This window comes from Thermobia domestica, chromosome 11 (assembly GCF_964235325.1).
Source record: "Thermobia domestica chromosome 11, izTheDome1.hap1.1, whole genome shotgun sequence".
In the NCBI taxonomy this organism is placed as follows: Eukaryota; Metazoa; Arthropoda; class Insecta; order Zygentoma; family Lepismatidae; genus Thermobia; species Thermobia domestica.
In genome coordinates, this window is record NC_137464.1 from 100,452,538 (window position 1) to 100,664,357 (window position 211,820).

A 211,820-nucleotide genomic window follows, 5' to 3' on the forward strand; every position below is an offset into this window, starting at 1 on the left:
AACTTACTTTCCGAACGAACTTCCTATATAGGAACTTCTAAATGTGTAGCAAATGACGTGCACATGTTATGGAAGAATATAAAACGTACTACGATTAATTGTACTGGTAGAGATAGAAACCCAATCTCGCCATTTAGCTCACGATTTTCACGTAAATTTAGTTGGGATCCACAAGCTTCTTCGTTTTAGTCGTCCTTTCAATGTTTATACGCTAGAGACGCCGATGACTAAACTAAAAAAGAATCTGCGGGAGGGCGCAACCAACCCTCGTATAACAACAGCCATCAACTTTTCCAAAACTCGATATTCAGCTTTCCGAAATATAGATTTGAACAGTAGTAATTTAAGTCAAGCAAAAAGTCAACAATATTACATTCTCTATACTTTTCTCTGTATTACTTCTCTACTCTTTTGGAAGAAGAAAAGGAAAAGGATTCTTTAGCCTCTACTTTATCGGAAATAATCAAAAACTTGTTTTTACAAAGTTTTATTATTTTTATCGTAATTATTCCTGTTCGTCTTTTTTCCTTCTTTTACAATGGCCGAATTGGGTTTTAGAGAGTAAATGAAAGCGCTCGACACTACAGACAATTTAACATTGAAGATCGTATGATCGATGTTCAGTTCAATGCACCACCCGTAGGAACCAGTGGTTACATAATGGTTTCCAAGCTACGCTGGATCACTTATTGGAAAATGTCAGCTATGAGGCTATAGTTGGATTGTCAGTGCTTTTTCCAGGTAATACCAATTAACTGTTCTGGGTGAGTTTTCACCAGATCCGGAACCTGACACTAGAGACAATGTGTGCCTCATTTGACAGAGTACTCCAGAGCAACGATTCGTTTCTTTTTCATGAACAATTTACCAATCATTTTAATCGAGTGGATATTCCACGTAGCTGTGTCGGTGGTCTACGGCAAGTACTTGAAAATGAAGAACTGCTGCGAAGCAAAAAAGAAATTGTACATGTAAAGAACCAAGATTCAAGATGCGTAGTGTACACCTTTGTATTACCTGACCAGCTAACGAGTGCGGGCGGCCGATTTTGGAACTAAAATACAAACAGCGGTGTTTCTAACCAGATTACTTGTAATTAATCTATCACAGTTATTTTTGTCTTGTTCACAATAAACCACTTCTCCTATTAACAAAACCTCGAAGTTCATCTTTATGAATCAAAGTTATATTTTGGGAACTGTGCTTTCATTGTTTAAAGCAAGTTCGGTTGTGTAGTTTTGACATAAGACGTATTCGAAATTGAGATCAAGTTGAACCATGTGATCTCCGATCAATTGTCTAAGCAGTATCTTGAGTAACAACATTCTTTTGCATTGAAATTATTTTCGGATATGCTGAAGACCGGTCAGAGAGAAACTGATAATCTTCGACCTCCACTCTCCTAGCCACCTCCGAAGGAGACTTGGATCCACCCCTGATTGAGGTGACAGATAAAGATAACTTTCTCTTATGTCTAACCTGTCATTATTTAGCATGGTTTGGTAATTTAAAAATCCAGTATTTCTGCCATATTTTGAAAAATTTATTTAAAAGAAATATACCTAATGAAACATTGCGGGCGCTAGGGGAGCGATTAAAGTTTAAATGGGGTACCTGACAATTGAAGAATGTTCCTTATAACTCCAGTGAAATTCAGGGGAAAAAATAATTACGTATTAAAAAAATAAAACATACAAAACATATTTTCAGGCTACCTCTCCCAAGTTTCAACATTATTTTGTGTGTGAAAACAGTTAGTAGAGTTAATTCTTTGTCACCTGAAACCTAGAGTCTGAAAGAAATTCAGACGGAGTTAAAGAGGAATTTATGTATTCATAAATAAAAGTTGTGAATTTATTATGTGTTGAAGCAATGGTACTTACGCTTACATTACTCATACGCTGATGTTTTATCAATACTTTTATTTCACATGTACTAAAAGGCTGGATTTCGATAATAACCCTAAAAGAAAGATGCATTGTAATCAGATTTTACCAGTCAATCCCGAAAGGCAAGCTATCCAATAGCCCTTTAAAGAAAATGAAGGAAAAATTCTTCTTCACCTCTCTTTTCCCCAAAGGGTTTATATTCATAAAAAAAAAAAAAAAAAAAATGAAATTTCTTTAGTTTCACGTCTCATGACTATGCCCTTTATGCTAAAGGAGACAGCTAACTAATGAAAGTGAAGGATTGTAAAATTAATTTTTGGGCTCTCATTGGGATTTCAACCCAAAACAACATACAGCAAAGGCATATGCGCTAGCCAATAGACCAACGAGGAGAACTTCCACAGTTTTCGAGTGGAAACATATCAGAATTCTTCCTTGGCTAAAACTCGAGAAAATAATTTATTTGTCAACCAATAAACGTACACTTAAAACAAACACAAGAATCGCGAGCCTTAACTTGATTTAAACTTGCGCAAGTCTCTAAGTCATTAATCCTACATTAATCTTTTAGTCACTGCCATCGGCATTCCTGCGTTTTACAGGTTGCACCTGTTCTGTAATGAAATCGAATAAAACGTAATCAATTTTTATATACATTTACGTGCTATGTTGTTTTTAAATTGTTAATTTCCGTGCATATGTCATTATATACAATACATCTGCATTATTGCAGGAATAATGAACCATTCCTGCGTTCAATAACTACTATATAGTTTATGGCGTTCTTTATTAAGCGCAATCGTTGGATACACTGCAGAGTGACGCTCTCCTCTCCCCTGTCCCACTGCGCTTACCTAGAAACTGATGTAAACACAACAGCAGCGCCGTCCTCCAAAAACCGCACTAATATCCTGGTCAGGTTATTGATCTGAAGAAATACAAGAATGTAGATGTGAAAGATTATACACAGTATTGACATCAAACAGAATGTGTCGTGAACAAGGAAGTTGATGCTTTATGTACAGATGCAGGAGTCAATTCGGACGATGGTGCTAGTGTGAATAAAATTCGACAAATTCAGACTCATCTTAAAGTGCTGTTTATACCAGCTTCTCTGGCTAAGAGGGACCGAATGATGAAAATCACACTCCCATAAATTTAATTTGTTTGTATTGCTTTCCAAGGTTCGGCCATCCTCGTATGGGAATGAAACTCTTGTTAAATAAAACAGTTATGCAAATACGGACGGTAGCCCAGCGTGTTGAGGCACTTAGTCTTCGTAAAGAACTTGTGAAACTTGAAGATCGAGGATTCGAAACTCGGTCTGAGATACTTTCTTTTATTTATTTTATAAAATATGATGAAATGATGAAACAATTAAAAGTGTAATATTTGTTACACATGTAAATTACAAATTTATTTCTTTGGTGTTAAAATTGGTGTTTAATGCTTTTATTGCATTTTCTTAATTTTCAGTTAAAAACAAATACTTACAAAACTTCTCTGTTTAACATCTCTAGAATAATCAGTGACACTTGATTCGTGTGAAATTAGATTGAAATAAATACAAATAAGCATGTAATTAGAAATTTATGAGTCGAACTATTTTTATATCTGATAAATACATTTCTGCAGCAAATATATTTTATAACCAATTAACAATAAAATACTGACAATATATATATTATAGATAAAGTACACTCACTGCAATGAAGGTAACTTTATTTTGATGGATATAAGTGGTGAATTTCTATATTCGTGATAGTAATCACGAGTATAGATATCCATCACTTATTGCAAAAGGAAGAGCTGAAGAATTTCCATATTCTTGTCGCCTTGTCCGATATGAATTTTTAAAATATTTAGTAATTTGCTAATTCAAAGGGCTAGAAATTTCTACAAATAAGAAACAATAGATATCTTCTATGGCGTAACATGTGAACGAAAAGTTTAAGACAACCGTTAAGAATATAAATTGATAATCCGACATTCAGTCAGTAATTACCAGCTGCTGTCTTTTCGAAAAAACGTCTGTCAGAAAAACAACCCCAGGGTTTCTACGTTGATATTCTCAACTTTCACTCATGGAATTGATGAACTCAAGGAAATTAAGTGAGGCATATATATTATTAAACCATTCTAGTAAACATCCTTATAGAATCGAAACATTACTTGTATGGGGTGGTTATGTGTTAACAAACGGAACAATAAAATTCAGGTTTTCGTAACTTGTAAATATTGCATGATATACCAGCCAGGCAGTCCCGTTTTAAAATAGCTTCTTTTAAAGCCAGAGTGAGAACAAATAGGGAAAACAGGCCCTACACGAAACGTTTCCTCTTGCTATTGTAAATGCAATTATCATTATTAATGTAATGAAAGGTAAGTATTCATACAAACAGACATATTTAATAAATACCAACTTTGGAAAAAGTGGCTATAAGAACGGGCTCTGAGTATTCCATCCAGCGTTATAATGTAAAGCTGGATAGAAATACAAACATTAATGTATTTTTACACATGTTTTACTACAATTATAATCATATCCATTATATTAAGTTTCAAGATGTAGATATAGAGAACGATGGAAAAATCAACTGGAAAGAGAAAACACAGATAAAGAAGTTTTGAGAAGAGTGAATGAAGAAACAAGAATAGGCCCTACTGAAGTTGATAGAAAAAAGGAAAAGAAATTGGTTACCACACTGTCTAAGGATGAATTGTCTTATAAGAAATACTTTGGAAGAATTAATTTCTGGAAGAAGAAAGAGGGGGAAGAAGAAGGTGTCATTTCCCTACGATATAAAAATCGAAAAACTAAGGCTGAAAATAGAAATTAAAGATTGGTTTGGTGTAAGGACCTGTCAATGTGGCAGAACACTGATGATATTGGTAAGGTTATAGTCATGCTCATAAAATACGTAGGATTTGAGTTGATTTTGAGCTTAACGTCCCTTTTAGCAGCGAAGCTATAAGTGACGGGACCTACTGATTAACATGAAATCCGAACCACATGAGCTCCTGTCGGGAATCGAACACGGCTGCCCTGTCGCGACAAAACGCTGTAACTTTGGCGGAGCAGTTTTGAGAAAAAGAGCAGTAAAGTCGCTGCAGACCGGCTAATTTCCTACTTACATCGAAATTCTCTTTGGTATATTTTCAAAAGTATTTGACTCAGTTCAATGCTGGGCTGGTGTACATAAATATCGGTGGCGGGAAATTAAAAATGCTTATAGCGACAAAACAATATAACTCAAGTTACAGCGTTTTGTCGCGACATGGCAGACGGGTCTCCTGCGCCAAAGATGCGTACGCTAACTGCTTAACGTAGGATTTGTTGTCTTCATCACGATACGTTGTAACACCCTTTCTTTGCGTAAAAGAATTAGAAATTTATGAAATATATATATATATATATATACAACTTTACTGCTTTCAGCAATTAACATCAATTTCAGCTTCAAATACTTGACTTTTATAATTATAACAGACATGTGCACGTTTTTCCTTTGTTTGCATCCACTCTTCTATTGTTTCCCAATGTTGTCATAAGTCATACCTCTGCTGCTGAAAGTTATTCCAATGGGCACCAAACATTACTAGGTCGCGTTGCAGAAGTGATGAAATACCCTATGCCGTAAACGTCGCCGACACGTGGTGGCCCACTTACCGGTAAGTGTCAATCTTCGATATAGCGACGCGTCGAAGGATTGCCGCTAGTCTGCCACTGGTGGCAGGGTTTCATCGAGTCGAAGCAGATATCTAAAGTGTTGAAGTTACCACAGAGTAACAGCGAGAACTTCATTTTGGTTCGTGCTCCTTCGATTCGTCGCGGAAAATAGTGAATGGACCATCACGAACTAACCGGTTATTATTATTATTATTATTTATATTTTTTTCCCTGACGAATTTTTTCCAAAGTGAGCTCCGGGAGTCAAGAGTAACAGCTGCCTGTACATCATGAATTAAAAAATCTTGAGACGAGTGTGTATATTTTGTTACAAAATGAAGTGGTGAATGCATTTTTCAGATTCCAAACGGTTATCGTTGAATATACCCACGAGTAAAGGAGCACTCTGATTAACAAAATTAAAAAGACTTCAACGATTTGTCCCTCTACAAGCGATGTTTTTTTCATCGCTTCCGTGGCAGCCCGAAGAACACACAGCTAATAATCATAAGATTGGTGGTACGCGCCCTCCCCGGATACTTTTCTTTTACTTTTCTCTAGTGTTTTTAGACACCTTAATGCAAAAGAAATCACGCATATAGGCGATTTAACATATTTTTGGGGAGTAATTTTGTGGTTCATTGCCGTTCCGTCGTGTCTTTACCAGTGGGACGCTAGTGATAAAATTTTCAAAACAGAATTGGGGCTGCCAAATTTGGGCGAGATATTGTTAATTGCCCATAGTGGTCCATCTACGCTTACGGCATGGGGTAGTAGTACCTTTTTACTTCTGTCCTACACTAATTTAGGTTGGATTCTTGCTTAAACAGTAGCGGCTCGTATGGAAAACACACTACCGTCACAACGTGATGTAAGTTTACTCAAATCACCATAACATTATAACTATTGTTATTATTATTGATGTTGTTCCTGTTGTCATTTCATCGGTACAATACAAGCTGAAAAAGTCCATAATCGATAGTACCTTGAATCGTCCCTTATGATGCTTCTCTAGTACAAGAAATTACATTCCTAGCACTGCCTCAAATTATTCCAACGTTATAAATGATAGATCGTTGCAAAGCTATTGAAACAAATTCCCTTTTTATATACCAATTTGTATGTGTATTTATACGTTTTGGTGGTTCTTATATACCCATCTTTAAATATAGAAAGATCAAAACTGAAAAACAAATACAAATTTATCCGCCCACTTCTTTCTCAAAAACCCTTGACATGAGCAAAATGCACATCACTGGAAAACTACGTCCTTCAGAAATACATCAACATAAAGATTATCTTCTTAACTTAATTAGGTATTGAGATATAAGGGTTTAAAGGTTGGACGCAGGGGCGACAGAAGGTTAACTTTCCTATATTTTGTTTTAATTCAATATCTGATCTCTGCACAGAATGACAGGTTGTCACAATGCAAATTCTTATTCTGTACATTAAGACGAAGAAACCATCTCTCATAAATATGGTTTAATGTATAAATTACTTGTTTCATAAAATATCCCAAGGAAACTCTTTTTTTACTATCGTTCTCAGACTTTCGCTGACCACTGACAAAAAATACTGTAATATAGTCATTAACATCTCAAGGACCTGTGTTCACATTCAAGCTGTGTGTTACTAACAACTCATGTTGTGTAGGCTATATCATATAAAGATAACTGTGGCGCCATTCCTATGTGCGCGTTCCTTAGTTCATTTGCCTAGTTCAGTAACACCATGAAGGTGTTGTTTTCACACCGCTTAACACCATTTCTGTGTCAAATCGGTAACAACATGCCCGTGTTATCCGCAACAGCGGGCAACAGCTTGGTGCTGAAATAACATCCTAAAGTGCTAGCCATACTAGACCATTGGCCTATGTTAAAATTGAGTTATTTTAACACCTTAGTTTTTTGTTGTGTAGAAATTATGGAGAGGAGATGGAAGCTAGTCTTGGCAGGTTGAATAGATTTTAACCAGGGAGGGGCTCATTTCAGACTTCGCTTCAGGGAGGCAAGAAGTCCACCGACATAAGACTTCCACATTTTGTACTAGTATATTAGTAGACAATTTATTAATGTATATGTATTCCTCAAACTCTTGGGGAGGCAATTGCCCCGTGCTTCCACCTAAATGACGCCCCTGATTTTAACAAGCCCCTTCTGGTGTTTTCAGGGGCGGACTGGCAACCATAGGGCCCACCATGCTAAACTGAAATGAGGGCCCACTGTAAAAAAATGTAAAAAATGTACTTGGCAACCTTCATATGTATTACATATAAAAGTCCATCTTCGAACCCATAAATTCATACAAAAGCAAAACATTAATTACCAAAACTCTGAAGTAGGAACATTTTAATAGTAACTCATACAGTGTGTAATTGGCATTATCATTTTTATTGTAAACACACACAATACCGGAATTGGTGCTTTCAGTTATTTATATAGTGCTATTATTTTTTATGTAATGAATTTAAACCATTTATTTAAACAAATGAGTGTCATGTTTCAGAAAACCCAAAATATATAGATGTGCAATAAGTAAACACTAATCTCAAGTCATTTTTTAAACACTAAATAATTAAAGCACTGACAGAAATAATGTAAGTTTCTTTCCTCATAAATCAGTTCTAATATCAAATTGGTTGAAATTTTCTACTGAATTGCTTACTGTACCCTAATATAATATAATATTAATATGAATGCCAGAAATGTATCCTAATAATAATGTCTTCATTATGCCCCAGTTACACTCACAATTTCAAATATCTACCTAATTCTTTGGAGCTACATACAAGATCGTCAATCACTTTGTCGTAATCAAACGTATATGATCTTTCTATGTATAAAAGAATAAAGTCTTCCAACAAATCTTGTCCAAGCGATGAACGCAACCGATTTTTGATCACTTTCATGATCGAGAAAATTCTTTCACATGATACTTGGGTACACGATAGAGTTAGAACATACTTATACGCTTTATACAACGATGGATATAATGGACCATAAAGATTTAATTTGTGCAACCATCCTACTTAACGAAGATCCGTATTTTGTCATAGCTGATCTGGGGCTCCCCTCCCCCTTTATACGTAAAAAAATACCACTTGCTTCAGTCGGAGTCTGCTCGCGAATGTACCGCAATCTCTCTCTGTACCTGTCTTTTTGGAGAGAAGAAAATGTTGTAACCCACATACACAAACTCGTGTAAATATTGCTGTATAATCTCGAGGAAGTACGCCCCGCTCTTAGCAGACAACTCCTCCCCCCCAAGCGTGTCAGGTAAGACAACAGACATGGCGTCAGTGTTAGAAACTTGAAAAAGCTGTAACTTTGTGGCCTCAATGCAACACAAAGAATGCGATTGGCATTGGAGGTAAATTTGCGATAGATTTCGGAACGCAAGATTTTTCTTGACATAAGTAAGTCATAATATCATATCTTCATGTCGCAGAAAGATTAGATATCGTCTATCGTCTAGTGTAGTCCACCCATTCCTCGGCTGGCCCCAACTTCATTTTCATATGAATACCTACTTTGCACATCACAAATAATTTTTACATTTTACTACACTTTTATTTTAAATTAACTTTAAATAACTAAAGGGAAGTTAACATTTACACGATATACACACTGATTTGACTGACAGCATAAGTGTTCAGCACTTTTAGAAGTTACACCAACGCTTACTGAGCCCAGTGCCGGCAGCTAATGCTCTCAAACGGGTCAGGTCAGGCTTCATCGGGTCAGGGCTCGAATCGAACCTCCTGGGGTCACAGGTCGGGTCAGGACTGCTCTAGCCACGGACCGGCTCGGGTCAACTTTCTTATGCGTCGTTTCGGCTAAAAGCTATTCGTGTCATGAGTCGGGTCTGGTCGACGTTCAACTCGACCCGACCCTCTCGCCCCGAGAAGGATTTAGCCGAAACGGCGCATAAGAAAGTTGACCCGAGCCGACCCGTGGCTAGAGCAGCCCTGACCCTAGCGTAGGTGACCTGACCCGACCCGTGTCTCAATCAGGCTTGATTCGACCCCTGACCCATGAAAGCCTGATCTGACCCGTTTGAAAGCACTACGCGGCAGCAAACAGTTCAGTTAATTTCGTGTTCGCCTGTGAAAGTTGTGTAATTTCAAGTAAAAATAGCCATAAAAGATAAGCTACAATTGACTGAAATCATCCAAAGACGTGATGTATACATTATAATTTATAAACACCTTAGACAGAAAAAAAAAATACCTGGCAACTGTCCTGCAGTACTCGAATGAGTCACATCACGCTCATTTGTTTCTTGGGCTTCACAGATTCAAATAACCTACGTTGTTTTGGGTCAGATGCAGCTTTTTGTAAATCACATCTCCGTTTGTGTTCTCACTTTTTAGCACCACTTTTATATTTTTTCTTTACAGCAATCTTACAATCACTCCTACCATCCATACTGACACAACCACATCTGTCTTCCACGACAAACGACACGTAACTGGTGTTCCAATAATTGAATTGCTGCTATCGGATTTGCTCTTCGATGTAATATACAAATAAAACACGAGCCGAGGGCAGCAACTTCATAGTAATTGTTTGAGGTTTGTATAAAACAATCGTTGATAGTGGTACTAATTTCTTTTCGCTTTACCGCACTGAAAAAAAAAAAAAACAACGAAGCCTGATCCGATTTCTTTCTTCGAAGCTTGGTCTGAGGACAATGCAGTTCAAAAGCGTTCCGGCTCCACTTCCACTTTCCACAATAACAATATCTATGAAACTATTGTTTCTTTAAAACATCGCTACTCGCCGGCTTGTAAAAGGATCGGAGTAAGCAATGGTATCCAAATCCAGTAACAGTCTGAAATCTATTGTGTTTCTTATATTTAAAAAAGTAGTAGTTAACGTGCTCGTTTTTAACAGCTGCTGTATCACAAACCCCGCAATGTTTTAGGGCCTGATTGTCTCATAGACGGAACCTTTTCAAGTCGATAAACGTGAAGAAGAATAAGGCCTGTTCATGAAAGTTTAACTTTACGTCTTTTTTATGCAAAACACAAGTTTGCGGGAGTTACCCTGCCATATTTTTGATGCTGGTAGGTTTAATTGAGCACATCTTTTTAAAATTGGTGGAGGGGGCCCACCTGTTTGGGGGGCCCACCCTGCATTTGCAGGGTAGCAGGGTGGGCCAGTCCGCCCCTGGGTGTTTTTTGCCTTTCTTGCTCTATTACTTATCGACAGACGGACAGACAAACGCCAATTCTATAGGACTTCTCATACTTATGCATAGAAAAATAGAAATTTCAGATTGTTTAAAATTTTAGAAAGACGCTTTTTATTGTTGAATTTTAGAGAAAGTTTGCAAAGTGAAAAAAAATCAAAAGGTAGAATTATGTAACTTTTTCTGCAATGCTACTTTTTGCATATGATAATTTGTGTTTATACCGTTGCTAAGTCGATTCTGTTGTTTTCTTTCGAAGGGAGATAAGGGAGATAACGCTGACATATGAAGTGTATTATAATCCGTTTTCTTCACTTGTTTTCTTATCTGGATATTTGCCTTACACTTTTAGAGGCGTTTTGTTGTTAGAGTAACACAATTTTATAACCAGCAATTTTTTGTATGCAGTGGATAAATATTCATCAAGTACCAAATACTAACTTTCAAGACATACTTGAAAATATTAAAGTTATAACTGTTTTGAAATTTCAATTTTTGCAAAACTCATTGTTTCATTAATTTGAACTTTAGCGTTTTGATATTCAGAGCTTAGGTTATATGAGACGGGGCATTATCCTTGGAACACTAGTGTTTTTAAATACTGTATTACAGTATTATTAGCGATACGTAAATTTCACGTACACGCAAAGAGTGATTTCCTACAAAATTTTTGGACGATAAAACAAAGTAATGAAGGAGTTTTTTTTTTAAACTTTATTTTCTTTATTTTATTCTTCATTACATAATGTATAAATATGGTTTAATTAAACATACAATATTTAAAGGATGGTTTGGCAATATCTTGTAAATGAAAAATGAACACTAAAAGTTCTAGTTATAAAAAACACTGAATACTATGTATTGAAAATCAAACAACACAAATAACTACAGCTCGGATTTATATGCAAAATGCATGTTTATAGTAACACGCAGAAACGTATGGAAAATATTCTTTTTTTTTCGACGGACTTGTAAGGATTCGTTTCAGACACATATGATACTGCATATAAGTGCATATTTTGAGTGAATTTCAATGTGCTTGCATATTTCGTGAACTTTGCAGGATACTGGATATTTCCTTATTTTGTTGCTGCATACTAGCATATTTGAGAGGTATCACAAGAAAGTAAGTTAAATTTCAAGTGAACTCAATCACTTTGTAAATGCAAATGTAGAATAATATGTTGTGTAGAATAATAGAATAAAATATTGTATCCTAAATTAGTCCACCCAACTTGTGTTGCACACGGTCTTCATCGCATATCAGAAACACTCAGATGCCAATACCCGGAAGTAGACGCTCTTGTACCTAATGTAAAGAAGTGTTTGTCGTATTATGCAAATAACTTAAATCAAGTAAAGACAATTGTAGATTCACTAAATGCTGGTAATGCAGCCGCTATTTATGTGCCACAAAAATGTTTCTCTACATGTTGCAACACAACCACTTCTTGAGAATACCTGAAATTATCAGATAGTTGGAATCCCGTAACAATCCAGCGAAACTCACGGTGTTGCGAAAATAGCGTCAGATAAACTTTGTCAAATAATAGGCAAAAATCCCTGATAAAAAAATAATCTATGACATTGCAAATGTACTTAATCTTGAAAATAAAGAATTAGAAGAGGACCTAATGCAGAGCACATTTGGTGTTTCTCACATGCACCAGTGACTTCTGCTGATGTAGAAAGGAACTTTTTCGATCTACAAAACGTATTTATTGATAAACGCAGAGGGCCTCATGCAGTCGTTATGACGCGTGATTAGTGACATACTAAAGAGTTCGACTAAGATGATTCCTGTAGTAGTCAGGTTTTTAGTATAACGTTAATCATACGTCAAAACGACTCTGCATGAGGCGCAGAGCGTTTACAGAAGAAAACGTAAGAAAGGCGTTAACAGTTCATTGCAATATGTGTCATGAGGGTACGAGATACTTTTGTATGAAATTGAGTAAATTTTTAATGCATATTTTTCACATCTTTCGTGCATATTCATGCATATCTCGGGGTTTTTTGTGCATAGAAATCCGGGCTCTACAAACAATTAATCAGATCATTGTAAATTAAAAATACACATTTCTCGTTTAAAATTCTCGAAAACAGAATTGTGTATATCTTTCAAATAGCTACCAACACTTATCTCAAACTAATTATGTGCAATCAGGACAGTTTTTCTTTTGGTGTTCACCACAAATTGCCTTCCCACGTTAGCAGTACGTAGTTATCATCCTGTTTTTCTTGTAGTCACTAAAGCTAAAATATAACTTGAAACATTCTTCTGGTCGTTCAGCGTTTCGCGCAGCACGGGTTTGGTGCAGGTCTAACGTGTACAAGATTTCTTGCAGCAATCTTACCTTGACTTAAATCGCTCTTAGTTTTCCATTTAAAATTAACTTTGCCTGTCAGAGTACCAACATCAGTAATGAGAACACGAGGCTTAAACGATGAATCTTCACTAGGCGTCATCACTTTTGGAGATTTTCCTTTGGAGATTAGGATTTTCCTTCATTTTGGATTTTCTGTCGATACTCCTTGTGCAGAATCTTCTGAAATTTTTCTCCTCTTCTGTCTATTATCCTGTGTCATTGACGTTGTGTCTGATTCTTTTACGCAGTCCTCTGTTTTTCGGATCTCGGCACAAATTTCTTCTAGTAACTGAGTTTCATCAGGAACGAACTCTGAGTCCTTATCGCTATCATAATCACTAAAGCCACCTTCCTCAACTTCTACAATGTCGTCTTCAATTTCTTCTTCAAGCTGGTTTTCTTCATTACTAATCATCAGTTCGTTGATTCTATCAGGTGTCAGCTTTTCGCACATTTTTGACATACCTGTTGCTAGCGTTACGTAACTGTTACGTGCACACACACCACGTTGTTCCTATGACACGCAATTTTTTTTTCACGTAAGCACTCAGGACGGTGCTACTAGGGATACATAAAAATTAAGTGCAAGATTTTCCTTGCAATGCTAGCTATACATAAAACTCACGTACATGTTACAGCATAACGAACAAAAAACAACAATGAGTTTTTTCACTCTCCTTGCAACACTGTGGCCTAACGGACAACTGACTGCTTTAGGCACTGCTAGATGAAGGGATCAGTAGGTGATAGGGGAGAGAAAAATCAAACCCCACATAAATTTTACGTAAACTGGTGTTCCAGGGTTAAAATGATATATAGCAAATTACTTGGGATTAAACTCGTAGTAATGCAGAATCAGTTTGGATCGTTTCAGCTTTTCCCCTATTGATTGCGATGGATGAGGGAAGCAACGGGTTCGGCGAGACAGAATAATAGAACTCAAATTTCTATGTAATCACATATTTCCTTTCGTATGTACGTGCGTAGTATTAAAAGTGTTGTAACTGTTGCCAAATTACATCAGTAGTGGTGCCATAGTCAATTTTTGTATTACATATTTTCTTAATGTTATATATTCTTAAGCTATGAAATATCATTTACTGTTTAATGTAAATAATATTTCATAGCTTAAGAGGAAAATCCATTGAACTTTTGGCTTGCATTTTAGTCTGGTAGATAAAAGTAAAATTTAAACCGTCTCTTCTCCGTTTCCTATCCCCATTTTCAGCTTCCGACAATCCATTAACTTAAAAGTGCAATTTGCCTTCATTGTACGTACATAGCAGTTCCTTCATTCGCCGGATCGTGACATTGGATCAAGAGTCCACACTGATTTATAAAGGTGACCAAGAAAGTTCTGTTGCTTTTTCACCCACCACCTTCGAACATCAATATGTCACCTAAGACGTACCTTAGGTGACATATGGGTATTCGAAGGTAGTGAGTGAAAAAGCGATCTTCTGTCAACGTTCTGGAAGACCATGGATTCCATCGCGGTAGAACTTGGTGGACGTCAAGCGAAGAAAGTATCAAGTGCATTTTTGTACCTCTACTAGGGATTTGAACTGGCGTCCTCTAAGGTGATTGTCCAAGGAATGGGACAAGTGATAATCGGACAGTGACGGATGCAATATTGTTTCCCATCCAATGCGTAGAATGGTGTCCCGGGTCATCCTAGCCACGTAGGGCTTAGCGTTGTCCTGGCTCCAGAGTTTTGAGTTTTTTTTAAACAAGGCTCAATTGCTGACAGTACACAGTAGCATTGATGCTTGACCTGCAGATAGTAGTTCCCGATGCACGATGCCGCGATCAGTTCACCAAACACACAGGAAGCCCTTCTTCTGGTGCAGTACTGGTTTCGGCCGTTTTTGAACCTGTTTATGGAATGCTAACCAATGATAACGGCGCCGTGGAACTTCGTAGAAGACCCACTTCTCATCACATGTCAACACCCTTTCCAGAAATGGCTCCTTCTTCAGACGAGACAGCAAAGAAACAGAGGTGTCTGCTCGCGTTGCCTTATGGTAGATTCAAATCATGTGGGAGGTATTGCCGAATGGTTTCTCCATTCACACACACTGAATTGTAGTCCCAGTTCCTTACATGTCTGGCCACTGTTGCCTCAATTGCTGCCTGAAGGTCTTCATTTTATACATGTGTTAGTCTTCCAGCACGTGGTGCGTCTTCGAGTGTTTCGTCACCATCCTTAAACTTGTTAAACCACCGCTGCACTGTCCGCGTAGTCACGACATCCTCACCAAAGGCCTGGCATATCTTCTGCCCCACTGCAGCGGCGTTTGACCCCAGTTTGAACGCGTACAGCCTACACGCCCTTATAACGTTCTTTGGAGGGCCCATGTTCACTCAGTTCTTACGCAAGTTCATGGTATAACTAAACTGCCACAACCATGTAGTATGTTGGGTCTACCCACACAACAACTGACCCTCGCCTTATTTCCATTCGCATTCAACTGACGGTGTGAGGATCAATTGAACACAGACCTCCACGGAAAGCGACAGAACTTTCTTGGTTAGCTTTATAGTTTTCAGCTCCCAGCAGGGAAAAGAACCAACAACGAAAGGTGGCAAGTACAAAGCTAAACGGTACTTACTTTTCAACCCTACTTTGTTGTTGTCGTTTTTATTTTTGCATTTGGCGACAACAAATCCTGGTTAAAGAATTTAAACTCAACCGTAGGATTTGGTATGTATAATTCGTCGGCTTTTCATTTTAACCATTAATTTTAAGATCTTGGCTCAGTATTTAATCCATTTTCCAGCTGTACGAAGCTAGAATGGCTCCGTCTAACACCTCGTTATCTCAGAAGTTGCAGTTTTGGATACCAGTCGATGATATATTTACCACAGATGGCCAATGTTTGTGTGTGTGTGTGCGATAAAAAAAAGTTGAGTGCACTATGAAGTCTCAGTACTGGAGCATATTCGCACTTCACTTCATATGGAAAATAAACAAGTACGAGGATAAAAGAAGCAAACTCTACTGACCCAGATACAAAAGGATTCTTCATTCAGTGAGTTTACAAACAGCAAATATCCCTTGGAACAAAAGCCAAGTACCAAAGTTCTCGAATTCCCTTGAGATATATTGTGGCCGTAAAGCTATTGACGAGTTAACCCTTCGAAAGGGATATCTTCAAATTTCCTACAAGTTGTAAAGCTCACTGGTGATTCTCCATCTATACCACATCTCATTGCATGCATGAAGCGTGTACAAATCATTGCAGCATAGCGATATTTGTGAATGACAGCCTGAAAATATTGTATCTGAATGGCGTACAACAATAGTTCTTCTTATGTATATACAAAGGAATTACGTTTAAGAACATTCGAACATTCAACAAAACAACGTCCTGAACAATTAAGTGATGCTGGATCTTTTTACATGAACAAAGGAGACCAAACTATATGCTTCTATTGTGCTGATGGATTAAAAGATTGGACCGATAACGATGTTCCATGGATAGAACATGCGAAATGGTTTCCTAATTGTCATTTCTCCACCTTAAGAAGGGATATGCGTTTATTAAACGAATACAGAAAAAGTACTCTGCTATCAGTGTTGCCAAAGCCCTACGTGTGGAGTGGGCTAAAAAATAGTACCAAATTGAAACAAAAAAGGCTGAATTCATTATCTTATACCAGTGTAGTACATGGCTCTATAACACGAAACTAAAAGAGGTAAAGTTCTAGAACACTCGCCCCCTCTTCCAAGAGTTCAAATAAAGTGCTCTTTTTAAAAATTACTTTTTTAAAAATATCCCTAACAACCGTGGAAGTAGATGAAACTTTTCCCACGAGTAGAAAGTATAACAGAGACCACAAATTAAAGGGTAAAACAATTATCATCTTCGGTATGTATTGTAAGGAAACCAGACGCACCTCTATTTCAAAGTGACCAATACACCAAAATCATGTTATGGCCATATATGAAAAAATACATAAAAGTAGGAACAAATCAGTGTATACTTGTATACTTGTGTGTGTATCAGTGTATACTTGAGTGTGAAGAGGGTGTTTCCCCCTTGGATCCGCCTATATATATATATATATATATATATATATATATATATATATATATATATATATATAGAGAGAGAGAGAGAGAGAGAGAGAGAGAGAGATACATGGTCGAAAATGGCCTCGAACTCATACTCGCTGAGATGAACAGAAGATGCCGTTTAAATCCACAAACCCAGTCCCATTAGTACTCTAAGGGGGATGATGACATGTAAAGATAATTGAAAATTGTTGATATTAATGTCAAATTCATAGTTTTGGGGCTCCATAAGTTCATTGGTGGCAGTTTTGGTGCCCTTTGTGTCCAAAATGAAACGTATTCTCCCTGTGCGAAGAACGGGTATTCTGCTAGTCTGTAATAATAACTAACGGAAGTGTCATATACTCAACCATTTAATATATTTCTCGCTGTTCAAATTTACTCACTTGTGCGGTATATGTGTGTAAAGTAGAATTAAAACCTGTTGCTTTAAGTATTTTTTCCATTAGCGAAATACATTGTATATACAGTAGGACGTCGATAATCCTAACCTAAAAAATCCGAACGCGGTCCCTAGAAACTTTTTACATTTTGTCTTAACGAAACGATAAACAAACAATAGCGTGTCCGTCGACGTTATTTGAAGTAAGTGTTTTTACAAAAGTTCATTTACATGTAATTGTTTGTCATACATATTTTTATTTTTTCTTAGGCCTATAAGTTTTAAGTGTGACTTACAAGAACAGTGTTATTTAGAGCACAAGCAGATTCTTCAGAAACATTAAATGTAAGAAGCCTTGCGTGTGGTATTGTAATTACTGTATGTACTCAATAACCACTGTATCGATAGAACAACATACCGTACAGTATATGTAAGCCTAAATGGCATTTTCTTGGTCATTTTTGAAAATCCGAACAATTTCAAAATTCGAACGACCTGTGGTCCCGATTAATTCGGATTTTCGACTTCCCACTGTATATGTTGCAGACATGTTACAGCAAGTAAGATTACTAGCATCAGGCCAAGAAATAGTTTTTAAACTATATTTTCCTGTTTTTGTCAATACTTCCGAACAAATAATTTTTTTCTAATGGTTTCAAATTTCCGGAATTTTACATAGAACAAGGAAGATATCTCTATGAAGTATATGTTTGATTTAAGATGATGATTCTGATAATACCCAAATTTTCCGGTTTTTTTTCCTAGCTCGGGAAAACCGTAAAAAAACTGTTTTTTACCCAAAATTTCCGTTTTTTTTTTCATAGGCCTTCACAACACTAGTCTGAACACACAGTGCACCAAACACTCCTAACGATGGGCCTCCGCAGCCGACGACCCGTTCATGTGCGAATGTAACACCACGACATCGGCAACTACGACTGAAATGAACACGTGACCATTGCCACTGGATCTTGGCACAATGGCAGAGCATTGCATTGTCTGATGAATCCCGATATCTTCTTCATCATGACGATGGGAGGGTGCGAATCCGTCGTGTTCCAAGGGAACAGCTCCTTGATATCTGTACTGGGGGACGGAGACAAGCTGGCTGCGGCTTAATTATTATCCGGGGAACATTCAGGTGAGCATCCATGTGTCTAGTGGAGCTCGAGCAAGGCACCGTGACGGCCGAGGCGTATCGCACGCTGCTTGCAGACTACGTACATCCCTTCATGACGGCCATGTTTCCCATCGGTAGTGGCATTTTTCGACAAGATAATGCACCATGTCACAAGGCCAGGAGTGTGATGCAGTTGTTCGAGGAACACAGGAGCGAGTTCCAAATGATGTGCTGGCCCCCAAACTCTTCGTATCTGAACCCAATCGATCACATCTGGGATGTGATTGAACTTGACGTGAGGGCGCATCACCCCCTCCCCGGAATTTACGGGAATTAAATAACCTGTGAGTGCATATGTGGTGCCAACTCTCTCCAGCGCCCCTACCGAGGAACATTGCGACCATGCCAAGACGCGTCGCCATTGTTATCCGTGCCAAAAGTTGGACATACTAACAATTAGGTAGGTCGTCATAATGGTCTGGCTGATGTGTGTATGTATATATTTTAACTCGTATATTTTGTCTCGACTCGAATTTCGAGACGTCTTGACTCGAATTCGAGTCGAGTCGAGACAGAAATATATTTTCGAGTCGAGACAACATTTTCTCGAGACGAGTCGAGACAGGCTTAATTCTCGACTCGACTCGACTCGTGCGCATCCCTACTTCTATGGGATCGCTTTAATGGAGCTTCGTTGAATTGCCTTTCAATTTGCAACACTAAACTAGTTACCGAATAGTTTTTGTACAAAAACTAAGATGGTTGGTATAGAGACTGGATTGAAGCATTTTTGAAACGCAATCCACAAGTAAGCATCAGGAAACCAGAAGCAGCATCTCTATCGAGAATTACGGGCTTCAACAGAAACGCAGTGAACACTTTTTTTTACAACTATAGACAACTTATGGACAAAAACTACTTTCCTCCTTCTAGGACTTTTAACATTGATGAAATGTGAGTCACAACAGTTCAAAAACTCAGAGAATTCTTACTCCTAAAGGACGAGAACAAGTTGGAGTAGCAACAAGCTTAGAAAGTGGAAGAAACATTACAGTAACCTGCACAGTGAGTCCAACTGGAATTTACGTTCCCTCGCTGCTTATTTATGGATGGTCAAATGAATGGTCAAAAGATGGATGGTCAAATGAAGATACCTTAATGCTTTGGTTAAATCACTTTGTAAAGATTATTAAGCCATCTGTTCAGGATTCCATTTTTCGCATTATGGAGAATCATCAAAGCCGTACGTCACTTTCTTCATATGAATATGCGAAAGCAAATGATGGGATCATGCTTTCTTTACCACCACATTCTAGTGGTAAATTGCAGCTTTTTAGATGTTTCTGTGTTCAGTCTCCTCAAATGTGCATACAATGATGCTTGTTATTCAAAGATGCGCCGACATCCGTACGAACAAATTGAATTTGGTGACGTTCCAAAAATTTTTGAAGTTGCGTTTGAGAAAGTGTGCAGCAATAAAAATGCCTCATAAGGCTTTGAAAAGTGTGGTATTTTCTCCATGAATCCAGAAACTTTTATAGATGCTGCTTTTTCTGCAAGTGATCAGTGCTGTAGTCAGACTGAAGAGAATATGGAAGAAGACCTTCCTCATGATGAAATGGGCTCGACGAAACAAAAATTTTGTGACGTTTCTGAACTGGACCATTATGAGAAGTCAGCGATTCCGAAGAATCTTCCGCAATAGTTCCGTTAACAATTTCTCCAATTCCTAGGCAAAAACCATTGTTAATGAAGCAGAAGGGAAGGCACCAAAGTTCAGAAATTCTAACAGCACACGTCGTAAGGCTCTCCTGAATTAAAAAAGAGCGAAGAAAGCAAACACGTTTAGGGTATATCATCATAAGGAAGGTTTGAAAACGAATTAAACTAAGAACTCAACTGTTGCGTGCTACTACCCTCAACTGCAGGGTAATTGCATGCAGTGTAAGGTTTCAAATTTCTGTCTATCTTATAACGGAGTAATTATACAACAGTTTCGAGCTATTTCATAGTAAACATACGTAGGTATCTACAGTACTATTCATTAGATTCCTTGGTGCTCTCTTATTGCTGTTCTGAACAACTGAAAAAAAAAACGCGTGTCATTATCCCCTTTTCCCCCTATATTTTTACTATATGTGCTTCATGATCTGAAAAGCCTGTATTTATAACTCTGATTCATAATTAACGCTTAATTAGTTTATGAAAATCTGTACAATACTTGATACTGATTTTTTGTTACTCTTGTTGGTAATTTCATTGTGGTAGTTAAGTTGTATGTTTGAAGTAAAGATTCAAAATCTTCATTGATTTTTACACTCAAAATATTTACATTCAAATCACCTACAATAATTGACATGTATTTCTTACCATGAAAATACTTCAGTATTTTATCTAAATAATACACATTCTTTTGCAAATGTATCCCTATTATACTACATTCATGCTCTTTTTCTTCATTGAATTTGTCAAACTTAATAAACTTTTTACTACTTTTTTTTTTTTTTTTTTTTTTTTTAACAAAAATACAAGATTCACCATTGCTGCAAAAGTAAAGTTTGGAATTAAGGGGGTGAGCGCAACATTGGTGTAACCCACATTTTTATAAAAATGGAGAAAAATGCAGCTAAAGTTAAACACATGTGCTGAGGTTGAATGTGTCATACACAAGAGGTTGCATGTGTCATACACAAGAGGTTGCATATGTCATACACAAGAGGTTGAAAAAATGAAATGAAATCTTTTAGTTTTACGTCCCAGTCTTATGTCGGTTAGGTTAAAGGAGACGGTGATTATGAAAAATGAATGAAATGGTGGAATGAAGAAAGTGGGAGAAAACGGAAAAACCCCGAGAAAACCCACGCACACGGTGTTTGTCCACCACAAAGTTCACTTGGCAGGGGCTGGGATCGAACCCGGGACCCCAAGCACCACACAAAAGGTTGAATATGTCATACATTGTACACATATATATTGTACAAAAACCACATGTCTTTAAGTTTAACTTGATTTTTCTCCATTTTTAAAAATGTGGTTAGACCACTGTTGCGCCCACCCCCTCAATTGCTATACACTTTATCTCGTCTTGTCTCTGTTAAAGTTTTGTTATTCATATAATATTAACATTTTTGTAAGAATCGTTTTATTGTATTACTAATTAGAGTTGTTCATCCGTATTTAAACCCTGTATATTTTGATGAAAGAATATGATTAAGAATATGACTTATATTCTTTTATCACGAGGTTTTTGGAGGTTGCTTTATATTGTCGGTCATTAATGTTTAAATTAAGTATTAAATTCTAAGAATTCGTACCTTGTTTCTGATGTTTACCATCTACTTCTGCAACGTTACATAAAAAAAAAAAAAAAAAAAAAAACATTACTTTGTTTGAAAGGAAGACGTCTTACTGTGTTTGATTGTTGTGTTTGATATTGTCTTTCAGCATTATTTAATTATTTTTTCCGCGCGCATTGTCTATTGTTATTTCAGTCAGTTCGATCACCAGATATAGAGCTCCTTCGTGGCTAAGTGGTAAGTGTACGTGTCTTTGAGTGGGAGACCGGAGTTCTTTTCCCGGCGGGAGCTCATGTGGCTCAGATTCCATGTTAATCAGTAGGTCCCATCTCATATAGCCTCGCTGCTGAAAGGGACGTCAAACTCAAAATCAACTCAACTCGATTACTCGATATGACATATTACTAATATTATTGCTTATTTGGCCTTGGACTAAAAGATGGTCATTATCTATTGCCACAATATTACAATCTGCAACTTTATGATTTAATTCTGATTTGTTTTCTCTACTAAACATTCCTATTAACACAATTTAACATTTCATCAAAACAGTCTACATTTTTATCTATATTTGCATGTACTTCATTGTCTACATTATTTTGACCATTTCTTAGATCATCAATTTCATATGAAAGCGGAATTTCATTAGAGTTTATAGTGCCAGTGGTGTTTTTGATCTGGGACCTGATGAACCAATAATATGCACTTTCGCAACAAGATTAAGAAGAAAACTAAAAAAAAAAAAAAAAAAAAAAAAAAAAGAAAGAAAAGTACAAGAGAATTTGTGACCGTAACCTTGTGTTGATTATGCATTGTGGTTATGTTCAAGTTTTAGTGTCTAATTCAAGTCTTTCTGTGTTGCGTGCCTGTTCAAAATGTAACATTAATTCTGATATGTTATTCAGAATATGGGAGAAAAAAAGGGTTTAGATTATCCAAAGCCTATCCTGAGAGGATGTTGAGAGAGGAATCCTACAATATATATGTATGAAATTTACACCGAATAAAACTACATTCTAAGTCAGTTTCAATGTTTATTTCTTTCATTTATGAAAAAATAAGATACTGTACATCCCTTTGGAATTTATTTTCTCAGTTCGACCTTCATAGCTTCAGATAAAATGCTTAACTTACAACTTACAGTAGATATATGATTATTGTTAAGACAATATTTATGAATACATGATAAAATATCAAATTATACTACGTAGCCTATCCAGTAATGCTATTGCACTGTAAATGTTTTATCCTATATAAACTGCGATAAACACACTCATAGTTTCAAGATACGCCACTGGTTTACTATACGAGAATTGCTATACGACAGTTAACTAAGTAAGTACATATGAAAAAAGGCTATTAGACAGTGGCGATCGAGATTTATGGAATGAGGGAAGCGATAATTAGATAACCAAATGCTACAAATAGGTAACATAATTTATGTTACCATGTCAAATTCTTCAATCACCCGATCACATACTCACCATGTCACTTAAATTTCAAGTCTATTCCTTCTTTCTTGTCAAATCCTTGAATCACCCGACTACAAAATTCGCCATGTCACTTAAGTTTTAAGCTCTCTCTCTTTATTGTCAAATTCTTTGATTATCTGATTCTGAAATTTATCACCATTTTCATATTGTTGCAATTTCACTAATTTGTTTTCAATGGATATCAAGTATAAATCAGGCAATCTTTCTTGAGAGTATTTCTGCAGAATATATGAATTCGTCGAAGTGTATGATTTTTTCAACAGTGGAACTAGAATGGTGACAACCAGACTACAAACCTTAGACAGTATTTCTTTCAGAAAATATGTGCCAGGGTGCCCACTCTTAGTGTCGGAGGACACTCTAAAACTACGTATTAACAAACCCTACAGCTACTTGTCTTATATTTTTCTGAAGTACGCTCAACAAGACGTTCAATTGTCATTTATTTGTTCAAGGTTTGGAGTTACAGACACAAGGTACCACCTAATCTGTAAATATATATATATATATATATATATATATATATATATATATATATATATATATAAACACAATAGCTTTAGCACGAGCTTTAGAAAACTAAAGTAGCAATAATAAAGTGTTTATTTACTTATTGTATTCTGAAACTCTTTACCTCCCATTCCTAGTATTATTCTAGGATTATTAACCTTATCTCCTCGAGGCACTACCCCACAAAACATGCCTGAAAGAAACACTGCTTATAGAATTATTTGAAAGGGTGTAATGACAATCCAATGCTTTCTAAATAGATGAGAAGTTCAGAAACACTCATTGGTAAACACTCACTTGAAGAATATACAACGCAAAGTTCGATTCTAAGCTAGGCAAAATCGAAATATTAACCATAACTTTCTTTCAGTGAAGAAATTACTGCACTTGGAAGCGGGTTCCGTATATTCTACTGGAGAAATGTCAGCTTCCTGAAAATACTGCATCTGATTACGAATATCGTCATAAATTTCACAATATTAATGACAATAATGTATTTGTGCAACGTCTTTTCTGGAATGCTCTACATTTGCTTCACGATTGTTGCACACTGAATCAAACTTATTTTATTTTGTGTTTTAGGATTTCCTCTGTTTTCATTACTGTTCTAATTCAGTAATTTATATCAAATAACATTGTTGGATAAGTCGTACATGGAGCAAAAAAGTTAAAAGCAAAAAAATTCACTGAATCTGAGAAAAAAAGTTGAAGTCAGAAAGCACAGAACCCTACGCCGTAAACGTCGCCAACACCTGGTGGCTCACTTGTCGGTAAATGTCGATCGTTGATATAGCGGCGCATCGAAGAATTGCCGTCATACTCTCTCAACAGCTAGACGTACCATACGTCACGAGCTGTATTTTGTACCAAGCCTAGCCTAGCTGAGAATCGTTAACGTGCTTTCGAGGACATTGTGTAGCATACGCACAATAGAGACCAGCACGCATACGCTCTCTCTGGGATTGACAGTACTTTTCAGTGCTGGAGGGTGAAACCTATCATCATCGTTGTACACCGTTTCATCATATCATCGACATCATCCTGACTGATCATTGTTATTCACTTCTCATATTGTACTGGCTTCGGCCACTCCGCAGTCTTCGCGATCCGTGGGTGTGTCCCCTGTGAACTCGATGGAGTGCAAGGGGGCCAAACCCAGAACGGGTCCCGATTCCCAAAAACGATCAGGTGAAACACTACAATCACAAAATCAGAAAAAGCAACCTCGTCCTCGATCAAGATCTCCTGTCAGTCAGGCTTCCGAAAGTGACCTATATGATCTAGCTATGGACATCGCTTCAAACCAACCTCCAGCAACCTTCAATTATCTTCTCACTAATGCTGACAACAAATACTCTAATCCAAAACACATTCTAATTCAACTTATGAAATACTATCCGCGAGTTAATGTTTCAGAAATCATCTTCACTAGAAACGGAATAATTATAAAATCTCCAGATCAAAACTTCCTTACTACAATAAGAAACAAAGCAGGATTTCACATCTTTGGCGACAAAGCTAACATCCAAGCTCTCTCTCAAACCAGAAAAAAGCAACCACCGCCACCTCGACGCCAACCCATGTTTTCAGTGGTGATAAAAGGCGTTCCACCAGCATATTCCGATGAAGAAATCCTTGACGAATTAAGACTCGAATGTTATGAAGTTCACAAATGCATTCGCATCAAGTGTCAGTCCGGTCCCACCTATCTCGTTCGAGTTCTTACAACATCCAAGGAAACAGTAGACGATCTGCTGCAAAATGGTGCTTATATCTATCGCAGACGTCATAGAGTAGAACCATCCCGCACTTCACCACCACTCCCAATCCGCTGCGAAAGATGCCAAACATATGCCTCACATCTGACTAAAAACTGTCCAAACTCACCCCGCTGTGGACACTGCAATGAGGACCATTCCACTAACAACTGTCCTAACCTGAAAAAACCACCTCTATGCAATACCTGCCATCAACAACACCCAACCTATAGTTATAAATGCCATCAAAAACCTGCTCCACCTACTGATAAACCTGAACTATCCGTTCCCATCCGCACCACCGATTCCGCTACACCACCTGCTAACTCCTTACGAGAACCCATCACAGCTGAGGACTTGCTCCGTTTCACCACTCTTGTTCTTCAAAATATCCAGCCCTTCTTACGCCCACACATTTTTATGCAGGTCGATCACATAGCCCAACAATTATTTGGCCTACAACTTTCTGCCACTTACACCGGTCCACATGCCCACTTTTCCATCACATCTACTAAAACAGATCCAGAATGGCCATCTCTATAATTTACAACCATCGCCCAACAACTTCTAAAACACTATCAATCTTCATGGCAGCCACTTTCCTCTTCATTAATATCCGATCTCTTCTCACTCACAAAGCAGTTTTTGAACAACTCCTAAGGGAGAAACAAATACAGGCTTTTGCATTGAACGAAACCTATCTCAAACCTACACATCATGTCCGTTTTCCACAGTTTCAACTACACCGTCATGATTGCTCTAGACCATACCAACGAGCAAATGGAGGCACTGCAATTGGAACATATCACAATATCCCTGTACGCACTCACTATTTTCCAAAGCCACATAACCTTCCCGAGTATTCCATAGTCACACTATATTTTCGCACCAAAATCATCACTCTATGCACTATCTACATTCGACCAGGCCACCCCATACCATATGAATTTTTTCAATACATTGACAATACTTTTCGGCATTACATCATCATGGCAGACATAAATATTCATTGCCGCCCGCAGGCTGAGAAACAACAGTTTCACAACTACATCTCTAATATCATTGCCGCCGATTTTCATCATCTCCCATCGCCATCTCGCCCCATCAGCAACACTTCCCCAGACATAGTTATCAGCTCTGCGTCTCTGAATATTCAAAATCTTAGGGTTCTCCCACCTTTCGGCAGCGATCATGCTCCGATACTACTCGATATTATTCTCACCCATTCAGCTCAAACACAACCACCGCCCATTCACTACTTTGATTATAAGCATGCAAATTGGGCTAATTTCCAAGCGGATCTTACAAATTCGATACAGCATCTTCCAGAGCCTACCTCAGAGCACGAACTCTATGACCTTGTTGACCAACTCACAGCCTCTCTTGACACAGCCACCCACAATAACATACCCTTACGTATACGTCATCCACACAAACCTCCGATCCCTCCACAATACCTTTCCATCCTTGCTGCTTCTCGTCGCTCTTTCCGTGACTTTCAACGTACTCATAATCCTATATCCTTAGCACAGCATCGTCGTTGGACCCGCATGCTTCATAATTACCTTACTGCCTATAAAAGAAAACGTTGGATCTCCACCTGCAACTCCCTCTCAACTACATCACATCCTACCAAATTCTGGCAAAAATTCCATCAGTTAACTGGTCAAACTCGACATACATCATACCCTATCATCTCTCATCATCATCCTCTCCAAACCGATACTGATAAAGCAAATGCTTTTGCCTCCTTCCTCCAAGAAATATTTACCCCTACCGTACAACTACCACATCCAACTATCACCCGACGTGTCGAACGCCTTGCAAATCCGCACTCCCCCCTCCTACAACCCAACATTCACCATCAACTCACCGATTCACCTCTTAATGATCCCATTACTCCTGCAGATGTCTCAGCCTCCATCAAATCGAAACGTACCACGGCGCCTGGCTTTGACCATATTACTTATAAACTCATAAAAGCCTCTCCTCCCGTCTTATATACACTTCTTGCAGCCATATACAACTTCATTCTCCGCACCGGCTTTTATCCACCACAATGGAAAATCTCAAAAACTCTACTTTTCACCAAACCCAATAAATCTCCTACAGAACTCTCATCATACCGTCCTATACAACTGACATCAGTACTCAGCAAAATCTTTGAACGCATTCTTGTCAGTCGCCTTCATAACCATCTTTCTGAACGAAACCTCATTCCTCTTCATCAAGCTGGTTTTCGCCCAAACATCAGTATTTCCGATCAACTCTTACGCCTCACGACTGCCATAACTAATCATTACAATACCTCCAAACCTTCCTGCCTGTTACTGTTCGATCTTGAAAAGGCTTTTGACAAAGTTTGGCATGCCGGCCTCATCGCAAAACTTCTCTCTTTTCATCTTCCTTTCTCCTACATCAGATGTATCCATTCTTTCCTTTCAAATCGTATGACTTACATTACCGTCAACCAATCACTTTCACATCCGATCTTTCTTCACTGTGGTGTTCCTCAAGGCTCTGTTCTTTCACCCCTTCTTTATGTATTATACGTAGCAGACATGCCCCCTCTACCACCAAATGTCTCATTATATCAATATGCCGACGATACAGCTTTTTTCACCACAGCCAACACTGTTCAACAGATAAATCGAACACTTCAACAAGCGATTGATGCCTTCACTTCCTGGTGTGACAAGTGGCGCCTAACAATAAATCCCCTCAAAACACAGGCTATCATTTTTCTTCCACCTCGCTGCCGATCACGAATTCATCGCAATCCTGCTCTTCTTCATATTCACGTCAATGGCACTTTCATACGCCCATCATCACAAGCAACATACCTCGGAATCATCTTTGACTCAAAACTCAGCTGGAAACCTCACTTACAGAAAATCCGATCACAGGCTACAAATCGATTAAACCTTCTCCGGCGGCTAGTGGGCACCACTTGGGGCTTACATACTGACACTGTTATTAAGACTTATAAGGTTTTCCTTCGACCTGCTCTCACACATGGCCATATATGCTGGATCTCTGCCCCTGACACACTATAATATATTATACTAGACTTGCAATATCCGAACGTCATGCTCTCCGCCTTGCCTATCGCATAAGACTACCAGCACCAACTGCCGATCTCTATCGCCGTATCAACTTTCCCACCATCTTACAACACTTGGAAACACTCCGCACAAAATACATAACAAAAGTCATTGCCGAAGGTAATCCGCTCTTCCTCGACACCTTTCACCAGGACATCATTCATGATACCCCTCCTCAACATCAAGCCACACCTCTTCAACATCTTCTTACTCTGTACCATACGACTTTAGACGATAATGACCCCCACAAAGCCGATTTTGCTATATACCGTCCACCTCATCTTAGTCCATGCATTTATCCATCTCTGCACTAGTGTTCCATCAATGTTGCTAGCAGCGGGCTTCATCTGTCCTCATCAGCCCTGTGACGCCCCAGGGCAGAAGATAACCATTCACTCGTCCATACTAACATTACCCTCGTGTTTGTGACGTCCATCAGCACTTCACCTCATCTCTCATAAAAAAAAAAGATGCCCACAAATAAGAATGAAATGAAATAAAATAAAATAATGCTCCTAACCCTCAATGCCCCCCTATAAATAAAGAAAATTCCCCATACCTATAACTCTCGTCCCGAAGAAAGGGCATAACCCTTTGACCGGCTTAACCCTTAAAAAAAAAAAAGAATTGCCGTTAGTATGCCACTGGCAGCAAAGGGTTTCGTCGAGACGAAACAGATATCTAGAGTCGGAGTGTTGAGGTTACCACCGCGTAGCAGCAAAGACTTCATTTTGGTCCGTGCTCCTTCGATTCGTCGCGAAGGGACCAATACGAAATATCGCCAGTCATGTGCATACAGTTAATTGTTAGACCTATATATTAATTTTTCCTGACGAATTGCTTCTGAAGTGAGCTCCGGAAGTCAAGAGTAACCCCTGCCTCTACATCAGGAAGTAAAAAAAAAAAAAAGAAAAAAAGAAAAAGAAATGAAATGAGTACCGTAAAACTTTGACACTGGGGGTTACTAAAAGTACTTTGACATCAAACAGTACCGTAATTCTTTAATTTTTCCCGCCGAAATGTACTTGCAGAAACTTAAGTTCAGTAGTAGATGTGAAAACCTAGATACATATTGTTATGATGAGAATAGTATCATTGATTGGTTGCAGCCAGTGTCCCCTGTACACATCTAAAATAGCACAAAACCTGTCAAAGTAGCCCCGTTTTACGGTACGTATAATTGTATGAATTTAGATGCTATAACTATCGTCGACGATTAGAAAGTGGATATGGGAGAACTATAAAATAAAGTAAATAAACGCGCGTCATTTTGTTATAAAATTACTTTGCGAACGCATTTTTATCTGATTCTAAACGGTTGTCGTCGAATAGACACAGTTAAAGGAACACTCTCATTGGCCCATTAGAAAGATCTCAATGATTTATCCCTCTACAAGGGATATTTTCTTTACCGCCTCCCTGCCATAGTCGAGAGACAACACGGCTAGTAGGTATAATCATAAGTTTGGTGGTTCGGGCCTACTCCGGGTTACTTTTTTTTAGTGTTTTTTAGACTCACCTTAATGTAAACAAATCACACGTATAAGCGATTTAACATATTTCCAGAGGGTAATTTTGTGGTCCATTGACGTTTCTTCGCGCCTCTGCCACTGGTGATATAATTTTCAAAACAGAAGTGGGGCCACCACGGATCATCGCTGCGGGGCCGCCAAATTTTGCGAGAGGTCGCTAGTTGCCCGTGGGTGATCCACCGACGCTTGCAGCATGCGGCATTGAATCCCCGGACTATATGTGCTCAATGCTGTGGCTATCTAAGATAATATTATACAGAAGAGATTCGTCAGGTCTTTTCTGTACTCTCCTATTGCTTCAAACAAGCTTCAATTGTAATTCCATTTAGTAGGACACTGTTCTTAACCTCTGAATCCAAAAGCGCCATCCATTTTGTGAAATTTGAAAAAACACTATAAACTAGTGCCATGAAAAAAGTATGCACTCTGAAAGCTGAGACTGACTGGGAAAGCACTAAATTAAGTCAGTGTGCAAAACAATGAGTAAATAATATAGCAGGATATTTATCCCTAACTTTGTTTTCCATGCCATCAATTTCTCCGGACATTACTGCAGTACCACCGCAACACTGAGCGACTAGTCTGGAACCACAGTCATATTTGTCGAGTGTTTGGAAAACGTGCCCTGCTAGAACATCTGCAGAACGATTTAAACTGACGTCTGTAAATCCCAGGAATCGTCCGTCAATTACCGGTACTCCTTCAGGAAGAATTTATTTTACAAGTGTTGATAGTTGAGAATGTAATGATATACGATCGTATCACTCATTTCGTCTAACATAATAGAAATGAATGGTGAATCTGTTGTTTCCTTTTTAATTTATTATATTATGGCAATCGTAATGCTTTGAATGGGATAATTGTTTTGATAGTTCCGAGAATACTGTGGCTCTTTGAAAATGGTTGTCTGAAACGTCATCATATTTTCTTAACAATTATAGTAACTCGATGTAGTTGCCTCAGTTATTGATCCCTTATATTCAAAATCTTCTCAGAAACTAAGTTCTTGAGAATCCAAGAGGAATACATCAATCTTCGTTACACAACTTGCCTATTATTTTACACCTAGTTGTTCTGCTGAAAGTCTACTCGCACAGAACGGAAAGGTGTGACACAGATTTACGATCGAATGTGATTTTGCGATTGCTGATGACGTTCTGTGGCTTTCAATAACTTGTTCATACTATCAAACCCTGACTGGCTCCAAGTACCTTATTCAATTGAAAATAATAGAAGTAAACTCACCAGTATAAATTTGAAGCTTTCCTGTAACCAAACAACCCATCTGCCTTTTCATACCATTGCTTATTAAAATAACGTCTTCCTTTTGTTTGTATATGTGTATAGGTGCATACCGTCCTTATAAAATCATTTCATTCTTATGTTGAATTATATGACCAATCTCCTAAAGTTTCTAGCACTCACGTTCAATCTTCCCATATTTCTCCGCCAACTCTCCTCACAGACTTGTGTCAACGCTGCGATGGATCCATGCGTATTGAATACAAGTTGAGAGTTATTCCATTCCTAGTATAGCCTCCATAATGATAATCAAGGAAATATACTATCACGGACGCTCATCAATATCATTGTTAAACTTTTGTCTATGATTGTACTTTTAATTCAATATTCTTCAAAAAACATTCAACGAACAGTGAAAGGAAATGGTGGATGTTTAAAAACTATTGTGATTAATTAATGAGTTCTTTATCTGTAAAACTGCTATGTTATTCCGTCTATGAAATCGTTGCCAAGCATTGAAATCAGCTAGCTTTCGCAATTCAACGTGTAAGATCATGCATTGACAAATACTTATGATGATGGAGGCAGATTTCAGAGGTACATATCTTTACGTATTTTACCATGAATACAAGAAGTGCCATAACCTGAGCTCGAATTGATCATCAAAACTACTTGGCTTTTCCAAAGTCATAGTAGTAGCGACGAGAACTTAACAGGAGGAACACCTTGTTTCTAGTGTCTACTACATCAATTAACGAGACTACATCAATAATCTGAAAGTAGGTACCTGTTTCATATTTGTCTTTTAAAGACCCCCATATATATATATATATATATATATATATATATATATATATATATATATATATATATATATATATATATATATATATATATATATATATATGTATATATATACTTAACACTGGAGAGGGGAGTTGAGTAGTATATATGAACGGTACGCTTGAGACAACAGGTGAAAGCCAATAAGCCCAAGGGGCCATTGCGGACTGGATAGGGCCTTTGCTAAGTATGACATTTTACTGGCCCACGGGCCGTACTGATATAAGCAAGAGGGGTCCAAGAAGACTTATTTCGGAAAGACGAACTTAGGCTTCCGCAACCTTTTTGGTAGGAAGACTCAAGAAAGTGTTTGTGATCGCGGAATTCGACCAAGGCCTACAGGTCCTGCACCTCGTGATCCCTGCGGGATTTCTCAGAACTCGGGCCCTTGGTGATCAACAGGTAGCGAACATGGCCTGTCCGGCACTAAGTGTAACGTTACTAGTGTTAAACCCCTACACGTGCTATAGAAACTCGCATCACTGCGAAAATCTAAATTTTTTCTCTGCACTTGCTCATGCGGATATATTATTGCCAGGGGTGCCCACAAGGGGGGGGGCTATGACGCAAACTGCGTCATTGAAATATTTGGGGGGGTTAAAAATCTATATAAATATGCTTGAGAAGGTGTAAAAATTAATCGAAAAGATTTTTTTTTCATGGAAAAACACCTACGGATAGGCAATTGAGAGGGGGTGCGTCATGGACATGAGGGGGGGTGGGCACCACTGTTATTGCTGATGTGTCTGCTTCCTACGGTAGCTCCCTCTCGCGAAGACCCACCAACATCGCTCTGCACTGCTCTCGATTAGATAGCATTCCTTCCTTTAGCGATCACCTACCACGGGTAGGTTTGCGTTTTTTCCACTGTAGTTGTCATGGCATATGTCCGGACAGTGTATTTACACACAAATTGTGAATGACAAGTATTTTTGTTAGTACCTTGAACAACCTTTATGCTGAGTGGATTACTGTAATGTCGCCCCACACACATCTTACGGAGGACACGAAGGAAGAAACTAGTGGAAGAATTATAATATTTCAGGAATATTTTCGAGTGTTGTGCCTAGAACTTGACTTGCACGAGAGTAATTTCTCAAGTTAATATTTAAACTTATCTTGTGTTCATAATTTTAACAATAACTATGAGCTTACAAGCACCACAAGTGCACAAATCGTTTATACTCTCATCAAAATTATTCGCAATATCTTAAAGACAGGATATTCGTTTTCGTTTATTATGATAATGCATATTTTGATACCTTGAACATCATATACACACGGAAAAGATTCATAAAAACATATTAATTTAACAACTGCTACTTTGTCTAACGTAGATGTTTTATCTTTTCCTGCAACAAGTTCGGGCACCGGTAGGCTAAGATCTTGAATTGGATTGTTTAGAACAGGACTGAAACGAATTCTCTTGAACGAAACTATTTAGTTCAAAATAAAAATGACGTCAACACTTATGTAATTGTAATCAAATAGTTTTGAACAAGGTTTCCGTGCAAGCTTTCTTTGACCGTGTACGAAACGCTTAGGGCCCTATTCAGAGATAAATTTTAATTAAAATGTTTGTCAAGATCTGTCTTGTGGAGTGAATTGATGTTTAACAATCCTACTCGTAACATTTTGATATACACTTTTCTTTTTCTTTCTTTCTTTCTTTTTTTGGTAAAAAGTTCTTGATGAAATTCACATTTTAACATTATCTATACACATTTCTTAAGGGATGCTTTCAATCTTGCTGATTCTCATGAGACAGAAATAGCAGTCATTAGTAAGATGCTTTTCACTAAGAAATTCTCAAAACATATTTACGAATTGTCTCAAGAGTAATTCTACTCAAGACATGTTATACTCAATGTACGATCTTTTATATACATATTTTGCGTTAAGTTGGCGCAAGCCTTAATGGAATGAAACACCGGCCTCCCTTCCGTATCAGACTGCAAATATTTAGGAAAAGTAACGACTTCGAAAATTAATCGAAAAGATTTTTTTTTCATGGAAAAACACCTACGGATAGGCAATTGAGAGGGGGTGCGTCATGGACATGAGGGGGGGTGGGCACCACTGTTATTGCTGATGTGTCTGCTTCCTACGGTAGCTCCCTCTCGCGAAGACCCACCAACATCGCTCTGCACTGCTCTCGATTAGATAGCATTCCTTCCTTTAGCGATCACCTACCACGGGTAGGTTTGCGTTTTTTCCACTGTAGTTGTCATGGCATATGTCCGGACAGTGTATTTACACACAAATTGTGAATGACAAGTATTTTTGTTAGTACCTTGAACAACCTTTATGCTGAGTGGATTACTGTAATGTCGCCCCACACACATCTTACGGAGGACACGAAGGAAGAAACTAGTGGAAGAATTATAATATTTCAGGAATATTTTCGAGTGTTGTGCCTAGAACTTGACTTGCACGAGAGTAATTTCTCAAGTTAATATTTAAACTTATCTTGTGTTCATAATTTTAACAATAACTATGAGCTTACAAGCACCACAAGTGCACAAATCGTTTATACTCTCATCAAAATTATTCGCAATATCTTAAAGACAGGATATTCGTTTTCGTTTATTATGATAATGCATATTTTGATACCTTGAACATCATATACACACGGAAAAGATTCATAAAAACATATTAATTTAACAACTGCTACTTTGTCTAACGTAGATGTTTTATCTTTTCCTGCAACAAGTTCGGGCACCGGTAGGCTAAGATCTTGAATTGGATTGTTTAGAACAGGACTGAAACGAATTCTCTTGAACGAAACTATTTAGTTCAAAATAAAAATGACGTCAACACTTATGTAATTGTAATCAAATAGTTTTGAACAAGGTTTCCGTGCAAGCTTTCTTTGACCGTGTACGAAACGCTTAGGGCCCTATTCAGAGATAAATTTTAATTAAAATGTTTGTCAAGATCTGTCTTGTGGAGTGAATTGATGTTTAACAATCCTACTCGTAACATTTTGATATACACTTTTCTTTTTCTTTCTTTCTTTCTTTTTTTGGTAAAAAGTTCTTGATGAAATTCACATTTTAACATTATCTATACACATTTCTTAAGGGATGCTTTCAATCTTGCTGATTCTCATGAGACAGAAATAGCAGTCATTAGTAAGATGCTTTTCACTAAGAAATTCTCAAAACATATTTACGAATTGTCTCAAGAGTAATTCTACTCAAGACATGTTATACTCAATGTACGATCTTTTATATACATATTTTGCGTTAAGTTGGCGCAAGCCTTAATGGAATGAAACACCGGCCTCCCTTCCGTATCAGACTGCAAATATTTAGGAAAAGTAACGCAACGAAAAACATTTAATAACCAATAACTATCCCTATTCTCGCAAACTAAAATGCAGATGTTGAGTTGCGTTGACTGAATGAGATCCCCATGCCATCAGAGCAAGGTTCATCGAGCATATAGATTATTGAGTAGGTCCATTGAGTAGTAGGCCTAGTTCAGATCGAGAATTTTGTGACGGTCAGTTTGTCGACTGTTCACTGAGTAGTTATGTGAACATCGATTTATATCGATTCGATTTTTGCGAGAGATGGTTCTTCTCTGGATTTGGGGTCTGCATCGGGGAGGGTTGGAACAGCAGAGAGAAGTGTAAATTAATGGCTGTCATGATATCTTCGTCGGCGCGCGGTTTTCCGCGTAATTTGTTACGTTTTCACAACAGAATAACTGAGGTACTTTGTTTGCAGGTGAGGAAAATACATAAAAATAGTGCATGAAATGGCTTATCTTGACCTGTTTCGAAAGGGTATCGGTCTGCTTTGGTGTTTTTCTTATACTCGACAATTGTGAAATCTATATGAGATAGTTTCATATAGTGTTAATAAATAAAGAAAACAAGATACATGTATTAATGATTACATTTAAGAAACACAAAGTAAGCATTTGGATCTTTGTAGAAGATAGAACATTTAATTTATAGGTTTATATTTAGCAAAAGGCTTGGTGCTTTGCCAATAAATGAGATGTTTCAAATACGAGGCGAATTTAAATGAGTTTCACACTAGCAAAATTTTTAACTGACCGAATGGAGAAGAGTGAAATGTTTTAGGGTGTATTTGGTTGATTTCACAGCCATAAATACGGTGATACCATGTACGGAAGTAGACACCTTAATTTTAAAATCCTTGCAAATGGGATATTTTTTCATATAAGGTGCATTAACATATCTCCTGTATAATAACGTCTTCTTAAAGTTATTTTCCTTTTGGTTCTTTTTTATTTTTGTGGTAAGTTCGGCACTATCACAAAAAGAAAAAAAAAACCTATAGAGGCCCGATTTAGATTCAGATAAATTAGATGGAGTATGTTTAGTACAAGGGGTCCAGAAGCACGTAAAAAACACAATATTTACAGAGGAAATGAATGCTGCAGGTACTTAGACGTAACATAACGTAACCAAATATAACCTAAGCTAACCTGAACTAACCTAAACTTACCCAATATTATAGAAATAAGCGAAATTCTACCATTTTTTGGAAAATTATGCGGGACCCCTACACTAATTTAACATACACTAACCTAACCTAAGCTAGCCTAAACTAACATAACCTACTCTAAACTAACCGAATGTGAACAGAAATTACCAAAATTGTAACTTTTTTTTTTTTTTTTTTTTTTTTTTTTTTTTTTTTTTTTTAGAGGAAAGAGCTGGACCCCTTCTGCTAAACATAGGCCAATTAGATGGCTTAATTATCTCAAAGTACTTGAATCATGCGGTGACTCAATAGCGCCTGCTTTTGCGCTATTTGTCGCTTGCCCTCACTTACTCAAGCTCCCACACTCGGGTGGATTACAAAACTAATTCTCCCGTCTAAACATGCCTAATAGAGAGTTACATACGCTAATGAGTAACGATTATGTTTTGACATTGGGAGCTAGTTTCTGCATTTCTGTACGTACCGTTTCATTTTGTTGTAGTAGCGCCATTATTGTACATTGGTGCTACTCCACTCTTATCGTGTGTTTCATTGTGGTAACTCAAATCGTAATAATCTAAGATATACTAACTTTACCTAATGGGAATCTTCTGTGTATCATTTTATTGAAGCAGAACGCTTCTGATGAAATAGGTATTAGTTAATAAATCAAGAAAAGATGCTAGGTCCCTTGTAGGTGAAAATTCAAGGACATCCAATGCGGATTGTATAATGTACTGATGACCGAACTGTTGTAGGAAGCTAGGGACGTCCAGGTTTCGATTTCCTGTCCAGTATTGCACTTGTTTATGTATTTTTTTACTACTCTGAATGCTATTGAATTTGGACCTGTATAGGACCATACATTAGTTTAGCAGTCTTTCGGTTGGTTTGAGGTAGCTTTCAATTCTTCTCTATCGTGAGGTACACCTTTGATTTCGATTTGTACTTTTTCTATCCTACATATTGTATTATTTGGTAGGTATATTTGAGAACTTCATGTGGCTGTTTTCTGCTTGTGCCATAGTCTTCTTAGCAGGGTTGGCTGGTGTAAACCATGGTTTAAACCAAAAAACGAAAAACTGTTCGTAAAAGTATAAGTGTTCGTAAAATGTTGATGAACACACATTTGTGGGCTATCACGTGTCACTCCTGCATATTATTCGTATTATATTCAGACTTAAATTTCTCATTCATTACTCAGAGATTATACTACGAAAGCAACTTTTTTATATAAGTTTATGAATGTATGCATGTTTCTTTTGCGATATTTTTATACTTTGTTATTATTGTTATGCAACTACAGTCAAAGATAAATTCTAAATATTGTTTCGTTTTAAAAATGTTTACTATTGATAAAATACATCGAAATACCATACTTTTTAGGAGGGTCATTCAAACTCCACGAGAGGCATTTATTGAAATCAGAAGTATTTTTGGTATCTATGTGTAAATGGGTCAGAGCCAAAGTAGACTCAAATAATTCTTATCTTTATTCACTTTTCTTACTGGTATACACATTAAGTCGTTTTATTTCTTTAACTTGGACTAATAAAAGTCGTAGTGAAGTAACTTGGACTCAATTAGTACTTCTGTACTCTGCAGTATTTTGAAATTGTCCATATGTAATTCTGTATAATGATTTGACTTGTGCAACTGTTATCTTTGTGTCCTTCTGAAATGACTCTTGACAATTAGACAATATATTAAAAGTATGTAAAGATCAGTACAGCGTATCAGGAGTCCTTCGTGAGTGAGTCGGCAGACGTATCGCATTTGTGGTCAATTAGTTCCAATTTCGAGTTCAAATGGAAGACAATTTGTTTCGGATGTAAGTCGAGAAATGGTTTGGACTCCGTTTTATGCTTATGTGAGCCCTTCCAGCATAATCCGGTTGTTGCGTAATAACACCAAGGTGGAGCAAGCTTATTTCTGTTCATATGTGATATAAATACATAGAGCAAATTATTTAAACCGAATAAAAGGTTTAAACCTAAAAAACAGTTTTTTTTTCATTAAAAACCATGGTTTTTGCCAACCCTGCTTCTTAGTTACAACCATGATTTTTTCCATGTCTCATAATGTGTCTAATCATCTAGTCTCTTTTTGTAATATTCTTCACTACTCATCTTTTACCATTTCAATTACTTTTTAGTATGATACCTTATCCACGCACTAAGTTCCAGCATTCTTCGATAGCATTGCATTTCGAAGTTTCCCATTCTCCGTTTTTTCTTCTTGAGCCCATGCATCACATCCATTTAGCGACTTACTGTACTCCATAAACGTGCTATCATCAGCCTTTTCTCAAGTTTTGTGTTGAAGTTTCTGGTTCGAAGCTTTTGTTTTTCTTCACATGCCTTGTGAGCTATTTTGGATTTTATCAATATATATACTGAAATAGTGTGACGTCACATCCTTCTCGTTGCCATAGTGATCGCCATTTTATTTTCTAAACAAGTAGCCTAAATACCTAAAGAACCTATGTGCAAAACGAAAACAGTGATGAAATATTTCGGAACTGCAAACATTAGAATGGAACAAATGTTTCTTTTTAAATATTTCTAATGATTGAAACTGAAAAAAAGGGTAGAAAAGGTAATTAGAAAAGAAATATGTTAAATAATGTTACATGCATGACATGCATTGACACTGAAATTAGCGAGCTCACATGTCTTGTGAAATTTTCCCTCTGATGTATATTTTGAGAATTTCTATATTTTCAGGTTAATTTAAACCTTAAAGTGTACTCACCCTGTTCATAATCAGATATTAACTTTAAATAATTTTGGAAAATTTTTGATTCAGTAATATGAATATGATATACTATTGCAAATTTGAAGAGGATTATTGTGTAACAGTTGTTATACTGAACCATTCATAATTGGATGTCTAATTATTGTACGTTTTCTAAATGCTTTTTTATTTATTTATTTATTTTAAAAAAGTTGATAGAGAATATAAGAAAAGATATTACCTATATCCACTGATGGTCTGGATTGAATATTTGTAAAGGCTAGCCTTTTCTTTCTTTTGTAATGTATACTTAGAAATAATATTGTGCACTCCCATTATAAACAGTAGACATTAGAGGTGTAAATGCCCCAATGGAATTAACATCAACATTATTCTAAAAGACTTTTTTCTTTTTTAAAAATCATATATTTTTACAGTTTTCTCTGTGCCGACAGTTTGTCAATCTACACGTTAGGGAGTTTATATTGCGTATAATTGCTTATTATGGTGAATTACATGATAATTGTGCTTACATTATCTATTCGATTTCTACCTTATTACTTAGGGATTTGGAGCTTTTAGAAAGAAGTTCTTAAGTTCCATTAGCATCACGCGTTTGTATAGAAAAAAACATAGCGATCACCATGGTAACGGGAAGGAAATTACGACATTACTATTTTAGTCCATTGGAGAGGATATCCTTTAAGGGACATAATGTGAGAATATACCGGGACAGGACGTTTGGGCGCGGACGTTTCGGCGCTGCCGTTTGGGCGCGAGGTACATAGTAAAAATCACAATTTACGACATATAAAGTAAGCTAGGCACTGAAAACTAAGCGCGAATCAAGATATATACATTTCCTATACTTCTGTTTTTATCTCACCTCATTTATCTGTATATTTTCTAAATTAAATAGTTTAATTCGTTTGTGGTATTTGTTACCTAACCGTCATGGACTGATTTTTCGCTTCACTATTCTTGTACTTCTGATCTAATGATCTAATTTTTGTATTATATAAGAAAGCTAGAAAATGAAGGAATCAGACCAACTGTTAATAATGCCGGGGTGGTATCTAATTTACAGGTCCAGGCCGCTTCCTTCCTTCCCTTTCCCCGGATAGTGTGCTCCCTCAAACGTGACAGGTTAAATGGCCTTAGATGCCGAAAGCCCAGAAATCTAAAAATCCTAATCGAGTTGTGGGAAAGATATTTCGCATACAGGGGGTCTAAGACATTGAGTTTAGGAACTGCAGTATGCCGTATTTCTGGTATCACTTTTTTATATTAACATTCCAATATAAAAATCAAAACTTAACACACTTTTTTTTCGTCCCATTGTAAGCATTTAATCTGCATTAAAGAAAGTGGAGAAAGGGAAAAAAGAACGATTTCAAAGTGAAAAATATTGTTAAGTGTACATATATTGGTCATTTAGCCACTAGAAATGTGTTTGACATTCACACTTATTGCATAACCACAGTAGAAGGTCTGTTTAAATTTTTTAATGGAATAGGCTCACTATGTATGTAATGCAGTCAATCATATCTAGTCTGGTCTACTTACTTTTGGCTTGAAAAGTTATCAAATAAAAAGCACATTTAACTTTGGCTGAAACTTAAATTTACAAAATTTAATTGTTAATTCAGTTTTTAGAATTTTGAAATTCCAGTATTTCTAGTATGTAAAACAAAATCCAGTATAATTCAAGGACTTCCACTACAGTAGACACCTTGTGATATCTTGATTCGAACTTAATACTCAGCGCCTAACATAATGACTTTTTAATTTAACTCACGCTCAAACGTCTGGCACCCAAATGACTTCGCGCCCAAACGTCACGTACCGGAATATACGGTAGTTTTGTTATCACATGATAAGCAAATTTCTTTATCATTAGAATGGTGTTACAAGATACTTAATAAAAATTGTATAGCCCGCAGCAAAAAACCTGCAACATGAGCATGTAAGTTTATTGTGAAACTACACCTAACAGCGCATTGAATCAACATAAAGTCTAAGTGGCACGAATCACGCCTTGAGAAACCTCGGCGTCCTCCCCTGCACACTTATTTTGGAGCAAAAGACTGTCGTTTCACAGTAAACTTACATGCTCATTTTGCAGGTTTTTTACTGCGGACTGTACCTAGGCCTACTTCAAACATTGATACTGAACGTTTTGACACATGGTAATTGCCATCCTCAGCACAGGTCCTTTCAGAAGATTACTAGTGCTTCACAAATTACTTCACCGTACATTACCATTTCTGTATCCATAACTTACTCTGTTTCCAGCCTTAGAAAGAAGTAGATGTAAGTAAACCCACCTGACGACCAGTAGGTCGATGACCAGTGATTGGTTGTTAGTCTCATTGCACTAGTATCCTAACGCAATATAATCCCTACTAAAATAATAATTTCAAATATATTGTAGATATGATGATAAACGCAATATATATAATATGTAACAACAGTTGTAGCTTTATTTCAATCTCACCAGTATTTGGACATATAGTATTTACTGCGCATGCCTATGCGTTCGCGCTACGTATTTAATATTATTGTAGAATGCAGAGTTTCATCTCGACGATGTGTAACAATAATCCATTTTCGTCTCGTGTTATAAAACACACAAGAGGACAACAGGAACAGAGGCAATCTCGTTTATATAGGAATTTAAGAAAATATGTATTTCCAACATAACACTAGTCAGTATCAGTGCGTTAATCATTTACCAACCAACTGTAGCCTTACATTTTGGAAATTATGCGACCACAGTAAGTAAGCAGACGATCTTACTGTTCAAGTGTCTCGCTGCCGAAGCACGTGTGAGCCGCGGAGTAATACATTTTGCTTTATTTACGTCTACTTTGTTCTAAGACTGGAAATACTTTACATAGTTTTTCAACTAAGTTATTCTTGTACTTTTTTTTTGGACACTTCTTTCCTACTTACTGTTTTCTTGTAAGAGTCCATGACATTTGGGCACGAGATGTTTGGACGCAAAACCTTTTATACGAATAGGTTTACCTACCTACATATGTTGTACTGTATTTCATAACTAAAACCCGAAAGTTTAGGCATTAAAATATGAAAATAAGCACGGGAAATTTCGAAAAATTTCTACAATAATTTTGCAAAAACTAAAAATAACATCTTGAGCACAACAAAGTTCCTGCACGTCATGCACAACTTATCTCTGCCAGTTGAAAAGAAGTGGGAAGGAATTGGAGCAGACTTTCGGCTATTCGGATCGCGAATATCCGGTCTCCGTACTATGCGGCTTAGTTTTAAAAGAATATTTCTTGCTAATAAATTAAAAGACATATGTAATTTGTGCAAAAGAAACATACGTGTTTTGTTAATGTTCAGGTATTTTAAAGATGTAACGTAAAATGTGTACAAAACTATACATATTTTCATTTTTGCACTTCCTTATTCTGTAATAAATTATTAAAACGCATGTTACAAAACAGAAGAAATGCTTATTAATTATTGGCCTGTAGCAAGAAGTCAGAAGAAACGAAGAAGAGCTAGTTTTGGAATAAAAATGGTGTTTTTAATGCTATGTATGGGTGGTTCAGGAAGTGAGTATTGAATGCTTTTCTGTTATTCGATGTGTCCATTAGGCCGGTTAGTTGAGACTTTATTATATTAATAGAAAGTTATTTCAGATTTCATAAAAATAGGCACTAATTATATATTGAAATAGGAAGAGTGGTCCAAATAAAATTTATTGTAGGCAGCCTGTGACACCCCAAAATAAACTTCTGTCCTTTATAATATATCTAGTATAAAGGAACAATATTGGTCGATTTGGCGCTTTATTGATGCACTTCGGAGGATACAAAGAAAGCTGGACTTAAGTGTATGAGGCACTGCTTCGAGGAGAAGACCCTTCCAAGGAAAGAAGTAAATATATTCAGGCAGATGAAAGATTCGCAGTATTGTACAGAATTTTGAAACTGTTGATATTGTAGAATACTTGCTGGGTTTGGCCCATAATTCCGTCATGTAATGATAGTGTCATGGTAAATGTAACAAGATTTTTTTCGTTCTGCATTATACAAAAATTTACAAGAAAATTGAGGTAAAATTTAATCTTTCTGAATTTCTTAAGTTGTGCAGTTATTTTTTAATGACAGTTTTTGTAATAGCTATTAGTGCCTATTTTTTGTGATATTAGTGCCTATTTTTAAGGCTTTTAGTGCGAAAACTTCCAGGTTCCAGTTATGAAATACATTATAACAATGTAGATTAACCAATTTACGGCTTTGCGCCCAAACGTCCTGCTTCGTGTAAAACTGACAATGTTTAGTTAATAAAATATTTCTTTTAATTTTCACCATTTTTCACTTTTATTTCATTTCACTTGACTAGTTATCATAATAGGTGGTTAAGTTTAGAGTTGTCCCTCCGTTTTTTTTTTTTTTTTTTTTTTTTTAAATTATTAAAATTAGGAAAATTTACTTGATGAGATAAGAAATGATGATTTTGAGTTCTTATGTAATGTTTAGGTGTGTAAATTTGGCAGTAAAGTTGTTTAATATGAGAAAAGATATGTGGAAGTGGGAACTACTTGCAAGACGCGGAAAGTTTGGATGATTCAACAGGATGGTAGTCGTATAGGATGGCGAATCAATGCGCTGAATGTGATATTTTCGCATTGAGCTTTACAGAAATATATAAGAATAATCAAGTTAATCTATTTAATTTTTGTGAAAACCACGAAGTACTGAATTTTAAGTGATAATTGAAGCTTCTATGAGAACCGGTTCCAGACACTGTTCTAGTCTAACTAAAGTCTTGCTGGGTAACCTAAACTGATCTAACAATTTTTAGTGTTTTAAATGCTTTTTTTGTAGGTGCATGAAAACTGACGAAATTTAAATTTTATCTATATAGAACCTTCGTGTCACCTACAATTAAAATCTATGTCCTTCATTGGACAACACACGTAGGGTGAGAAAAAATTTTGTTTGAAAGCTCATATTTAATCAACCAGTAAATTTTAAAAATCTATTCTTTACCACCCTAGACCGTAAAAATTGTTGCTTGAATGCTATTTCTTAAATAGACACAGTAATTATATGCTGTAACGAACTATGTCAACCATTTATTTTGTGCCCTTAAAATCTTTAGTCCCAGTAAAATTTTAAGCCGGCTGGAAAAAGTGAAAAAGTAAACAAGATTTTATTCTAAAATATGAAATTGGACAAAGATTAACGTAGTAAGTTCGTGCAATACGCATTCTTTAATAACTAAAGAACGAAGAAAATCACTCTTATTTGCACAGCTATATGACTAACTAAATATTAACTCAATACGCTAACAAGTTTGAATGTACCATTTACAATAGTTTAGAATAAAAACTGGAGATATGTACTCTGTTGAACGGAGACAATCTAAAAATTTAACGAATTGCCCAAGTAGTAATGTTGCTCAACCAATTTTTCTGACAATATTTCTAGAGCTACGCTCGGACACTTCTCACAAACAAAAGTCCTTTTTCACAATACGATCTTCACATTATTATAAATCAACATCCGGACAGTTACCTAAAGTTAGTCAGTGCTGGTGGTCACTTGCCGTTCCCAGTAGAATATTTCGGGTAGTCCTATTACCTTACTATATATATAATTATTTTGTATACATGTTCAAAGATTAGTTCACTAATCAATCTACTAGTACCTATTTTTAATGACTTTTTTTATAATTACGTTTGTAATCAAATCGATTCTTTTATCTCCGAATCATTGTGCCCTCAGTGTAGCCAGGGCACGCCATTATCTTTTGGTTTTATGTACATTTAAGTTAACACATTAAAAGTGAATTACGTATATGAAAAATATAATTAATAAACTTAATAAAGTATTTTTTAAAAATTTTATTTATGTTCGTGTACTTAGTAATGAAGCTCTCCTAATCTGTATCCATATTTCTCGTATCTGTATTTAGTTCTGTATTTTTTGTCCTAATGTAAATGTTTCAAACACATTTATTTCAATATCAGAGGAAGCACGAAAAAAGAAAGAACAAACTCTTACCCTGCACCGAGTCTGTGGTCATTTGACGATGCTTTGGTGATCCTGGAATAGCTTCTTTGTTCTCTCCGCGCTCTTTTAGCCTAGTACTAGTGTTTATTTTAGCCATTTCTACATATATAATTTCGCATGAACAAGAAATCTGGTAAATGCTGTTTAATCTATTTTTCCAAAATCACTTTTATATCTGCTTCTTTTAGGCCTAAGGATGATTTTTACATTCGTTTTTGGCATTTTTCGGAGTATGTACGATAAACTTGAAATTAAGCTGTAAAGAAACATTTTGTTTTTAATAAAGCATTCGCAATATTCGAGAATATTTAAGGATGTGTTTCTTTCTAAGATTTTCAGGTTATGCGTCATCTTTTTCAATTTTACAATCAACGAAACGATCGTCGCCGCTTGTAAAATTCAAACACGTGGCATATACCTGAAAACCATAGAAATGTTGAACTCTTGTCGTGAAAGTTTAGAGCAACGATTAATGGTATGTTGTTCTAACATTTCATTAGTTACTAAAGTATAAATATTAGCTGGACATAAATTTAGTTTAAACAACTTGCTGAGCAAAACAATACATACTATTGTAAAAATTATTAACGTGTAAGAGTTTCGCCAATTATCCACTTTGGCAGACTATCTAGTGTCTGATGAAGCTAAAGTGGATGGACTGTTACACGTTAATAATTTTTACAACAAACTCGTTGTTTTGCTCAGCGAGTAGTTGAAATCAAATTTACGTATACTAAAAGCAAAGTTTGAACAATGGAGAATATTATTATTAGCTGGACATAATTTAGTGTAATACTCTTAGTTCCTCTTTTGAGATCTTCATGGAAAGTCACACACTCTAATACGTATTTATTCATGTGTTAGCTTTAACTTGTCATGGATATTCAGATATTTTGTGAAGGAATTAATCACTAGCTAAACATTTTCGGTAAACCTTTCTTTGATTGAAACTAATTAAGACATCTGTATATGTTCAAATTTATTTATTTATTTATTTATTTTTTTTCAAGTTCTTACGGACTTCTGTTCTTTGAATCATTGTGTTTTAATCATTTTACGTATTTGTAATTGTGATTTCATGAAAATATTTTGTACTTCCTAACTTTGGCTTTCTCCTAGAGCTTTGTTCACGGAGGGAAAACAACTTGAAGAAAAGTACGCAGAAATTGAGCCCGCCATTCCATATTACGCTGCCTCACCACTCGACATGTGACTGGCAGCTAAGACAAGGTTCTACCTCGGTGAGTCCGTTCCTTTTTTTATTTTTCCCGATGGTTTAACTGTTTTCCCTCCTGTTTACATCGTCCGTGAACAAAGCCTTCCCTATCGTCTATAGGAAAGCCGAAAGCTAGGAAGTACAAAGTATTTTCAGGAATCACAATAACAGGTAAGTACAAGATTGCTAAGCGGGTTAGTGTATTGTCTGCAGTATCTTTTAACTTATTCAGAGAACGGAGTTGCTAATCACTTATACATTACGAGTATAAGCGAATTGGCTGTACAGCGAAAATGTTTAACATACACAGTATTTCAATTTAGGATTATCTAATAATGTTAGTTTCATAATGATTTATCAGTATGGTAGACAATTAAGGAGATAGCTTTCCCATGGGTAAACCACACGTTCGACAATGGCAACTACCTTCAAATTTAAAGTAATTGTTTTGCAAACAAACCTCGAAAATCATCAATTCGTAAGTTAGCCAAAATTCGGTAATATTATTATTAAACTTTTAAACTAATTATATATATTATATTGTCATATAATTAGTATATTATGATGTGATCTTTGCAAATTGTCATTTAGGCGAAAGACAAACAACTTAAAATGAATGTTTCAATCTCACGTGTCATCTATAGTATGCCTAAATATCACCAAGATGGAGTACGATAAGACCCATTACTTCAGGTTGGTATCAAGTTACACAAGTGGATTTGTAAATATGTTTCGGACAACTCTACGAAGTTGATGTAAGTTATAATCAACAGACTTGAGGTGAAAACAGTTCTGTTTGGTTGACGCTGATCAACTGCAATTAGATTCGGTGAACGTAGTGGACATGTTTGCCTCCATATCTGTTAATTTAGCCATTACTTGCTCATAAAATTGGCTTAAAAATAACAAATTTAATGATCCAGAAAGTTAGGAGTTGACAAAAACGTTAGAGGGTTGTTTGGAAAACAATGGCTTGGACAAGATACTTTTGGAAATTGAGCAATCATATAAGAGTTATTTTGTGAAGAAAAATGTTAAGCGGCATTTACCAGATTTCTTGTTCGTGTGAAGCTACACATATAGAAATGACGAAACTAAATATTAGAACTGGGTTAAAAGAACGCGTAAGAAGAGTTCTGGTAGGACAAAGAAGTTATCTTAGGGTTATCAAAGTATTTTCAAACGACCAAACATTCGTTGTACGATATGAATAGTCTTCCCCGTGCTTCCTCTAATATTGAAATAAATTTGTTCGTAGTATATTACATTCGAAAATAAATAAATAAATAAAAATTAAATATCGATAAGGATACAGATTGGGAAGCATCATTACAATGTACATTAATAGAAATAAAACTAACATTGGTGTTATATCTTATATTGATTACTACTTTGTTACATGTATTTTTGATATATATGTGTCATGGTTTTCCCCACTATTTCGAAGAATTTGAGGAACTGCTTCGTACAATTAATCCTGTCCACTTTTGCCGACAGGAAACACATTTTATTTCAACCCATTCCTCTGTCGTTTCGAGTTATACTATCTATAGGTATGGTTAAGTTCCCGATGGCCGTGCCGCAGGCGGTGTGGCAATCGGTGTCTTGAACACCTTCTATTCCTAACTCCTACATCTTCGAAGTAATTTACAAGTTGTTGCTGTATTTGAGTTTTTCTCCAACAGCCCATTACCTTTTGCAGTATTTATATTACTATCGTTATGATCACTTTGGAGTGCATGATCTGGAACAAATTTATCGTCAGTTACCACGATCTGTGATTCTTGTTTGTGATTTTAATTATTACCATCGATTGTGGGACTCGCCTCAGGTAGAGGATCGGGGTCGAGAAATTATTGCTTTTCTTGATATGTTTAATCTTCTTTACTTAATGATGGCAGTCCTACGCATTTTACCACTGCCACGGATACCTCGCACTGGGCCTTTGCATTTGTAGCACTTAGTTATGTGCTCCTTTCACCTGGAGTGTTTATCCCGATTTGTGTGGTAGTGACCATTTCCCTATATTCATTCGTGGTGTAAATAATGTGCGTAACCCTCGTCAGTCTACTTACAATTTACGTCGAGAAGATTGGTTTCAGGTCTCCCAAGGTTTCACTTTTGATGATGTCCTCAACTTCTCTGTTGATGAGTGTACTGCTGAACGCATGCAGTTATCCTTAACTCTAGTACTGTGGAACCCTATAATCGCCCTTTTACTGCTAAAGTACTAGACTGCGTCCTTTCAACTACTAGGGGTCTGCTCCTGGTCCTATGGAGGGCACGGTGGCTCTCTGGTAGAACGCTTACCTCTGGTGCGTGTGCAGTTTCTGGTTCGATCCCCAGCCAAATGTGGTGGACAGCATCGTGTCTGTGGGTTTTCTCGGGGTACTCCCATTTCCTTTTACATTTTGGTTTGACGTTTTTTCATCATTCACTTGCCTAAATGACTGTCTCCATTAGCCTGAAGGGTATTATCTTGGGACGTTAAAGTGAAAGTTTTCATTATTTTTATTTTGTAAAAATATTGTGTTATTAAATAGCCTGCTTCTGTCTGGAATTTTGTTAGTAAGTAAATAATAATAATAATAATGGAAAATCACGGGTAGCCTATATCAGAGCACTTGAGTCTTAATGCAGTTTTATTCAATCTCGAAGCCGTAACTCCTTTCGTTTTATACCAAGTTTTAGATGCTTGAGTTAAGCGATTTAGAAGTAGATGGCAGTTGGTCGATCAGAGTTAAGCACCGTTTTGCGTTTTTAGCTTTCGTGAAAGTACTGATTCTAAAAGGGAAAATTTCTATGATACTAAAATCTTTGATCATTTATTCAAAAAGACTGAAGTGAGGATTCACTTAAGTTGAAAGTGTGAAATTCGGTAAAGAAGCTTGTAATTGGAAATAAGATACATATTCTAGCGGTTTCGAAATTTTTGCTCAAAAAGAAGAAATTTGTACAATGTACAGACCCAGTTTTATATTTGTTATATATTTATAGAACAAGTATTTCTGCTAGTATAGATATAATTTAGTAATCGTTTATTAGACTTCCAAACTATGCCATACATAAATGTTGGAAGTCTTACAGAATTGCTATGTTTGTCCATCTGTCGACAGTTATCTCGAAAAGGAGTTTTTCCTCAATCTATTCAGAGTCCTAAGAATAGGTTTTATTTTATCTGTAACCGTATTTTCAAACTGGAAGTAGTAGAAATCAATAGTTTCCAATTTCAACGTTGGTGTATAGAAGAAAACGGTAATGGATAGCGATAAGTGGCTTTTTGACATCGATTGAACGTCTCAAGAAGACATATCTGCATCCATAACACTACTGAAGTTGCAAGTGGTAGAGCTGAAACAGTAAAAAATATTGAGAAACTTTTTCTTTCTTTCTTTTTTTTCTTTTTTTTTCTTTTTTTTTTTTTTAAGAATCTATTTATCTTCTCAAGAATATGTTTTACATTAACACACTATTCAATCCCAAAGTGGTAGAAATTACAGTTTCCGGTTTCAAAATTTTGATCGACGTAAAACAAGAAAATAATAGTGACAACTTTTTATTGCAATCAAATTGTTTACTGCAGAAAACATATCACCTCTACCCTACTGTCTGCTAAAACAAGAAGTGGTAAAATTTTACTAATATTTCTGGTTGCACAAGATCCCCATAGAACAAAAACATGAAATATATCGAGAAGCGGTTTTCTGGAATTCGCGATACTACTAAAACGGAAGTTATTTAAATTAAATAGTACTTCGGTTTCAATATTGATTTACATACAATAAAAATAGTGAGAGAATCGAGAACTTAGATATCTTTATCTATATCTATCTATCTATCTATCTATCTATCTATCTATCTATCTATATATATATATATATATATATATATATATATATATGGTGTTTCAAAAGAACACCAACAACAACGTTTGGGAGGTGATTCCTGACACCAAGACAAGACAAAGAGCACAGATCAACTTGGGTGCACAAATGCTTCCTTTCGGTGTTAGTCTGCCGAAAACATGAACAAATGAAATTTGAAAGTCTATAGCTCCCGAACTACGTGATCTACAGTAGTCGGGTCAAGACTTCACTTAGGAACTACAGTTTGTAAAAAAATAACTGCATCACTTAGATTTATGGCAATAAATTTTCTTATTTGGGTCATATAAATTGTATGATACAGCATAACATATTTAAAATTTTACCAGCATGTTACTGGATGTTTATTGTAACTGCTAAATTAGTTCAAACACATTTTGTCTACAATTATTCACAAAATTACTGTAAAATGAAGTACCCCTAGAACACAGCTATATTACAAAAATATTTTGCAAGAAACTAATTGAAAAAATTATCTTATAAAGGTAACATTTAGCAAGAAAAATATTTTTTCTTGATTTCTAAGAGACTGAATAACACAATAACACCATTTCTAATACTGTTCTTCATTTAGTATTTTGTATGGCCTCCTTTAGCCTTCCTGACAGCCTGAATTCTTCTGGGCATACTGTGAACAAGATTATGGCATGTTAACATGTCTAAATCATGGTACCAAGTATGTGCAATTGCTGCCATTAGCTGGTTCCTGTTTTCAAAACACCTTTTCCGCAGTTTCTTGTTCATAATATGCCACAGGTTTTCGATAGGATTTAAATCTGGTGAATTAGGAGGCCACCAGATTCTCTCTATATCCATCTCCTTAAACCAATTATTGACTGAACGAGATCGATGGCATGAGGCATTGTCATCCTGAAAGTAGAATTTGTTCAGATTTGCCCCTGTAAAATAAGTCCTAGCTGTTGGAATTAATTTATGATCAAGAATTTGTATGTACTTCTCGCTGTTAACTGAACCATTACAAATTTCAATTTTTCCAACTCCTCTCGATGTGAAGCAACTCCACAACATAACACTTGCTGAGAACTTCTGTGTCACAGATATACAATTATCATTTAATTCCTCCCCCCTACGCATTTAAAGCTTCACTCCAGCGTCGTTTCCAACAATATTAAACTTCTTTTCGTCCGAAAAAATCACACGATCCCAGTCTTCCTCTGTCCATTCCCCATACCTTTGCACAAACATTTTCCTTGCATCCTTATGTTTCTTTGTCAGTTGCGGTTTTCTTCGCGGATTTTTCTTGTCTAATCCAAAAGATTTCAGTCTAGACACTACTGTTGAATGGCTTACTCTAATACCTAACTCAATTTCCATTTGTGCAGCCAGTTGACGTGAACTCATGCCTCTTTTCTGCAACGCTAGTGACTTCAGTTTTCGATCAACCCTCGCAGATGTTTTTTTCTTCCTTCCACACCTGTTTCTAAGCGAACAGTGTCCAAATTCTAGCTGTTTCTTAATGATTCTTGACACTGTAGACTGATGAACGTTAACTTTTCTACCAATTTCTCTTTGACTTATTCCTTCCTTGTGTAGGGCCAATATTTGTCCTTGTTTGCGCGGTGAAGTGTCTCTCAAGCTCATGATTCGTCAAATTAATAACAATCAATTCGCATTAAATACACTGCTTATATATTTATAAACTTCAGAACACTATAAAAGGAAACATTGCAACACCAATCAGGCAAACAATCACGCGATAAAAACAATGTGCATTACTTTATCAATCTCCACTCGAACTGCATATGCAGTTTTTCAACAACACTAGCCAACAACAGACCCACCTAGCGACAAAAAGGGGAAACAAATAACAACAAAACAAAAGACTGTGTAAGAGAACCACACGTGATTTGTTTTTATGAAAATCTATGAATGCATATCACTACTAAAAGTAACTACTGTTATTCTTTACATGTCCTGCCATACTTTTAGCAAGTGATGCAGTTATTTTTTTACAAACTGTAGTATGTACTCTATCCAAATATTCATGTTTCAGAATCCTAAGATACTTCCGCAACAATTTTTATAGAGGTAGTAGATGAGTACTTCAAATTATATGCTCGTAGCCATACTCCCTCTATAAAATTGTTGCGTGAGTACTTTAGGATCCTGAAACATGGATTTTTGGATAGTGCACATACTAGTTCCTAAGTGAAGTCTTGACCCGACTACGGTAGGTTCATCGTTTTGGAGCTATAAACCTTTAAAGTCCATTTTTTCATGTTGTCGGCCGCCTATAACTCCGAAAGGAAGCATTTATGCACCCAGGTTGGTCTATACTTTTCGCCTTATCTTGCTGTCAGGAATCACTTCCCTAACGTTGTCAGTGTTAATATCCAATATATTAAAGAATGTACATAAAAAATACATAAACATACTAAAGTATGAAATAACAATATACAAAATATTAATGGAATAAAAGAAAAAAAAGGAAAAATGAACTGCTACAGAAATTAACAAGTAAATTTCCTACTTGTAAGTGCTATTACTTCTCCAAATGAAATCGGACTTCCTAGATTCACCCGGTATTCAGAGATGACAGGACTTCGGACTTCTAGAAGTTATCTATCTTCCGGTGTCGGGTAGATTAATTCAATGCACTTATTTCTATATTGCGAATTTTTTGTATTTCTTATGCAAAGAATAAAAGAAAGATAGAAAATGGCTCACATAATCAAATGCTTGTGTGTGAGCCTGATTCTCGTGTTTTATTTATTTATTTTCTTACCGTAACATGTGACGTTTATAATTCTTAGTTTTAGCTAACAATAGTTTTTTAAATACTTTTTGATTATTTTAACCACTGTAAAATTAACCTTTTATATACTTTGAAATTACTTTCCTCTTTGATTCGGAGTGGGAGTTCATTATAGATCTTTTGAGCTCTGTGATATGTTTGATATTGAGTTATGTATTTACTCGTTGCTTTAATTTCTAAATTTTTGTTTGTTACTTGTCGGGTTATATACATACGTTTTATTACATCCCATTTTTTCTATACTTTTTAACATATATTAATACCTTCTGCAAATATAATTTTGTAAGTGGTAACACTGAAAATTGGTTATAGAGTCTATCTAGTCTACTTTCAAGTCCCTTTTTTAAACATATTCTTACAATATTATTTTGCTGAACGATCGAAGGTTTTAAATGAGTAGGATAAGCAGCACCCCAAATTAATGCACCATATGTAAGTATACTATTTACAAGAACATAATATACAGTACGTAATATTTTTATGTTTACAATGTTTCGTAATTGAACAAATTTATATAATAATTTTCTTAGTGTTGTGGTGATATGTGTAATGTGAGGAGACCATTTTAGATGCTTATCAATAAATATACCTAAGTATTTTATTTTCACTAATAAGAGGACTACAGTTACATTTTTCAGTATTTTGACAATAATGCAATTTTAGTGACAGATTTTCCGGCTGTTCTGTTAAAGTTGGCGAAAACGTTATATACCTGTTTTTTTCAGCATTTAATACTAAGTGATGATTATCAAGCCATTGTTTTATTTTCTTAATTTCTGCTTCAGTTTTCTTGAATACATCTGTCCATGTTTCACTAGTAAATATAAGAGAGGTGTCATCAGCAAATGATTGTATATGCCCGTCCATTTTTAAATTACACTGGGCCTAATACAGTTCCTTGTGGGGACTCCTTGTTTTACATATGAATAATTGCTTTGAAAATTACCTATTTGGACGGCCTGTTTTCTGTCTTTCAAATAACTGTTAAACCAAGATAGCGATATACCCCTTATTCCGTATCTTTCTAGTTTATTTAAGAGAATTTTGTGTGATATTGTGTCGAATGCTTTAGCTAGATCTAGAAAAACTGAAATTACTTTTTCAGCTTTATCAGCATTTTTACAAACAATTTGTTAAATTGTATACCGCATCTGATGTACTTTTACCTTTTTGAAGTCCATATTGATTTGAAGAAAAGAATTTATTTTGTTCAAGAAAATTAACTAATCTTCTCTTTATATATTTTTCTAACAGTTTAGCACCGTTACTGAGGATTGATATAAGTCTATAGTTATAGGCCTTTGAGCCTTTTTTTATATATAGGTTTTATTACAGCAGTCTTAAAATCATCAGGAAATACACCTGTTTCTAAGCTTAGGTTAAAGACATACTGCAAAGGTTTTAATATATTTGATTTCATGTTTCAATACACTTGCTGATAATCCATCTATACCAGATATTGTTTTTGGTGATAATTCATTTTTGAAGCGTTCAATTTCCTGTTCAGTGATTGGAGTGAAGAATATAGAATTTACTACTTTAGTTCGTGATTTTTTTTTTCTTTTTTTTTTTTATTGCGCCAACTGCAAAAATGCTTATTAAAATTTTCAACTGTTAACATTGGATCACGTTCAAACGTTACTAGACCATTTTTAGTGTTTAATTAATTTAATTCTACATATTTTTTTGTCTTTAAAATCTATATGTGTTAGTACCTTCCATAATTTACTAACATTGTTATTACATAATGTAATTTGTTTTCTATAGTTGTCATTTTTAACTTCTTGTGTTGTGTAAATTTATTTCTGTACCTTCTGTAATATTCCTTAAATTCTAAATCGTTTTGATATTTTATTACTAAACGACTTAATATATCTCTTTTTCTTAGAGTTTACTAATCCTTTTGTTATCCATGGTTTTATTTTGCGATATTTGCTACTTTTTTATTTTTATTGTTAATACGTGAATTGCTTATACAATTTTTCATCATATGGATGAAATTCGAAGTTGCAGTGTTAACACAATTACTCTGTATTACCTGATTTCAGTTACATTTTTTTCAATTCTTCATTTAATAAAGTATAATCTATAAATGTTGTTTCATATGACATTTTTTTCCCTCTTTTGCATTGTAATGGGAACATTTATACTAGTGAGAAAGTGGTCAGTTATACTTGTTTGCAACGCAGCTGATGTGACATTTAGTGGACTTTGGTGTTTTTAAAAAATACGATCTATACAAGTCTTACTATATTCTGTGGTGTTTTTAAAAAATACGATCTATACAAGTTTTACTATATTCTGTAACTCTAGTGTGTTTATGCTTGAAACATAACCATGATTGTATAGTAAGTTTAAATACGTGTCTATATTTTCACAGTATTTGTAACTTAATATATCTAGATTGACATCACCTAAAAGCAAAGAGCAAATTGATGAATTTTTAAGCTCATCATTTAGTGATTGTAGAAATGCTTTTTCATCACTACTTGGAGTCCGATATATAGCTATTATATTACAACCTTCTGCATTGTTTAAATGTAAGCGCATTCCATTGGTGTCAGCAAGATTCAGTTCTGTTACCTTGTCAATGTCAACTTGCTCGTTTACAAATATCATGACCATCCACACGTATTAAAGACCTATTTGTATAATAACAGCGATATCCGTTTATATTAATGTTACAAGTTGCTTCAATTTCCCATATTTCTGTTAAGACAATTATATCTACACTTATAACAATATTTTGTAACAATACTAAAAATTCATCTAATTTTTTTTCTAACACTTCTAATATTCGATTAAATAATTGTAATCCCTGTTTTATCACTAAATAATTCATTAAAAGAGTCTATATCATTACAAATGTTTGTGTCTATAATTTGATATAAGAAAATTTCATTAATTACCTGTTCCATCTTGAGTTAAGTTGACAGTCCTCTTCAGCCACTTACTTTTGCATGTTTTGTAGATCTTCTAGCTTTTTAATATGTTTCACTTGGGATGTTTCGTCTTTCCTTAGAAGCACTATTCCATCACGCACCCAAATAAATCGGAAACCGTTGTTCCTGGCGAATTGTTTTGTTTCGTATAGCATAGATACTTACGTTTAATTCGTATAGCACTTTTCGATTGTTAATTGTTCGATGGTGTTAATTGTTCATTAACAAAAATTCGATTGTTCGGGAACTCAGGTTTGACTTCTGACGCTAGTAAGCTCTTTTTTCTCGAAATTTCTGAATCCAGTTGTCCCTAATTACTTGGAAGAAAGTTCAGCTATAATTATTTTGGGCTTGTCTCTTCTTGATGTAGGCAGTGTATATGATTTTTGTATATCTTCACTTTTTGTTATTATTCCATCTGCCTTCGCTACCTTCATTACCATTTCATTGGTTTGTTCTTTTGTCTCGGGAATTCCAACTATTTCAATAGTTTCCTCTAACTGCTTTTGTTCTAGTTCACTTACTTTGTCCTCTAGTATTCCAATTGCTTGTTTCATTTTTTGTTTTCTATTTCCAAAGTTTCCGAGTTTTTCGTTAGATTACTAACGGATTTCTTTAGATCACAAATTTCCTTAGTAAAGTCATCAAGTTTATCCGATAGAAATTTTATGGTTTTCTCTGAATCACGAATATTATCTTTCATTTGCATAATTTTTGGCATATTTGCATGAAATTCACTCACTTGCTGCACTAGCTTCTTCAAGTCAGTATCTTGGTTTAGTGTACACTCCGCACTATTGCCCGATTTTCACACATCGCCCTTCCACTGTTCTTTTCTTGCTCCTAGTTTTCGAATATTTTCAGCATTTTTCAAGGATGTACACTCATGTCCAAAATGATTTCGCGTATCTATAACTGTCTTCTTGTAAGAATATAATTTGATAATGATCTTTCAGGGTACTTTTAATACTGATATTATGTGTATACTCACAGTACATTCTTGAAAAATGTATATTTGTATATTTGTGGTAAATTTCATAGAAAAAGAATTATAAATAGGAAAATTAGAATGAGTAAAACAAAATGTTGCTAAATGGACAAGAAAGTTTTATTTTCGTTTTATTGTTCTTATATACTGCTCTCTTGACATGAAATTTGCCACATACGTGTCTTTGCCGATTATACACACACACTAACATTATAAGAAATACCTGACGAATTCATTATCAAATTATGTTCCTACAACAGTATATTTATAGACATGCGACAATAATTTTGGACATGAGTGTACATTTGGCGTGAAAATAATTATCACAACCACCGGTACACGAAATAATTTCTTTCAGATTTACGGCTGAAATTTCTTTCGTGCAACTACCACACAAATCAAGACATTTGCAATGAAAGCAAATCTGTAGGAGCGATTGTACTACACGTCTTGCTTGCACGAGCGCTGACACTATATATATATATATCGATTCAACGTCCCAAGAATTGGTTTAATCTTCTTTTAACCCTCTGTTCAGTCCAAAAGTAGTAAAAAGTCAGGTTTCAACGTTGATCACCATAAAACAAAATGAGTAATAGATGGGAGATGGTATCGGCATGTCAACGAAAGATACCATCTCCACTCGTAATAACATCTCTACCCAAAAACCAAAAAGTATAACAATTTACTAATGATTTCGGTTCAACGTTGATCGCTATAAGATTTTTTTAAAAGCAATAGATAGGGCAAATGGTTTCTTCGATTCAGTGTCTTAAGAAAATATGCATCTCAACCAGTCACGCACTACTAAAACCTACACTGTTAGAAATTTATGCACTCATAGAGTAAAAGCAGTATGAGAACGAAAAACAGTTTACTGGAATCAATTCAACATTCCTAAATATGTGTTCAGTCTTTTCCGTTAATCCCCAATTCAAACCGAAAGTTGTGGAAATCATTCGTATGCTGTTTGAATATTGATCTTAGTAAAATAGAAGCGGTAAAAGGTATCGAGAAGCTGATTATTGAAATCGATTGAGCGTCTCAAGAAAACATGCCATCTTCACCACTAACATTATATTTAAATCTGTGGAGGTTGTAGAATTTACTAGTACTTGTAGTTTTGATCATCATAAAGCAGATAGTGACAAGTAGTTTTATGGAATTGTTTTAGTGTCTCAGAAACACTTTACTAAAAGCGAAAGTGGTAGAAATTTACTAGTACTTCCGGTTTTATTATTGATTTCCTTAGAGTAAAAATGATAAGAGAGATGGAGAAGTAGATTTTTGAAATTAATTTAGCGTCCAAGGAATAAGTTCCATTTCTTCTAGTGGCTATCTGTTCAAACCGGAAGTGATACAAATCACCCATTTCCGATTACAAAGTTAATGGAGATAACAAAAAATTATAATAAATAATGACAAACTCTTTTTTGAAATCAACTCAGTGTCTTGAGAAAATATTGCATCTTCTATATCTGTACAAAGAACAAAAGTGGTTGACTAGACTTCCGGTGTAAACATTGATCACCATAGAACGAAAACCGTAAATAATGGCTTTCTGATATGGATTCAGATTTCCAAGGAAAAGTTCTATCTCTATCTTTCTCCCTATATTGAAACCAGAAGTGATGTAAATTATGTTTATCAGTTTCTTGCTCACCGTAGTGAAAGATGAAATAGATAGCGAGAAGCAGGTTTTTGATATGGATTCAGTAACACAAGAATAGTTTCCATTTTCGACTTTACTCCTCAATTTCAACCAGAAATAATATAAATCTACAATTATGGTTTTAATATTGATTCGCATAAACTGAAAGTGTTAATAGAAAGTGAGAAATTATTTTGTATGGATTTAGTATCCGACGATCAGATTACCTAGTATATCTCAGCTTTATTCTCCTACTGAAACTAGAAGCAGGGGCTGCGGTGGCTCAGTGGTAGAGGGTTCACCTCTGGTGCGAGGGGTCCCAGGTTCGATCCCAGCTCGCGCAAGTGAACTTTATAATGGACAGACACTGTATGCACGGGTTTTCTTCCGTTCCCTGCCACTTTCTTCATTCCCCATTTCATTTCTCAACATCACCGTCTCCTTTAGCCTACGTGGCATAATCGTGGGACGTAAAACAAATATTGCATTTTTTTTTAAATTCTCATTTTGAAACAAGATAATAATAATTGTAATACATAGCAAAAAAACATGTTCTAAAATAGAATCATCTTCAGACGACCAAGTTTCGTCTCTCACAATATATTTTTATTGCAACCGAAAGTTATAGATCTGTTTCAATACTGATTTCGCATAGTTTGAAAGTCTGCTGTATTTTCACACGTGTGAAACGAAACTTAATTGTTTTCTTACACAATGTTTCTCCTTGGCGCGAAATGCTGAAAAACTAGAGGAACATCCTTCTGTTTTACCTTTCGCTCAAGGATATATATTAGTCAAAAGAATGAGTTGAGTTGGTTTTGAGTTTAACGTCCTGTTCAGCAGCGAGACTATATGAGACGTGGACCTACTGATTAACGTGGAATCCGAACCACTTAAGCTCCCGCCGGGAATCGAACCCGGGTCTCCCGCGCGAAAGACGCGTACGCTAACCGCTTAGCCACGAAGGAGTTCTAGAGTCAAAAGGAGGAGGTATGTTTTGATTTAGTATATATGTATTAATGTACTATATTGCATATCTGTAGTATATTTATATTTTCTTACATTCATATCCTTTGCAATAGAAGGCTGATTCTTTATTTAAAAAATAACATAATTTTTGGTAAACAGGATTTGAAACCATGCTAAAAGGATCACCTGTTTACAGACTCGTTACGCCAATCACTACGTCACAAAGACTTGAACTTTTTTTCCAGCTGTGTATTACTGTCTTGATCGTGTGCCCGTACACGAATCATGTTTATGACATTTCTTTTATTTTTATTTAGGCTACTCTGTTGTCATTTTTTATAACTTTTTTACATATTGCAATTATACATATATTTAATTGGCAGCATTGTCCAGATGGGCTGTTTATCTAGGAAAACTATGCGTATTACTCTGTGGCAGAATGGAAGGAAAATAGATTTCTCCTGTAACCATAGATCCGAGGGACATAAGAATCTAGGTTCATTTTAGTCGGACTTTGTCTCTCGAAGGAAATCTAGGCTTTTGTGAATAGAAGTGTACCATTTGGGGAGGGGGTCAATTCCCAATATATATATATATATTTAACTATTACGTGATCCAGTATATCAAAACTGCCTAGTGGACTTTCGTCCGGTACAGCAGTCATTACAGTGGCTACCTACTGCTTTCACCTTAGCGATAGTAAACTATAAAATTCCACTATCGTTCATGATAGAAACTTAATCCTTGCTTTATTGTCGAGAATATACTCCAGGCGTAAATTTAAATACTGAAAATTTCCTACTCATTGCTACTGTTTTGAAATGTAGTGCCTGAACTTAAAAAAAAAAAAAAAAAGTCATGACACACATTCAGTTGCATTGTTTCACAGGAAATAACTATGAAACCGTTATATTTACACAAAAACATATTGAAATAAACAAAATTATGCATTTTAAGAGGTTTTTAAACAACTGAATCATAACTATGTTTTTAAAGATAATGGAAATAATTCATTGTAGTGCTGAGTGTGGATTTCTAAAAATTCAAAGATCAATAATTTTACATTGTCAACATGTGGCTCTGACATTGAATATATAGTATGAGTGAAACCATAGTGATTTCGGCAGAAACACTTGGTCTTTAGTATGTAGTAATCATATGTTGCGTTTCTAGCTTATCATTACAATATACGTGAGGTTCTTCACTAAGTCATGAGAATCATTAAACATTTCCATTGAAAGAGTGTGATGTTTTGACCAGGCTCAGAACGCGAATGCTGTGGTGATAATTTGGAAGAATGAGAAAAGTTTAGCATATTGTCATTACATTAGGCATTTCACATAATATGCAACATGGTAGGAACTATAGGAAAGAGAGTTATAAGTTCTGGCGTACGGGACTTGGCTCTGAGGTTCGAAGTCTCAGCTGATGGTAGTGTTGATGCAGTACTGGAAAGTGGATGTCATGATGGGAAGTCAAGACTGTGTAAGTTGCACTATGAAGTCTTGGTAAGATTGACATGGAAAGGCTTTCTTAAATACATGAAAAAAAATAACTAAAATGCCATCCCAGAACTTAACGACTTTATCACATAAGCTGAATTACTTCATGTCAGTGTGTTTCACGAGGAGTTGCAAGATATAATACATAATGTATCCTGTGTTCGTATTCTGAATCTCTTCAAGGATAACCAGGAATTCCTTCGAAACAAAGATGGTAATTTATCATTTTGAATGAGCAATGTTGCTATGGTAGAGATCGTTCTTGACCTAGTTAGAGCCTTCAGAGAAGTAAACTGGTTCTTTCACCTTGCTATGATAAGAGAGATGATAGCGTATATATATATGATAGGTAAAATTACGCGAGATTCCTATTGGTTTCTATTTAAGAATGATGGCTGCAAATTGACCGCCCGCAGTTATATAATAATTTCCCCAGAGCAGGATTCTCTGTACAGTTTGCAGGAAGCAATCCATTTGCAACAATTCCAGTTGACTAGGCAAAGGAAGCAGTTAAAAGTGACATTCAAACTGCCGGTAGAGTGAAAAGATATAGTCATCATCCAGGTTCGGTGACCAGGCATTATACAATAGCAAAGTACAGGTACACATATATTAGAATAATGACATATATATATTAAAAAAAGGTGGTTTACTACATGCTAATTTCGAATACAAAAAGATGTCATCACATTTACTTCCTAAGATACAGAAGGATGAAAATATACCATCATTTCTTTCTACAATGGAAGTCCTCGAAAACAAAAAAGGAAATTTCCTTTTACCATTTTTAAACAAGTCACAATGAAACTCAATGAAGTATTCATGGCTGCTTCCAGCTATTGAGGTTCAAAACTTCCGGTAATATACAAATGTCCAAGAAGTTTAGGACTTCCAATAAGGAATTTTTGTTTTCAAAGCAGATAGCACATTACTTTTCGTATAATCCTAGTGGCTGGAAAGAGAAAACTGAGCATGAAATTAGTTCTGCAGCACTCATTAAGACCACTTCCATGGGCTTTGAGCTTTGGCTGATGGAATCATGAAAAAGATAGACAAGGTCAAATGGGATGTGTCTTGTTCACAGGATTAGAAGTAAGCGAAAATCTTTTGGAGAGGTATCGAAGTGCATATTTACAGCACTTTAACGAGCTGGATCAAATAGCGACAGGATAGATTTTGTATTTGATGTTCAACTATAAATCGATAAAGAATTTGAGAGGATTAATCGAGGATCTGCCTCTAGTTTGCTGTATAAAAGCATCATGTCCAATCCAAATGTCAAACAGTGGAAAAAGGGTAGTTGCTTGCTCTGCGAGTAAAACAATAGTTATCGAGTTTCTTGTTAAAAAGTGGTGATTTCCCACATATCTCCAGAAACGATGATAAACTGTTGTAGAGAAAGCATGACTTGTGAAGATTTTCAGACGTCTCGGGAAGAAGCTGCCATCCGAATGCTTCTGCATGCAAAATATGCAAGTGTTAATCATTTATATGTGATCATTGTGATGACACCGAGGTTCTTATTCTCAGCCTTTCCTTCAGTGAAGATAACGTAGCCAGAAAGAGTGGTACTAAATATAGGGACTAGTAGTTTGATGTGTAGTGGGTTTCCTCTTCATTGAGGAAAGATAAACGATTTGAGGATACACTGTATCTTCACACGAAAAGGGGTATCAGGCAGTTATCTGGAAGAGAAGCCTGAAAAAGCATTCCAATAATCCTAGTCCAGGTAGCCATGGATGGCTATTCGAAGATGACCAACTAAAATGGAGTGAATTAAAGGTTCTCCAGATGTAATTTTGGAGTTCCTAGAATGCAAGTATACCAAAGAGTGTAGATCTTCTGGCTGTCAACATATTACCAACATCATGAAAGCACACCAGCCTGTAATTTCAGTCATGTAGCAACATGTTAGGAGATAGTATCATACTTAAGTAACATGTCAACTAGGGTATGAAGTCAAGGTGAGGGTATGATTAAAATACTTACGAGGCATGTACTAAATTAGACATAGAAAGTTCTACCATTTGCTTTGAAGATGATTTCAGTACCGCGTTACAAAAAATATTTTTCTCACATTGTATAAAATATTTTGGATTGTGTATCTCCCTCATGATATAAAGTATTACACATATAATAGTGACAAATAAACAAGCAATAAAATGAGAAAATATAGAAAAATAATACCTACACTTTGCAATATAACCTATGACTTAAAATGGAACATTTATATGCTTTGTCAATGTAAATAGGCGTATATATTCTCTTTCCAGCCTTAGAAAAAAGTAAATTTAAACAAACCCACGTGACTACCAGTGGGTCGATGACTAGTGATTGGTTGTTGGTCTCACTGCACTAGTATCCTACCGCAATATAATCCGTACTAAAATAATAATTTCAAATAAAGATATCTGAATTTATCCTGCATTTTGTGATAATAAACGCAATATATATAATATTTGACAAATGATGTAGCTTTATTTCAACCTCACCCGTATTTGGACATATAGTATTTACTGCGTATGCGTTCGCGCGCCTACCCCACTCATTTAAAATTATTGTAGAATGCAGAGTTTCATGGCGACAATGTGTGACAATAATCCATTTTCATCTCGTGTTAAAAAAAAAAAAAAAACATAAAAGAGGACAACAGGAACAAAGGCAATCACGTTTATATTAGGATTTAAGTCAAATACATATTTCCAACATAGGAGTAGTCAGTGTCAGTGCGTTAATTATTTACCAATCAACTGTAGCCTTACACTTTGGAAATTATGCGACGACAGTAAGCAAGCAGACGATTCTGTTGTTCGCGTCTCTTGCTGCCGAAGCACATGTGAGCCGCGGAGTAACACATATCGCTTTGTTTACGCGTTGTTCTAAGGCTGGAAAGACTTTACATTGGTACTTGTAAGGGAGTGTGATGTTTTTGTTTATTCATGTAACTACTGTGTCAATACTGCCTCATAAATAATAATGTATGAGATGTAAGAAGTAACGTCATTTACGGATAATTTATGAATACTCGTTTTTAACACATTTTACTGTGTAAGCGTGTATGATCAGTTTGTTTCAATGTTTTACGGCAGATTGCAATTGTAAACCTAGAAACTCAGTAATGATTACTACTTATTGAACACCATGTGTTACTGCCGAAATCAATAGGTTTCATTTATATTATGTAACTAGCAGCGTTCACCCCGCTTCGCTGCGGTCACCCCGGAACGCAATAAACTTTGTTACTTAGATAATTTTTACTTTTTCGCTTTCAAGTGATATGATAAAAACCATAGTAGATTCCAGTAAATGTTAACATTATATCGCCTGTCATTTATGTTAACCCGCCGAGTCACATGGTCATGCGGGTTGCATATAAATACGTTTATTTTTACCTATGATGAACTAATAACAAAGGATTTGTACGTATGGACACTTGAATGGTCCATTATCTCAAGACACTGGTAATTAAAAATTAAAGTGATATGATAAAAACCATCTAGGGTCCAAATCCTAATAACCCCCCAAAAATGAAAGAAATTGGTTCAGCCGTATTAGCGTGATGAGTTCACAAAGGATTTGTGCGTTCTCTTTTATATATATAGATAAGTCAGTCATATTATATTGACAACGTAATATTTCTGATATTTGAATTTTTAGGAAACCATATTTAGGACTGCATAAAATGAATTATTTCCGTTATTTTTAAAGGTACAGCTATGATTGAGGAGTCTTTCGGAAGCTCTTGAAACGGACGATTCTGTTCATTTCACGATGGTTTTGTGTAAATATATATTTGTATCATAGTTACTCCCATTGAACAAGGCAGTTGAATGTGTGATCGTATTATTATTATTATTTTTCAAGTTCAGATAATGGTGATAATGAATAGGACAGTTTCAGTATATAAATTTAGGCCTGGGAATATATTCTCGATAATGAATCAAGGATTAAGTTTCTAGCCTGAAAAGTAGTGGAATTATCGTTTAAAATTGCTATGGTGAGGTGAGTAGGCGACCATGTTGATGATGTCATATTTGACAAAATTGTGCTGGACGGAAGTTCCACTAGGCAGTTTTGACACGCTGTATCACGTTCAATTCAAGAAGCATTGGGGATTTTTGTCTCCTGAATGGTACCATTGACCAAACTTTAGATTTGGCTCAAGGACTGTATTAAGATTGAAAAATACATGTAGGAGAGATCTGGTGTACCTTTGTGACATAAATACAGTTGTTCCTTATTCCATTACTAATTTTTTTAAGGAAGGGGGAAGCACCTATTACGACTACTCATATTTATAATATAAATAAGCAGTAGCAACCATTACGTAACTGCGACATAAATATAATTGATCCTTATTCCATTGCAAAGAGTTTTCTCGTAGGCTCCAATCATTGTGTTTTCTGATGTTGCTGTAGGTATGAAAGTACGTAACAGTCTTAATAATAAATGAAATTAAGCTGCTATTTTTGTAGATTAAAAATAGTAAACAGCATGTTTTCTTTTACCTTACAGGTTCCTTACAAATCACGGTTTCATCAGCATCAAGGTAAGATAGAATTTGTTTAACTGTTTTAATTAATTCGTACGTAAATTAATTCAAAACTAGCCCTGCGAAAGAACGTCATTTCAGTATTATTTATTTTTCGTCTTCGTTTTTTCGAATTCTTCTAAAATTGTGATTGTATGCTGTAATTATTGACCTTACTTTAATCTTTAATTGCATGCTTCATATAGTTTAATTTTTTAAAATTATTTTTTAGAAATTTCGTGTAGTTGCTTTCCATAAATCTTTCATAATGTCCTGAAGTAACTCTACTCTCTGTGATTATTATTAATGTTTTGTAAGTTTCATATCTTAAAATTGCTAGTCAGATATGAATTTTTGTACTTCCCAAATTAGCTGAATGAATTTTGAAGTGATAATACTTCCTTCGTTCCAGCTTCAATATACAATATAGTCATCTATCGTATATTAGCTTTCTGAATCCTGATTTGGCATCAGCCACAAATAGAAATGTACTTCGTGTTGCTCGATCGCTAACAATGAAATATGTTGATTGGAACCTATTATGGAGGTAAAGCTATTCTTTTTAGCGCTTGATTTCCATAAAATATTAAAATTTTCACACGCGCAGCCTCTGTAGGAATCAAAAGTGCATGAAGTGGGTGATATGTCAGGACGTCTAATTATCTGGAAAACTTTGGAAACGGGAAGACCTTGAAGATTATATAAAATTTAACGAAATATAATTTTTACTTCGGAATGCCGACGTGTAAACATGTTGGAAGAAATTGTTTTCTGAACTGGTAAGGATCACTACAAATAAAATACTAGTCTGTCCTTCATCCAAGCATAATGTGCCAAATATGTAACTATGTCAATTAACATGAATTTAGAAATTGGGTAAATAATGCTTAGGTAGTACGTAATATCACATACTTCACATACAAATATTCGAAATTCCTCATTTGAAATTTTAAATTCATAATACAGAATTGTTATGAACTGATATCAGCAGGGTGTTGATTGAAGTTTAATAAAATTTTGTTAACTAGTATTAACTGACGCCTACGAAAAAGGTAAACTCTAAGTTTTTGATCTGAAAAAAAAAAATCCATCTAATCTTTTTCTGTTACATACACATTAATCTTGCTGTTACCGTTAATAAGAGTAAGAAAAATAGTTTTGGGTCTCCTAGTCAGATTTTTACTTTTCTATTCAGTCACTAACAGCGAATCAAAGATAGCACTAATTCTATTATAATTACTTGTGTATCGTTTGTTGTGAGGTCCGTCATTTCAAATTTCATATATCAGAAGAGAGAATAACAGTATTTGAGTGTAGAATTCCTTCGCATCTATGTGGTTAGCATACGCACCTTTGGCGCGGAAGACCAGGGTTTGATTTCGAATAAGAGTTCATGTATTCGAATCCCAGGTTGTAGGTCCACGTGTTATACAGAGTCGGCGCTAAATTCCAAGTCAACCAACCAAGTATTTGAATGTAGTGTTCTGAAATAGGTCCGAGTTGGAAAACTCTTGTCCGCGAGCTTCCACGTCGAGAATGGAATAAAACAGGGAGATGCGTTGTCGCCATTATTACTCAACTTTGTTCTGGATTATGCTATAAGGAAAATCAAAGACTGCAACCACGGCCTGGAGCTGAATGCTATTCACCAGGTTATGACGTATGCGGATGATGTAAATCTCATAGCGGATGATAGGAGAACAATAGAAAGAAATGCATTGGTCTTATTAAATGCTTGCAGTGACATTCGTTTAGAAGTACATGCAGAGAAAACTACATAAATACGAGGAAGTTCAACGGAATCGTAATACTGCAAATTATGGATGCGTCAAAATTTCAAATAATACTTTCAACAAAGTAGATACTTTCAGATATCTACAAACGTGTTCAAATTATTAGACTCAACATTCAATTTCTGAATATTTACTGTTCTTACAATATTACATGAGAAAATACGTTCGAACTTAGTCCAAATTACTACTTCGTAATTCTGTCCTAATTTCTAGTGGGTGTGGCATATGCTTTTCAATATCAATAAAACAAATGCATACATAACATTCAAATATAATTACTATAAAGTGTGTATATCCAAATTGGAAACAAAAAATGAAATGGAATACGTACAAGAAAATTATCTCTCACACAACGATTAATATTTCTTATGAAATCCCTTATTCTTTATTAAGACTTTTATCTTTGTGGCATCCTATGTACGAGTTTAGCACATTTTGCCTTTAAATTCAGCATCGTGATACCACAAATTATTGATCTCCTTGATCATTGAAGTTTGGTTCTAATGTGCTTCTTCTCTAGCTTTTCTTTCATGAAGCTCAAAAAGTTTTCAATCGGGTTCATATCAGGACTATTGCCTGGCCATGGAAGAATACTTATTTCGTTGTCCTCGAAGAATTTTGTCACAGCTTTGGCCCGGTGGCATGGGGCTTCATCATGCATAAAGATGAATTGTACATCATCAAATCAGAGTGGTCTGGGAAAGCAGTTCTTCTTGAAGAACTTGTAGGTATTGGTCGTGCTTCATTGTCCTCTCTACTATATACAGTCTTCCAGGTCCGAAGACAGAGATCACATCCCAGACCATGACTGAAGTAGGATGCTTCACAGTTTATTAAAGACATTCCAACTTGAATTCCTCCTAGGTCAACGTCGTACATATTGTGAACATTCATCAGACACAAAGATACATAATTCATCACTGAAACAGACTATTCTCTAATCGTCAGCAGTCCAATATTCTAGGCCTCTTGCCCATTCGAGGCGCTTCTTTGCCATGATTGGAGTAGACTTTGTTTTCTTTTTTGACCGTGTGCTTTTATTCTCTCGACACAAAGAATCCTTCGAACACTTTCAGGTCAAATGTCGGCGCCATACTCAGCCATTTTTATGCGTAAGGCTATTAGAAGTTGCACTTCTGTTTCCCAGAGCCAATCTTTTTAGTTTTCGAATACCTCTTAGCGATAGCATTGGTTTTCGCTCACACTTCCCAACCCTATTTTGACTCTTGTTCATTTCAGCAGAAATTCTGCTGACAGATTTTAGTTTTCTCACAACTCTACTAGCAATGTGTTGCCGTGTATATTTTATTTCCACCAGAAGTATTTTGTTAACTTCCATTTTACGGGGAGAAAGGTCTTTTGCTTTTCCCATTATGCTGCAATTACAGGACTACAGAGAATAAAAGATTGATACACGAAACACGTCACGATCATTTTAAACTGGCCCATTTGAACTGTTGAACGCTTTGAATGTCGTTACCTTCTTACGACAGCAACCACAACACTTCAGACTAACTTGTTGATAGGAACCACAATAGCTATCTACAACTGAAACACTACTTTCAGAATTCCCCTCACTAATACCATCTGCGTGATATATACCACTTCAACTGTACAGTAAACAAATGAAGGATCCTATATTGGTGGTTTAACCATTAAATTAAATGTTCTAGAACTTTGAAATTAGGACTCCTACATCAATTTTGCATTTTTCGGGCTTGAGTCGAATAATTCGAACACGTCTGTAGGATCAATATTAGCGGACCAAAATCATATCCATGAAGAAATTGTGTGTTGACCGAAGGCAGGGAATTCGTGTTATTATTCAGTTCAAAATCTTTCGTCGTCGCGAATTCTGTCGAGGAATTTAAAGCTTAAAATATATAAAACGACAATCATGTCTGTTGTGCAATATGGTTGTGAAATATGGTCGCTTGATCTGAGGAAAGAACGCAGACTGAAAGTGTTTAAAAATAAAACCCTGAGACTAATATTTGGACCCAAAGGAACGGGAATGGAGAATGGTGGAAACATCATAACGAAGAACTGTGTAATTTATATGGTTTACCAAACATTGTTAGGGTCATCAAGTCTAGGAGGCTCAGGTGGGCAGGTCATGTGGTCAGAATGGAAGAAAGTAGGAACACTTTCAAAGTTTTGACTGGAAATCCAACCGGAAAACGTCCGTTAGGAAGACCTAGGCGCAGATGGGAAAACAATATTAAGATGGATCTCACAGAAATAGAAATACAAAGTAGAAACTGGGTCCAGTTGGCTAAGAAGTCAATGGAGAGCTTTTGTGAACGCGACATTGAACGTTCAGTTTCCATAGGCCATAGTTAGTTAATTCTGAAATAAGCTTTAATATTATAAATTAAAGGCTTGTAATTCTGTTTTGCTTTTCATTGCAGGGCGAAAACTTTGTTCGTGGGCTCAAAGGTGTAACAGTGGACAATTTTCAAAATAGTAAGTTTTTGGGTGCTCATAAATTTTAATTAAAAATTGCATGCTAAATTCCAATTTCTGATTTTCTGTGTTTAATGTTCTAAGTACTTCGATACTTACGAAGGAAGAAAAAATAATTAGTAATGTTGAAACTAAAATAGGTAGTCGTAACTCGTTTTTCCATTCTAGTAATAAACACAAAAGTTAGTTTTGACTTCGAGGCTAGTGATCACTTGTTAATTACTTTGATCAGATGTTATTGTGTTAACAGAATGTTACACAACTATATGTATGAGTTTTTTGAGTTTCCTTTAAGCCACCAGAGAAGACGTGAAATGGCGAAACGCAGATTTGTCAAATCTGTGTATTGGAGATCGCGCATGCTTCATACCGAAAGACATTCGAGTGTTCTCATTGTAGAGTAGCATCTTGATGAGAATATGAGTCAGTACATGTGAAAATGATCCGTCAACATTCTATCGCTGAAGAGAGAGGTTGGAACATCTTCAAAATTGTCATTAAAATATACTAAGAATGTGGTATACAACTGAGTGGAGGGGAAAAATGGTCAGGAGGATAGGGGCGATTTCTAAGTCGATCAAAGTTATTGACATGATGACCACAACAGGTCCTGATTTATTGTTTCACATTCAGCTAGAGGAAGCGTACACATTCCACGTGAAAGCTAAGGGTTTAGACCCGAGAACTTACCAAGAACAATCGCACTGTGCTATAAAGATAAGGGCAGCGGTCAAATACAGTATGCAGAAAAAATTACAGGTACTGTCTGTTATCATGTGGGCTAATTATGAATATTAAACATACTATTTGGTTGCGACATTGTGCTCTAGTTTGTGTACCACTACTGCCGACGCAAGGACAATGCTCCTTACCAAAAGTTCTTCGAATAATTGTTAAATATGTAAAGACATTCTTGGTTTTCAAACGCATCGATGAGTTAGATAATGTGCGTAAGCGTTCTATTGGAACTGGCTTTGTTAATGGAGAAATATATTTGGAAGAGTGCGTGAAAGACCACTGCTGCTCAAAATTTGAGAACGTTATAAAAGTTAAATCGTTTGGACCAGACTTCGCATCGTGTGACTACAACAATAACTACAAATAGTCTTACTAGTCGGGAATTGAGTTAATTTAAAAAGATCAAAACGTTGCACAAGCTAGACCAATTGAGGGTTGTTAGCAAAGCGACAAAACCAACAGTCAGTCTGCATTCATTAAAATGCATTGAGAATAATGTCATTATCAGTGTAGAAATCATAGCAGTTAGTGAAGGACCTTTGAAGATACTTGCATGCTATTAAGTATCGTAGTGTGTTTGCTCCATGTAAATAATGTAACATATACTCCCATGTTTGTGGCTCAGTATGGTTTAGGATTTTTTTTTTTTTTTTTTTTTTTGAAAAATAACTAATAGATTAATAAATTGACTTATGTGTATCATGGGTGAAGGGGTAAAGTGGCGTAACTCGAAAAATCGTGATTTGCTATGACCACCATCCATCCTCATTTAACCTGCTCTGTTAACCATAAAAATTTCATAGTTGAGTTTCTTATATTAACGGAGATGTAAACTTTTTGAAAATGGCATATCTTGAAATGAGTAGCACGGTATAACCTTAAAACATGAAATTTTAAATCGCTATGCTGTATAATTATAAAAATCAACATACGCCCTTTAGCCTCTTCACCGACGATATATCAGGTACTTTTTATTGAATTCGATTGTTTTTACCTCAAGGATTGATAGAAATTGAAGCAGTGTATATATATATATATATATATATATATATATATATATATATATATATATATATATATATATAATTAATCAATTAGTCTTGAGTATCAGTTGTAGCTATTATATCCACTTTAAATATGTTCATTTTTCAGTTGGGTGCACCATTCAACATCAAGAGTTTATGTACTTTCTACGAGGGGCTTTCGAACATCTGTTGTGCTACGTAAGTTGCTTTATGAACTAATTACAGATTTTGAATTTCAAATACACCATTCAATTTTGTTCAAGAATTAATCTTGTTTTTTGTTAGCTCTTTTACTTGTGATCTCTTTTCTCATGGGAACATGTGTATCATTTTGTTATATAAAACTTAACTATATAAAGCTTAATATTAGACTGTGGTTCTCCAGCTTGTTTTAAAAATATTTTAAAGGTATATCTTTCCTAAGGATAAGGTATGTAGAGGTACCCATTCATCTTGCTCCATGTTTTGCGTTGTGGGTGAGCTAATAGACTCTAATCTAGTTATAGGTAGCCAATAACGGTTTTGAGATTCAAATGAAGACATGGTGAAAAAGTCTTTATAATCAGCTCAGAACATACAGATACCACCATTTGAGTTTATATTTGTGATACTATGCATTGTAGAAGGGAGCGAAAATTATTATTGGAGATTTTCATCGCTTATCCTGTATAAATTCCGCTGTTTTTATAAGAAAAATAAACAAATTTACGGAATTTTCGCGTAACATTTTGTTTCTAATCGGGGTGGAGAGGGGGTAAATTGACTCCCGTATTGTTGACTGATTTCAACCCCAAGTAATTAGAATTCTGAGAGAGCTTTATAGAACGTAAAGATCATATTCCATCATATTCTATTAAAGTCGAATCATTTTTACCAAAGCCATTTTTTTAATTGAGGGAGGGGGAATCCATTAATTTTGAGATCACTGGGAAGCCTCAAAGGAAACATACGACATATAACTTAAAGATCATATCATAGAACATATTTTGAAGACTTTAACCTCAAATGATAGGGATGATTGGAAAGGCTTAAAGAAAATATACACCATATTACATTAAAAATTGAATAATGGTAGTAAAAGCTATCGAGGAAAGTTATTTTATCATACTATATACAGTAAACTTCGAAGTTTGGGAGAATTTATCCCAGTTTATCCGCTTATCCTTGAACGATTTCAGCTAATGGGGATAGTCGAGATTCCCCCTCCTCCAAAATTATAGTATGTTTTATTAAAATAAAATTATTTTCACAAAAAGTTACAATACGAGGTTGATTCTATCGCCTTATTCGTGATGGATAAAACGTAGAATGCAACCCTAAACAGTAAGGTTAGTTTGGAAAGTTTTACAAGGCCATATACTAAGTTTAATTAAAATCGGGGTAGGTTTCACGAGAGTTGTGGAACAGACAGGCACACAATGTCGGTTGAGTCGAATAATAAAAAGCTCATTACGCTCTTTCCTATAATGGTAGGGAAACAGATTCAGCATTTTTGTACTCGCATTTATTGTGCTTCCGTGATCATGTTTTAATACTAGAACATCCGGCGGTGGAAAATTTGTTCTTTTAGAATTTCTTTTGTTCACAAAAATGTTAATTTTGAATCCAGGCTAGATTCCTGTCGTGACTTTTCGTATTTTAACTAAATAATACCCTCACGGAAAATGACGTTTGTATTCCATAAAACTTTGTAGAATAACAACAGCTTAGCTCAACTCTCAATATTGGACAATTTGTCCACCATAAAGAAGTTTTGACCGTGTATTGTAATAAGTAACTTTTACTCCAATTTTACATGTTGGTCGTTTCAGTAACTTTATTTACTTTATAAATTCCCACAAGCAATGAAATATTAGTGTTTATTATTTATTTGATTATACCTATAATAGTTAGAGATAAATAAGCAACGTACCAATATCATTTACACTAGAGTTGACAAAGCGGAAGGTATCTCTAATAGTTCTTCTATCCCCGCAATTATGTTCATTGCAGAGCCCACTACGGTAGTCCTTGCCCTATGTTCGTAAAGAGCATAGCATTTTTTTTTGTCCGTTGTTTATACCGTGCCTATTCTTTCTAAGTGTGAGGTCCTTGTAGGACGTCAAGATACGAAACAAGTCTGATGTGGTTAGGTAAATTGCAGAGTCCCAGAAAGTAAGGAAAAGTAGGAGAGCAAATGTGAACATATAACTCTGCAACAAGAATACAAGTAAAGAGCCTAAAGCGATTCAGATGTAAATCAATGAAATGTGAAAACATATGTCAAAGTTCAGGAGGGAAAACTGTCTATAATAATAATAATAATAATAATAATAATAATAATAATAATAATAATAATAATCGCTGAGTATAATGTGTACTAGACATTTGACTTAGTAAAAAGATGAAATCAGGGCTAGTATTTGTGTCAGGCTGAATGTGAATATAGTACCACTTGGCACATCGAGAGATATAGTTTTAAAGATAATGGCGTGAAAGAGTAGACAGAAAGGATAGAAACATTTGGAGGAAGTCTATGGGGACGAATATATATTGGGAATGCATTCAATATATAATACTCCATTTCCCTAAGAAAGAAAATAGGTCCAGCCCCGCACACGGAGTGTAATACTGTATTATGGTGGAAAGTAAGATCGTTGTATGTGAACTGTTGATTAATGACAATGTAATCGCGCATAGAAAATACGTAGTAAACAGAGAAAAGCCCTTCGTTTGTTGAAGAACTAAGAGTAGTTACAAGGAATGAGTGAACTAGAAACATTTATTTGAATAATGCACATGGTGTTATCACCATAAGAATATGGATGTTCATAGAATATGATCTGAAATTTAGGGAGTGCATTTTCGTAAAAGAAACAATGCTTGAACTTGCTTTGAGATAATGACATTTCTCAGATTTGACGTACGAACGACACGCAGCCAACGTGTACAAATTAGTGTTTGCGCTATTTACTGAGATGTAGAGTAAATTCGTAGATTTTTAAAAATTATTCTTTCAAACATGGCAATCGATGAAAAAGTTTTGTCGAGCAAAACTCCGTTTTTATTGAGAGGATCTGTCGAGCAAAACTCCGTTTCCATTGAGAGGATCTTCGTGTAAATTACACCAAGAATAAAAAACAGGAAAAGTACATCTCTCATGGTACCATAGGGCAAGAACACTAAAAGCGTAAACTGTATCAAATAGCAAAGCGATACGAAAATGATAAACAAAACCGTTGGGAAATGTGGAAATGTGGTTTGTTACCTTGGGATAAAAGGAAAAGTTGTGTTACATTTATCGAAATTTTAGTTGAATTAAGTACGAATTGTACGTACAAAATTATATCTGACTCTGTGGCGCTCTGAGCCCATCTCCCTGATTATAACTGCTTCACCTTTATGATGAGGGAGAGATACAATAGAAACCAGTTATGGCTTATTCCCAACATTTGCTTAACGATATGAACACAAAAAGATATTGAGGACAAATTATCCATCCATGGATATTTAAGATTGTTAGAAATTGCGGGTGTTCGCATGTTAATGTATTAATTGTTTCACCATTATTTGAAATGAAATAAAATAATGAACTCGTTTTATTCTCATACTTGTATATGTATGCATAATAAAGCAAAATAAAATATTTACTTTTGTACATCTTTTATTTATTTCAGTAACTTTTGACCGTTATTTCTTTTAAGGAACGACATTTGGATGGAGAAACGAAATTCCAACTGGTTACATTTCCGTCCGTAACGGAAGGCAATTTAAAGTGGGAAATAATTGAAATTAGGAATTGGCAACACTGAAGCAATATAGATGCGAGCCAAGAAAGTTGTAAATAGTGTGTGTTTATGCTCAAAATCTTCATAGTTAGTGTTTTCCATGATTTTTGCTGGATTTACAGACTTATACGAGGGTGGGTTGGTAAGTTCTCAGTCTCACCAAGAAAACAAGTAGATAGGAAGCGAAGCGTGGTGTTCTTATTGAACATATTCCCCTTGTAGTGCAATGCACTTTTCACATCACTGCTGCATTGCTTGCAGGCCAGACAAATAGAAGTCGGATGAATGCTCTGCAAACCAGGCCTCTGTTTGAGAAATGACGTCATCGTCGCCATTAAAATGCGTTCCCTTTAAAAACCTTCAATTTAGGAAAGAGAGTAAAGCCTCATGGAGCCAAATCAGGCGAATAAGGTGGATGTTCCTGTATTTGAAACCGTAGGTCCTCCAATTTTTGCAATGTCAGACGTGTCTTGTGTGAGGCGCATTGTCCTGGAAGAAGATTACCCCTTTTGACAGCTTTCCACTTCTCTTCTTTTTTCCTCTCCACTGCTGCACTCAGTTTGTCCAGAAGAGATGTATAATATGTTGCATTGCTGGTTTCACCTGATTTCAGATAATCCGGCAATAGAATTCCTTCACAATTCCAGAAGACCGTAGCAAGGACCTTACCAGAGGAGCGCTATGTCCTAGCCTTCTTCGGACGTGGAGAACCGCTGTGGCGCCATTCCGCCGATTGCTGTTTTGTCGTGGTATCGGAGAAATATAACCAGGTTTCGTCCACTGTTATTAGCCGTTGCAAAAAATTGACCTTATCTGCTTGAAATTGGGGACAGAACTGCCTTACTTGCCTCCACCCGTTCACGCTTCTGATTTGCTTTCAAAAGTTTCGGAATCCATTTTGCCGCGACCTTCCTCATACCCAAATCTTCACGGATAACTTTCTACATCCGTTCATGACTAATGCCTAATGTGTCCTGTCTGTTTGAGCGGGATTCGGCGATTGTCGAGAATCATCCGGTGAATGGCGTCAATCATCTCGGGAGAAGTCACTGAAATTGGTCTGCCACACCTTGGATCATCGTTTAGACCAAACTGACCACGTTTCAAGTTCGCTGTCCATTTCTTCACAGTGACATACGATGGCGCCTTGTCCCCCAATGTCGTGACAAGATCGTTGTGGATCTCCTTCGGCGGGAGTCTCTTTAGGAAGAGGTACTTGATGAATGCTCGGTGTTCAAGTTTACTAATGTCTGGGACGTGGGCTGACATCCTCACTTTGGACCTGAAAAAAACAAATTTAAAATTGGTTTAGTCAAACCAAATTTTGCACAGTAGCTTCACAAATAAGCCTCATAAACATATATAACTTTTATATCTAGCTTTGTTTGAACATGAGTAGGCTGAGAACTTATCAACCTACCCTCGTACATGTATACAGAAAGTAGTGTGGACCAAAGTTTTGGAAAACTGCAGAAATCCAACCAGTTAAAGTCACGTTTTTTTTTTTTTTCATCCTTTAAAAAAAGTAACAGTCAAGAGTTACTAAAATATAGGGTATGTGAACAAAAGAACCCGTACAAATGTAAATATATTTTATTTTATTATACCCAAGTAATAGGTTAAATGATAAAAGGTAGTAAGAAATTGAGAATGTGTAAGAAACACTAGTACATATTTGTCTTAAATCAGAAATTTCAGATTGTTTTATGTTAAATCGAATTTCTCGCTCTGTCAACTATTAGTTTCGACTACACTAATAAGGTGTAAGTTTTATACGAAATAACACTATCATTAAAACGAACTCGAACTTTATTATTAGTGCTATTTGTTTAGAATTTTGAGTAGAGTAAGTATAATTAGCCGGAGGTTGACTTCTAAAGTGTAGGAATTTTGTTTTTATAGTTGCCAAAGAAGATTGTTATTTTATATGTATTTATTCATTTGTTTCAGGTGAGGATAAAATTGTCACAGTTCCAGCATTTCCCGAATCCGTAACGGAAGGCGATGTAAGGTGGGAAAAAGGTAAATTTGCTTATATTAATAGTAGTATTTTCTGATTGAGTGTGCTGTTAATTAGTACATAAATGATTTTTATAAAGGAAACTTTATGGAAGTTTGAAATAAAAACATTAAAAGTATGAAAAATTAGCTATAGCAGGAACATCGTAGTATTTTAAAATACAAGTGAAAAGAACGATAAAATTATATCTGATTTAATTGTAGGTGTACTGAGTACCACATATGAAACTTGCATTTTTCTCATTAAATAACGAAAAGCTTCTCCATATTTTCTGACAGTCGATCTCATGTAATGATAGAGTAATTTAAATCGCGCTTCATTCTGTAGCAAAATATCCGCTGAAATGCATGTACATTATTATATACACTCATTATTTGAAGTAAAAGTAAGATGCTTTCCTGATATATACATAATAACCCTTCACATTAAAATGTTTTATTTCATGTACCATTATTTTTCCTTATTGTACTTCTACAATATCTTTTGCACGTTTTGTTTATTTTGATACTTGAGAAGACGCAACGCGGGAAAATAACGAGTATTTTTTTTCTTTTTATCTCACATCACTTGTTAGCCATATATTTAGGAAGAAATACATTTTCTTTTGACATACAGTACAACAGGTATTATGTAAACATCCTATTCAATTGTGTTAATAGCCAAAAGTCCAAAGTTTGTCATGTTTAAAACTGCAGCGTATACACATAATATACAGTGGATTTCCTGTTAACTGATTCCATGGAACAGGGTGAACCGATTACCGGATAACGAAAAAGTTGATTAAAGCGAAAATCACCATTTGACTGTATTAGATCTCTAGAATCTTTTTTAAGGCTTAAAGTATTATAAGTCAATAATGCAGCTTCCAAAATTTGAAGTTTCAACCACAAGTTGCCAGAGTGGCAGCCTGTTGAACGAATACTGTATATTGAATATAGCACACTAGAATACCACAAAAACCTCACACTTAATTTGCAGTGTATGTGTATTTATGGTAGCGAAACAATATCAAGACAAAAACATAGACTCATGTCATTTAGGTTGTTTTTCTGATGTACGATATAGTGTTTGGAGCACGGAGCGCAGCTGAGGACGAAAACGACTTATTCCTTGGAAAATGGGCGGTTAAACCTACGGACGGTTAGAAATGAAATGAAACCTTTAAGTTTTACGTCCCACGATTATGCCGGCTAGCGAGAGGGATATAGAGTTCACTGTAATTGAATAATATATCTGGAATCGTAACCAATTAATTTAATTGCCTGGAAATAAAAATACTAAAGTTAGCAGTAATTTACTGGAATAAGTGTTCCTGGTTCAATCCCTGGCCACGCGAGTTTGTAGCGCGTAAATTTTTAAGGATTTTTTCAGGGTATCTCAGAGCTCTTGCGATTATATGATTATCGTACACGCCTTTGATGCGGAAGACCTGGGTTCGATTCCTAGTTTGAGCGTATGTAGGTCGGATACCTTGTTAAGCTGTATGTCCGCGTCTCATATAGCCTCCGTGCTGAATAAGGACACTGAACTCCAAATCAAGCAAACCTTTTCCGCCCACATTCTTATTCCATCAATTATTTCATTCTCGTTTACTTCTATTAATCAGTCGTCTTCTTTGAGGGGACAATTGTTGGACACAGAACTTAAAATTTCATTTCAATTTATTTGAATAAAAGCGGGGTTCCGTCTCAAAAAACTTATTTGGTCTAGGAATTAATTCGTGCGGGTGGACAAGAGATGGCGCAACGAACGGAGCGTCCCACAGTTCCGTGTATCCACACATGTGTTGCAAACCCCTGTCATCGCGTATCGTTCGTAGTATAGGGCAGTGGATTAAAGCGTCAACAACACCAGTTTGTAGTTAAGTGAACATGGCGCAATTTGTGCCTGATAAAGTGTTTTTGCGGGGTGTCCTGCTGCATTACTTTAACATGCAGAAAAGTGCGACTGAAAGTCATCGTATTTTGGTGGAAGTGTATGGTGACCATGCTCTAGCTGAGCGAACGTGTCAGAAGTGGTTTGCACGGTTTAGAAGTGGTGATTTCGGCTTGGCAGACCAAGAGCGAGCTGGACAGCCAAAAAACGACCAGAACACGACCAGAATGGGAGAAGAGACATGATAAACTTATTGTTCAACATGATAACGCTCGCCCACATGTCGCAAAACCGGTCAAAACCTATTTAGAAAATGTCGGATGGGAAGTTTTACCCCACCCGCCGTATTCACCAGACGTTGCTCCTTCGGACTACTACTTGTTCGATTGCATGAACAACGATTTGATTGGACAGCGGTTTACTTCTTCAGAAGATATCGAAACATGGGTCTCTGACTGGATCGCTTCCAAGGATGAGGACTTCTTTCGCCACGGAATCCGTACATTGCCTGACAGATGGGCGAAAGTGGTGGCTAGCGATGGACAATATTTTTCTTAAGGTATTTATGTATTTTGTGTTTGTACTACAGCTTCAATGTGTGCGTACCAACCGCACGAATTAATTCCTAGACCAAATATAAGCAATACGAATGTCTACTTTTAAGTCGAAAATCGAAGCAGAAACACTGGAATAATGAACCTAATTTGTAAATACTCGTTCTCTATTTTTTCATAATTGTTTGATGCATACAACTAGAAAGCTTTTGATCTTGATTATTTCTACATTAATTTTACAAGAGGGACAATGTTGGCTCAGTGGTAGAGCATTCACCTCTGATGTGTGGGATGGGTCCCTGGTTCAATTCCAGCTCGTACCAAGTGGACTTTGTTGTTGACGAACATCGTATGTTTGAGTTTCCTCGATGTTCTCCCGTTTTATATCGCTCTGATCATTTCACCATTTCATTAATTTTCATTATCACTTACCTTCTTCAGCCTACCCGGCATAACCATAGCACGTAAAACTGAAAAAAATTCACTATTAATAAACTAATTCCTTTGTGAAGTAAATTTCTGAAGCAAATGAATTACGTGGAAGAAAATAATGAAAACATAATAACAGATCAAAGAAAGTATATTATAACCTATGTCCCTGTATTACGGACACTTGATTGAAAAAGTATAAAAGCTCTTTTCAGGGCAGTCATCCTGAGTGAGATTCTTCTTGGGTTTTCCTCATTCACACTAGGCAAGTGCCTAACAATGGTTCCAGGCTGTTTCCTTTCTTTCTCCATTCCTTTCTTCCCCAGATAGTGTGATCGACGAGAGACGCCATCCCTCATACTGACAGGCTAACATGACCTTCGATTTCGAAAGCCCACAAATCTAAATTTCTAATCCTTAATCTCTGTCGCTAAAACTTTGCTAGATTGGGAGGGGAAGAAGTAGAGAGAAGAGATAAGAAAAATAAGTAGCAGAAGTAGCTATGAAGCATTCAGTTGGGCATGATGATGTAATGCAGAAACAGGTTATACCGTTAGGCTAAAAGTATATATAGTTCAATGAAGAAATTTAAAACTGAGTACAAGAGAGCAAAGTAATAATAAATGAAGTGGTAAAGTGGAAGAATAGGAAAAAGGATTGATAAGTAAAGAAGCTTATGTGTGTAAATGTGATGTCTGTGCAATCAGTTTGCATGAGTATAGGAAGAGTGGAATTGTGCTCACTTCACTCCAATCATATTTTCATATTCTTTCTTAATTCTTCTAGTCCTCACGTTCTCCTTTATACTTTTCGTCCCGTGTACTGTATGTTTATCTTCGTAATTAGTTAACTTAAGTATATATTGTTTGCCTTACGATATTATCTAGTTTCAATATTTTCTTCAACATCTTTTATGTAGCCTGATGGGTGTAAAGTTTAATATGCATCCACTATTTTAAATATCGTTTCCAAGTTATTTTTTTTTTCTTTTAAATTCTGTTTTACAAATCTGTTTTTCACTTAAGTACTTTCTCTGCTTTTGTACTTATTGTTTCGTGTTTTTCTTCCGGATATATATATATATAAACTACTAACTACATCTTGTGTTCTTGTATATAAACTACATACGGAGCATATGGAATACATTATAAAATAACAAATTACTCACGTATTTGTTTACGTATGTGATGAGTAGGTGATTAGTTCGTTATACAGTGACCCAAAAGTAGGTATACAGGCCTACATATATAAAACAAACATGTATACCTACTTTTGGGCCACTTTGTATGTATTTTTGATTGAGTGTCCAGTTCTGACACAAGATTATCAAAGATGCCGACCCCAGGGAAAATCTTGCGTTACTGTTCGACAGGTATAAAACTATTGAGTTTGTAATTTGCTTAAAAAGTAACTGAGTAAATTTTTAATTTGAAATAATTTCCAGGGAACTCATTTTGAATCTTATTACTAACGATTTTGTTTTTCTGATCTTTGAATTTTACTCAATTTCAGCTACTTCTGAAATAATCTTTGTCAGGAGTTGATGGAACAAGTAGTTACGAAAATTTTATTAGTTCACTTACTAAACATAATAAGAGCACATTCATATGAAAACTAAATTCAGTGATTTCTTAATTTGTCTGAAGAAATAACTACATAGTAACTTGCACTATATTAATCCCGTATTTATAAACAAATCGAAGAAGAAAAAGTTAAATTATCTGGTTTCAATTTTTTTTCAATGTAGCTAAATGTTGGGAGGTGAAATCGTAGACTCAGTATTGTGGGAGTTGAAATTATTGGGTAAAATTCGAAAACTGGAACGCATAGTTTTGTTTCAGATTCTCTCATTTCATTTTAAGATTTTTTTTTTTTTTCATACCGTTATTGTCTGCTGTTGTATCATTCCTAATTACGGTGAAATGTTTTCAGCGAATCAGAACTTCAGTTGCTGATTATAAAGATTATGCATTAATCATTGATGTTCATAAAGATAAAATCAACTTCTGTAAAAATGTCGTGCGGAGTTAGGTGGCCTTATCACATCTATCTTAATTCTTTTCAAATAGTTCTGCCAAATACTGTCTTTTTATGTATGTTACCCAGTTTTCCATAATGGCATGTGTAGAGTACATCACAAACACTTCAGTTCAGTAAGTTTTTTTTTTTTTTTTTTTTAAATCATTAGCATATACAAAGAATGGTAGGATCAGGAGAGAAAAACTCAATGTAATCTCAAGACTTTTCGCTAATATGAGAAGGTAGAGTGGTTCCAAAATTTAAAATGTCTTTGTCAAATTATTTTCCGTGGATATTATAATGGGAATAGGACAGATATGTAGACCGCTGCGCAGAAATGACTTCACTCACTGAACATAATTTATGCTTACCATCATAGGTTTAAAATCTACTTAAAACGTCATAGCCTTCCTGGCTGGTCACATGACTAGCACGTACGTCTTTGGTGTATGGGATCCCGTGTTCTGTTTCCGATTAGAGGGATTTGAAATTTGAACGCATTATGGTGATTATAATTCCACTTTAAACTGTATGTCAACGTTCCTTATACGCTTGATGTTTAAAAGGGATGCTAAAGTACAACCAGGCAATCAATTGAAACTAGTTTCTAAATCTGTAAATGGAGGGTACAGTGTTTTCTTCCTCGGAGAAAGAAAGTTAGATTGCTTCGAGTTTTAAACCCAGTTCAATTCGTGCCATCTACCGGGGTTAGACGAGGGAACCTAGAAAATGATAGTTTCGGTAGTGTTAAATTATGTTCCGAATTATATTCTGTAATCGACATGTCCATCATTGATGGTATTAAAATGCTATATAAATGAGGGTATAGTTATCGTATATATAATCATAAAACCACTTATGGTTTACTATTTCAGCTGTGGGAGATTCTGTAGCAGAAGATGAAGTTGTTGCTGAAATCGAAACTGACAAGGTAAGTTGAAATTACTTAATAAAGTGATAGGATGCACATTGAATATTAAAAAGATTGAACTTGCTTCAGCTTTTACAATTTTTTCGTGTATGTTTCAACAACTGCTTGTCATCTTCAATACGAATCCTTTAAGGAATTTTTACGTTGCTTTGGTAGGCTCTCATAATCGGAAAAATCCTTGCATTGTAGAAAAATCGTTCTTCACAATCTCGACATTATGCTGCTTTTTTGTTCAAGGTTTGAGATGAAGAGCCAGCTTTTTGGAAATCTATGCTCATAAATCTGAAGACTTACTTGTTAGGAAAAATATATGATTATATAGATATATACAGGGATATAGGGTATTTCAAAACAACACCGATATCGTTTGGGAGATGATTCCTGACACCAAGATAAAACAAAAAGTATACACCAACCTGGGTGCACAAATGCTTCCTGGAGTTATAGGCTGCCGAAAACGTAAAAAGAAAAATGAACTTTAAAGGTCTATAGCTCAAAAACTATAGGACCTACCGTAATCGGGTCAAGACTTTACTAAGGAACTAATATGTGGTCTATCCAAAAATACATGCTTCAGAATTCTGCAGTACTTCTGCAACAATTTTTATAGAGGTAGTTAGTGAGTACTTCAGATTATATGCCCGTAACCAAACTGCCTGTACAAAATTTTGAATATCAACCGTACTGCATAATTTACTTCGCATTTACTAGTTAATAAGAAATACACTGACAACTTTCTGATTCATATCTGTAAACAGGATCTTTACCACTGTTCAACATTCTTGCATCATCAGAGCACAAACATACACACGTCTGTCGATGTTGGCATCTATGAACTGCTAATGGACGCCGACATTTCACTTACAGTTCCGATTTCTTTGTACATCGTTAATTTTAATATTTGGAATTCTGCCACATGTCCTGTGAATGTTCTTCCACTTTACGGCACGTCACGACTTCTGCTGATTGCGGAAGCTTTCTTTTCCCATTGCGGTAGCAACCTTCTCCGTTGGTGCTGCTTCCCAAAACCACGTAACGAAGCCATGTATTACGTTTTTAATTGATTTGTTCATGTGACTCTCGTGAACCCACACTGCGTTCACCAAACAATCCTTAATTGTGTAATCACTTGTATAACCCATTCGATTGACTTCAATCCACCGCGTCTCTCTCACACACTAGCATTAAATAGACAGTTTGTCAATGGAGAGCAGCACCTTCAGGCCTTGAGCCAGCGGAAAAACACACACCAAGATCGTATCATTACTTAGGTTCATTTGGAAGTATACGGACTTCGTACGCATCCTTTAACCCAGTCGTAGTTTTTTCTTTCTTTCTTTTTTTGTGATTTTAGGCAGCCTTAAGGCTCTATTCCCTATTACACTTTGTTTGTTATACTTGAGATGAGTTGACTAATCTGTCTTAATAATCCAAACTCTGAGTGATAATCCTTGTCAATGAGGTTCCGTATAATTCTTGAAACCAGTTAATTGGAAGTCTTCTCTGATTTTATTATCTGTTGATATACATAAAGTTAAACTTGTTAAATTATATCTGTCTTGGATATATATGTTAAGTACATCATATTTGGATTTACTGAATGGTCTGTCTATTGTTTCTTGTATCCATGAATTATTCTTACGAGTAAATGTTTAAGTTCAGGAGAGCACTTGACTGTTAAATTAGATATGTAAGTTCAGAAGAACACTTGTTAAAGATAATAAACCTCTGTTTGTTTTTTTATTAATTTTAGCAACTAATTTACATCAGTTGTATTTATTTAAAAATCGCTGTTGAAATTAAATTATTTTCTTGTAACATGCTACTATAGGTTGACATTCAAAAATCTGGCAATCTCCGGACCTGAAGAGTGCCGGATTTGATGATTATATATGCTGATATATTTTAACAAATAATTTAAAGAAAGAAAATTAGTTAATAAAAAATCAAATGAAATTTTAATGTTCATCAACTAAGTAAAACTGTACTACAGAATTTTAGTTAAACTGAATAAAATAGTTCCTCAGAATTTTGATTCAACTAAATAAAGATAATGGCGTGTCAACGCTTTAAATTTGAATAAGCACTCCAAAATCCATGACGGAGGTCTAAAGAAACCGTATTATCGATGGCTCGGATATTTGAATGTCAACCTATACAAGAAATGTGGATATAGTTTTTGAGGACTACTATCAAAGGCATTTTTCAACGCTTAAACTTTTCTGTGAATGTATGTGGAATGTGGGTTCTATCTCTTTACGCTTACTACATTGCTGGTTTTTCGAGGGGAAACAAAGAATTGGAAAAGCAAATGAATATACTTTTGTCTTAAGATGTTACATGGCTTTGCGTGACGTTACCTAGAATATCAGACTCATTGTCTTTTCGAAGTTGTCTTCACGTTGTTTTCGGAAGACAGTAAATGTGGAATTTCGTTCAATATTCCTTTATATACTGCTATACTGCAAAACAAGTGTGTGTGTGTGTACCTTGTGGTGAGAAAACTTCTCTAACTTTATATATACTATCAGTTATGTGTGTTAAATAAATAAAAGCTGTAACTGACTTAAGAATGAATATTTCGTTTTAACATCATTGTATATCTGATTTTCCGTAGACGGCAATTCCTGTCCCTTCACCTGGCTCTGGAATCATTGAAGAGCGATTTGTGGAGGATGGAACAACAGTTAAAGCAGGAGACAAATTATTTAGGCTGAAGATAACTGGTAAATATATATTTAATTAAAACTTACAGTTTTGAAATAGGACTAGCGGTAATCGAGAGTAAGAAGTATTCTGCAAAAACTGCATCAAAGGAAGCAAATAATATTATCAAATTTAATCTATCTTCACTAACTTATGTCGTTCAATATTTTTGTTCGCTGGATAAGTCGTCACGGAGACATGGTTACATTAGCCTACTTTGGCATTCTGTTTTACAACAATAGTGCTCTCTGACCAACGTAATTGAAGTCTAGTAAAATGGAAGAATTAACAAGGGCAGTGAGTGAGTTCTCCACAAAGGTGAGTCGAACTAGTTAGTGCATTCAATCGAGCTTATGGAGCTCTATAACATACTTTAAAAAACAAACTTACCTACATTGGTTTTTGAGGAAATCGTACTCAGACATTTTCCGCAACTGTGACAGGACACATGGCAATATTCCGTTGGAGCCATTTATTAACTTTGGATTTAATTTTGACTATGAATATTATATTAAGTACAATACCATTGCATTCAACCAGTGTTCGTGGTGCAAAGACGATTTTGTTCCCATTGTTTTCTAAACCAGCAGAACACGGTCTTCATTATTCTGAAAATTATATTGAATAAGATAATTTGAGATCTGATAATAAGTCAACTGTTTGTTCCCGGACATAGTGTGCATACAATTCGTTTGTTTATTACATTAACCATCAGATGGATAGCAATGAAATTTGCTCTGATTTTTAAGATTTGGCCTTGCACTAAGTACATTGAATGCATGCAATGATATTGCAGTTAATACAATTTTCATAGTTAAAATTAACAGCTGATTCAAACGGAATATAGCCATGTATTTTGTTACAATTGAGAAAAATGTTTGAGAGCGGTTTTCCCAAAAACCCATTCGAGATTATTTTTTCTTTTACAGTGTCGTATAGCTTTATCAACTCTATTGAGTGCACTAATTTGTCTCACCTCCGGGCGAATTGTCCTACTGCCCTAGTACGCCTAAGACTACAGATTTTACTTCTCTCTGTTAGCCATAAAAACTATCATCCCATTCCCTATCATTCTTTTTGCCATTCTGGTAACTACTGATGTAAAGGAAATGGTACTATACTGTAGTGACGAGATTATCAAGGTAATCCCCTTCTTGAATTGATATGGACTAGGACCCAAGAAAAAATATTGGTAAAAAATTTCCGTAGTTTCCTAAGGAATTCCGATCAATAGAGAATAGGACAGAGTATGCCATGTGTTTTGGAGAAGCTTAGAAATATTTCTGCTTTTGCGTCGCAAAAGTAGAAAGAAAAGAAAGTTATCGGTATTGTTTGTCAGTACTTTAAATCCACAGTACATGTGCATATATTAAGAAATAAACATTATTACATTTTTTCCGTTCCTTACACCCAGAAAATTTTACATGATTTAGTTCTGTATCAAGCTAGGAAAGTGAATGTTGTTTTAGCTGCTATTTGTGTGGGTTGGTTGCATTTTTATTAGCGAATAGTAATTAAGTGGTGTAATTTGTGTAAAGTGAGGTATATTAAAAGGATAAGAGTATTGTTACTGGCTTCGATTCTTCGATAGTGTCTCACTTGTATTGTCAAATAAGATTGAAAAATATTTTTTTCCTCGTTGCTATTGTAGATATTACAACGAAACTTAGCATACATATTACTTACAGGCCATAGTATTTTGCAGAGGAGATTATATTCGGATACTTGTATCCGGGACCGCTCAGACGGCGCGAAATAAATCTTATATATAAAAGAGAACGTACAAATCCTTTGTTACCTCATCACGCTAATACGGCTGAACCAATTTCTTTTATTTTTGGGGGGTTATTAGGATTTGGACCCTAGATGGTTTTTATCATATCACTTTAATTTTTAATTACCAGTGTCTTGAGATAATTGACCATTCAAGTGTCCATAACGTACAAATCCTTTGTTAGTTCATCATAGGTAAAAATAAACGTATTTATATGCAACCCGCATGACCGTGTCACTCGGCGGGTTAACATAAATGACAGGCGATATAATGTTAACATTTACTGCAATCTACTATGGTTTTTATCATATCACTTGAAAGCGAAAAAGTAAAAATTATCTAAGTAACAAAGTTTATTGCGTTCCGGGGTGACCGCAGCGAAGCGGGGCGGGTTAACATAAATGACAGGCGATATAATGTTAACATTTACTGCAATCTTCTATGGTTTTTATCATATCACTTGAAAGCGAAAAAGTAAAAATTATCTAAGTAACAAAGTTTATTGCGTTCCGGGGTGACCGCAGCGAAGCGGGGTGAACGCTGCTAGTAAATAAATAAATAAATAAATAAATATATATATATATATATATATATATATATATATATATATATATAGTAGGAAAATGTCCATATTTCCATTTTTTCTTACATTATAAATACATGCACATGGTACCAGGTGAAAGCCCGTTTTACCCTAAAGAGAATAGTGTTTAACCATGATGCTCGGATAGATAGTACAGCGTTCGGAAACTTTTGTTTTGTACTCTAGTTTTTCCGTATATTAGGTTGTCATAAATAAGTGCCCTGTTTTTATCAGACATTTATTTATTTTGTATTCATTAAATAACAAAATTATATTAATACAGTGCGTCCCACTAGCTTTCGAACCCGAAAAAAACGTTAAAATTTCCGAACAAATATACATAGGAAAAGGAAATTCACAATACACGTACCTTGTTTCATGCTGAATACATGACCGTCACAGCAGGTGCTGAAAGTGTTCTCCCAGGACGTCAAGACATGTTCGTACACGGCGTTCCATATTGTGAAAAGTCCGATGTAGAGTCTTCGGTGTGATCTCATGAATCGCATTCTCAATGTTGTTTCGCGACTCTTGCAGTGATCGTGGGTTGTTTCTGTAGACACAACCTTTAAGAAAACCCCATAAGAAGAAATCAGGTGGTGTCAAATCCGGGGATCTTGGCGGCCACAATCCTTTGGAGCTTATCCTGTCACCAGAAAAGGACTCAATTTCTGCCATGGCCACGTTCGAAGTATGGCATGTTGCTCCGTCTTGTTGGAAAATAACCGCGACGCAGTTCTTGATCGTCCAGCTGATTCACAAATTCACTGAAGATGTGTAAGTAAACTTGTGTGTTTACTGTATCTTCAAAGAAGATGGGTCCAATGTTACACTGTCGGGAAATTGCACATCAAACTCCCACCTTCAAGGGATGAAGTGGAATCTCATGGTACACATCTGACTTTTCGGCGGCCCACACCCGAGTGTTTTGCGAGTTCACATAACCGGAGAGATGGAACCAAGCTTCATCTGTGAACCAAGTATAGTCTAGGATTCCTGGATTGTCATGCAACAAAGCTTGCAACCAACGACAATACATCACGCGCTTTTCCCAATATGTAGTTTTCAACTCCTGGACGACTGTAACGCGATATGGAAACAGCTTAGCTCTTTTGGCGGCTCTTTGCACAGTTGATTTAGACATCCCTACCTCTTGTGATAATCGACGCAGGCTCTTCTTAGGGGACTGCAAAAGACGTTGCCGCAATATTCTGTACTGTCTCCTCGGACATCCATGGACGCGCGCCTCCATGTCTCGTAAGCAATGTTCTTGTTGTTTCGAAGCAGCGACTCGAGTCACACTAACGCACGCGCACCACGCCAAGCAGCACTTCCCCTGGCGCCACCTATCGTTTTGTTTTGACGTGCGCGCTTCTGTTCAACCCTTTCTCGTATTTAGCATGAAACAAGGTATGTGTATTGTGAATTTCATTTTCTTATGTACATTTGTTCGAAAATTATAACGTTTTTTTCTGGTTCGAAAGCTAGTGGGACGCACTGTATATTATGTATTCACCACTACTATGTATGACCTTCTCTCATCTGACAGTTTATCAATTCCTTCCTTGGGGTCTCGGGTTCGATCCCAGCCCCCGCCAAGTGAACTTTGTGGTGGACAAACACCGTGTGTGTGTGTGTGGGTTTTCTCGGGGTTCTCCCACTGTCTTCATTCCACCATTTCATTCATTATTCAGCATCATCGTCTCCTTTAGCCTAACCGGCATAACCGTGGGACGTAAAATTCAAAGATTTCATTTCATTTTTTTTCAATTCCTTCCTTGTAAAATGTGGCTGGTTTGGACTGGAAGAAATTTTCGACAACGCTTACTTGCTCTTCAGAATTGAAGATTTTTCCACTTAAAAAGTTTTGTAGGGAACAGTAAAAATGGTAGTCTGTCTGGGCAAGGTTTAGGGAGTAAAATGGGTGTGAAAAAACAAACCATCTAATTATTTTGTACAAATTAATGCGTATAAGACTAATGTGAACTGGGTAGGACGAGAGAATGGGAATAGTGAAAGTAGAGAGAACAGTTTAAGCAGTCCGTATCCCAAACCTGTATAAGGAGGGCATAATGGCTCAGTAGTAGAACGCTCACTTCTGGTGTTAAGGGGTCCGTGGTACGATCCCGGACCGTGTGAGTTTGTGGTAAACGACATGGTGCACTTGGGTTTTCTCTGGGTTTTCCCGTTTCCTCCCACATTATCATTTCACCAATATATTTCATAATTATTCACTTTTATTAATCATGGCTTTCCGTTTACCTAAAAGGCATAAATTTGGGACGTAAAACTAGATATTTTATTTCATTCAACAGTGTATGTAAAAAAATTTAGGGCTGAATAAGAATTTGAGACGGAAGATTTCAAAGAAGTGCTCGTGGGAGACCCGGGTTCGATTCCCGGTGGGAGCTCATGTGGTTCGGATTCCACGTTAATCAGTAGGTTCACGTCTCATAGCCTCTCTGCTGAAAGGGACGCTAAACTAAAATCAACTCAACTCAAAGAAGTGTTCATAAGGTTTTTTTTTTTTTTTTTTAACCACACTGTTTTCACGTTTGTTACAATTAATCCAGATCTTTCTCTGCTATATCAGACTTTTTTCTTTTTGTTTGTTTTTTCTTTGTCCTATACTTTGACAGCGAGAAGACTGTTCAAAGCTTAAATATTTTATTCAGTTTGACAGCGAGAAGACTGTTGAAAGCTTAAAAATTCTATTCACTTTCTCCATAGTGTTTTTGTCTACAAGTAACGCGTAAGCAAAGTGACAAGAATTATAAATTGTGCATTTCTTAACTATTGAATGTAAATTTTACCAACCATTTCTCAGAGTATTTACTAGGCGGAAAACAGTTTCGATATTTAACTAATATATTCATCAGCCTTGATTGGTATAAATTATTCTTCGTGTCCCCTTACATCTTGTTCAGTTACATACGTGTAGTAACTGTGTATGTTAACTTCTCGAAGTTGAAAGAATCCGAAAATCCTTCATTATTATCAATGTAATTAAAAGAATCAAAGTGTAATTATAGATAAATCATTCAAATTATTTACATATATCTTCACAATTAATATTGCATCCTTCCAGGTTTAAATGACGATTACTGCGTGGTGAGAGATTGTATTCATAACTTCCAATTCTAACACAAATGGTATAGAAAACAATATTGTAGTTATAAAATTGTTTCACAAGACCGTTGTAATCTTTCATTGAAGCAGTTTGTAAAAGCAAGGATACATATGTTAGCATGATTAAAATAAATATTTGCACAAGAATCAAAAAATACATCCGAAATTGCATTAAAAAAAACTGTTCAGAAATTGAAACTTAGAAGAAATTTTTTTATTACATATATATTTGGAGAAATAAGTTATTTAAGAATGTGAATATCAATATGAAGATAAAATCTTTTCAATGTATGTTTTAAGAAGAAAAACTTAAAATTCCTATGTCTGTATTTCCAAAATCTTAGATTATGTAGAATTTTAAGCGCCTAAATATCTGATAACTATAAACTACACAGGTAAAATATTTTTAAAATATTTGTTGATTGCAGGTGAAGTGAAAGCGAAACCAGCTGCGGAAAAAGCAGCACCACCACCACCACCGCCTAAGGCAGAAGCGCCCCCTCCACCTCCGACTCCTGCTGCTCCTGTTCCACCTCCACCCCCACCACCTTCAGCTGCCCCTCCACCTCAAGCTGCCCAGCCTCCTCCTCCTCCTCCACCACCGGCTGGTCCTATGGCATCCATCCCTGTTGCAGCTATAAGGCATGCCCAGTCACTGGAAGCAGCTACGGTCAAAGTTCCTCCAGCAGACCCAACCAAGGAAATATCAGGGACACGAACGGAGCAACGGATTAAGATGAATCGAATGAGACAGAGAATAGCTCAACGGCTGAAGGATGCTCAGAATACCAATGCTATGCTTACGACATTTAATGAAATTGATATGGGGTAAGTTAACTGAATTCAAAGTTGTCCTGCACGGCTTTTAAAGGTTTTTGTTGTGTTGTGTACAATGTCATGTTCAGATCAATGAAATTTGGTATGGAGGACACACATGAGAATGGAAGTTATTCTGCGAATTGTCAGAATTTTGTGTTAAATTGTACAGAATACGGACATAAGGAAAATCAAAATTGTAAAAAATGGCACTTGCTTATATTACAAACGGTCGTAATTTCTTCCCTACTTGAAGTACAAGAAAAATTCAACCATTATTGAAAGCTAATGAATAGAACGTTCCAGCGATACCCTACATGACCTTTGGCACATTACAGTTTCAAGGTCACTCACTATAACTTTTGACCTTGAATGTCTCAAAAACACGCCATCACAGAAACTTAAAATATATACATACATACGGTACTTAGTCTTACATAAATACTATTTCAAAGTTTTAAGTACATTGACACAAAATGGTTAGAGATACTTTAATATCCTAATAACATCGAGTTACATGGATGCATTATGAACCAAAATCACAAATAATTCTTCAAAATAACCACCATTAGCATGCACATAGTTCGTAAGTCTATGTGGCCACTCATCAACTGCATTACACAACAAATCAGAAAATCTGCAGCTGCCTTCCGAAGAGATTACTTTAAACTTTCAATATTTGGACGCCTCTTCTTGAAAGCCATCTCCTGAAACTTGGACCACAATTTGTAGTTCAAAGGGTTTAGGTCCGGACTTCCAGAGGCCAATCGGAGTTGGAAATGAAGTCCAGAATATTTGCCTCTCTAGCCATTGCTGGTTGTCCGTGCCATGTGTGCTGGGCCTAAGTCCAGCTGGAAACTCCAGTTCTGTCCATGTAAAAGGGTATTGGCGAGATTCTTGACTGGTCTCTCAAGCATTATAACCTGGTACACTTTAGCTGACGTTTTGATCCTCCTTTTCACAGAAATGGAGCTCCGTTGTGCCCTAGTAGCGCACTACACCCTACCGCACCAAGACTGAGGCAGAATGCTGACCTGTCTGGATCCTTGGAGCCTTTTTACCAGCTTTTCTAAAGGATGAGACATATATCTTGTTATTTTGGGCGTTGAAAGTCTCCTTTACACTGAAAATCTTTTCATCAGTGAAAAGGATACTACGTTAGTCATTTGCTGCGTAATGCTCAGTAAGCGCTTTACTTTCAGGAGCATCTGGCACTTCATTTCATTTGTCAGATGATGTCCTTTGCGTTGTTTGTAAGTATGGAGTCCTAGGTCACTGCTTAACATGCGAGACAGATATTTTCGATATCTTTAGCTCATGAGCCATAGCTGATTGTTTCGTTACTCTATTTCGTCGGACATGCACCAACTGCTTTTACAAGTTCCGGTCTTTGTACTGTGCGTGGTCTTCCTTGTTGCGGGCGATCTTTCACAGTTCCAGTTTCAATAAAGCACTAGACAGTGTGGTAAACAAATTTTTTACTAATTTGCAGCTTCTGGAGGGTTTTGAAAACTGATTATTTGCCGTCCCCTTCGGGATTTCACGGGCGCACGATTTTCATACTGGCCCTATTCCATCTTGAACATTTACAACTGACACCTTTATACTTCTTCAGCTCAAACAGTAATTATATAATATGAAAATTTTGATGAAAGTATACAGTCAGTGACAGCATCCATCTCAGTGACCCCGAAAATTATGGATTCCGACTTAGTCGATATCGGAGCCGGACTACGTGACTTATGAAAATAAAACCTATTTAAACAGTTGTTGGTGTGGGTATATCCAACATACTACCAGGTTGTGGCAGTTGAGTTACACCGTGAACTTGCGTAAGGACAGAGTGAACATGGGACTTCCACAGAGTGTTATAAGGGCATGTATGCTGTACGAGTTGAAACTGGGGTCAAACGATGCTACATCGAGGCGGAAAATATGCCAGTAACATTGGCAACACTACGTCTTCTTAACGCAACGATTTGTACATTTTTTTAAAAAAATTAAAACTTCACTTGTTTAGCAGACTGTTTGAGCTGAAGAAGTGATATATATATATATATATATATATATATATATATATATATATATATATATATATATATATATATATATATATATATATATCTGGTGTAGTAAAAAATAATCCATTATTTTGCCAATAGATGGCTTAGATAGTTGTGATGTCTTAGATAGTTGCCAATAGATAACACTGCTCAGATAGTTGTGATGAGTTGATTCAGTGTTGTGTGAGCGCGAGTCAAAATGGAGACTAGCAAAGAGAAAATACGCTATATTTTACAGTTTTTCTTCGATAAAGGCGAAAACGCAATCCAGGCGGCTGCAAATGTGAATAATGTTTATAGTCCTGATACTGTAACAGCCAATCACGCGCAATTTTGGTTTCGTCGATTCCGTTCCGGTAATTTTGACGTCAGAGATGCACCACGCACTGGAAGGCTAAGTGTCGAAAATGTCGGATAAAATCATGGACGATCCCTAAGAACGTTTCCATTTCTAAGAACGATTTTTCGCAAGAGCGATTTCGATATATTTTGCGTTCTACTGTTATACTTGGACACTTCTGAACCGTCCAGCATTGTACTTTCCTACATCCAGATTCTTCCTACATCTGATGTGTCTACTTTTACCCAGAGGATTACAACAAAAGAATTTGCTTTTAAAGTCATTTCGATTAATAAAATTGATAGTGGAGAAAAAAAAAACAGAATTATTTTCAGTTGTGTTAACCACTCACTATCACAAGCTCAGAATTGAAATAATAAAAAAATGTAATGATGTAACCACAAGCTTCACTCATTGGCTATAAGAAGCAGCCCTGCCATTGGCTAAAAATAGCTGAAGTTCCAATCACAGCTGATCTCAAAAGATTTGTTGCTCCTTATGATGAAAATTGTGTCTGTCGTGTCTGTTGCCGTTACATAGCAGCATATTTCTCATAAATCTCTTGATTTGTTATCAAATATAAACATTTTTCAAATAATAAAACCAAATCCTCAAGATAAGAAATATTTGTCTGTTAGGACACTGCAGATGGCTCTTAGGGGCGAGTCCTGGGTAACTGTCCTTTTGCCTGTAGAGCAGTCCTCACAGTGAAGTTTCCGGTTTATAGGAAAGATGTAGGCATGCTTTCGGTAACAGTGAGCAAAGACAAAACCAGTAGAAATATCGAAGAAAGAAAGAAAAAAAAAATCCTAACCAATGAAGGGCAGCGGGAGACTACATCTCTCTCTCCCGAGAACACGCGGCTTTGGAATAGTGATTTTGAAAACTAAATTCCCTAAATGGGTAGAGCAATCAACTCATCTCATACTCCAAAAGCAGTCAGCTCCACGGGTTTCTGGAGAGATGCAAAAAATCGCTTAGTTATGGACAGGCAATACAAATTGGAAGATGGAATATCAGGCGTCTAATCATAGCAGATAAACTAGAAAATCTAAAGAGAGAGAGAGAGAGTGGATATAGTGGGGATCAGCGAAGTAAAATGAAAAGAATAACATGATTTCTGGTCAGGTGAATTATTAACTCGAGTACGGAAAACGGCGTCACTGTAGTTGGATATAATGAATAAGAAGATAGAACGACAAATAAGAAGTTACAACATAGTAAACGACAGTCATAGCAGTAAAACTAGCTACCAAACCAAGATATACAACTATCATCCAGGCATATATGTCAACAACAGTGCACGAGCAGGTTTGTGAAGCTATCGAAAACGGTCATGAAAGACGTAAAAGAAGAGGAAAATTTTACTCTGGTAGGAGATTAAAATGCAATCCTAGGAGAAGGCACAGAAGGGAAAACAGTAGGAAAATACGGATTAGGAAAGCGCAGCAAAAGAGAACGACTTATTGAATATTACATCAGGAACAAGCTAGTAGTAGCCCAATACTGTGTTCAAGAAACGTAAGTGAAAGATTTATGCGTAAAAAATGCCAGATTTACAGAGACACCAGCTAGATTGTATAATTGTTAAGAAGTTCATAAACCAAGTTAAGAACTGTAGAAGTTACCCAGGAGCTGATTTGAATAGTGATCGCAACTGTCATTTTGAAGAGCAGTCGAAATTGAAGAAAGAAAGAGAAAATGGAAAACGTAATACAGGCAAACTGAAAAACAAAGAAATTGAAAATTACACGAAGAAGACAATAGACAAGGTAGCATAAAAACCAGCGAAGAAAGAAATTAACAAGGAATGAGCACAAGAACCAACGATGAAAGAAATTAATAAGAAATGATCATAAAAATTTGCCTGCTTACTACCGCAAAGGAAGTATTAGATCGCGAATAAAAAGTAGCAAGGAAGAAATGGATCACCGACGAAATTCTAGGTTTAACGGATGAGAGAAGAAAAACAATATCAACAACAACGAGCTTAAAACGCAGTAAGAAATCAAATCATTCGAAAATGTAGACTTGCCAAGGAGGAGTGGATAAGACAACAATATGAAGAAATAAAACAATATGAACACAGTAGATGTACATTATAAGAGGATTTAGGTCCGTTACATATTCAAGCGGAGCTCCGCGCTACGCCTTCCGCCCTCGGCGATATGCGTGTGTGCTTACACAGTGATCCGTAGCTACGCGTCATGTGATTACATACACAATTCTCCTCAGTCAGTGTTGCGACCCAACATGAGCAAGATCGAAACGACAATAGTTACTTCTTATTATCTCTGTAAGAAGAGAAAATAACACAGAAAAATAGGCGGTTCCGAAGTCGTCCCTTAGTTACTCAAAGAAGTTTGAAGGGAGCTTTTGTGACTTTGTATGTAGATTTGCGAGAAGGTCTGACGTTTTGTTTCGTGATTTCATTCGAGGACAATATTCTACACAGTTATGTCACTGCAGCATTTGCATATAGGGTCTACATAATAAGCTCACGCACACAACCATATAGTCTATACACGTCTACTCACCACCGACACATGCATGCTCATGCAGAGGGAGAGAAAAATAAAGATATGTTTCACATACACCCTTCCATGCATTTGCTCTTGGAAGACAGTATTTTCTTCTTTATAAAAGTCATGTTACTATTTTTTTAACAAATGAAAATAATGAATTTCTGCACATTTGGTTAGAGCTTTACTCGTTTCAATCAATATTTATTACCATTCTCCTTTGTTACTAAGTGGTAACTCCGTCCTCTGGGTTCGATTCCTGATGAGTGATTAATTCAGATAAAAACTTGAGCAGATATTTGAGTTCCACTTTTCATCCAATCAATACCTTAATATTCAAGAATATAGGTAAATTACTTACCCCACTTTTTCTTTGTTTCATTGTCCATATCTTCATACGAACACAAGATTCTCTCGCATATCTCGTTCCAAGCCTGTCCTCGAATCTCACGATTTTTGTGTTCTTCGCAAGGGAAATCCCATAAACAGGGTCTTAATGCAACTTCTGTAATAAGTCTTTCTGGATCAATCTCCCTTTTGGTTTTGCTACTATGCACCTTGCTCTTTACATTTTAAAGGGAAGTGGCTGCTCCGCGCGCGGAGTTCCACTTGACTATGTAAGCACCCATTTGTCCAATGGCCCTATCCGCCTCGCGGGGGGCCGACGCAGAGGCCTTCGCGTGACTATGTGTGAACCCATAAGAACCAATAGAACAATCTTGCCAATCCGTGCGAGGAGCTCCACTTGACTATGTAACAGACCTAAGAAATTTCAATCGCGGAGATCAATGACCAATGTACTAAAAGATAATGAATTATGATCCATGACTGAAGCTGAAGATAGAGTAAAAACATGGTAGAAATATTTGGAAAGGCTTAGTGGAAGTGACAAGCAGTCAGAAGAATTAGAAAATATGAAGGAAGTAACAGGAGGCGATAAGAGATTTCGTACTCAGATCTAAGGTAAAGTATTACATAACCTGAAAATCGGAAAAACCCTAGATGTAGATGAGATACCAGCGGAAACTATACAAAGTACGTGACAGAAAGTTCATGACAAATTGTATAAATTATTAACAGCATGTATGGGGAAGGGCAAGTGCCTTCAGACTTCCGGACGAGCAATATATACAGGCAACAAAAAGTAGTAGGTGCTGAGAAATGCAAGAATCACAGAACGATAAGCTTGCTTTACATATGCTTCAACAATTTTGAGAAAAATGATCTATAGAAGATTAGAATCCAAGATAGAAGTAATACTAACAGACGACCAGTTTGGATTCAGAAAAAAGACTGGAACGAGGAAAGCAATACTTGCATTAAAAAGATTGCTAGAAAAAAAATGAGACATGGGAAGAGCAACTTACGTAGCATTTCTGGACCAGGAAAAACGTTTAAAAAACGCGAAATACGAAATCTATATTGAAGAAGCAATAAAAGAAATCAAGAACAACTGTTCATGGGTAGAAAAAATATACACGCTAAGATATGCAAACGTTATCGTAATGTTGGCAGACAAGAGAAAAAATTAGAAACAGGTGTAAACGATATACAGCAAGGACTTAGCAGCAAATTCAACACGAAGATCGACAAGAGCGAAACAAAAGTTGTAAGATGCGCTAGAAAACACAAGAAAAATGAAGATCAAAATAGGAGACAACCTAGTTGAAGAAGTGTAGGAATTCTGTTCCTTAGAAATTAAAATAACGAGCGATAACGTGCAGACAAGACGTAAAATCCAAAATGCCTCAGCCGAAAAGGAATTTGAAGAAAAACAGAAGCTTCTAACCGGAAACTTCGGCATAGAACTGAAGAAAAGGCTGATGAAAGCATGTGTGTGGAGTGTTGTATTGTAAAGATGTGAGACATGGACAGTAGATGAAGAGGAAGAACTGAGAATGGAAGGGTTCGAAATGTAGTGCTGTAGAAGAATGGTGAAAATTGGATGGGCGGACAGAGTATCAAATGAGAGAGTATTGCAATTGGTGAGAGAGAGAGAAGAAATATACTGAAGAATATTTCGAAAAGACGGAATAGGATGATAGGACACATTGAAACATAGAGGAATCGCGCTAGTAGTTGTGGAGGGAATTGTAGAAGGATTGAACTATACGAATCAAATAATAGGCGATATAGGTAAGAAAAGCTACAAAGGAATGAAAGATCTGACTCTGAATCCAGAAGAATGGAAAGGTGTGTCAAACCAATGGAGAGATTGCTGACCTCGATATAATATAACCGTGCCTTACCTGTGTTACCATTCCAGTTCATCCTGCGTTACTTTGCTATTGCGGTGCCAGCCTAATATTTGGTACCCCAGACAGAAAATGCAGGTGGTTTAGAGGCGCCTGTGAAACATGCATAAACAGGCATATGTTTACACGCGCCTGTACATGCGCCTGAAAATGGAACACTTTTAAACGCATGAGACAGGTATCGATTTTTTTCACGATCATTGCATGTTCATTTCACGGAAACAGATAGTTTTCATGTTGATAGGGTTGAAACTTTGCAACGTGAAAAATGTGTGTAAACAACATGTAGAAGAGAGTGGAAAGACATGTACGTAACCGGCATATTCCATGTAGTTGACATATACATTACCTCATAAGGATCTGACGACAGCTGCTTTTCATTTGATAAAAATGTAATTGACATGTTAAATACATGTAAAATACAGGTGTTAGCGAATTATTGGGTGTGTTAGCGGAATATACATGTAAAGTACATCGCATTAAGTATTATACATGTCTCAGGACCTTGCATATGTGCATGACAAACTGGAGACTTGGTGCCTGAATATTACATGTATCTTATATCTGTAACATTAATGATTCACCCCAATCAACCTTGTTCATTACATGCACCTGTTTAACCTATTCATTGGCAATCATTGCATTTTCCGTTTACTTGCACATTGCATATAGGTAGGCTCACACTTCGCATGTACACGGAGATAAAACAGGCAGTGTATTCAGTTGTAATCCCATGTATTATACATGTGTCAGGACCTTGCATAGCGAATGTCGAATTGAAGACTTGTGCCTGAATATTACATGTCTCCTATGCCTATAACGTGAATGTTTAGCTCCAATCCACCTTGTTCACCACACGTATCTGTTGAATCCATTTAATGGCATTCATGATCATTGCATGTTCCCGTTCACCTCTACATTGCCTGTACACTGCACGTAGGAGAGTTACACACTTCGCATGTACACGAAAATGATAAATGTAAAATAACATTCTACATCATGCATTTTCCATGCTAAACGCTAATACATGGAGTTTACGTGTAATGCGAATGCCATACATGTATATTATTACATGTTGATAAACAGGCACCTTCCTTGTACTTTTCATTCTTACTGTATTGCGAATGTTATCAACAATCCATTCAAGGTACTTTACATGCACATATACCCTCCATTTACTTGCATGTAAGTGACTACGAGTACATTGCATGTTCTCATTTTAATGTACAGGCTCTGTACAACGCGTGTTTCTGTGCAAAATTTCCAACAGAAGTTTAATACTTTTTCAACATGCATATCACCTGAAGACAATGTGCCTGTAATATTTTCTTTACATGTGTTTTCGCCGAAACAGATTTTGACAGGCATTATAAGGCGCCTGACAGGCTTTTACAGGCAGTTTCATGTACAAAACATTGCATGTTTCCTAAAAAATTTTCATAATAGACAAGAATAGAAATATGTTGGGGCAATAATATATATTTTTTTGTCAAAGTTTGTGCGATATTGAAAGATTTTAAATATTTGTTTTAAAATATTCGAAATATTATAGTGAATGACCTTGAAATTGTAATGTGTTGTAAGAAGGTCGTGTAGAGTGTTGCTGAACCGCTCTATTCATTAGCTTTTCAATGATGATTGAATTTTTGCTGTCCTTTAATTAGGAGAAAAAAATATTATATACATGTGCCAGTTTTGGTTTTTCTTCCTCTGTATCTCGGACAATTTTGAAAATTAAACTCTGACATTTGGCAGAATTGCTTACTTTGTCACACAATATGCTCTTCACACAAATTCCATAAAAATCATAAATAGTGCGGTCAAACAGGTGATTGATCTGACGTGGAATGTCCCATGTATAATCTAGTGCTATTGCTAGCCTGAAGCAGTAACAAATAATATTGTTATTCGATCTGTTTCTAAAAAAATATTACTGGTATCTTTTTTATTATCTTCGCCTAGGTGAGCTGTGAGACTTCGAGATAGTAATAGTATCTATATACTACAGACTATCGAATATAAACATAACTGTTTTTTAGTTTCTCTTTTATTACGCTTTTTTTCTCACATATTGAATCTATCTATCTACAACCGCTGTACGGTGTTATACGCTTTTGTGTCACTTTCTGCCCTTCTTCCTAAAAATTACTAGGATCCATAACGTAAGTAGTTTCATAAGTTCAATATTCCAAAAGGAGATAGGTGGAGAACTTAGTGAACTATCAGGTTCAAAGAACCTAAGTTGATGCTTTGCTAACTACACGATATATTCATAATGACCTCTGACCGAATGAGAGAAATTGTAGTGTTGGGTGAACATGAGTTTCGTGGTCCTCATTTAGTAGCTATTGTCTTTTGATAATGGCCATCTAAAGTTTTAAAGAAACATCTCCCTTCAACTAATTCTTCAATCAATTTTAATAAGTAATGGTTAAATTTTTTCCCGTAGAATATACTCAAACAAATGCTGTAGATAGGTAGGTATTGTGTAAGACGATCTCCCAAAGAAATAGACAGTCCCTTTAATACCAGGTAAGAAACATGTAAAAACATAACGTGATATTATTAACGAATTTTTAGTTGTTCTAGGGGAAGAGCGGGGAAAAGATTAGTTGTTAAAATGGCAAGAAAGAAAGGATAATTTATTTTGCTGAATATATCAAGTTGAAATTAAGTAATAAACTCTCTGCTTATGGACCACTTTTCCAAAGTAGTTATCTTATAGCGTAAAAATTTATGGAACTCATTGCTTCAAAAAGAAAGAAGAAAAATAAGTTGTTCTCAGAATCTCCTTCCGAAGTGACCCATTGTTGTACAGTTCAGTCCGCGGTGTCTAATAGTTAGCACAAATGTTGTAAAGTGGTACGTGGTATTACACAAACAATCCTGTGAACGTAGCATGCATATTTTTACAGGACGTATGTTTTGCTGCGATTAACATCGTTGCTTGCTGCACATACAATCTATATGTATCAGTGATCCGGGCCTTGAAAGTGTCCCTCGTAGTGTACTTATTCCCTTATAGATTGCAATGAATCATTATTTATGACATTGCATCGTCCTTTGTGTGACCGGAGAACTATATATATATAGAGGATGATCACGAGAGTTAAAATCTTCTTGAAAAGCAAAACAAAACAAACAAAAAAGAAAAAAGAAAAATTCTGTCCAGCTTTCTTTTTTTTTTTTTTTTTTTTTTTTTTCGGCGGAGCTTAGTGGTACATCCATATAACTTCTGTGTGTCTGTCTGCACTTGTGTGGTTGGACAGTCTTACAGATGAGTCAGTCTAGGTCCTATTACCTCCTGACTATGACCTTCCTTTTCTTGGTCTTCAGCTTTAATTCTTTAATTAATTGTTGGTTCTTCTGAAAAATACCATATTAATCCAGTTTTTGATGTATGCACACTAGAACACGCTAGTGTGCTGTCCTGCCTACAACACTTTTCAAGAAGAGACCGAAATATTTGAAACGGGAGCACTGCTTGTTACGACCTGTGAATACTTACATTAATAAAGTTTCTACAAACTGAAAAATCATGAAAAAAAAAAAAAATGTTAGAAAGAGTTCTGGAAAGAGAAGAAAGTTTCTGTAACGGTAAAACTTTCAATGATGAAATCTGTAGAAACTAGGAAGAAAATAACAAGTGATCTTTTTATGAAGTTTGAACAGCTTTATGCGGGATAGCAGCTATTATGTGAAATTTCTGTAGAGCTGTGAAGCATCAAGAGTTTATCAACCACTTCATAATAACATTGAAAACCTGTTATGGAGACACTGCTCCAGCGCATCGACATGATAAGAACGGTATCTTTTGCTGAATGAGTACAGTCCTAGCGTGTTGGTTTATACCTTGCCCCGCTGTATAGCATCAAGTAGTTTGAGTAAGGATTTGTCGTATAGTACAATACGTTCGTTGTACAATGTTTGCATAAGGTGTAGTAAAGACTCCACTGGAATGTTTGATATTGATTTGCATTATGTTTATTTTATGTGTAATACGTACAATTCAGTGACCTTGTTGATACAAGTCATTGTATTTTTTACAATAAAATTCATAAGTGAAAATGTACAGCTGGGGTCGAGATTGAAAGGCAACCAAATTCGTAAATCTGTAATTCTGTACCATGTTTACTTTCTTATTTTACTGGGCATGGAATATTGAAAGCAAACAATTAGTGTGTATCGTAATAAAAATAAGTAACATTAAGAAAAAAAGTACTATTTTTTTCACTCTACTGATTATCTAAGCTTCTAGCTAAAGATAGTTACCAAAATAGTGGAAACATAGTAACAAAATTGAATTTACCTAATAATACGGCGTGTGAACCATTCCCAAAGAATTGGTTCACGGGTCTCTATGCAAATTTACAAGGAGTTGTACGAGTGCATAGTGGGCCAGGAACACCAAAACCTGGCCAAAACCCCAAAAATAAAAGTTCATGGGTCAATCACCTAACGCATATAATCCAGGAAGGTCCCAATCATATACAGCTATCAGGATTATTGACATATGTTCACTGTTTTGGTCAGGAGAGAAAGCTAAAACGAAGAGTTTCTAAGGAATGCAGAAGGGAACAGAGAAACCAAAAAGCAGCAGCTCCTGCGCTTCGTGGAAGTTGAAATATTAGTGTTATGAGGAACGTTATGTAGTGCTGACCAGAAAACAGTAATCGCCTTTTGCTATCAGATGTTCCAGAAGCTCGACAAATGTAATCGCGAGTTCGGTAAAGTAGAGGAAAATATGTAAACTGGCTGGATATTGATATTAATCTGAGTGATAATGAATCATATCCATCGACCTTGGCGAAAGTCAGAAGCCAACACGCGGACTTTGCAGAAAGCTGTGAAAGATCAAAGAGGAGAAAGACAGGCAATTTAGTCAGCCAAGAGTGGAACCACTCTTCTTACGCAGCCATGATGAATTGCAGAGATCAAAGAGAACTTGACAAGTGAAAAGTACTACAAGAAGTCGAGGCAAATTCGACTAGAGCGACCAAGATTAGAAGTCCTGGACACAATCCGAAAGACACTGCAACGTCGTACGATTCAGATAAGGTTCTGGCATTGTTGTAGCGAAACATTAGTACCAGCTTCTTAGGAGTGAAACGAAGAAACTGGGCCATGATATTTTTCCCGCTTATAATCACGTAAGGGACGCAAAGAAGAAATGCTACCCAGAGGACATACAAATGGGTGTGTCATTGTCGGAAGTGCCACTTCAGAGTCTACTAGATCACACTGTGAAAAGGATTTTGCAGGTTCAAGAGCTAGTCTTGGAGAGCATGCCACGTAAATAACCGTGTGTGTCTGTTCAGCCAGTGGAGCTGTGATGGGTCTAGTGGCCATACCCAATGCAAGCAGTCAGCTAGCAAGGTTGGGTTTCATGATTGTGATACTTTCATTTCATGTGTGCCAATGCAGCTGTTCTTCGAGAAGAAAGGTGTAAGAGTTACGTTGTAGAAAAATCCCCACCGATCATCATCAAGGTTCTGCAGCTCAGTTTAGCCGCTCCAATTCGAGAAATAAACCAAGAACCTATCATGAGAAGAGGTGCAGCGAGTACAGGAACAAATATTGACCCTAACACAAAGCAAGGTGTTCGTTGAAGATATGGCGTTTCAAGTTCAACACGCCTCCATTTAACGATAGTAGACGGCAAAGTCTGCAATGCTATCACACATACAAAATCTGCACAAATCTCTTGTGTATGCTGCAGGAAACCTAAAGATATGAACAGTTATAAGAGACTCCATCAGCAAGTCTGAAAATCTCTAATCCTTCAGATTTAGTCTTTCTACATCACATGCTTGGATTAGGTTCATGGAGTAGCTGCTTCATGTAGCCTACATACTAGACATAAAGAAATGACAAGTCCGGAAAGATCAGTCAGCCGTGAAGAAAAGGAATATATATATATATATATATAACTGAAAGCCGAGTTATGTCCCATTGTTGATGATCTGAAGCCGGGCAGCAGCAAAACATCTAATGAAGGAACACGGCTAGAAGATTTTTGTTTAAGAATGCGGAAACCTTAGCCATGATAACAGGCCTCCACACGAAACTAATCGAGCAGTACTCTGTTATTACAGGAATTATCCTCAGGGCTATTGACACAGACAGATTTGAAGAGTGGGCAAGTGATATCCAGGAACTGTATATTGCAAATTACCCGTGTTCTAATGCCGGCACCAGTTCATAAGGTTCTTGCTCATGGTCAGTGCATCATCGCTCATCACCACTGCGATAGTTTGCGATCTTTCGAGACATAATAATGCATGACGAGTATGATTTCATTTGTTGCTGTTTTCACATTCGATTGTTCTGTAATATCTATACCTATATTATAGATATATACATATTTTTGCAATTAGTTTCCGCCATATTGGATCCGCCATTTTGAATTTTCCTCTTTTGGTATCAAAATCGAACTGAGCGACCTTCTAAACCTATGTATATTAAGTTTCATAAAAAATTAAAACACTACTTCCTATTTTGGCCAAGTTTTCGAGTTTCCTGGCCCACTGTGGTGTGTAGTAATTTTTTCTGTATTGCACCTTACCTCGGCCAGATGGGCAAGAGTATTCCAATTAGCCCAGAAAATAAAGGGTTTTTGTCGGGAAAAATTCGAGACAAGCTGAATTTCTGCCAGTTGTTAGGGTCCAATTAGAGGTGTATTTTCCCAAAAGTCCCCACCCTTCCGCCTTGTGCTTTCCCCTCCATCCCCTTTAACATCTAATTTGCAAGGTTTTCGATTATCGCTCATATCTCCGTTATTATTAATCCGATCTCCAAATTTCTTTAGCAGTTTTCTTCCTTGAACCAGGATCTAAAAGAAAGTTATCCTTAACAATTTTCGCTAGGTGTAACACTTTAAGAGATATTCGTAGAAATATGTAAAATCTTACGTTTTTGTGTGTACTTTCCTCCATTTATTATATTTTAACTTTTGTGTATTCGATAATTTGTAGAAACACTTCAAATAAAAGTTGTAGAGTGCTTCTTCAGCTTTAAAACTATGTATATATCAATGGCACGGGACGTGTAAAATGGCACCTTAAGAGAGCGAAGTGCGCGCTCACCATTATTGCAAACTTCGCAGAGTTACCGCGCTCGCTCGCCTCGTTTACCTCAAATACTGTAGCATAAGGTCGCATGTACCCCTATCCAATATCCAAAAATGGGCCCCTTTCACTCTTTTTCTGGCTTTGTAGGCTCCCTGAGCCATGCCACTCACGGTCCCTGCCTCAAGCCACATTCACTATCGTTCTTAATGAACTATGATCGTAAATAAATATTTTCCGATTTTGTTACTCGTATTTTTTCAATTTCGCGTATCTTTCTTTGTGCTTTGGTTTTGGGGGGGCTTTTGTCCCTAACCCATATGATATAGGGTTATTCCGTTATCCACCACTTATGAACTCGCCGTGTCCCGAACTGACAACGAGCAGCTGTGAATTAATTGACACTATTATCTGTTAAAGACAATAATTGCCATTTATAGCATCACGAACCTCCCATCCATTGCTAGCTAATGTTCCAGTTTTTGTGTTCCTTATACTCGATATGCTTATTATTCATTTCTTGACTTGTGAGTTCTTTCGTGGCTAAGCGGTTAGGGTACGCGCCTTTGGCGTGGGAGGCCCGGGTTCAATTCCCGGCAGGAGGTCATGTGGTTCGGATTTCACGTTAATCAGCAGGTCCCGTCTCATATAGCTTCGCTGCGGAAAGGGACGTTAAACTCAAAATCCACTCAACTCATTTCTTGACTTTTGTTTACACATCATCATATCAATAATTCATACATACACTCCTTTCTCTGTTAACAGCTCTAGCTCCCTTTGTCAGTTTACAGTCAATATGCATCATTTGTTGGACATATAATGAGCGACTTTGCATGAGGTAAATGCCCAGCAGCATGAAAAAACGACAGCCAAGTGCATATCCCAGTTTTCTGTTCTTCCTGCATAAATGAATTACAAAATAAGATTTCAGAAGATTTATCCAGTTTTGCAGTTCTACTTGTTGATTCTAGAACTATGTTGATATCATGTTGTTTTTCATAATGTTGTCTATTTTACCACAAGTTTCAATAACTTCTGATCCCTTTAACACCTTTTATTGACTTATCTCTTGGTTAGTAAGTAGTTTGTGAAACTTCTCCAATATGGTAAAACTATTTTACCTCTGGGCCGCGGTGGCTCAGTGGTACAGCGTTCACCTCTGGTGCTTGGGGTCCCGGGTTCAAACCCTGCTCCCGCCAAGTGAATTTTGTGGTGGACAAACACCGTGTGCGTGGGTTTTCTTGGGGTTCTCCCGTTTCCTCCCACTTTCTTCATTCCACCATTTCATTCATTTCTCATAATCACCGTCTCCTTTAGCCTAACCGGCATATCCGTGGGACGTAAAACTCAAACGTTTCATTTCATTTCATTCCACTATCTTCCATTATAAGTCCCATAAAGCGCATAAATGGCATTGAAAGGTGAAAGCCACCTAGCTTTAATACTATCTTTGCAATTTAACTGCCAATTTTAGCCAAAGCTACAATTTCTGAAGCCTTCAAGAATCAGGATGATCAAAAGTCACTATGCAGAACTGGTTATGTTTTCTACTGTGTTCTGCAGCAAAACACAATGCTGTAAAAACTGGATGTATTCGAAGCATCCTTGTTAATAAAAGGAACAGCCATGACATATGTTGAGTCGCATTTCTCTTTTCTGCTACTACTAATGTTCATAAAACCATTCCATCCTGATTGGACGTTAATTTCAGAAAACCAAATAGAGTTCAGGGGAAACATGGTAGTTGCTGTGAAGTCTGAAATATGTATCTCAGCTTTCAATTCATTGTAGTCTTTTCCAGCAATACTACTTAATTCCCGGCGATAATTCTTTGAATAAGACCATGCCCTAATACATTCAGGATTAAACGTTCCAGAATACTTTCGTTCCACTTTTACTTGGGTTCCTACGCTATTGTCTGACTAATGCATTGGATTCCTCCCATTGCATGAAACGTGTTTAAACCATCCAATTTGCGTATATTGATATCAGCACTATCAAAAACATGCTGTATGAAAGCATTTCATTAACATTTGAATATCCTATATATCAAAGCGATAAAGTAACACAGAAACCTCGTAATAGGAAGCACATACGCCCATGGAAGATAACATATTGATTAGATGTTTTGAACAATATAAACGATGAAGCGTAAGACCTAAACCAATGTGGAGTTGTGACAAAAATGATCTAGGCCTTACAGCTGATATTATAGCGTGATTTATTACTACACATTTTCTGTTTAACGTTTCTAGTTTTGATGCATTCTTCTCTGTAACTCTCGAAGTGAAAACTGCTAATGTGTTTGGAGTTAAATTTTCTCCAATATAATCATAATACCATATCATTTGTATCTGGATATGTATGATGATCGTACGTAATCTTTTGAATATCTTCTCAAAAATGTCTGCTGCAGCTAATACGATGCTAAGTTTTTCTGCTTCTGGGTTGCTTTCCCTGTTTCTGTAGCAGTTCTCAATCTTTTGTGGACAAACAAAGAACATTCTTTTTACCAGAAACAGTAGATACCAAAATGCTGCCCTTAAAATGTTCTGAAAGAAGGCTTTTCAGGTGTTTGACAGAATGAGTGTCTTTTTTCCTGAAATACGCGCCATAATATCTTTCAATTCTTCAAGCGAATATTGTCATTCATCACTTTGTTCAATGTAATCGCACAGCATTAGAAACTATTTTTTACCCGTCCTCGGTCTCCTACAAATTCTCCAACTGGGTTTTCTTGTGAATACGCCTTGTGATAATTTTATGGTATCGCACTTCTGGTGCAACAAGCTCACTCACACTTAAAAGGCGGGCTTTTACATCTTCTCCCCATTCATCATTCCGTTCTTCACATCTTTGTAATACATTTTCCTTTATTTGTAATGTCGCTACCATATGAATTTCCTTCGTACGATGCAACGAAATTTTAGAATCGATTTTTAAAGGGACTCAAAAACCGACAGTGAATTTCATTGGCCGGTTTTCAATCCCCTTGGGACATCCCTTGCGCACGCCTTGCAGAATTTTGAAACCTGCATCTTTAAATAGATCAGATATGACTTCCTTTGTAAGTTTTCAAGCTGTTTTCTTTATTTGGATAGTTTTTGAAATACAGGCCTCTGGAATTCACTCTCTCATGGTTGCGGTGCGTTATATCTCCGAAACTAGTGGCGTTTGACCAAAATTGAAAAGAACTTTTTATTTTCTTTCTTTTGATGTCCCCTACACGGTGCTTGAGAGTTCTAACCCTTATTTTACAACACCCGATAATTATATTAGAGAACGGCAATAATAGAGAATACAGAAAACTACACTCCATATCCTTGCTGTTTTTGAGTTTTTTTTTACTCTTTTGAAACTTCACGGAAGTGACTCTGGTCCCTTTATATAATACAGATGTGCTTGGAAATTCAATCTTAATATTTGATTCGATAAATTAAAACATATTAAATTATCTGCGTATTACTTTTGATAAATTAAAATAGTCCAGAATTCCCATAGTAACAATGAAAGTTCGTAGTGAAGAGATGTAATTTAATTGACGAAGTTCAGTTTAGATGTAAGAAGCTAATTAGTACATCTACTTTTGTGAAATATACTATTTTAACCTTCGTATATAGCTCCAACAACTGGCCTGTTTTCAAGAGCACAGATTTGCTAAAAAAAATTAAATTAAATAGACTTAAAACATTTAAGTAAAATGTACGGTACGTCCAAAATTTATACTTACTTAACAAAAACTCTATTTTAGTAAAAATATTAATTAACCATGGTCTGTCCTAATGAGCACAAACTTAATCAAAATAACATCACCACCACTTACGATGCAAACCATGCGAAACACTCCACTATTATGTTGACATATTAAAGTCTACCAAACAACTCGCAGGGAGTGGCTGTTCGGCACCAGTGTGTGTGGTACTGGTGACTACGCACTTGGCTCTCTTAAGGTGTCATTTTACACGTTCCCATACCTCTAAGTATATTAATATTGTCAACCCCCCTGAGTGTGCCTTTAAATGCAATTGCGTAGCTCGAACTCAGAGAGATTGTCCTCCGAACATTTTCCATAATGTCCGGGAATTGTTACACGACGTAAGTCTCACCGTTTCTCTACAATGACAACTTTATGTTGTTACTCAGGTATGTAGCGCTATTATAACTACTTAATATTGAATTTCCGACGTGAGTGTCAGTTTGTTATGAGTTAAATGAAACATGAGAGAGTACTATTAAATTATGCATTTATTGTATAGAATTAAAGATGTGTAATGATTTGTGTAAGAATAAAGTTAGTTAAATTGTCAGATCACATAAAGTAGACTATTGGCTATTCACTCAATTGAGAGCAATGGACAAACACCATGTGCGTGGGTTTTCTCGGGGTTCTCCCGTTTCCTCCCACTTTCTTCATTCCACCATTTCATTCATTTCTCATAATCACCGTCTCCTTTACCCTAACCGGCATAACCGTGGGACGTAAAACTCAAAGATTTTATTTCATTTCAATTGAGAGCAACCGAGATGTAACACCACATACCTGAAGTGGTTAGATGCGAACTCATGGATTCTGAGTTCCGTCCTTGAAGGTTGTTAGTTTGGATCTCGATGTAGTACTCCGTTGATCCACAGTGGAAGGATTTCCACTGTCAAAGGTTCGCTGTTGATCCAATTGATCGTCGTCTGGACCTCCTGCGACTGACCTGCAACTGAACCCAATTCTCTCCGACATAACCTTTTTATGTCGTACTCCAGACTATGATGTTGTGGTTTTCTCTTTTACTTAATTTTGATGTTATTACATCTCTGCTGAAACCATTGGTTTCTACATTGTCTCTGAGTAATCAAATTTCCAAACAGTCTACGTTTGCGATTTCAACAATTTTACCCAACTTTTAAAATGTGTTCATGTTAACAAAATTTTATAAAAGTTTTACAATTTAATCTTTTCTCAATGTTTGTTGACATTGTGATGACACTTGCAGACTCGTGTCTGTATCGTTACTTCATACATGAAACAAAACAAACATAAACATAATGAAATCTTATTTAGTAATTAGTCTGTCTGCATTATTTCTTACTTTTGAAATGCAAGTCAATTTAAAATATAATTTACTTTTAATCTTTAACTTCTGATAGCCAAATAAATGAATTTAAAATAGAACATTTATATTCAAATTTAACGTTCCTTGACAATATATACACCGTTTTAAAGCTAAGAAGCACTCTACAACTTTTATTTGAAGCGTTTCTGCAAATTATCGAATACACAAAAGTTAAAATATAAAAAATCTGGAAAAGTACACATAAAAATGTAAAATATTACATTTATCTACGAATATCTCTTAAAGTATTAGACCTAGCGAAAATTGTTACAAATAACTTTTTTTTAGATCCTGGTTCAAGGAGGAAAACTGCAAAAGAAGTTTGAAGATCGGATTATAATAACGGAGATATGAGCGATAATCGAAAACTTTGCAAATTAGATGTTAAAGAGGGGAAAGCACAAAGGGGAGGGGTGGGAACTTTTAGGAAAATGCATCTCTAGTTAGGTCCTAACAATTGGCAAAAGTTATGTGGACGTGAATTAGCCACCGAAAATAAAACCGCCTGAGGAAATTGCCACAAATCTAAGAAGAGGCTGCAGCTACTTTGATAGCAGAACATGCGGTACCCATTGCGGGGGCTTTTCTGTGTAGTGCAGTTCTTGTGTGAGAACTCTGTACAGGCTTGTTAAGCCAGTCTTAATCTTGTCTTCCAACATTTGTTCCATGTTTTGTTCTAAATCAACAATCCTCTGAACTCCAGCCACAGTGTCACCTGATGAGAATCGGGGGACGACCTTTATATCATCGCCTTTGCTGAAGTGGTCAGTTTGGAAGCGTGCAAACTACTTTTGAAGTTGCTTTGATGTGTTTGCTCGCCGATGCATAGTGGTCAATTTTTACAGTCTGGGGTACCAAAAACTCAAAAAAATTATTTTATGGTAGACAAACTGTAACTGAGGTGAAAAGTGAGCTTACATATCCCTAGCATGGTGTAGTGAAAAAATATTCTTCTACGCAAGTGAATAACGCGTTCAGCAGATGAAAACAAGTTCAAACCCATGTTTATTTTAATGTAATCATAAATCTGTCGTCTGTGGAGAGTCCTGCTGCCTGCGAAGTACATGCTTGTTAAATGTGCTGTGGCTTTCTTGCACAAATTATAGTATGGGTAGGTTACAACAGTATGTTGTATATTTTTACTTGTAAATTTGGGCCATAATGCATTTTAAATAGGTACTAGGCTGAATCGGCTATTAGAAGAAGAGAAAGAAAAAGGAATAATATAGTTATAATGTTAATATAAAAAGATATTCAAGTGTTTTTTAGGTAATTAATCCTGATGTCGTCGTCATGGCAACATATAATAAATAGAATGATTGAGTAAATGAAACAGACATCTTAAAATTTGTGCGGTAGTAAAATGTACACTTCTCTTATATATTTATTAAACTAAGTGTGCAAAAAGATAAATTGATGTATTTTAATGGCCCAATAATTAAAGGAACCGTTATAAGGTAAACTTTATATTTTGTTTGAAAATTTGATCCAACTTCTTTATGATTATTAAAAGAACGTATTTCGCATACATTCTGATCAGAGTGAGATTGTGAGTGTGTTCGTTGTATTTGGACAAGAAGTATTGTTATTGGTGCGTATTAGTAATTGTAATGACTTCATTATTAAAAGTGTAAGTATATATATAATATCGGTGTTTCAGTTGTAATAAATTTAGTGCGCAATAACCTGCAATTAATAAATTTATGAGCTTTTATTCTGCACCAGGAGATCGAGAAATACTTACGCCAAAACTTTAATTTACATATTACTTTGTACTTACTGAAGTGTTAGACAGTCACACATTTGCATCAATCCATACAGATTAGGTTCGTATAGAGAGGGAGTACGTTTGGGTAGGTTACATACATAATTTATAATACAGATTTCGCCCGTTGTAGACATGAACAAAAATACGCCGTTGTAGACATACACATCGTACGTTTCATTTACTTACCTGCGCCATACAACTCCACTTCGAAATCTGACATTTAATTAGGATATCGACCGGTATGAATGAGACGCTAATAAAACGGTTATATATAATACTCACTACCAGGGACGTATAATGGGATGGGTCCTGGAGGGTCTGAACCCACCTTTCCTTCCCGAAATCTCGACTTCTCTGTAAATTTAGTCTAATTTAGGGGCGATTTTACAAATTTTAATAAGAGTATAATTTATTTGCGTATTAATTTTGGATCCCTTCTGAAATAAATTCTTGCGTATGTCCTGCACACTATTATAGCATGTGGACATGAAATTGATGTAGAAACATTTCAAACATTCTGCTTGAACATTGCTCAGCTGTATTTGTTACTGTATCCCTGGCAATACATTGCTCAGAGCTTACATGAAATACTCATTTACGGAGGAATTAGTAAACAATCTTATATTGGCAATGAGACGAATGTTCGAAGAGGCTCAAGAAGCGCGTAACGACTCTTAAACACTTCCAGGAGCAACACTCGCAACTTAAACCGGACACAAACCATGGAAAACAGGTGTAGATGCTCCTGATCTCAGATGTCTACTTCACCCATTAAAAAAAAAAAAAAAAAAAAAAAAAAAAAAAAAAAAAAAAAAAGCCCAAAAAAGTAACCCTAATGTTGAAAAGGCCGAATAACCTCAAATCGATTGCGAGTCAACCAAAGATAGCAACGGCACTGATAAAAGAGGTTACTGAAAATAGAGATAGTGTATGTTTTCCTGTATATTCATGTTTGTAGTTTGTTTTTTAATGTTTGTAGTTATCTATGGATAACGCAAGTAGTGAAAACAAAATTCTCCAAAGATTTAACTTACACATATATTCTGATACTTATTAGCTATAAGTCTTTTAATTTGAACTTGAGGCAAAAGAGATATCAAAACAACCTAGTTTTGACATTGTTCTTCTATATGCGAACTAAAATATTGATACATGTTATGAAACTTGAACATGTTATTTTTACAGAATATCTTTAGAGCATTTATATACTATATCTCCCAAAAAAATGTTATATTTTTTAGACAATTGTTCTGGCATATAATAAACAACACCTATTTAAATAAAATTTTGGATTGTTTGGTTTCATTATATAGCAATGCTTAATGAGTTAAGTTATAAATTCCTTGTTTAATAAATTACTTACATATGACACATTATTATTTGTGTATTCAAATCAGTGTGTCTGATATCCTATACTCAATAAGGCGGGAGAATGAAAAACGTCACAATAATACGCAAAAGTAATTATTATGTGCAGCATATATATTTCTTTATGTACAAAGTTGATATGAATGCCTTTGAAACATAAAATAATTTTTGCCTCGCCACATAACATAAACTGACCCTGTGCGATGTGCGTATACAACGTGTCGCTATTCTGTGTTGTTGCTAAGCGACGATGAGAAGGATACTTCATCAATACTTTTCTCGTTTGAAGACTTCACTTGGGGACATACATCACCACCAGGGTCGTTATCCTTCTTGTTGATTTTACGTAGACATCTGAAAATTGCACTAGTTATTAGTGAATTAGTACTAACTTTTTTTCTTCGAATTACATCACATGTACAATTATAAAGGGAAAAGTGCACAGCTAAGAGATGGAAGAAATGGAAGTAGAATAAGTTGACATTATTAGTTAAATAGAGAGAGGAAAAAATTCTTATGAAAGTACATACTTGGTTTTTCATAATGTAATATATGTTTTGAATGGATTTTGTTTTGCAGAAATTTGATGGAGTTCAGGAAATCTCATGTGGACGCATTCCAGAAGAAGTTCGGCATCAAGTTTGGTTTTATGTCTCCGTTTCTGAAAGCAGCAGCATATGCTCTTCAGGATCAGCCGGTTGTTAATGCTGTCATCGATGGCAACGAGATTGTCTATAGGGATTATGTAGATATTTCTGTAGCTGTAGCAACACCAAAAGTAAGGAAAATACAGTTAGTGTTTGTTGTTTTTACTTTATTGAACTGAACTAGCGAGATTCTGCATGATTCTCTTTGTTATTATTATTGTCAGAATATTACTCTGGGCTTCTTGAACAATCTTCGTGAGATTTTGCACGGTACAGGATTGGGAGTCACGAGGAGGAACGTTCTTTTGCCGAGATTTGAAGGGCCGTGTGCGTCATTGAGGAATGATCAAAAAACTCTGTTTTATAGTTAACATTGTAAACTTCGTCTTTTCGTCAATCAGTTAATTCAATACCGTAGTTTTCAACAAAAGAACATTACTTGCGGCAGACGCCGCCATGCGATTGAATTAATAACTTTGTGAAAAAGATGCTTTGTTATTATGTACTTTGATATTGTTCATGAAGTTCAAAACTAATTTCTATTACCTATTCTGCCTTAATATTAGGTTTTAAATGAAATGGATAAGATTCCAGAATGAGTGTTTATATAAATCGATTGAGTCTATCGAGTTTAAAATCGATACATTCGACGATCTGTCAAATGCACCGTCAATAGCTGAGAAGTTCGGAAAGGTCGTGGAAGAAGTTTATGCATCAAAAGCAGACTACATCAAGCATTAACGGCCGTGTTTTTCAAGAATAGTAGCCAGTGATGCCTTCGGTGAACTTAACATTAGCTAAAGCTCGCTTAGCTAAATTCTGTACTCCAAATACCATTGTTCAGCTTAACATACAAAAGTCTCCCTGCTGAACGATTGTAATTCAATATGTTCTGTAGGTAGTGATATTGAGTTTATGGCAGTTCTTAACAAAACTGTTTATTTATTGTTTATATATTGACCAATATTAATGGATTACAAAATCTCACACAGGAGATGCATGACTGAATAAATTCTAGGGGAATTAGATATGATAAGCGTCTTTCTTATGGTATTGGACTCGTAGTTCTATCTTATTCCTTGGAATAATACTCACGAAATGATATGCCAATATGGTGGAGGGTCATCTTGGTGACTACTCACTCCGATTTGTCAGTCTTTCAGTTGTGATGCAATGAGCAGCTGTAGCATATCTAGATACACACTAACTACTACCTATACTATATTTCCAGTTAAAATTGCTTATTAGAGAAATACTTTGACACCCTCTCAAAAACTCTCAACCTCTCTCAAAAACAGTTGTGACGGTTTGCTGAGGAGTACAGTAATTGAGTTTTAATCAGTGCAACGAAGAGAACATACTATAAACATTAGAAATGGTAGCCAGTAATTTCTATTTAGATATAACCCTTGAAAATAGTTTTGGAAAAGCTAATATTGTTTTGAAATGAAGCAATGCAAAGTCAATACATGTTAAGTTGATTTCATAGAAAGATAGCATCCGAAGTAAATTCTTCAACTTTTCACACTCACTTTGAAAACCTTTTGCTTCACACCCGTCAGTAGGATATACTGGGCTTAAAAATCAGAAAGAGAAAAAAGTAGTTGTGCGCTCAAACTAGAGAAGTATTATTTTAGGAAAAGTGAGTGGTAACCAGCACTTTCTTTTGGATCAAAAGATCCAAATTTTCAATCAAAAATTTTCTTGTACGCCTTATATCTGGAGAACTACATAAAGTGTAGCCAAACCCAAACTATCACTTAACTCTCTATAATGTGCTTTATTCTGTAGAAAATATGAAAACTCGATTCAGGGGCTATTCAAAAATTTTGTGACCTCTGATCCAAAAACTACTTATTAGCCAAGATCGCAATAATCTGATGCATTTCTTTTTGGATCATTCCTAAAATTCTTGGCCAAAATCGCAATCTTTTGATGCATTCTTTTTATAATCATTCCTAAAACGGATCTTTTTTTTCTAACAAAGTGAACAAAATTATCTTATTGTAGTTTTCTAGAAATGTCCAACTTTTTTTTTTTTTTAAAAAAAAAGAAAATTTATAAAGATGATTGTGTTATGTATTAAAATGAGTTTGTTGCAAAGAGAAAAAAAAAATATTGTTCAGAAATCAGAAATCACGTACAGGGTTTGTATGATAAGTAATGAGACCAGGTCTGGAAACATTGTTTTATTGATCTGATCTGTACAGGGACTTAAAAGCTTTCGAAGTACTCTCCTCTTGCGTCGATGCACTTCTGCAATCGATGTTTCCACGCTGCAAACGCCCCCTGGAAGTCAGCAGCCGGCATGTCCTTTAGAAATGTGGTCACGGCTGCTTGGATGGCTGTGACGTCTGCAAAACGGGTTCCTTTCAAGCGTGGCTTCAGCTTCGGGAAGAGGAAGAAGTCGGCCGGGCTCACATCTGGGCTGTAGGGTGGTTGTGGAAGGACTTCCACCCCAATCCGGGTCAAAAAGGAGGTCACTAAGAAGGCGGTGTGGGCAGGGGCATTGTCGTGATGCAACTTCCACCGGCTAGCGATCGCCGGTCTTTTCCGCTTGACGCTCCTGTGCAGTCTCTCAAGGACTTGTTTGTAGAAGGCGGCGTTGACGGCTTGTCCTTGGGGTACAAACTCCTTGTGGACCACCCCCACATTGTCAAAAAAAACAATCAACATTGTTTTCACCTTTGACTTCGACATTCTGGCCTTCTTGGGGCGCGGGGACGCAGGAGTGTGCCACTCCGCGCTTTGACGTTTCGTTTCAGGGTCGTACTGGAACACCCACGACTCGTCACCTGTTATGACGTCATCTTCAAAGTTAGGGTCACTGTTCATGAGGTTCAACAGTTCCTGACAACAATCAACACGTCGTTGCTTTTGTTCGTCAGTCAACACTCGCGGCACCAGTTTCGCACAGATTTTTCTCATTCCCAATTGTTCCGTCACAATCTTGTGCACTGTTGTGTGGTTCATATCGAGTTCATCAGCAATCAATCTCAACGATAATCGACGGTCTGAGTTCAGGAGATCCCTCACTTTTGCCACAGTTTCGTCCGTAGTCACTGTTGTCGGGCGTCCAGCCCTCTCCAGATCCTCAACGCTTTCCCGGCCGTTCCGGAACGCACTGTGCCAACGAAACACCTGGGCTTTGGATAGGGCTTCCTCTTTGTAGGCCTCCGTGATGAGAGAAAGCGTCTGAGTAGCCGTTTTCCCCAGGCGAACGCAAAATTTGATCGCATAACGCTGTTCGATGGAACCCTCCATGTTTGTTGATTTTCCGCCGTGACAAGAATGTTCACAAGGGCTTTGTCCAAGGCTTGTCCGCGCTCCACTAAGGCTCGGAGCCAACTGACGCGCGGTGCGTTGCTTTGCTCGGACCCCCCCCTACATCCTCCATCACCGACAAACCCGCTCCAGCGACACGCGCGCCGCGGCGCGGCGAGTCTCATTACTTATCATACAGACCTTGTATATTTTCTTTCTGACAGGACAAATAGCTCCAATGAAACATTTTCAATCAATTATTATATGTAATTTTACTTAGACTAGAATTAGAGGCTTGCAGATTTGGATTTCTGGTAAAATTGAAGTGTTTGATACATCCCTCCAAAATCAAAATTTGAATTCCAATTAATATGGCGACAACATTTCAGTTAAGCTTTTTTTTCTCCGTACTATAGTGGTAGGACTGAATGCTAATTAACCATCCATTTTCATTTCAAAATTTCAGTGGATTATTTATATAAGTATTAGATAACTTTATGTAGTGGCAAATTTCCAAGTAAGCAAAGTGGAAGATTAAAACTTATGGTTTCATTATGATGTAAAGAATTACCCCTATTTTTATTCAATATATATAATATTTTAATTACAGTCTATGGAATGCTTTTTAAATACATTTGAAAATAGTTTGTAACGGGTTCGATCTATCTGTTCGGACGACTATTCTGAAAAATGAACGTCAAATTTCCTTAAACGAACATGTTTTCTATCGCATGTTCGGGCTAAGGTGTAGTGATTAGTGAAGATTCTCTTTCCCAAAGAGTCTCATATTTACACTTCATAGAAACGTGTGATTAGATAATTTCAGACGACGATTATTCACTTACCATAGATTGGCTGCCTTGAGGTATATCTATACCGATGACAAACTGAATTCAGGATTAGAACCTTGTCATTCATCCGATAGCAAGTATTTTGACTCCGTGACACTATGAAACGAATGAATGAGGATATCAATATAAAGAGTTGTTATTAACTTTATACTGACAAACGCATTTATTTTATAAACCCAGTTACATTGTACTTTACTAACTTGCAAGTCTGACTATCAAGCATATGTCAGAAACAACAAAAGATGAGCATTTATTTTGATATGCATGTATTTCACTCAAAGGTATGATTGCTCTTTCAGCAATTTATTTATACTCATGGTCTGGGCTAGATGAACTCATTTCGAGGCCCAGAAAATATATGTGTCACTGCTGACTTCACCTAATACATTTCTGTGAAAGTACAGTAGGAAAGTTAAGGGAATTTGTTTTATATTTTTAGTCATATTTTATTTTATGATGATGACTGTATCTTCATGATTCTTTTTTGATAGCCAGTTGAGATTTTGATCAGAGTGGAGGCCCCTTTCCACCTGAAAGCCCGGGGTTATAGCCCCCTTAATCCAGCCCTGCTCACGGTGTTTGCCTCACATCATGATTCAAGACATTACAATAATTTTACTTGCACTACGAAGTGCAATATAACGGAAAGAATTTTATTAATACACTTTTTTTTTTTAAATATATATAATTTCGATAATAAAGGCCTTAATTCTCTTTGAATGTAATAACTTTTCGTTTAACGATTTTAATAGCCCATACTACCACCGTACGATAAACTAGTGATAACTAATATAAATGTCAGCATTATCACTTTGATCACACACTGGTTTTAACCACTTCACTAAGGTAGATATGTAAAAAGTGGAAAGAGAGAGGAAAGGAAGGGAATCCTGGATCCCATCAAGGAGATTACGGCGTTTCCACTGTTCAACTCAGTACTTAATTTCTTGCTGCATACTATTTTCTTTTCTTTTTTTCTAAAATAACATTACAAGTGTGCATTCGGGCGTGAGCTAAAGTAATACTGCGCCTTAGAAACTCATATTTCAGCTTACCAACGAAATAGTACTTATATCATCCTTTTCACTGACGTCCAAACGACCATGGTTCCTGGAGCAGGGGCTATTAAACCATAGTGCGGGGCGTACTACTCTATAGCATATTGTTTGTGTGTTTGAAACATATTGCGATGTATTACACTTTAGATAATTACTGATTTCGTATTAAGAATTATCACTGTGACACCATGATTTTGCATTATACGTAGTTGCTGTGTGGAATAATGTTTTACCGCTTTTTTTCCAAAAATTCACATTACTATTACTTCACGAGTTACACCATTGGTATTATTGTATCCTTTTGCTAATTTTCGTTCATTTTGTCCTTGCAGATTGCAAAAATAAACAGTTTTTATTTTTTGATTTAACTTATAATCGTGATTTTTGAGTTCTTTCTTGCGGTAGCTAGGATACGCAACTTCTTTTCACATGCCACGATTGGCGGTCAATTTACAAGCGTCTGTAGCCTTCCGCCAGCACCAAAATGTTAATTCATTCTATATAAACGATGTAAACTATTAATACAGTTTAATATACTTACGCTCGAGTTTTAAAACTGGTACTTGTTACTACGTCAATGCTCAAGACACTAAAATATTTATCGATCATGGATTAACTCGGACTATATTTCACCACTGTGCACATCATTATACTCTCTGTGTTCACACTTGTCCTGGAGAAACTACGCCCACCGCAGTTCGTTTGAAGAGCAATACCGTACTTAACTTCAGTGACTCGGACGAAAATTCTGAGCTACGAAACATAGGTCCTCATTCCATATTGGCATGAAAAATTTCTTAAATGTTTTAATACAAGAAGAAGGGGGAGCTACACTCAAAAGTTTCTTCTTCTTCTTCTTCTTCTTTTTTTTTTAACTAACAACCTTTATTTAATAGAAACTAACTTGTTTTTAAAATAGATATTTTGATGGCATATTAATTTTTAATTAGTGTGATTTGATTTGTGTTATGTGGAAACTTCTGTACAACGAAAAAAAAAAAAAAAAAGACTTGGTCTGTACAATTTAGTAAAGCAGATAAGCACAAAGAATTGCATCCAAGAAAGGGTTTAATTCAATTTCCAAGAAATGATTTTAATTTTAAATCATAAGTAATTTGATAGCAATTGCACGAAATAACTATCATTAATTTAAATTACGTGATTATTAATATCTAATGTATTAATCCACAAATCCCCAGTGTATCACAGGTGTCACATTGATTTCCCGTTGACCTTATAAAGTTAGTTTCAAATGTTTTACACAAACACCCATTGTGTTTTACAAGTCACACATAAACCTTTGTAGCAAGCTTTGTTTCACTCCTTTTCTTCAGGTTTTAACAATTTTATTCACCTTTACTTGTCAGTAGGTGCATGTGGCTCGTGGAGTTCTCGAGCGCCTTTCAGCTTCGGGATATATTTTATTTATTCTTATGATAAGTAATTTTTTAAATCCCTAATAATTTATTTCTGTTGTATCTAGAAGGACCAGCAATTACTCTCATAAAATAGTAATTTTTCATGTACTAAATTAAGGGTATAAACTACGTTTGTTTATCGCTGAGTCACAGGCGTCACATTCGGTTTCGAATTCATTCGAAAACATTTTTTCGATATTTCTGTCATCTAAGGCCTTCACTTAGCGAACCATGAAAGTTTTGTTCGAAAATTCTTAGTTGAACTATGTTTGGGTTTTTGTGGGTTAATTTTCTGTGACGTACAGTGCCCCACAAAAGTACTAGTTGGATGTAATGAGTAAAAGGATGTTGACTTCGGTGGAAGAATACTAAATTAATTTTCACTCTGTAGTAATTTATATCCGTTATTTTAGAGATCTCTTTCCGTAACATAGTAATGCGTTCGTCATCTACCGAACTTTCCTTCTTTTATGTAGAAGAACCAGGTCCGATTAAAGTGAAGGTACTGGAGGCATAAAGAGATTTAATAACATATAGTCAACTATTTTCCCGAATATTTTGAATTATTCTTGGAGCACTTATTCAGTAGAATACACGAATCGAATATAATATTATAAAATAATACGAAGTTATTGTTCTGAAGTGATTTATTTTTACCAGTAATGTGCTTCTCCTAATACAGTAAAGTTCTTAACTTGGCTACCTCTCTCAGTTGTTTCCCCGTCTTACGTGGCTCCATTTTTATACAACTTACATTTTCCTCATAAGACTATATTACCTACTACTCTAAGTTGGCCGCTTAACTTGGAACTTGACTGCACTAAAGCAACGGTATTTCTATGTTACAATGTTAAATTCACCTTTGTATGTCGAATACCTACGTAATTATCATTTCTTAGGAATCCCTTCAAAACATCTTTTACTGTTGCTTAGTTTGGGAGATCAGTAAACTGAAGGAAGAAAAGGGAAATTTGTCCACTGAAAGTAACTTTTCCAGAAATACAGGAGCGGGTGGTACTGGATACTGTTTTCATGTGTTTTGTGGGTGAGTGTATGAAAAAATATACCAGTAAGGCTTTCTGTGTATATTCTGTATTGCAAAGTATTCGGTTGTTCAGTCAGTTTTTATTGAGTTAAGGTGTCCTTTGTTTTCGTCACGTGTTTGAATCTCTCTTCTCCTTGAGGACGTGCAAGACATTGACAATAAATGACGATCGGGCCCATACTGCAAAATATTAAGAAGAAAGAAAAAAGTAAGACAACCGGTCGGTTGTTGGCAAACCACTCACGAATTACACCCTAAGTTTTTATTTACTGTTAATGCTTCGTGTTGCTTAATTCTTGGTTTGATCGCTGACATTAAATATCCTTTTCTTCTTATTTATTTAGTTTTAAACTCCAAAACGTCTAGACGTAAGAACATTAATAAATTTGTTTCGCTTCTGTCTTTTTAGTCTTCCTGAAAGAAAAGAGAGAGAGTTTGTTTGTTTGTTTGTTTTCGCTCGCGCCAAGTAAACTTTGTGGTGGACGAACACCGTGTGCGTGGGTTTTCTCGGGGTTCTCCCGTTTCCTCCCACTTTCATCATTCTACCATTTCATTCATTTCTTATTATCACCGTCTCCTTTAGCCTAACCGGCATAACCGTGGGACGTACAACTTAAAAGGTTTCATTTTGTTTGTTTTCTTTCCGAAGGCCTAAGTGTAGCTAGATGAGGCTAATAAACCAACAGAGCAGAAGTAGGGTAGGCAATTCTTTCGCCTGTGATACAAAAAGATTTGTTGAAAACTGGAAATTATAATTATCTTAGGATAGAGAAAGAGATTAAGAATTAAAGACTCGCTATAGAAAACAATGTAAGTGCCACCTTGAAATTGTTTCACTTATTTTATTTTTTGAATACGTTTATGCCTTAGTTAGATTTTCATAATTGGCTATATGCTAGGTTGTAGTTCTAAGTAATAGTGTTTTTTACGCTTGGGAACAATTTACTATCTTTTGTCTCTACTTTTACAGTAACTTTTGTGTTTGGCACTTACACTGTTTTCTACAGCAAGTCTTCAGTTATGGTTGGAGAGACATAACTTACGGAAGAACTACTTCGTTAAACAGATTGTTCCACGCACTTCACTTAATATTCCTCTGAAATAAAGACATTCTTGTAGTATCAAAAAATCAAATCCATTTTGAATATCTTAAAAAACATGTCATATTTAATTGAAAATTTTTCTTTGTAAAATACTGTTTTCAATTCCAGGGTTTGGTAGTTCCAGTGGTTCGTAATGTAGAGCAAATGAATTTCGCAGAGATTGAATTAGCAATTGCTGCATTAGGAGAGAAAGCAAAAAAGAATCAGTTAGCCATTGAAGATATGGATGGTGGCACTTTTACCATTAGCAACGGTGGAGTATTTGGATCTCTACTTGGTACACCTATCATCAATCCTCCTCAGTCAGCCATTCTTGGCATGCATGCCATCGTTGAACGACCAGTTGCGATCAAAGGACAGGTAAATACGTCATTTTGTTCGACTAGGTTAGCAATTAAAGTAAGTCTTAGGCAGATAAATTGTGCTGTTTTGCTTTACAAAGTATATATTTTGAATGAGTCACTGTAGAATGGAGCTTCACTTGGCGAATCAACAATCGTAGATATAACTTGTTCTAAAAATGTTAAAAAATTAAGATATTATGTATCATTATATTTCCTAATATAATTTCAGCTTTAAAATTTCCTTAATTGATGAAGTGTGCAGTTGTACAATAGGTACTAGGAAAGTTTTGCAATACAGCGCAACCATGCGTTGCAGGAGTCTGCTTCTTGGTACATGCTGAAATATGTTCATACTTACACAATAACCGCTGCGCCAAATCGATGGGCTTAGTTATTCATTAGCTGTGTAGTCTAAAGTGCTTGCTATGGCACCTTGGTCACTAAATGAGATATGAGCAGTTTTGCGTTATAACTGCGCGCGTTGTTTAACGTAGAATCAGTGTTTAGAAGAAATGATTCGTGCACTAGGTGATGTCTGTCCACATCGTACGACTATATTCAAGTGGTATAGAAAATTTCAAAGGGGAAATTTTATTCTGGAGGACGCTGAGTGGCGGGAAGGGGGAGGGGGCACGAACGTCAATTGCGGAATGGAGCGTGTCGTTTTTGGTACACACAAGATAGTCACAGCTAAGTGGTACACTGAACAGTGCGTGCCTAAAGTTACCGAATCTATGAAGAACCTACGACCAAATTCGAGAATAGACACTTAGTTCCTCCATCATGACAATACTCCATCTCACCGCACGAAAGCCTGCACCGAATATTTGACCACTACAGTACTGAAACATCTTGAGCACCTTTCTTACTGTCCAGATCTTGTTCCCTGTGAGTTTTCATTGTTCCCATATGTGAAAATGAAGCTGAAAGGGATGCGCTTTTCCAGTGATTATCTTCTTGGGGCTTGGGACAAAGAGTGTGCCTTACTCCTTAGTGAAACTTGGCAGATCTGGTTTAATGATTGGTTTTGGAGGATTGAGAGGTGTATTAAATGTAGTGGAAATATATATATATATATATATATATATATATATATATAAACTGCAAAACTTTCCTAGTACCCTTTGTGTCTGTTATGAAAAAAAGTTGCAGGTGTTATATCAGTCGATAAAAGTTAACATGCTCTGAAAAAGGAAAAGGTTGTGTTAGTTTGATTTTTGCAAAAGAAAAAATTAAGGAAAACTAAAACTTGGAGTCAGTAGCTATAAGAACGCCTGAAAATAACGCAAGTCGAATTACTTGACGTAGATAATTGTGACAGAATTTGAATTAGCATCAGTATATACGATAAAATAAATTAGTGAAATATTTTATATTATTTCACTAGTTGTTGGTTTGTTGTAAATTTACAGTATACTTTTTTAATTTTATGGTTTTTGAATCATAAGAATATCACACCAGTTAATTCGTGAGTAAACAAAAATCTTGTCTGTGTTCTTCAAAGTTTGGATCTGATAAGACTGGTTTTAGGCTTTCACCTTTGTGGTTTGCAGAAGTATGCTGATTTATTCTTAGGAGTAAAACTAATTAACAATACTGCTAGGTCCGTGGCAGATCCTACTATAACTTCATTACGTATATTCAGTGTACCAGTAATACTCTTCACTGCTTCTGCATCAGCATCACATCTGCTATTTTAACGTCTGTAATCCTCTCTTTTGAGGTTCTGACACTACTGATATCGATACTTATTATTACTTCTTCGTTTTCTGTCATAAATTTCGTGTTTTCGTCAAAAGCTCATATGAAATGAAATTTTCTCCTACATACTTTTATTGTATCCTACATGCAAGTCATCCAGGAAAAAGGAATTTTGGTGTGAAACACAAACGACAAGTGATGAGTACAAAACTATAAGAAATTACATTCCCTCTCTTCTCCAACATGCTTGAGATACAGTTTCAAACAATAGGTTTAATGTAGTGCCAGATTGTTTTACCATCGTCGACAGAATGTTAAGTGTCTTTCAGGCCAATGGAAAAGCGCCATCCGGAAAACTGTAGCATGCAGCAGACACCATGTACAGCCACTAAGTGAGAGTCCAGCAACGAGAAAGAAGGTGCGGGCATAAATGTGAACGTTATCGAGCTGTGAGTCCTTATCTTGTGTGACAAATTTCAGAATTATTCCAAATGAGGTAGGGATGTGATAAGATGTGCGAATGTGAGAGAAGTTTGTTCCAGTGAAATTCAATAAGTCATTGAAGTGTACGATCTGACGTCATGAATGCAGTATCTGTGAGAAAGTGGCGAATCTAGTTAATTGAGGAAGAACAAGAGTGCACGATAGTGTACAATTCGATCGACCCACATTTGCAACAGGGACCTTAAAGACAGATCAATAAAATAATTCAGACAGACTGAGAAGCACAAAACCCAGTGTGTGATGGCGGTCTTGGCTCTTCTTTCTCGCTATCACCAGAATAGTAGCAAATTCCTTGATCAGATTGGTAGACGATGAGACATGTGACCAGCTAGTCAGCGGTCGAAATCAAGCACTAATCAATGAAATAGTGACATGCTGGATCACTTTCCAGTCCAGAAAAGAGCAAACAAACATCAGGTTAGCGCGCAAAAGCATTTTCTTACTAGTGATGGTCTCAAAATTGCTGTCACTACATGGTTGAACACAGCTCGAGTACTAACAATGTTCCAAAATTCTTTTCAAACTGAGTACATGACAATAACAGAGTACAATAACAGTAGAAAAAAAGATTGGTATCACGCTATGATAAGTACTTGAACCTGTGTGGCGAATCTGGTAGAAAGTAGAAAAGGTATGTAGTTTCTGTATCGGAAATATTTTGCACACATCATTTTTCTTACACGCCAAAACTTTTTTTTTTCTGTGGTTGACTTATCGAGGTACTATGCATCCTTTAGTTCTACACGCAGAAACACCAGAACAAACGTAGAAGGTATCTATATGTATAAAAATGCGTGTGTGTGTGTATATACAGCGTAATTTTGTAACGCCTGAAGTAATTTTAACCAAACTTAGTACACGTTTGACTTATCTGAAAATAATAATAAATAAATAAATAAAATTTAAAAATAAGAGATATTGAGATGTGGTTTTTTGCAATCGATTCAACGTGGCAAGAATAGGTTCCATCATCTCCGTTAATCATCTATTAAAACCGCCATAGAACAAAAACAGTAAAATAGAGCGAAAAGCTATATTTTGCAAACGATTCAGTGCCTCAAGGTAATCACCGTACTATGACTGTGCGTAACACTGCCGGAACCGGAAGTGGTCCAAATTTACTATTATTTCCGGTTTCAATACTGATTTTCGTAGAGGAAAAACTAAGCAATATCGAGAAGCGGTGTTTTTTGCGATCGATTCAGCGTCTCTAAAATAGGTTCTGTTTCCTCCCTTAACCCTATATTCAAACCGGAGTGCAGTCTACAAGTAATTGAAGTATAGATGACAGAAATGTGAAAACATACGTCAGACATGAAAGATCACGTGAGGAAACTGTCCAAGTCGAATATCGCAGAGTGGAGTGAGTACCAGACATTCAGTCTAGCGAAAGGATAAAATCAGAACTATAGTTTGTATCAGGTTGAATGTGAATATGTTATCGCTTGGCACTTCAGAAAATACAGATTAAAAGATGATCACTTGAAAGAATAAGTTGAACAGGATAAAAATTTCTGTTGGGAGACCGTATAACGAATATACATGTATATTGGAAAGACGTGCTAAACACAATTTCCCATTTTTCATAAAAAGAGAAAATGGGCCTAACCCCACACGTGGAGCGTAATATTTTATTACATTGTTGAGTGTGATAATTGTATGAGAAGTGTTGATTGATGACAGTGTAATTGCGGGCGCCTACAAAATAGTGAACAGCAACCGACTTTTCGTGTGCTGAAGAACGAGTGGAAAAACTGAATTCGAAGCAATAATTCGAAGCGAAAATTGAATTGTTGCAATAATATGCGCGCACGGTGTATAGCACTGCAAGAATGTAGATATTCATAGAATGATCTAAAATGTTGGGTGTACAAGCAACAGTGGTTTGTAATTGCTGTGATGTTTGTCAGATTTGTCGTACAGAATGATGGGTTTACATTGTTTACTGAGATCTAGGCTAAAGTTGTAATCTGTCAAGCTTTTTTCGTAAAAGAACCGTACATAACCATCGATGAAGAGCTCTTCTGGAGCAAGACCTTTTGTTCATTTACATTTTTCATTGCCTCAAAACTAGACAGTAGTTGATAGTAACACTGCAGTTATCTCTACGCGTCTATAATAGGGTTATATATATATATATATATATATATATATATATATATATATATAATTTAGAAACTAACAGATTGTTTGTGTTGACTACATGAAGAAATACACGAAGTACGCATCTCCCATTCTATCACAAGTCAAGAAGCTCCAAAGCACAAACCTATCGCATAGCAAAATCATGTATAAAGAATAAACACCCAATCGTTCCAATCGTTCGTACGTCTCTCTGCCACTTCTTGGCTGGGCTTCCTTGGTCACTATTATACCCGGCTTTACTCTGACACTGTGAGGCCGCGAGCCTTCTTATACCTCTGGTTAATGGTTAACTACTTCACCAGTATTGTGAGAGAGAGATTAAGTGTAACAAACCGATTATGACATACCCTCAATATTAACTTTACGATAAGAACAGAAATATATATATATATATATATATATTGAAGACAAATTGTCTATTCGTGTGCATTTAAGATTGTTCAAAATAATGAGTGTTCGAAAGTTTACGTATCCCTCGCCTCCCTACGATTTTTATGCACCCATTGGTATGGTTGTGCAGTTTTTAGATGACTTTATAGAGATTTTTCTGTGGTAAGTTATTAAGTTATTCTCACAGTTTACTTGATTTCGAAATGTAGCCCCTTGATGATATTGGCCTTGAGAAATAGTCATCAGTAGGCGCTCATTCTGGAAACGTAGGAGAGTGATTGATATAGTAATACGTTTTTAGACAATCTGAAACTAGTCACAAGATCCTGGTAGCGCAAGTCTCATAGCTTGAATTTATTTGAATAATACTGTAATTTCCAAATTTGCAGCGTTGTTGCTGTTTTGCTCCAGGTCAAATTACCTATCAATATCACCTTCCTAATAGACAAAAGAAAAAACCGAATCAAATCTCTCAAGAACTTTTTTTTTTTTTTTTTTTTTTGGTCATCCACGTCGTTGGTTAGGTTTCTTACTATCATTAATATTTAAAAAATCTGAATCATCGGTAATCATTGTCGTATCTTTACAACACGAAACTATTTTTTTTTCGTTGTTTCACAGATTATGGAGCATAAAGGGATCACAAATTTTCCTTTTCTTTAAAGTTTCAAGCGTAATCGTCCATATGATATCTTTGATATTAATCAAATCTACTGTCTGCCTTGATCAGAAGTGACAATAAGCAATTTGCCTAACTCCTTAGGTATTTTCATTGATGTGATTGGTTGATGATGCCATTCTTGATACCTTGTCGACTTTCACAAAATGGTGTGTACCAACAAAAAAAAATTTTGTTTACTTAATACATCGTATTCACTATTTGAACGGTTTCTGCAGTTGTTTATCGGCCTTAACACTAAGCTCCATCTCCACCCGTTTAAATCCACAACATCACTGTCAAATACTGTACAAATGAATTTAGTAGCATGCAACGTACACACAAAGAGGCTTGTACCTATTTATTGTAGGCGGAATATTAGTAATCACCAGTAATGTTGGAGTGTTATCAGTTCCTAAAACATGTCCTGAAATCATACTGTGTATTACAACACATTCCCTAAATAGCATTAATAAAAACGTGTAGTGAACGTATATTTTATGCATCGTGGCGGACATAAGTCTTTGACTAGGTAATGGTGACTGCTTTGAAACAAATGCAGAGTATGAGAATTAAATCTGTAGTTTCGTGTGGAGAAGAAACAAACTTGTGAACCAAAGGTTTAAGAACAACTAAAGTTATTAATATAAACTTTGCCGAAGGTTATTCACTTATATCATCATAAAAGAAATACGAAAGACGTTTCGAATTGAAGAAATATAATATACAGAGGTTGTTCAGCCTACGTTTGGCCGATTTCGTTCCTTCCCCCTCCCGGGCAGAATGGACTCACCCGACCTGGCTCGTGGCGTCCTGCAGTATTGTGCAGTAACTTCCTGAGAACGTAGTTGTTTTTCAGCGCGGACGACAATAACGCACAAAACATGACCATTGTTGTGAGTGTTAAATTTATTTCCGAGTGCGTGGGTTTCCGCTCTGTGACTAAAATGCCGCCCAAACTAAGGCGGTTTTGGGAAGGCTATATTGCAGCTTTTTATGACGCCCACTTTAGTGTGTTTCTGTCATTAGAAAACATTTCAAGAAGAATAGTTGCAACATTAGTTTAAGTGGAATAAAAAATGTTATTAAAAAGTACAAGGACAACGAAGTTCCACCATTTGGATCACCAACGAAGTTGCCTAGGAAGCGGGAATGCACCAAGGCCACCTCCACCATGCAGAGGAAACTTCGCAAAATGGCAATGCAAGAAAATCCGCCAACACAAAGGTGTATGGCAAATCGTCTTGACGTGTCTTTGGGGACTGTGAGCCGGACGTTACACCATCAACTCAAGCTGGAAAAAGTCATGAAAGCTCGCAGCCATCTTCTTACGGGTGCCCACCAAAAGGAACGAAAGTGTAACGCCCGGAAGCTGTACGAACGGTACCTGGCAAAACAAAGGTGGCTGTACGTCGTAACGCTAGATGAAGCATGGATTTGCCTTTCCGACTGCGGCAAACTGAGAGCCATCATGTACCGAGAGAAAGGCGCCAAGAACTTCAGAAGGTGGGTCCGTATCTGTGAAGAATCCTTCCCAAAAGAGTTCATGATTGTTACTGGCGACTGTTACCGTGGTAAACTGAAGATTCGTAGGGTAGCGAAGAACTGCAAAATAAATTTGCAGTATTTTCAGGAGCAGATCATGCGACCGATCTACGAGCATGAGATTCCAACAATATACGGAAATGACACCAATCTGGTTTACATTCACATGGACAAGGCCTCATCACATACCTCACGATCGTTCCTCGCATTCTACAGGGAGATGGAGGAGGCAAGTGGTATACAGGTGATACCTTTCAATGAGGTACGTATTAAATCTCCAGATGCAAGTCCTATGGATTATTGTGAATTTGGATTGCTGAAGCGGACTTCGGAAAAACGGCGTGTGACAACTGTGGAAAGACTTTAAAAAGCTGTGCAAAGGGAATGGGACACGATTCCCCTCCCAGTTCTTCAGAGAAGCCTATTACAGTGGAAATTACGCTATCGGGCTATTGTTAGGAACCATGGGAAACACATCGAACACTTACGGACTTGGCGCCATGGATTCTTCTATATTTTTAGGTAAGTCGAAATTGGGCAAATGTAGACTGAACAACCTCTATACAACTTTGCAAGCGGAGGCAAAGAAACCTAACGTAACCAGACTAAAGACGAATCGTTTGCTGCGTAGTGATTGTGATTCAGTGGTCAAGGCGCTTGACTACTAATCTGGGTCTTCTTGGTTCGAATCCATGTCGGGTATTTTTTTTTTTTTTTTTTTTTTTTTTTTTTACTTTATGATTTTTGATGGCGATTGATCGGCGATGACATACATTTTATTATATATAGATATTTGAATACTCGGGTGTTACAATACTTGAACTATCAAATCTTCAGGAATAATAACAGTAATAATAATAAACTAATAATAATTATTATTATCTCGTAGAAGATTAAAAGCTAGGAGCTAATTATTTCTCAGGTCATACTATTACAAGCAGAAACGTGACATTTGGAAAGAATATTTCGATTTTGTTTTATGTTGCCCACGAGAAGAGGAATTTCTCATCTCGTTTCTTAACAAACAAAATAACATGAGAATCAAGATTTTACATTCGAGACGGGACAAGGCTAACTCAAATTATCGTCTCGCTTTTGAGATGAGAATCGAGACGAGACGAAAAGTATTGTTAACATTTCTAGTCTTGCCTCGATTCTCGAAATAGTATATGTCCATTCTTTAAGTAACAATTCTCTGTAGACTAAATCTTATAGGCTATTTTGTTACTTTGTATTTCAGAACTCATTGAACTATGGTCTGTAAAGGTATTGATGTAGCAAAGCTTTTATAATTACCTCTGCATATCCTAAAAATTAGTTTATTATAAACCTTACTGTTGAGTGATATTCAGTTATTTTTATTACAGTTATTTTCCTTAAAACATACAGTAGAATACTTTTTACATGAAGCTATAGTGGAACGCTTTAGTTTAAAATTTGGATAGTTGTAGAGGTGTGTCTTGAAGGTACGGAACCCCTTCCCAAAAATCTCTAATTTTAAGTAAGTTTTGCCAAATTTTAGGGCAACTTTAAAACTTTTAATACTATTATTATTATTATTATTATTATTACTGAATATTTGAGACCTCAATATTTCGCCCTATTAAAATGCAAATAAGCATACTGAGTTAAGAAAAATGAAAAGAAATTTTTTCGACCCTCTATAAGGATGAATTGCCTTATAACAGATACTTTGGAAGGAAAAGAAGGGGAAAAAGGTATCAGCTCCTGACAATACGACAATCGGACCTTCGGATTCCTTAACAGAAACTAAGTAGAATTTGTCTTCATCACCATACATACCATGAAACCCTGATTTCTGTCATGATAAAATACTATAGTCCAGAGAATTCAAATCTAAATTAAAAAAGACTTACAAACACGCAAGAACATGAAGGAGACAGTGGTCTTGAAGAGTAATTCGAATCCTTAACCTGGAGCCTCAGACCACTCTTTTTTCTGATTCACCGAAAGTATCTCCATAACTTATCTCTGTTATATTCGATTATTCTCGTTTTACAGTTATTTCCAGTAACCTTGAACGACAGGGACACGAACACAGATACATCGAGGACATTTAATATTTCAAAGTCTCTTCCGCCGGGAATCGAAACTGAGATCCCACCTACTGAACTATCTGATGGGTGGAGTACCTGGTTCGTTCCCAAGGCATGTAAGCTTGAGACGGACAACATCGTGCTCGTGGGTTTTTTCGGACCCTCCTACTTTCTTATTCCATCAATTCGTACATCATAATTCACTTGGTTTAATCATAGTCTTCCTCAACCTAACAGGCATAATCGTGGGACATTAAACGTAAAGATTACATTTTCAAGGTGTTAACCCAAACTAATCCGAACAGAAAATCAGTTGTATTTTCTATTGCTCATTAACGTGTTTTCACAAAAATATATAGAGAAAAAAGATGGGACATTGTAATTCCATTCAAAAGTGAAACAACAGACTCATAATACCTTAACCTAAAACGAAACCATTACATATCGTTTGCAACTTTTTTTTTCCAAAATATATACATATATTCTGAAAAGTGGCAATATAGTGTCTGTTTTCAAACAAACTGAACCAAATTATGATTCGTTTTCTCAAATAAATGGACACATTCTGTTTCAAGCTTAAACCGAACCCAAACCACTTAACCGAGTCGTGAGTCAATGAAAACTTGATCCACGACCCACTGACCCACCACCCACCATGACCCAGTACTCGCCGTGAAGCACTCTGACCAATGACCCTCCACCCACCGTGACCCACTCTGCCCCACCTACCAACCCTTCTTATTGCATTGTAGATAGCACCTTCTTAACAGCATATTTTTCTTCACCCTTGACCCCAGCCTTAGAAACTAAAACATGTTTCTGATTGGTTGCAGTTTGCGATTGTCCAAACCTTCTGGTGTATGTATTGTGCATTATAGTAGTAATAGAAGAAAATTGTCATTTTGTTGGAATTGAAGAAGAACATTGAAGAAGCAGTTGAGGTTAAATTTATATCATGGTAGTCAAGGTGAAACAAAAATGAGCCCCGCGGGGCTTCTAACCCATTCCTACTACTACTACGTATACAGTGGAATCGTATAGCAAAACTGCACACGTAAGGTAAGTAAATCACTTTTTTGAGTATCATTTTTTTAATAAAAAATTTCCTTGGTTTGAACCCACACCAAACGTAATTAAAATTACTAGCTCATTGCGCTAGTACGCTCGGCCACGAAGACCACCAGTAACAGCCGTTGCATTTCTGCTATATTTGTGGTACGTGGCGAGAAACTGATAACTCCAACTAACCAGAACCGCGTATTTAGCTCCTATGAGTAGGATCGAGCGTGATTTAAAAATATGCTTCAGAACACTGGTGAATTTGTGTACTTTTTACTTTCAAGGCCTCCATTTCCCTTTTTCAGTTGTTTCTGTTTACTTACCTGAGATGAGTATCTCGAAGTGAAAAAATAAAACGAGGCATTTTTGGATAATGATATTTATAATTGTAATAAGAGCAATAGAACTTACACTATTACTTGGCTTTCGAGACACACAGCCTGTGAGTTTTTAGAGTAGCTAACTACTGAAACAAATACATTTTTGAATCACTGTAATATATAAATTATTATATAAAAAATTAAATGTAACTATGTGTGCCTCTTCATCACGGCCAAATGGCAGTCAAGTGAAATGAAGTTTGGTATATAGTTAGGCCTTAATCCAAACTGGGACGTTACCATATTGCTTTCATTTTAACAATTTCCTAAGGGATAGTTGGGATACGAATTTTTGCGAAACAAATTCAGTATCTCACAAGCCGTTCAACTTACGGAGCTGAAATTCAATATATTAACTCTTTATTGAAAATGAACAGAACGCCTTCTAGCATTGTTTAAACTTCTCCTTTATGGAGAGGGGCAGCACTTTCTATATATGATAAATTGATAGTGGGTTAGTTTGTAAAAATAATCAAATACGATCGATATTAGTCGTAGTTGAGAAACAAACAATACAGTGCTTCGCATCATATATCCATATATGCTTACCATGCGTTTTCTACTATAATAATTGCTGAAGCTTTTTTATTATATGGAACGCTTAGAGCACAGGGCAATCAACCCATAAAGCTGTGAGAAAAATAGACATAAAATTTGTAATGTAACCTTCTGTACGTTGAACTACTTACCTTGATGTGGGATTTTAAAAATTTCATTGGTTTTTCCATTGAAAAGTATCGATAATTCAACAAAGAAATAATTAGACCATGATAATTGAAATTCATCGAATTTTACCCATGACAAACACTACCATTTTATATCGTAAAAGTCAGATCCATTGTTATTGTAAGAGAGCGGTGCTTGTGCGATTGACCGTAGAAATTCAAACTCCGATTAGTTAGAATTTCACAACTTTCTTTTATTATAAATGTAAACTCTTTAGTCGGCGGAGAAGAGGTCGTGGATCATGTGTCAGAGTTGATAACGTGTTTCGGTGGGTCCGAGTGGGTGGTGGGTCGTGGGTCAAGTTTTCATTGACTCACGACTCAGTTAACTGGTTTGGGTTCGGTTTAAACTTGAAACAGAATGTGACCATTTATTTCAGAAAACGAACCATAATTTGGTTCAGTTTTGTTTGAAAACAGACACTATATTGCCACTATTTAGAATATCCGTATATATATTGGGAAAGTTGCAAACGATATGTAATGGTTTCGTTTTAGGTTAAGGTATTATGAGTTTGTTGTTTTACTTTTGAATTACGATTCCCCATGTTTTTTGTGAAAACATGTTAATGAGCAATAGAAAATACAACTGTTTTTCTATTCGGATTGGTTTGGGTTAACAGCTTGAAAATGTAATCTTGACGTTTAATGTCCCACGATTATGCTTGTTATGTTGAGGAAGACTATGATTAAACCAAGTGAATTATGATGTACGAATTGATGGAATAAGAAAGTGGGAGGGTCCGAAAAAACCCACGAGCACGATGTTGTCCGTCTCAAGCTTACTTGCCTTGGGAACGAACCAGGTACTCCACCCATCAGATAGTTCAGTAGTTGGGGTCTCAGTTTCGATTCCCGGTGGAAGAGACTTTGAAATATTAAATGTCCTCGATGTATCTGTGTTCGTGTCCCTGTCGTTCAAGGTTACTGGAAATAACTAAAACGAGAATAACCGAATATAATACGGTGGTCACTACGAAAGTTTTGAGATGTGAAATAACTTACATACTTAAAAATCAATTTAACACTTACATTTTCTCAAAGTATTCACCATTACACTGTACACACTTTTGCATCCTCGAAAACCACTTTTGGAAGCAGTGTTGGCAGTCGTCTTCTTCAAGTGTTGAAAGTTCATTCACTACAGCTTCTTCAGGGCTGCAAAATCTCTTCCCACGCATGCGATCTTTGATCCTGGGGAAGAGAAAAAAATCACACGAGGCCAGGTCAGGGTTATACGGCGGATGAGTCATAAGTTTGACCTCCGTAGATTCTAAAAACTGAATTGTGATGTTGGCCGTGTGTGCGGACGCGTTGTCATGATGAAGCAGGATCCCACGCAATCCAGTTCTTGGACGCCGTTCCCGAAGCTTCTGGAACACTTTTGTTAGGCAAACAGTGGTGTACCACTGAGCAGTAAAGCCCTTTGTTCTTCAAGTGGAACAGTTGCAACATGGCGAGATCTGGAGAAGAAAGTTGCGACCATCTTCCCCACACTTCGCAGTCGCTTCACTTTCGTGGGTGGATTTTCGTCTGGAAAGATCCAAACTGTAGACTGGAGTTTATTTTCAGGGTCAAATTGATAGGTCCAAGTCTCATCACCAGTAACAATGTCAGAGACGCGTCGAGAATTGTCTCCATCAAATCTTGCAAGCATTTCTTCACACCATTCCACACGCATGCACTTCTGCTGTTCAAAGTGTGAGGCACCCAACGAGATGAAACCTTCCTGAGCCGAAGATGATCATGAAGAAGTTTTGTTACTGCTGGCGATCCAATGTTCACTGTAGATTCAATGTCTTTGAAAGTTGTTCGAGGATTTTCTCGAATCATTTGTTCCACAGCGGCAATGTTTTCATCTGACACAGCTGTTGCCGAACGTCCAGCTCTCTCTTAATCTTTAAGCGATGTCCGGCCTCTTCTGAATTCACCAAACCACCGAAAAATTGTAGCGCGGGAAGGAGCAAGGTCCTCAAATGCCCCCTGCAAACGGTCAAGGCTTTGTGTCTCGTTCAAACCACTTTTGAAATCGTAAAGGATCATTGCCCGAAAATGTTCCCTTTCGAGCTCCATTCTAGACAGCCGAATACTGCTCGCATCAACAAACAAGTGAAGGCGATACGGCCACGCCGATAAGCGAGGCGAGTTGAAACTTGCTTCGCTTCTTCGCTCTGGATACCACTACCGAACGTAATTGTTGGAATTCAAATACTGTGGCACAACAATGCGTATCTCAAAACTCGTAGTGACCTTCGTAGAGATAAGTTACGGAGATACTTTCGGTGAATCAGAAAAAAAATAGTGGTCTGAGGCTCCAGGTTAAGGATTCGAATTACTCTTGAGACCACTGTCTCCTTCATGTTCTTGCGTGTTTGTAAGTCTTTTTTTAATTTAAATTTGAATTCTCTGGACTATAGTGTTTTATCATGACAGAAATCAGTGTTTCATAGTTAATAAAATATTGGAATCCTAAACGTGTGCAATTTACTACATAGACGAGTGTTTCTTGACTCTTACTTAACACAGCAGTCTTAGGGTAGTGCCTTGAGCATTCGTTTCGTATCTTAGGCGTCTGCAGATCGATTCCCTGTGAGGAAATTAAGAAAAAAATTATCATTATAATGTTGATACTTCTGACGTATATTAACATGAAAAATAGTCAATTTCTCTCATTCTTACAACTTAGAGTTGAAACGAGTTTCTTCACAGGGGAAATACTGATAACATGACGTCACAGTCTACAATCTCGATTTGTACCGGTACTCTCTGAGAACAGCATGTTTAGCAAACAATTCATGAATACATAAAGTATGAGTCATAAATGTGTCTGAAACGTTTCATTTTGAATTGTTCATAAGTTCTTCTGCTCTAACTAGAAATAATAATATTATTTTCGTTTGCTATTTTCAACACGTTCCATATATCTGTTCAACCAAAATTTGTAAATAGGAACTATTCTTTTTTTCTATTTCTATTTCTATTTTGTTAAAATATCAATATAACGCATACATAATCCAAAGTCTTTTACTCAAAGAAAGGGCGTTACTATGTATCGTGATGAAGACAAATTCTACTTAGTTTCTGTTAAGGAATCCGAAGGTTCGATTGTCGTATTGTCAGGAGCTGACACCTTTTTCCCCTTCTTTTCCTTTCAAAGTATATCTTATAAGGCAATTCATCCTTATAGAGTCCAAAAAATTTCTTTTATTTTACTTAACTTCAGTATGCTTATTTGCATTTTAATAGGACGTAATATTGAGGTCAAAAATATTCAGTAATAATAATAATAATATAGAAGATAAATTCCGTATGAGGATAGCTATTGTATTTTAATCTGTAAAATCGCCCCTAGCGTTAGGCAAAAGTTACAAAAATTGTCCGGATTGGAGAGAAGTGTCACGATCATCAGGACATACCCTCTGCATACGTCCCTACAACTAGCTAAATGTTATACCTAATGTTTCCAGGTAAATTTCATGTACAAAGTAGGGCTACTGAACTCACAAGAGCCCTAAGAAAATCTGTTTTTAAGAATAGTTATGTCGGCTAAGCTACAGAAGACGTCGATGATGAGAATGAGAGAAATTTTGGAATAAAGAAAGTGGGGGGAAGCGGAACCGGAGAAAACCTACACACACGGTGTTTGTCCAGCACAATACCTACTAGGCAGGAGCTGAGTGGAACAGGGTGAAACATTAAATTCACAACACATTAATAATAATAATAATAATAATAATAATAATAATAATAATAATAATAATAATGGTATTAAAAGTTTTAAAGTTGCCCTAAAATTTGGCAAAACTTACTTAAAATTAGAGATTTTGGGGAAAGGACTCCGTACCTTCAAGACACACCTCTGCAACTATCCAAATTTTAAACTAAAGCGTTCCACTAAAGCTTCATGTAAAAAGTATTCTACTGTATGTTTTAAGGAAAAAAACTGTAATAAAAATAACTGAATATCACTCAACAGTAAAGTATATAATAAACTAATTTTTAGGATATGCAGAAATAATTATAAAAGCTTTGCTACAACAATACCTACACAGACCATAATTCAATGAGCTCTGAAATACAAAGTAACAAAATAGCCTATAAGATTTAGTCTACAGAGCAATTGTTACTTAAAGAATGGAAATATACTATTTGGAGAATCGAGACAAGACGAGAAATGTTAACGATACTTTTCGTCTCGTCTCGATTCTCATCTCCAAAGCTAGACGATAATTTGAGTTAGCCTTGTCCCGTCTCAAAAGTAAAATGCTAATTCTCATGTTATTTTGTTTGTTTTAGAAACGAGATGAGAAATTCCTCTTCTCGTGGGCAACATAAAACAAACGCGAAATATATATATATATATATATATATATATATATATATATATATATATATATATATATATATATATATATATATATATATATATATATATATATATATATATATATTTTCAAATTTCACGTTTCTGCTGGTAATGGTATGACCTGAGCTCCTAGCGTTTAATCTTCTATGAGATAATAATAATAATAATAATAATAATAATAATAATAATAATAATACTGAGTTTATTATTATTACTGTTATTATTCCTGAAGATTTGATAGTTCAAGTATTGAAACATCCGAGTATTCAAATATCTGAATGTAATAAAACGTATGTCATCGCCGATCAATCGCCATCAAAAATCCTAAAGAAGAAAAAAAATGCCCGACACGGATTCGAACCAAGAACCTCCAGATTATACTAGTCAAGTGCCTTGACCACTGAACCACGACCACTACGCAGTAAACGATTCGTCTTTAGTCTGGTTACGTTAGGTTTCTTTGTCTCCGCTTGCAAAGTTGTACTTATATTTCTTCGATTCAAAACATCTTTCGTATTTCTTTTATGATGATATAAGTGAATAATCTTTGGCGAAGTTTATATTAATAACTTGAGTTGTTCTTAAACCTTTGGTTCACAAGTTTGTTTCTTCTCCACACGAAACTACAGATATGACAGATTTAATTCTCATACTTTGCATTTGTTTCAAAGCAGTCGTCTTATGTCTGTCACGATCTTCAAGACTTACGTCCGCCACGATACATAATACTAAAAATGTGACAGTAATAAATAAAACTGTATACCAGAATACAGTAACAGCAAAGACGAGGTAAGAAATTAGAAATTTTTTCACTTTTCCAGTGGATTGTATGGTTATTTAGTGAGTTAATTGATGAGTTTCGTAATATTTATTGCTCATAAAAGGCATAAACAGATTTCTGAGGGTTTTTTTAAATCATAAAATAGAAGGATACTTCTTGATATGTGGGCATTATAAATTTTGAAAATATCATGTTCTGTGTTATATAACTTATCTACACCGTATTTTTAACATTTTATCTTTGAAACACATGTACGTAGAGTATGAGGTAGAGCTCTGCAGTAAAGAAATGGGCGGGACGTTTCCATGTAACCATATTGAGCAATAGTAGAGAAAATGTGTGTTCAATTGAAATAACTACTTGTTTAATATCGTTTTGTAATAATGCAGTGATTATTTAAACGTTATTCGTTTATGCGTTTAGTGTAGGGTTGGTAGTGGAGGTCTTATTTCTCGTGCATTGACATTTGCTACTCAGCAGTGATTACTTATCACGCAGATAATTCGTTGATTGTAGTGATGTGATTACTACAATTTGTTAGTCATCTAGCAAGTTTTGTAATACAACTATTTTCTTGTCTGTATTTATCGCTTTGAAATCAAATTATACACATTACTTTTTCAGTGAGGGTTGTAAACATAACAATCTAAACATTAAATTTGTAAATAGTTTTCTGGTAATTATATAATTTGGCCAGTCTTCAGAAGCAATCCACATCAGGCATGTAATCAGAAAACAACTTTTATTTTTTCCTACTTATTTCCCTTGCAACTTCAGAGCCATGGTGGCTGAGTGGTAAAACGCTCACCTTTGGTACTAAACAGGCGCGTCATTTCAGGCTTCGCTTGAGGGGGTCAAGAGCACTACCGACATAAGAGTTTCGTGTTTCGTACTAGTATATTAACGGACACTACATTAAAGTATATGTATTCCTCAAACTCTTGGGGACGGGCAATTGCCCCCCTAAATGAAGCATCTGGTACTAGAGCCATTGGTTCGATCCCAGACCAAGTGAATTTGTGGTAGACAATATCGTATCCGTTGTTTTTCTCGGGTTTCCCCATTTCTGCCGACATTCTCATTCCATAATCACCCGTATCCTTGAGCCTCAAGAGCGTGAGCGCGTGCAAGATTAAACTGATCTTTTTAATCTTGCAATTTCAATTTTTGTAATCAAGATTTGTCCTAGTAATTTTTTTCAGAATGTTTATTGATAGAGAGTACATGTATTTTTCGTGTAGTGCTTTCATTTTGATGCCATAATATACTCCTTATACCTATTTTATTACAGGTTGTCATTAGACCAATGATGTATGTTGCTTTGACGTACGATCATCGCCTCATTGATGGACGTGAGGCTGTACTGTTTTTACGAAAAATCAAAGCTGCAGTGGAAGACCCAAGAGTAATAGTGTTGGGCTTGTAGGTAATTAATTGCGCAGTTTAACTTACGTAGAATGAAGCCAAATTTCTTTCTCACTTCCATGTAAGGCTCTGGATATTATATCCGTTGATGAGCCAGAGGCTAATCTGTAAAGAGGAAATAATGTGGAGGATTGTTGCACACATCGTGTTCAATTTTTAAAAAGTATGTAAATGTGTAAGTATGTATGGTGTGTGAGCAGATGATACCAAGCATAATGAATTTTTTCACACTGCTATGTAGTGTTTCTTGTATTACCATTAATGTGGTTGTAATACTGGTGTGTGGTGCCTTCTGAGACTAAACTGCTGGGACAGTAGGAAGTTCACCAGACGGAGATGTCTTTGCTCGAGGAAGTTAATAATGTTTACATAATCATTTGTTCTGTTCGCATTATGGCAGTAGTTGTGCTAACATTGCAGTGTCTAGCATGTATAGCTATAGATTCCTTCCTATGAATTTAAATTTCAGTGATTTATTCGGCAAAGTTCTGTATTCAAAATATTCTATTATGTACATTGCTAATCTATACTTTTCAAGTATTGTGCATTGTAGTTTATACATATATAAAATAGACATACACAGTACATGGGAAATTCTATTTGGGATTAATAAATGCATGGAAAATAAAACTTTGTTGACTTGATTTAATGTTACCAATTAAGACATAATCGCTACTGTTCTCCTTCACATTTGGTGTTCGATTTTGAATGTAGATATATTAGTGTATATTTCACTACATTTTCATGTAGAACTGTCGAAATTCTGTAAGAAATAGAACACGTGTGAAAGAAGCTTTAAGAGTAGGCCTTTTGTACTTACATTTACTTTAGTTTTCCTTTTGGCATGAGTTGAACAGATCTTAAATCATGTATGAACAGCAGCAATAGCCTCTAGTCAGTACAAGGATAAAGAACAAAAATGATGACTGAGTAGAGATATTCACTTGTATTTATATTCTGAAAAATAATTAGTGGATCCATTATTTGAACTGTTAGTTTCCTTTGTGCTAGCATCAGAAACAGCACTAATTCGATAGTGCTTCCCAAATGTTTTGCCGGAAACACTACAGATATTAGGAGAAAAATGTCATCAATATGTTTACGAGTTATTGTGTGCAAGGCAGAAATCACAAATTCAAAAGTTGTGAGTTTTTGGTGAGGGATGTGTGTTCATTTTAGGAAAGAGATTACATTCAAAAAATGAAGATCTAATATTATTTTGTTATAGTTTTGTATATAGGTTTTACAAAACAAAACTATTGATGGTTAAGCAAGCATTCAATAATCTCAAACATTCAAGAGGCCTACTTTTATAAGAAGTCATAGTTTGTCAGAAGTATAAATGAAAGCTTAAGTAAGTCCAAAATGGAATAAGAACTTTGTTGTTAAATGTTTCCAACAAAGCCTGAACTTTGTATAAATCTACGTATAGAATTCCTTTCATTCGAAATCACAATGGATGGCAGAGTTGCTATTAAAGGCATAATTTCATGGAACCAGCCCCAGTGTAAGTAATTTTTAAATTATAGTGAGATCGAACTATTAATATGCATAATAAAGTAAGGAAAATTATCATTCTTTGCCTAGAAAATTTTTATGCAGAAATGTTGTTTTTGATACATATATTCCAACTTTTTATGTATACTTGAAGAAAAATTGTAAAGAAATTGTAAAGTCTACAAAAAGAATTTATATCGATAACTCCTATTTTATTGATGCAATTTTTTTTTCAGAAAAACCTTGGGATATACATGTAATCTATATAAATACAAGCTGTGACGCAATTTGTATATTTACACACAGTATTTGGTTTTAATGTTAATTTTGACATTAAAAATAATACGATTGTTATGTATGGTTTTTCTCTGGTTTTTCGTGACTAGGCAAATCTAGATTGTTGAACCGTTTTATTTGTAGAGATAAAACATTGAGGAATATCAGTGCTTGTGGCTTAGTAGTTTGCGCATCATGTGGAATATTTATTAAAACATTAATTGCATATATATATAAAATGGTATGAGTAATGTTACCTGAGAAATATGTTGAAATAAAACTACAACAAAACATTCATATACATTCGATCTTATATTTTAGAATAGTTTTATTAGGAGAAAAGTATGCAGCCTAATTTCATTCATGTAAATTAAATCCCAATCTTTGATAGGCTATTCAATCCAAACTTGCGTGTCACGAGTTGGCAGTTAAGTTCCTTTGTCACTAGATGGCGCACTTACTCATTGAGTGTTGCAGCTGAGTTTTTGAGTTTTACGTAGGTGTTGCAGCTGATTCCGCGAGTTGTTAGACGTGTAAAGATGTAGTACGTACTGTAGTAATGGCTCCTACTGGATTACGATTTCAATTACAGCTACGCAAGGGGAGATATCAGAGAAAACTTGGTATTCGTAACCCCTTTCTTTTAATAAGCTCAACATTGGCGTTAGTACGCAAGTTGAAAACAGCTGAATCTCGCATGACTTGATGCGGCAAACATTGTTTGTCTTCACTGTCAACAGTTGCTGATGACTTCAAGATTTCATTTTGGCGATCACCTCGTAATTCATTGAGGTGTCTGTTGCAGAAGACTGGACACTGAGTCAGAGATGTTCCCACTGACCATCACTTGATTGTGTGTATTATGATTGATTATTATCGTAACTATATATAAGATATGTCCAGAAAACAAATTTTCCTAGGGCGGTATACACAAAGAAGACAGTGACCTTGAACAATTTATTGCCACATATAGAGCGGATGACACTACTTTTCAACATATTTACTACTGAATTCAAACATTTTTCATAGTGTGGGATCAACTTTTGTACGCAAATGTTGTAAAAGTCAGCCGTCTGGAATGAAACCAGTGTATGACACCCATCTGCAATGAACAACACCACCAACTTGCTTACCGGACAGAAATCTCTTGAGGTGTAAGAAAACGTGAAAATCGCTCGAAGCATGATCCGGGCTATACGGCGAGTGACAACCGATCTTCAGTCGTTCTACTGGGATGTATTTGACCACCCATCGCATACATTTTGCTCCGAGTGATTTTTGTATCTTCTTATACCTCAAGACGTTCCTACATGAAACAATTGCAGACGTCTGTCTTTAGAGATGTAAAAAAAGCCAGCTTTTGGGGCTGGAGGTTTTTCCCCCATAAAAAGCTGGATTTTTGGGGCAAAAACTTCTTGACATTTTCGCTTTTTTTGTTCAAGTATCACTTCTTCCTGCAGTGAGTTCTACAATTAAAAAACGTACCTTTACAACATTCATTACTTACGAGTTCTGTATGCAATCCTGAGCGGACTGTCTTTATTGGTTTTGGAACTGGCATTTCTTTGATAGGCAGCAAGTGTAAGTTCTGTAACCCAACATATCACAAGGGTCATATTGGTTGCAAACCTTATCAGGTTCCTGAAAGTAATGCCTCTTGTGTATTTTGCGGATATTCAAACGAACATACAAAAAAGTATTATAAACTCTCGGGCATTTCAGGCGTAGAGGCAGGGAACGCATCGCCCTTAATTTTTTTGTGTAGGAGAGAAAGTGTATGAAGGCTGAAGGAAGAAGTAAAGAAATACGAGAAACACATGAATATTATATTTGTTGTTAAGTAGTAGTATTACTTTGTGTGTACATTAATATGAAAAAATTGTCTTCTGAGAAGGATTTGTCTTCTAAGTGCCGTGGATTATCGAACTAAACAAGAGTGGTAGAGAGAGACTACAATTAAGGATAGTATTAAAGAATATAACTTCTATACCAAGACAATGTTGAACGCCAATAGAATGAAAAAAATGAAAAGTTGCCAGATCACAATCTTGTGCTGACTCAGGTGGAAATCTATTGAAAAAATGATCTAGGAAGAGAAATGGGAGGCTACAAATTAGATATTAAGAAGTTTAAAGATGAGGAAGTAAACACAGATTTGTTTTAAATTTCGAAGAAAAGTATATGAGTTGAGGGAGCATTTTGAACTTCGTGAGTTCGTATCACGAGTGTTGCACACCTAGGGAAAGGAAAGTATGAGAATGTATGATAAAATAATGTGTAGAGAATTAAATCTCGAATTAAGGGATTAGGATTAGGAATTAGATTTCTGGGTTTTTGGCATCTATGGCCATTTAGTCCGTCACATATTAGGGATGACGTCTCTCGGTGATCACACTGCTCGGAGAATGAGAGAGGAAGTACGGAATGGGGAAGGAAAGGAGCGGTCATGGACCATTATGAGGTGCCATCCTGGCATTTGCGTGATGTGAATGACGTAAACCCAGGAAAACTTTTCTCAGGATAGCTGGCCTGAAAAAGCTTTTACACTGTTTCGATCGAGTGTCCCCACCGGGAATCAAACCTGATGCTGCTCGCACCAAAGGCGAGAGCGTTTGCGACTACGCTACGCAGGGCCACAAGCTGTGAACTAAGAAGGAAAGTGTACAATAGACATAAAGGCAACAAGAGGAAGAATAGATAAATTTGAATAATGAATATGGAAGTAAATTTAATGGAAATATAAAGATAACCTGCTGTGGATTCAAATGAGAGAAGTTTTTGAATTGCCACATTTTGTTTACTTGCACATAAAAAGTCAGTTTTTGTACTGATGACACAATAAATATTCTACACTCATATGAAATCAGTTAATTACAGAAAGAACACCCTGATTAGCAACTGTTCTGACTTTTGGACCCACATTTACCATCATTTGTTCGAAGTAGTTTGCACTCAATTTTTCGGGCTCGTTTTTCCAAACTATATATATGTTTTGTGTATATGGTGGCTGGTATATTTTTGCTTTCAAATAAGCCTAGAATTCCTCAATGGGAAGGATTTGTGGCACATTTGGTGGATTGTGCTCTTTGCCCAAAACTGCACTCCCTCCTGGTCCAGCAGCTGCAGCGTCCTTATTGCATAGTGAGAAGAAGCTTAATCAGGCAAAAAGATGTAATCACAATTCGGATAGTTTTCTTTGATAAATGCGATTAAGTCTCTTTTGAAAACATTCATTTTGATATATATATACTTTGATTAATTGCACCTAATTAATTACTTAAGAAAATATGGCTGAGAATGGCCTTTTCTGTTTATTGCCATCCAGATGAGTAGTTTCTCTGAAAATTTAGTTTTGAACTTCAATTTTACGGATTCAAGGATAGGAATGTGACCAGATTCCAAGTATAACATGTTTCCACTAAAATCATACCTATTCATATCAATATATTTTTCATCGTCAATTATACGTCCCTATCGTCATTAGAGGCACGAAACTCGTCCGTGGCAATTTTGCTCCGAATGAATTTTTGTTTCTCACCTGCATATGGATAATTCTTTTTTGTCTTTCTTTTGATCCCGTTCCAGTAGCCACTTCCTCATAATATCACGATTCACTTTTATTGCACGTGCAGCTCTTGAAATGAAATGAATTCGCCGCTAGCGTTTATCAATGACAATCTTCTCTCTGAATCTTTTCGTCATAATCATTTTTTTCTTTCTCCCCCCCCCCTTTTTTTTTAACACTGAAATCCGATTTTTGAACCTTTTTAATGTTCTGTACACAGTTACACGACTCAATCCTTCTTTTTGATAGTGCTTCACGACTTCAGCGTCAGTGTGTCCTGCATTCCTCAGCACGAAATCTCGAACACGAGTCCGATTGACTTGGATTTCGACGGCTGCATGTTTCCTGTTTACTCTCTCCTCAGCTGATACTGCCTATAATCGCATAACAGAGGGCGTGATGTATGAAACAGTGCAAACAGCAGTGTACTAGGATATATGTCATGAGTAATACGCGTTCAAAATAGTGCCTCATTTAAATCCACAGCAGGTTAGCAAGGAAAATTTACAACAATATATGTATATACTAAGAATGAAAATGAATGTTTAACGATTGAAATACAGCTTGATATAATGGAAAGAACACATTGAGGTGTATGACAGAAACAATAAACTGTATATTCGGTTCATTAAAAAAGGAAACAAAGTAATTGAGAATCGCAAATAAATTGCTATACTAACGGGCAAGTTCGAGAATATACACGTATAGTGAGTGATATAACGAAAAGAGATAATATGCTTCATGAATTCACTAAAAATATGGGAGGAGGAAGAAGAAATATTAAAAGGGAGAAAAAATGAGAGGCGTCATACGCTGTCTTACAGAGTTACGACTTTATTACCTAAAAATTCATATAAAATACAGTATATGAATATTATAGAACTACACTGTCGCAACTGCAAGAACACACAGTAGGAATTCACGGGTCTAATTTAAAGTATTAATCAAGAACAAGGTGATGGTAGGTGGTATTGTTCCATCATGGCATATCCTGAACATCTTACAGAACATGTTACAATACTCGTCTTAATAGAAGTAACAACCCCAAATACGCACACAACTGTTCGGACGCGTAACCAGTCAGGTGTTGTAAGTTACGTCTGTCTTCGGAAATTGTTTCCAGAGCCGGCTAGTAGTCAGGCGCCTTCCTATTGTTTCACACGTGCTCGATAAAACTTAGGTTCGGAGACCTAGCAGGCTAGATTAAAAGCCGTACACCGAGTAGAGCACGCTGCAGTCACCTAGCGGTATGGGAACACGTAATATGCTGCTGGAAGATGGCATCCCAGAAAGTCTACAGGTAATGTCGGAGGACAGAATGGATAGCATTACGAATGCACGACATACTAATCATACTTCCCTGAATTAAGAACAGAACCGAGCGAGATATATAGCTTATTTCCCCGCTTCTCTTATCTAATACCAAAGAGTGAAGTGTGAGTCCTATATAACAAATGAGAATATATACGTGTACTTGGCCGTCACTGTCTATACTGTCATCGCGACTATCACCACCCTTGCCACGCAGTCTCTTCCGATACCACCGAAAACCTTGACGATTGGCAGATGTCAGGAACAATCGTGCGAAAGTAACGCTTGATTACAAATCAACATTCAACACTCGATTGTTTAGCGTTTGTGCTTTCTCTGTGTTTAGTGTTCGAGAAGCCATGGAGAGACTGATTGCTGTCGCCGTCCTGTCAGGGCTCTCAGAGTGATGCTTCTTTCAGAAGAGTTCGGTATGTTACGCGGAGGCATTGAAGAGGGCACTCAGTTACTCCATTGTGTACACTACCGATGAACCACTGACACGACATGACACGTGAACAGCAATTCAATGTAACAACTATCGGACCTCTCACTGCTTAGTATATGACTACGCTCGAAGACATTTAACTATACAGCAGACATTCGCTAGCGTCGTCCTGGGAATGGAAACTGCACGTAACTGCATTTGTGTTTTTTCTCAGAGAACCTTCATACTACTAGCAATATGCCCTCTACAGACACTACGATCAACCTGCTATTTACGGTAGCCCAATGCTACTACCTTCAAACTTAAGATCAGCAAACCCTTTTTAGACATGCATTCTGTGGCGCGTATTTCGTTTGAATTGGGCGATACTGTATGCTGACAAATCTACAATGTTCTAATACCAATATCGTCACATCACATACAGGAAAAATCTGTTTGGAATATGAGAGAGAGAGAGAGATGTGGAATAAGAAGTAAGGGAGTTGAAGAATTATGATTTTGGAGGAGGCATAGGACAAAGATGCATTTAGTTTCAATCGAGTAAAATAGACGCAAGCTTTTCAGACGAAGGGAAGCTAGTGTGCGTAGTATTCGTTAATTTAGAAAAGGCTTTTAACTGGTTGAACTGGCTAATCAGAAAGATGCTTGAAAGAAACTTATACATGTGAACCAACTATTAAAAGTTAGGTGTTCGACAAAAATTTTGCCTTTCACTGATATTTTCTATCTAGAAGAGTAGTGAAGAAGAATTTAATTGGGGAACAGGTTAATTTGATAGGAACTAGGACAGGTATAGTATGAGTTCTTTCCAGGTGATATTGCTGCCGTTGCGAAATCTGAATCGAAAATTAACATAATATCAGAAAACATAAAATCTATGAAAAAAAATCTAAGATTAAAATAAATACGGAAAAGGGGTTAAGTTCCAAAGTTGGGCGTCCGTTTCCAGCAAAATTTTTAAAATTTACAGGAAATATATGGATAATTTGATCGTTTGTGTGCTTGATAATATGTATATGAGTCTCGAAAAATCTGTTTATTTGTTATATATAAGCAGTTATAAACATGGGACTATTCGGCGAGCGGAGGGAACTACTTGGCGCATGGTAACCGAACAGTTGGATTGTAGGAAAGAAACGAGCATTTATGTTATTAACATGGCGAATGTACAAGGGCAATGAACTAACAGTTTTAACATTTGTGAAGCAATATGTTGATAACGAGCAAAATCTTTTAAAAGTTTGTAAAGAGCACGGATTAATGAACCTAATAAATTGCAGAAAGTGTGGAAAGGAGATAACAGCGAAAAAGCGTGGGGAAAGCGGACGCCCACTTCGGAATAAATGCCACGGAAAAGATTACAGCAATGGCAGCTGAGATGATTGAAGCTGGGACAATTGTAGAAGTCTGAGCAAAAACAGTAGAAAAGGTTGCTAGTATTCAATCTTAGGTAGTGTTACTAACTTAAGTATAAAATATAAACGATAAATAGAAGGCAGTGAGAGAAATGGTGAAAAATCAAATAATTGTGATGATAAGCACGCTATGTGAATCGCTGAATAAGTTACAAAAGAAGTTAAATTCTGAGTACTGTATTGCATGGGGCAAAAACATGGACATTACGAAAAGTCAACAAAACAAATCATTGTACTTGAGTTCCCCGAAATCTGTGTTTTTAGGAGAATTGAAAACCTTAGCTATGTAACCACACATTGCCTCAGTTTGTACCGAGGTACAGTATATATATATATATTCCAAGGATGTTATAAATAGAGGATCTGCCCATATATATCTTCATCCTATTAAATAATGAAGCCAAAACACAACCGAGCATCGGCACGTCTGGTTGGCTACTCTCGTTTCCGCCATCGTCTGATTGGCTACTTTCGTTTCCGTCATGTTTGTTGGCTCAAAACATAGCGATCCTATTGGATAGAGTGGGCAGAGTAGGGGTGGCGAAACTGTGACGTATGGCTTCAAGATTTTGTTGTAAGGGCAGATCCTATATTTTATAAGATCCTTCATATATTCGCATATCTTTTACATGCTACTCATAGTTAAGATAACTTAAAGAAACGTACACCAGTCTTTAATTCACAAAACTCTATATTTTACGATAATAGCTTGATTTACTTCACAATTCAAAATTACACGTCTAACTATAATGAAGTTTCACAAAATTATATGTTATAAACGTGTCCTCTATTTCTATTCTATTCATCTCCCTCGCGGGAGATTTTATAATTAAAAAGTCACAGCACTAAGGCCAAGTTGACTGCTTCACTAGAATTGTTTTAAATCTTTTTGTTGTTAATATAATTGTAGAAGATGGCCCGTTCCAAAATGGACGAATTGGCCTGTTTCAAATAGTTCTGTTTCCACACTAGTTTGTGAATTAAAAGGAAGGCAGAAGCGTAGAACATACAAAAAATTATGTATAACACTATAAAAATTGTAATACACTAAATTATGTCCAAAATTGAAATTGTTGTTAAAAATTAAATTGAAATAATTGAAGAGCATGACGCTCTATTGTGTTCTTGACGAATACTATCACCATAGGAACGTACTAAAGATATTGCTCAATCCACAAATATTACTTACATTTTTCTTTCTTCTTCTCTTAATATTGTAGCTAGTGTTTGTAAAGATAGCACCTCTGCCCCATTACTATATTAAATATACAACGTAAAATGTTATTGTTGTAGCTGATTGGAACGATAAACCATAAGGGGTATTAGGGATAACATGAGTGAAAGAATATGATGTAAAATATAATTAAAAAGATGTAAGAACTTTATTGGAGAAGTTGCCCATTGAGTGACGTGGTAGAAGGCATGGTGGAAGGAAAGTAATGATGGTAGAGGAATATAAAATTAAAGAATAGTATTAATGATATAATTTCTACATTAAGACGAAGTTTCCAAATGATCATAGTACATATATACTTCTAAATACCTAACCAGTTACCTGTAGCCAATGAAGGAAGAGTTTTATTATGGTTAATTGTATTGGTAGAGATAGAAACCCAATCTCGCTTAAGTAGCTTTCCATTTTACCTCAAGATTTTGACGTAAATTTAGTCAAGGTCTACAAATATTCTTTGTTGTAGTCTCTCCTCAGGCTTTTACATTCCAGAGACGCCTATACTTAAAGCGAAAAACAGATACAAACCTATATTTGTTTTCATGTAAGATTTCACTTACATCTCGTTCTCCATTCGGGAAACACTTTACTTCGAGTTTCAGATATTCTATTAAAACCTAATATAAGTTCAATTTACAAAAGTAAAGCCATAAACGACCATTTTGATCGTGATGTTTGTTTAGGACAACAATACGTTCATTATTTACAGAATGTATTCTTTTTTTCTTCCGGTGTCGATATATTTGAAACAGGAAACATTGATAGGGTTTCTAACCTTCTCCCACTAGAATTTTAACGCCTGAATAAATGATATATATATAGGTAGATACCAGGGACTTAGTCAAGGGCTGGGTCCTGGGGGTCCGGACCCCTCCGAAATCTCAACTTTTCTAGAAATCTAAGGGCAATTGTACAAATTTTGATATAATTTGCCCTCAAATTGAATTTTGACAACCCCAAACGCTTTGGATCCTTCCCGAAATAAATTTCTGGCTACGTACCTGATGGATACACTTGTTCCGCATAAGACCCAGCTTTAAATCCAAAGAAGCTGAACTTTAATCCATAAATTCTAAATTATACTTTTCCCACTAAGTCTAACGATTAAATTTCCAGAATAGCTGTTGCCAATTCTATTAACTTTCCATTTAAAAACGTGTAGAACATTACTCTAATAGTTCTACCAACAGTTCGTTCGAATTAAAAAACCGATTGTATTCACAATTTGCCCTGTTTCTTTTCTATCGAGCGATCAATTATCCTTGATTTCTTCTTGTATTTTTCCTTAGAATGCATATTTTTCATATTTATTATTATTATTATTATTATTATTATTATTATTATTATTATTTTGTGTGTGTGTTCTCAAGGAAAAATAATAATAAATGAGTGTGTTATAAAGGATTTTTTTTAACAAAGCCATTTTTTTTCATTACATGCATCTCTAGCTCTCATACACTAGTTCCATTCCCTGGCAGCTGACTTTTACGACATCGAAATACAAAAGTTAACCCCACGGTATGACAAGTGTTCGAATTCCAGTGGTGAATATGTTGGAAAGTAATATCACCTATGTTATATCTATGACAATAATCGTTTCACGGTAATTCTGTCTACTTTGTGCTTATTGCCTTAAGGGAAACTATTTTTTAGACACGCCTCGTAGTGTTAATTTAACGTCTATTGCTTGTAAAAGTTAATAACAAAATATCTAAAACGGAGTCTATCTAGTGATCAAGTATCTTTTTAAAAGTACTGTGAACGCTGCCAAGTATCGACACATTTTCGTAGAGTTTACTGAACAGTTGGAAGAGAGAGTGCTGTGTCAAGAAGTTTTCCTAACAAGACGACGCCACATGCCATACTTCAAATAAGTACTTGGAGCTGATTTTTAAGGTTTTTTTAGGACCGGGCAATTTCTAAAATGTCTGGTTAACAAGATCACCTAACTTATTGTTCTGATGTTACTTGAAAGTCAAAGTATATTGTAATATCCCACGTGATACTGTATACAAACAATACTTTACGCTTGTGCTTATAAACTCCACCACATGGTTTTACGTCGGGATACCACGTACTACGTGGACTCACTACAACCAGCAGACGACGGATTTTTGGCTCCTCCTACGAAGCAGACGATGACGTCACCACCGCCTGGAGGCCTATAAATTCAGCAGCAACCAGCGGACCAGTACCATGTCTCTGGTGTCCCTCCTAAAGTTCATTCAACGAACCTTCTGATCCTGATGTAAATATTGTAGAATGGTATTACTCCGCCAGTCATCGGATGATTGGCTATCGGTCACCGCTTCTTTCGAGAAGCACGTGCTTGTACCCTGTCGGCGTTTTGCATATTTCTCGCACGCAGCCATATTGTAAACTGTGATTCGCGCATAAGGTGGGCCAAACCCAGTTTCTACGCATGCGTATTCTCTTTTATTGCATTAATTCAATTTAGTTCTTAGATAAAGTGTTGTTTCTGTTATTTCACTGTAAGTAAATAGTATTTCTGGTAATGAGCCTTATAAGCAACAAAAACATTGAAAAACAGCTTAGTTGACAATGGACTATTTTCTTCTGCCGCATGGATGCGGCTAGGCTCTTTAACCAATAAAATGAAACAACCACCACGTGTATTTGTTTACATGAGGTACTGAACGTTCCTTGAATGAATTATAGTGTTTGCCACGGAACATTAGGAGTAACCTAACCCTAAGCCTCTAGTCTGTTACGGGACTCTTGGCTATTCCTTTCCTCCTGGCTTAGCCTGTTACGGGGCTCTGTTGGGAGTCCTACCACAGTTGCTTAGCCTACTTCGAGGCTCTGTGACTACTAACCTCCTCACTACTTGCCACGAAGCTTTGAGGATTTCTTTCGCCACTTTGCTTAGTCTGCCACGGGACTCTGTGGAGATCCTGTCCGCGACCTCACGGTCAAGGACTACCTAATTTCTAACCTAACAAATTTAGAGGAGAATAACTTTGAAGTATTTCTGTAAATACTGTTATCTAGTGAATTTTATAATAAAAGCCGGTAATGAAAGTCGATTCCGGACACTATTTTATTACTTTGCTCTATCTACAACCTATATGGGACAGAGTTTATAATATACTAAACACCCTCAAAACATTGGACAATTTTAAGCAAAATATTACGCAGAGATCAACATTTTCACATAATCCTGCAAAAAGGAGTCAGAACCTTGAAACTACAAGTTCAGTTGCTACGTCAACATCAAAGTAGGCATTTTACTACAGGCGTTACAAATCCCCCAGAGGCACTCTTCATTTACTGTGCATAAATAATAATACTGTATATTTGACTCAAATGTTGAAACAAGTAAATAAATATTTTATATGGATCGCCTTGTATAACGATCAAATGTTTTAGTGCGTTATGGATAAAATATAGATGCATATATTTTCGGCACCAAATGCGTTTGGTTACTGAGTGACGAAACAGCCTGCAATAGCAGTAAATTTATACAATTACAATCGTGGAAAACTAATCTGAGAAAATCCAGAATAAGCTATCAGAAGTAAGAGCTGGAGATTCGATGGAATAGGTAGCACTGAATTACGATATTCATAAATATTTGTAGATAACAAAAAGAAAGAAAGAAAAATGTACTCTTGACACAATTGAAAAATGAACAATCTTGCTCAAAAAAAAGGTCACCTAGCTCTACTTGAAAAGCCTTGCATTCTTACCTTGCTTGGAATTACCGTCTATGCAAGAAATATGGATCTTCTTTGGCCACTAGAGATCTTTGTTTAAAGATGGCCGTTCAAAGCAAGGTGGGTGACCAAGATTTTATGAACAAGACTATACGATTGGTGTAAGGCAATGCACAGCCAATGAAATGGGTATTGATATATTAGCTGAAAGCAATCAGTGCTCACCATAAAGTTTCACAATGCGAAAGGTTTGATGCCTGCGAAATATGGGATTATTTTCTTCTCAAGGTCAAAATTGTTGAAAAAGGCTTTTACAGGAGAGTGACTGCATTATTTATAAGACCGTTTGCTTTCTACAGATTTTTAGGAATAGTACAAATTGCAACCAACGATCTTGTGGAATTCTGCTTCACGAAAAAGCCTTCTTCATATACTTCGTCTGCTTCTGCTCGAATAGCTGATTTCTTGGCTAAACGAAGCCCAAATATTGCCATATCCTCGCCGGACCATACGACTACATTCTATTTCAAAGACATCTACATGATTACTTCAGAGAATCGTGATTATTGGAAGAACTATTTCTCAAGTTGGTATGGGTAGGTAAATTATTCTAAGCAGAAACTAGTTTGAATACTTCCAATTTCCTCAAATTTCGGCCAATTTTACGGTTTTGAAACTTTTGATGTGATCCTAGTTTATTACATATAATACTTTTAGTGTTCTATCAAAGAGAGTATGTTTGTCCGAAATTTTATGAATGAGTTGTTAAATACTTACGGGAAAATTATGATTTTGTCCCGTGGAGGTGTGAAAACCAGTTAACTTGGAAAGCGGGCTTTACGTCCTCACCACATACTGCAATTTTATCATATATTCAGTTCAGCATACATTTCGTAGTATTAATTTCAATACAATTCGTTTGTTTATAAATCATTTTAAGTTGCTCTGTTCGTGTTGAGCACACTGTCGTATCATGGCAAATTGCTTCATGTGGCTACTTTAAGATATTTGAATACGTGGTACACAAAATATATTTTCAGTAAGAACATTGGCAGAATATATATATATATGTCGTCCTCAATTTTATGAACATTAATTTTATAATGCACATTATGCATATTTTCTAACATTCCTTGATATACAGAAGGTTGTTCGGTTTATATCCAACTTCTACCCGTTACCTGTGTAGTTGGGTCAGAAACATGAAATCGGTGTCGTTATCAATGTGCTGTCTCAGCTTTCAGATATCGGAATAGTGAAACAGTGTCGAGAAAATGTTAGCCATCGGAGTGATCATAAATTAATTTCGCCGCCAGACAAACACTAATGGGGCCCATTCTAGGTTAACAGTGAAAGTGTCACTTCCTTCGTGAAGTTCATCGAGAAGAATCCACCATCCAATCGTGATATGGCCCAGAAATTAAATCTGGTGCAGCTCACTGTCACGTACAATCTCCTCAGGAAGTACGTGGTTAGCCTAAAAGGTTCATCAGTTTTCAAAACACTGTTTATTTGTAAGTATACGACATACAAAGACGAGTGATACATGAAAGGATACATACACTCACCAAGTTTCTGGTAATTCTACAAATGTTTAATGTGTGCGCCCTTGGTCACCAGCACGCATCCAAACTTAATTCAATTCCGTCCATACATTCATTAGCAGGAGTGCTATGTTTCTGCAGTTCTTGCAATGTTGTTGGCATTAAGGGTACATAAATTTTGTCCTTAACAGAAAGAAATCACATGTCGTGAAATCTGGTGCCTGGAGGCCCATGGCAACAGATTGTTTTGAAATCCGATGAATCGTTTAGGCTAACCCCTTAATGAACATAAGACAAACAAGTAGGAAAGATACTTGGGGAGGGGGAGTCAAAATAGAAGCCAGTTGTTATGTTAGGTGATGCCTATATTTACTTCATGGTAATGGTAATATTCGGGTAAATATGTACCGTGGGATCTCCCACAAGGGATGTACGAAATTTTACCACCAGTGCAGACAAGTTCCCACGTTAGGTGGATTGAAACGCGAAGGAGAATGCTGCCCCCGTCTAGCAATCCATTTAATTCCAATCTATCGAAAAGACATCTCTCGTTTATACAGAGGCAACAAGAACTAGATGTGAATGTACATGGACAAAGTATTCACCCATCCCCTATGTTTTTTCATGACTTGAAGCAGGAAACGGAAAACCTTGTTATTCCCGCTCAAGACATCGCTGTGATGCCAGTCTAATTTATTTCTGTGCATTTAGACTGTCTACATCACCTTCACTGTGTATGGAAACCTAAAAGGAAAAATAAGAAAGATTTTTTATGCCTGTGCCAACATAGTTTGTTGCAGTGGAAATTGTGATGTCGGCGATTGTTCACAATTCCAGGGTACGAAGTGGCGGTATGGCTTATCATAGGATAAATGCATTTTGCAAGTCGGTCGGTTATGGGTTGATATTAACCCATAGATTCGGTTTGGTATTCATGGATAGATATTAACAAAATGTATTCGATGAATTTCCATTTTATAGATATCCACGAATGAGGATATGTCTAGTGAATGTCCACAGGATTTCCAGTAGATATCGCGACGAAATCTTCGCTAGTGGTATTGTTAAGACCTATTAATGGTGCATGAAGTTAACATGGATATCTAATATACTTCAGTATTTTCAGAGAGGAATGTTCACTCCCACCCTCGAACTGTCTAATAGATTCACTTTAGAAAGGACTTGGAAATTAATTATTCAAATAAAATAAACTTACAGAAAATATTTAATTAGTTTTATTAGTTAGGATTCATGCGAGAACAACAAGAACAATAATAAATATCCGTTGAATCAATATCTTCATTTTATGTTTTTTTTTTTTTTTTTTTTTTTAATTTGCTTCTTTTCTACAAGAATATACAAGTATGAAATTAAAACTAATAGGACACAACACATAAAAATTTAATTCATCTGCAATACAGATCCTATGACCTGTCTCGGAAAGATGTATCCATTTTATAATGAACATTTATTATTTAATATATATGCTTAGGCTTCTCTAGCTAGTTTTATTCGTTTCTAGAAATTATTTCAAATGTTCATTTTGTTCAATTCTCTGTCTTTTTGAACCAACGTTACCACGAATACCAATCTCAAGGTTATTGCAGAGTACAATAGACAAAATTGGAATGTATAAAATTTTTATGAAGCTTATACCTTTTACCTCTAAATGAGTTTTGTCTACAGATATATATATACTATGGGGTCAATCAGTCCAGTGGTTCTTATATTTTCTCTTCGAATTTTGCCTATATACTTCTGATTAAAAAAAAATAATAATAAAACAAAGTAATAAGAGAAGAAGCAATAATCAATAATCTACATGTATTTGTGGCAACTTCTAATTGTAATCATAATTGATTTATTTTTAAATCCATCCGGTAGAGCTATGTTGTTTAGCACGGACATTTTCTATTGGACAAAAGCATAACTTATTAGTTTATCTAAAGCAGTTTATAAGCATATATACAAATGTATTGTATTAATTGTAATAAATTTGTAAATGTAAAATAAATGTAAAATAAAAGACACTAGGCACTTTATAAGCATGGATTAAGTTGAGTTTGAAACCTTTCAAGATATTTTGTTTTTAATTTCGAGCGAAGATAAGAGAAAATAATACCCCATCAGGATCCTGCCGCCTACAGTCGGACAATTTGTCTATGCCGCGGTTGGATTGCCGGCGCCGGACACCGGCGTCTTTCCGCGCGATTTTCGACCGCGAAGAATAGTTGCCTTGCCGAGCAGTCGGCAAACAGCCGGAAATGAGCATACAACGATAACGTTGTATGTTTCATTTTTGTTTTATTATCAATCTGTACCTATTTTATGAATGGAATCAGAGGCGAATTATGGGAACAATATGATGTATAAGAAAAAGAAAGATATTGAGATTTCGAATTATTTCTTAGATAATCAGTAACAAATAAGTGTGTTGATGTTCCTATAGCAACATTATAAATAATTATAGATAGACGTAGACATTTTGATAAGTATAGAAGTGTATATATGAAAGGTCCATATATTTTGTTATATGTGCGCAGAAAAAGTCAAATAATAAACAGTTGAGAAAGTGATATAAGACGTGTAATTTATTATGAAGATTAACTTTTAAGATAAATACGAACCAGTGAAGACCCCTTACAATAATTGGTGCCTCAACGCCGGGAGTTCTTACAATAATTGGTGCCGAACCACGGAAGTATAAGTGTGTCGTTTTTGAAGATCAGTAAAAACGGCATCTCAACACGTCACAAAATTGAGAAGTGGAAAAATTATTAGGCGAAATATGAATATTGAGTGTAATAACATGACTGGCGAACAGAATGTATATTCCAATCCAACTTCTAGTGACAATTTGGCTGATATCTTAAAAGATTTGGGTCAGCAAATTAAAACCCAATATCAACAAATTCAAGACAAATTGGACCAGAAATTGAATCAGTTAGCGCAGGACTATGATGAAAAACTAGTGAAACTAAACCAACGGAATGAAGATAGATGGGAGCAGGTGTGTCACCAGCTAAACCAGATTAACATACAGGTGACGGAAAAATTCGAAAAATATGAGGAGAAGATAGGAAAGGTGGTACAAAGAAATTCAGAAATAGAGGAATCCATGGAAGTTCTAAAATCATCTATCAACGTCCATGATAATCACATCAAAATGTTGCGAGAGGAAGTCAATTACCTCAAAGAAAAATGTATTCCCGGAACTCCATTCCAGGATACCGATGGTGCGAATCATCATATAGCCCCAGGTTGGGTACCTGATCACCATCCAAGGACAACGTTGGAATTAGAGGGATCATCCAGCAGCGCAGAGGGTAGTGACAGAGAAGAACAAGCGAGACGCCGACACATCTCCAGTAAAAATTCGAAGGCATCCACAGGTAATAGGTTACGTTTTGGCGAAATAAAGTCGCTTACCAAGTTTAGTGGCGTGCCAGGAGATATGCCTGCCAGATCATTTCTTCAAAAATTCCAAGATGAATGCGAGCTCATCGGTGCAAATGAGTCTCAATACTTAAAATTATTGCCTCATATCTTGTTGCCACCTTGCCTAACGTGGTTTAAGGCTATTAGAGATAGTATCCATTCATATTCAGATTTTAAAAGTGCTCTTTTGTCTAGCTACGAAAACGATTTTATGGTAGCAAATAGAGATGCTGTTTTGAGAACGAACCATTACAATCCTAAGTTACACCGAAGTATTACCGAATTTGTAGTGTCGACATATCATGAGCTAAGATCATTAAATTCTAACCATCCTGAATCTCGAATTATAGCTTCAATTAGGATCTTGTTGCCATTTAGATTGCAACAGTTGTTAATGTCAGCTCAGTGTATTAATTTTAGTCATTTAACAATGCTCGTTCAAAGCTATGAGAGTCAATCTGCAATTCAGAATAACAATAGAATGCAGGATAGAGGTCAGGGTAATTATGCACGTAATCAAACACAATATGCTCTAGTTCGTAACGTAGATGTGCGACCTGAAAATGATACTAATGTTCGTAGCCGGAATAATAGAATGAATAGTTATAATGGTACCGGAAATCAAACGCAACCTAACTATAGAAATGGAGCTAGGAATTTCAGAAACAACAACAGAAATTTCAGTAGGAATAATAGTTATCGCCGATTCTCACAAAACCAATTTGCAGATGGCAGGAATTTTGTAAACAGGAATCAAAATATGGTATCATCCTATGAAAGACAAGCACGTACACAAGATTGTGCTATACAATGTTCCTTAAATGAACCCTTCGAACGTATAACTTGAACTGACAAAAAGGTGTCCGATGGATTTGTATTGATTTGACCTTTGCTTACGTCTATGGTTAATGTGTTCTTCGTTCAATTTATTCTTAAAATATACGTTGAAAACATATGTAACTATGAAATATTTTGATTATGGGTAAAACTCATTATTTACGGAATGTTGACGAAGTTAATTTATGGTAGTTAACTGAAAATATTGTCAAATTAATTCCTTATTGTTTTGTTGCAATTTCCTTTTTATAGCATTAACTGAAAAGATGTTAATTTGTGTTTCATGATAAGAAATTATCTAAGAGCTTTATTACAAGAAGCTATTACTGTTTTCGTGTTTTTATTTCATTCGGATTTCATTTGAATATTATGAATATTTGAAAGATCACAATTTTAATGTAAACTTATGAAAGTAATGACAGATATATGAAGTAGATGCAATTTATTATATGGAAAGAATAAGAATAATGAATACCGTCAAATGGGGTGAATAGAAACACATTTTTGGCTATATGAGAATATAAGTCTGGTAATGTTAAAGATTTCGCGTATCAGATTATTCCAAAAGAAAGGTCTTAATATGCTAATGAATTTCAGTAAACGTCATATTAATTTATCAACTCCACTTTCCTTCACCTTGATTTTTCTTAATGTTTCTATTCACCCCTACCCATGGGGTGAATAGAAACAATTACTTTATTTTCATTGTTGTTTCTTTTATACTATTGGAAAGGTAAAAAAGAAACAGCGTATTTGTTGAAACGAACTATTTATTTGATACCTGCAAGATATTAGTTGAATAAGACCAGTATTACATAAGTTACAAACTTATAAAACAATACAATGCACAATATAGGTATAAACGACCATATAGTTTTGATGATATTTGAATAAGATTTAAACCACTGAAATCATCAGGGAAACTTATCATGAGTTGAGTTGATTTTGAGGTTTACGTCCCGTTCAGCAGCGACGCTATATGAGACGTGGACCTACTGTTTAACGTAGAATGAGAACTACATGAGCTCCCGCCGGGAATCGAACCCGGGTCTCCCACGCCAAAGGCGCGTACGCTAACCGCTTAGCCACGAAGGGGCCCGAAAGTTATCATATACTTAAAGCGTGCTGACGAACTCCTAATAAAACCCAACAGTTTCGTTCTGAAAATTTCATTGTTTATGTGCTCTCTTATAAAATACTCCCACATATGCATCATGTTCCCATTTTCGCACTTGGGTGCTGAATAGTCTCATCGAGTTTTAGCTTCTCATTTTACCACAGCAAAATCACCAGCTTTAGAAAACCATCATCTAGTTCGTGATCGTCTGGAATGTTGTCTTCTGGAGTGTTGTCTTTCTCCTCTTCCGACAATACAAAGGTAGGTTGAGTTTCGTTGTGATTTGATGAAAATGTATCATTTTCAAAAAACAAACCAAAACTCTTACCAGAAACATCTATTCGTACTGTCTTCTTCCCTTATTTAATTTTTTCATCTTCTCTCATGCTCCTCTTCTCTTCTCCCCCATAAGGGAACGGTTTAGAGTCTGAGATGACTTTTGCTGTTCTGTTTCTTCTCGTTCATTGTCTTTTCTTGGCAACATCCTCAGTATTTGGTCTCGACAAAGGGGAAAAATTCCACACTTTTCAAATCCAGCCCTGATATTTTCCTCCTTCAGTTTCACACTTTTTTTTTTTTTTTAGAAGACTTGGAAATTTGTTCTTAGAGATGGTTGATACATTCCTATCAGGTCCTTTTTTCTGCTCCTCAAGAATTTTCCACTCCTTGAGGAATTTCAAGAATTTCCCAAGAAGTGTTTCTATTCACCCCACTAATTAAAAACCATAACAATAACCCAGTAAAGTTAAATTTTGATTAAAAATAATTTACAAAAGGAAAACTTTTACTATGAACGTCAGTAAATGAAACAACAAACTACAAAATAGGCATATGTTCAAATGCAACAAATATGAAAATGTCATACTTACCAAGAAAGTTTAAGGAGCGCTAAAATACCGTGTAAGATTTCAGTAACACATTAATGCTACTGCCGTCTACCTCAGTGTTCCCAACTCAGTAAAACATTTTGTCTCTGCCCTGGACACTTTAGCCGTATAAGACTATGTTAAGAAATTTCAGTTTTCTTGATTAATTTATCGTCCAGATAAATCCAAAACTAATCTCGGAGTTTTGTTTCTATTCACCCCCATGTTTCTATTCACCCCATTTGACGGTATCGAATCTCTTGATTTTTCAAAGTTTATTAATGTGTGTATGACATTAATGCGTTCATATGTTCCAACTTTGTTAACTTCTGATCTTATCAATATTTAATGTTATGAAGATCTTGGTTTGTAAATAGTGTCATTTGTACATGAAGGAATAGTTAATTTTGTACCTTAGAAGAAGAAAACTACCAGTTAGATTCAATTTGTGAATAGCCTTATTTATGATATTGTTAATGCGTCGTTATAAGTATTAAGATATATTGATAAATATAAAAAAAATGTGTAATATTATAATATATTATATATAAATGGCAAAATAGAATATGTGCGTTAAAGGTTATAATATATATATGAGGGCTATTCGAAAGATAAAGTTTCATGGTAGTTAACCCAGGGTTCTTTCCTTCATAGTACGACTATTATGGAAGTCCCGTTCGAAGCGACATCTACAACGATAACGTTGTATGCTTCATTTTTGTTTTATTATCAATCTGTACCTATTTTATGAATGGAATCAGAGGCGAATTATGGGAACAATATGATGTATAAGAAAAAGAAAGATATTGAGATTTCGAATTATTTCTTAGATAATCAGTAACAAATAAGTGTGTTGATGTTTCTATAGCAACATTATAAATAATTATAGATAGACGTAGACATTTTGATAAGTATAGAAGTGTATATATGAAAGGTCCATATATTTTGTTATATGTGCGCAGAAAAAGTCAAATAATAAACAGTTGAGAAAGTGATATAAGACGTGTAATTTATTATGAAGATTAACTTTTAAGATAAATACGAACTAGTGAAGACCCCTTACAATAATTGGTGCCTCAACGCCGGGAGTTCTTACAAGCATTAAATGCGTCGGCGCCGCCGTCGAAAAGAGGCCGGCATAAGGAGTCGGCAGAGGGTCGGAAAGGGGTCTTTCCGACTGTTTTGCTGACTCTGATGGTCGGCAACAGTCGGCAAAGGGAATTTTATTTTACGATTTTCCATCACTTGCCGCCTCGGCAAAAGGTCGGCAATATTTGAACAAGTAGATCGTCGTGCCGCTGCGGACGGGTGCCGGCTGCCTCCAGCGGCCTGCCACTGTCGACGGTGGCAATCCCTCTTTCCGACCACGATTTCCTGATGGGGTATATGATAATTGTGAAAAAAAAGTCGAATACAAGGTTTCAACGGATTTACACGTTTGAGAGCACCTCATGCCGAAAAACAAAATTTTGTCTTTCCTATTAGTCCTTCCGTTCGTTCATTCCGATGTAAATGTTTACTCGCGTAGACACCATACTGCTTATCATATTAAGACCAAATTTCAAACTGAAGGCTTTTATAAGACCCTCTATCAACTTTTTTCGAAATATTCTTTGTGCTTCTAAAAATAAGGGTATTTTACTGAAGAATTAAAATAATTAGTTGGGATTTTCTCGAAAACTACTTTAACGATTTTGTTCATATTTGATGAAAAAAAATCAGAAATGATAGTTGAGAATTGGGGGGAGGGGGGAGTTTTTTCTTTGGGAGACTTTCTCAAGAACTCAGACGATTTGTTACATTTGTTACACCCAGACATAAACTCGAACACACACACGCAGCTGTAAAGGAGAGCTTTCTGAATACAAATTTTTCACAGCCAAAAACAATTGACCTATTTAAAGAACCTTACTTTGCTCTGTATATACCAGAAGATTAATGGTGGGGTAAGGAACGTTAAATTTTATTTTAAGATCTTTGATTTTAGAAATTCGTATAACTATAGGGTTAAATAAATGATCTCTCAGAACAAGGTATAAGCGTTTATTCCTTAATTCCAAATGCTCAGATATCAAGAATGAGCACTGGGGTTATATAAGTGAAATGGTGAGCGTTATTTACATTGGAAATACATACATACCATTATCAACACTTTCTGATCCATTGCTGGAAGAAGGTCTTTCTAATACTTTTTGATAACCATCTATCTTGGACAATTTGTTCCCACTATATTCGCAGTGCTACATAACTTCGACACACCTCCCTGTATACGGATGCTGTGTAGGTCGCTATTTGTCACTTGTTATGCAGTAAAAACTTTGGTATGGTTTGTTTCCTCAGAGAATTATATCTATCCATCTACTATCCCTCTTTACATATATATAGGCTATATATATATATATATATATATATATATATATATATATATATATATATATATATATATATATATATATAGAGAGAGAGAGAGAGAGAGAGAGAGACAGACAGACAGACAGAGAAAGAGCTGGTTGTTAAAAAATTAGAATAGCACCACTGTGCGTACGCCATTGTACTACCATGAGCAAAATAAATGACGCGTCTCTTTATTTTGAAGTTTTTTGAAAATATCTCCGTTTTCTTTATATGTTCGAAATTTCGGAAGGTTTCCCCAGCAGGACAGGTTAATAACAAACCCGTTTTTAATATTTGTGTTAGATATTAGCTTAAAATAAAGAAATTAGAAGCAAAAAACATTAAATCGACAGAAATCTCGAGAATTACCAACTCTGCTAAAGTGGGAAATTTTCAAGAACACGAGGGAATTCTGCAGTTCAACACGAAGCAGCGACATCTATGTCATTGAGAAAAGCGTGGATTAGATCTACAAACGAAAATTTTAACGAAATATTTCTAGTATGTCTTATTATATGCATTATCAGCGAACTCCAAATATATGAATCTATGCTAAGTATTAACGTATAGATAGTGCAAATAGTGGAAATTACCTTTGGAAAAAGACGAATTGTTAGCCCAATCGTAATGAAAAATCGTCTTTACTGTAGAACAGGTTCAGCTTACGTAAGAGAGCAAATAGCTCAGTTAGGTAAAGCAACGAGTTTGTATACCGAAGATAGACGGTTCGAATCCCGTGGAAGTACTGTTGTCATTTTTATCACTAAGGTTATTTTATTTATTTTTTATTTGGGAAAGAATCAAATTGTAACATATGTGTAAAACTCATGACGATACCAAAAAAAAAAAAAAAAAAAAAAAAAGAGAGAGAGAAAATATCGTCGCATTTGCATTAGTGTCTCTAATTTTTGTTTGCAAACAGATTCGTAATTATTTCCCCTGTGCTCACTGATGCATAACGAATGTTTTCCAGTAAATGTTAATTCTAATTTGGAGAATTTTATAGTTTCATAATGTTTCTCACTACATAGTCTTCTATCTACGTGTTTGGATATTTTGATAACAGATTTCCCTATTAAATGTTTAATTTTCTCTATAAATATTTGTCTTAAATTGAAATTGTTTTGAATTTACTACATAAGCAAAGTTGCCCGAAGGAGGGGAGCTCAAGTAATAGATATTCTACGTAAAAGCAACCTATTGTAGAATGATGATGCTTCTTACCTTCAGCACATAATCTTAACGTTAGAGAGTCAGAGAGAGAAAAATCCTGGTTTTTCCTCCTCTATGACCACCCATCTTAAACCTCTACATATCATTGTTCGTCTCACATAATTTCGGCTCTCCAAAGACATTCATATTTATTATTATTATTATTATTATTATCATTATTATTATTATTATTATTATTATTATTATTATTATTATTATTATTATTATTATTATTATTATTATTATTTAACACTCTTTATTCTACATGCCATCTCTCAATTTTTCGATACAGCCCCCTTAGTACTATGAAACTCTCTTCTTCCATAGTGAAATGGAAAAATATCATATAATTGCCACTAATTTACAAGAATATAAACCAAAAACGTCAGTAGAAAGCACATTATAAAATTTACTTTTTGAGGCTCGTTTTGGTGCCCCTCTTTCTCTGGCGCCCCGGGCAGTCGCCCGGCCCTTAGTCCGCCCTTGAAAGTACGGACGCATAACTAAGGACTGCGGAGGAGAGGTTAACCTTCATGTTATGCCACTGGTTTGACGTGTTTGAAATGTTCAGTAAGTGATCAGTTGGTGAAATAATTTCGACGGTTACTGATGTTTAAAGTTTAGCTAAGACAAAGCTACCTAATCAAATACATTTGATATCGCGATGTCACAATTTGATTTTTCCTCACATAAAAAAGATAAAAACAATAGTAATAAAAACCCTTACTCGTACTGGGCTCCTAACTAACTAACAACCTAATTCTTACAGACTAGTTGCTCTGACCAACTGAGTTTCGATTTCTTACGAGAAAGAAGTCTGTTATATTAAGAGGCATGCTTTTCATTATCAAAACTGTTCGAAGTAATACGAACATGGCTTAAGAACAGAGACGGAACTGAATTACCACTCGATTGACCTTGAGGGCAAATCACCAAAGCGTAGAGTTCAGCATGCATTTCTCTGGAGTTGTGTTCAGTACTCCTATCTGCCAGTCATGCTTGTTCGTAGGAGTAATATGTTACAAACCTAACCTTTCGATAGAGCACAATGACAGAGAATCAAAATTAATGAATTCTTGCCCTTGTGAACTTGGGATACCACCATGTGCAATAAAACTGTCGCGTCTTCTGAAGTGATATTTTATCGAAAATAACTCGTTTTCCTTTATATATCCGAAGTTTTTGAGGGTTTCAAAATGAGGAAACGTTACTGACAAACAAGGACGCATTTAGGGGTGGGTCCAGGTGGTCCGGACTCCCCTCTGAAATCCCAACTTCTCTGTAAATTTAGCCTAAATTTAAGGATTATCTTTTAAATTTTATTATAATTTATCCTAATATTGAAGTCGGACTTCTCCCGAAATAAATTACTGCATACGTGCCTGCTGACAATTTTCAATATATTCCTTAAGTAAGTAAAATAACTAAATTAGGAGCAAAAAGCTTCAACACGGGCTAACTTTTGTCCACTGCCAATATTGTTAGAAGGGATATTAATAGCAAAAACTGCTAGGCAATGCTGAACCTTGGAACTTCACTCCGAACAGCAAGCTTATTATTGAGAACTACATATGAAACATTTTATCGAAACTTATCTAGCTTTTACCTGGCATGAAATTATTATATACACCAACATTCACTCTCCTAAAATGTGTATCTAAACATTGCTCTACGTATCTCCGAAGCAATGAAAATTATTTATCGAAATATGTGAGCAGGGAATTCTAACAACCAGCCATTTTATTTAAATCGTAGTAAACCCTGTAACCGGGCGTTAACGTGAAGACAAAGCTTGGTCCATTGGTAAAGTGTTGGAAGAATATAAACTCAATGTTCGTAGGTTCGAATCTATCCACTCACCATAACATTTTGTTCTTATGTGTAACGATGAAATAAGAAAGAAAAAATGTATAACCGTTAAGACAAAACTTCAACCAAGTCTGAAGAGAACAATACTAAAATAGTAATACATTGACGTCAACCAAAAATTATTTCATGTAGCGTTTGGACGAAATTACAGCTGTTAACAATTGCAGAAATAAAAACAGGCTGTAATGCAGTCTAGACTTCTGAATGCATTTACTTCCTGAAAACTTCCGTCTCGTCATTGGTATGCCGTTAATCATTGTAAAACCTTTCAATTGGAAGTGAAATGACACAAACTAAAACAGTTTTAAATCAATAAATGTCTATGTGTAAAAGTAGGTGTCTTTTATCTGTAGTTCTGAGTTCCTTTTACTTTGAAGTGACAAATGAGAGAAGAAAGTATGGTGTTCGAAAAAAAAATCAAATTTGACATTTCAACGAATTTACACGTATTATAGCCCCTAACACCGAAAAAGTTATTTTTCGATACATGTCCATCAGTTCGTCCGTCCGTTCGCTACACTTTTCTATGCACTTGCCTAGAAGCCATACGTTCAACTTATCTGCACCAAATTTTAGTTTAAGATTTTTATAGTATTTCCTATAGTTTTTTTTTTATTTCTCCTACTCCCAAAACAAGGGTAGTTTCCTGTACGATGAAAATAAAAAAAAGATATTTTCTCATAACTGGCTCTAACGATCTTGTTTTCTTTCTTTTTTTATAAATCAATATTTAATTAGCAACCCTATTTTGTGGTATAAGGCATTTATCTGAGAAAAAACTACAAGGGGTAGTTTATACTAAGGGGGTGAGTTTTTCTCAGTGATTTTCTCAAAATGGACTCAAATGTTTTCGTTCATATTTCATAAATAAAGATTTCATTAATAACTTATCAATATGGCATAACTCGTTTGTCCTAAAAAAATGCGAGGGGTAGTTTATTCTTGGTGGAGTGTTGTCTGGGCGATTTTCTCAAAAACGACTCAAAAGAGTTTATTCATATTTCAAAAATAAATATTTCGTTAATAACCGAACAATATGGCAAAACTCGTTTGTCCTGAAAAAATATCCGAGGGGTAGTTTACTCTTGTGGGTGTTTTTCCTCCACCGTTTTCTCAAAAATGAGTCAAGCAATTTTGTTCGTACTCAGAAATACATATTTCATTAAAAACCTAGTAATATGGAATAACTCGCTTACCCTGAAAGAATCCTCAAGAGATAGTTTATTCGGGGAGTTATTTTTCCCTCACGATTTTCTCAAAAATTACTCGGACAATTTTATTGATAATTCATAAATAAGTATTTCATTAATAACCCTATATTTTAGTATAAGTCATTTCTATGAAAAACAATTACAACGGATAGTTTATTTTTGGGGTCAAAGTTTTTTCCCCGACAATCTTCTCGAACGACAGGCGATTTTGTTCAAATTTCGCAAATAAATATTTCATTAATAACCAAAAGTATACCTTAACTCATTGTTCGAAACAATTCACAAGAGGTAGGTTACTCCTGACGTGTTCTTTTTGAATGACTTTCCCAAAGTGACTCATTTGATTTTTTTCATATTTCATAAACAATGATTGCATTAATTGGTCTATTATATGTCTAATGAAAATGTGCTCAAAGTGTGAGTTAGTTTTGTAGTATGGATTTTCTTCAATCGAAGTTTTTTATTCGATAATCTGACATTCGATGTATTTGAATAATACGATAATTTTATTCGTATTATCCAAATACACACTTCAGTAACAACTGCGGCCTAACACAGTTAAGAAATTGAATTGAAAAAGTTTAGTGCGGTGGCCCTGTAATTGAATATTTTTTGAGAAACTCCCTAGCTTTTTGTGGTAAACTCAGGCTTTTCTTTTTCGAGCGACAAAAGAGAGAAGAAAATATAGTGATTGTGAAAATAATATCAAATTCAGATTTCAACGGATTTACGTGTTTCATGGCGTCTACATATCGAAAATGTGACTTTTCGACACCCGTCCTTCCGGTCCGTCCGTTCGGCACACTTTTATATGCACTCGCCTAGAGGCCATACCGTTCAACTTATCTACACCAAATTTTAAACTTAGGGTTTACTTAGTATTCTTACAGGAGCTTTTCCATTTTTCCTACCACCTAAAATAAATGTGGTTTACAAACAGCCGAAAATCGAAAAACGCTATTTTCTCAAAAATGGTTTTAACAATTTTGTTTATTTTTCATTAATCAATATTTAATTAACAACCCTATATTGCAGTATCAGATATTTCTCTTAGAAAAATTTACGAGGGGTAGTTTATTCTTGGAGGTGACTTTTTCTCGACGATTTTCTCAGAAAAGACCCTGGCGAATTTTGTACACACTTCATAAATAAATATTTGACCTTACAACATGGTATAAGTCAATTGACCTGAAAAATATATGAGTAGTAGTTTATTCTTGGACTTGAATTTATTCCCAGTGAGTTTCTCAAACACGACCAGTTGGCAACCCTGTATCTCGACAACGAAGCTGAATTCGAAAACTGCAAGAGGACCATTTGTCTCCTTTTGATGTCACGAATCACCTCCCGAAGTTTGTGGACATCTTTCAGGTTCACCCTTAATGAAGCTTCTTTTCGAAAAGTTAACTACTAACTTTAGGCATTGTTTATCTTTTTTTAAATCACAAATGTCGTTATTAATTTTAAGGCAGAGAACTACTTCTGAGAGAATAGATCTTGAAAAATAATTTTAAAACTTAGACTTTTGTTTTCGAGACATTCCAGACAAGACGAGACATTTTACAAGCTATCTCGTGTCCAAAACATTTGCCTCGTATTATCTTGGATGTCACAAAGCGCGTCTTGTCTCTTTCTCGAGACATGTCTTATCTCGTGCGCATTCGTTAACACTTGGGAAGGATTATCTTTCAACTCAAATCATTGTTTTTATAATGGTTGCATATTTATGATAATTGCTGTCCACATAAATTACAGTCCTTTCAGTTGAATTAATTATTATTATTATTATTATTATTGAAATTGCAATATCTAGTTTAACGTTGGACGATTATGCACTTACGCTAAGGGAGAATGATGATGAATGAAATGGTGAAATGAAGAAAGTGGGAGGAAAATGGAAAATCTCAAGAAAACAAATACCCATGCACACGGTATTTGTCCACCTCAAATTTCACTTGGCACGAAGTGGAATCGAGCCACGAACCCCCTGCACCAAAGGTCCCTGTAATGCTTTATTATTATTATTATTATTATTATTATTATTATTATTATTATTATTATTATTATTATTATTAATAATAATAATAATAATAATAATAATATTATTAATAATAATAATAATAATAATAATAATAATAATAATAATAATAATAATAATTGAAGCGAGCTAAACGAGTTTCAACCGTACGACTCAACCAACGTTTGGGTGCCTGTTCGTTCGTCTGCTCCTCTCATAAAAGACATTTCATTTTAATGAAACTAGTAAGTGCCTTCTTTTAGCTCTGCGAAGTAACTATTGCTTGGAATATGAATCTGCAAAACATAAGAGGTAAAATTAACCAAAGGTGCAAGTTTCCACTTATATATACAAAACAATTTTGCAATATCAACTACGTGAATCTTGTCCCATAAAGAAGCCGAAACCCCTACACCGAAGAGCCCTCCGAGATTTGATCATTGTCCACACGGACTGAAATTGTCATTTGAAGCCAAGACTTTAATATGAAGCCAATAATTTCTTTAAAATAGACGGAAAATTCGGAAGTTATAAGCATTTTCATATTTTTGCCTTTTCCCATAAGCGAGCCGTAGCCCCCTATACTGAAGACCCCCCCGGAGATTTGATCATTGTCCACTCGGACTGAATTTGTCATTTGGAACCAACACTTTAATACGAAGCAAAATATTTCTTTAAAATAGACGAAAAATTCGAAAGTTATAAACATGTTAATAATTTTGCCTTTTCTCATAAGGGGGCCGTATTAGCCTACACTGAAGAGCCCCACGAGATTTGATCATTGACCACTTGGACTGAAATTCTCATTTGAAACCAAAACTTTAATATGAAGCCAAAAATTAAACTTTTACATCAATTTAAATTGACTGGGTTCCGGTTCCCCCCACTATTGTTTAGTTTAGTTAAGTGGTAATTTGTGACAGCTTCACATCATCAAAAGAATGTTTCACTTTCCCTCCCCTCCCCCAGGAGTTCGTGCTGGATCCACCACTGGAATCAATAGACACTCTTCCTATTCTTTTTGTCACCCTTGATTGTGTAGGGGCTCCCTCGTACAAATAAAGAAGCGGTAATATTACAATCAAGGGGCGCTATATATTAGGTATTTTTTTAGTTACCTACCCCTAACCGCACAGGGCCATCTTTCGTAGAATAAAAAATATTACGTGATATTCCAATCATGAAAGGGGAGAGGATGCTGTAAATATATTTCTTATTCATTTTGTCTGTCCTGCTTATCAAAAATTACTTTCGGTTGGAAGGCTACTGAAATGAGAGGGGCAAAATAAAAAGTCGTACCCCCTCCTACATGGTTGCTCAAATAAGTACTAAAGAAAGCATTTTAAACTAAGATATTTAAGATTTAAACTAGGAAACTAAGATATCCTACATTATGTAAGGATGGCATATTCAGGATTATTATTATTATTATTATTATTATTATTATTATTATTATTATTATTATTATTATTATTATTATTATTATTATTATTATTTGAATGTTTTTGGAGCACCGAAATTTTGTGAGACGAACAATGATATGTAGAGGTTTAAGATGGGTGGTCATAGAGGAGGAAAAACCAGGATTTTTCTCTGTCTGACTCTCTAACGTAAAGATTATGTGCTGAAGGTAAGAAGCATCATCATTCTACAATAGGTTGCTTTTACGTAGAATATCAATTACTTGAGTTCTCCTCCTTCGGTCTACTTACCTTATGTAGTAAATTCAAAACAATTTCAATTCAATACAAATACATTGTAAAACTTTTCCGTAATTAAACATCTAGGGAAAATTAAACATTTAATAGGGAAATCTGTTATCAAAATATCCAAACACGTAGATAGAAGACTATCTAGTGAGAAATATTGTGAAACTTTATAAAATTCTCCAAATTAGAATTAACATTTACTGGGAAACATTCGTTATGCGCCAGCGAGCATATGGTGAGCAGTGAGCACAGGGGAAATAATTACGAAACTTTGCAAACAAAATTAAGGACGCTACTGCAAGTGCGACAACAGCATTTTTTCTTTTTTTGGTATCGTCATGAGTTTTACACATACGTTACAATTTGATTTTTCCCAAATAAAAAAATAAAAAAAATAACCGTAGTGTAGTGATAAAAATGATAACGGTACTTCCAGGGGATCGAACCCGCTACCTTCAGCATACAGACTCGTTGCTTTAACTAACTGAGCTATTTGTTTTTTTTACGTGAACTGAGCCTGTTCCGGTAAAGACGATATTTCATTACGATCGTCCTACCAATTCGTCCTTTTCCATAGATAATTTCCACTATTTGCTCTATCTTTATGTTAATACTTAACATAGATTCATATATTTGGAGTTTGCAGATAATGCATATAATAAGACATACTAGAAATATTCGTTAAAAGTTTAGTTTGTAGATTTAATCCACATTTCTCTCAATGTCATAGATGTCGCTGCTTCGTGTTGAACTGCAGAATTCCCTCGTGTTCTTGAAAATTTCCCACTTTAGCAGAGTTGGTAATTCTCGAGATTTCTGTCGATTTAATGTTTTTTGCTTCTAATTTCTTTATTTTAAGCTAATATCTAACACAAATATTAAAAACGGGTGTGTTATTAACCTGTCCTGCTGGGGAAACCTTCCGAAATTTCGAACATATAAAGAAAACGGAGATATTTTCAAAAAACTTCAAAATAAAGAGACGCGTCATTTATTTTGCTCATGGTAGTACATCCATACACACACATATATATTTTATTTACATAATATGTATTTTATTCATTTTTTCTGAAAATATTTCAGATGCAGTAAAAAGGTCATTTTACATAGAAACGTTTAGAATAAAGTAGTAAAATTTTAAAGAAAGTTTGCCAAGTCTTATTTTTTAAAGATATCACGGCATTCGCCTGATGGAACTGCAAATTACCAGTCAGGATGCTTGATATCGAAATCCGAACCTGGGAACTCCAAATTACAAAATAGCAACGCTAAACACTAACCTATGTTTGTTCAGCAAATGTTATTAAATTATTTTTCTGCAATTATTTTTGTAAAATGTTTATTACTTCCATGAAGCAGAGGGTGAATTTTCTCCTTGTGTTGAGTACTCTCCCTACCATATTTTTAACCGACAACCAATAGTTTACAGTCATTATTTCTGTCCATTTTCTACATATTACTTGCAAAACTATTTGGAGTATATCTTTGATTTTAGTAATACTTCATTAAAATTTGGTCACATGTTAAGTTTCAAATATTTAAAACTTTCCCTTTCCGGTTATGACAATGATTAGAAATAAAGTTTCCTCTTATTATAAACTTCTTGATAATTTTAACATTTTAAAAGACAATTCTGACTTATTTGCAAATGTTCAAAAAATAGAATGAAGCAGATAATACTAACAAGGGAAGTTCACGAAGTAGCTCCGCTGAGATCTGAACGAGACAATTGTGTTTGCATTTAATATGTTATAACTAGACGAATCCCAAAGTTATACGTGCCACCAGAAGGGGCGGATCCAGGACGGACTTCTGGGGGGCGATGGGTGTAATACTGCTACTTAGAGCTGCCTTTAAGAGTTCCAAACTCTGGGATGGGTTTTATTTATATATAAAATAAAAAAAGTTTCTTTTGGGGGGGTGCGATTGCCCAGATCGCCCACCCCCTAAATCCGCCACTGGCCATCGGTTCAGATATCATGAGTTAGAGTACATTTTGTAATGTAAAAGCTATGAGGAGGCAGAAGAGTCTGAACCGAGTCATTTGTTCGGAAACGGTTGGGTATATGGAAAACTCGACGAACACGTATACCATCATTTTCAAGGGCACATTTTTTGGGGTAAAAAGAAGCTTGCCCCAGAGTTCTCCGCAGGGTCCCAGATGGGGTCCAACTCAAAAGCTTCAAATAGCAAGGCGATTAAGTAGCACATCGTTTGAAAGCTGTTGTAAAATGAAAGAAGATGGAGCAAGTCTCGACTCTAGGTCAACCCTATGCAAAATGACAACGGTCAAAATGTAAACAAAAACTTAATTGAAAAGTCCATGACCACTCCTATAAATCGGAAATGGTGAGACAAATGTGAAAACAGGAAAGCACGTGGGGCATTATTTTCAAAGTACAACGATTTAAAGTAAAAACGTCTTGTCCCAGGGCCCCACAGGGTCCCAGGTGCGGTCCAACTCAAAAGTTTAGAAGGCAAGGGGGCTTTCAAGTAGCACATAGTTTGAAAGCTGTTGTTAAATGAATGAAGATGGAGTAATTCTCGACTCTCTACGACAACCTTGTGCAAAATGACAGAGGGTCAAAATGTAAACAACAACTTATTTGAAAAGTCCATGGCATCTTGAATCCAAGATGGTCGCTTAAAATCAATGTCGAAAGTATAGGACTCCATGAATGTCGATCAGTAAGCGTAGGTGACGAAAAGATACGAAATATTCAAAACCGCGACATCTTGAGTTCAAAATGCCGCACTATGTATCACACGCATGCCCAGCTTAAACTACTGGAGCTGGAGTAGCGAAATGTGGTATTTACATTTATTGTCAATAGTAGATATCCACAAAAGGTTAAAGACGTATCATCTGTATTCCAATATAGCTGCCATCGTGAATTGTATATAAATGCTGACAATTATGTTGTATCTGACAATCACAGCTAACAATTACGATGCATCTTCATTCATTCGACCCGTAGAAATAAAGACATCTAAAAGTCACCCGATCGAAGTACAGAAGTTCTTGTCACAGGCGGCAACTCTAACCGCCGCAGTAGACAATTAGAAGCATCATAGAACGGAGATTACTATTGTTTTTAATTATTTATTTACCATTTCGATTATTTCTTATTTCTATGTAATTCTCACTTTCATTTTCAATCCTGTTTGTACCACATAATTTAGTCCGTCACTGCGAACTCAAGATGTCTCGTTTCTGAACGTTTCTTATCTTTTCGTCACCTACGCCTACTGATCAAAATTCACGCCACATTTGGTTTTCCTAGCTTCAGCAGCTTGGAGTCCATAGACTTTTCTATTAAGTTTATGTTTACATTTTGACCCTCTGTCATTTTGACCAGAATTATCGTAGAGAGTCGAGACTTGCTCCATCTTCTTTCACTTAACAACAGCCTTCAAATAATGTGCTACTTAAAACCTCTTGCCATTTGAAACTTTTGAGTTGAATCCTGTCTGGGCCCCTGTTGGGGAACCTGGAGCAAACTTTTTCCCCCCAAAAAAGTATGTTTTTGAAAATGATGGTACACGTGTTCGTCAAGTTTTCCATATACCCAACAGTTTCCGAACAAATGACCCGGCTCAAACTATTCTGCCAGCTAATAGCTTTTACATTACAAAATATGTTCTAACTCACGATATCCCGACCGGTGGCACGTATAACTTTGGGTTTCATTTAGTTATAACATATCAAATTCAAATACAATTGTCTCGTTCGGATCTCCGCAGAGTCACTTCGTGACCTTCCCTTGGAAGCACGTCAGCTGGAAGCAAGATATCTAGAATATCTAGGATTGTTTTTTAAAGAAACAAATACATTTTTTAAAAACCGAGTACGCAATATTGTTCTTGCTAAAGACAGCTGAACGCCGGCAAATGCGTAAACATATCTCTGATTTTTGTTCAGAAGGATTTCCATCCGTTTTTGGAAATCTTATGCTGTTCCAGACAGGTGCTGAGTGCAGGAAACGCTTTCTATTTCTTGCATTCAAAGCCCTTTTCTTAAGCAAACAAAAATTTAATATGTAGAGTGACAGTGCAAATTTTAAGACATTTCACTAGGCGACATTGGAACTTAAGAACAGTTTGCATCATATGAGGTATCAAATTAAAGGTCTCCGTAAGGCACCGTAACACGCTAACATTTTGTCACACATTCAAGTCGCATCACCTGGAAGGAACATGTGAACAGTGATTGTCGCACTTAATACCACACTTTCTGTAACATTTTATAAAGTATAAGTGATACTGTCTTTAATGTATCGTTTAATCTTTAATGGTTAATGGCTTAATCATTTAATGGTTATTGTCGCATTAAAACCTTAGTACTGCATATAGAAAAGTTCCATATTTTTATCTATGAAGTTGACTAGTTTTTGTAGAAATTCAACGAGAATGAAATTCAGAATAATTCAAATGAAATAATGAAACATTAGCATAATAGAAACAGAAACTACAGTAACTTAAAAATAATCAACTAGGTAATGAAATATTAGCATTAGAATGCGTTAACACACAATTGACCGAGAGTGAAGAAAATATTAGAAGATCCAAATATCGATCTTTAAATCAGTAGAAGACAAAACAACGACCTAAAGCAGGGCTCTCCAATAGGCGGTCCGCAGGTCGTAAAAGCAATTATGTGTGGCTCACAAATGTTCCAATGATTTGTCATTTAATACAATATTACATATTATTGACACTTTTATTTATAACTTTTGCTGAAGAGTTTAACGACTTACCTCTCTCCATATTTCTGGTTAACATAGTTATTGCTTTCTGGATTATTGTAATCGGACAGTCCCGGTCTAAATGCATCAGAAGACACGGAAAATATGACGGATTTAAGCATTGTCAACGATATGCTATCTAACCTGGATCCCCTTAAATAAGTTTTAACTAACTCTATTAAAATCTTAATCTAAAGATGACCAATGATACAAAGTACCAAGAGTAGATGGGCTAAAACAAATACTGAAAGAGAAGTAATGATTAGAACAATAATTCACACATAAATCAAATTCAAAGGTTTTATTTACCAAATAAAAATTTCAAAATAACATAAAATACAACACTGATTTCTTTCTACATAGTCTCCCTATTGTTCTTTCATACTTGAATGGCATAACAAAATTTTGAATTCACTGTTTGATATATTAGATACACATAGTTTTGCATTTTCCGTAAGAAAATATACAAAGTTTTTTGCATGTAACACAGATGTAACAAGTATGACGCAGAATTAAAGTAAACAAATAAAAAAAATAGATCCAGGAACTTAAATAAAATATACATTATTATGAATTTAACACAGATACTAAACTTATATAAACTTATGAATATATATAATTTCTTTTATTTATAGTAGAGTGAACAAATACCTGTGACTTTGAGAACTTCTGTGCAGAAATCAGAGCAACTTCACTTAGTATTTTAAAAATGAGATTATGTTGACTAAAATAGGATATGGACAATATATTTATTTTTTCGTATGCAAGTTGAGCATTTTGTTATTCTACACCATGTTATTACTGGTGACTAACCGGCACTAACTACTTTCCACACTAAAAGTGAGTTAGTGATCACGTACTTGGCGGGCATAACATGTTGTACGTCACCATTCCGATGTGATAATAATAACCAGAGCCGAGGCTATAGAGAAAGAACATTAAAATTACTGCTCCGATGTAATTTTACTAACATCGCAGAGTGAGTAACATTATCTGAACACCTTATTTTTAGATTACAACGATAGATTCTATTAGTGAAGAAGTCATCATTATAAATTTAGTGACATTGAATCTAGTCAGCTAATTGCAGTGAAGTCATTGACTTTAGTCATTGATTACTATACTTGATGATATTTGAAGAACATTTATAATAAAGTACCTTAAAGTATTAATATCACATATAGAATCATAGCAACATATCAATGTAACAATTACATAACAGACAGCAAATATATATGGAACATCAGAATTCACGATAATGCTTTTACAAATCATTAAATGCAAAATTTTGGAACTCTTTGACTGAAAAATGACAATCATCTTAGTAACTAGCTTTAGAACTAAAATATGACTCGGTAGTAGCGTACCACACAAGAGACAATGGTAACTTTCGCACTAGATGGAACTATATTTTTAAAAAATCTTGATATATTCTTAGTCCCTATATAACTCCGAATCTGTAAGTTTTTGTCTTCTGTCATTAGTTTGTAAAACTTTTGCCACAGCATGCCTAGGATCATAAAACGCTGTTTCAACACCATTAAGAGAAATATCCATTCTTGAATTTAAAGCTTCCCTTGAATAACTCGTCTGCTTACTTGTTTTCAATGCTGTATGAACTGATACTGGTCTCTCGGGCCCAGCGCTATTTTGGGTCAAACAAATATAAGACGGTACCGCAATTTTGAAAATACAGAGTGCGGTCTGGACACCTTTTCATAGTGATATAATTTTGCTGTGGAGTTACTCAAATTCAAAGGAACGGAAAGTAAATTTACAATATTGTCTGTCAAGGAAGAAACTGCACTTTTGCCAAATAAATTTTCAACTTGGACGCGTGCTGCTTGAACTAGTTCATTCACGCTTCTTGCCTCGATAAGTGCATTTATTGAATTCAGGATACCTTGTTGCTCATCATGAAGTCTTTCGAAAATAAATTCTTTGCAACTCAATACCAATTCTGTCCTTATTGTGGACCAGAACTTCTTAGTGGGGACAAGGGAGTTGACAGAACGTCTTTGGGGAAGAGCTTCCAAGCCAGAATGAGATGGGTCATCTTCTTCATCACTTGTAGCACTATCGTTATTGAGCAATCCTTTTTCTAGTCCACATGGATGAGGTCCTTGTTTCATTAAAGTAAGACGGTGTATGGCAGTTTCTTTCACAAGCTCTATGTCTATCATGGTTATCCTTGATATTTGACATTCTTTTTGAAGTGTTTTAAGGTGTCTCAGTAAATCCAATCATGAGACAAGTGAGATGTTGTTGATCACCATCTTTTCAAAGACGCAGTAATCCTCTGGCAGTAGCTTTCTTTACTTTTGTTGCTTCTGCACTTTCAGTGATTGATGTCCAGTGCTTTTGCATATATGGGAAGTATTTTCATATAGTTTGACTCAATTTTATAAAGTGTTCGACAAAACGCACCTCGAAATAAGCAGGGAAATTCTTCACAATTTGAACAATTGTTTCCTTGCCAATTTTCTCAAATTCTTCGAAAAAAAGAGCAGATACTCGGTAATAAGCAGCTGACTTCATATTACTCTTCCATTTCTTTCTGAAATTGTAGATTCCAAATGTTAGAACCAAATCCGTTCGGTGGGCAATGCGTCATACACAAAGAATATTTGTATCAAGATATTCTTTCATACAAACTCATAATCCACTTTTTTTAAAAATATTTTTTGTTTGTATTAGCCATTTCACCATCAGTAGTTAAGCTTGTAAGTTTTTCTCTGGCTATCCATATTCTCAATGTTTAAGTATTGCAAACACAATTTAATTGAATCTTGAAATTTTTCTCAAAGATGACGTTGATTTGCCCGTACTATGGTTATTCAGTAGGCGACATGGCTGTTCACTAGGTGACACTCGTTCACCATTAGGCGACACTTTTGTCGTCTAGTTATACCTTATTTTATGCACTGTAGAGTGATGTAGTATTATTGTTTCTTACACCTTAATTCAAATCATAATGCTAAGAATGAAACTTTTATTTTTATTTTTATTTTTATTATTATTATTATTATTATTATTATTATTATTATTATTATTATTATTATTATTATTATTATTATTATTATTATTACAGTTACTAAGAAAACCTAATTTAGTCTTAACCTGAAAAAGAAAATTCCAAAGCTAGCAAATGTAAATCAAGAAAAATTGCACTGACAGTTCCTCTAAACACTTTTATTAGCATTTATATAGATAATACCCTAAATGCTCGAAAATCAATTAGAAGGAAGTATTAGGGGACTGAATGTAAAGTTTTCAATTGCACAAGATCGCCCTGAAGTTCAGGGCTCGGAGGCTGCAGCCCCTTAGCTTTCCTTAATGGACCTTGTTAAAACCACAAAATAACGTATGTATCTTTCAAAAAATTACATAAATCACAGTCTTCCTGTTCAAAAGAACGCACATTGTACTAGTAATGTTTAAACATAGACCTACACCTTTTGTCATTGCGACTAGCATTAAAGATATGAGAATAAGAAACATAATTATTGTGTTGTAGGATATTGACGATAGATATAGGTTTTAGCATGTAAATATGAACGCGAGCTAAGAGTTTCCAAAGGGTAAATATTATATGTGGAAATAAATTTATACATAATTACAATTTACAATAATAGCTATATGTGTATAAATTTAAATAATAATACAATACTAACTAATGTGTATAATGAAAGTGTGTACAAAAGACGCATCTGTGACTTAAAGGCAGCACTAGGAGTGTTCATTTGGGCTTACATTAACGCCATTTTAAAATGTTTCTAAGTATATCTAAGGAAATAAGAATGTTTATCAGACACAGTTAAAAATGAATTACAAGTTTAAGTTTATATACATGAAAGTTACGGAAGACGGGTAGGGGAAATGTCATAACCTTCTAATATTCCCCTAAGTATGGTCTTGATTTGCACAACCTTGCAGGAAAGTGATTTATTTTTTAACGAAAAATCCCTCATTTGCTTCCTTATTTGAGATTTTAAAGATACCTCACAATATACTTTTCAACACACAGTTACAAGGGAAAAGAGCTTCGCCTCTGTGCAGTCTTGCGGCTGTGGGTTAACATACAATGTATTTACTATGCCAAATTTCCAAACCTCTCAGCAAGGTAAACAAATGTATTTTCATTTCATAATAAAAATAATTTACACGCAAAGCTTCTTGAATATTTTGCAGATCACCCTTATAACACGACATTGACCCTTATTACAATGTAACGAAAGATGTTTTGTCAACTGTACTATACAAAGCATTATGTTCTTTAGTACGTCATTCTTTTTTTGGCTACTTTTTTCTTGCGTCAAAGATTCTCGAGTGAGAAGAGGCTAACGAAAACTGGTCCTTTTATACTCAACAAACGAACAGAATTGAATACCTGTCTAGCTGCATTACGAGTTAACCTCTACAATGAATATAGAAAAAAAAAGTAACCAGGCTTGAAGTGTTGAAGGGATATTAATGGTGAGTAGTCCTTTATGTCAAATTTAAGTGTTGGTTGTGACCTACGAGTCTTTTCCTTACCTTTCACTACGAAAATAAAAAGGATCAAGTTTCCTGGCAGATGAAGCTGTAATCTTTTAGGTCGTCAAGTGAAATCGGAGGTGTTATCAATGTGAATGCTATGTGCTGATTTTCTTTTTATATATATATACGTGAAAGAATCTTCATTAAGCTATCCAGCTTACTTTTCTCCCCGAATTTTAAAGAATAGTGAAACATTTCATTCTTACCAGAGCTTAATTACGTTATACAAAGTTTTGAAAGTTGATCACTCTCAATACTTGTCATTTTCTAAAAACTCAATCCTTATGTCTTAATACCGTATTTACCAGCGGTGCGCTCTATTTAAGCCTAAACGCTAAGAAACTATGTGTTTCACATGACTATTCTGGTACTAGCTCCAATGGGCTATTTCTGTATCTATCACCAACATATATTAGAAACCCCCTAGACTGATAGTTCTACAATGAATAAATCCAGATCACTTTTTCCTCTTAAATTTACAGTATATAACCATACCTTCTTTCTTTTTTCTACAGTATAGGGTTTATACATCTCGTCAGGGGGATTAAGCTTAATATAAAGGCCCGAGAAATACTAATCTCCTGTGACCTGTGAGCCTAAATGGATTTCAATACATTTCTTGAAAATTTTCTTTCCTGAATCAATGTTTTCTTCAGAACTGGAGATCTTGGTGGTTTAAGATGATATATTTGAGTTTATCTTGATATTTGAAAACAACTTCAAAAAAATACGTGTTAAGACATTTACCTAATACCTGTAATGAACAAAACATATTATTGCCTTTATTCTTTCAAGGTTTATGCAAACTCCTCAAACACATTTTGCCTTTTAACCTAATTTCAAAAGAGATAAATTATCTCTTTTTTCTGGAATTATCATTTCTCTTCCTCCATTAACTGATTTACTTCCTCAGTACTTCTAATGCCTCTTTTAAAGTAGGAAACTGGTCATCTCTTTTATTTAGTCCCTCTCTGACTTTTTATGTCTACAAATATTCTGGTTTTCGATAATACTTTCCAACTTCGCAACCCATTGTCTCTTTCACTGAGCTTTTCCACTGTCAATTAATTGAACTTCTTCTACTGTCGTTCTACAGTCGATTCTATATTATCAATCTTCGCATCTCTCAGGGCCAGTTTGTCATTTAGCTACTTATACATCTCTTTCTATTGTTTATCCTTGTATTCGAACGTATTAGTTCTTCCTACTCTCTTTCCTAGGTCTTCTCTTCCACACAGACCTCAAAACCTTAACATCTTCCTTTGAATCAGTCATTTTCTTTCCTAAATCCTGGGTCAGAACGATCTTCTTCTGTTTTGACATTTTCTACTTTCTCTTTCTCATTTCATGTGCCTCTGGGGCCTGACTGATTCAATAGTAGTTGAAGTTTGGCAGGTGAAGAAGCCTCTCTGCCTAATGCTGTATCTTGACATCTTTGTAACCCATCTATATTCGGTATTCTATGTAAGCTGTTTAGAATTCAATGTTTAATGCCACGATCACTAACGATTGAAGAATTGCCTTAAGAAAGACTTGGAGCTACATACTTGAGCATTTTGTAAGTTGTTAGTCATCTGTTGCATTTTGTTGGTGATATATCGGGGTAAGAGACAATTGACAAACGTAGCCATGTATCTTTCTTAGGCTGCCAAGTGCACATCCTATGGATCCATATGGAAAGCAACACATATGATTTTCTGGAGGATTCTCGATAGTGTATTTGGGAACAGTTATGGCGTCTTTCCGTACTTGTTTGCAATTGATAATAACATGTACAACGCTGCTTATTCAAAGTCGAGTTCCTGCCATCCTGTTTCCTTACATTTAACTTTCTGTTATATCAGTGAGTTCATATAGTTTTATATAGTTAGGAGCAGTGCCGGATTTACGTAGAAGCTAAACAAGCTATAGCTTAGGGCCCCCGTCAAGGGAAAAATTGAATGTACATTTCCAAAATATACGAAAAGCAAAAAATAAAATCTACATGTAGCAACAGTGCTTCGTGTTGTGCAGACTGGTATGGTTTAAATAATGAGGCCCCTTCTTCTAGCCTGTTTCCTAAAATATCACTAGTTTCTTCATTTCTCTATATAGGGTGCCTACATTCATCTGGACACATAAAGGGCCCCATTACCTTCAGTAGCTTAGGGCCCTACCAAACCTAAATCCAGCTCTGGTTAGGAGCTTTTTCTTTTTTACGTCCTTCCTTCCAAACTTCTTCAATTGATATAGTTATGTTTGATTCAATCACTGTTAAATCTAACATCTTTAATAAACGTATAAACAAATAAGAACAAATATACTCTACAGTAGACTATACGGACTCGATTTAGAGTCGAAACCTAATTTCCCGAAGTAGATTAACCACTAAACTGATACATCTTTAAGCAAGTATTCACAAATAATTTGTGCATATATTTCTTGCATTGTGCATAAAGATTTTGTTGTGAAGAAATGAAATCAAGAATTAAAAAAAAAAAAATAACAAACATATTATCTTTATTGGAAGTAGCTTAATTTTTTATAACGGAATTATAAAGCTGAAATGTACTGCTTCTTGAAAACGAATACTTGAAGTAAAAAATGTGAATTTTTCACAAATTATTGGAAATCAACACACATTACTTAACATAAATAAATAAATAATACTTCAGAATAAATTAAGCAACCCAAATATGGTTTTCATCTGAATGGGATAGACCCTAAATACATTTACATTTTTGCAGAGAGAATGTATAATGGCTGGAGACTGATCGTTGCTTTAAAAACAATTCAGAAATATGATCAGAATTTATTTTGAATTTAGAAACTCTTCTACTATATACAGAGCCTATGCAGTATTTTTCACCTTCATATCCAGCATAATAACATTTCCTTGTACGGTAGAAGTGTAAACGTCCCGTGTTAGGGAAAACATTCTGCAGAATAAAGTCAGAGAAATTCTTGCCTTTCAAGACATTTTGTTTATAATGGGATCAAGAATTATTTTCCAAACACACTTTCCGTTCCTGATCCCCATCTATCTATAATCAATTACCAAGAAATTCCTAGTATAAAATTCTACATGACATATTTCTAATAAATACTATCATATTAGCATCATACTTATTTATCACATTAATTGCAGTCATAAAAATTAGCTCCTTATATCAGGGGCCCCTTCAACATTCCAAAACATAGACTATATTATCACCTATACGCTTACATCACCCCCTATTTAAAATCGCCAATAATGCATTAATGGATCTACCAGCGCTTATTAACATTTCATATTGATGAAATTTTAGCTCTCTTTTTGGTCCATGCTTAATTATCCAAATTGCTACAGGCTTATTCCTAGCAATACACTGTGTCTCAAGAATTGAATTAGCTTTAATTGAGTAATCCATTTGTCGAGGTGTTAACTTGGGGTGATTACTTGGAACTTTGCATGGCAATGGCGCATTCTTTTTCTTTATTTGTCTTTACCTACACATTGGTCGAGGAATATATTATGGCTCTTACCTTTATGTTCATTTAGATTAGTATTTACTGAACATATATTAAATAATGAAGTGTAGTTTTCAAGATCGAAGGAAACTGAACTGCATGCAGGATTTTACTAACTTGTAAGTATTTTTTTTTAAATGTTAATTTTACACTAAGTGTAAATTATATTTTATAATAAAATTCGCACATGTTTCTTGAAAGACATATAGTTTAGTAATAATAATATTTCTGTGATACGGAACAATGGATAGAAAGTTGGTGTCCCGACAAAACGTACCAGCGACAAAACGTACCACTTGAATTTTCGCGACAAAACGTACCACTTTTGACGACCTGTCATAAATGACAACCTGTCATGGATTAATTAAAGCATTTCTGATATTTATTCCACGACAAAACGTACCACTTATATAAATTACAACCTGTCTTGGACTAATTAAAACATTTCGGATATTTAATCCGCGACAAAACGTACCACTTCAAGCATTTTTTTTCAGCGTGTTCACAGATTATTCTCCACATCGAACAAACTTCTCTTAAAGGTTCTCTACGTGATGAACGTAACATTAAACACGTTTATCAGCGAGTAAGAAAACACGAGTCTTCCAAAATACATTAGACCAATGTGGGTGCTTACACATCTAACAAAAAAGAACACAATGTTAAGAAACTACTTCCTCATGAACAGGTAAAACAACGGCAGTATAAGGTTGAGAAGAACAGACAGGCAATGTATTAAGTTGTCAAAGTACAGAAAGTCATTGGTAAAAGAGGGCTCTACAGAGGAAATGTAGCAGTCTATAAACTGAAAGACACAGCTATAGATCATGGAGATTTTTTGGATATTATTCCTTTCTTAAGCAAATTTGATCTTCCGGTTAAAAGTAATTTAGATAAGGTCACCGAGAAGAGTCATATACCAGGAAGTAAGCAGGATAGTGGTCGCATAACTTTTACTAAACACGGTGAATTATGTTTTGAATGCTATCAACACACTTATCAGAGAAAATATTTCGAAAGAAGTCTCTCAAGCTTCAATATTTTCTGTTCTATTAGACACTACTCAAGATATATTAGTTTAAGGCCAGTGCTCTGTTGTTTTATGGTATGTTGTTAAAATAGTTGTTAAACAGTGTTGTTGTCATTGTAAAATGCATATCTACCACAGGCCAGTGTCCTTGCGGTTTACTGCTGGAAATTCTGCAGAAGTTGAACCTTGATATTAAGAAGTGTATAGGAAATTCAACCGATGGCTCAAGTAACATGCAAGGACAATATTCGGATTTTTTAAAATTCACCTATGATCAGTTACACGTGTGGTTCGGTTGATTTTGAGTTTAACGGCCCTTTTAGCAGCGAGGCTATATGAGACGGGACATACTGATTTAGGGAAATCCGAAGCACATGAGCTCCCGTCAGGAATCGAACCCAGGTCTCCCACGTCAAAGGCACATACGCTAACCGCTTAACCACTAAGAAACTCAGTTACACGTGTGGTATTACGCTCATATACTCAATCATGTTATATGTGATCTGACAAAAAAATGCATTAATTCTGTGTCATTGTTCTGCTGAATGATTGTACGATATTTATGCGTGAGTCTTATCAGCGAATGAACATTTGGAAGATCAAGTGTTAACAAAGGCGTCTTACAGTTATTGAGGAAACAAGATGGTAGAAAACACACTATTTTTCAGAAAAAGTTTGATCATTTTTCGAACCCAGAAAGTGCTTTGTATATAGAGTTGACCATAATAATTAAGAAAATTGCTTCTACAGAAAATATCAAACCAAAAGCTAGGTGTAAAGCGAAAGGATATATAAAAGATCTTCTCAGGTTCAAAACAATTCGGACAGCACAAATGTTCCTTAAGATATTTCAAGTGACGACCTCTCTGTCAAACTATCTCCAAATAGAGGGTGCTGCTAGTGTAGTCCTATCGGATGGTGCAGACTACTTTGTTCCAACTGAAAGAGTAGAGAGATGATTTTGAATCCGTTAAGAATGCAGCATTAAGCTTTGCAGAATGGACCAATAACAAATTTGAAGTCTTAGAACGTGATTTCTTTCTTTTCTTTCTTTTTTTTTTCTATTGACCTGTCGACAATTCGCCTTCAGAGATGGACAAATATTTTCCTGTGAATATGAAGATGAAGCTGCTTCTACCAATTTCCAGGTACTGCATCGACGCATTCAACACAATATTGGACATGGTAGTTTCGAGTATTTCTTCAAGATTCAAGAAGCAATGTACTTTATGAATTATTTGGACCCTAGACACTTCTACCAAGTAACAGAACTTCCAGACGTGCCTTTCGATAAACTTACATATTTTCTGAAAAACTTCAGTAAAGAAGTTTCCAAGGATACTATAAATGTATTCTCTTGGACTTTTGAAGGACGTGGATATCCTTGAAAGTCAGTCTTGATGACGAGCACAACCGAGAAAAAATGACTGTGCTGATGGTGCAAGTGATTCAGAATTAGGATAAAATACATTTGTTTACAAGGAAAGCGAATGCAAAACGTGTTGCAAAATTGTCCAATGTGCTGCTTTTTAATTTCGCAGAATTGTAAATTTGGCAGTAATATTTATCCAAGTTTCCAGCATATAATTTTTTATTGACTTTGCCCGTAACTCAGGTAACATGTGAAGGAAATTTTACAAAACTGAAATAAACTGAAATACATTAAAAATAGGCTAACGAGTACCATGTCTCAGGAACATTTGAAAATATTTATGTTGATGTCTATTGAAAAAGATTTATTAAAAAATATTTCGAATGCAAAAGTGATACATATAGTAGCATCAAAAACTAGTACACTTAAACATCTGCTAATTTTGTAATATAGTATATGTTCTCCTTGAACTTCATATAATATTTTGAACAATTCAGAATAATATACTGATGAAAGAATATCAGGTTTTAATTGTCAATTGTTAATACTATTGACTTACTGTAGAAAGAAAACTGTGCAACTTGGTTTGTGACATTGAGATGCTGGTGTACCTTGTGGGAGAAAGCACACGCGCCCCTCTAATAATACCTATCCGTCCCTGGTCCAAAGCCTGGAGAAAGTGTGATGGAAATCAGCGAATATTCAAATATTGCATATGCAAGATTCTTGCTGGTTTAGGTCTGGCGAGAATCTTGCAGGTATGGTCTTAGTCTTAGCCTTAGTCGTAGTCTTGTTCTTGCATCGGTACTTTTCTCACCACCAATCTGTTCAACTTTTAACCTTATTTTGGCCAATATATATATACTTATATGCTGTCCTATCAAGTGGTACGTTTTGTCGCCTGTCATTATTTGATGGCTGATTGGAAGACTCTTCGCAAGTAGCCCTCCAGTCAAGTGGTACGTTTTGTCGCTTGTCATTATTTAAAGTGCTTTTAGAAAACCCTTCATAAGCATCCCTCAGGGTAAGTGGTACGTTTTGTCGGTGGTACGTTTTGTCGCTAGTACGTTTTGTCGCGTATTCTAGAAAGTTTCCTGTCTTCAAATGGCTATGACTCAATAACAAAAGATAACTAGATATTTTTGAACGTATTACTTTTTTTGTATTGTATAAGCAACTGCTATTATTTTGGTGATAATACGATAGAGGTCCGGAATTTTTAGCCCGAGCCCGGCCCGGCCCGTGAATTTATAATGTGAAGCCCGACCCAAGTCCGAAATATGTTTTTACCTTTAGGCCCGAGCCCGGCCTAAAGTATACGGGCCACCGCATTACACTTTCTCGTTCTCACTTCTTAAATTGAATCAAGCTAAGCCGAATATTTACGAAATATAAACCAAATAAGATACTTTAGGAAAATTGTACCGAAGAAAACACCTTCAAGAACAAACTATCCCTTGTGGATTTTCTCATGAGAAATTATTTCTGCCATCTTGTAGGCTAGTTAGAGAAATGTGGGTTTATGAAATATGAACAAAATTGTTTAAGCCGTATTTGAAAAATCCGTTGGTAAAGACTCACCGTCAAGAGTAAACTACCATTTGTAGATTTTTAGTGTAAAATGATTTGTGCGTATTGTTAATTAAATATTTATTAATAAAACGAGACAAAATCAGCTAAACAGTTTTTAAGAAAATTTTCCTTGAACAAGACCCCCAAGAATAAACTACCCCTTGTGAATTATTTATATAAAAAGATTTATACCATATTGTAAGTTTCTTAACGAAATATGAACACAGTTGCTTAAGTCATTTCTGAGAAAATGTCCTAGAGAAACGCATCCCAAGAGTTATCTACCCTTTGTGAATTTTTTATAAGAAAAATTATTTATACCGTATTGTAGGTTTCTTAATGAAACATTTATTTATGAAGAATGAAGAAGACTACAAGGAGTCATTTTTGAGAAAATAGCCCCCCAAAAAATCATTCTTAAGAGTAAACTACCCCTTCTGTTATTTTCTTTTTCAGACAATGTAGTACTTATATGACTTTGTTAATGAAACACTGATTGATGGAAAATAAAATCCTTATAGTTGTTTGGAGCTTTTTTTTTTTTTTTTTTTTTTTACATTTCAGCTTTATTTTAGGGGGTAGGAGGAAAATTCGAATCCCCTGGTTGCTGATGTTGTTTTGGGGTTTAGCGTTCCGTTCAGCAGCGAAGCTATGTGAGACGTGAACCTAGAGATTAACGTGGTATCCGAATACCCCCTGGTGAATGGTATACAATCCCTAAGTTAAAAAAATTGGTACCGGTATGCTGAACTATGTGGCGTCTTGGTGAGTGAACATCAGGCGAAACAAACATCGAAAAAACACGTTTTCGGTTTATAGGGACTGTGAAACGTGAAAATCCGTTGAAATATCGAATTCTTTCTTTCAATGTTTCTTCCCCCCCTCCTAACGATCACCATACTTTCTTTTCTCCCATCCTCGCTCGAAAATAAGACTGAAAAGAATCACTGCAGCACAGAAGTTGCTGTTTTACATACATAAACATTTGAATATGAAACTATCATTTGCAACAAATTGTGAACTGTTACGAAATGAATAGGATAGAATTCCGTACTACAATAAACAAATATATATATATATAGGATGTTCGAGAAGTACCCATGCCATAGATTTGAGCATGACAGAGAATAATGTCAACATAATTTTAATTTGTTTATTTAGTGCATATTATGGTAGTATACTTCTAGTATGCTTACATATAGGGGAATTATGTATCCAGTGGATATCTATCTATCTATCTATCTATTTATCTATCTATAGTCTCTGTGAATTGAAATGTGTATTTCTGGGTAATATTGTTTGCACATTTGCGTAGTTTATGTTATTGAATGCCTGAATATGTTTGGCAGTCTAATATAAATGGGTAACAATTAATTTTCCCTAGAATGGGATATATATATATATATATATATATATATATATATATATATATATATATATATATATATATATATATATATATATATATATATATATTTAAAGAATTTATAACTACAAATTTGTTGACTAGGAGCCAATATGGCTGCCATGGCAACAACGTCTACTACTAATATTAATACAGATAATTTGGTAAATAACGGAAAACAAACAGGATTGAATATGCAACCTAATAAAAAAAATGCTGTGGTATTCGATAGTACTCCTGGTTTAGTCTTAGAGGACTATTTAGTGGCTGTTGCAGATAAAGTGCAAGGTATAACCATTGCTTATGCTTCTCGAATTAGTGGTGGCAGAGTTTATATTTATTTAAATAGTGAAGATAATGTTCAAAAGCTTATTAGTGCAAGTGGATTGTCAATTCAAGGTATATTTGTGCCGGTTCGGCGATATATCTCACCTGCAACGAAAGTTGTATTATCAAATGTTTTACCTGACATACCAAATGATTTATTACTGAATGTTTTGAGTAAGTATGGAAAAGTAGTAAGTACGATAAGGCATATACCTGTAGGATGTAAACGTCCAGATTTGCAACACGTTAGATCTTTTCGACGGGTTGTGTATGTGTTGTTTGTAGAGATGCAAAAAAGCCGGCCTTTTTGAATCGATGGTTTTTTTCACATAAAAAGCCGGCTTTTTTGGAAAAAAAACGAGAATTTTGGAAATTTTGGCTTTTTTCAACTTCATGATTTTTCTATCTAAATAGCTTTCTTATAGTATATTCTATAGTTAGATAAAAATTCCATGACCTGAATGTGATATTTCGCTCTGAAATTCACCATCAAGATGGATGGAGCACATGTTTTACGAATTAAAGCTAACATGAAGAATGTAGTATTTGAGGGTAATTTTAGAGGCTATTTAACTTTATTTTAACTTTTGAGTTATCGACATCTCTTTTCTTCTCTAGTTTGTCATCCGTGTTTCATTTCTAAGAGCTTTTAGTACTCTAGCTTCTAGCGCAAAAGTTAAACTTGCCCGTTTTTCTATTTATCCGTCAAAGCGTACGTTTTTCAATATATCCGTCAAACCGTACTTCCACATTTCTGTTATACTGTAGCTGTGAAGTGATTTAGCAATAATTTTCCGGACACAACCTTGAATACCAATTTATACAAATAATCAGTAGCGGATTTAGAAAAGTACTTTAGGAGGGTTTTTTCTGATTGTTTCGTTTCCTAAAAAGTCCTAATTTTATTTGGGAAGTGCTTGAAGTTTATGAGTACAGGCATAAGTAATATTTCGTTTCGTTTATATGTTTAGCAATAATCTTCCGGATACAACTTGAAAAATCATTTTATACTGAGAATCAGTGGCGGATTTAGAAAAGTATTTTGGGAAGGGTTTCTTACTAATGTTTAGTTTTTTTAAACATTCGTAATTTTTATTTGACGGGAGCTTAAAGTTTATGAGTAAAGGCATAAATAATAGATATTTCGTTTGTTGCAGACATTCCGTAACTTTGGGGAACGGGCTTCAGTCCGAAAGACCGCCCCCCTAACCTTCGCAAAACCGTCACTGCTGGTAATTAGTAATAATAACGATTTAAAAACAATAAAAAAGGAAGTCGCCCAACTCACAGTACACGCACTATTTCTACATTCACAGATGGAATGAAGAGAAGCTTTGTCAGAATGGTCGAATGCTGGTTGAATCCCGGACTTCCCGATAGAAGCGCAAAAGCTAATCACTCAGTCATGTTTGTTGTGCAGTTGTATTTAGCTTAACTTAAATATATTCCGTAGTCTTTTTTGGGGGGGGGGGAAGTTCCGTAATGATATGTTGAATCCCTCTTGTTAAAAATTCAGAAAACTTGAGGATTGGGTAAACTGTGATGGTGGTTCTATAAAACTTAACTGTAGAATTTCAAGAATATACAGAACCAAAAGCTCTAGATGTGCAGCCATTAAGTGTATCATATAAACATAAGTATTTCTCTTATGTCTTATTTTAATTTTATTTTGTTTCAAAAAGAGGGTATGGAATATTTTGAAGTAAAAATACTACATACTATTTTGCTAGTTATTTGTGTATTCTTTAAAAAGAAGTGTTTACTTTTAGGGTTGGCTGATTTACACCAACTTTTTTTTTTTTAATAACTGGTTTAAACCACAAAAATAAAAAGAATGAAAAATGCGAATCGTGTGAACTTCATGGTAACGTTTCCAGATATCAAACTACCTGCAATAGTTTTATTTCCCTTTCACCTTTTAATCAAGGTGTCCCATGTTCAATTCTCGGTCGAACCACAATCCTTCTTTCATGCGTAACCCAAGTAGCGGTTCGGATGTCAGTTTAAGCGAAAGTCTTCTCCTTGATAACCTCGGTATTTCGTAAGGATGTTAAGCCTAAATATACGAAACAAACCAAATTGTATATTTCTACATGCCTAAATGCGTGTTGTTTTATAAAGAAGCCAATATTGCTTAAATATATTGATATAAATTGGCAAAATTTATTGATTGCCTACGTAGCTTTCAACATTAGCTTGGATTGGACTTTCAATGATATCTACGTACCGGTACTAAATTTGTAATTTAATACCTCAGTTTTAGCGTACTGATTATGGTACGTTGACCTTTAAATTTTACATGCAAAGCAATAACAGGATTTTCCCGTTATTGTCTTACATTTCAAGTAATGACGGGATTTTCCCAATGGCTAGGGCGGGAGATTCTCAACTTAAGAAATTTACTGACCGCACTTCTTTAAGCTTATGGGACTTCTTCCGGCATAACTCCGCTGTTGGATAATAACATCAAGGCGAAACAAACTTAGGCTATTTCTGTGAATATGTAATATAAATACATAAAGCAAAAAATCTAAGTCAAAAAAGCCTGGTTTAAACCAAAAAAGCCTGGTTTAAACATCCCCCAAAAAACGGGTTTTTGGCATTTTCAAAAACAACCACTGTTCTTGCCAACTCTGCTTACTTTTGTATATAGGAGGTTAAAAAATTCTTATTATATACATTGGTTAATCCTGTGGAATTCATAATGTAAATATGTTGAAGAAAAATTGTTTGAAATATTTTTTCGAAATTAATAGTTTATTTTCGATGTTTTATATTATTATCAGCATCAACCACTAATTAAATGATTTTTTGTGTTATAGAGAAGCGATACAAAGTCTGTTTTATCAATTTAAAGCAGTATTTTGAAAAAAGGCCAAAATTTCCGAAGCAAAAAAGCAAAGCAGAAAAAACCGAGTTTTTTCCAAAAAAGCCGGTTTTTTTCCGAGCCCTTGCATCTCTAGTTGTTTGACAACTCAAATGTGGTACCAAACTCTTTTCCTTTAGAAAATGATGGTACTCATTACAGTATATTTGTTTCTAAGGACGATGTGCAATGTCTAAAATGTCATTTATACGGACATGTTGCACGAAATTGTTCCCTTGTACCAGAAAAGCCTATCTAATGAGAATCAACATCAAGTTACGTTAGCTGATATTGTTAGTTCTTCCCAACAAGCAAGAAAAATTCTGGAAGTTAATGACAACAAAAATAGAAGTTTCCCAACGCCAATGAAATCTCAGCCTGAGAATGTACCATTAAGTGAACATAATCCAATTGTTCTTCCGGTAAAAATAAAACCCAGAGTTCGACCAATGATCACAAATAGGCCTATTTCAGATATAGAATTCCATCCATTAACTCCAGTTGAGGATAACGAAGACATATTCACTGATAAACCTAATTCAAATAATTGCACTTCGAATTTAAATTCTTATAACTCAAAATCTGAGAAGGAGCCCAACAATCAGACTGATAGTCCAGATAATATGAATACTTATAGTATAGTTAACCAAAATGGTGGTGATGTAAACGACGATACACTTAATGATTCAATGTCTGACGATAGTTTTACTCCACCACGACAACGCGAGAAATCTATTTCAGAAGAAATCACGGATCAACAAAATGATATGTACATCACGGGTATAAAACGAAAGCAGATTAGTGGTACCGTAGATGAAGTATTATCAAAAAGTATTATCAGTATCCGATAATGAAAATAATGAAAATGATGATCAATTATCCACAATATCAGCAAGTTCTGACTCGTCATTGCAAAAAGACGAAAAAAATAGAGTTTAACCTAATGACAGAAACGCCTTTAAGCCAAAGTCAATTTCAAGATTTTCTAACGAATGTTCGTAGTTTTAAGAAGGCCATGTCTATTGCTAAAACTTTCACTAGTGACATTCCTGATCTTATTGTACAGTTAGATCAGGTCAAATCATCTAGAGTGGAATATAATTTACGAAGACGTCTTAGCAGAATTATTAAATCACTACATAGTGATATGTGAAGTAATATGTCAGAGAATGTTCATTTTCTGTAAAATAATTTGCCTATTTCTTTCAATTTTAATTATGGTTAATTTTTAATCTTTAAATGTGAATAGTTTTGCAGATGAAAAACGACAAATTAGTTTATATCTGTATACACAAAAACATAATGCGGATGTACGGTTTCTTCAAGAGACAAATGTACATGAGGTACCTACATCAAAAATTCTAAATGGTTATGCTTTTTATATAAATCCTGGCAAACATGCTTTTTCTGGAACTCTTATTGGAGTTCGCAAACAATTTTATATCCAGTTGAGTGAAGTATCTCATAACAGATTTGATGGACAGGTACAAGTGTTATCGTGTATATACAATTTTCGTAGGTGGCATTTTATTAATGTACATATACCTTGTAACAGTTTATTAGCTATGAAAGTAGTGAAGGCAATAGATTAATTTTTGTCTACATTACCTTCTGTTGATTATGTTATTGTGGGTGGTGACTGGAATGTAACTTTGTACCCAGAGGACCGGAGTAATTCTGTGGAAAGAAATACAACACTGGCTAATGTACTACGTGACATTATACAACATAATAATTTACAAGATGTATGGAAACATCTTTTTCTCAATAAATGTGGGTATACATATGTGAGAACGCAGTCACACTCTCCAAGATCTCGTCTTGATCGTTATTATACGTCATATTCAGTTTTACCTCGGATTTTAGACAAAAATATTTCTGTCATTTTCATATCATTCTAGTGTATTAATGTCTTTATCTGGATCAGAAACTCTAAATCGTCCTGCGTATTAGCGTCTGGATAATGATTTACTTCATAACCCTTTGTTTCGTGAAATTGTTGTTAATTACATTAATTTTTATGTTTCTCAGTTTGTGTTTCGGATAAAATTGGATTGTGAGAGTCTTTTATTAATGAAATTAGACGGATTTCTATTCAATTCTCAGTGTCTTGTAAGGACGATATAAACAGAATTAATATAAAACAAATTGAAGCCATTTGTAATGATTTCCTATGCAAAGATAATGTGAATCATGAAGAAATAAATGCATTTAATGAGTGTAAAGCTATGCTGAAAAATAGGTATGCGGTGCTAGCAACAAGAGTAATTAATACTAAGAGGAGAGCCTTTCAACACACTGATGCTAGTAGTTTTTCCAATATAAGAGCTCTTCAGAATGATTGCAATAGAATTTCACATATTTCAAGACTTCGTGTAGGTGAGAATATAATATCTGATTCAAAAGCGATTGGAAAACACATCAGGGATCATTTTCAAAGTCACTTTCAAGGCACTGACTGTCAAGATATTAAATTATTTCATAGAACTTTATCAGAATTGCCGAAGATATGTGATGTAGAACGGAATATTTGCGAAGAACCTGTTACAGAAGATGAAATTACGGCTGCAGTTTTTCAAATGAACAAAAGGAAAACGCCATCATGGGATGGTTTAACTGCAGAATTTTATATGTGTTTTTGGTCTCAATTAAAACCATTATTTATAGAAGTAATTCGTAGTTGTCTATCGAAATATCGTCTTCCTCCATCCATGACTATGGGAGTACTAGTTCTTCTACCAAAAAAGGGAGATCTTTTAGAACTTAATAACTGGAGGCCAATCACATTGCTAAACACGTCATATAAAATTTTGTCTCGTGTATTAGTTAACCGGTTGCGTCGAGTAATGCATTCAATTGTTCATGAAGATCAAACATATGGAGTATCCAACCGTTCAATGTATAATAATATTCATCTAATACGAGATGTTATTAGTTATTGTAATATAAAAGACCTCCCACTTGCATTACTTAACCTAGATCAATCATCTGCCTTCGACAGAGTAAATCATTCATATCTTTTTGAAGTTTTAAATGCTTTTGGGTTTGGCCCTGGTTTTATTTCATGTATCAGATTGTTGTATCAGAAGGCATCAACAGCAGTGCGTCATGGATCTGTATTGTTAGAGCCTTTTCTTCATCTTTGTGGTGTACGTCAGGGTGATCCGCTGTCAGGTCCTCTTTTCGCTTTATCTATCGAGCCTTTTTTGCATGTGTCGACGTCATTTAATCCAATATGGATTATCGATTCCAAAGCCTCTTCATATATCGCCTAACAATGTTGAAGAAAACAAAATAATTGTTTCAAGTTTTGCCGATGACGTAGTGTTATTCATAACACGGAATGAAGGTTTTAATGAAATTTATAATTTCTTTTCTGAGTACAGTGTGGTGTCTGGAGCAAAGCTTAATCTTCAAAAATCATGTGGACTTTGGGTTGGCAGTTGGAAACATCGCAAAGACGCACCACTGAAAGCCACATGGACTTCAAGATCGTGTAAATTTTTAGGAGTACACTTGGGGAATACAGAACACGATGAAAGAGTTAACTGGGATAATCTGGAAAGCAAAATAAAGAAGAGTCTTTTAAGGTGGCAGCACTTTTCGTATTGCACTTCATATTATAGTCGTCGCCTATTATTGAATACGTTTGTGGGATCAAAGTTGACACACGTATTTACGGTTTTACAACCTCCGTTGGATTTTTTACAGCGAGTAGATAAATTATTTTTGAATTTCCTCTGGAATAGACATCATTGGCTACACCCAAATTATGTATTTTCTCCAGTAATGCAAGGTGGTTTAGGAACAGTGCATATTTATAGTAAAGTAATATCGTTGCGGTTACGTTTTATAGCAAATATTTTACGATCAAATTTTCATTCAGTTCTTAATGATTTAATTTTGTTTCACTTATCATCCTGCTGTACACATCCATTAAACCCTGTCCATTTTTTTATTATGGATTTTAATAGAAATAGCATTAATGGTGTAAATTCTTTCTACTCATCTGTTATTAATTCATGGAAGCATATGAATGTCTATCCAAATCTGGAAAAATTTACATTGGATTTCTTTCGTTCTTTGCCCGTTTACAACTGTCTAATATTTCGATCAAACACAGGTTTGATTTCTTTGAATCCTGAATGGAAGCGATTATCTGTATATGCAGTTGGAGATTTAATATCTGAAACTGGTAGTTGGTACGAAGAGGACCATTTTGATTATTCAAATCTCACAAAATGCTCCCAACGTGTCTTGACACTTGGTTTAAGAAGATTTAAGAATTTACTGAAACAATTTTTGACAAGAATTGATCATATGGCTGAAAATAAGATTGAATATACCTTTTTGCGATTTGGAACAAACGATACTATACATTTTCCAACATCAGAAACGCTATATCGACAGGTACTTTCTCGATCATTATCTCCTAATCCAATTACAAATAAATGTCGTTGGACGAATGAAAGGATTCCGTGGACTGAAATATGCCGATTTCCATCAATTGGATATGATGCTCAGAATTCATGGAGGTTTTTACATGATAGGCTAATAACTCCTGAAAGACTGTATCAATGGAAGAAATTAGATGGTCCCAAGTGTCTTTTCTGCCCGCAAGTCGGTACAGGATTACATATAATTTATGAATGTGATGCTGTTCAGTCAGTTTGGAAATTTGTAAGCACTTTAATCTGTAAAGTTTTGGACTTAAACGAAATATCTAATAGTAAACTCATGGTAGGATATTTTAACTCTAAAAAGTCAACTGCTATTTCTCTCTCTAACTTTTTGATTACTTTAGCACGTAGTACAATATACATTGTATATAGATATCATTTATATTGCAGTATCAATTGTCCTCTGGATTTTTTGAGTATCTATATTCGCCGTTTAAAGTATGCTATAAATAATGCTTATAAAGAAGCTGTATCTCAAAATAATATTGTAGCCTTCGCAAATATATGGACATACAATGATGTTCTTTGTACCTTCAACGAGCAAGAACTTGTGTATAAAATATAATTTGCACTTATATGTTGAATATAAATACGAAAATTTAAATTTGTAGAACAGTGTACAGTCTAATTTATAAAATATTGATGGTAGAATTACCGATGTATCCTTATTGAATGGAAATAAAAAAATCTATCTATCTATCTATCTATCTATCTATCTATCTATCTATCTATCTATCTATCTATCTATCTATCTACGATGTATGTGTGTGTTTGTGTCTGTGTGTGTGTTGGTGCACCCAAGAGATTAATTCATAATAGATTAATTTATTCTCGATTTTAATCTACAGAACAAATGCTTTTAATGAAAACATGGAGCCTGTTGCCGTAGATGGCTAAAGGCCGTAAATTAAATTCAAACTTCAAGTGTAACTGGGGTAACTCACCGACAATGGCTGATTTAACACGTTTGATAACAGCTCGTATAATGGCTGATTTATAAACGCAATTGATAGAGCCTGTGTAGATAAGTGGGTACCGTGTGTGACTGTCGTTCAAAGGTTTCTGTGTTCGAGTCTCAGCCTAGACTGAGTAAAATTTTTGCAAGGAATTAAATACTATAAATGATGTTCGCGTTTGATACTGAAAGAGATTTATCCTATGAAGGGAGAAAAACCAAGACAATACAGGGGGCAGGGGGAAAGATGAAGACTGTTTATCCTTAAGTGTTAAAATTTAATTTATTTTCATGTCTTTTGCTCTTTCCTTTCCCTGTTTCCTTCTTTTCTCATTTTGTTAAGCTTTCCATACTTTTTCGGTCTCTGCATGATGCATATTATTCTTTTCGTTTTCTTTGCATTAATTCCTATCTCTTTGAACTTAACGTGAATGGAATTTCTGCAGAGTTATCTCGTGGTTGTTTCTCTAAGTGATGCTCTCAGGTAGTAATACTTTTTCATCCAAGTGGAGGAATATCCTGGCATATTATGTTTTCGGGCATGTATTTGCTGTCATGTTGGTTGTCCAACTATCAGACATACAGTAAAACTATGCTGCTACTGGATCAAGCTATCATTTCTTATATATCCAACCAGCACTTTCTAATGTTCGTGGCTGTACCTTCTGAGCAGGATTGGATGTTCATTTTTCTCTTTCCTGCTTTCATGAATATATATATATATATATATATATATATATATATATATATATATATATATATATATATATATATATATATATATATATCTTATCTTCTGTACTTACATTTCCAGAGCTATTAATTTTATAGAGGCTTAAGACTGGCCTAATACTTGGAATACATTAAATTGAGAACAGAACTAAAATAATTCTCGACCTTATGCGGTCCGAATTGTGACAATTAAATCAATAGGTAGACACCTTGCTGTCTACGGTATCACAGGTCATTTGATTTGAATTAATCTAAGGAAAATACAGACATTGAAAACAATTTTAGTCGTTCCACAAGAAACCTTCTCATTGAGTATAATGATACGTGAAGAAAATTGACAATATTGTAAATTAAAATTGTCAATTCCAAAGCAGCCTTTGGATTACTAGTCATCAAAGGCTATTGAAAACAGTCGGTATTGTAATTTAGTATTTCACTTAATAAGCTGTTTTTGAAATTCTAGTGCGCTTCTCACTGCTGTAACTATTTTTTCAATTGAATCAGTCGTTTAAGAAAGTCAACTTGGCCATAAAATTCTTTTAGTAGGGGAATGAATAAGTGAAAAGTTGCAATCCGTAGGCTTTTCTTTGCTAAGTGGCAATCATTGTTTTTATGATTCTTAAAACTGGTTTTAACAGAAAATTGCTTTTGCCACCCGTCAATTTCTTGGAGTCACCAGAAATCAAAGATGGCGGACAAGATGGCTGCCCAAAAAAGAAGTAAGTTCACATCGCGTAAGCTTTTTTTTTTCTACAAGTGACAATCATTGTTTAAATAATTTATAAAACTGGTTTTAACAGAAAGTTGCGTTTGCCACCCATCAATTTCTTGGAGTCACTAGAAATTCAATATGGCCGCCCAAAAGGGAAGTAAGTTCAAATTGACATATGGCATCAAACGTGGTGTCGATTTTCATGCTTTTGCGGCTTTGAATTAAAAAAAAAATATGTTGAAAATGTTATGAGACATACATAATGTAAGGTATTTACATGATTGGAAAGGACATCAAGGAAATTAACACATAAACAAGCGAAAAATGTAATTACATTTCAGTAAAATAAATTCAATTTATTTTAAAACGTCAAATCTCAGCAATAGCATGTATTCCAAATACAGTATAACAAATTTTCTTTAGTACAAGAAATACTATAACTATGTTGTTTAATCTTAACAATGTCTCAAGTTTTAAATTTCCAATATGTATGTATACAGTGTGTTTTAAAACAACACTGACAACGTTTGAAAGGTGATTCCTTACACCAAGATAAGACAAAAAGTATATACCAACCTGGGTGCTCAAATGCTTCCTTTCGGAGTTATAGGTAGCCGAAAACATGAAAAAATGAACTTTAAATGTCCATAGCTTTAATACTATGGACCTACCGTAGTCGGTTCAAGACTTTATTTAGAAACTAATATGTACTCTATCCAAATATCCATGTTTCAGAATCATGCGGTACTTACGTAATAATTTTTCTAGAAGTAGTTGGTGAGTACTTCAAATTATATGCCCGTAGTCAAACTCCTCTATAAAAAATGTGTGAGTACAGCAGGATTCTGAAACATGTATTTTTGGATAGTGCACATATTAGTTTCTAAGTGAAGTCTTGACCCGACTTCAGCAGGTCTCATTGTTTTGGAGCTACGGACTAAGTTCTTATATATATAATATTCGGCAGCCTGTAACTCCGAAAGGATGCATTTGTGCACTCAGGTTGGTCTATACTTTTTGTCTTATTTTGGTGTCAGGAATCACCTCCCAAACGTTGTCGGTGTTGCTTTGAAACACCCTGTATATACATATATTATACGAACTGATGTAACAAACGTTCATTTTGAGTTGTTGGGTTCATACTTCATACTGATGTGCCACGAGGTTACTGAAGAACATCCGACTTCTGCACCTCAATCACATAAATAGTTATGCAAGTAAGCAAGTCATTAACTCTAGCACATTAAACATAAGAATACGTGTCCACAACAATATTTATTCAATACGAAACCACAATGTTTCTATATAATTAGACCACCAAGTAACGGTATTCCTGAATCATAACGAACTTAATAATATAACTTCACTTATTTAAAGAAACGAAAGGTTTACTTCACTTCAGTTATTTTGACAATATAATTGTATTCAAACCGTCTGAATATCAATCTTAACTAGTATGATACCAATGAACTTTATGTAAAGAATCCAATACTTGAAAGTATAATTTGAAGACTTTTCCTGAATGAATTCAAGGAGCAAGTGCTTAATATCTTGTAGAAAGGAAGGGAATCCCTCAACATCAATTTGAGCTTGCATAAAATATCTACTCTCAAAGTCTTTATAGATATGTTTTACATTGTCATCAATTATATGCTGCTCATTTTCGTGATTTTTAAAGGAAAGCCAATTTTTGAATGATGTCATTAAAGGTCCCAATACAGCTTCAAAAGTTGTTTTATGCAGTTAGAAACAACGATTGTAGTGCTTTCCCTTCAACACAGAAGCTGTTTTTTTGTTTCTTACACTATACCATCTTATACCCAGCAGTCATCAAGGCCTGAACTGGCATAGTGCTCCTTAGGGGCGGTCAAATAAACCAGTATCGAATGAAAGCTACCCAGTAAAGGAATAACATTTTTTGTTTAATTTGATGGAAGTCACATCAACATTTTTAATTTTGAGTAAAGAGCTTCATCAAAGGTTATTACAACATCATTTTGGTTTAGTTTCTTAGAGATCATCTTACACCTGGTAACGACAATCCATAATGTGTCATACTCGTGAGCTGGATTAGAGATTATTGGGTACTACCCTATAGTAATTTTGGACTGTTCACCTTCTGCAATACCTGGTTAAATACTGTCCATGATGCCACTACATTCTTTACATCATTTTCTCTGCATGATCGACTAAATAGCCAAGCCAAGTCTTGATTTGGTGGAAACACTGATATACATCGCCTTATGCAGAGTCGTTTTGACGTATGATTAGTCATACTATAGATATGTTTTACATTGTCATCAATTATATGCTGAAACTACTGAGGCCTGACTACTGCAAGAAACGTATGTTAATCGAACTCTTTAGTATGGCACTAATCACGCATCAAAACGACTCTGCATAAGGCCCATAGTCTTTAACAGAAAAGTTAATATTTTTTCTTTGGAATTGTGTGCTTTGATTTTGAAAATGTTTGTTAAAGTCTCCAGACACACTTTTCAAAGTGATATTTTTCCCCAGTGGCAAAGACAGACTACATTAGGTGAACCTTCTTGATATGCAACAATTTGTGTGGCATGAAATGTTTCTCTTCCATCTAATGTGTTCTCTAAAATGTCAATATTATCTGCTGCATAATAGATAAACCGATTTGGTACAAGATTTTGAGGAACCTACATTATTTTCTAAAAGCCTGTTCACAGTCTTTTTTTCTGGAATAGTAGTGTCAATACGCCGAATCACATCATAAGTAACACAACTTCCAATAGCATGTAATGTGTTAATTAGCTTCTTTGATATGCTTGATAAACAAGTAGGCATGTGCTAATATGTTTTGGAGTTATTTTTTTCCTTTACGAAGATGCATAAAGAATATCTTGATCTAGTTAAACTATCTGTCTGTTAATTTTGGTTGTGGGAGGTTCATCTTCAAAAATTTTATCGTCTTTATCAGATAGAAGAATCCGAAGAAACATATACAGGATTTTCTTTGCAGAAGTTTCGTTTTAACGTAGAAATTATTTTTTTCTAGCATAGAATATGTTCTTAGTATCAGAAATAATTTCTTGAAAATTTATTCTTGAGCCATCTTGATCCATGACACTTTCTACAGCTTCGATTGTACTTAATTTTCTTGGGAAAACAAGCGGAGGGAGATTTTTGCATATTCGTTTTTGAAATTTTATATTGTTTCCATAATATTTGGATAGCATTTTCTTCATATCTTTGTTACTAACTGTCACATAAACACCAAGTTTTTTTCTTTTGTCATTTGGCTATACCTGTATGATAATTATTTTATTCTTTGGATAGCATTTTCTTCACATCTTTGTTACTAACTGTCACATAAACACCAAGTTTTTTTTCTTTTGTCATTTGGCTATACCTGTATGATAATTATTTTATTCTGTAAATGTTTCCAACACGAAATCTTCATTTCAGCTCAGTAGCTACCTCAGATAATATTGGGTTTGTATGAGTACCAGTGAGTACCATATTTATTTATTTATTTATTTGTAAAAGGCATACAGGAGTAAATCCTACAATAGCCTTATTAACATAATATTTTAATACGATACCATTATTCTAAAATAAAATAGACAAGAAAGTAAAATAAAATAAACAAGCTACAGACATAACGAGACAAGATAAAAAAATACAAAATACAAATAAAGTAAAGATACAACAAACAAAAAATAAATGTAAGTATAAGCACTTTCCTGCAACTTGTACATATATTAGAAATGCACTACAAATACTAATTGTTATTCATTATTTCAATTTCAATTCACAGTTATTAACTTCAATTTAATACTATTCCATATAAAGGTCATACAAATAATGTTTTAGTTAGTGTTATTGTCTTTCGAGTGTACACATTACGAGCAAAATCCATTTCAAAACATTAAGCCAGAGAGCTCCAAAACCATACATAATTGTTTAATTTTTGCATGAAAATATGATTCAGTATCAAAAAATATATCACAATATTTCGACACAAAATTATACAGTTTTAAAGTTCTAACAATCGATGCATTTTTGTGTTGAGTAGTTCTTGAAAACGAAACACAAAAGAAGAGATCGTATCTAGGCCTAAGGCCTGATACATATAAAGAAACCTGAGGTAGTAAAGAAGGACAATCTATTCTATTGTTGAATAGTTTTTTTTTTTTTTTCAGAAAAATCAAGGACAGTGCTGATCGGCGAACTCTGAGTGAAGTTAGTCTAAAATATTCTCTTAGTATAGTATTGGATAAATAATATGGGCAATATCTATTATTAACCTTGTAGTACAGAAACCTTAAAAATTTATTTTGAATATGTTCTATATCATGTATATGTTCTTTATAATATGGATTCCAAATAATAGCTGCATAATTAAATTTACTCCTAATTAAACTATTATAGAGAATTATAGGAATTTCTGGTTTCTTAAAATACTTAGTATTTCTAATTATAAATCCTAGCAACTTGTTTGCATTACTTACTAACTCCTTATAGTGAGTTGTAAACGATAATTTTGTATCAAAATAAATTTCAAGATCTTTAATTGAATTAACTTTCTCGAGTTGATAATTATCAATTGAGTAATTTGCTGTAGAATTTTTCTTCCTTGTGTAAGACATAACTTTACATTTGTTTATATTTACAGTAAATGAATTTTTAGCACACCAGGCACATATGTTATTAATGTCTGACGGTAATATTATTTGGTCATTTTCATGGTTAATTGTTCTATACAATTTTAAATCATCGGCAAAAAGAAGACACTCAGAATCCTTGACTACGTCTGGCAAATCGTTAATCATAATTAAAAAAAAAAACAACGGACCAAGATTAGATCCTTGTGGGATTCCTGAAGTAGCAACGAATTCTTGAGAAACTCTATTATTGAAAGATACAAATAAATGTCTTTTGTTTAAGTAGGATCAGAAGAACTTCAGTAATTTTTTTGAGAAACCAAAATTGTACAACTTTTTTATTAGAATCTCGTGATCTACTCTATCAAATGCTTTTGCAATATCCATACGTCTATTTGCATCTAGCTGATCATAAATACATTTTACAAAACTTAATAAATTTGTTATTTTTGATCTTCCAGATACAAAACCATGTTGTAGCTGCGATATTCCCAATTTAATATGTTCATAAATTCTGCCATACAGAATATACTCAAATACTTTAGCTAATGAATTAATAATAGAAACAAGAACATGTGAAGTACAAGTAGTTTCCACTGTATTTTTCAATTTAAATACTCTCTCTTCATTCCTTCGACAGATTGCATGATAGTGTGCCTCCACTGCAATCAGATTTTCTGTACCTATTCGACATCGAAATAGTTAATTGGAGTCTGCAAGTCTGCCAATAGTAGAAGCACATTCAAATGTTAAATCTTGAGATATTTGCATCTCTCAATCTTGCAATCTTGAGAAAATCTTGAGATGTCTCTTTTCTGACAGAAAATACAAAGCTGCCAATTAACGTTACGGACTAATGACCGCATAGATGCTTTCGCAGGCTGAGAAACCTTTTCGCCTGTAGTTAGAAGCCTATCATTTTGACTCTCTACTTCTGCCTTTCTTGTGTTCATCTTTTCTTGTTTCTTCATCAACCGATCTTGGTGTGCGAACTGACTGATATGGTTTTGGTGTGTGAACTGACAGTAGCATTTTTTTAAATGCCAAAATGTGTTCTCATATAAAGGCAGTCTAACAATGCATCTTTCTAGGTGTACAATAGTCTATAAATTCAATTTGAACAGATGATAACGTTTTTCTCTTCTCTAAACATTTCTTCACTTTATTTACACCATTTAACGTTGCTTTCATTAACTCATTTGTTGTCACTACTGTCACATACGAGTAGAGATGCAAGGGCTCGGAAAAAACCGGCTTTTTTGAAAAAAAACTCGGTTTTTTCTGCTTCGCTTTTCTGCTTGGGAAATTTTGGGCTTTTTTGAAAATTCTGCTTTAAATTGATAAACCAGATTTTGTTTCTCTTCTCTATAACACAAAAAGTCATTTAATTAGTGGTTGATGCCGATAATAATATAAAACCTCGAAAATAAACCATTAATTTCGAAAAGATATTCCAAACAGTTTTACTTCTCAACATATTTACATTATGAATTCCAAAGGATTAACCAATGTATATAATAAGATTTTTTTAAACCTCCGACATACAAAAGTAAGCAGGGTTGGCAAGAACCATGGCTGTTTTTGAAAATGCCAAAAACCCGTTTTTGGGGGGAGAGTTTAAACTAGTTTTTTTTGTTTAAACCAGGTTTTTTGGGTTTAGATATTTTGCTTTATGTATTTATATTACATATTGACAGAAATAAGTTTGTTTCGCCTTGGTGTTATTATGCAGCAACGGGGTTATGCTGGAAGAGGTCACATAAGCTTAAAGAAGTCCGGTCAGTAAATTTCTTAAATTGAGAAATTCCCGCCCTATCCATCGGGAAAATCCCGTCATTACTCTAAATGTAAAACAATAACGGAAAACTCCTGTTATTGCTTTGCATGTAAAATTTAATGGTCAACGTATCATAATCAGTACGCTAAAACTGAGGTATTAAATTACAAATTTAGTACGTACATATCATTGAAAGTCCAATCCAAGCTAATGTTGGAAGCTACGTAGGCAATCGATAAATTTTGCCAATTTATATCAATATATTTAAGCAACCTTGGCTTCTTTATAAAACAACAGGCATTCAGGCATGCAGAAATATACAATTTAGTTCCGTTTCGTATGTTCAGGCTTAACATCCTTACGTAATACCGAGGTTATCAAGGAGAAGACTTTCGCTTAAAGTTACATCCGAACCGCTACTTTGTTGACACATGAAGAAGGGTTGTGGTTCGACCGAGAATTGAACATGGGACACCTTTGATTAAAAGGTGAAAAGAAAATAAAACTAATACAGACGGTTTGATGTGTGGAAATGTCACCATGAAGTTCACACGATTCGCATTTTTCGTTCTTTTTATTTTTTTTGGGGGGGGGGGTTAAACCAGTTGTTTATTAAAAAAAACAGCTGGTGTAAACCAGCCAACCCTAAAAGGAAATACTTCTTTTAAAAAAATACTCAAATAAGTAGCAAAATTCTATGTAGTATTTTTACTTCAAAATATTGCATACCCTCTTTTTGGAACAAAATAAAATTAAAATAAAACATAAGAAAAATACTTATATTTATATGATACACTTAAAGGCTGCACATCTAGAGCTTTTTGTTTTGTATATTCTTGAAATTCTACAGTTTTATATAAGCACCATCACGGTTTACTCAGTCCTCTAGTTTTCTGTATTTTTAACAAGAGGGATTCAACATATGAAGGATGTGAGGTAAGAACATGGTAACTCACAATTTTACTATTTTAAGAAATTAGAAATTTTCTGCTGTACAATCCATTTTGAAACTCGGAAAGCTGATTTTTCACATAAGACTATACATGAAGGATTAAACTGTGTTGACTATTGTTAACATCTTTTAACAATCTGTGAAATATTAAAATTTTTATTGCATTAAAATTAAAGTATCAAAAACTTTTGATTAAGCATGTACAAGAACTACACATATAGTTATTGTTGGAATATAGAGAAACTTTCAAATACAAAAACAACTTTAAAATAGACTACAAGGATGTATGACGTCCTAGTTGTTTTTGTATTATAAGCCAGTGAAAGTACTTCACAATTCATATAAATACTTCCCAAAATTTTACTGTAGAGAAGGAAAGAAGGAAGAAAGAAGACGGGAAGGATTACTGGCTGACGTCTATATTCATCGAGATATGAGAATGTATTTCATACGAGTACTTTCATGTAAGTTAACCTTTTTAATTTGTTGAATTTTGTCTTGCATTGAGAATGTATTTAAATTGTTCTCATGGAGGTCTCCTGCTAGGCCTATTAAATTACCAGATCCTTCAGATCTCGGTACAGTAAATCTTAACTTGTCTTGAAGATAGCAGACATCTTTAGTGCACTAAATTATCAATGATTAGAATTATTTATTTTGAACATGTCTGCAACGTTTGTAAGATGTTTTGTTAATAATTTGATTTATTATCTAATAAACTTACATCAAACTGAATTTCATTTCAAGACATTTGAAACCTAAATCAATAATCTAAAAAGAAAACCACTATACTACCCAATTAAGATGATTACTTATCTGCAAATCAATACAATATGCATCATGAAATCGATCCTTAATTCTCAGTAAATCGATACAAAACGAAGCGGTATGCGTTGCTGTCTATCTGATGCTGCGTAATTCAGCAATTGAAAATTTGTTAGTTACCATGTTCTTGGCTCACACCCTTCATATCATTATGGAACTCTCCCCACCCCCCCACCACCAAAAAAAAAAAGGACTACGGAATATATTAAGTTAAGATAAATACAACTGCACAACAAACATGATTGACTGGAGCTTTTGCGCTTCTATCGAGAAGTCCGGAATTCAACTCAGCATTCGACCATTCTGACAAAACTTTTCTTCATTCCATCTATGAAGTAGAAATAGTGCGTGTACTGTGAGTTGGCCGACTTCATTTCTTATTGTTTTTAAATCGTTATTATTACTAATTACCAGCAGTGACGGTTTTGCGAAGGTTAGGGGGACGGTCTTTTGGACTGAAGCCTGCTCCCCAAAATTACGGAATGTCTAAAACAAACGAAATATCTATTAGTTATGCCTTTATTCGTAAACTTTAAGCTGCCGTCAAATAAAAATTACGAATGTTTAGTAAAACTAAATATTAGTAAGAAAAAAAAAACTCCCAAAATACTTTTCTAAATCCGCTACTGATTCTCAGTATAAAATGATCTTCAAGGTTGTATCCGGAGGATTATCTCCAAATATATAAACGAAGCGAAATACAGTGTTAGAATAGTTATGCCTGTACTCATAAACTTCAAGCACCTCCCAAATAAAATTAGGACATTTTAGAAAACGAAACAATCAGAGAAACCCGTCCCAAAGTACGTTTCTAAATCCACTACTGATTATTTGTATAAGTTTGTATTCAAGGTTGTATCTGGAAAATTATTGACAATCTTTGCACAGCTACAGTATAACAGAAATGTGGAAGTGCGGTTAGACGGATATAGTGAAAACCGTACGCTTTGACGGATATATAGAAAAACGTAAGTTTAACTTTTGCGCTACAAGCTAGAGTACTAAGCTCTTAGAAAT

General features: G+C 35.4%; 1 protein-coding gene across 1 annotated transcript; it reads left to right on the top strand.

Annotated features, from left to right (window-relative positions):
- Nucleotides 1–36,045: 36,045 nt before the first annotated feature.
- Nucleotides 36,046–144,848, top strand: LOC145664323 (dihydrolipoyllysine-residue succinyltransferase component of 2-oxoglutarate dehydrogenase complex, mitochondrial-like). The gene is made up of 11 exons (XM_081730893.1): nucleotides 36,046–36,215; nucleotides 66,180–66,213; nucleotides 70,400–70,454; nucleotides 72,345–72,415; nucleotides 77,935–78,006; nucleotides 83,757–83,812; nucleotides 86,430–86,538; nucleotides 92,433–92,832; nucleotides 115,888–116,086; nucleotides 124,803–125,054; nucleotides 142,641–144,848. The coding sequence occupies exons 1-11, from the start codon at nucleotides 36,126–36,128 to the stop codon at nucleotides 142,773–142,775; spliced, it is 1,473 nt and encodes a 490-aa protein (XP_081587019.1). The 5' UTR covers nucleotides 36,046–36,125; the 3' UTR covers nucleotides 142,776–144,848.
- Nucleotides 144,849–211,820: the final 66,972 nt, after the last annotated feature.

Excerpts from the sequence above, each read along its gene's own strand:
- LOC145664323 (XM_081730893.1), top strand. The coding sequence starts at position 36,126 with ATGGCTGTCATGATATCTTCGTCGGCGCGCGGTTTTCCGCGTAATTTG. Across the intron at positions 70,455-72,344 it reads AGTGGACAATTTTCAAAATA|TTGGGTGCACCATTCAACAT; the intron begins GTAAGTTTTTGG and ends TTCATTTTTCAG. Across the intron at positions 78,007-83,756 it reads CGATGTAAGGTGGGAAAAAG|CTGTGGGAGATTCTGTAGCA; the intron begins GTAAATTTGCTT and ends TTACTATTTCAG.